We start from the raw sequence: 285,010 nt of genomic DNA, 5'->3' as shown, positions 1-285,010 counted from the left end.
CTCTCCCACTAACAGCCTTTCCAGAAAGGGACCAATCAGAGGCTCACAGAGGAGGAAGCCCTGGATAGGAATCCGGCAGAGGAAGCACTATCAGCATCCACACCCATCTGAGGGCCCAGACAAGGGTCAGGAAGGGGCCAAGAATGGGAGGGAAGGACGGAAGGATGAGTCAAGTGTTCAACGCATTTACAGTTTGTCATCATCCAGGAGCCGGCCTTTCTGCCTGAGCCCTCCTCTTCTTTCTACTTGACTCTGTTCTCATGTTTCATGATTTCAATAGGCTGACCTGCCTCCTGAGGCCCTGCCGCTTTTGGGCAGAGGAGGAGGCAGGGCACCAGCCAGCTCTCCTCTTCCATGTACTTGAAGGAGGGCCTGCCTTTGTGAATTCTCTTCCATCCACATGACGGTGCCTCCAGCCTTTGACACAAGGCACACTCCCTAAAAACAAGCTGATGGTTACTCTTCCTGAGGGAGAGCTGTGAACATTGCAGAGGAAGGTACAGAAAGAAAGATTCTAGGCTTGGAGCATATGTGAGGGGATTTAGGGGAAGCTCTAAGGAAATGGGGCTGCTCTGGATTGGGAGCTGCAGAGACTGGGAGGCAGCACTACCAACGGGTTCTCAGTACCTCATCTATGGAGAGGGGAGAGCAGAGCAAGGCTGAAGGTGTGATTGGTAAGAAGGAGAAGTCCCTCTTTTCAGCCAGGGGAGGGGGCGTGGTGTTGGGGGGCGCAGTGACAGGTGTTTGCTGTCTCCTTTGCTCCTGCTCTCAGGGTGACCCTGTGTGAGGCTGCAGTTCTGTGAGAGCCTTTACATCCAACGGGAGAAGAGCAGCACCCTGTTGTGACACCAGGCCCCCCTCCGGATGTCAGGGGTTCTTTCTTTCTCAATCCTTTATAAACATTCGTGTAAATAAACAGAAAGGAATATACCCATAGACGTCAAGACTCCTCTTATTATTTAATTCAATTACAACAAAATATTTCCCATTTCATTTACTCTTCTTTGCACCATAGAAACAAAAGAAAGATACCAGCTCAGCTGTGTCCACTGTTTGCAGCCTCATGGACTGTAGCCCTCCCAGCTCCTCTGTCCATGGGATTTCCCAGGCAAGAATACTGGAGTGGACAAGCATTTCTTTCTCCAGGGGACCCTCCCCGCCCAGGAATCGATCCCATTTCTCTTTCATCTTGCGTCTCCTGCATAACCACTAGCATTCTTTTTAACCTTTATGTCTCTCTTTTTGGCCACATTTTTCTAAAGTCCTCTTCTTTGAATATTATTATGAACGCATGGCCTTTCACAGACTCAGCCTGTCTCATTGAAACATTCATAGGAATCATTATCTTTTATTGTTATTAGTATATGTGGGTGCCCCCTAATGACCACTTCTCTGATCATCTTCAAGAGCATCCTTTTCTTTGCAGGAGCAGAGATGCAGTCTCTGGAATTCACCTCCCCTGCAAGGGGTCTTCCTTCCTTTGAGTGGACGGAAGTCCATGGGTGTACATGTGGGTGGGCAAGATGCTGCCAGACAATATCTCTTTAAGGTCACAGTTCACTCTCATTATTCTGGTTTAATCCTGTTTTCATGCCTACTTTTCTAGAGAACTACGTTTCATCAACATGACATGTCTCCTACACTGACAGTTCTCACAGCAGGAGTCACACATTTCTTGTTGGCATTTAATTCAGCTTCTTCCATCATCTTTAAGGTGGTGGCACTAGAAACCACCGCATTCTTTGGGTTACTGACTGCTATAAAGTGACTGCTGCTGTCTTAGAGTAAAACAATCCATTCCTAAGTGCATATAGTTAGAACAGATCAGTTTGTACAGAGGGTTCTGCTCATTCCTTCCCAAGGAAAAGCTTCTTCTTTAGATAGTTAATCAGTGTCTTTCAATGCTATTACTACATTGGGAGCTGCAATAGTGTGAGAATGTGTGCCCAGGAGACAGGAACCTGGACTTGGAGTCTGGCTCTAGCACTAGCTGTGTGCTTTGAGTACATTGCTTCACCTCTCTGAGCTTCAGTTTCCTTTCTTATAGGATCATTGTGAGAACTAAAAGGAAGTGAATTCATACCAAGCAGTTGGGAAGGTGCCTGGTGCAAAGTGGGAAGTCACCAACCACAATAGCTAATAAGTGGTAAGTATTGCATTTTGGTTTTTCTTGACTTAAATTTGATAGCATTTATTTATTTCTTATTAGGAAAAATAAGGGTTTCATTTATTTTTATACTTTCAATTATACCTTTCCCCTTCTTCTCCTTATATCATTATTCCACTAATTGTATATCCTCTATTACAAAGCTTTGTACTTGGAAGCACTTTATTTACATCTTCGTTTCTGGTGCTCTCGACTGGACCTACTATTTCTAAATTCCCAGCTTTGTAAACTGAGATATTAATCCTCCTCCTCCCTTCAGTACTTTGGCTCCCAAGTTCTAAAAGTGTATTTTGATTTTTATATTAACAAGTACATTACTTCACATATTTAAATACCCTTTCATTTTAAAAGATAAAAGTTATTTTATTAAGATAAAGTTTATTTTATAATGACTATAAATGAAATAAAACTAAGATTTTTGAATCACTAATAAACCTGTGAGTTAATACACCTGTGAGTTATAATACACCTGTGAGTTATATCATATTATATATATTAATATTACTTCAGTTTTACAACTGTCTCCAAAGGACTTGGATATAGATATATTTACTTAAGATTTTTTTTAAATCAGACAAAAGAGTTTACATTTTTTTGTGATATTTTAATACAGTTTTTAAGAGCTAACTTGTACCATATAGCTGTACATGCTTCTCAGCAGTTCAGTTCAATTCAGTCGCTCAGTCGTGTCCGACTCTTTGCGACCCCATGAACTGCAGCATGCCAGGACTCCCTGTCCATCACCAGCTCCCGGAGCCTACCCAAACTCATGTCCTTTGAGTCAGTGATGCCATCCAACCATCTCATCCTCTGTCGTCCCCTTCTCCTCCTGAGCTTTAGTTTTTCCTGATGTTTCTAATTGGCTTCATTTTCACCCCTTTCACTGTTTATCTTCAGCATTTCCTCCATTTCTTTCCAACTGTGCCTCATGTGATACCGTGTCCCCTGTCCCCACAGACTCTGGACTTCTTATCCCATTCTGGACTGGTTTCTCTCTAGGTCTGCTGCATGCCCAGCTGGGATCCTTGGATTCCCTTCCCACGGGGTTGATGTTCCTGACTCCTGGATCCCACATCTATCTCTCTCATGGGTATCCTTTACCTTCCTCCATAATTAAACAAACATGTCATCATTTTTTTTTTCCTGCATCTCATTTTCAAGTAACTTTCTAAAAGTATGGTGAAGGGTGAAGGCTGCTGTGAATATGGGATGGGACATGGGGTGGTGGGCTTGTCCCCTGCTGTCCCCTCGGCCTCCCTCTCATCTTACTCCCTCTGGGGCTCTGCCCAGCAGACCGTTCTTCTCTCCTGTGAACACGCTCCCTGTTTCTCTCCCTCTACTGCACTCCTCTTATTCATCTATCACTTCACCGTCCAGTGAGTCTTCAGACATTTGTTGAAGATTCTGGTCTCCTGTTGCTCCCATGCTTGTTTTTATTAGCAGCAGAGGGAGGAGAGGAAGGCTATGGGTTCTTCAGCTCATGAGTGGGGTGGAACCAGTGTACCAAGGGCAAGCCTTCTGAACTTAGGTAAGTCAGCTAACATCTATGTGTCAGCTTCCTTATTTGTAAATGAGGATACAATGGTACACATCTCAAAAGCTAATGGAAGGACATATGAGGTACCATTGGTAAAGTTTCAGAGCTGATACCAATGCAGAGCAATGATCACAAACACCAGTTGCTCTTATCAGTGAAAGTGAAAGTTGTTCAGTCATGTCCGACTCTTCGTGATCCCTTGAATTACACAGCCCATGGAATTCTCCAGGCCAGAATACTGGAGTGGGTAGCCGTTCCCTTCTCCAGGGGATCTTCCCAACTCAGGGATAGAACCCACGTCTCCTGAATGGCAGGTGGATTCTTTACCAACTGAGCCACAAGGGAAGCCCAAGTGAAGCTGTTTCCACTTGATTCTGAACTGGGGACCTTTTGCGTGTTAGGTGAACATGATAACCACTACACTACAGAAACCAGGCACTCTTATCAGTAGATGGTATTATACCTATGTATACCTTTACCATCATTTCAGTCAAGTCTCAGGAGGAGTAGTTGACAGAAGCTCTTTTGCTTTCTTAAAAATAGTAGCTAAACATCAACACTTGCTTTCCTTCCTCATCTCCCATGGCAAGCTTATCACATTCAGAACCAAAACAAATGATTTAATTATAAAGATCTGATTTTTTTAAAGAAAGACCACTGAGAATGGGTATATCTGAAAGGATGGACACCCTCATATATTATAAGTGTGAACATAAATTGCTACAGTTTCTTTGCATGGCATGGTGGCTCTAGGTATGGAAATTTTTTAGGTGTTGATGCCATCTGATCTTAATTCTACTTCTAGATATAGCTTAAGGATACAGTCTCAGATGTAGGTGAAGTTTTACACAAGGAGAATGTTCTTTGCACTATTATTTACATAAAGGATTAGAAACTACATCAAGTCCAATATTCAGGAGGGGAAAGCAAGGAGGACAGAACAGCTGCAGGGGTCTCAGCCACTCAGAGCAGGGATACAGGAATTGGGGCAGGGCTGGTGGGACTCCAGGCCCTTGTGGGGAAAAAGGCTCTTGCAGAAGCAAGGAAGACCTGGGCTATGGGAGCTGTATCACCAGGAACTTTATCAAGGAGAGACTTGATAGGGAGCAAAACATCATTTTGGAAGGAAGAGTCATTTACCAATTAACATATATCCACAAATAAATCTTTCTGTATATACAGGGAGTAGAGCATAGTCATCACACACATGTGATTTGGATCAGAAAGAGTCAGGGTCTAGTCCAGACCCTGGCACCAGTGTGACAATTTGGACTCAGCTAAGTTTGAGTGAGTTTCAGGAGCCTGCATGTTAAGGACACTGGATCAATGATATCATTAATATTAGTTATTACCAATTCAAAAACACAGGTGTCCCAACCTCACCTCATTTCCAGAGTATTCACCTCCTATTTGTTCTTCTAGTCTCTGGCTTTATTGTTCCTATAACTTCGCAGATAGCTGTCTCCTGTCTGATTACCTTCTCCTTGTGCCCCAACAGGAGAGCAGGACTCTGACTTGGCCTGGAAGGAGCTGTAGGAGGTGAATGACTTTTCTTAACTAACAACCAGCAGAGCCCAGGAGACAGAGAACCGCACTGGGCTAAGTTCCTGGAGGCACTGGTGGCCGTCCCAGGGGAACCCACCAGAGAACTTGTCCCTCGCTGCTCCCTGCAGCCTCTGCCCCTCACAGTGGAGCTCACAGTCTGTTTTCTCTTCCCAAGGGTGAGGTCACACCTCCTTCCAGCCTGATGCAGACAAGGAGCTGAAGGGAGATCTCTGAGAGCCCCTGCTGCCACCATGAGCTCAGAAAACTTCGGACACTGCTCAGGTAGTCAGCTCTCTCTTCTCTGGAAGGTTCCTACTTGTGACCCAGAATTGAAGGTGGTATTTCCAGGCTGAGTTAAACTACAGAGGAATCAAGAACCATGAAGAGGATGGATAGGCATCCTTGAGTTTCCAAGAGAGACCAGGAGATTCCCCTCACCCTGGGGTCTGCCCACAGCCTCCTTCCCAGCCCTCTCCTCAGGGAGCCATGACCAAGGTGTTGACTTCCTGCCTCTCCCCCGACCAAGCAAGTGACTCAGGACGGAGGCCAGGAGAGCACACGCGGAGCATGGACCGCAGATGGCAGTCCCCAAGGCCAGGCAGGCCTGGGAGAGGAGGTCCTCCAGCATCATTGGACTTCTCCTGCTCTCTCCCTTGGCCCAAACCTCCTCCCGCTCCCAGACCTTAGGGCATCACCACAGAAGCTATTTCCTCCAGCTCTTCCCAGCCACCAGCCCAGCCTCTCTGCAAGGGTCAGTGGACCCTGCACTGAACCCCAGTCTGGCCTTTGCCACCTCCCACCTGCAGGGGAGGGCTGATGAGGATCACATCTGGCTCCACCCCTCCTCCACCTGGTGGATCCCCTCCACTGCCCATCCTAGAGTCTGTGGTCAGAAGCAGGAATCCTCTCACATGGTAGTTTTATTCAATGGCATGTGGTCCTAAAGTCTTTTTTAAAATTAGGTAACATGAGTTTGTAATGTTTTCTAAGTTTCGTGTGTACAGCACTATATTTCTACTTCTATATATGCTACTGCATGCTCACCACCAAAAATGAGTCGCAAAGAATCCCCATTGTGTGCTATAGAGTAGAATGAACAAATCACAGGAATTTTAAATGGAAGGAGACTTCAAAGTCATGTCCAAGAACTGTCTAACTGTTGACCTTGGATTCAACCTCAGAGCTTTCAGCTCTGTGGCCTTGGGCTGTCCATTGTCCTGTCTGAGTTTCACTTGCCTCTTCTGTGAGATAAGGATAATGCCTCTTTGTGTGGATTTACCAAGAAAGACATTTGATATCAAGTCCCAGCCCACACACATATATATAGCCTGGCCACCAATATCTTATCTACAATTCCATAACCTCCAGATCTCTGAAATCACTCAGGGATTTTGATAACTCATTGAGGAGTAGTCTTACCCTGTAGTGATTTGAGGTTATTTGTAGTCATTACATTCTTTATCCTATTTAACGTGAGTATTTGTTTCACTGCCCAAACATGAAAGCATTCATTTATAGGGCACTGCCCGTCTATTCTGGAAGGGGTAACTAACAAATCACACTTGCTGTTTCTTCTCTTTGTGTGTGTGTGTGTTCAGTTGCTCAGTCATGTCCAACTCTTTGCAACCCCATGGACTGCAGCCTGCCAGCCTCCTCTATGCATGGGATTCTCCAAACAAGAATATTGGAGTGGCTTGCCATGCCCTCCTTCAGGGATCTTCCTGACTCAGGGATCAAAGCCGCCTCTCTTACAAATGGGGGCAGGTTCTTTACCACTAGAACTCCCAGGGAATCCCACCTATGACCTCAATTTACCTCGGAATCCCACGTAGGATCTCATTTCACCTAATCTACTTACAAGCCCTATCTTCAGAAAGGTCACCAGGGGTTAACTCTTCAACAGAAATTGGGGGGGGAAGGGGACTGTCCATCCATAACCCTAGGTGACCTCACCAAGAGCACCCCAGGTGACTGCTGCTCAGTAAGATGAATTTTAACTATTTTATACTCAATAACATTTATGTCCCACCACTAATTCTTCTAATCTTATTCCCTCTTCTTTCATCTACATATTGAGATCCTTTTGAGGAGGTCGTTGAATGTTTCTGGGACACACTGAGCAGAGAGGAACTGCTACTCCTGCTGAATGAATTCCTGGAGAGAATTAAGGCTGAGGCCAGTTTGTCCAGGTAACCGGCACAGGTGCACCAGGAAGGTCACCCACGTCCCCCAGCACCAGGCCAGCTTCCTCCTGGAGTATCGCCTCCTCCAGGCAGGACTCTACTGTTGGGGCCAGGGGTGTTCCTTCTCAAGATCCCATCAGGAATGTTTCCTCCATGTCATTTGCTGACAGTGAATGATCGTGGGTTGAGAAGAGATGAAACCTGCAAGGAAGGCGCAGGTTATGTGACCTTGGACAAGTTACTGAACTACTCTCTGCTTTAGTTTCTCCATATTTTCATTTTTACTGTGAGGACACTGAGGTCATGCATGTAAAGTGATTCCCATAATGACTGACACAGAGTAAGTACTCAGTCAATAGTAACATTTTAAAAGCTTGTTGGGAAGAGACAGGGGTCAAGGGTCTTCTTTCTGGTGAGGAGAACCAAGCAGAATTTCCTTTGGGACAAGTGGGAAAATCCTGACACCACCATTTGTGTCCTGGGTTTCTGCCTACAGTCTTTCTGTTCCTGATGTTAGGAACTGTACGAACCCTGCAGGATCCTGCTGGCCCATAAGGGAGAGAGGCTAGAGAGGAACTGGAGGAGCTGATGGGATCCTGGATCTAGCTGTGCCCAAATCCTGGGACCGTGGGCTTAAGACTTTGAATCTCAGATCTGTCCTGTGTCCAATGGGAATAGCAATTCAGTCTGATGGATTATGGTGATGGCCTCAGAGTTAACTGCAGGGTCAGAGGTGGGGAACCAAGTGCAATCATCTCGTCCAAAGGACCGGGGAGGCCTGCACCAGGGTCAGACCCAGGGGTCAGGGTGGAGCAGTGGGTCCAGGTTGGAGGACTAGTAGGCAGGCTTGGGCAGCAGGACCAGGACTAGAGTGAAGACAGCGGGCCCTAAGGACACAGAACTGAAGGGACTGTGACCCTAGCAGAGGTCCCCTGAATGGGAGAGGGGACATTTCTTCCCTCCCTGGTGGGATCCCCTCATGCTGGACTAGAGGGCCCTGGGTGACTGTGTCTGCACACCCTGCCTGGGACCTGGCTTCTCACTCCACTGGGGACCCTCTTCTAATCTACATGGAGTTCCCCTCACAGTGGGATGGCCATGTGGCTTAGGGAGCCCTCCAGGGTCACAATGAGTGGATGTGATTGTGTGACATTTGAGGGATTCTGAGGAGCCTCACGCATCCCCACCCAAGAGGAAAATGCTTCCTCTACCAACTGTGTAAGTGCCGGTCTCCTCAGGCTCAGCTGTTCAGATGACTGTTTCCTCAAGTCCCTTGAATCTTTAGAGGTTCCACAGGTTGCACACGGCCTTCGGGTGCAGGCAATGAAGCTGTCTCCAGGTAAATTGTGAGTTAGGTTGGTGACCCCTGAGTGATTGAGGGTGCTGGGTGATGGGTCAGGAGTCAGTGAGGTGAGCTGGAGAGTCCAAGGGAAACCAGGGCTCATAGTACATCTCCCTCTTCCCTGTCAACTGGGGCAGTGGGTGGACCCAGTGACCTTCTGCTGAGAAGGTCAAGGGCTCAATGCTTAGAAGACAGCAGATGGCAGACCAAATGATTATAAGGTGCCTTCTAGCTCTGACTTTTTGGGTTTAAATTATTCTAGGTCATAGAGACAGCCAATCTGCAAAGTGCAAAGGCACAGTGCCCAGGACTGCCCTTACTTTGACTTCAGTGGCAAATTTAGGGGATCCCCAAAATGACTCTCAGGTTCAAGAATTCCCTATAGAATGCATAGGACTCACTGAAAGCTTCATGATCCCAGCTACAGTTTACTACAGGGAAGGATAAAAGTTCCCACCAGCCACAGGGCGAAGTCTGGGCAGGTTTCACATACGAAGCTTCCATTGTCCTCAGGACACATTACTGACATGGATTCGGTGTGTGATAAGATGCATGGAGTACTGCTCATCAGGGACACTCACCTTGCTTAAAAGCCAAATTACCCTGACCTGTCATCTCCAGCCCCTCCTGGAAGTCAGACTCATGCCCCAGTGTCCAGCTCTGCCAAATGGCAGAACTGATACCATGAGACCCAGAGACCTTTGGTCACTCATCACCTTGTCAGACTGACCAGTGACCAAAGGCCCAGGCATGCAAGGATACTCCTATCAGTCAGAATTCTATGGGCTTAGGGACCACTTCCCAGTAGCCAAGGGCAGGGAGACTTCTCACTATACACTGAAGCCCTTGAATGAAGGTTTTCTCCTCCAGTCCTACATGTCTTTGTTTATCTGTGGAGTTCCCACTCCAAAAACTCTTTCAAAGTGGTGGTGTTGACCCACCTGTGAGACATCTTTACCACATACCTTTTCTTTGGCTGAGCCATATGGCCTGTGGGATCCTCATTCCCCAACCAGGGATTGAGTCAAGGCCAGCAATGGGAGTGCAGAGTTGAAACCTCTGGACCACCTGGGAATTCTCTCAAATACCTCTCTTAAGTTGCCAGTATCCAAAGGTGACCTCGTTTACCTATTCCAAGTTTAGCTATTTCAAGATGGAGCATCTATAAAGTATGAAACATGTTTAAGGTTGAAAGAGAAAAGTTTACATTTATAAAATTCTTTTCTAATGATTTATAGTAACATCTGTATTTATGCAGAATAGATATTATGGAGCCTATTTTACAGACAAGCAAACTGCCTTTCTAATCCCTTGACCTTCATCGTTACAGGGAAGACACGGATGAACTACACAATTATCTGAACGAATTGAAAAGAGTCTTAGTTGAGGAGGACCAAGAAAAACTCCCCAAAGAGCAGCTGGACAGGAGGAGGTTTCTGAATAAGTTTCCTCGGGTGAAACGGCAGCTGGAGGAGTTCATAGGCAAATTCCATGAGCTCGCAGACAAGGTTGAGAAGGTCCATAAGGGATGTACCATCTCCAACGTGATAGCCCACAGCACTGGTGCTGTGTCTGGTGTTCTGACCATCGTTGGCCTGGCCCTGGCACCCGTGACAATGGGGGCCAGTGTGGCGCTCTTGGCCACTGGGATAGGACTGGGAGCAGCAGCCGGTGTGACCAGTGTGTCCACCAGTATCATCGAACGTGTGAAGAGGTCATCAGCAGAAACCGAAGCCAGTCGCATGATGTCTAGTGTTGTCAAGAAATGGAAAGTTCTCCTAGAGGTACTCAAGAGCAACCCCCACATTGTTGACACAAAAAAGGAAGAAGCTGTACAATGCATTGAAATGCACATCCATGCCATGGAGACAGGCAATGCCAACCCTGGCTCTGAAGCCATTGCAAGCATCTACATGAGCCCTGGGAGAATCTCAGGCCCAGCCATCCAGCATATAGAGACAGGTTTCAAAGCCACAGCTTTAACAATTACCAAAGGAGCCCGGATCGTGGGTTTGGCTGCTGCAGGGGTCTTCCTTCTGGTGGATGTGGGCTTCCTGGTGAAGGAGTCAATTCACCTGCATGATGGTGCAAAGACAGAAGCAGCCGAAAGCCTGAGGCGACGGGCATGGGAGCTGGAAAGGAAGCTGGAGGAGCTCACCCAGATCTATGAGAGTCTGCAGGAGGACCTGATTTAACCACCCCCAGAGCAGTGTGGGGTCCAGGGACATGTGAGGGGCTAAAGTGCAGAGGTACCTTGTTCTAGGGAAAGAGAGGGAGACCACATTAATGAAGCTGGGTGTTAGGAATTTGGCATTTCTGTGGTTGAGCACATCAGGGAAGGGATGGATGTAGGTGATAGATGAGGAGAGAGAAGGAAAGGGCCTGGAGCCTGGATTAAGGGAGGAGGGGGGACCAGAGAATGAGAGGCGGGGAGAAACCACTTTTTTTCATACTAAGAATGTTTTATTTTGTATTGGAGTATAGCCGATTAACAATGCTGTAATAGTTTCAGGTGAACAGCAAAGGGACTCAGCCATTCATATTCACGTACCCATTCTCCCCCAAACTCCCCTCCCATCAGAAACCACTTACTTTGGACTAAAGATGACACTGGAGGCCGAATAAAGGGAGAGGCAGGCGAACTAGCAATGAGAGGCCAGGTGTACGAACGGGTTGAAAATGGGAGAACATCAGTTGGGATTGTTGGGATCCAGAAGTAGCAGGGGCTCCTCTATCGCCCTCCACAGGCTGTGATGTCCCAGCAGGAAGAGTCTTCCCCTGGTGGTGGTCTCTAGACCTCTCCTCCAACATCAACTCACCTTTGGCCCTAGCTGATATGTCTTACTTCAGATCATTCAGTTCAGTCCCTCAGTCATGTCCGACTCTGCGACCCCATGGATTGTAGCACGCCAGGCCTCCCTGTCCAGCACCAACTCCCGGAGTTCACTCAGACTCATGTCCATTGAGTCAGTGATGCCATCCAGCCATCTCATCCTCTGTCATCCCCTTCTCCTCCTGCCCCCAATCCCTCCCAGCATCAGAGTCTTTTCCAATGAGTCAACTCTCCGCATGAGGTGGCCAAAGTACTTGAGTTTCAGCTTTAGCATCATTCCTTCCAAGAAATCCTAGGGCTGATCTCCTTCAGAGTGGAGTGGTTGGATCTCCTTGCAGTCCAAGGGACTCTCAAGAGTCTTCTCCAACACTACAGTTCAAAAGCCTCAATTCTTCGGCGCTCAGCTTTATTCACAGTCCAACTCTCACATTCATATATGACCACTGGAAAAACCATAGCCTTGACTAGACGGACCTTTGTTGGCAAAGTAATGGCTCTGCTTTTCAATATGCTATCTAGCTTGGTCATAACTTTTCTTCCAAGGACTAAGCGTCTTTTAATTTCATGGCTGCAGTCACCATCTGCAGTGATTTTGGAGCCCAAAAATATAAAGTCTAACACCATTTCCACTGTTTCCCCATCTATTTCCCATGAAGTAATGGGACCAGATGCCATGATCTTCGTTTTCTGAATGTTGAGCTTTAAGCCAACTTTTTCACTCTCCACTTTCACTTTCATCAAGAGGCCTTTCAGTTCCTCTTCACTTTCTGCCATAAGGGTGGTGTCATCTGCATATCTGAGGTTAGTGATATGTCTCCCGGCAATCTTTTTTTTTTTTTTTTTAATAATTGTTATATCTTCTTCTTGGATTGATCCTTTGATCATTATGTAGTGACCTTCTTTGTCTCTTTTCACAGCCTTTGTTTTAAAGTCTAATTTATCTGATACGAGTATTGTGACTCCTGCTTTCTTTTGGTCCCAATTTGCATGGAAAATCTTTTTCCAGCCCTTCACTTTCAGTCTGTATGTGTCCCCTGTTTTGAGGTGGGTCTCTTGTAGACAACATATGTAGGGGTCTTGTTTTTGTATCCATTCAGCCAGTCTTTGTCTTTTGGTTGGGGCATTCAACCCATTTACGTTTAAGGTAATTACTAATAAGTATGATCCCGTTGCCATTTACTTTATTGTTTTGGGTTCGAGTTTATACACCATTTTTGTGTTTCCTGTCTAGAGAATATCCTTTAGTATTTGTTGGAGAGCTGGTTTGGTGGTGCAGAATTCTCTCAGCTTTTGCTTGTCTGAAAAGCTTTTGATTTCTCCTTCATACTTGAATGAGATCCTTGCTGGGTACAATAATCTGGGCTGTAGGTTATTTTCTTTCATCATTTTAAGTATGTCTTGCCATTCCCTCCTGGCTTGAAGAGTTTCTATTGAAAGATCAGCTGTTATCCTTACGGGAATTCCCTTGTGTGTTATTTGTTGTTTTTCCCTTGCTGCTTTTAATATTTGTTCTTTGTGTTTGATCTTTGTTAATTTGATTAATATGTGTCTTGGGGTGTTTCTCCTTGGGTTTATCCTGTTTGGGACTCTCTGGGTTTCTTGGACTTGGGTGATTATTTCCTTCCCCATTTTAGGGAAGTTTTCAACTATTATCTCCTCAAGTATTTTCTCATGGTCTTTCTTTTTGTCTTCTTCTTCTGGAACCCCTATGATTCGAATGTTGTAGCGTTTAATATTGTCCTGGAGGTCTCTGAGATTGTCCTCATTTCTTTTAATTCGTTTTTCTTTTATCCTCTCTGATTCATTTATTTCTACCATTCTATCTTCTAATTCACTAATCCTATCTTCTGCCTCTGTTATTCTACTATTTGTTGCCTCCAGAGTGTTTTTAATTTCATTTATTGCATTATTCATTATATATTGACTGCAAACCTTCCCCCTCCGGTGACAGGCAGCCAGAGCCGGAAGGGGGCAATCGCAGCCCCAGAGAGACATTATCTATAAAACTGGCTTCTTTGCTAACTAAAACTTATTGGGGGTCTGGACGGTCAACATCTTCCTGAGAAGGTGCGCCGGTTTTACACCCAGATAACCAAGTGGCGGGGAGGCGATAAGTTGCAGCATTGGCGCTCGCCAAACACCTCATCACCTGAGCTGCTCGGACCTGGGAAGAGCACAAAACGCAGCCCCAACTGAGTCTGCGCCTCTGAGGACTACCTGAGTGCCTGAACCTGAGCGGCTTGGACCTGGGAGGTGCATGCAACCCAGGGCCAGCCTCGGATTGTTCCCGGCGGAACAACCCAGAGCCTGAGCAGTGTGGGCAGGGAGGCTACACGCGCCGTGAGCGGGGGCAGACCCAGTGTGGCTGAGGCACTGCGAGCGCACGCCAGTGACATTTGTTTGCAGCATCCCTCCCTCCCTCCCCATAGCGTGACTGAACAAAGAGAAGAAATACAGCTCCACCCACCAGAACACCGACACAAGCTTCCCTAACCAGGAAACCTTGACAAGCCACCTCTACATACCCACACACAGCGAGGAAATGCCACAATAAAGAGAATTCCACAAACTGCCAGAATACAGAAAGGACTCCCAAACTCAGCAATTTAAACAAGATGAAGAGACAGAGGAATAGCCAGCAGATAAAGGAACAGGATAAATGCCCACCAAACCAAACAAAAGAGGAAGAGATAGGGAATCTACCTGATAAAGAATTCCAAATAATGATAGTGAAATTGATCCAAAATCTTGAAATTAAAATGGAATCACAGATAAATAGCCTGGAGACAAGGATTGAGAAGATGCAAGAAAGGTTTAACAAGGACCTAGAAGAAATAAAAAAGAGTCTCCCGGCTATCTTGATTCCAGCTTGTGCCTCTTCCAGCCCAGCGTTCCTCGTGATGTACTCTGCATAGAAGTTAAATAAGCAGGGTGACAATATACAGCCTTGACATACTCCTTTTCCTGTTTGGAACCAGTGTTTTGTTCCATGTCCAGTTCTAACTTTGCTTCCTGACCTGCATATAGGTTTCTCAAGAGGCAGGTCAGGTGGTCTGGTATTCCCATCTCTTTCAGAATTTTCCACAGTTTCTTGTGGTCCACACACTTAAAGGCTTTGGCATAGTCAATAAGGCAGAAATAGATATTTTTCTGGAACTCTCTTGCTTTTTCCATGATCCAGCGGATGGTGGCAATTTGATCTCTGGTTCCTTTGCCTTTTCTAAAACCAGCTTGAACTCTGGAAGTTCATGGTTCACGTATTGTTGAAGCCTGGATTGCAGAATTTTGAGCATTACTTTACTAGCATGTGAGATGAGTGCAACTGTGCAGGTAGTTTGAGCATTCTTTGGCATTGCCTTTCTTTGATATTGGAATGAAAACTGACCTTTTCCAGTCCTATGGCCACTGCTGAGTTTTCCAAATGTGCTGGCATATTGAGTGCAGCACTTTCACTGCATCATCTTTCAGGATTTCAAAGAGCTCAACTGGAATTCCATCACCTCCACTAGCTTTGTTCATAGTGATGCTTTCTGAGGCCCACTTGACTTCACATTCCAGGATGTCTGGCTCTAGGTGAGTGATCACACCATCGTGATTATCTTGGTCATGAAGATCTTTTTTGTATAGATCTTCTGTGTATTCCTGCCACCTCTTCTTAATATCTATTGCTTCTGTTAGGTCCATGCCATTTCTGTCCTTTATTGAACCCATCTTCGCATGAAATGTTCCCTTGGTATCTCTAATTTTCTTGAAGAGATCTCTAGTCATTCCCATTCTGTTGTTTTCCTCTATTTCTTTGCATTGATTGCTGAGGAAGGCTTTCTTATCTCTTCTTGCTATTCTTTGGAACTCTGCATTCAGATGCTTATATCTTTCCTTTTCTCCTTTGCTTTTCACTTCTCTTCTTTTCACAGCTCTTTGTAAGGCCTCCTCAGACAGACATTTTGTTTTTTTGCATTTCTTTTCCATGGGGATGGTCTTTATCCCTGTCTCCTGTACAATGTCATGAACCTCTGACCATAGTTCATCAGGCACTCTATCAGATCTACTCCCTTAAATCCATTTCTCACTTCCACTGTATAATTATAAGGGATTTGACTTAGGTCATATTTGAATGGTTTGGTGGTTTTCCCTACTTTCTTCAATTTCAGTCTGAATTTGGCAATAAGAAGTTCATGATCTGAGCCACAGTCAGCCCCTGGTCTTGTTTTTGTTGACTGTATAGAGCTTCTCCATCTTTGGCTGCAAAGAATATAATCAATCTGATTTCGGTGTTGACCATCTGGTGATGTCCATGTGTAGAATCTTCTCTTGTGTTGTTGGAAGAGGGTGTTTGTTATGACCAGTGCATTTTCTTGGCAGAACTCTATTAGTCTTTGTCCTGCTTCCTTCCGTATTCCAAGGCCAAATTTGCCTGTTACTCCAGGTGTTTCTTGACTTCCTACTTTTGGATTCCAGTCCCCTATGATGAGAAGGACATCTTTTTTGGGTGTTAGTTCTAAAAGGTCTTGTAGGTCTTCATAGAACCGTTCAACTTCAGCTTCTTCAGTGTTACTGGTTGGGGCATAGACTAGGCTTACTGTGATATTGAATGGTTTACCTTGGAAACGAACAGAGATATCATTCTGTCATTTTTGAGATTGCATCCAAGTACTGCATTTCAGACTCTTTTGTTGACCATGATGGCTACTCCATTTCTTCTAAGGGACTGCTGCCTGCAGCTGTAGATATAATGGTCATCTGTGTCTTACTTAGGCAGTGACTTCTTTTGTTTGTTTGTTTTATTGAAGGATAATTGATTTACAATATTCTGTTAGTTTCAGATATACAGCAAAGTGATTCATTTATACAGGTATCGATTTATTTATCTGGGCTTCCCAGGTGGTAAAGAAGATGTCTGCTAAGCAAGAGACACAGGTTTGATTCCTGGGTAGGGAAGATTTCCTGGAGGAGGAAATGATACCCCACTCCAATATTCTTGTCTGGGAAATCCCATAGACAGTGGAGCCTGGCGTGTTACAGTCCAAGGTGTTGCAGAGTCAGACATGACAGAGCATCTGAGTATGTATATGTCTATATTCTTTTTTGTTCATTTCCATTATAGTTTATTACAAAATATTGAATACTGTTCCTATGCTACTACAGTAGGCAGACCCTTGTTTATCTGGAGTGTATCTGTTAATCCCATCTCCTAATTCACCTATCCCCACAAAACTTGGTTTAAAAGTTCATTATCTATGTCTATGAGTCTGTTTCTATTCTGTAGGTAAGTTCATTTGTATTATGTTCTGCATTCTACATATAAGTTAATAACATATTTGTCTTTGTCTGACTTACTTCACTCAGTATAGTAATCTCTACATCCATATATATTGATAAAAATACTATTATTTCATTCTTCTTTATGGCTGAGTAGGATTCCATGGTATGTATACATGTACCGCATTTGCTTTATTCATTAATCTGTCAACAGACATTTAGGTTAATATTGTGTCTTGGCCGTTATGAATAGTACTGCTATGAACATCAGGGTATGTGTATCTTTTCAAATTACAGCTTTAATTTTTTTGTAGATATATGCCCAGAAGTGGGATTGGTAAATCATAAGGTAGCTCTATTTTTAGTTGTTTAAGAAAACTCCACATGGTCTTCCATAGTGGCTGCACCAATTTACATTCCCACCAACAGTGTAGGAGGGTTCCCTTTTCTCCACAGCCTCAGAGCATTGTAGATGTAGGTGATGGCCCCTGTGATCGCTGTAGGGGAGATAACTTATTGTAGTTTGATTGCATTTCTCTAATAATTAGTGATGTTGAGTATGTTTTCACGTACCTGCTGGCCATCTGTACGTCTTCATGAAGAATTGTCTGTGTACATCTTCAGGCAGTGGCTTCTTGATGACGATGGTGGTGATGATGTTGGTGGCAGCAGTGGTGTGACAACACAGTAGATGGAACATCTGACACGTTGCCAGGAGCTCTTTGGGTCCAGAGTGCACTGAGAGACCAGTGACATTTCCATGAAAATCCAAATGTGGAGGAGGAACAGAGGTTGATTAAAAGAAAGAAAGAAAGAAGGATGAAACAAGGAGGCAGAAACAGGTCAAGGAACTTTTCGGTGTGTCAGGAGATGAAACAGCCTGGGGCCAATAGACACGACTCTCTGACCCTCGGTTTCTTCTTCAGCTGGGGGTGAGGCTGGATGAGATATTTCAGGTGGTTCTGGTTCTCTCCACCTCATGTTCTCTAGACTCTGGTTCAATAAATATGAGCTGATTCACTGAGGCTTCCTTGCATTGACTGAGGGGCTCAGCTGGGCTCCAGATGCCTGACCTCCTTCCCCATGAGCCTGTCTCACAGGATCTCAAGGGAGCACGTCCTCCATGGCTCCTCCTGCCTGCCTGCTGGGCTCCCATCCAATCATTTCCCTAAGATCCTAGAACCCTGCAGTCTTCGTGGGTTGTATGGGGGACATGGGCTGAGCACTGGGATGCTCCTCCTCCAGCCCCAGGGACCAGAATGGACACCCAAGGGTGATTGAGAGCGGAGGGCTTGTGTGCAGGTGTGAGAGAGGGTCAGCCGTAAACAGAGGGGAGAGAAAGACAGCAGACACTCACCCAGGCTGCCTTCACGTTTCATCAGGACTCCTGCAGGAGCTTCCAGAACTGCCTTCATGTGTTTACCTTGGGGCACTGCCCTGCCCCACTGATCTATTCCCCGCTTGGGCTAGAATGACCCATAAGAGTATTGACCTTAACACAACTGCTTTCACCTCCTCCACAGCTACCCATGACTCTGAGCACAGATGCTGAAGCCTAATTGCAGACCAAAGCAGTGTGCAGTAGCTGGGTTCCCCTGAGGGTAGAGCTGGAGGCCAGGCTCACTCGATCTCCAGGAGCAGGACTGAGGGGCTGGAGGATGGGAGCAGGCATGGAGGGAAAGTCCATCCAAGGCCATGTTCTGACTTGGTCACCCATCTGGGATTGCACCTGCCTGGACCTTCTGAGGAGCCTTCATGGGGTGCCTCAGGCTCCTCCTCTCCTAGAAGGAGAGGGGAGAATCTGGGTGTGGCTCTCGCCCCCACGGGCCTGCTCCACAGGGCACCGACTCTCTGTGTTTCCATGTGCGGAGCGTGTGAGCACCTAACTGGCTCCCACGCCTGGAGCCCAAGGCAGGAAGCCAGAGACCCGGGACCTGGAGATGATCCCAGGACGTCTCCTAAGTCCCTCCCCACCTGCTGCAAGGCTCTCTGCACACTTTTGTCCAAACCTCCCTCGGAAGACTTTCCTCAGTGCCTCAGGCTCCCTCTCATCCAGTGTTTCCCCGAGGCTTCAGTCAGCCCTTCCATTCCTTCCTGAAGATGTCAGCAGTCATTGCCAGCATCTGTCTGATCCCCCAATCATGAGTTTCATTCCTTCTTTAATTCTTTGTAAGTTCCTCGGGAATGCAAATGCTGCACAGACTTCTCCTGGGCAGGGTTCCAGGCACTGGATACAGAACCATTCAGTGTCCACCCCCACATCCCCCTGAACCCTTAATACTGGACCCCATTCAGCTCAATGTGCAGATGATACAATTCCACAATGACCCCTGTGTCACGTGAGATCCCAGTGGTTCTGAGCAACAGAAACTGAGTTTGGCTAAGTGAGCACAGAAGACCATGCACTGGAGGGATGCAGGCCAGGTCAGAGAATGGAAAGAAGCCCCCAAACCCTCAGAGAGCACGTGTTTGTCACCCCAGCGGAGAACAGGAGGAAGCTGGGCCCAAGGTCCAGGAATGTGGCCACAGCCCCCACCTGGGAAGGGCCATCCTGGGTGGGGCCTCCGGGTGCCTGGAGCCTCTTCCCTGGATCCATGTTGAGCTGATTGGTCAGGAGGATGCAGGGTGTCCTGTTTCAGGAGGAAGTGAAGCAAGCATGTGGTGTTTCTGTAACACAGCTCATCCTGGGCCCGGGGTGGTGGACCCACTTCCTTGGAGCCCAGACCACAGGGCTATCTGTCGCCACTTGCTATGCTTCCCAATGTGGGAAGAGATGGGCACAGGTCTGTCCCGCCACCCAGGACCTGAGTCCCTTCTGGCAGGGGCTGTTTTGAAGGCTTCTAGCTCCTTGCTTGGCCCTGAGTTTGCTGGTTTTAAGCTGCAGCTCCTAGTTCTCACAAATGCCTTGAAGTTCACAGAGCTGCCTTCATATGAAGCGGCACACAACCTCCAGCTGCCTTGTTCCCAGGGCTTGACCGAAGAGAACAGTGTTGTCTTGAGTCTGCAGAGGTCCGTACTTAAAACATACCGGTTTTCTCAGGAAGTTGTGCTGCTGACACAGAATATCTAACAACTGGTTACACTCAGATGCCTGTGGAGCTGGTTTGGACCCAGCCTCTGCGACAAGGACAGTTGGTGAGGAGCACCTTGTACTGTCCCAGTGAGGCTCTCAAGCCACCTGTGGTGTTGCCCGTCACCCTGCACATGGTCCCACACTGCTCAGCCACCCCTGCTTAGCCCCTGTGCTTCTGAAGGATGTTGAAGCCAGTCTTGACTTTAAAGTACCTTTTTCAAAAGAAACCTTTTGGGACTTCCCTGGTGGTCCAGTGGTAAAGAAGCTGCCTGCCAATGCAGGGGACACAGGTTTGATCCCTGGTCCGGGAAGATTCAACATGCTGGGAACAACTAAGCCCGTGCCCCACAACTACTGAGCCCACTCCATAGAGCCCGTGCTCTGCAAAAAGAGAAGCCACTGCAATGAGAAGCCCATGTACTCAACCATGAGTAGCACACTTGTTGCAACTAGAGAAAGCAGCCCCTGTCCCAACAGCAGTGAGGACCCAGGGCAGTCAAATAAACAAACAAGGACACTGTTTCCCTAGTTACCTAAGGTAATGCCTCCTGAGCCCCACTATCTACTGCCACCTTGGTTAGAAATGCACGTGGGCACAGACTCCAGCAGGTAAGGTCCCTACAGGGCCGAGGTTCTGTCCTGTCCCGTGCTAACCCCCACCTGCCCCCTCCTGCATCCCCTCAGCCCCACTCTCCCTGAACCAGGAGGAGGTTGCCCACAGAGCAGCAGGGCCAACCCAGCTCCAGGCCCCTTCCCTGGCCTTGGCCTTGCTCCAGGGCTCTGTGGTGGCCGGGGTGCCCCATGGTCAGCAGCCAGCTCTCCTCCTCTGGATCAAAGCCCTGGAGCTTGAGAGCAACCTGTACCGCATGGCCAGAGCAAGGTCTTCTTTCAGGCCAGCGTTCTGGCCCACCTGAAGCAGGAGCAAGACCTGAAGATCACGGATGTCATCATCGGCTTCCAGGCCTGCTGCTGGGGCTACCTGGCCAGGAGGTGAGTTCCGGGACACCCACCTCACCCAGCCTGATCCTCGCTCGGGGTCCCTAACTATCCTGTGGTGGAGGGCACTTAGGAAGTGGGGCCTGGGCACCCTCATGCTGGCAGTTTTCCCCCAGGGAGGCCCACATGGCTTTCCCTGCCCCTGAATTTCTGCCTGAGGTTTAAAGTAAGCAGGCGGAAGGGATGACTGTGCTTGGATTTTCCCTCCAGGAAAGCTCCTGCCTCCCACTGTTCCGTCCTGTATCCCTTCTGTAGGTGTGCCACCCAGAGCTGGCTGTCCACTGAGAACCCCAAGCTCTGGAAAGGAGGCGTCCTTGAGTCCCAGCAGCTCCAGCAAGCTCAGAAGCAGACTTGTGCAGGTCAGTGGGCAGGGCAGCTGCCTGTTTGCCCCTTGACTCCTCTGTGTCTGGGCTCTGGGGGGTCTGTTCTGGCCTGAGCTCTGAGCACTGGGGACAGAATGTCAAATGGATGTTTGCAGGATGTGAGCTGCTGACATTCTCCCACAAAACACAAGTCCCTGAGTTCCTGGAATAGCACCCCCGCCTCTCCTCTCCTTCAGCTCCCTTACGTGCAAAATGCAACAGGTACATACAGTTGGCTTTAAGAACAAACTATGGTTGGCTATCCTCATGGAATAATCTCCTGTCCCTCCCTCAAACCTGGAGGGAGGGGACCATAATGGACCAGGGACATTTCCAGGGGTGAAGCAGCCCTGAGGGAGGGGCAGGCGGGCCTTCATGGGGCATCCAGGTCCACTGCAGTCACTTCTGCTTGAGGCAAACCGAGAAGTTCACCAGCAGTCCAGCTGTAGGACTCTCAGACTGTGGGAACTTGACCTGCATTTCTTCATCTGTGAAACGGAGCCAGCACTCCTAGAGCTGATGTGAGATTCAACAGGAAAGGCGTGGACGGTGCCAGCACAGCCCATGCCACTCACTGAGCCCCCGTCCACAGAGGCTCTTTGCTCAGGAACCCAACAGAGGCAGGGCCAGCTCTCTGTTGCAGTCGTCTCTGAGTCGCCAGGACACTGGTTTTCTGATAAACATCTTCCATTTGGAGAGAAAAACATCTGTTGTCAGGTGGAGATAAGCCAAGGTCACAAAGGGCAGCGTGCTCTCAGCCCTTGCCACGAACTTCTGCATCCACCTCATGGCAGTGACCACCAAGGCTGGGCCTCCTCCTGTGGGCCCCCGGGACAAAAGGCGTGAGTTCTGTCCCTGCCAGCAGGGCTAAGTCCAGAGGGATCTGATCATAAGGGGTGGAGGCAGGGCTTTGAGTTGCTGAGGCATGACCTTAGGCCCCTCTTCCAGGTACCATGGGCGTAGAGAAGGAAACAGTGGGCTCTGCAGGCGAGGTCACAGAGGGCTTCTCAGAGGAGGCTTCTCAGATTCACGCTTTGCAGAAAGATTTCTCCCGGTTGGGTGCAGCAGGTGTCCTTGGCAGAAGAACCTGTGTGAGCGAATCCTGGAAGCCACATGAGCGTGGCCCTCCACAGCAGAGTATGACCAGTATGCACTGAGCAACTGGTGTGTTCTGGGACAGTACCACGTGCTGGTGGCACAAAGGTGAATGAGGCAGGCCAGCTGGTGAGTGTGGGGTTGGTGGGTGAAAAAGTGGAAATATGGAGGAGTAATTTGCCAAGGGACTCATGCTGTGTTGGTGGCAAGTCTTCCTTCAAGGCGTCTGAGGCAGGGTGGACAGAGTCAAGAAGGACGTGGAATGTCAGGACTGGAGTTGTTTCTCTAGGGTGTCAGCAGGAGGGTGGGAATAACCCAGGGTGGGGCCTGGTGGGCAGGATGTTTGTTTGAATTGAGAACTCAGAAATAAGAGTTTTGACTTTCACTTCTGCTTCCCAGAGTATGTCTGGGCCCAGAGGGTGTATGTGGTCATTGCAGAGACGCACAGCTTGTGGCTGCATTTGCACAGATGTGAACAACTGGATCTTGTTCACACTCTGACAGAGGAAGTTTCCTGAGTAAGCAGGAGGGTAAGACCCCGCCCATCCCATCTTCCCATCCTCAGGAAGACTGTCTGAGAAAAGGATGACTGTCACTAACTAACAGAAGAAGAATGTAAGCTCAGAGAGGTGAGGTCAGCACGTTAAGCAGGGGCAGAGCCTGGATGTGGAGGCGGGTGTGGCTGAGGGCTTCCTCCCAGCCAAGGGACCCTAAAGAGAGCAGAGGGGGGGCCACACCTGCTCAGGTGGCCTCAGCTCAGGATGTGGACTCCTGAGACATGAACAGCAACGCCAGAAGGAAGGTGTATGTTCCGGGTACTCAGCCATTAAGGAAGCAGACGGGGTGGAGGAGGACAAGGAGTCAGAGCCTCTTCTCCTATAACCTGGCCACCTTGAAGCTGTCCCAAGGGTGCTAGGCTAGGGTTGATGGGGGAACGGGGTTTTTTTTTAGATACAAGGGATCAAGGTTTGTTGAAAAACCCTGCCTCTGAGTGCTAGGCTCAGTGCCAGGCCCTGGGGGACACTGCAGCCTGGAGACGGGCAGGACACCAAGCGTGGAGTCGAAGGGCGTTGGCTTCCTGTGTTTGCCAAGCCCTCTGCTCTGTGGGTGATGGGAGGTCCTGTGTGGGGAAGGTGGCCCTGCTGGAAGAAGTGAGAAGGGCTCACTGCACAAGGTTCACATACATCCCGGTGTTGCAATATTAAGATAAAAAGCAGAACTCTACAGACATCAGTATAATAGCCTTTTCTAAATCCAGCTTGAACATCTGGGAGTTCATGGCTCACATACTGTTGAAGCCTGTCTTGGAGAATTTTGAATATCGTTTGGCTAGCATGTGAGATGAGTGCAATTGTGCGGTAGTTTGAGCATTCTTTGGCATTGCCTTTCTTTCTGACTGGAATGAAAACTGACCTTTTCCAGTCCAGTGGCCGCTGCTGAGTTTCTTTCAGTCCCTTCAGTTTTTCTCTCTGGTTTACGTTGGATCCTTTTGAATGATTGATTGATTAGGATCTTTAGTTTCTTCTCCATTCTCCTTCTCTTTCCCCATTCTCCTCTCTGTCCCCCCCACCCTTCTCCCCTCCCTCCCTTTCTAATTTTAACAGGAGGACTGGGGTTGTGCTGTGTCATCGAGAAGCTGCTTGTTTCATGTCCCCATAAGGGGTCCCACCCCTTATATTTTGAACAGGCTGTGCCCAGGAGGGCAGAGGGTGCCCAGAGGCCCTGGACAGGAGGAGAAGCAGAGAAGAGACAGGGCCCCTGATGATGCGGGAAGGGTTCGCAGACCTGGAGAAACTGAGAAAAAAGGGACCACGACCAGGAAAGTGCCACCTTCAAGAGGAGCTGGAGAGCAACTAGGGGAAGGTGGCAGAGAGAGGCTTGGAGCTGGGCCTCCAGGGACAAGTAACCCGTCACATGGTGAGGCCAGTGGGGAAACACATGTTGTGGGGAGGGGCAGCCTGTGCCAAGTGAGGTGTCAGTCTCATGTAGCAGGCCCTGTGGAGACAGAGAGTGTGAGGAAGACAGGAGCCGGGGCAGTCGGGAGGATCCTGGTGCTCGGCCAGGGACTTTCTTAACGCCCCTTTCCCTTCCCAGGGAGGGTGACTGCAGGCACAGGAGGGAGATGGATGGTGAGAATCTGTCTGCCCACGAGAAGGGAAGGGATGCGTGACTGGCCATGCAGCTGGGCAGGGTCAGGCTTCTCCAGGGTCCTCCCCTCTCCCACCAACAGCCTTCCGAAAGGGACCAATCAGAGGCTAACAGAGGAGGAAGCCCTGGATAGGAATCCAGCAGAGGAAGCACTATCAGCATCCACATGCATCTGAGGCCCCAGACAAGGCTCAGGAAGAGGCCAAGAATGGGAGGGAAGGACGGAAGGATGAATCAAGTGTTCAAGGCATTTACAGTTGTTTGTCATTATCCAGGAGCCAGCCCTTCTGTCTGAGCCCTCCTCTTCTTTCTACTTGACTCTGTTCTCATGTTTCATGATTTCAATAGGCTGACCTGGCTCCTGAAGTCTTGCAGCTTTGGGGCAGAGGAGGAGGCAGGGGACCAGCGGGCTCTCCTCTTCCATCTACTTGAAGGAGGGCCTGCCTTTGTGAATTCTCTCCCATCCACATGATGGTGCCTCCAGCCTTTGACACAAGGCACACTCCCTAAAAATAAGCTGATGGTTAATCTTCCTGAGGGAGAGCTGTGAACATCTCAGAGGAAGGTACAGAAAGCAAGATTCTAGGCTTGGAGCTTAGGTGAGGGGATTTAGGGGAAGCTCTAAGGAAATGGGGCTGCTCTAGATTGGGAGCTGCAGAGAATGGAAGGCAGCACTACCAACGGGCTCTCAACACCTCATCTATGGAGAGGGGAGAGCAGAGCAAGGCTGAAGGTGTGATTGGTAAGAAGGAGCAGTCCTGCTTTTCAGCCAGGGGAGGGGGCGTGGTGTTGGGGGGCGCAGTGACAGGTGTTTGCTGTCTCCTTCTCTCCTGCTCTCAGGGTGACCCTGTATGAGGCTGCAGTTCTGTGAGAGCCTTTACATCCAACGGGAGAAGAGCAGCACCCTGTTGTGACACCAGGCCAGCCTCCGGATGTCAGGGATTCTTTCTTTCTCAATCCTTTATAAACATTCGTGTAAATAAACAGCAAGGAACATACCCATAGCCGTCAAGACTCCTCTTATTATTAAATTCAATTACAACAAAATACTTCCCATTTCATTTACTCTTCGTTGCACCATAGAAACAAAAGAAAGATACCAGCTCAGTTGTGTCCAACTCTTTGCAGCCTCATGGACTGTAGCCCTCCCAGCTCCTCTGTGCATGAGATTTCCCAGGCAAGAATACTGGAGTGGGCAAGCATTTCTTTCTCCAGTGGATTCTCTCTGCCCAGGAATCAATCCCATTTCTCTTTCGTCTTGCGTCTCCTGCATAACCACTAACATTCTTTTTAACCTTTATGTCTCTCTTTTCGGCCACACTTTTCTAAACTCCTCTCCTTTGAATATTATTATGAACTCATGGCCTTTCACAGACTCAGCCTGTCTCATTGAAACATTCATAGCAATCATTCTCTTTTACTGTTATTAGTATATGTGGGTGCCCCCTTATGACCACTTCTCTGATCATCTTCAAGAGCATCCTTGTCTTTGCAGAAGCAGAGATGCCATTCTCTGGAACTCACCTCCCCTACAAGGGGTCTTCCTTCCTTTGAGTGGACGGAAGCCCATGGCTGCACATGTGGGTGGGCAAGATGCTGCCGGAAAATATCTGTCCGAGGCACACATTTCTTCTTGTCATTTAATTCAGCTTCTTCCATCATCTTTAAGGTGGTAGCACTAGAAACCACCCCATTCTTTGGGTTACTGACTGCTATAAAGTGACTGTTGCTGTTTTAGAGTAAAACAATCCAGTCCTAAGTACATATGGTTAAAACCTCATATGTACCATATGAGGGTTCTGCTCATTCCTTCCCAAGGAAAAGCTTCTTTAGATAGTTAATCAGTGTCTTTCAATGCTATTACTACATTGGGAGCTGCAACAGTGTGAGAATGTGTGCCCAGGAGACAGGAACCTGGACTTGGAGTCTGGCTCTAGCACTAGCTGTGTGCTTTGAGTACATTGCTTCACCTCTCTGAGCTTCAGTTTCCTTTCTTATAGGATCATTGTGAGAATTAAAAGGAAGTGAATTCATACCAAGCAGTTGGGAAGGTTCCTGGTGCAAAGTGGGAAGTCATCAATCACAATAGCTAACAAGTGGTAAGTATTGCATTTTGCTTTTTCTTGACTTAAATTTGATAGTATTTATTTACTTCTTATTAGGAAAAATAAGGATTTCATTTATTTGTATACTTTCTATTATACCTTTCCCCTTCTTCGCCTTTTATCATTATTCTACTAATTGTATATCCTCTGTTATGAAGCTTTGTACTTGTAAGCACTTTATTTACATCTTTGTTTTTTATGCTCTCGACTGGACCTACTATTTCTTGATTCCCACCTTTGTAAACTGAGATATTAATCCTCCTCCCTTCAGTATCTTAGCTCCCAAGTTCTAGAAGTATCGATGCATGGTACTGGATGCTTGGGGCTAGTGCACTGGGACGACCCAGAGGGATGGTATGGGGAGGGAGGAGGGAGGAGGGTTCAGGATGGGGAACACATGTATACCTGTGGCGGATTCATTTTGATATTTGGCAAAACTAATACAATTATGTAAAGTTCAAAAATAAAATTTAAAAAAAAAGAAAAGTAAAAAAAAATAAATAAAAGATAAAGGTTATTTTATTAAGATAAAGGTTATTTTATAATGAGTATAAATGAAGTAAAACAAGGATTTTTGACTCACTAATAAACCTGTGAGTTAATACACCTGTGAGTTATATCATATTATATATATATTAATAGTACTTCATTTTAAAACTCTCTCCAAAGGACTTGGACATAGATATATTTACGGATTTTTTTTTTTTATCAAACAAAAGAGTTTACAATTTTTGGTGATATTTTAATACATTTTTAAGAGCTAACTTGTACCAAATAGCTGTACATGCTTCTCAGCAGTTCACTTCAGTTCAGTTCAGTCGCTCAGTCGTGTCCGACTCTTTGCGACCCCATGAACTGCAGCACGCCAGGACTCCCTGTCCATCACCAACTCCCAGAGCCTACCCAAACTCATGTCCTTTGAGTCAGTGATGCCATCCAACCATCTCATCCTCTGTTGTCCCCTTCTCCTCCTGAGCTTTAGTTTTTCCTGATGTTTCTAACTGGCTTCCTTTTCACCCCTTGCACTGTTTATCTTCAGCATTTCCTCCATTTCTTTCCAACGGTGCCTCATGTGGTACCGAGTCTCCTGTCCCCACAGACTCTGGACTTTTTACCCCATTCTGAACTGGTTTCTCTCTAGATCTGCCGTGTGCCCAGCTGTGATCCTTGGATTCCCTTCTCTCTGGGTTGGTGTTCCTGATTCCTGGATCACATTCAGGAATCTTTCTTTCTCTTGGTTATCCTTTGCATCATCACACACACACATCTTTTCTTTCCCTCTGCACCTCACTCTCAAGTAACTTGCTCAGGAACGACTGTGAATAGCAACGTTTCTATTCTCCATTTAGCTCCATTTCTTCTGTCATTTAAAAAAATTTCTGGAAGCTTTTTTTGACCTTCTTTTCCAATCTTTCTTTAGACTTACTTGGTAAACACATTAATTCCCAAGATTTTTTTGTCTGTTTAATTTCTTCTCACTTCTCAGTGCATCTCATTTTATGAATAAAAATCCTTTCTAATTGACTTAACGACCTGGGTTCAAGTTTTAAAAATTATGTTCTTCCTTCAAAATTGTCCATCCATCTCTTCTGGTGTCATTTCTCATCTGTTTGTCTAAGTCACCCTTTTTCACATTGTCATTGTTTCTATGTATCTAATCCTGGATGACCCATTCATATTTAAGAGGGAGTAAAGTTGACTGGTAAGCTGCCCTGTAGAGTGCTTGCCTGCTGCTGCTGCTGCTAAGTCGCTTCAGTCATGTCCGACTCTGTGTGACCCCATAGGCAGCAGCCCACCAGGCTCCCCTGTCCCTGGGATTCTGCCAGAATCCAGGCAAGAACACTGGAGTGGGTTGCCATTTCCTTCTCCAATGCATGAAAGTGAAAAGTGAAAGTGAAGTCGCTCAGTCGTGTCCGACTCTTAGCCACCCCATGGACTGCAGCCCACCAGGCTCCTCCATCCATGGGATTTTTCAGGCAAGAGTACTGGAGTGGGTTGCCATTGCCTTCTCCAAGAGTGCTTGCCTGAGGACCCCTAAATTCCAGAATACAGAAATATTTTTTCTGGAGTCTCTGAATTAAGATTTTCCTCCGTCTGGTGTGGATTTGGGTGAATATGTGATGGGATGTGGGTTGCTGGGACTATCCCCTGCTTTCTCCTTCTGTGTCACTCTCATTTTGCTCTAAGTAAGCATTCCTCTAGCCTGTACACCTTCTCTCTGTTTCTTTCCTCCACTCCTCTTTATTCAGCAGTCACTTCTTCATCCAATCAGTCTTCAAACTATTGCTGAAGACTCTGGGCTCCTGCTGCCCACATTCCTGGCTTTATATTAGCAGCAGAGCACCGAGAGGCAAGGTATGGGCTCTTGAGCCCAGAAAGTGGGTTGAAACCTAGTCTGTCATGGACAAGATTTCTGACCTTGGGCAAGTCACGTAACATCTATGAAGAAAGGAGAGGAGTTGGGGTATATACCTCAAGGGTTACTGGAATGATCCAAATTATATTCGGTAAAGTCTTAGATCAACTATCAGTACAGAACAAAGACCACAAGCACAGAGACGCCTCCTATCAGTAGCCATTATTACAACTGTAAGCATGTTTCCTATCATTTCAGTAAGGTCTCAGGAGGAGGAGCTGATAAATGCACTTTTGTCTTCTTACAATACTGCTGAATGTAATCAATGTTTGCTTCCTTTCATTATCTACCAAGGCAATGTAATCCCGAAGAGAATTTAAAAATTCTCTCTCAATAAAGATCTGTTTTAAAGTAGAGACTTCTGAGAATTGGCAAGATTAAAAGAATTGACACCCTCATATATGAATATAACTGTAATAAATTGGTGCAATTTTTTGGCACAACAGAGCGACTCTAGGTATGAAAATATTTAAAATGTTTAGAGCTCTGACCAAATCATTCTACTTCCAGAAACAGCTTAAGGACACTGTCTGAAGTACACGCAAAGTTTCATACAAGAAGCGTGTTCTTTACACTATTATTTACACAAACAATTAGAAACACCCCAAAGTGCCACAGTCAGGGGAGGACCACAGAGAGGACTGGGCACCATCCAGGTCCTCAGCTGCCCAGGGCAGGGCTGCAGGGAGGGGGCTTGTGGGAGAAAGCTTCCTGCAGAAGGAAGGAGGACGTGGGCTGTGGGAGCTGCAGCACCAGAAACTTTATCAAGGCAGAGATTCAGGCACAGGGAGCAAGACATCATTTTGGAATAAAAAGAGTCATTTACCAATTAACATATATCCCCAGGTAAGTATTTTTGAATATTGTTGAGAGTACAGCATAGTTATCATTAACCTGCTATTTGAATCAGAAAGACTTGGGTTCAAGTCCAGACTCTGGCACCAGCCTGAAGTCTTAGGCTGACCCATGTTTAGGTGAGTTTCAGGAGCCTGCACATCATAGACACTGAATCAATAGTAGTTATTACCAATTATGACACAGGTGTCCCGACCTCACATAATTCCCAGAGTATTCCTTTCTATGCTCCTTTCTATGTGCTCTTCATCTCTGGTTTTACTGCTCCTATAACTTCACAGATGGCTGTCTCCTGTCTGATTACCTTCTCCCTGTGCCCCAACAGGAGAGCAGGACTCTGACTCAGCTTGGAAGGAGCTGTAGGAGGTGAGTGACTTTTCTTAACTAACAGCCAGCAGAGCCCAGAGGACAGGGAAATGCAGAGTGTTAAGTCCCTGGTGGCACTGGTGGCCATCCCAGGGGAACCCACCAGAGGCCTCCCCCTCGCTGCTCCCTGCAGCCAATGCTCACTCGTGATCTAGCCCGTGATCTAGCCCACAGTCTGTTTTCTCTTCCCCAAGGGTGAAGCCACACCTCCTTCCAGCCTGACTTGGACGGGTGAGCCGAAGGGACATCTCCAAAACCCTGCTGCTGCCATCATGAGCTCGATAGACCTCTTTTACTGCTCAGGTAGTCAGCTGTCTCTTGTCTGGCTGGTTTCCACTTGTGATCCAGAATTGAGGGTGGTGCCTCCAGGCTGAGACAACCCACAAAGGAATCAAAAACCAAGAAGGGGGTGGCTAAGCATTCCGGAGTCCTCCAGAGAGGCCAGGGGAGCCCCCTGCATTCAGGGTTCTATCTGTACAGCCTCAATCCCAGCCCTCTCCTCAGGGCACCAGAGCACGCTGTCTACTTCCTCCTCCACTGCCATCCAGCAAGGGACTCAGAAGTGAGGCCAAGACAGCCCGCGGTGAGGGGGACAGCTGGTAGGGATCCCCAAGGTCAGGCGGGAGAGGGAGGGGAGGTCCCCCAACATCCCTGGAGCTTCTCCTGCCCTCTCCCTTGCTCCAAGCCTCCTTGTGCTCCCAGACCCTGGGGTGTCACCACAGAGGCTGTTTCCTCCAGTTCTCGCCCTGCCACCCCTCCACCTCAGCCACTCCACAAGGGTTAGGGGACCCTGAATTGAACTCAGGTCAGGACTGTGCCACCTCAGTCCTCAGGGAGGGGTGGTCAGAGCTTTAACATATGAACTGGGGCAGAGGGGACACATATGTTCCACCCATAATACCAGGGACCTTTGGTCAGGAAGATGGACCTTAAACATTTTCAGTTCAGTTCAGTTCAGGCGCTCAGTTGTGTCCAACTCTTTGCAACCCATGGACTGCAGCACGCCAGGCCTCACTGTCCATCACCAACTCACAGAGTTTACTCAAACTCACGTTCATTGAGTTAGTGATACCATCCAACCATCTCATCCTCTGTTTTCCCCTTCTCTTCCCGCCTTCAATCTTTCCCACCATTAAGGTCTTTTCAAATGAGTCAGTTCTTCGCGTCAGGTGGCCAAAGTATTAGAGTTTCAGCCTCAGAATCAGAACCTCCAGTGAATATTCAGGACTGATTTCCTTTAGGATGGACTGGTTGGATCTCCTTGCTGTCCAAGGGACTTTCAAGAGTCTTCTCCAACACTATAGTTCAAAAGCATCAATTCTTTGGCACTCAGCTTTCTTTGTAGTCCAACTCTCACATCCATACATGACTACTGGAAAACCACGGCTTTGACTAGACAGACCTTTGTTGGCAAAGTAATATCTCTGCTTTTTAATATGCTGTCTCAAATCAGATCGGATCAGATCAGTCACTCAGTCGGGTCCCACTCTTTGCGACCCCATGAATCACAGCACGCCAGGCCTCCCTGTCCATCACCAACTCCTGGAGTTCACTGAGACTCACGTCCATCGAGTCAGTGATGTGATCCAGCCATCTCATCCTCTGTCGTCCCCTTCTCCTCTTGCCCCCAATCCCTCCCAGCATCAGAGTCTTTTCCAATGAGTCAACTCTTCGCATGAGGTGGCCAAAGTACTGGAGTTTCAGCTTTAGCATCATTCCTTCCAAAGAAATCCCAGGGCTGATCTCCTTCAGAATGGACTGGTTGGATCTCCTTGCAGTCCAATGGACTCTCAAGAGTCTTCTCCAACAACACCACCACCACAAAAGCATCAATTCTTTGGTGCTCAGCTTTCTTCACAGTCCAACTCTCACATCCATACATAACCACAGGAAAAACCATAGCCTTGACTAGATGAACCTTTGTTGGCAAAGTAATGTCTCTGCTTTTGAATATGCTATCTAGTTTGATCATAACTTTCCTTCCAAGGAGTAAGCGTCTTTTAATTTCATGGCTGCAGTCACCATCTGCAGTGATTTTGGAGCCCAGAAAAATAAAGTCTGACACTGTTTCCACTGTTTCCCCATCTATTTTTCATGAAGTGATGGGACCGGATGCCATGATCTTCGTTTTCTGAATGTTGAGCTTTAAGCCAACTTTTTCACTCTCCACTTTCACTTTTATCAAGAGGCTTTTTAGTTCCTCTTCACTTTCTGCCATAAGGGTGGTGTCATCTGCATATCTGAGGTTAGTGATATTTCTCCTGGCAAAATGATTCCAGCTTGTGTTTCTTCCAGTCCAGCGTTTCTCATGATCTACTCTGCGTATAAGTTAAATAAGCAGGGTGACAATATACAGCCTTGACGTACTCCTTTTCCTATTTGGAACCAGTCTGTTGTTCCATGTCCAGTTCTAACTGTTGTTTCCTGACCTGCATACAGATTTCTCAAGAGGCAGATCAGGTGGTCTGGTAGTCCCACCTTTTCTTGTGATCCACACAGTCAAAGGCTTTGGCATAGTCAATAAAGCAGAAATAGATGTTTTTCTGGAACTCTCTTGCTTTTTCCATGACCCAGCGGATGTTGGCAATTTGATCTCTGGTTCCTCTGCCTTTTTTTAAAACCAGCTTGAACATCTGGAAGTTCACGGTTCACATATTGCTGAAGCCTGACTTGGAGAATTTTGAGCATTACTTTACCAGCATGTGAGGTGAGTGCAATTGTGTGGGTAGTTTGAGCATTCTTTGGCATTGCCTTTCTTTGGGATTGGAACAAAAATCAACCTTTTCCTGTCCTGTGGCCACTGATGAGTTTTCCAAATGTGCTGGCATATTGAGTGCAGCACTTTCATAGCATCATCTTTCAGGATTTGAAAGAGCTCAGTGGAATTCCATCACCTCCACTAGCTTTGTTTGTAGTGATGCTTTCTAAGGCCCACTTGACTTCACATTACAGGATGTCTGGCTTTAGGTGAGCGATCACACCATCATGATTATCTGGGTTGTGAAGATCTTTCTTGTACAGTTCTTCTGTGTATTCTTGCCATCTCTTCTTAATACCTACTGCTTCTGTTAGGTCATACCATTTCTGTCCTTTATCGAGCCATCTCTGCCTGAAATGTTCCCTTGGTATCTCTAATTTTCTTGAAGAGATCTCTAGTCTTTCCCATTCTGTTGTTTTCCTCTATTTCTTTGCATTGATCGCTGAGGAAGGCTTTCTTATCTCTCCTTGGCTGTCTGGGGAAGCCTTACAAATAGCTGTAAAAATAGAGAAGTGAAAAGCAAAGAAGAAAAGGAAAGATATAAGCATCTGAATGCAGAGTTCCAAAGAATAGCAAGGAGAGATAAGAAAGCCTTCTCAGAAACCACTTACTTTGAACTAAAGACGACACTGGGTGCAGAATACAGGGAGAGGCAGGGGAACTAGCAATGAGACACAAAAGACAAAAGGGCTGAAAATGGGGGATAGTCAGAGAGGCAGGATCGTTGGGATCCAGGGGAAGTAGCAGGGGCTGCTCTATCGCCCTTCCTGGGGTCTGATGCCCCAGCAAAAAGAGTCTCCCCCTGGTGGTGGCCTCTAGCCCGACTTCTCCAACAACTCGCCTTTGATCCCAGCATTTTATCTTAATTAGGCTGTGAGTTCTTTTGTCTGCTTATTTCTTTAATTGAAGTAGAGTTGATTCACAATATTCTGTTAGTTCAGGTGAACATCGAAGTGATTCAATTATACATAATCTATGTATATATCTATATTCTTTTTAATTTTTTTATTACAGGTTATGATAAGATACTGACTATTATTCCCTGTGCTATACATAAAGTTCTTGTTTTTTAAATCTATTTTATGTATGGTAGTGTGCATCTGTTAATCCCACACTCCTAGTTTACCCCTCTCTCTCTTTAGTAACAACAAGTTATGTTTTCTATGACTATGAGTCTGTTTTGGTTTGTTCATAAGTTCATTTGGACTCTTCTTTTGGCCGTGCCAAGCAGTTTGTGGGATCTCAGATCCCCGATGTGGGATAAACGTGGCCATAGCAGCAAAACCACCAAATTCCAACCACTAGAGCACCAGGGAACCACCTAGACTGTTTCTTAGATTCTCCATATAAGTGATATTATGTATCTGTCTCTTCTGCCAGACTTACTTCACTTAGTATGATCACCTCTAGATCCATACATGTTACTACAAAAGGCATTGTTTCATTCTTTTTATGGCTGAGTCATATTCCATTGTTTGTATGTGCCACATTGTCTTTATCCCTTCATCTGTTGACGGACATTTAGGTTGCTTCCATGTCTTGTCTATTGTAAATAGTGCTGCTATGAACATGGGGTGCATATATCTTTTCAAATTGGAACTTTTTCTTTTACAAATGTATGCCCTGAAGTGGGATCGCTGGATCACCTGATAGCTTGATTTTTAGTTTTTAAGGAACTTCTTTACTGTTTTCCATAATGGCCACACCAATTTATATTCCCAGCAACAGTGTAGGAGGCTTGCCTTTTCTCCACATCATCTCTAATACTGATTGTCTGTAGACTTTGACTTGATGGCCCTTCTGATTGGTAGGGGGTGATCTCTTATTGTAGTTTAGATTAGCATCCACAGAGGATGAGATGGTTGGATGGCATCACTGACTCAATGGAGATGAGTTTGAGTGGACTCCGGGAGTTGGTGATGGACAGGGAGGCCTGGCGTGCTCTGGTCCATGGGGTTGTGAAGAGACGGACATGACTGACTGCCTGAACTGAACTGAATGAATAATTAGCAGTGTTCAGCCTCTTTGCATATGCTGGCTAGCCATCTGTATATCTTCTTTGAAGAGTGGTCTATGTAGAACTTCAGGCAGTGGCTCCTTGGTGATAGTGGTGGTGATGATGGTGGCGGCAGCAGTGGTGATGACAACTCAGTGGATGGAGCATCTGACAAGTATCCAGGTGCCCTTTGAGTTCAGGTGCACCGAGAGACCAGTGAAGTTCCCATGAAATTCCCAGTGTTGTGTAGGAACAGAGATTGATTTGGGATAAAGAGAAAGAAAGATGAAGCAGAAGGCATCAACAGGTCAAGGAACTATGTGGTGTGTCAAGGAGATCAACCAGCCTGGGGTCAACAGACAAGGCCTCTCTGGCCCTCAATTTCCTCCTCAGTTGGGGATGAAGCAGAAGAAGATATTCTAGGACCATCTGTCTCTCTCCACATTGTGTTCTACAGACTTTAGTTCAATAAATATGAACTGATTGACTGAGGCTTCCTTGCATTGATTGATGAGCTCAGCTGGGCTCCAGATGCCTGACCTCCTTCCCCATGAGCTGTCTCCCAGGGTCTCAGGAAGCACATCCTCCATGGCTTCTCCTGCCTGCCTGCTGGGCTCCCATAAAGTTGTTTCCCTCAGACCCTGGAGCCCCGCAGGCCCCATGGGGCACCCGGGGGAGCCCATGTCCTCTGACTTGGGCTGAGCATGGGGATATTCCTCCTCCAGCCCTGGGGACAAGGATGGACACGGGGCACCTGAGGGTGATTGAGAGCAGAGGGCTTGTGTGCAGGTGTAAGGAGGGGAGTCAGCCGTAAACAGAGGGGCAGAGACAGAGCACACGCCTTCCCCAGGCTGCCTTCACGTTTCACCAGGACTCCTGTAGGAACTTCCAAAACGGTCTTCCTGTGTTTACCTTGGGGCACTGCCCTGCCTCACCTATCTATTCCCCACATGGGCCAGAAAAACTCTTAAGAATATTGATCTTAGCTCTACCTGTTTCCCCTCCTCCACAGCTGCCTATGACTCTGAGCACAGATGCTCAAAGCCTCACTGCAGCCTAGCCTGCTGGAGCCTGCGGTCCCCCCTAGGGCAGAGCTGGATGCCAGGCTCACTCCATCCCCAGGAGCAGGACTGAGTGGCTGGGGGAAGTGGGCAGGAAGGAGGGAAAGTCCATCCAAGGCTATGTTCTGACCTGGCCACCCATCTGGGATTGCAGCTGCCTGGACCTTCTAAGGAGCCTTCATGGGGTGCCTCAGGCTCCTCCTCTCCAGGGTGGAGAGGGGAACATCTGGGTGTGGCTCTCGCCCCCATGGGCCTGCTCCACAGGGCACAACTCTCTGTGTTTCCACGTGTGGAGCATGTGAGCACCTAACAGTTTCCCATGCCTGGAGCCCAGGGCAGGAAGCCAGAGACCTGGGACCTGGAAATGATCCCAGGACATCTCCTAAGTCCCTCCCCACATGCTGCAGAGCCTTCTCCACACTTTTGTCCAAACCTCCCTCGGAAGACTTTCCTCGGTGCCTCGGACTCCCTCTCCACCCGTGTTTTCCTGAGGCTTCAACCCAGTCCTCTCATTCCTTCTTGAAGATGTCAGCAGTCATGGCCATCACCTGCCTGACCTTCAGAAATGTGAGTTCATTCCTTCATCGGTTCTTCATCAGTTCCTGGAGAATTCCCATCCTGCACAGACTTCTCTGGGCAGGGTTTCAGGCACTGGGTACAGAACCATTCTGTGTCCACCCCCATCTCCCCCCCAACCTTTAGAGCTGGACTCCATTGAGCTCAATGTGAGGCTGATGCAATTCCACGGTGACCCATTTCACGTGAGATCCTTGTAGTTCTGAGCAACAGAAACTGCATCTGGCTAAGTGAGCACAGAAGAGGGTGCACTGAGAGGGAAGAAGTCCAGATCAGAGGATAGAAAGAAGTCCCGAACGTGCACAGCTCAGGAAGGACAGGAAGCAGGACATGTCCCCCTCCAGGATCCCACAGTCTGTCCCCTGAGGTCCCGTCAGCAGGGGGCTCTGGTCCAAACACCTGGAATCTCAATGTCAAGTTCCCAAGAGACAGAATAACTTGGGCCTGGGGACAGTATTCTTGGACTAATATTTCAGGCTGAAGGATGAGGAAGATGAATGAGTAACAGGGACCTGAATCCTGGGGGAAAGTCTCAGGTAGAGAGGCTCCAGATTGAGTGCTTCCTGGATGCACACGTGCCCTCTGCCCAGACCAACAGACATGACTCTCCTCACCCTTCTGGGTCCAAGTACCCCACACATGACAGTAAGTGCACCGCCCACTTCCCCAGCTGGAGACAAACAGGAATCCCCTCCCCCTGCTGCATCTTGCAGTGATGTCAGGGTGAAGGGCCCCAGCGCGATGCCAGTGCATCTCCTGGTCCATCAGGCTCCTTTCTCAGTCTTCTGCATGTGTATTATATATGTGCAGGCAACAGGGAGGTGCAGTGAGACCCGGACCCCCAGGAACATGGCTCTCGTGATACCAGTCTTCACTGGAATCCCACTCCCTGTTCCTCTTTCCTGCGGGGAATTTCACCCCTGTAGAGCCTGGGCTGGGCCATTGCTGTGTCAGCACTGTCACCTGGGTCCTTATCAGGACCTCACTGCACCTCTGAGAGCAGGTGCTTGTCACCCCAGGAGGAAGCTGGGCCCAGGGACCAGGAGAGTGGCTGAGGCCCCTGCTGGGGAGGGCAATCCTGGGTGGGCCTACTGGGTGCCTTGAGCCTCCTCCCTGATCCATCATGTTGAGCTGATTGGTCAGGAGAACACAGGGTGTTCTGTTCCAGGAGGAAGTGAAGCAAGCATGTGGTGTTTCTGTAACACAGCTCATCCTGGGTCCAGTGCAGAGTACCCACCCCCCTGGGAGCCCAGACCATGCAGCTGTCTGTCCTCACCTGCTGTCCTGTCCCCCGTGGGGAGAGGTGGGCAGGGATGTGTGCTGCACACATGTGCCCGCCACCCAGGACCTGAGTGCCTCCGGGCAGAGCCTCTGTTGACAATTTCATGTTTCTCTCATGCCTTGGTGCTGGATATCTTTAAGATCCCGCTCCCATCTCTCAAAAATGCCTGGAAGTTCACATTAACTTGTTGTTTTTCAAAGGGTGCTGTCCTGGACTTCATACTGGTGATGACCGCTGAGTCTGGGCAGAACCCTCCCTCCAAAGATAGGGACATTGTTTTTGAAAGACAGCAGACGTGTTATGCCCAACCATTCTTTAACCTGATAATTAAAGAAGGTGTATATTTCATTATGAAAACACTACAACTAACGGTTCAGATTCAGGAAATGGGGTAAAACCTAGAGAAGTAAAATAATCCACCCAGTAAGATTATTGGCCATCTCCCTACAGTGCAGCTATGTTTTTAGAAGCAAACCTCAAAAATCTTGTCATTTCTTCTGTACATACTTCAGTTCATCCCTATATTTTAAAAAGATCTTTGCCTGGTAACTTCCCTGGTGGCTCAGAGGTTAAAGCGTCTGCCTCCAATGAGGGAGACCCAGGTTCGGTCCCTGGGTTGGGAAGATCCCCTGGAGAAGGAGATGGCAACCCACTCCAGTATTATTGCCTGGAGAATCTCATGGATGGAGGAGCCTGGTAGGCTACAGTCCACGGGGTCGCAAAGAGTCAGACACGACTGAGCGACTTTACTTCACTTGTCTGGTAGCCAGACCCTAAAGAATCTGCCCTCAATGTGGGAGACCCGAGTTCATATCCCTGGGTCAGGAAGACTTCCTGGAGAAGGGAATGGCAACCCACTCCAGGATTCTTGCCTGGAGAATTTCATGGACAGAGGAGTCTGGCGAGCTACAGTCCATGGCTTCACAAGGACTTGAACACAACTGAATGACTAACACTTCGCAAATGTCTAAGTTCGCTCTGCCCATATTGTTGGAATTTAGGCTCTTGCAACTTCCTTCCTTTTAAATAACACTGCAGTGAACATATTTGTGTATGAAGTTTCCCCCTCATCTTTGAGGCTGTTTTTCTGGGGGTGGGCCATGCAGATGACATTGTTGGGGCAAAGGGAATGAGCGCTTAAAGGCTCCATGTGTCTGACCCATCCTCCACCCTGCCACCCCCCGCCCCGGGGGTCCCTGCAGGCTGACATTCCCATCGAGGTGTGGCCAAGGCCACCTATGAGCGGATGTTCACACCACCTGGCACACAGCCCCCAAGGCTGGATCCCAGGGCGTGGACCTAATTGAACAGATGTGTCTTCAGTCTGTGGAGGTCCTGGCTTAGACGAAAGCTGGTTCTTCTCAGCAAATTGTGTTGCTTGCACAGAGTAGCTAACAACTGGTTTCACTCGGATGCTGGGTTACACCCAGTCTGGGCCCAGCCTCCTCGTCAATGACAGTTGTTGATGAGAGACTTGCCCTGTCACAGCGCTGCTCCCAAGCCACTTGTGGCCCTTGAGCGCCACCCTGCACCTGGCCCCACTTTCTTGGCTTCCCCTGCTTCGCTCCTTAGGTTCCTAAGTATGCTGAAGCCCCTCTAGACTTCACCTGTTTCAAGAAACGCTCTTTCCCTAATCACCTAGGGTAATGTACCAGAGCCCCGATATCCACTGCCCCCTTGGTTAGAAATGCACGGGGCAGAGATGCCAGCAGGTGAAATCCCTTCAGGGCCCAGGTTCTGTGTTTCTCTGCAAGTCTGACTCCTTACCTGTCCCGTGCTGGCCCCCACGTGCCCCCTTCCTGGAGTTCCTCCAGCCCGCCTTCCCTGCACCAGGAGAAGTCTGTGCGCAGAGCGTTAAGACCGATCCAGGGCCTTGGTCTTTCTCTAGGACTCCGTGGTGGCTGGGGTGGCATGTGGTCAGCAGCCAGCTCTCCTCTTCTACATCAGGGTCCTGGAGATCGAGAGCAACCTGTACCACAAGGGCCAGAGCAAGGTTTTCTTTGGGCTACTGTGCCACCCCACCTGGAGGAGGAGCAGAACCTGAAGATACCAATGTCATCATTGACTTCCAGGCCTGATGCAGGGACTACCTGGCCGGGAAGTGAGTCCCGGGACGCCCACCAGCAGCTCGGGGCTCCCAGCTGTCCTGTGTGGAGGCACTGAGGAAGCAGGGACTGGCCGCCCTCACCCAGGCAGGTGTCCCCCGGGGAGGCCCACGTGGCTTTCCCGCCCCGCTGCTTCCTGGATTTCTGCCTGAGGTTTAAAGTGAGCAGGTGGGAGTGGTGACTGTGCTCCGATTTTCCCTGCAGAAAAACCCCTGCCTCCCTCTCTTCCTCCCTGTGTCCCTTCTGTAGGTGTGACACCCAGATCTGGCTGTCCCCAGAGGACCCCGAGCTCTGAGGAAGAGGCATCCTTGAGTTCCAGCAGCTCCCGTGGGGTCAGAGGCAGACTTGTGCAGGTCAGTGGGCAGGGCAGCTGCCCGTTTGCCCCTTGACTCCTCTGTGTCTGGGTCTGGGGTTTGTGTCCTGGCCTGAGCCCTGAGCTCTGGGAACAGGGTGTCAAATGAACGTTTGCAGGATGTGAGCTGCTGACATTCTCCCACCAAACACAAGTCCCTGAGTTGCTGGAACAAAGCGCCCACCTCTCCCTTCCTCTCAGCTCCCTTATCTGCAAAACATGTCAGATACATAACAGTTGGCTTTAAAAACAAACTATGGTTGGCTATCCTCATGGAATAATCTCCTGTCCCTCCCTCAAAACCTGGGGGGAGCGGACCATAATGGCCCAAGGACGTTTCCTGGGGTGAAGCAGCCCTGAGGGAAGGGCAGGCGGGCCTCCATGGGGCATCCAGGTCCACTGCAGTCACTTCTGCTTGAGGCAAACGGAGAAGTTCACCAGCAGTCCAGCTGCAGGACTCTCAGCCTGTGGGAACTTGACCTGTATTTCTTCATCTGTGAAACGGAGACAGCTCTCCTAGAGCTGATGTGAGATTCAACAGGGAAGGTGTGGACGGTGTGAGCACAGCCTCTGCCACACGCTCAGCCCAGTCCACAGAGGCTGTCTGCTCAGGAACCAGAGACTTGGCCAGCTCTCCATTGCAGACTTCTCTGAGTCGCCAGGACACTGGTTTTCTGATAAAAGTTCTCCATTTGGAGAGAAAAAAAATCTGTTGTCAGGTGGAGATAAGCCGAGATAGAAAAAGGCAGTGTGCTCTCAGCCCTTCCCACGAACTTCTGTATCCACATTATGGCAGTGACCACCAAGGCCAGCCCTCCTCATGTGGACTAAATGCACTAGTTCTGTCCCTGCCAGCAGGGCTAAGTCTAGAGGGATCTGATCAAAAGGGATGGGGGGAAGGTCATGGACAGAGTGGCTGAGGGGTGGCCTTAGGCCCCTCTTCTAGGTACCATGGGAGGAGAACAGGAAACAGTGGACTCTAAGGTGAGGTCACGGAATGCTTCTCAGAGGAGGTGATGCCAGATTTGGGCTTTGCAGAAAGCATTTCTCCCGGTTGGATGCAGCAGGTGTCCCTGGCAGAACAACCTAGAAGTGTGAGTGAATCCTAGAAGCCACCTGGACGTGGCCCTCAGCAGTAGAGTGTGACCAGTATGCACTGAGCAGCTGGTCTGTTCTAGGACTGTACCTCATGCTGGTGGCACGAAGGTGAATGAGGCAGGCAGGCTGGTGAGTGTGGGGTTGGAGGGGTGAGAAGATGGAATGCGGGAGTGAGTGGGGAGTGATTTGCCAAGGGACTCACGGTGTGTTGGTGGCAGGTCTTCCTTCATGGAGCCCGAGACGGAGTGGACTGTGTCAAGAAGGATGTGGAATGTCAGGATTGGGCTTCTTTCTCTAAGCGGGTCAGCTGGTGGTGGAAATAGTCCCAGGGCGGGCCTGGTGGGCAGGGTGTTTGTTTGACTTGAACCACTCAGAAGTGAGGGTTTTGCTTTCACTTTTGCTTCCCAGAGTATATCTAGGCACAGAGGGTGTGTGTGGTCATTGCGGAGATGCACAGCTGGCAGCTGCCTCTGCACAGCTGAGAGCGTCTGGATCTTGTTCACACTCAGCCAGAGGAAAACCCCTGGGTAAGCCGAGGGGAGGGACCCTGCCCATCTCCCCATCCTCAAGATGAATATCTGAGAAAGGAATATGTCACTAGTTGACAGAAGGTGGGAACTCGAAGCATAGAGAGGTGAGGTCATGGCCGAGGCAGCAGGTTAAGCAGGGGCTGAGCCTGGATGTGGAGGCAGGTGTGTCTGAGGGCTTCCTCCCAGCCGAGGGCCCCTAAACAGAGCAGAGGGAGGGCCACAGCGGCTCAGGTGGGCTCAGCTCAGGATGTGGACTCCTGAGACATGAGCGGTGACCCCAGAAGGAAGGTGAGTGTTGGGTGTGCTTAGTACTTTGGGAAATTGGAGGAAGCAGAGAGAGTAGAGGAGGACAGGGGAGTCAGAGCCTCCCCTCCTATGGCCTGGCCGCCTTAAAGCTGTCCCCAGGCTGCTAGGCTGGGGCTGATGGGGGAAAGGGGATTTTTTTCAGTTACAAGGAATCAAGGTTTGTTGAAAAACCCTACCTCTGAGAGCCAGGCTCAGTGCCAGGCCCTGGGGACACTGAGCCTTGGAAATAGACAGGAAACCAAGTGGGGAGTCGAAGGGCGTTGGCTTCCTGTGTTTGCCAGGCCCTCTGCTCAGGATGAGGGTAATGGGAGGTCCTGTGTGGGGAAGGTGGCGCTGCTGGAAGAAGTGAGAAGGGCTCACTGCACAAGGTCCACATACATCCCGGTGTTGCAATGTTAAGATAAAAAGCCGAACTCTACAGACATCAGTATAACAGGAGGGGCATGAGCTTAGATCTATGTTTTTTACCGGCAGAGACAACCCTAGAAACGTTGGGTGTTAAAACCACATTCCCACCCTGCCCTTGTACCCATGTCCAAACGCCTGTTCTTGGCCTCCTCTCTGCCCACAGAACTGTGTGACCCTGGGCAAGCTACCTCCTGGGGAATTGTTTGTTCTATTCTCTTACTAAGTTTTTAAAAGCTGATTTCCATTTTTCTCTGTGGGTGCAGATGTTTTTTCTGACCTGGTTTATGGGATCCTTGGCAATTTTCATTTCCAAGAGTTCAGTAGGTCAGAATTTCCATTATATCTTGTGGAACGTGTGCATTTAGAAAGGCTTTCTCAAATCAATGTTATTTTTAATGCTTCTTTCAGTCCCTTCAGTTTTTTCTCTCTGGTGTACGTTGGATCCTTTTGAAAGATTGATTGATTAGGATCTTTAGTTTCTTCTCCATTCTCTTCCTCTTTCTCCCCTTCTCCCCTCCCTCCCTTTCTCATTTTAACAGGGGGAACTGGGGTTGTGCTGTGTCACCGAGAGGCTGCTTGTTTCATTTCCCCATAAGGGGTCCTACCCCTCATATTTTGAACCGGCTGTGCCCTGGAGGGCAGAGGATGCCCAGAAGCCCTGGACAGGAGGAGCAGCAGAGAAGAGACAGGGCCCCTGATGATGTGGGAGGGTTCTCAGACCTGGAGAAACTGAGCAAAAAGGGACCACGACCAGGAAAGTATGGCCTTCAAGAGGACCTGGAAAGCATCTGGGGGAGGGTGGCAGAGGGAGGATTGGAGCTGAGCCTCCAGGGACAAGTAACCCATCACACGGTGAGGCCAGTGGGGAAGCACATGTCGTGGAGAGGGGCAGCCTGTGCCAAGTGAGGTGCCAGTCTCGTGCAGCAGGCCCTGTGGAGACAGAGAGTGTGAGGAAGACAGGAGCTGGGGCAGTCGGGAGGGTGCGGGTACTCAGCCAGGGACTTTCTTAATGCCCCTTTCCCTTCCCAGGGAGGGTGACTGCAGGCACAGGAGGGAGATGGTTGGGGAGAATCTGTCTGCCTACGAGGAGGGAAGGGATGCATGACTGGCCATGCAGCCTGGCAGGGCCAGTCTTCTCCAGGGTCCTCCCCTCTCCCACCAACAGCCTTTCCAGAAAGGGACCAATCAGAGGCTAACAGAGGAGGAAGCCTGGATAGGAATCCAGCAGAGGAAGCACTATCAGCATCCACATGCATCTGAGGCCCCAGACAAGGGTCAGGACCGGGCCAAGAATGGGAGGGAAGGACAGAAGGATGAGGTCGAGGGTTCAGATGCGTTCACAAAGTTTTGGCATCACCCAGGATCCAGCCCTTTCTGCCCAAGCCCTCCTCTTCTCTCTGCCTTGGCTCTTGGTCCTTGTGTTTCATGATGTCATTTGGCTGCCCTGGCTCCTGGGTCATGCAGCTTCCAGGCAGAGAGGGTGGAGCGGGACCAGCCAGCTCTCTTCTCCCACCTGCTTCAAGGTAGACCTGCCTGTGCGAATTTTCTCCCATCACACAATCAGTGCCTCCAGCCTCCACCACCAGGCACACTCCCTAGTGAACAAGTTCCTCTTCCTGAGGGACAACCCCAGGCATCACAGAGAGAAGGTGATAGAAAGATTCTAGGATGGGAGCTCAGGTGAGGGGATTTGGGGGAGGCTCTAAGGAAATGGGGGCTTCCCTGATAGCTCAGTTGGTAAAGAATCTGCCTGCAATGCAGGAGACCCCAGTTTGATTCCTGGGTCCGAAAGATCCCCTGGAGAAGGGAAAGGCTACCCACTGCAGTACTCTGGCCTAGAGAATGCCATGGATTCTACAGTCCATGGGGTTGCAAAGAATTGAACATGACTGAGAGACTTTCACTCACTCACTAAGGAAATGGGTCCACTCTAGATTAGGTGATACAGAAAATGAGGGGCACTTCTATCAGTGGGGGTCTCGGTAACTCATCTATGGAGAGGGGAGACCAGAGTGAGCATAAAGGTGTGACTGGTAAAGAAGGAGCAGTCATGCTTCTCACCCAAGGGAGGGGGTGTGGTGTTGATGGGGGCACAGTGACGGGTGTTTGCTGTCTCCTTTTTCCTGCTCTCAGGGTGACCCTGTGTGAGGCTGGAGTTCTGTGAGAGCCTTTACATCCAACGGGAGAAGAGCATCACCCTATTGTGATACCAGGCCAGCCTTGTGATGTCAGGGGTATTCTTTCCTTCTCAGTCCTTTATAATGGTCACATAAATAGACAGAAGGGAATATATCCATTGATTTTAAGACACCTCTTATTATTAAATTCAGTTAACAGTGAAATATTTCCCACTACACTTACTCCTCTTTGCAGCATAGCTACCTTTTGTAAGCTTTATGTCTCCCTTCTTAGCCACACTTGATATAAACTCTTCTCATTGAATTGTTATGAACTCATGGCCTTTCTCAGACTCAACTTGGCCCAATGAAACATGATCATAGTATTCACTTTCCATCGTCAGCAGCATTATTGTATGTGAGTTACATTAAAGTTGCTCAGTCGGGTCTGACTCTTTGTGATCCCATGGTCTGTCAGAGGAGCCTGGCTCCTCTGTCCATGGAATTCTCTAGATCGGAATACTGGAGTGGGTAGCCATTCCTTCTCCAGGGGATCTTCCCAGGGCTTGAACCCAGGTCTCTCACATTGTAAGCAGATTCTTTACCATCTGAGCCACCAGGGAAGCTCATTTCATGTGGGTGCCCCTTCTAAATGCTGCTCTGAACGTTTCCAAGAGAATCTTTGCCTTTGGGGGTGTATAGTTGCTAACCTGTGGATATAGATGCCGACCTGTGGAACTGACCTCCCCTTCAAGGACTCTTGCTTCCTTTGAGTGGACAGAAGCCCATGGGTGCACATGTTTGTGGGCAAGGTGCTGCCAGATGATGGCTCTGTTTAAGGCCACAGGTCACTGTGATTGTCCTGGTTTACGTGTATTTTCATCCCTCCTTTTCCTAGAGAGCTTGGCTTCATCATCACAAACATGTCTCCTACACTGACAGTTGTCACATCGGGTGTCAGCTTACTTCTTATTGTCTCTTAATCCAATTGCTTCCACCACTTTTAAGTGGTGGTGCCAGAAATCAACCCATTCTTATGGGTTACTAACTACTATGAAGTGACTTCTGCTCTTATAAAATTAAAAAAATCCAAAATGCTAAATGCATATGTTTAAAAGAAATCAGTTTATACAGAGGGTTCTGCACACCTCGTAGTAAAAAGCACTTTCAGTTGTTTGCTTTTTCTTTAGGTAATTAAGCAACATCCTTAGATAACATCCTTACTTACAGGGTCACTGAGAGAAGTAAAAATAAGTAAATGCTTTGGAAGCACTTAGAATGCTGCCTGGGGCAGAGTGGGAAGTCGTCAACCAGGATAGCTAATAAACATTAAGTATCGTATTTTTCTTTTCTTAATTTAAAAAGTTTGATACTATTAACTTACTTCTTACCAGGGAAGATAATGATTTCAGTTATTCTTATACTTTTTCTTATATCCGTCCCTATCTTCTCCTAATATCATTATATCACTAATCTTACATCTTCTATTAGAAAACTTTGTGGTTATATGCACTTTATTTGTGCCATTGTTTCTTAGGCGCTCAGGTTCAACTGGTGTTTCTTGATTCCCCACTTTGTAAAATGAGACTTTCTCTTTCTCCCTTCTGTGCTTCAGTACCCAACTTCTAGAAGTGTGATTTAATGTTTATATTGATTGACAGCAAATAAATTAAGATCTCATATTTAAATGCCTTGTTCTAAAAGTTAAAAGTCAAAGAAGAGAATTTACATTTTTGTGATGTTTTAAATGTTTTCTCTTGAGTAACTTGTATTAATACTATCTATTTGCACATACATTTTGGCATAGCTTCAGTTTTTCCTGATGTTTGGAATTGCCTTTTTTTCACCCCTTGCACTGTCTGTCTTCAAATTTCCTCCATTTCTTTGCACCTGTGCCTCATATGATACCGAGTCCCCTGTCCCCACAGACTCTGGACTTTTGACCCCATTCTGAACTGGTTTCTCTCTAGATCTGTTGTGTGCCCAGCTGTGATCCTTGGATTCCCTTCTCTCTGGGTTGATGTTCCTGATTCCTGGATCACATTCAGGAATCTTTCTTTCTCTTGGTTATCCTTTGCATCATCATCACACACACACATCTTTTCTTTCCCTCTGCACCTCACTCTCAAGTAACTTGCTCAGGAACGACTGTGAATAGCAACGTTTCTATTCGCCATTTAGCTTCATTTCTTCTGTCATTTAAAAAAATTTCTGGAAGCTTTTTTTGACCTTCTTTTCCAATCTTTCTTTAGACTTATTTGGTAAACACTTATTAATTCCCAAGATTTTTTTTGTCTGTTTAAATTTTTCCCACTTCTCAGTGCATCTCATTTTATGAATAAAAATCCTTTCTAATTGACTTAACGACCTGAGTTCAAGTTTTAAAAATTATTTTCTTCCTTCAGAATTGTCCATCCATCTCTCCTGGTGTCATTTCTCATCTGTTTGTCTAAGTCATCTTTTCCACATTGTGATCGTTTCCATGTATCTAATCCTGGATGACCCATTCATATTTAAGAGGGAGTAGAGTTGACTGGTAAGCTGCCCTGTAGAGTGCTTGCCTGACGACCCCTAAATTCCAGAATACAGAAATATTTTTTCTGGAGTCTCTGAATTAAGATTTTCCTCCGTCTGGTGTGGAGTTGGGTGAATATGTGATGGGATGTGGGATGCTGGGACTATCCCCTGCTTTCTCCTTCTGTGTCACTCTCATTTTGCTCTAAGCAAGCATTCCTCTAGCCTGTACACCTTCTCTCCATTTCTTTCCTCCACTCCTCTTTATTCAGCAGTCACTTCATCCACTCAGTCTTCAAACTATTGCTGAAGACTCTGGGCTCCTGTTGCCTACATTCCTGGCTTTATATTAGCAGCAGAGCACCGAGAGGCGAGGTATGGGCTCTTGAGCCCAGTAAGTGGGTTGAAACCTAATCTGTCATGGACAAGATTTCTGACCTTGGGCAAATAACATACCATCTATGAAAAAAGGAGAGGAGTTGGTGTACATATCTCAAGGGTTACTGGAATGATCCAAATTATATTCGGTAAGTCTTAGATCAACTATCAGTACAGAACAAAGACCACAAGCACAGAGACGCCTATCAGTAGCCATTATTACAACTGTAAGCATGTTTCCTATCATTTTAGTCAGGTCTCAGGAGCAGGAGCTGATAAATGCACTTTTGTCTTCTTACAATACTGCTGAATGTAATCAACATTTGCTTTCTTCCATCATCTACCAAGACAATTTAATCCCAAACAGAATTAAAAATATGTCTCTCAATAAAGATCTGTTTTGAAGTAGAGACTTCTGAGAATTGGCAAGATTAAAAGAATTGACACCCTCATATATGAATATAACTGTAATAAATTGGTGCAATTTTTTGGCACAACAGAGCGACTCTTGGTATGAAAACATTTAAAATGTTTAGAGCCCTGACCAAATCATTCTACTTCCAGAAACAGTTTAAGGACATGGTCTCAAGTACAGGCAAAGTTTCATACAAGAAGAGTGTTCTTTACACTATTATTTACACAAACAATTAGAAACACCCCAAAGTGCCACAGTCAGGGGAGGACAGCAGAGAGGACTGGGCACTATCCAGGTCCTCAGCTGCGCAGGGCAGGGCTGCAGGGAGGGGGCTTGTGGGAGAAAGGCTCCTGCAGAAGGAAGGAGGATGTGGGCTGTCGGAGCTGCAGCACCAGAAACTTTGTCAAGGCAGAGATTCAGGCACAGGGAGCAAGACATCATTTTGGAATAAAAAGAGTCATTTACCAATTAACATATATCCCCAGGTAAGTATTTTTGTATATTGTTGAGAGTACAGCATAGTTATCATTAACCTGCTATTTGAATCAGAAAGACTTGGGTTCAAGTCCAGACTCTGGCACCAGCCTGAAGTCTTAGGCTGACCCATGTTTAGGTGAGTTTCAGGAGCCTGCACATCATAGACACTGAATCAATAGTAGTTATTACCAATTATGACACAGGTGTCCCGACCTCACATAATTCCCAGAGTATTCCTTTCTATGCTCCTTTCTATGTGCTCTTCATCTCTGGTTTTACTGCTCCTATAACTTCACAGATGGCTGTCTCCTGTCTGATTACCTTCTCCCTGTGCCCCAACAGGAGAGCAGGACTCTGACTCAGCTTGGAAGGAGCTGTAGGTGAGTGACTTTTCTTAACTAACAGCCAGCAGAGCCCAGGGGACAGGGAAACGCAGAGCGTTAAGTCCCTGGTGGCACTGGTGGCCATCCCAGGGGAACCCACCAGAGGCCTCCCCCTCGCTGCTCCCTGCAGCCAATGCTCACTCGTGATCTAGCCCGTGATCTAGCCCACAGTCTGTTTTCTCTTCCCCAAGGGTGAAGCCACACCTCCTTCCAGCCTGACTTGGACGAGTGAGCCGAAGGGACATCTCCAAGACCCTGCTGCTGCCATCATGAGCTCGATAGACCTCTTTTACTGCTCAGGTAGTCAGCTGTCTCTTGTCTGGCTGGTTTCCACTTGTGATCCAGAATTGAGGGTGGTGCTTCCAGGCTGAGACAACCCACAAAGGAATCAAAAACCAAGAAGGGGGTGGCTAAGCATTCCAGAGTCCTCCAGAGAGGCCAGGGGAGCCCCCTGCATTCAGGGTTCTATCCGTACAGCCTCAATCCCAGCCCTCTCCTCAGGGCACCAGAGCACGCTGTCTACTTCCTCCTCCATGGGACTCAGAAGTGAGACCAAGACAGCCCGCAGTGAGGGGGACAGCTGATGGGGATCCCCAAGGTCAGGCGGGAGAGGGAGGGGAGGTCCCCCAACATCCCTGGAGCTTCTCCTGCCCTCTCCCTTGCTCCAAGCCTCCTTGTGCTCCCAGACCCTGGGGTGTCACCATAGAGGCTGTTTCCTCCAGTTCTCGCCCTGCCACCCCCTCCACCTCAGCCACTCCACAAGGGTTAGGGGACCCTGAATTGAACTCAGGTCAGGACTGTGCCACCTCAGTCCTCAGGGAGGGGAGGTCAGAGCTTTAACATATGAACTGGGGCAGAGGGGACACATATGTTCCACCCATAATACCAGGGACCTTTGGTCAGGAAGATGGACCTTAAACATTTTCAGTTCAGTTCAGTTCAGGCGCTTAGTCATGTCCAACTCTTTCCAACCCATGGACTGTAGCACGTCAGGCCTCACTGTCCATCACCATCTCACAGAGTTTACTCAAACTCATGTCCATTGAGTTGGTGATGCCATCCAACCATCTCATCCTCTGTTTTCCCCTTCTCTTCCCGCCTTCAATCTTTCCCACCATTAGGGTCTTTTCAAATGAATCAGTTCTTCGCATCAGGTAGCCAAAGCATTGGAGTTTCAGCCTCAGCATCAGACCTTCCAGTGAATATTCAGGACTGATTTCCTTTAGGATGGACTGGTTGGATCTCCTTGCTGTCCAAGGGACTCTCAAGAGTCTTCTCCAATACTATAGTTCAAAAGCATCAATTCTTTGGCACTCAGCTTTCTTTATAGTCCAACTCTCACATCCATACATGACTACTGGAAAACCACGGCTTTGACTAGACAGACCTTTGTTGGCAAAGTAATATCTCTGCTTTTGAATACGCTGTCTAGGTTGGTCATAACGTTTCTTCCAAGGAGCAAGCTACTCAATGCCATTTATATTCCACCACAATTTCTTCTAATTTTATTCTTTTCTTTTTCCATCTAGAGAGTGAAACTGTTTTTCAAGTTGTTGTTGAACGTTCCCCGGTCACAGAAAAGAAACTGACGGTCTTACTCCGAAACTGGAAGATGTTTGTGGTTAAGGCCGATATACCCAGGTAACATGCATGGGTTTACCAAGAATGTGACTCAGATCCCTCTGCCCCAGGCTAGGTTCCTCCTGGCAGGGACACCTCCTCCAGGCAGCATCCTGTAGTTGGAGTCAAGGATGTTCCTTCTCAAGATCCCAATAGCAGTGTTTCCTTTATGGCATTTGGTGGCAGTGAATGGCCTCGTGTGGTGAAGAGATGAAACCTGCTACAGGGGCAGGTTATGTGACCTTGGACATGTGACTGAACTACTCTCTGCCTTAGTTTCTTCATCTGTTCAGTTTTATTGTGCAGACACTGAGATCATGCATGCAAAGTGCTTTGCATGATGGCTGACACAGAGTAGGTGCTCAATTAATACTAACTTTGAAAAAAACTTCTTGGGAAGAGATAGGGGCCAAAGATCTTTTTCCTAGAGAGGAGGACAAAGCAGGGCTCACTTTTGAACAAGTCAGTAAATTCTTCCAACATCCTTTTGTGTTGCTGGGGATTCTGACTAGAGTCCTTTCCTTCCCCATCTTAGGAACTGTACCAACCCTGCAAGATCCAGCTGGTCCATATGGCAGAGAGGCTAGAGAGGAACTGGGTAGAGCTGGTGGGGTCCAGGCCCTAGTCCTGCCCAACTCTGGGGCTCTGGGCTTATGTCTTGGAGCCCCAGATCTGTCCTGTGTCCAGTTGGAATAACAATTCAATCTGATAGACTATGGTGATGGCCTCAGAGTGAACTGCAGGTCAGAAGTGGGGAAGCAAATGCAATCATCTCATCCAAGGGCCCAGGAAGGCCTGGACCAGGGTGAGACCCAGGGGTCAGGGTAGAGCAGAGGGTCCAGATTGGAGGACGAGTAAGCAGTGTTGGGCAACAGGACCAGGACTAGAGTGAGGAGAGTGGGCCCCGAGGACACAGAAGTGAAGGGGCTGTGACCCTAGCAGAGGTTCCAGGAGTGGGAGGGGGGACATTTCTTTCTTCCCTGATGGGATCCCCTCATGCTGGGCTAGAGGGCCCTGGGTGATCATGTCCTCCACACCCTGCCTGGGACCTGGGTTCTCTCTCCATCTGGGACCCTCTTCTAGTCTACGTGGAGCGGCCCTGACAGTGGGAAAGCAGTGTGGCTCAGCGAGCCCTCCAGGGTCACAGTGAGTGGCTGCAATTGCGTGTCATTTGAGGGATTCTGAGGAGCCTCATGCATCCCCACTGAGGAGAACGGTTCCACCACCAGCTGTGCAAGTGCCGGTCTCTTCAGGATTAACAATTCAGATGCGTGATTCCTCAAGTCTCTTGAGTCTTGGAGAGGGTCTATAAAGTTGCACGTGGCCTTGGGGTGCAGGCACGTTTACCAGCTAACATGTAACATCCGAGAGGTCAAGGATGCTGGGTGATGGGTCAGGAGTCCGTGAGGTGAGCTGGAGAGTCCAAGGGAACCAGGGCTCACAGCACATCTCCTGCTTCCTTGTCAGTTGGGAAGTGGATGGACCCAGTGACTATTCAATGGAAAGATCAAGGGCACAAGCCTTGGAAGAGAGCAGATGCCAGGCAAAATTATCTTTAAGGTGCCTTCTACCTCTGACTTTTGTTGGTTTTTTTTTTTTTTTTCCTAATTATGCAGAGTTAGCCAACCTGCAAGATCTGAGCACACAGTCCCCAGGACTGTCCTTACATATAACACCAGTAGCACATTTGGAGGTTCCCATAATCACCCTCAGGTTTGAGAATTCCCTAAAAGGATTCTCAGAGCTCACTGAAGATGTCGTCATCCCGGTTATGGTTTATTACAAGAAAGGATGCAGTTTCAGCCACGGGGGAGGTCTAGGCGGGTTCCACACACAAAGCTTCCGTGTCCCCAGGATGCTTTCCAGCCTTGGATTCAGTGTGTGGCAGGACACACAGGGCTCTGTCTGCCAGGGAATCTCACCCACTAAAAACAAATTATCCTAACTTGTGGTCTCCAGCTCCTCCCGGAGGTCAGACTAATGCCCTGGAGTCCAGCTCCTCCAGAGGTCAGAACTGATACCACGTGACCCAGAGGCCCCACCACGAATGTCACCTTTTCTGTTTGTCCAGTGGCCAAAGGCCCGAGGAGATGAGGACACTCCTATCAGCCAGAATATTCTAGGGGCTTAGAGCCCACTTCCCAGGATCAAGGGCTAAGAGCAGATTGGCTCCTCACTACACACTAAGGTCCATGAGTGAAGGGTTTTCTGCTCCATTAAAACAGAATAGAACCTTCCCAGCCTATTTTTACAGACAAACAAACTGTCTTAATTCCTTGACCTTCATTATTACAGGGAGGAGGAAAAGGCACTATATGAGTATCTGAACAGGCTGAAAACAAACTTGAGTGTAAAGGCCCCAGACACACTCCAACAAGACCAGCTGGACAGAAAGAGGCTTTTGGAGGAGATTGCTATGATGAAACAGGACCTGGAGAAAGACACAGAAAAGATCCATGCTTTTGCAGACAACGTTGACAAGGTACACAAGGACTGCACGATTTCCAATGTGGTGGCCCACTCCACTGGCGCTGTGTCTGGCGTCCTAAGCATCGTTGGCCTGGCTCTGGCACCTCTGACAGTGGGGGCCACTCTGCCTCTCTTTGCCACTGGGTTAGGGCTGGGCATAGCGGCTACTGTGACCAATGTGTCCACCAGGATCGTGGAACATGTAAACACGTCATCAGCAGAAACCAAAACCACTCAACTGCTGTCCCGTTACAGGAAGAGATGGAAGGTAATCGAGGATGTACTCAATGAAAGGAAAGTTCATATTAATCTTGCAAAGAAATTATTCATCAATTCCCTAAAAATCATTGGGAATATCGACCAATTCATCAAGGTGATCAAAGGCAGCCCTGCCTTAACAGCCCAAGTCAAGTTCTTCATAACCAATGGGAAAACCTTCATTCGTGGCAGCGTTCAGGTGCCGAAAACTATTGGCGGCACGGCTTTTACAATGGCCAAAGGAGCCCGTATCGCTGGCTTAGTCATGTCAAGTATTGGCCTTGTGATAGATGTGGGCTTCCTGGTCAAAGAGTCAATACATTTACATGATGGAGCAAAGGCAGAGTCAGCTGAAAAGCTGAGGCAGCAGGCCCAGGAGTTGGAAAGCACATTGGAGTTTGTCACTGAGATCCATGAGAATCTGGCAGGAGGGCTCGATTCCGTCAACCCCAGAGTAGTGCAGGGACCTGGGACATTTGCTGGGTGTCTCAGAGGCAGCTTGTTAGAGGATTAAAGGAGGGAGACAGCATTGATGGTCCTGGGTGTTAGGAATTTGGCATTTCTGGAGCTTAGCACAGCAAGGGAGGGATGGATGCAGGAGGCAGATGAGGGCAAAGTAAGAGCCTGGAGCCTGGACTAAGGGAGAAGGGGGGCTAAAGAGTGAGGGGAGGGGAGAAACCACTTATTTTGGACTAAAGAACACTCTGGGGGTAGAATAAAGGCAAAGGCAGGTGGAACTAGCTGTGGAAGGCCAAGAATACAAAAGGGTTGAAAATGAGAGAAAGTCAGAGTAAGGAGTGTTGGGATCCAGGAGAAGTAGCCGGGGCTCCTCTATCACCCTCCTCATGGTGTGATGTCCCAGCGAGAAGAGTCTCCCCTGGTGGTGTTCTCTAGCCCTATGTCTCCAGCATCAACTCACCTTCGATTCCAGCAGGTTTTTATTAATTAGGCAGGGACTTCTTTTGTTTGTTTTTATCGAAGTGCAGTTGACTTACAGTATTGTGTGGGTTTCTGGTGTACAGCCAAATGTATTGATTATACATGCGGTTTTGTGTGCTATACAGTAAATCCTTATTGTTCATCTATTTTATGTAGGGTGATGTGCATCTGTTAATCACACATTCCTATTTACCCTTCCTCCCCTTTCCTATTTTGTACCAAAAGTTTGTTTTCTTTGTGAGTATGTTTCTGTTTTGTAAATAAGTTCATTTGTGCTACTTTTTAAATTATGCTGACTCATACACTAACTCTATATTTAGTTTTTTAAGGAAACTCCATGCTTTTCCATGGGCTTCCCAGGTGACTCAGTGGTAAAGAATCCCCCTGCCAATACAGGAGATGTGTGTTTGATTCCTGGGTTGGGAAGATCCCTGGAGAAGGAAATGGCAATCTACTCAAATATTTTTGCCTGGAAATAGTCCATGGAGAAAGGAGTCTGGCAGGCTACAGTCCATAAGGTCAAGAAGAGCCTGACACAACTGACGACTAACATTGGATCTCCTCACCTTGTGTTCTCTACACTTTATTTCAATAAATAGCACTGATTCACTGAGGCTTCCTTGTGTTGACTGATGGGCTCACCTGGGTCTAGATGCCTGCGCTCCTTCCCTGTGAGCCTGTCTCCCAGAGTCTCAGGGAGCACGTCCTCCATGGCTCCTCCTGCCTGCACGCTGGGCTCCCAGCCAGTCGTTTCCCTCAGACCCTGGAGCCCCAAGGTCCAATGGGACGCCCGGGGGAGCCAGTGTCATCTGACTTGAGCTGAGCACGAGGATGCTCCTCCTCCAGCCCCGGGGACCAGGATGGACACGGGGCACCTGAGGTTGACTGACAGCAGAGGGCTTGTGTGCAGGTGTGAGGCGGGGGTCAGCTGTAAACAGAGGGGCAGGGAGAAACAGCACATGCCTCTCCCAGGCTGCCTTCACGTTTCACCAGGACTCCTGCAGGAGCTTCCAGAACCATGTTCTTGAGTTTACCTTGGGGCAGTGCCCTGCTTCACCTGTCTATTCCCCATGCGGGGCTAGAATGACTCTTAAGAATATTATCTTAGCCCTACCTGCTTCACCTCCTCCACGGCTGCCCATGACTCTGAGCACAGATGCTCAAAGCCTCCCTGCAGCCTAGCCTGCTGGAGCCTGTTGTCCCCCAAGGGCAGAGATGGTTGCCAGGCTCACTCCATCACCAGGGGCAGGACTGAGGGCTGTGGAAAGTGGGCAGGAAGGAAGGGAAAGTCCATCGAAGGCCATGTTCTGATCTGGTCACCCATCTGGGATTGCACCTGCCTGGACCTTCTGAGGAGCCTTCATGGGATGCCTCATGCTCCTCGTCTCCAAGGAGGAAAGGGGAGCGTCTGGGTGTTGCTCTTATCCCCATGGGCCTGCTCCACGGGGCACCGACTCTCTGTGTTTCCATGTGCGGAGCATGTGAGCACCTAACTGGCTACCAAACGTGGAGCCCAGGGCAGGAAGCCAGAGACCTGGAACCTGGAAATGATTCCAGGATGTATCCTAAGTCCCTCCCCACGTGCTGCAGAGCCTTCTCCACACTTTTGTCCAAACCTCCCTCGGAAGACTTTCCTCAGTGCCTCTGACTCCCTCTCAGCCCGTGTTTTTCTGAGGCTTCAGTCGGCCCTTCCATTCCTTCCTGAAGATGTCAGCAGTCATGGGCAGCATCTGTCTGATCCCCGAATCATGAGTTTCATTCCCTCTTTAATTCTTCGTAAGTTCCTGGGGAATTCAAATCCTGCACAGACTTCTCCTGGGCAGGGTTCCAGGCACTGGATACAGAACCATTCAGTGTCCATCCCCACGTCCCCCTGAACCCTTAAAGCTGGACCCCATTCAGCTCAATGTGCAGATGATGCAATTCCACAGTGACCCCTGTGTCAGCTGAGATCCCTGTGGTTCTGAATACAGAAACTGAGTTTGGCTAAGTGAGCACAGAAGAGCATGCACTGGAGGGATGCAGGCCAGGTCAGAGAATGGAAAGAAGCCCCCAAACCTGCACAGTTCAGGAAGGACAGAAAGTAGGGCAGGTCCCCCTGCAGGAGCTCACAGTCTGTCCCCAGAGGCCCCTTCCAGCAGGGAGCTTAGGTCCAAGGCCCTGGAATCTCAGTGTCAGGTTCCCAGGAGACAGAGGCACTTGGGTCTGAGGACTATATTCTTGGACCAATAGGTCAGGCTGAAGGATGAGGAAGATGAATGGTTAACAGGGACCGGAACCCTGGGGGGACAGGCTCAGGAAGAGAGACTCCAGATTGAGTGCTTCCTGGATGCACACGTGCCCTCTTCTCAGACCAATGGAAATGACTCTCCTCACCCTGTTCTGGGTCCAACATCCCACACACAACAGTAAGTGCACCGGCCACTTCCCCAGCTGAAGACAAACATGAATCATCTCCCCCTGCTGCGTGTTGCCGGGATGTCAGGGGTGAAGGGCCCAAGCGCGACGCCAGTGCTTCCCCTGCTCTGTGGGCTCCTTTCCCAGTACTCTGCATGTATGTTATACAAGTGCAGCAACAGGGAGGTGCAGTAACCCCAGGACCTCAGGAGCACTGCTCCCCTGATACCAATCTTCACTGGGATCCCACACACTGTTCCTCTTTCCTGAGGGGAAATTCACCCCTGTGGAGCCTGGGCTGGGCCACCGCTGTGTCAGCACTGTCACCTGGGTCCTAATCAGGACCTCACTGCCCCTCTGAGAGCACGTGCTTGTCGCCCCAACAGAGAACAGGAGGAAGCTGGGCCCAGGGTCCAGGAGTGTGGCCACAGCCCCCACCTGGAAGGGCCATCCTGGGTGGGGCCTCTGGGAGCTGGAGCCTCTTCCCTGGATCCATGTTGAGCTGATTGGTCAGGAGGATGCAGGGTGTCCTGTTTCAGGAGGAAGTGAAGCAAGCATGTGGTGTTTCTGTAACACAGCTCATCCTGGGCCCAGGGTGGTGGACCCACCTCCTTGGAGCCCAGGCCACAGAGCTCTCTGTCGCCACTTGCTGTGCTTCCCAATGTGGGGAGAGATGGGCACAGGTCTGTCCCACCACCCAGGACCTGAGTCCCTTCTGGCAGGGCCTGTTTTGGAGGCTTCTAGCTCCTCGCTTGGCCCTCAGTTAGCTGGTTTTAAGCTGCTGCTCCTAGTTCTCACAAATGCCTTGAAGTTCACAGAGCTGCCCTCATACCAAGTGGCACACAGCCTCTGGCTACCTTGTTCCTGGGGCTCAGACCAAAGACAACAGGGGTGTCTTGAGTCTGCAGAGGTCCATACTTAGAATCCACGGGTTTTCTCAAGAAGTTGTGCTGCTGACACAGAATATCTAACAACTGGTTACACTCAGATGCCTGTGGAGCTGGTCTGGACCCAGCCTCTGCGACAAGGACAATTGGTGAGGAGCACCTTGTACTGTCCCAGTGAGGCTCTCAAGCCACCTGTGGTGTTGCCCGTCACCCTGCACATGGCCCCACACTGCTCAGCCACCCCTGCTTAGCCCCTGTGCTTCTGAAGGACGTTGAAGCCAGTCTTCACTTTACAGTACCTTTTTCAAAAGAAACCTTTTGGGACTTCCCTGGTGGTCCAGTGGTAAAGAAGCTGCCTGCCAATGCAGGGGACATGGAATTGATCCCTGGTCCAGGAAGATCCGACATGCTGGGAGCAACTAAGCTCGTGCACCGCAACCACTGAGCCCGCTCCCTAGAGCCCGTGCTCTGCAAAAAGAGAAGCCACTGCAATGAGAAGCCCATGTACTCAACGAAGAGTAGTGCACTTGCTGAAACTAGAGAAAGCAGCCCCTGCCCACACAGCAGGGAAGACCCAGGGCAGTCAAATAAACAAACAAGGACACTGTTTCCCTAGTTACCTAAGGTAAAGCCTCCTGAGCCCCACTATCTACTGCCACCCTTGTTAGAAATTCACGTGGGCACAGACTCCCGCAGGTAAGGTCCCTACAGGGCTGAGGTTCTGTATTTCTCTGCAGCTTTTACTCGTTACCTGTCCCGTGCTACCCCCACTTGCCCCCTCCTGCATCCCCGCAGCCCCACTCTCCCTGCACCAGGAGGAGGCTGCCCACAGAGCAGCAGGGCCAACCCAGGCTCCAGGCCCCTTCCCTGGCCTTGGCCTTGCTCCACGGCTCTGTGGTGGATGGGGTGCCCCATGGGCAGCAGCAGACTCTCCTCCTCTGGATCGAAGCCCTGGAGCTCGAGAGCCACCTGTACCGCATCGGCCAGGGCTAGGTGTTCTTCCAGGCCGGTGTGCTGGCCCACCTGGAGGAGGAGCGGGACCTGAAGATCATGGACATCATGATCGGCTTCCAGGCCTGCTACTGGGGCTACCTGGCCAGGAGGTAAGTCCCGGGACACCTACCTCACCCAGCCTGATCCTCACTCAGGGTCCCTAGCTATCCTGTAGTGGAGGGCACTTTTTTCACACTATAAACTTTCTATTTGTATTGAGGAAAAGTCGATTAACAGTGCTGTGATAGTTTCAGCTGAATAGTGAAGGGACTCAGCCATACACGTACATGTATCCATTCTCCCCTTAACTCCCTTCCCATCAGAAACCACTTCAGTCAGTTCAGTTCAGTTGCTCAGTTGTGTCTGACTCTGTGACCCCATGAATTGCAGCAGGCCAGGCCTCCCTGTCCATCACTAACTCCCGGAGTTCACCCAAACCCATGTCCATTGAGTCAGTGATGCCATCCAGCAATCTCATCCTCTGTCATCCCCTTCTCCTTCTGCCCCCAATCCCTCCCAGCATCAGAGTCTTTTCCAGTGAGTCAACTCTTCGCAAGAGGTGGCCAAAGTACTGGAGTTTCAGCTTTAGCATCAGTCCTTCCAAAGAACACCCAGGACTGATCTACTTTAGGATGGACTGGTTGGATCTCCTTGCAGTCCAAAGGACTCTCAAGAGTCTTCTCCAACACCACAGTTCAAAAGCATCAATTCTTTGGCACTCAGCTTTCTTCACAGTCCAACTCTCACATCCAAACATGACCACTGGAAAAACCATACCCTTGATTAGACGGACCTTTGTTGGCAAAGTAATGTCTCTGCTTTTGAATATGCTATCTAGGTTGGTCATAACTTTCCTTCCAAGGAGTAAGTGTCTTTTAATTTCATGGCTGCAATCACCATCTGCAGTAGTTTCGGAGCCCCCAAAAATGAAGTCTGACACTATTTCCACTGTTTCTTATCTACTTCCCATGAAGTGATGGGACCGGATGCCATGATCTTAGTTTTCTGAATGATGAGCTTTAAGCCAACTTTTTCACTTTCCTCTTTCACTTTCTTCAAGAAGCTTTGTAGTTCCTCCTCACTTTCTGACATAAGGGTGGTGTGATCTGCATATCTGAGGTTATTGATATTTCTCCTGGTAATCTTGATTCCAGCTTGTGCTTCTTCCACCCCAGCATTTCTCGTGATGTACTCTGCATGTAAGTTAAATAAGCAGGATGACAATATACAGGCTTGACGTACTCCTTTTACTATTTGGAACCAGTCTGTTGTTCCATATCCAGTTTTAACTGTTGCTTCCTGACCTGCATACAAATTTCTCAAGATGCATGTCAGGTGGTCTGGTATTCCCATCTCTTTCAGAATTTTCCACAGTTTATTGTGATCCACACAGTCAAAGGCTTTGGCATAGTCAATAAAGCAGAAATAGATGTTTTTCTGGAACTTGCTTGCTTTTTCCATGATCCAGCAGATGTTGGCAATTTGATCTCTGGTTCCTCTGCCTTTTCTAAAACCAGCTTGAACATCTGGAAGTTCATGGTTCACATATTGCTGAAGCCTGGCTTGGAGAATTTTGAGCATTACTTTACTAGCGTGTGAGATGAGTGCAATTGTGTGGTAGTTTGAGCATTCTTTGGCATTGCCTTTCTTTGGGATTGGAATGAAAACTGACCTTTCCAGTCCTGTGGCCACTGCTGAGTTTTCCAAATGTGCTGGCATATTGAGTGCAGCACTTTCACAGCATCATCTTTCAGGATTTCAAATAGCTTAACTGGAATGCCATCACCTCCACTAGCTTTGTTTGTAGTGATGCTTTCTAAGGCCCACTTGACTTCACATTACAGGATGTCTGGCTCTAGGTCAGTGATCACACCATCATGATTATCTGGGTCTTGAAGATCTTCTTTGTATAGTCTTCTGTGTATTCTTGCCACCTCTTCTTAATATCTTCTGCTTCTGTTAGGTCATACCATTTCTGTCCTTTATCGAGCCCATCTTTGCATGAAATGTTCCCTTGGTATCTCTAATTTTCTTGAAGAGATCTCTAGTCTTTCCCATTCTGTTGTTTTCCTCTATTTCTTTGCATTGATCGCTGAGGAAGGCTTTCTTATCTCTGCTTGGCTGTCTGGGGAGGCCTTACAAATAGCTGTGAAAAGAGAAGCGAAAAGCAAAGAAGAAAAGGAAAGATATAAGCATCTGAATGCAGAGTTCCAAAGAATAGCAAGGAGAGATAAGAAAGCCTTCTCAGAAACCACTTACTTTGAACTAAAGACGACCCTGGGTGCAGAATACAGGGAGAGGCAGGGGAACTAGCAACGAGACACAGAAAGACAAAAGGGCTGAAAATGGGGGATAGTCAGAGAGACAGGATCGTTGGGATCCAGGGGAAGTAGCAGGGGCTGCTCTTTCGCCCTTCCCGGGGTCTGATGCCCCAGCAAGAAGAGTCTCCCCCTGGGGGTGGCCTCTAGCCCGACTTCTCCAATAACTTGCCTTTGATCCCAGCATTTTATCTTAATTAGGCTGTGAGTTCTTTTGTCTGCTTGTTTCTTTAATTGAAGTAGAGTTGATTCACAATATTCTGTTAGTTCAGGTGAACATCAAAGTGATTCAATTATACATAATCTATGTATATACCTATATTCTTTTTAATTTTTTTCATTACAGATTATTATAAAATACTATTATTCCCTGTGTTATACATAACGTCCTTGTTTGTTTAATCCATTTTATGTATGGTAGTGTGCATCTGTTAATCCCACACTCCTAGTTTACCCCTCTCTCTCTTTAGTAACAACAAGTTATGTTTTCTATGACTATGAGTCTGTTTTGGTTTGTTCATAAGTTCATTTGGACTCTTTTCTTTTGGCCATGCCAAGCAGTTTGTGGGATCTCAGATCCCCGATGTGGGATAAACGTGGCCATAGCAGCAAAACCACCAAATTCCAACCACTAGAGCACCAGGGAACCACCTAGACTGTTTCTTAGATTCTCCATATAAGTGATATTATGTATCTGTCTCTTCTGCCAGACTTACTTCACTTAGTATGATCACCTCTAGATCCATACATGTTACTACAAAAGGCATTGTTTCATTCTTTTTATGGCTGAGTCATATTCCATTGTTTGTATGTGCCACATTGTCTTTATCCCTTCATCTGTTGACGGACATTTAGGTTGCTTCCATGTCTTGGCTGTTGTAAATAGTGCTGCTATGAACATGGGGTGCATGTATCTTTTCAAATTGGAACTTTTTCTTTTCCAAATATATGCCCTGAAGTGGGATTGCTTGATTACCTGATAGCTCGATTTTTAATTTATAAGGAACTTCTTTACTGTTTTCCATAATGGCCACACCAATATATATTCCCAGCAAGAGTGTAGGAGGCTTGCCTTTTCTCCACATCATCTCCAATATTGGTTGTCTGTAGACTTTTACTTGATGGCCCTTCTGATTGGTAGGGGGTGATCCCTTATTGTAGTTTTGATTAGCATCCACAGAGGATGAGATGGTTGGATGGCATCACTGACTCAATGGAGATGAGTTTGAGTGGACTCCGGGAGTTGGTGATGGACAGGGAGGCCTGGCGTGCTGTGGTCCATGGGGTCGTGAAAAGTCAGACACGACTGAGCACCTGACTGAACTGAACTGAATAATTAGCAGTGTTCAGCCTCTTTGCATATGCTGGCTAGCCATCTGTATATCTTCTCTGAAGGATGGTCTATGTAGAACTTCAGGCAGTGGCTCCTTGGTGACAGTGGTGGTGATGATGGTGGCGGCAGCAGTGGTGATGACAACTCAGTGGATGGAGCATCTGACAAGTATCCAGGTGCCCTTTGAGTTCAGGTGCACCGAGAGACCAGTGAAGTTCCCATGAAATTCCCAGTGTTGTGTAGGAACAGATATTGATTTGGGATAAAGAGAAAGAAAGATGAAGCAGAAGACATCAACAGGTCAAGGAACTATGCAGTGTGTCAAGGAGATCAACCAGCCTGGGGTCAACAGACAAGGCCTCTCTGACCCTCAATTTCCTCCTCAGTTGGGGATGAAGCAGAACAAGATATTCTAGGACCATCTGCCTCTCTCCACATTGTGTTCTACAGACTTTAGTTCAATAAATATGAACTGATTGACTGAGGCTTCCTTGCATTGATTGATGAGCTCAGCTGGGCTCTGGATGCCTGACCTCCTTCCCCATGACCCTGTCTCCCAGGGTCTCAGGAAGCACATCCTCCATGGCTTCTCCTGCCTGCCCGCTGGGCTCCCATAAAGTTGTTTCCCTCATACCCTGGAGCCCCGCAGGCCCCATGGGACACCAGGGGGAGCCCATGCCGTCTGACTTGGGCTGAGCACGGGGATATTCCTCCTCCAGCCCCGGGGACAAGGATGGACACAGGGCACCCGAGGGTGGTTGAGAGCAGAGGGCTTGTGTGCAGGTGTGAGGAGGGGGGTCAGCCGTAAACAGAGGGGCAGAGAGAGAGCACACGCCTCACCCAGGCTGCCTTCACGTTTCACCAGGACTCCTGTAGGAACTTCCAGAATGGTCTTCCTGTGTTTACCTTGGGGCACTGCCCTGCCTCACCCATCTATTCCCCACATGGGGCTAGAATGACTCTTAAGAATATTGATCTTAGCTCTACCTGTTTCCCCTCCTCCACAGCTGCCTATGACTCTGAGCACAGACGCTCAAAGCCTCCCTGCAGCCTAGCCTGCTGGAACCTGTGGTCCCCCCTAGGGCAGAGCTGGATGCCAGGCTCACTCCATCTCCAGGAGCAGGACTGAGTGGCTTGGGGAAGTGGGCAGGAAGGAGGGAAAGTCCATCCAAGGCTATGTTCTGACCTGGCCACCCGTCTGGGATTGCAGCTGCCTGGACCTTCTAAGGAGCCTTCATGGGATGCCTCAGGCTCCTCCTCTCCAGGGTGGAGAGGGGAGCATCTGGGTGTGGCTCTCACCCCCATGGGCCTGCTCCACAGGGCACAACTCTCTGTGTTTCCACGTGTGGAGCATGTGAGCACCTTACAGTTTCCCATGCCTGGAGCCCAGGGCAGGAAGCCAGAGACCTGGGACCTGGAAATGATCCCAGGACATCTCCTAAGTCCCTCCCCACATGCTGCAGAGCCTTCTCCACACTTTTGTTCAAACCTCCCTCGGAAGACTTTCCTCGGTGCCTCGGACTCCCTCTCCACCCGTGTTTTCCTGAGGCTTCAACCAGTCCTCTCATTCCTTCTTGAAGATGTCAGCAGTCATGGCCATCACCTGCCTGACCTTCAGAAATGTGAGTTCATTCTTTCATCGGTTCTTCATCAATTCCTGGAGAATTCCCATCCTGCACAGACTTCTCTGGGCAAGGTTTCAGGCACTGGGTACAGAACCATTCTGTGTCCACCCCCATCTCCCCCCAAACCCTTAGAGCTAGACTCCATTGAGCTCAATGTGTGGCTGATGCAACTCCACGGTGATTCGTATCACATGAGATCCTTGTAGTTCTGAGCAACAGAAACTATATCTGGCTAAGTGAGCACAGAAGAGGGTGCACTGAGAGGGAAGAAGTCCAGATCAGAGGAAAGAAAGAAGTCCCAAATGTGCACAGCTCAGGAAGGACAGGAAGCAGGACATGTCCCCCTCCAGGATCCCACAGTCTGTCCCCTGAGGTCCCGTCAGCAGGGGGCTCTGGTCCAAACACCTGGAATCTCAATGTCAAGTTCCCAAGAGACAGAATAACTTGGGCCTGGGGACAGTATTCTTGGACTAATATTTCAGGCTGAAGGATGAGGAAGATGAATGAGTAACAGGGACCTGAACCCTGGGGGAAAGTCTCAGGTAGAGAGGCTCCAGATTGAGTGCTTCCTGGATGCACACGTGCCCTCTGCCCAGACCAACAGACATGACTCTCCTCACGCTGTTCTGGGTCCAAGCACCCCACACACGACAGTAAGTGCACCGCCCACTTCCCCAGCTGGAGACAAACAGGAATCCCCTCCCCCTGCTGCATCTTGCAGTGATGTCAAGGGTGAAGGGCCCCAGCACGATGCCAGTGCATCTCCTGGTCCATCAGGCTCCTTTCTCAGTATTCTGCATGTGCATTATATATGTGCAGGCAACAGGGAGGTGCAGTAGAGACCCCGGCTCCCAGGAACATTGCTCTCCTGACACCAGTCTTCACTGGGATCCCACTCCCTGTTCCTCTTTCCTGCGGGGAATTTCACCCCTGTGGAGCCTGGGCTGGGCCATCACTGTGTCAGCACTGTCACCTGGGTCCTAATCAGGACCTCACTGTACCTCTGAGAGCAGGTGCTTGTCACCCCAACGGAGAGCAGGAGGAAGCTGGGCCCAGGGACCAGGAGAGTGGCTGAGGCCCCTGCCTGGGGAGGGCCATCCTCGGTGGGCCTACTGGGTGCCTTGAGCCTCCTCCCTGATCCATGTTGAGCTGATTGGTTGGGAGAATGAAGGGTATTCTGTTCCAGGAGGAAGTGAAGCAAGCATGTGATGTTTCTGTAACACAGCTTATCCTGGGTCCAGTGCAGAGTACCCACCCCCCTGGGAGCCCAGACCATGCAGCTGTCTGTCCTCACCTCCTGTCCTGTCCCCTGTGGGGAGAGGTGGGCAGGGATGTGTGCTGCACACATGTGCCCGCCACCCAGGGCCTGAGTGCCTCCGGGCAGAGCCTCTGCTGACAATTTCATGTTTCTCTCATGCCTTTGTGCTGGATATCTTTAAAATCCTGCTCCCATCTCTCAAAAATGCCTGGAAGTTCACATTAACTTGTTGTTTTTCAAAGGGTGCTGTCCTGGACTTCATACCGGTGATGACTGCTGAGTCTGGGCAGAGCCCTCCCTCCAAAGATAGGGACATTGTTTTTGAAAGACAGCAGACGTGTTATGCCCAACCGTTCTTTAACCTGATAATTAAAGAAGGTGTATATTTCATTATGAAAACACTACAACTAATGGTTCAGATTCAGAAAATGGGGTAAAACCTAGAGAAGTATAATAATTCACCCAGTAAGATTATTGGCCATCTCCCTACAGTGCAGCTGTGTTTTTAGAAGCAAACCTCAAAAATCTTGTCATTTCTTCTGTACATACTTCAGTTCATCCCTATATTTTAAAAAGGTCTTTGCCTGGTAACTTCCCTGGTGGCTCAGAGGTTAAAGCGTCTGCCTTCAATGCGGGAGACCCTGGTTCCGTCCCAGGGTTGGGAAGATCCCCTGGAGAAGGAGATGGCAACCCACTCCAGTATTATTGCCTGGAGAATCTCATGGACGGAGGAGCCTGGTAGGCTACAGTCCACGGGGTTGCAAAGAGTCGGACACGACTGAGCGACTTCACTTCACTTGCCTGGTAGCCAGACCCTAAAGAATCTGCCCTCAATGTGGGAGACCCGAGTTCATATCCCTGGGTCGGGAAGACTTCCTGGAGAAGGGAATGGCAACCCACTCCAGGATTCTTGCCTGGAGAATTTCATGGACAGAGGAGTCTGCCGAGCTACAGTCCATGGCTTCACAAAGACTTGAACACAACTGAATGACTAACACTTCGCAAATGTCTAAGTTCACTCTGCCCATATTGTTGGAATTTAGGCTCTTGCAACTTCCTTCCTTTTAAATAACACTGCAGTGAACATATTTGTGCATGAAGTTTCCCCCTCATCTTTGAGGCTGTTTTTCTGGGGGTGGGCCCTGCAGATGACATTGTTGGGGCAAAGGGAATGAGCGCTTAAAGGCTCCCTGTGTCTGACCCACCACCGCCCCCCCACCGCCCCCGGCCCCGGGTGTCCCTGCAGGCTGGCTTAGCCATCGAGGTGTGGCCAAGGCCACCTATGAGCGGGTGTTCACACCGCATGGTGCACAGCCTCCAGTGGATGGATTCCAGGGCACAGACCTAATTGAACAGGGGTGTCTTCAGTCTGTGGAGGTCCTGGCTTAGACGAAAGCTGGTTCTTCTCAGCAAATTGTGTTGCTTGCACAGAGTAGCTAACAACTGGTTTCACTCGGATGCTGGGTTACACCCAATCTGGGCCCAGCCTCCTCATCAATGATAGTTGTTGATGAGAGACTTGCCCTGTCACAGCGCTGCTCCCAAGCCACTTGTGGCCCTTGCACGCCATCCTGCACCTGGCCCCACTTTCTTGGCTTCCCCTGCTTCGCTCCTTAGGTTCCTAAGTATGCTGAAGCCCCTCTAGACTTCACCTGTTTAAAGAAACACATTCTAATTACCTAGGGTAATGTACCAGAGCCCCGATATCCACTGCCATCTTTGTTAGAAATGCACGGGGACAGAGATGCCAGCAGGTAAAATCCCTTCAGGGCCCAGGTTCTGTGTTTCTCTGCAAGTCTGACTCCTTACCTGTCCCGTGCTGGCCCCCACGTGCCCCCTTCCTGGAGTTCCTCCACCCCACTTTCCCTGCATCAGGAGAAGTCTGTGCGCAGAGCATTAAGACTGATCCAGGGCCTTGGTCTTTCTCTAGGACTCTGTGGTGGCTGGGGTGGCATGTGGTCATCGGCCAGCTCTCCTCTTCTACATCAGGGTCCTGGAGATCGAGAGCAACCTGTACCGCATGGGCCAGAGCAAGGTTTTCTTTGGGCTACTGTGCTGGCCCACCTGGAGGAGGACCAGAACCTGAAGATACCAATGTCATCATCAACTTCCAGGCCTGATGCAGGGGCTACCTGGCCGGGAAGTGAGTCTCGGGACGCCCACCAGCAGCTCAGGGCCCCCAGCTGTCCTGTGTGGAGGCACTGAGGAAGCAGGGCCTGGCCGCCCTCACCCAAGCAGGTGTCCCCGGGGAGGCCCACATGGCTTTCCCACCCCCCTGCTTCCTGGATTTCTGCCTGAGGTTTAAAGTGAGCAGGTGGGAGGGGTGACTGTGCTCCGATTTTCCCTGCAGAAAAACCCCTGCCTCCCTCTCTTCCTCCCTGTGTCCCTTCTGTAGGTGTGACACCCAGATCTGGCTGTCCCCAGAGGACCCCGAGCTCTGAGGAAGAGGCATCCTTGAGTTCCAGCAGCTCCCGTGGGGTCAGAGGCAGACTTGTGCAGGTCAGTGGGCAGGGCAGCTGCCCGTTTGCCCCTTGACTCCTCTGTGTCTGGGGTCTGGGGCTTGTGTCCTGGCCTGAGCCCTGAGCTCTGGGGACAGGGTGGCAAATGAATGTTTGCAGGATGTGAGCTGCTGACATTCTCCCACCAAACACAAGTCCCTGAGTTGCTGGAACAAAGTGCCCACCTCTCCCTTCCTCTCAGCTCCTTTATCTGCAAAACACTTCAGATACATAACAGTTGGCTTTAAAAACAAACTATGGTTGGCTATCCTCATGGAATAATCTACTGTCCCTCCCTCAAAACCTGGGGGGAGGGGACCATAATGGGCCAGGGACGTTTCCTGGGGTGAAGCAGCCCTGAGGGAAGGGCAGGCGGGCCTCCATGGGGCATCCAGGTCCACTGCAGTCACTTCTGCTTGAGGCAAACGGAGAAGTTCACCAGCAGTCCAGCTGCAGGACTCTCAGACTGTGGGAACTTGACCTGCATTTCTTCATCTATGAAACGGAGCTGGCCCTCCTAGAGCTGATGTGAGATTCAACAGGAAAGGTGTGGACGGTGCGAGCACAGCACCTGCCACATGCTCAGCCCGTCCACAGAGGCTCTTTGCTCAGGAACCAAACGGAGACTTGGCCAGCCCTCCATTGCAGACTTCTCTGAGTCGCCAGGACACTGGTTTCTGATAAAAGTCCTCCATTTGGAGAGAAAAAAATCTGTTGTCAGGTGGAGATAAGCCGAGATAGAAAAAGGCAGTGTGCTCTCAGCCCTTCCCACGAACTTCTGCATCCACATTATGGCAGTGACCACCAAGGCCAGCCCTCCTCATGTGGACTAAATGCACTAGAATGTGACCAGTGTGCACTGAGCAGCTGGTCTGTTCTAGGACTGTACCTCAAGCTGGTGGCACGAAGGTGAATGAGGCAGGCAGGCTGGTGAGTGTGGGGTTGGAGGGGTGAGAAGATGGAATGGGGGGGGTGGTGGGAAGTGATTTGCCAAGGAACTCACGGTGTGTTGGTGGCAGGTCTTCCTTCATGGAGCCTGAGACGGCTTGGACTGTGTCAAGAAGGATATGGAATGTCAGGACTGGGCTTCTTTCTCTAAGCGGGTCAGCTGGAGGTGGAAATAGTCCCAGGGCGGGGCCTGGTGGGCAGGGTGTTTGTTTGACTTGAACCACTCAGAAGTGAGGGTTTTGCTTTCACTTTTGCTTCCCAGAGTATATCTAGTCACAGAGGGTGTGTGTGGTCATTGCAGAGATGCACAGCTGGCAGCTGCCTCTGCACAGCTGAGAACGTCTGGATCTTGTTCACACTCAGCCAGAGGAAAACCCCTGGGTAAGCCGAGGGGAGGGACCCTGCCCATCTCCCCATCCTCAAGATGAATATCTGAAAAGGAATATGTTACTAGTTGACAGAAGGTGGGAACTCGAAGCATAGAGAGGTGAGGTCATGGCCGAGGCAGCAGGTTAAGCAGGGGCTGAGCCTGGATGTGGAGGCAGGTGTGTCTGAGGGCTTCCTCCCAGCCGAGGGCCCCTAAACAGAGCAGAGGGAGGGCCACAGCGGCTCAGCTCAGGATGTGGACTCCTGAGACATGAGCGGCAACCCTAGAAGGAAGGTGAGTGTTGGGTGTGCTTAGTACTTTGGGAAATTGGAGGAAGCAGACAGGGTAGAGGAGGACAGGGGAGTCAGAGCCTCCCCTCCTATGGCCTGGCCACCTTAAAGCTGTCCCCGGGCTGCTAGGCTGGGGCTGATGGGGGAAAGGGGATTTTTTTCAGTTACAAGGAATCAAGGTTTGTTGAAAAACCCTACCTCTGAGAGCCAGGCTCAGTGCCAGGCCCTGGGGACACTGAGCCTTGGAAATAGACAGGAAACCAAGTGGGGAGTCGAAGGGCGTTGGCTTCCTGTGTTTGCCAGGCCCTCTGCTCAGGATGAGGGTGATGGGAGGTCCTGTGTGGGGAAGGTGGCCCTGCAGGAAGAAGTGAGAAGGGCTCACTGCACAAGGTCCACATACATCCCGGTGTTGCAATGTTATGATAAAAAGCCGAACTCTACAGACATCAGTATAACAGGAGGGGCATGAGCTTAGATCTATGTTTTTTACCGGCAGAGACAACCCTAGAAACGTTGGGTGTTAAAACCACATTCCCACCCTGCCCTTGTACCCAAGTCCAAACACCTGTTCTTGGCCTCCTCTCTGCCCACAGAACTGTGTAACCCTGGGCAAGCTACCTCCTGGGGAATTGTTTGTTCTATTCTCTTACTAAGTTTTTAAAAGCTGATTTCCATTTTTCTCTGTGGGTGCAGATGTTTTTTCTGACCTGGTTTATGGGATCCTTGGCAATTTTCATTTCCAAGAGTTCAGTAGGTCAGAATTTCCATTATATCTTGTGGAACGTGTGCATTTAGAAAGGCTTTCTCAAATCAATGTTATTTTTAATGCTTCTTTCAGTCCCTTCAGTTTTTTCTCTCTGGTGTACGTTGGATCCTTTTGAAAGATTGATTGATTAGGATCTTTAGTTTCTTCTCCATTCTCTTCCTCTTTCTCCCCTTCTCCCCTCCCTCCCTTTCTCATTTTAACAGGGGGAACTGGGGTTGTGCTGTGTCACCGAGAGGCTGCTTGTTTCATTTCCCCATAAGGGGTCCTACCCCTCATATTTTGAACCGGCTGTGCCCAGGAGGGCAGAGGATGCCCAGAAGCCCTGGACAGGAGGAGCAGCAGAGAAGAGACAGGGCCCCTGATGATGTGGGAGGGTTCTCAGACCTGGAGAAACTGAGCAAAAAGGGACCACGACCAGGAAAGTATGGCCTTCAAGAGGAGCTGGAAAGCATCTGGGGGAAGGTGGCAGAAGGAGGATTGGAGCTGAGCCTCCAGGGACAAGTAACCCATCACAAGGTGAGGCCAGTGGGGAAGCACATGTCGTGGAGAGGGGCAGCCTGTGCCAAGTGAGGTGCCAGTCTCGTGCAGCAGGCCCTGTAGAGACAGAGAGTGTGAGGAAGACAGGAGCTGGGGCAGTCGGAAGGCTGTGGGTGCTCGTCCAGGGACTTTCTTAATGCCCCTTTCCCTTCCCAGGGAGGGTGACTGCAGGCACAGGAGGGAGATGGTTGGGGAGAATCTGTCTGCCTACGAGGAGGGAAGGGATGCATGACTGGCCATGCAGCCTGGCAGGGCCAGTCTTCTCCAGGGTCCTCCCCTCTCCCACCAACAGCCTTTCCAGAAAGGGACCAATCAGAGGCTAACAGAGGAGGAAGCCTGGATAGGAATCCAGCAGAGGAAGCACTATCAGCATCCACATGCATCTGAGGCCCCAGACAAGGGTCAGGACCAGGCCAAGAATGGGACGGAAGGACGGAAGGATGAGATCGAGGGTTCAGATGCGTTCACAAAGTTTTGGCATCACCCAGGATCCAGCCCTTTCTGCCCAAGCCCTCCTCTTCTCTCTGCCTTGGCTCTTGGTCCTCGTGTTTCATGATGTCATTTGGCTGCCCTGGCTCCTGGGTCATGCAGCTTCCAGGCAGAGAGGGTGGAGCGGGACCAGCCAGCTCTCTTCTCCCACCTGCTTCAAGGTAGACCTGCCTGTGCGAATTTTCTCCCATCACACAATCAGTGCCTCCAGCCTCCACCACCAGGCACACTCCCTAGTGAACAAGTTCCTCTTCCTGAGGGACAACCCCAGGCATCACAGAGAGAAGGTGATAGAAAGATTCTAGGATGGGAGCTCAGGTGAGGGGATTTGGGGGAGGCTCTAAGGAAATGGGGGCTTCCCTGATAGCTCAGTTGGTAAAGAATCTGCCTGCAATGCAGGAGACCCCAGTTTGATTCCTGGGTCCGAAAGATCCCCTGGAGAAGGGAAAGGCTACCCACTGCAGTAATCTGGCCTAGAGAATGCCATGGATTCTACAGTCCATGGGGTTGCAAAGAGTTGAACATGACTGAGAGACTTTCACTCACTCACTAAGGAAATGGGTCCACTCTAGATTAGGTGATACAGAAAATGAGGGGCACTTCTATCAGTGGGGGTCTCGGTAACTCATCTATGGAGAGGGGAGACCAGAGTGAGCATAAAGGTGTGACTGGTAAAGAAGGAGCAGTCATGCTTCTCACCCAAGGGAGGGGGTGTGGTGTTGATGGGGGCACAGTGATGGGTGTTTGCTGTCTCCTTTGTTCCTGCTCTCAGGGTGACCCTGTGTGAGGCTGGAATTCTGTGAGAGCCTTTACATCCAACGGGAGAAGAGCATCACCCTATTGTGATACCAGGCCAGCCTTAGGATGTCAGGGGTATTCTTTCCTTCTCAGTCCTTTATAATGGTCACATAAATAGACAGAAGGGAATATATCCATTGATTTTAAGACACCTCTTATTATTAAATTCAGTTAACAGTGAAATATTTCCCACTACACTTACTCCTCTTTGCAGCATAGCTACCTTTTGTAAGCTTTATGTCTCCCTTCTTAGCCACACTTGATATAAACTCTTCTCATTGAATTGTTATGAACTCATGGCCTTTCTCAGACTCAACTTGGCCCAATGAAACATGATCATAGTATTCACTTTCCATCGTCAGCAGCATTATTGTATGTGAGTTACATTAAAGTTGCTCAGTCGGGTCTGACTCTTTGTGATCCCATGGTCTGTCAGAGGAGCCTGGCTCCTCTGTCCATGGAATTCTCTAGATCGGAATACTGGAGTGGGTAGCCATTCCTTCTCCAGGGGATCTTCCCAGGGCTCGAACCCAAGTCTCTCACATTGCAAGCAGATTCTTTACCATCTGAGCCACCAGGGAAGCTCATTTCATGTGGGTGCCCCTTCTAAATGCTGCTCTGAACGTTTCCAAGAGAATCTTTGCCTTTGGGGGTGTATAGTTGCCTACCTGTGGATATAGATGCCGACCTGTGGAACTGACCTCCCCTTCAAGGAGTCTCGCTTCCTTTGAGTGGACAGAAGCCCATGGGTGCACATGTTTGTGGGCAAGGTGCTGCCAGATGATGGCTCTGTTTAAGGCCACAGGTCACTGTGATTGTCCTGGTTTACGTGTATTTTCATCCCTCCTTTTCCTAGAGAGCTTGGCTTCATCGTCACAAACATGTCTCCTACACTGACAGTTGTCACATCGGGTGTCAGCTTACTTCTTATTGTCTCTTAATCCAATTGCTTCCACCAGCTTTATGTGGTGGTGCCAGAAATCAACCCATTCTCATGGGTTACTAACTACTATGAAGTGACTTCTGCTTTTATAAAATTAAAAAAATCCAAAATGCTAAATGCATATGTTTAAAAGAAATCAGTTTATACAGAGGGTTCTGCACACCTCGTATAAAAATCATTTTCAGTTGTTTGCTTTTTCTTTAGGTAATTAAGCAACATCCTTAGATAACATCCTTACTTACAGGGTCATTGAGAGAAGTAAAAATAAGTAAATGCTTGAGAAGCACTTAGAATGCTGCCTGGGGCAGAGTGGGAAGTCGTCAACCACAATAGCTAATAAACATTAAGTGTCATATTTTTCTTTTCCTAATTTAAAAAGTTTGATACTATTAACTTACTTCTTACCAGGGAAGATAATGATTTCAGTTATTCTTATACTTTTCTTATATCTCTCACTATCTTCTCCTAATATCATTATATCACTAATCTTACATCTTCTATTAGAAAACTTTGTGGTTATATGCACTTTATTTGTGCCATTGTTTCTTAGGCGCTCAGGTTCAACTGGTGTTTCTTGATTCCCCACTTTGTAAAATGAGACTTTCTCTTTCTCCCTTCTGTGCTTCAGTTCCCAACTTCTAGAAGTGTGATTTAATGTTTATATTGATTGACAGCAAATAAATCAAGTTCTCATATTTAAATGCCTTGTTCTAAAAGTTAAAAGTCAAAGAAGAGAATTTACATTTTTGTGATGTTTTAAATGTTTTCTCTTGAGTAACTTGTATTAATACTATCTATTTGCACATACATTTTGGCATAGCTTCAGTTTTTCCTGATGTTTGGAATTGCCTTTGTTTTCACCCCGTGCACTGTCTGTCTTCAAATTTCCTCCATTTCTTTGCACCTGTGCCTCATATGATACCGAGTCCCCTGTCCCCACAGACTCTGGACTTTTTACCCCATTCTGAACTGGTTTCTCTCTAGATCTGTTGTGTGCCCAGCTGTGATCCTTGGATTCCCTTCTCTCTGGGTTGATGTTCCTGATTCCTGGATCACATTCAGGAATCTTTCTTTCTCTTGGTTATCCTTTGCATCATCATCACACACACACATCTTTTCTTTCCCTCTGCACCTCACTCTCAAGTAACTTGCTCAGGAACGACTGTGAATAGCAACGTTTCTATTCTCCATTTAGCTCCATTTCTTCTGTCATTTAAAAAAATTTCTGGAAGCTTTTTTTGACCTTCTTTTCCAATATTTCTTTAGACTTATTTGGTAAACACTTATTAATTCCCAAGATTTTTTTTTGTCTGTTTAAATTTTTCCCACTTCTCAGTGCATCTCATTTTATGAATAAAAATCCTTTCTAATTGACTTAACGACCTGAGTTCAAGTTTTAAAAATTATTTTCTTCCTTCAGAATTGTCCATCTATCTCTCCTGGTGTCATTTCTCATCTGTTTGTCTAAGTCATCTTTTCCACATTGTGATCGTTTCCATGTATCTAATCCTGGATGACCCATTCATATTTAAGAGGGAGTAGAGTTGACTGGTAAGCTGCCCTTTAGAGTGCTTGCCTGACGACCCCTAAATTCCAGAATACAGAAATATTTTTTCTGGAGTCTCTGAATTAAGATTTTCCTCCGTCTGGTGTGGAGTTGGGTGAATATGTGATGGGATGTGGGTTGCTGGGACTATCCCCTGCTTTCTCCTTCTGTGTCACTCTCATTTTGCTCTAAGCAAGCATTCCTCTAGCCTGTACACCTTCTCTCCATTTCTTTCCTCCACTCCTGTTTATTCAGCAGTCACTTCTTCATCCACTCAGTCTTCAAACTATTGCTGAAGACTCTGGGCTCCTGCTGCCCACATTCCTGGCTTTATATTAGCAGCAGAGCATCAAGAGGCAAGGTATGGGCTCTTGGAGCCCAGTAAGTGGGTTGAAACCTAATCTGTCATGGACAAGATTTCTGACCTTGGGCAAGTAACATAACATCTATGAAAAAAGGAGGGGAGTTGGTGTACATATCTCAAGGGTTACTGGAATGATCCAAATTATATTCGGTAAAGTCTTAGATCAACTATCAGTACAGAACAAAGACCACAAACACAGAGACGCCTCCTATCAATAGCCATTATTACAACTGTAAGCATGTTTCCTATCATTTTAGTCAGGTGTCAGGAGAAGGAGCTGATAAATGCACTTTTGTCTTCTTACAATACTGCTGAATGTAATCAACATTTGCTTTCTTCCATCATCTACCAAGACAATGTAATCCCAAACAGAATTAAAAAATTGTCTCTCAATAAAGATCTGTTTTGAAGAGGAGACTTCTAAGAATTGGCAAGATTAAAAGAATTGACACCCTCATATATGAATATAACTGTAATAAATTGGTGCAATTTTTTGGCACAACAGAGCGACTCTAGGTATGAAAATATTTAAAATGTTTAGAGCCCTGACCAAATCATTCTACTTCCAGAAACAGCTTAAGGACACGGTCTCAAGTACACGCAAAGTTTCATACAAGAAGTGTGTTCTTTACACTATTATTTACACAAACAATTAGAAACACCCCAAAGTGCAACAGTCAGGGGAGGACCGCAGAGAGGACTGGGCACCATCCAGGTCCTCAGCTGCCCAGAGAAGGGCTGCAGGGAGGGGGCTTGTGGGAGAAAGGCTCCTGCAGAAGGCAGGAGGATGTGGGCTGTGGGAGCTGCAGCACCAGAAACTTTATCAAGGCAGAGATTCAGGCACAGGGAGCAAGACATCATTTTGGAATAAAAAGAGTCATTTACCAATTAACATATATCCCCAGGTAAGTATTTTTGAATATTGTTGAGAGTACAGCATAGTTATCATTAACCTGCTATTTGAATCAGAAAGACTTGGGTTCAAGTCCAGATTCTGGCACCAGCCTGAAATCTTGGGCTGACCCATGTTTAGGTGAGTTTCAGGAACCTGCACATCACAGACACTGAATCAATAGTAGTTATTACCAATTAGTGACACAGGTGTCCCGACCTCATATAATTCCCAGAGTATTCCTTTCTATGCTCCTTTCTATGTGCTCTTCATCTCTGGTTTTACTGCTCCTATAACTTCACAGATGGCTGTCTCCTGTCTGACTACCTTCTCCCTGTGCCCCAACAGGAGAGCAGGACTCTGACTCAGCTTGGAAAGAGCTGTAGGAGGTGAGTGACTTTTCTTAACTAACAGCCAGCAGAGCCCAGGGGACAGGGAAATACAGAGGGTTAAGTCCCTGGTGGCACTGGTGGCCGTCCCAGGGGAACCCACCAGAAGCCTCCCCCTCGCTGCTCCGTGAAGCCACTGCTCACTCGTAATCTAGCCCACAGTCTGTTTTCTCTTTCCCAAGGGTGAAGCCACACCTCCTTCCAGCCTGATGCAAACAAGGAGTTGCAAGGAGATCTTTGGGAACCCCTGCTGCCACCATGAGCTCAGAAAACTTCAGACACTGCTCAGGTAGTCAGCTCTCTCTTCTCTGGAAGGTTCCTACTTGTGACCCAGAATTGAGGGAATGTGTTTCCAGGCTGAGTTAAACTACAGATAAATCAAGAACCATGAAGAGGATGGATAAACATCCTTGAGCTTCCAAGAGAGACCAGGAGATTCCCCTCACCCTGGGGTCTGCCCACGGCCTCCTTCCTGGCCCTCTCCTCAGGGAGCCATGACCAAGGTGCTGACTTCCTGCCTTTCCCACCACCCAGCCAGTGACTCAGTACAGTGGCCTGGAGAGCACACGCTGAGCATGGACCCCAGATGGCAGTCCCCAAGGCCAGGCAGGCCTGGGAGAGGAGGTCCTCCAGCATCATTGGACTTCTCCTGCTCTCTCCCTTGGCCCAAGCCTCCTCCTGCTCCCAGACCCTGGGGCATCACTATAGAAGCTGTTTCCTCCGGCTTTTCCCAGCCACCAGCCCAGCCTCTCTGCAAGGGTCATTGGACCCTGCTCTGAACCCCAGTATGGCCTTTGCCACCTCCCACCTGGAGGGGAGGGGTGATGAGGATCACATCTGGCTCCATCCCTCCTCCACCTGGTGGATCCCCTCCCCTGCCCATCCTAGAGTCTGTGATCAGAAGCAGGAATCCTCTCACATGGTAGTTTTACTCAATGGCATGTGGTCCTAAAGTCTTTTTTAAAATTAGGTAACATGAGTTTGTAATGTTTTCTAAGTTTCGTGTGTACAACATTATATTTGTACTTCTATATACGCTACTGCATGCTCACCACCAAAAATGAGTTGCAAAGAATTCCCCTTGTGTGCTGTAGAGTAGAATGGACAAATCACAGGAGTTTTAAATGGAAGAAGGATTCAAAGTCTTGTCCAAGAAATGTCTGACTTGACATTTGACCTTGGATTGAATCTTGACCTTGGATTCAACCTCAGAGCTTTCAGTTCTGTGGCCTTGGGATGTCCATTGTCCTGTCTGAGCTTCTCTTCTGTGAAATAAGGATAATGCTTCTTTGTGCAGATTTATCAAGAAACACATTTGATATCAAGTCCCAGCTCACACAAACATATATAGCCTGGCCAGCAATCTTACCTACAATTCCATAACCTCCAGATCTCTGAAATCACTCAGGGATTTTGATAACTCATTGAGGACTAATCTTACCCTGTAGTGATCTGAGGCTATTTGTAGTCATTACTTTATCCCATTTAATGTAAGTATTCAATTGTTTCACTGCCCAAACATGAAAGCATTCATTTATAGGGTGCTGCCTGTCTATTCTGGAAGTGATAAGTAACAAATCACACTTGCTGTTTCTTCTCTTTGTGTGTGTGTGTTGAGTTGCTCAGTCATGTCCAACTCTTTGCAACTGCATGAACCGCAGCATGCCAGCCTCCTCTATCCATGGGATTCTCCAAACAAAAATATTGGAGTGGCTTGCCATGCCCTCCTCCAAGGGATCTTCCTGACTCAGGGATCAAACCTGGCTCTTTTATATCTCCCACATTGGCGGGCAGGTTCTTTACCACTAGAACTCCCTGGGAATCCCACCTATGACCTCAATTTACCTGGGAATCCTACGTAGGACTTCATTTCACCTAACCTCCTTACAATCTCTATCTTCAGAAAGGTCACCAGGGGGTTAACTCTTCAACACAAATGGTGGGGGGAGAGGGGGGACAGTCCATCCATAACCCTAGGTGACCTCACCAAGAGCTCCTCAGGTGATTGCTGCTCAGCAAGATCAATTTTAACTATTTTATACTCAATAACATTTATGTCCCACCAAATATTCTTATAAACTTATTCCCTTTTCTTTCATCTAGATATTGAGACCTTTTTTGAGGAGGTCGTTCAGTGTCTCTGGAACATACTGAGCAGAGAGGAACTGCTACTCTTGCTGAATGAATTCCTAGAGAGAATTAAGGCTGAGGCCAGTTTGTCCAGGTAACCAGCACAGGTGCACCAGGAAGGTCACCCACTTCCCCCAGCTCCAGGCTGGCTTCCTCCTGGAGTAACGCCTCCTCCAGGCAGGACCCTACTGTTGGGGTCAAGGATGTTCCTTCTCATGATCCCATCAGGAATGTTTCCTCCATGTCATTTGCTGACAGTGAATGATCGTGGGTTCAGAAGAGATGAAACCTGCAAGGAAGGTGCAGGTTATGTGACCTTGGACAAGTTACTGAACTACTCTCTGCTTTAGTTTCTTCATCTTTTCATTTTTACTGTGAGGACACTGATATCATGCATGTAAAGTGCTTCCCATAATGACTGACACCGAGTATGTACTCAATCAATAGTAACATTTAAAAAGTTGTTGGGAAGAGACAGGGGTCAAGGATCTTCTTTCTGGTGAGGAGAACCAAGCAGAATGTCCTTTGGGACAAGTGGGAAAATCCTGACACCACCATTTGTGTCCTGGGTTTCTGCCTACAGTCTTTTTATTCCCGATGTTAGGAGCTGTACAAACCCTGCAGGATCCTGCTGGCCCGTAAGGGACAAAGGCCCATAAGCACAAAGCTCTGGACTGCCCTTACTTTGACTTCAATGGCAAATTTAGGGGATCCCCAAAACAACTCTCAGGTTCAAAAATTCCCTATAGAATGGACAGGACTCACTGAAAGCTTCATGATCCCAGGTACAGTTTACTACTGCTACTGCTGCTAGGTCACTTCAGTTGTGTCCGACTCTGTGTGACCCCATAGACAGCAGCCCACCAGGCTCCTCCATCCCTGGGATTCTCCAAGCAAGAACACAGGAGTGGGTTGCCATTTCCTTCTCCAATGCATGAAAGTGAAAAGTGAAAGGGAAGTCGCTCAGTCGTGTCTGACTCTTCGAGACCCAATGGACTGCAGCCTACCAGGCTCCTCCATCCATGTGATTTTCCAGGCAAGAGTACTGGAGTGGGGTGCCATCGCCTTCTCCTACAGTTTACTACAGGGAAGGATAAAAGTTCCCACCAGCCAAAGGGCAAAGTCTGGACAAGTTTCACATACGAAGCTTCCATTATCCTCAGGACACGTTACTGACCTGGATTCGGTGTGTGATAAGATGCACGGAGTACTGCCTATCAGGGACACTCACTTGCTTACAAGCCAAATTACCCTGACCTGTCATCTCCAGCCCCTCCTGGAAGTCAGACTTGTGCCCTAGTGTCCAGCTCTACCAGATGGCAGAACTGATACCATGGGACCCAGTGACCCTGGGTCACTTGTCACCTTCTCAGACTGACCAGTGGCCAAAGGCCCAGGCAGGCAAGGACACTCCTATCAGCCAGAATTCTAGGGGCTTAGGGACCACTTCCCAGTAGCCAAGGGCAAAGGGCAGGGAGACTTCTCACTACACACTGAGGCCCTTGAATGAAGGTTTTCTCCTCCAGTCCTACCTGTCTTTGTTTATCTGTGGAGTTCCCACTCCAAAAACTCTTTCAAAGTGGTGGTGTTGACCCACCTGTGAGACGTCTTTACCACATACTTTTTCTGTGGCTGAGCCATATGGCCTGTGGGATCCTCATTCCCCAACCAGGGATTGAGTCAAGGCCGACAGCAGGAATGCAGAGTTGAAACCTCTGGGCCACCTGGGAATTCTCTCAAATACCTCTCTTAAGTTGCCAGTATCCTAAGCTGACTTTCGTCTACCTATTCCAAGTCTAGCTATTTCAAGATGGAGCATCTATAAAGTATGAAACGTGTTTAAGGTTGAAAGAGAAAAGTTTACATTTATAAAATTCTTTTCTAATGATTTATAGTAACATATCTGTATTTATGCAGAATAGATATTATGGAGCCTATTTTACAGACAAGCAAACTGCCTTTCTAATCCCTTGACCTTCATTGTTACAGGGAAGATGTGGATGAACTACATAAATATCTGAACGAATTGAAACGAGCCTTGGTTAAAGAGGACCAAGAAAGACTCTCCAAAGAGCAGCTGGACAGGAGGAGGTTTCTGAATCAGTTTCCTCGGGTGAAACAGCAGCTGGAGGAGTGCATAAGCAAGTTCCGTGAGCTCGCAGACAAGGCTGAGAAGGTCCATAAGGGATGTACCATCTCCAACGTGATGGCCCACAGCACCGGTGCTGTGTCTGGTATTCTGACCATCGTTGGCCTGGCTCTGGCACTCATGACAATGGGGTCCAGTGTGGTGCTCTTGGCCACTGTGACAGGGCTGGGAGCAGTAGGTACTGTGACCAGTGTGTCCACCAGTATCCTGGAACATATGAAGAGGTCATCAGTAGAAACTATAGCCAGTCGCATGATGTCAACTCTCATCAAAAAATGGAAGGTTCTCCTAGAGATACTCAAGAGCAACCCCACAACAGAGAAAGTCACAAAAGCTGTACAATGCATTGAAATGCACATCCATGACATGCAGACAGGCAAAGCCATTTCTGACTCTGCAGCAAACATCTTGATGGGCCTTATGATATTATCATCCCCATCCATCCAAAAGAAAGAGGCAGGTTTCAAAGCCCCAGCTTTTACAATTACCGAAGGAGGCCAGATCGTGGGTTTGGCCACTTCAGGGGTCTTCCTCCTGGTGGATGTGGGCTTCCTGGTGAAGGATTCAAAGCACCTGCATGACGGTGCAAAGGCAGCATCAGCTGAAAACCTGTGGCAGTGGGCCAGGGAGCTGGAGAGGAAGCTGGAGGAGCTCACCCAGATCTATGAGCATCTGCAGGAGGACCTGATTCAGCCACCCCCAGAGCAGTGTGGGGTCCAGGGACATGTGAGAGGCTAAAGTGCAGAGGTACCTTGTTAGAGGGAAGAGCTGGAGACCACATTAATAAAGCTGGGTGTTAGGAATTTGGCATTAGTTGAGCACATCAGGGAAGGGATGGATGTAGGTGATAGATGAGGAGAGAGAAGGAAGGGGCCTGGAGCCTGGATTAAGGGAGGAGGGGGGACCAGAGAATGAGAGGTGGGGAGAAAGCACTTTTTTTCATACTAAGAACGTTTTATTTTGTATTGGAGTACAGCCAATTAACAATGTTGTGATAGTTTCAGGTGAACAGCAAAGGGACTCAGCCATTCATATTCATGTACGCATTCTCCCCCAAACTCCCCTCCCATCAGAAACCACTTTGGACTAAAGATGACACTGGAGGCAGAATAAAGGGAGAGGCAGGCGAACTAGCAATGAGAGGCCAGGTGTACGAACGGGTTGGAAATGGCAGAACGTCAGTTAGGATTGTTGGGATCCAGAAGTAGCAGGGGCTCCTCTATCGCCCTCCACAGGCTGTGATGTCCCAGCAAGAAGAGTCTTCCCCTGGTGGTGGTCTCTAGACCTCTCCTCCAACATCAACTCACCTTTGGTCCTAGCTGATGTGTCTTACTTAGGGAGTGACTTCTTTCATTTGTTTGTTTTATTGAAGGATAATTGATTTACAATATTCTGTTAATTTCAGGTATACAGCAAAGTGCTTCAATTATACAGGTATCTATGTATTTATCTGGGCTTCCCAGGTGGCGCTAGTGGTAAAGAATGTGTCTGCTAAGCAAGAGACACAGGTTTGATTCCTGGGTAGGGATTCCCTGGAGGTTGAAATGACACCCCACTCCAATATTCTTGTCTGGGAAATCCCATAGACAGTGGAGCCTGGCATGTTACAGTCCATGGGGTTGCAAAGAGTCAGACACAACAGAACGTCTGAGCGTGTGTGTATCTATATTCGTTTTTATTCTTTTACATTATAGTTTATTACAAGATATTGAATACTGTTCCTTTGCTACTACAGTAGGCAGTCCCTTGTTTATTGGTGTGTATCTGCTAATCCCATCTCCTAATTTACCTATCCCCCCAAAACTGTGGTAAAAAGTTTGTTTTCTTTGTCTATGAGTCTGTTTCTATTCATTTGGTCATTGGTATTATTTTTTGGATTCTACATATAAGTTAGTATCACGTATTTGTCTGACTTACTTCACTCAGTATGATAATCTGTAGATCCATATTTATTGCTACATATAATATTATTTCATTATTCTTTATGGCTGAGTAGGATTCCGTGGAGTGTATACATGTACCACATTTGCTTTACTCATTAATCTGTCAACAGACATTTAGGTTAATATCATGTCTTGGCCGTTACGAATAGTACTGCTATGAACACCAGGGTATGTGTATCTTTTCAAATTAGAGCTTTAATTTTTTTGTAGAAATATGCCCAGAAGTGAGATTGCTAAATCATATGCTTGCTCTATTTTTAGTTGTTTAAGAAAACTCCATATGGCCTTCCATAGTGGCTGCACCAATTTACATTCCCAGCAACAGTGTAGGAGGGTTCCCTTTTCTCCACAGCCTCAGAGCATTGTAGATGTAGGTGATGGCCCCTGTGATCACTGTAGGGGAGATAACTTATTGTAGTTTGATTCTCATTTCTCTAATAATTAGTGATGTTGAGTATGTTTTCACGTACCTGCTGGCCATCTGTACGTCTTCATGAAGAATTGTCTGTGTAGATCTTCAGGCAGTGGCTTCTTGATGACGATGGTGGTGATGATGTTGGTGGCAGCAGTGGTGTGACAACACAGTGGATGGAACATCTGACATGTTGCCAGGAGCTCTTTGGGTCCAGAGTGCACCGAGAGACCAGTGACGTTTCCATGAAAATCCAAATGTGGAGGAGGAACAGAGGTTGATTAAAAGAAAGAAAGAAGGATGAAACAAGGACGCAGAAACAGGTCAAGGAACTTTTTGGTGTGTCAGGAGATGAAACAGCCTGGGGCCAACAAACACGACTCTCTGACCCTCGGTTTCTTCTTCAGCTGGAGGTGAGGCTGGATAAGATATTTCAGGTGGTTCTGGTTCTCTCCACCTCATGTTCTCTAGACTCTGGTTCAATAAATATGAGCTGATTCACTGAGGCTTCCTTGCATTGACTGAGGGGCTCAGCTGGGCTCCAGATGCTTGACCTCCTTCCCCAGGAGGCTGTCACCCCGGTCTCAGGGAGCACATCCTCCATGGCTCCTCCTGCCTGCCTGCTGGGCTCCCATCCAATCGTTTCCCTCAGACCCTGGATCCCCACAGGCCCCGTGGGATGCCTGGGGATACCCGTGTCATCTGACTTGATCTGAGCTTGGGCAAGCTCCTCCTCTAGCCCTGGGGACCAGGATGGACACGGGGCACCCAAGGGTGATTGAGAGCAGAGGGCTTGTGTGCAGGTGTGAGAGAGGGTCAGCCATAAACAGAGGGGAGAGAGAGACAACACACGCCTCAACCAGGCTGCCTTCATGTTTTACCAGGACTTCTGCAGGAGCTTCCAGAACTGTCTTCCTGTGTTTACCTTGGGTACTGCCCTGCCCCATTCATCTACTCCCCATACAGGGCTAGAATGACCCTTAAGTATATTGACCTTTGCAGTACCTGCCTCCAGCTTTTCTCTGGCTGCCCATGACTGAGCACAGATGCCAAACCTTAACTGCAGACCAAAGCAGCATGCAAGAGCCTGGGGGCCCCTGAGGGCAGAGCTGGAAGCCAGGTTCACTCCATCCCTAGGGGTAGGACTGAGGGGCTGGGGGATGGGAGCAGGGACAGAGGGAAAGTCCATCCAAGGCCATGTTCTGACATGGTCACCCATCTGGGATTGCACCTGCCAGGACCTTCTGAGGAGCCTTCATGGGATGCCTCAGTCTCCTCCTCTCCAGGGAAGAAAGGGGAGCATCAGGGTTTGGCTCTCACCCCCACGGGCCTGCTCCACAGGGCACGAACTCTCTGTTTCCATGTGTGGAGCATGTGAGCACCTAACTGGCTCCAATGCCTGGAGCCCAGGGCAGGAAGCCAGAGACCTGGGACCTGGAAATGGTCCCAGCACGTCTCCTAAGACCCTCCCCACGTGCTGCAGAGCCCTCTCCGCACTTTTGTCCAAACCTTCCTTGGAAGACTTTCCTCAGTGCCTCAGGCTCCCTCTCAGCCCGTGTTTCCCTGAGGCTTCAACTGGCCCTTCCATTCCTTCCTGAAGATGTCAGCAAGAAAAAAAGCAAAGTGAAGTCCCTCAGTCATGTCTGATTCTTTGTGACCCTATGGACTGTAGCCTGCCAGCCTCTCCCATCCATGGGATTTTCCATGCAAGAATACTGGAGTGGGTTGCCATTTCCTTCTCCAGGGGACCTGGAGAAGGGTCAATTCAGGGATCGAACCATCAGCAGTCATGGCCATCGCCTGCCTGACCTTCAGAAATAGGAGTTCATTTCTTCATCAGTTCCTGGAGAATTCCCATCCTGCACAGACTTCTGGGCAGGGTTTCAGGCACTGGATACAGAACCATTCAGTGTCCACCCCCATGTCTCCCTGAACCCTTAGAGCTGGACCCCACTGAGCTCAGTGTGTGGTGGATGCAATTCCACAGTGACCCCTGTGTCAGGTGAGATCCCTGTGGTTCTGAGCAACAGAAACTGAGTCTGACTAAGTGAGCACAGAAGAGGGTGCTGGGGGAAGCAGAGAAGGTCAGAGAAAGGAAAGAAACCCCCAAACTCGCACAGTTCAGGAAGTACAGGAAGCAGGACAGGTCCCCCTGCAGGAGCTCACGGTCTGTCCCCTGAGGCCCCTGCCAGCAGGGGCCTTAGGTCCAGGCACCAGGAATCCCAGTGTCAAATTCTCAGGACACAGAATAGCTTGAGTCCAGGGACTATGTTTTTGGACCAGTAGGTCAGGCTGAAGGATGAGGAAGATGAATGGGTAACAGGGACCCTGAACCCTGGGGATAAAGTCTCAGGTCAAGAGGCTCCAGATGGAGTGCTTCCTAGATGCACGTGTGCCCTCTGCCCAGACCAACAGACATGACTCTCCTCACGCTGTTCTGGGTCCAAGCACCCCACACACGACAGTAGGTGCACAGCTCACTTCCCCAGCTGGAGACAAACACGAATCCCCTCCACCTGGTGCATGTCGCAGGGATGTCAGGGGTGAAGGGCCCCAGCGTGATGCCAGTGCTTCTCCTGCTCTGTTGAGCCCCTTTCTCAGTACTCTGCATGTATGTTATACATGTGCAGGCAACAGGGAGGTGCAGTAGGGACCCGACCTCCAGGAATATTGCTCCCCTGATACCAGTCTTCACTGGGATCCCACTCCCTGTTCCTCTTTCCTGCAGGGAAATTCACTCCTGTGGAGCCTGGGCTGGGCCATCGCTGTGACAGCACTGTCACCTGGATCCTCATCGGATCCTCACTGCACCTCTGAGAGCAGGTGGTATCACCCCCACGGAGAACAGGAGGAAGCTGGGCCCCGGGTCCAGGAACGTGGCCACGTCCCCTGCCTGGGAAGGACTGTCCGGGGAGGGGCCTCTGCGTGCTTCCAGCCTCTTTCCTGCATCCAGGTTGAGCTGATTGGTCGGGAGGACACAGGGTGTCCTGTCCCAGGAGGAAGTGAAGCAAGCACGTGGTGTTTCTGTAGCACAGCTGTCCTGGGTCCGGGCCAGTGTACCTGCCTTCCGGGAGCCCAGGTCACACGGCTGTCTGTCGTCACCTGCCCTCCTGTCCCACGTGGGGAGAGACTGGCAGGGGTCTGTGCCACACTCACGTGCCCACCACCCAGGACCCGAGTCCCTCCCAGCAGGGCCTCTGGTGTGGTTTCTAGTTTCTCTGCAGGCCCTGGCACTGGGTGGTTTTTAAGCTGCTGCTCCCATGTCTCAAAGGTACCTTGCAATTCACAGAGCCGCCTTCACACCAGCTGCACACAGCCTCCTGTTGGCTTGTTCCTGGGGCTTAAACCTAACTGAGTAGTGTTGTTCTAAGTTGCAGAGGTCAGTATTTACGCTAAAGCTGCTTCTTTTCAGCAAGTTGTGTTGCTTGCACAGAATATCTACCAAGTGTTTACACTCAGATGAGTGATGAGCTGGGCTGGGCCCCGTCTCCCCTCAGTGACAATCGGTGATAAGAGACTTGTTCTGTCACAGCCCTGCTTCCAAACCATGTGTAGTCCCAGCTGACCCTCCTGCCTGTGGCTGCACCATGCTCAGCCTCTGCTGCTTAGCTCCTCTGTCTCCAAAGGCTGCTAAACCCACTCTTGACTTACATTACCTGTTAAACATAAAAAATTAGAAAAGCTTTTCTCTATTTACCTAAGGTAAAGCTGCCTGAACCCTGATGTCCACTGTGACCTTTAGTAGAAGTGCACGTGGGCAGAGACACCCAGATGTAAGATTCTTTCAGGGCTGAGGTTCTGTGTTTGTCTGCAAGTCTAACTCATTACTTCCCCTTTGCTGACTGCAACTTGTTCCCTTCCCAACCCCTTCTCCACTATACCCCCAGGTCCTGCTTTCCCTGTATCTGGAAAAGCCTGCTCATAGTGAAGCAGGACTGACCCTGACTCCAGGCTCCTCACCCAGCCTTGGCCTTGCTCCAGAGCTCAGTGGTGGGTACTGCTGCGGGGAGTGGGGTGTGGTATGGGATAAGCATCCAGCTCTCCTCTTCTAGATCAAAGACCTGGACAGCAACCTTTACCCCATTGGCCAGAGCAACATCAGCAAGTCAGGCAGGTATCACATGGGAAAGGGGGAGAGAGGGAGGGGCTGGGAAGAAGCCCACAGGGTGGGAGAGTGATTTGCCAAGGGCCTCACGCTCTGTTGGTGGCAGGTCTTCCTTCACAGATCCAGGGTAGGATGTGCTGAGCCAAGAAGGACCTGGCTTGTCAGAGCTGAGCTTGTTTTTCTAAGGGGTCAACAGGGAGGGGGCAATAGCCCAGGGTGGGGCCCTGTAGGTGGGCAGGCCTGAATGACTCAGACATGAGGGCTTTCACTTTCCCTTTTGCTTCCTGGTGTATATCTGGGCCCAGAGGGTGTGTGCGGTTTATTGAAGAGATGCACAGCTGGTGGCTGCATCTGCAGAGCTGAGAACAACTGGATCTTGTTCACACTCAGGCAGAGGAAGACTCCTGGGTAAGCAGGGGTTTAAGACTCCGCCTAACTCCCCATCCTCAGGACGCATGTCTGAGAAAAGGATGATTGCCACTAATTGACAGAAGAAGGGAAATGGAAGCTCAGAGAGGTGAGGTCAGGGTCTGAGGCAGCAGGTTAAGCAGGGGCAGAGCCTGGATATGGAGGCAGGTGTGTCTGAGGGCTTCCTCCCATCCCCTGGGGCCCCTAAACAGTGCAGAGGGAGGGTGACACCTGCTCAGGTGGGCTCAGCTCAGGATGTGGACTCCTGAGATGTGACTGGATACCCGAGAAGGAAGGGGATTTTGGGGGTGCTCTGGTCCTTTGGCCTAGAACACACAGAACTATACAAAAAAGTTCTTAATGACCCAGATGTCCACGATGGTGTGGTCACTCACCTGGAGCCAGACATCTTGGAATGTGAAGTCAAGTGGGCCTTAGGAAGCATCACTAGAAACAAAGCTAGTAGAGGTGATGGAATTCCAGCTGAGCTATTTCAAATCCTAAAAGATGATGCTGTCAAAGTGCTGCACTCAGTATGCCAGCAAATTTGGAAAGTTCAGCAGTGGCTACAGGATTGGAAAAGGTCAGTTTTCATTACAATCAGAAAGAAAGACAATGTCAAAGACTGTTCAAACTACCACACAATTACACTCATCTCACACACCAGCAAGGTAATGCTCAAAATTCTCCAAGCTAGGCCTCAACAGTATGTGAACAGAGAAAATCCGGATGTTCAAGCTGGATTTAGAAAAGGCAGAGGAACCAGAGATCAAACTGACAACATTCATTGGATCATAGAAAAAGCAAGAGAATTCCAGAAAACATCTACTTCTGCTTCATTGACTACACTAAAGCCTTTGACTGTGTGGATCACAACAAACTGGAAAATTCTTCAAGAGATGGGAATACCAAACCACCTGACCTGCCTCCTGAGAAATCTGTATGCAGGTCAGGAAGCAACAGCTAGATCTGGACGTGGAACAACAGACTGGTTCCAAACTGGGAAAGGAGTACATCAAGGCTATATATTGTCACCCTGCTTATTTAACTTATATGGAGAGTACATCATGAGAAATGCCAGGCTGGATGAAGTACAAGATGGAATCAAGATTACCGGGAGAAATATCAATAACCTTAGATATGCAGATAACACCACCCTTATGGCTGAAAGCAAAGAAGAACTAAAGAACCTGTTGATCAAAGTTAAAGAGGAGAGTGAAAAACTGGCTTAAAACTCAATGTTCAAAAAACTAAGATCATGGCATCGGGCCTCATCACTTCATGGCAAATAGATGGGGAAACAATGGAAACGATGACAGACTTTATTTTCCTGGGCTCCAAAATCACTGCAGATGGTGACTGCACCCATGAAATTAAAAGATGTTTGCTTCTTGGAAGAAAAGCTATGACCAACATAGACAGCATATTAAAAGGCAGAGACATTACTTTGCCAACAAAGGTCCGTCGGGTCAAAGCTATGGTTTTTCCAGTGGTCATGTATGGCTGTGAGTGTTGGACCATAAAGAAGGCTGAACACTGAAGAATTGATTCTTTCAAACGATGGTGCTGGAGAAGACTCTTGAGAGTCCCTTGGACTGCAAGGAGTTCACACCAGTCAATCCTAAAGGAAATCAGTCCTTAATATTTATTGGAAGAACTTACACTGAAGCTGAAGCTCTAATACTTTGACTACCTGATGCAAAGAACTGACTCATTGGAAAAGACCCTGATGCTAGGAAAGATTGAAGGAGGGGGGAGAAGGGGATGACAGAGGATGAGATGGTTGGATGGTATCACCGACTCAATGGGCATGAGTTTGAGCAAGCTCTGGAAGTTAGTGATGAACATGGAAGCCTGGAATGCTGCAGTCCATGGGGTTGCAAAGAGTCAGACAGGACTGAAGGACTGAACTGAACTGAGGAGAGGTCAGGTATGGCATCTTGAGCCCATAGAGTGAATCGGATCCCAGTCTATCATGAACAAGATTTCTGACCTTGGGCGAAACACATAACATCTATGCTTCAGTTTCCTTATCTTCAAACAGGGATACAATAGTACACACCTCAGGGTTATTGGAATAATATACGTTATAATTTATAAAATCTTAGAGCAACTGAAGTGTAGAGCAAAATCAGAAACACCTGAGGCTCTCATCAATAGCTGTTGCTATATCAATAAGGATCTTTACTATCATTTCAGTCAGGTCTCAGGAGGGGTAGTTGATAAATGCTCTTTTGCCTTCTAAAAAAGGATTAAACATAATCAACATTTGCTTTCTTTCTTTACCTCCCAGCACATGATATTTACAACCAGAACCAAAAGAAAATCTCTCAATATAAAGATCTGCTTAAAAAAAAAAAAAAAAAAAGAACTGAGAACTGACAAGATTGAAGGGATGGCACTCTCCTATATCATGAGTCTAAATATAGATTGGTAGTTTCTTTGCATAACAGTGTGGCTCTAGGTATGAAAAATTTTTACGTGTTGATACCCTCAGACTCAGTCATTTCACTTCCAGAAATAGCTTAAAGAAATATTATCAAATGAAGGCAAACTTTTCTACAAGAAAGGTGTTCTTTGCACTATTATTTACATAAATAATTAGAAACAGCCTAAAAGTTCAACAGTCAGGGGATGACAGCAGAGAGGACTGGGCACCATCAGGGGCCCTCAGCCACCCAGGGCAGAACTTCAGGGATCGGGTGGGGTTGGAGGGACTTCAGGCCCTTGTGGGATAAAGGCTGTTGCAGAAGCTAGGAGGGCTTGGGCTGTGGGAGCTGCAGCATCAGGAAATTTATTAAAGCAGAGACTGGAGCACAGGGAGCAAGACATCATTTTAGAATGAAAACACTCATTTGTTAATAAACATGTCTACGAATAAATATTTTTATATTAAAAAAGGCATAGGGCATAGTCATCATAAATGTGGGATGTAGATCGGAAAGACCAGGCTCTGGAACCAGCATGAAAACTTGGGCTGACCTAATTTTAGGTGAGTTTCAGGAGCCTGCATGTCATAGACAATGAATCAATATTAGTTATTACCAATTAGTACACACAAGTGTTCCCTCACGTAATTTCCAGAGTATCCCCTCCTATCTGTTCTTCTGTGTCTGGTTTTATTGCCCCTATAACTTCGCAGATGGCTGCCTCCTGTCTTATTACCTTCTCCTTGTGCCCCAACAGGAGAGCAGGACTCTAACTCAGGGTGGAGAGAGCAGTGGGAGGATGAGTAACTTTCCTTAACTAGTGGCCAGCAGAGCCCAGGGGACAGAGAAGCACGCTGGGCTAAGTCCATGGTGGCACTGGTGGCCGTCCTAGTGGAAGCCGCTGGAGACCAAACCCCTCGCTGCTCCCTGCAGTCACTGCTCACTTATGATGGAGCCTGCAGTCTGTTTTTCCTTCCCAAGGGTGAAGCCACACCTCCTTCTAGCCTGACGCAGACAAGGAGCTGAAAGGAGATCTCTGAGATCCTGCTACTGCCATGAACCCAAAAGACCTCCGGGACTGCTCAGGTAGTCATCTGTCGCTTGTTTGGGTGGTTCCTACTTACGACCCAGAACTGAGATGCTGCCAACTATCTGAATTAACCTAGAGAAGAATCAAGAATCAGAAGGGAATAGATAAGCATCCTCGTGTCCCATGGAGGCCAAGGGGACTTCCCCAACCCTGGGGTCTGTCCCTAGCCTCCTTTCTGGCCCTCTTCTCTGGAAGCCATGCCAAGGTGCTTGGTCTCTCCCTCCCGGTCCCCCAGATCCCAGCTCATGACTCAGAAGTGAGGCCAGAACAGCCCACAGCCAGAGGGGACAGCAGAGGGAGGCCCCAAGACCAGACAGGGCAGGGAGCGGAGGTCCCGCAGCATCCCTGAAGCTTCTCCTGCCCTCTCTCTTGGTCCGAGCCTCCTCATGCTCCCGTACCTGGGGCATCACCACAGAGGCTATTTCTTCCAACTCTCTCTCTGCCACCTGCCCTGCTGCTCTGCAAGGATCAGCGGACCCTGAACTGAACCCCAGTCTGGCCTTTGTCGCCTCCCCTTTGTGTGATCTGGAGCACAGTTATCTGACCTCACCTGTAAAATGAGAAGAATATTTCCCTATATTGTTATGAGGATGAAATGTAATGTGCTCTGTGGCCTGGGCCACACAGTAGGTCCTGCTGAGTGTGGAACTGTCCCCTCTACCTAGACTGTGTTAGATCCAGGTGCAAAACTCCCCCTCCCCCAGAATCACCTCTCCCTCCAAGCTGTGTCACCACACCCACCCAGGGATGTCATATATAAGCATGTGCTTACCAGGTCTGTGAAGAAAGCTGAGTGCTGAAGAATTGATGCTTTTGAAGTATGGTGTTGGAGAAGACTCTTGGGAGTCCCTTGGACTGCAAGGAGGTCCAGCCAGTCCATCCTAAAGGAGATCAGTCCTGGGTGTTCATTGGAAGGACTGATGTTAAAGCTGAAACTCCAATACTTTGGCCACCTCACGCAAAGAGCGGACTCATTGGAAAAGACCCTGATGCTGGGAGGGATTGGGGGCAGAAGGAGAAGGGGATGACAGAGAACGAGATGGCTGGATGGCATCACCGAGTCAATGGACATGAGTTTGAGTGAACTCCGGGAGTTGGCTTTGGACAGGGAGGCCTGGCAGGCTGTGATTCATGGGGTCGCAAAGAGTCAGACATGACTGAGCAACTGACCTGAATTCAACTGAACTGAACCAGGTCTGATACCTCAGGCAGGTACTGGCTCTACTGATCTCAAACACCTCTGCAGATAACCAAGTTCTCTGTCATTTCACGCACCCACCCACACCCCAATCAATAAACAAACAGATTTAGTGCTCTGGGATCCCTCCATATGAGACCTGGGTTCCTTTCACTCTTACTAAAACAGGAAAAAGAAAAAAAATTAACAACCCTTCATGCTGCGGGATAGACAGAGAGAGTAGTGAGCTGGTATCTCTTCCTCTTCAAATAAGGGCACAAATCATCTTGGATTTGGGCCCCACACTTATGACCTCATTTCACTGTAATTTCCACCTTAAAGGCCTTATCTTCAAATAGACTCATTGAGGTGGAGGTGAGGCTATGGCTTCAACATATGATTGGGGCGGTTGGATACAGTCCACCCATAACCCCAGATGAATCCCTCAAGAGTACCCCCTGGTGACTGCTGCTCAGGAAGATTAACATTAACCACTTTATGCTCAGTACTATTTACCATTTACATTACACCATAATTTCTTCTCATCCTAGTCTTTTATCCAGCTAGGGTAAAAGCTTTTTTGAGGATATCAATGAGTATATCCAGAAGAGAGTAAGCAACAAAGAGCTGCAAAACCTGCTCACTAAGGCAAAACCCAGGAGAATTTTGTGATTGAGGCCCGTTTGTCCAGGTAACCTACACGGGTGCATCAGGAATGTTTCCCACATCCCCCCACCTCAGGCTAGCTTCCTCCTGGCAGGCCTCCTCCAGGGGTCAGAGTGGAGCAGAGGGTCCAGGCTGGAGGACTAGTAGGCAGGCTTAGGAAGCAGGACCAGGACTAGAGTGAGGAGAGTGGGCCCCGAGGACACAGAACTGAAGGAGCTGTGACCCTGGCAGAGGTCCCCTGAGTGGGAGGGGAACATTTCTTCCCTCCTGATGGGATCCCCTCAAGCTGGGCTAGAGGGCCCTGGGTGACTGTGTCTGCACACCCTGCCTAGGACCTGGTGTCTCCCTCCATCTGGGACCCTCTTCTAGTCTACATGGAGCTGCCCTGACAGTGGAAGGCCGTGTGGCTCAGGGAGCCCTCCAGGGTCACAGTGAGTGGCTGCGATTGTGTGTCATTTGAGGGATTCTGAGGAGCCTCACGCATCCCCAACAAGAGGAAAACATTTCCTCCACCAGCTGTGCAAGTGCCAGTCTCTTCAGGCTCAGCCGTTCAGACGGGTGTTTCCTCGTCTCTTGAATCTTTAGAGTTTCCATAAAGTTGCACACGGCCTTAGGGTGCAGGTATGTGACACTGTCGCCAGGTAAGGTTTGAGTTAGGCTGGTGACCCCCAAGAGGTCAGGGTGCTGGGCACTGAAGGATATCAGGATTCCAGTTACAGTTTATTGCAGAGCGGAATTCAGGTGCCATCAGCTCCCAGACAGCGTCTGGGCGGGTTTCACACATGAAGCTTCCATTGTCTTCAGGACGAGTAACTGCCCTGGATTCAGTGTGCGGCAGGGCGCACAGAGCACTGCCCCAGGGGTGCTCACCCTGCTCAAAACAAATAGTGACGTTTTTTAAAATGTTCATTTTGCCTGAAATATAGCATCAAGTAAGTTGGGGAGCTGTCATAGGATGCGATTTCTGGAAAGCTCTGGGTATGTGTACTGTGTATTTTGCTTACCCGTGCAATGTCTGCAGTGCTCAATTTGTGCCTCTCTTCGTATTGTCATAGTCTTTCTTTTCTGTTAGTTGCCAGTAAGTTAATTCGGAGTTAAAGAATTTTAAATGCACGACAACAAAAGCCCTTTTGTGATGTTGAATGAGAATAGGACCAGGCCTCAGTCTTTATTTATTATCGTGATGCTTTGTCTATTACTGTGACCATTTCCAAGCTAAAAAATTAAAAACAAATTACTAATACCCTGGCCTGTTGTCTCTGAGTACTCCCAGAGGTCAGACTAACGCCCTAGTGTCCAGCTCCTCTGGAGGGCAGTGCAGATATTACATGACCCGAAGCCACCATTGTATGTCACTTTGTCAGACTGTCCAGTGGCCAAAGGCCCAGGCAGACAAGCACACTCCTATCAGCCAGAATATTCCAGGAGCTTAGGGGCCACTTCCCAGTTGCCAAGGGCAAAGAGCAGGTTGACTCCTCACTGCACACTAAGGCCCTTGAATGAAGGTTTTCTCCCCCAATCCCACTTGTGTTAGTTTCTCTGCGGACTTTCCACCCACAAGTCCTTTGGAAGTGATGCTGTTGACCTGCCTCTGAGGCATCTTTATCAAATACCTCTCTTAAGACTATCTTAAAATGGCTTTTGCTTGTTTATTTCATGATTGAATAATGGAGTATCCATGAGGTACAAACATGTGTTTAATGTTGAAAATAATTTACATTTGCAAAAATTTTCCCTTGTGATTTATAATAAAATCTCTGTGGTTTATGCAGAATAGATCCATTCAGCTTATTTTACAGAGAAGCAAAGTGTCTTTCTTAATCCCTTGATGTTCCTTGTTACAGGGAAGAAGTGGAGGCATTGTGTGAATTTCTGAATGAGTTGAAGACAGACTTGGCTATGGAAGACCAAGAGGGATTCCAACAGGACCGGGTAGACAGGGAGAGGTTTTTAAAGGAGTTTCCTCAGTGAAAAAGGAGCTGGAAGAGAGCATAAAGCTCTACGCACTTGCAGACAGGGTTGACAAGTTGCACAGGGACTGTACCATCTTCAAGGTGGTGGCCAGCTCTACCGGCAGTGTGTCTGATGCTCTGAACACCCTTGGCCTGGCTCTGGCACCCCTGACAGCAGGGGCCAGGTGGCGCTCTCGACCATTGGGTTAGGGCTGGGAGCAGCAGCTGCGGTGACCACTGTGTCCACCAGCATCATGGAACACTTTAGTAGGTCATCAGCAGAAATGGAAGCCAGTGGGCTGTTGTCAACTAGCATCAAAGAAAGGTGTCTGTGGGAGCTCGATGTCTGTGTGCACTAGGGATCGCTTTTTCTATGGCAAAAGTCTACAAATCCATGAAAGGGGTTAGGAAAAATGTCCATGCTGCAAAGCTGGTGAAAGACAACTCTCAGCAGCCCATGCTAAAAGCTTCACGAGCACTGGGCAAGTCTCTGTCCAAACCAGCAAGGAGGTGAGTGAAGCTTTCAAAGGCATGGCTCTGGCAATGACCAAAAAGACCTGGATATTGCTGGAAGCTTTGCAGGAATCTCCCTTCTACTGGATGTGGGCTTCCTGGTAAAAGAGTCAGTGCACTTACATGAGGGGGCAAAGACAGAGATGGCTGAGAAGCTGAGGCAGCCGGCCAGGGAGCTGGAGGAGAAGTTTAAGCAGGTCTTACAGACCTATGAGCGGCTGAAGTAAGGCCCGACTCCCCGACCCCCAGAGCAGTACAGGAACCAGAGACACACGTGAGACCAAGGTTGAGAGCACCTTGTTAGAGGGGAAAGGAGGGGAGACAACACTGACGGAGCTGGGTGTTAGGAATCTGGCATTTCTGCAGCTGAGCACAGCAGGGGAGGAATGCATACAGGTGGAAGAGGGGAGAGACAAGGAAGGAGCCTGGGGCCTAGACTACGGGAGGAGGGGGACTAGTGAGTGATTGGAGGGGAGAAACCACTTATTTTGGACTAAAGAACACATTGGGGGCAGAGTTCCCTCATTGCACGGCAACTAACAACGAGAGGCCAGGAATATGAAAGGCTTTAAAATGGGAGAAAGTCAAAGAGGAACCATAGCTGGGATCCAGGAGAAGTAGCCTGGGCTCCTCTATCGCCCTCCCCAGGGTTTGCTGTCCCAGCAAGAAGAGTCTCCCCCTGGTGGTGGTCTCTAGCCCTCCTTCTCCAGCATCAATGCACCTTTGATCCCAGCAGGTTTATCTTAGTTAGGCAGTGACTTCTTGATGAAGATGGTGGTGGTGGTGGTGGTGGTGGCAGCGATGACTACTCAGTGGGTGGAACATTTGTCAAGATGCAGGTGATATTTGGGACCAGGATACACTGAGTGACTAATGAAGTTCCTATGAAATTCCAAATGCTGTGTGAAACAGAGGTTGATTAAAAAAAAAAAAAAATTACAAAAGAAAGAAACAATGACACCAGAAGGCAACAACTGATCAAGGAACTTTGTGGTGTGTCAAGGTGATCAACCAGCCTGAGGTGAAGAGAGGCAGCCTCTCAGACCCTTGGTTTCTTCTTCAGCTGTGGGTGGGGCTGGGTAAGACATTTCAGGTTCCTTTGTCTCTCCCCACCTTTTGTTCTCCGGACTCTGGTTCAATAAATACGAGCTGATTCACTGAGGCTTCCTTGCATTGACTGAGGGGCTCAGCTGGGCTCCAGATGCCTGACCTCCTTCCCCAGGAGCATGTCTCCCAGGATCTCAGGGCGCACATCCTCCATGGGTCCTCGTGCCTGCCCACTGGGCTCCCATCCAGTCGTTTCCCTCAGATCCTGGAGCCCCCAGGCCCCATGGGATGCCTAGGGGAGGCCGTGTCATCTGACTTGGGCTGAGTATGGAGATACTCCTCCTCCAGCCCCAGGGACCAGGATGGACACGGGGCACCCAAGGGTGATTGAGGGCAGAGGGCTTGTGTGCAGGTGTGCGAGAGGGTCAGCCGTAAACAGAGGGGCAGAGAGAGAGCACAAGTCTCACCCAGGCTGCCTTCACATTTCACCAGGACTCCTGCAGGACCTTCCCCTCTCCTCTTGGCCAGAGCCTGGACCTCAGAGGGTGAAGATGAAGACTGAGCTTTGGGACCTTGCTATTTCTTATCATAAAAGAGAATAATTTGTTTTGCTGGAGGTTCACAGGAATATCATGACCTGACATCAAGAAAAGGCTCTGACACCAAGAAGGTTGCAACAACTAACCAGGCCCCTCGCTTACCTTTCTCATAAAAGGGCTTTGCTGAGAGCTTCGGGGAGCTTGGGATTTTTAAGGCACGAGCCACCCATTTCTTTGCATGGCACTGCAATGGACCTTCTTCGGTTCCAAACTCCAACATTTTGGTATTGTTTGGCCTCACTGTGTGTTGGAAATATGGACTTGCATTCAATAAAACAGGCAGCCCAAAGTATTCTGTTGGAGCTTCAGGTCCCTTGAAGGGAGAGGTGGAGGCCAGGCTCACTCCATCCCCGGAGGCAGGACTGAGGGGCTGGGGAGAGTGGGCAGGAAGGAGGGAAGGCCCATACAAGGCCATGCTCTGACCTGGTCACCCATCTGGGCTTGCACCTGCCACGATCTTCTGAGGAGCCTTCATGGAATGGCCTCAGGCTCCTCCAGTCCAGGGAGGAAAGGGGAGCATCTGGGTGTTGCTCTCACCCCCATGGGCCTGCTCCATGGGGCACCAACTCTCTGTTTCCTTGTGGAGCATGTGAGCACCTAACAGGCTCCCATCCCATCGTGACCCCTGTCTCAGGTGAGATTCCTGTGGTTCTGAGCAACAGAAACTGCATCTGGCTAAGTGAGCACAGAAGAGGGCCCACTGGAGGGAACCGGGGCAGGTCAGAGAAAGGAAAGAAGCCCCCAAACCTGCACAGTTCAGGAAGGACAGGAAGCAGGTCTGGGCCCCCTCCGGGAGCTCACGGTCTGTCCCCTGAGGCCCTTGCCAGCAGCGGGGCTTAGGTCCTGGCACCTAGAATCTCAGAGTCAAAATCCCAGGACACAGGAGAGCTTGGCTTGGGAGACTGTATTCTGGGACCAGTAGGTCAGGCTGAAGGATGAGAAGGATGAACGGGTAATAAGGACCTGGACCCTGAGGGGAAAGTCTCAGGTCAAGAGGCTCCAGATTGAGTGCTTCCTGGATGCACACGTGCCCTCTTCTCCGACCAACAAAATGACTCTCCTCACCCTGTTGTGGGTCCAAGCACCCCACACGCGACAGTAAGTGCACCACCTTCTCATACAGTTCGGACTGTTCATGTTCATGGGGTTCTTGCGGAATGAATGTTTTGGCCACCTGATGTGAAGAGGTGAGTCACTGGAAAAGAGCCTGATGCTGGGGAAGGCTGAGGATTGCTGGCAATTCTGGGCTCTGTCCTTGGGGTTTTTTCAGGCCAGAAGGGTAGCAGACTTATCAGAATCTCAGTCACTTCTATCCATCCAAGAACTGCAGCTGCCTTCAAGGGAAATCCACAAAAAATGACTGTCTCATCCTTTGCCCATCATTCAATCTGTGTTTGACTCCCCTCAAAGTCTTCCTGTTCTGCTTCTCCTGAGCCCTCACGTGGCGGTTCTGCACTCTGCACTTTTGTGTTTTGTACTTTGTACCAGGACTAGAGTGTGTGGTTGTTGCCTGCAGGAGAGTCTGCTTGTCAGGAGCTTGTCTGAAATGATTTTTGAGCCTTACTTCTTTTGCTAACTTGTGTGATCTGGGAGAAGTCGCATCCCTGCCTTTGCCTGTTTCCCTATCTACATAATAAAAATAATAATTCTGCCCCTCTTCAGAAAAATCACATGATAAAAAAGTAAATGAATTGCAAATGGCCAAGTGCTCTTCTGATAGAATCATACCATTCGCTCTTCCTGTCCTTTCACAGGCTCTCCAGGGTCCAGCGTGCCCCATGACCTCTATCCTAGGGAAGCAGAGGAGGGAGAACTTGGACCTTGGTGTTTCAGCCCCCCTCCCACCCCCTTCCCCTTGGACATAAATCAGGATGGTGAAGATCCCAACTTTAGAGTCAGACCTGGGCTTCTATTTTTCTTTATATCTCTGAGATCTCGGATAAGCCATTTCCCTTTCCTTGATGAGCAAGGCTGCCTTTTGCCTCCCCATTGATGGGGAGACGCTTCTGCTGACACAGCGCTGTTCACAAGCCTTGTGTGGTTCTTTCCTGCTACTTCCACATCTGGCCTGCCAATGCTTGTCCTCCTGCACTTGCTCCTCTGGCTCCTAAGTATGTTAGGTCTCTCTTGACTTTGAACTGCCTTTAAAAAAAAAACAAAAACCTGTTTTTCTAGTCACCTAAAGGAATGTTACCTGAGCCCCCATGTCCACTGCCACCTTTGTGAGAAATGCATGTGGGCAGAGACATCCACAGGTGAGGTCCTATCTTAGGTGAACTCCCCAGGTCAGTAGGTGCCCAATATGCTACTGGAGATCAATGGAGGAATAACTCCAGAAAGAATGAAGAAATGGAGCCAAAGGAAAAACAGTACCCAGTTGTAGATGTGACTGGTGATGGAAGTAAAGTCCAACGTTGTAAAGAGCAATATTGCATAGGAACCTAAAATGTTAGGTCCATGAATCAAGGCAAACTGAAAGTGGTCAAACAAGAGGTGGGAAGAGTGAAAATAGACATTTTAGGAATCAGTGAACTAAAATGGACAGGAATGGGTGAATTTAACTCAGGTGACCATTTTATCTACTACTGTGGGCAGGAATCCCTTAGAAGAAATGGAGTAGCCATCATAGTCAGCAAAAGAGTCTGAAACGCTGTACTTGGATGCAGTCTCAAAAACGACAGAGTGATCTCTGTTCGTTTCCAAGGCAAACCATTCAATATCACGGTAATCCAAGGCTATGCCCCAACCAGTAATGCTGAAGAAGCTGAAGTTGAATGGTTCTATGAAGACCTACAAGACCTTCTAGAATTAACCCCCCAAAAAGATATCCTTTTCATTATAGGGGACTGGAATGCAAAAGCAGGAAGTCAAAAGATACCTGGAGTAACAGGAAAATTTGGCCTTGGAGTACAGAATGAAGCAGGGCAAAGGCTAATAGAATTTTGCCAAGAGAATGCACTGGTCATAGCAAACACCCTCTTCCAACAACACAAGAGAAGACTCTACTCATGGACAGCACCAGATGGTTAATACCGAAATCAGATTGATTATATTTTTTGTAGCCAAAGATGGAAAAGCTCTATATAGTCAGCAAAAACAAGACTGGGAGCTGACTGTGGCTCAGATCATGAACTCCTTATTGCCAAATTCAGACTTAAATTGAAGAAAGTAGGGAAAACCACTAGACCATTCTGGTATGACCTAAATCAAATCCCTTACAATTATACAGTGGAAGTGACAAATAGATTCAAGGGATTAGATCTAATAAAAGAGTGCCTGATGAACTATGGACGAAGGTTCATGACACTGTACAGGAGGCAGGGATCATATCATTCCCAAGAAAAAGAAATGCAAAAAGGCTGTCTCAGGAGTCGTTACAAATATTTGTGAATGGAAAAGAAGGGAAAGGCAAAGGAGAAAAGGAAAGATATACCAATTTGAATGCAGAGTTGCAAAGAATAGCAAGGAGAGATAAGAAAGTTTTCCTCAGTGATCAATGCAAAGAAATAGAGGGAAAAAATAGAATGGGAAAGACTAGAGATCTCTTCAAGAAAATTAGAGATATCAAGGGAATATTTCATGCAAAGATTGGCTCGATAAAGGACAGAAATGGTACGGACCTAACAGAAGCAGAAGATACTAAGAAGAGGTGGCAAGAATATACAGAAAAACTATACCAAAAAGATCTTCACAACCCAGATAATCATGATGGTGTGATCACTCACCTAGAGCCAGACATCCTGGAAGGTGAAATCAAGTGGGCCTTAGGAAGCATCACTACGAGCAAAGCTAGTAGAGCTGATGGAATTCCAGCTGAGCTATTTCAAATCCTAGAAAATGATGCTGTGAAAGTGCTGCACTCAGTATGCCAGCAAATTGGGAAAACTCAGCAGTGGCCACAGGATTGGAAAAGGTCGGTTTTCATTCCAATCCCTTAGAAAGGCAATGTCAAAGAATGCTCAAACTACCACACAATTGCACTCATCTCGCATGCTAGTAAAGTAATGCTTAAAATTCTCCAAGCCAGGCTTAAACAGTATATGAACTGTGAACTTCCAGGTGTTCAAGCTGGATTTAGAAAAGGCAGAGGAACCAGAGATCAAATTGCCAACATCCGTTGGATCATCGAAAAAGCAAGAGAGTTCCAAAACTCATCTACTTCTGCTGTATTGACTATGCCAAGTCTTTGACTGTGTGGATCACAGCCAACTGGAAATTTTTTCAAGAGATAGGAATACCAGACCACCTGACCTGCCTCCTGAGAAATCTGTATGTACGTCAAGAAGCAACAGTTAGAACTGGACATGGAACAACAGACTGGTTCCAAATCGGGAAAGGAGTGCATCGAGTGTCACCCTGCTTATTTAACTTATATGCAGAGGATGTCATGAGAAACACTGGGCTGGATGAAGCACAAGCTGGAATCAAGATTGCCAGGAGAAATATCAATAACCTCAGATATGCAGATGACACCACCCTTATGGCAGAAAGTGAAGAAAAACTACAGATCCTCTTGATGAAAGTGAAAGAGGAGAGTGAAAAAGTTGGCTTAAAGCTCAACATTCAGAAACTAAGATCATGACATCTGATCCCAGCAGTTCAGTTCAGTCGCTCAGTCGTGTCCGACTCTTTGCGACCCCATGAATCACAGCACGCCAGGCCTCCCTGTCCATCACCAACTCCCAGAGTCTACTCAAACCCATGTCCATCCAATCGGTGATGCCATCCAGCCATCTCATCCTCTGTTGTCCGTTTCTCCTCCTGCCCCAAATCCTTCCCAGCATTAGAGTCTTTTCCAATGAGTCAATTCTTTGCATGAGGTGGCCAAAGTATTGGAGTTTCAGCTTCAATATCAGTCCTTCCAATGAACACCCAGGACTGATCTCCTTTAGGATGGACTGGTTGGGTCTTCTTGCAGTCCAAGGGACACTCAAGAGTCTTCTCCAACACCACAGTTCAAAAGCATCAATATCACTTCGTGGCAAATAGATAGGGAAACAATGGAAACAGTGAGATACTTTTTTGAAGGGGCTCCAAAATCACTGCAGATGGTGACTGCAGCCATGAAATTAAAAGACGCTTGCTCCTTGGAAGAAAAGTTATGACCAACTTTGACAGCATATTAAAAAGCAGAGACATTACTTTGCCAGCAAAAGTCTGTCTTGTCAAAGCTATGGTTTTTCCAGTAGTCATGTATGGATGTGAGATTTGTACTATAAAGAAAGGTGAGCGCCAAAGAATTGATGCTTTGAACTGTGGTGCTGGAAAAGACTCTTTAGAGTCCCTTGGACAGCAAGGAGATCCAACCAGTCCATCCTAAAGGAAGTCAGTCCTGTATATTCATTGGAAGGTCTGATGCTGAAGCTGAAACTCCAGTACTTTGGCCACCTGATGCCAAGAGCTGACTCATTGGAAAAGACCCTGATGCTGGGAAAGATTGAAGGTGGGAGGAGAAGGAGATGAGGATTAGGTGATTGGATGGCATCACCGACTCAATGGACATGAGTTTCAGTAAACTCCGGGAGTTGGTGATGGACAGAGAGGCCTGGTATGCTGCAGTCCATGGGGTCGGTAAGAGTCAGACATGACTGAGCGACTGAGCTGAACTGAACTGAGGTTCCTCACAGCCACCAGGGGGCAGCAGTGAAATATAAGGGTCAGGCAGTACAAGGTCAAACTGTGGTTTAATGACCATTTCTCACTTTTTAATGATCTCTGTTGGTCATTGTGTCTGAATGCCTCTTTGTGCCTTTTGTCTGTCTTTCCTTTAGTTTGTCTTTTCTTAATGATTTGAGGAATGCCTTTTATATTTTAGAGATTAATCTTATGTCACTCAGGTGTTGAAAATATCTCCATCTAGTTTGAAATTTGTTTTTTTCTCCTCTATTTATGGTGGGAAATTCATCTTCTGATTTATTTGTATGCGTTCAAAGGTATTGATCTTGAATGATTTGTGCTTTTCTTGTCTTCAGAAATCCTTCCCTTGCCCCAAGAGCATAGACATATTATTCTGTATTTTTCTTCTGAAAGTCTTAAAGTTTTGCCTTTCACATTACACCTGTAACTGATTTTTTTTTTTTATGGTGTGAGGTGGGGATCTGTTTTCATTTTTTTCTTTGGGTACTCACCACATGTGTGCTGACCTGCTGGGAAACAGTCTCATGATGAAGAAACCTAGCCAGGGCAGGCTGGAACACAGGGCTCCAGCAGTGAGCTATGGGAGGAGAGGTATATGTCATCCAAAGTGGTCCTGATGCAATGGTTGTGGAAGCATCTTCCCACCACACACAAAAGTAGGAGGTTTGACCAAACCAGAGGTGGTCCTTAGGTTAGGCTGCGGGGAGATAGGAGGAGGTGAGTGAAGAGTGGAAGATCCATACAAGAGGAAATATGGTTTCAGTCACCATGGTGACCCCACAGTGGCCTCTCAGGCACTCAAGATAGTCGGTGAACTGAGCTGCTTTCCAAAGGCAGACAGGAGTCAGGCTGGACAATGCCTGGCTTCCGAGCAGAGACCCCAGTCCACTCCTGCCTGCCCCTGCCCCAGTTTAGCACTGGCTGGACTAATAGGCTCTTCATCTTAATAAGGTTCCCACCTTGCCCTGGGCCTGAGCTCACCCATGCAGCTTGGAGGCCCCTGGACCTGGGGCAGGTCAGCTGGGAGAGAAGGATCTAATCACTGAGAAGGGGCTGTTAGGGAAGGTAGGTGTGGGGGAGGGCTCATCACTTCGTACAGAAGGAAGCCTGACCTCCCACAGCTTGCCGGCACAGGACACGGGCTCTGGGCCAGACGCCTTGGCCCTGCGGAACTAAAACATCTCCGGAAAGTAGCAGTGAAAGACGCGCAGTCGTGTCCGATTCTTTGAGACCCCATGGACTGTATAGAATGGCCTAAATTCTCCAGGCCAGAATACTGGAGTGGGTAGCCATTCCCTTCTCCAGGGGATCTTCCCAACCCAGGGGTCGAAGCCAGGTCTCCCTCACTGTGGGCGGATTCTTTACCAGTTGAGCCACCATCTCCGGGCTTCACTGTAAATGGAATTCTAATGGCAAGCTCCCCAAGCAAGTCATTGTAAGTTCTACAGGTAATGAGGTAAACAGTTGATATTCAATACAGGAGTGAAATTCATCACTTGCATGAAGTTGCATAGCTAATAACCAAGCCCGATAGCAATTTCCCCACAACCTGTTTTTGTGGACTTATTTCTTATAACTTTCCATTTCCGCTACACTGAGCCACACTCACATGCTGCAACCATCTACTTTTGGGGTTTGGTTAGACACCTTAAGGCTCATCCATAGAATGGAATACCATGGCGCCATTAAAAAGGGGGTACACCTGAACCAGCTGACAAAAGATGTCCAGGTATGTTATGAATTGGGCGAGACAAGGCACACAACCTATGTAAAGTAGGATGATCTAATGCCCTACTTGCAAGGATATTGCTCAATTCACATGGGCGCACATGCACAGACACACATGTGTGTGTGCTAGTGTGCGCATAGGTTATCTCCTGTGTAGTTCCACGGGCAGCTGCTAACACAGATCCCTTTTGGGGAGAGGGCCCAGTAGAGTAGGTTGCTGCTGCTGCTAAGTCGCTTCAGTCGTGTCCGACTCTGTGCGACCCCATAGAGGGCAGCCCACCAGGCTCCCCCGTCCCTGGGATTCTCCAGGCAAGAATACTGGAGTGGGTTGCCATTTCCTTCTCCAATGCATGAAAGTGAAAAGTGAAAAGTGAAAGTGAAGTCGCTCAGTCGTGTCCGACTCTTAGCAACCCCATGGACTGCAGCCTACCAGGCTCCTCAGTCCATGGGATTTTCCAGGCAAGAGTACTGGAGTGGGGTGCCACTGCCTTCTCCGAGTAGAGTAGGTAGGCACTCGCTATTCTTCTTACTCTTTCTGTGCAATTGACACCCCTGCCAGAAACAACAAACAGCCTCTGATGAATTGCTTCATTATCTGTAATTCTTATTGTCCTTCCACCCCTTCCTGCCCACAGCCCGATGTGAGGCACAGGTGAGGGAAGAATGGGACTTTGGAAGTCTGGTGACCCCCATTCTCCCCTCAGCTCCACACAAGGTCATCTCAGGATGACCTTGGCCGGGCCCCATCTCCTCCCGGCCCCCAGCCTCCATCTGGAGAGCCAGGACGATGCCGGAGCCGATGACCTCCACAGGTCCGCCCACTCAAGGATTCGCTGGCTTTCTCTGGTCTATTTTTGCCTGACACCTCTCCCAGGGGCCTGTGGGTCTGAGCTAATTTCCCTGGCTGGCCCCGATCCAGGCAGCTCAGGTGGATAGTGCCAAGCTAATGAGGCCAAGGTCATGGACCAGTTAGTGGCTCTTGGAGGAACCCATGGCCAGACTGCAGCTGGACTGCAGCTCTCCCGCAAGTCTCTGGGCTCAGGCACAGGGGGAAGTGATGAGAGCTGCTCTGGGGCCCAGTCCAGTTACCTTTTGTGACTGCAGCACAGTGTCCCCCAGTCATATGACAAAGAAGGGGGTATGTAGGGTAGGGGTGGGGAGAGGACCAGATGGTTTAAAAAAGTGCATTCCCCTGCCTGCAAGCAGGCCACACCTGATCAAGCTAGGAGGATGAGAACCAGTTTTATTTCTTTAAAGCCAAAGTAAGAGGGTATGCCCACATTCTCTTGGGTCCACCCACAGTGTATCTTTTCTCCCTCTTTCTGAGTCACATCCTTGCCTCCTAACCCAGGGTGTGGTAAAGGAGGGCTTCCTCTTTTATTACCTGTCATAAGGACAAGGGTTGTCTATTTTATTCAGTGCTGCATTTCTAGCACCTAGATGAATGCCTGGCATGCACAGTAGGAGCACAATAAATATTGCTCAAGTGCATCAACTCACCTGTGTTCAGAGAGGCTGTGGACTGCATTCGAAAGGACCTGACATTGCCAATGGGTTCTACTTGATAGTTTTCAAATATTTCTATTTCAAAGAGTCTGTGGAAGCTTGATGTTTAGAGAAAAACCCTATGAAGCCTCTAGGAAAAAAAGAATAATTCCTTTTACAGTAGGCCACTTAACTTGAATATTTGGCAAGTTTGAATTTTCTTCTTCCAGGTTTTTCAACTTAGTTCAGTGACTGTTTATTACTAGTTATTATACTATATTATTAATTTTTGAGTTCATCCCATCAGCCAGGCTTTGGCCTAAAAACAAAACAAGTATTGATTTATTTAATTTTCATAACAACTGTGTAAGATGGGTACTGCAGTCATTCCCATTTTACAGATGAGAAAACTGAGGAAAACAGAGGTCAAGGAATTTGGTCAAGCTCATGCTTACGGTGAATCAAAACTCCAGAACCCATGCTCCTGATCACAACCAGTGCTGGGACTTATTTTGCATGCAAGTATCCATCTACGAAGTACTGGTGATTTAACAATGAATAAGGCCTTTTATAAGTGAGAGGTTAAACAAACAGTGATACATCTATACCGTGGAGTATGACTCAGCAATGAAAGGGAAGGGATGGTTGGTACACACAGCAATCTATGTGACTCTCCAGAGAATTATGCTGAGTGTGAAAAGGCAACCCCCCAAAGTTTCATACTGCATGATTCCGTTTATATAACATTCTCAAAAAGACAAAATTATGGACATAAAGAGGAGACTGAGTAATGCCAAAGACTAGGAAAAGGTGGAGTTGACAAAGAAGTAGGCTATGAAAGGGCAACATGAGGGATCCTTGAGGGGATGAAAAGACTGTATCTTGATTCCATCAATATTGATATCCTGGCTGTGATATCGAACAGGAGGCAAAAGAAGCAGTATTTGGTACAATAAAAGATAGCAGCCTTTAGTCCCAAAGTAGAGAACTGGCCGGATGTGTGCTAAATCTTTGTGAGTGTGTGTGTTTGCATATATAGCATTTAAATGTTTATCTGCCAACATTTAAACATTTTGCAAGATGTTACCATTGAGGGAAACTGGATAAAAGGTACATGGGATCTTCCTCTATTATGTTCTACAGATGCGAAATAGAGTTTCATTTTAAAAAAGAATGAGTGCATTCCTGCCTGCAAGGAGTGCTCCTGTGCAGGGAGTGAGACCTCATACCACATGCCCAGGTAACTTCTGTACATCACAATGGGGTGACGTGGCACGCCCAAGAGGGCTCCCAATGCAACGATGGTGGAGCTGAGTTCTCAAGCATCAGCAGTTCAGAGGGGAGAGAAAGGGAGTCCGAGGCAGGCAGGAGAGCATGAACAAGCAGGGCACCTGGGTCTTCTTTCCCCAAAGTTCCCTCTGGGGGCCACAAGATCTCAGACCATCCCATTGCAAAAACGCATATGGTGGGCTATTTCCCACCTTGTACACACAAATGTGAAGTGATGGACAGAATTATCACCTTAAAGTTTTTGTTCAGCCTCTGGTGCCTGCTGCCTATTATCCAGTAGAACCAAATCACAGGAGAAAATGACTCCCTTGTCAAACATCACACCAGAGAGCAAGCATCTTTGTTCAGCCTGTCAAGATCAGTTTTCACCTTCAATTTAGTAAAAAGACAGGTGTTAATGTTCTTCCTATTAAGAGATAATTTCTTTGTTAAATGCGTGGGTTTCTTTTTTCCTTGATAGGTCTAATTCTACTTTACATGTAGTAGCAGCTGAGTGGTGGAAAGAGTGAGGGCTTTGGGGTCAGAGGATCCTGCATTTGAATCTCAATTCTACCACTTACTAGCTATGGTCTTGACCTTCATTCTCCCTGAAGCTTTGTCCCTTGATCTCTGCAGTGAACTAATTATACTAAACAGCCCTGCAGTACTGAATCCATAGTGAGGATTAATGAGGAAACATTTGCCAAAGAGCCTAGTATAATGCCTGACACATAGTAAGCACTCTATAAATGACACTCATTGCTACTAATAATTCTACTTTATGTAGAAATTTAAAAATAGGTACCTTATTTCACACCAGTCAGAATGGCTGCTATCCAAAAGTCTACAAGCAATAAATGCTGGAGAGGGTGTGGAGAAAAGGGAACCCTCTTACACTGTTGGTGGGAATGCAAACTAGTACAGCCACTATGGAGAACAGTGTGGAGATTCCTTAAAAAACTGGAAATAGAACTGCCTTATGATCCAACAACCCCACTGCTGGGCATACACACCAAGGAAACCAGAACTGAAAGAGACACGTGTACCCCAATGTTCATCGCAGCACTGTTTATAATAGCCAGGACATGGAAGCAACCTAGATGTCCATCAGCAGACAAATGGATAAGAAAGCTGTGGTACATATTTACTCAGCCATTAAAAAGAATACATTTGAATAAGTTCTAGAGAGGTGGATGAAACTGGAGCCTATTATACAGAGTGAAGTAAGCCAGAAAGAAAAACACCAATACAGTATACTAACGCATATATATGGAATTTAGAAAGATGGTAACAATAACTCTGTATGCGAGACAGCAAAAGAGACACAGATGTATAGAACAGTCTCTTGGACTCTGTGGGAGAGGGAAAGGGTGGGATGATTTGGGAGAATGGCATTGAAACATGTATAATATCATATGTGAAACAAATCACCAGACCAGGTTCAATGCATGATACAGGATGCTCGGGGCTGGTGCACTGGGATGACCCAGAGGGATGGTATGGGGAGGGAGGTGGGAGGGGGGTTCAGGATGGGGAACATGTGTACACCATGGCGGATTCATGTCAATGTATGGCAAAACCAATACAGTATTGTAAAGTAATTAGCCTCCAATTAAAATAAATAAACATATTAAAAATAATAATAAAATAAAATTCTGAATCAGTAACTATTAAGGATATAAAATAAAGGGTGCTTGAATGAGTGAAGAAAAATAAAAATAGGTACCTTTTACAGTGCTCTGCAAATAGTACTATATCTCCAGGGTTTTGCTTGTATCAGTCAGGATAGTCAAGGTTATGCTGTAGTAACAAACAACCCACGAATCTCAGTGGTTTACAACAACAACATTTACTTCTTGCTCACACTACATATCCACTGTGGGTCAGGTGCAATTCTGCTCCTGTAGTCTTTTCTCCTGGACCCAGGATAAGGGAGCAGCCAGTTGCTGGCACATAACTGGTGGTCATAGTAGAGGAAAAGGGTCTTCTAATCAAGATTAAATGCTATGTGACTTAGAAATGACACATACCATTTGCATTCAAAACTCATAGATCAGGAACTTCCCTGGCAGTTCAGTGGTTAAGACTTTACCTTCCAATGCAGGGGGTGTGGGTTTCTTCCCTGATTCAGGGAACTAAGATGTCATACGCCTGGAGGCCCAAAAGACCAAAACATAAAGCAGAAGCAATACTGTAACAAATTCAATAAGGCTTTAAAATATGGCCCACATTAAAAAAAAAAATCTCAAAAAAAAAAAAACTCATTGGTTGGAACTGGCGACACATTCCCACTGCATCCTAAGTAAGACAGGAAGTAGAATCCTGTCTTGTATCTAGAAGGCAGGGGAGTAATCACAAGAATGTAGCCAACAGCTCTGCTGACAACCACAAAGATTTTGAGAACCACCACCCTGCCCAGAGGGACGGCTGAACATTGGGAAGGAGGCAGGAATGCCGGGGAGAAGGTGGAAATACACAGAGGGGTCCTACTCAGCAGGGGGGGTGGGGGCAGGCGACCTCAGGTCAGTGGGCAGATCTGAGGCCAGAGGAGCTCTGGGTGCCTTTCTCATCTGGAGCCGACCCAAACGGAGCGTGGCCTGTTCTCATCTCTGGGCAAACCAGCCCACCCTGCTGGGAGGTACGAGTCCCACATGCCCAACATGGATGGTAAATCTGCATGTAACCTGCTTCTCTGGCCCTCCAGGACTTCCCTGTGCCTCAGATAGTAGAATCTGCCTGCAACGCAGGAAGCCAGAATTTGATCCCTGGATTGGGAAGATCCCCTGGAGGAGGGCATGGCAACCCCCTCCTGGGAAATTCCATGGACAGAGGAGCCTGGTGAGCTACAGTCCATGGGGTCACAAAGAGTCAGACACAACTGAGCAACTAACAGTTCACACTTCACTTTCAGTTGTGGGCAAGAGTCACAAAGCAGTATTTCCCTGGCTCCACTTCTGTTTTGCTGGGTCCCAGGACCTATCAGATTCTTCTAAAAGTTTAAGGGAGCCCCACACAGGGTCTCTTGTGTGCCCACATCCTGCCCCTGTGGCTCCTTCCCGGTGTCACCCTGGGTCCCTCCCTGCCCTACCTCTCCTGTAACAGCTAATGTCAGAAGCAGCCACTCAGCAGGCTTTGTCCTCCTGGTCCCCTGGGGCTGCAGACAAGCGGCTCCAACAGCAACGATGTTTGTGCCGACAGTGCCACCTCCCGTCCCTTCAGAGGCTGCTGGCAAAGTCTGGTGCTCACAAGGCAGCCCCTGCAGAGGATTCAGCACGAGTCCTGGTGTAGGGAAGCTGCGGTGGCCTGTGGCAGCCCCATCCATTCCCTTTCTGACCCCCACGAACTGTCTCCCAGATTTCTGATCTTAACGGGTGCCAGGCCTCTGCCTTGAAACCTCTAACCACCACTTTCTTCTTCAACCTCCTCCACCCTCGCTCAGTCTTCAAATGTGAGCCCAAATGCCATTTCTTCAGGGAAGACTTCCTTGATTTCTCAAACTAAATGGAGTCCCCCAACATGAGATCTTTCCCCTACATGTTGGATTGGCAGGTAATAATGGAGGGACCAAAAGAAAAGACACCCACCCACCCAAAAGTATTTCCAGACAGCAAATTCCCCATATTGCTTGTGAGACTTGACACCTTGCTGGTGACAGGCTGCTCACATGTCCTTTGCAATCTTCAGGGGAGAGGTGTAGACCTGTCAGATGCGCTGGCCTTGGTGAGAAGCCTCTGTGGGTTTCTAGTTTGCCCCCGTACCCTAATGCAGTTACATGAACGTGTTGACCTGACCAGCTAGGAAAGGAATCTTCTGTGTTCTCTGTTTACCATGGATGACTCACAGCTTCCCTGGATCAGGGACAGCAGCTATTTTCTTGCCAATGGGGAATCTGGTGGAGGCCAGGAAAGGCAAACCCAGGGCTCTGGGGCACGGCAATTTCCCAAGAGGTCCATGGTCTCCCAGAGCTGATTGTCATCCCAGAATTGTTCCTACTGTATTTTTAAAAATTTAGGAAACTCAGTAACAATACACACATTCAGGCAACAGTTCAGTTCAGTTCAGTCGCTCAGTCCTGTCCAACTCTTTGCGACCCCATGAATCGCAGCACATCAGGCCTCCCTGTCCATCACCAACTCCTGGAGTTCACTCAAACTCATGTCCATCAAGTCAGTGATGCCATCCAGCCATCTCATCCTCTTTCATCCCCTTCTCCTCCTGCCCCCAATCCCTCCCAGCATCAGGGTCTTTTCCAATGAGTCAGCTCTTTGCATGAGGTGGCCAAAGTACTGGAGTTTCAGCTTTAGCATCATTCCTTCCAAAGAACACCCAGGACTGATCTCCTTCAGAATGGACTGGCTGGATCTCCTTGCAGTCCAAGGGACTCTCAAGAGTCTTCTCCAACACCACAGTTTAAAAGCATCAATTCTTCGGCGCTCAGCTTTCTTTAGAGTCCAACTCTCACATCCATACATGACCACTGGAAAAACCATAACCTTTGACTAGACAGACCTTTGCTGGCAAAGTAATGTCTCTGCTTTTGAATATGCTATCTAGGTTGGTCATAACTTTCCTTCCAAGGAGTAAGTGTCTTTTAATTTCATGGCTGCAATCACCATCTGCAGTGATTTTGGAGCCCCCCAAAATAGTCTGACACTGTTTCCACTGTTTCCCCATCTATTTGCCATAAAGTGATGGGACCGGATGCCATGATCTTCGTTTTCTGAATGTTGAGCTTTAAGCCAACTTTTTCACTCTCCTCTTTCACTTTCATCAAGAGGCTTTTTAGTTCCTCTTCACTTTCTGCCATTGGGTGGTTTCATCTGCGTATCTGAGGTTATTGATATTTCTCCTGGCAATCTTGATTCCAGCTTGTGCTTCTTCCAGCCCAGCATTTCTCATGATGTACTCTGCATATAAGTTAAATAAGCAGGGTGACAAATATACAGCCTTGACATACTCCTTTTCCTATTTGGAATCACTCTGTTGTTCCATGTCCAGGCATAGGTAGGTAAATTAGGTGTGGGCTTCCCTGGTGGCTCAGCAGTAAAGAATCCCCCTACCAATGCAAGAGATGCAAGTTTGACCCCTGGGTTGGGAAGGTTCCCTGAAGAAGGAAATGGCAACCCACTCCAGTATTCTTGCCTGGGAAATCCCATGGACAGAGAAGCCTGGCGGGCTATAGTCTATGGGGTCACAAAGAGTCAGACACTACTGAGCGACTAAACAGCAACAGGTAAATTAGGGTTCATCCTTACTAGGGAATACTGGTGCCTGCAGGAAAGCATGCATCCCATGGTTGCTGTCTTCTGGGGTCACCTGTCTATGCCCTAGGTGGTCTGGGAACCCATGAGGAGCATGGGCATCTCTTAGTCACCTCCACCCCTTTACCCTTCAGAGGAATGTTCTTGTGCTTAGTGGCTCCGTCATGTCTGACTCTGCAACCCCATGGACTATAGCCCACCAGGCTCCTCTGTCCCTGGGATTTTTTCAGGCAAGTATACTGGCGTGGGTTTTCTTTTTTTTTTTTTTTAATTTGATTTTATTTTTAAACTTTACAATATTGTATTAGTTTTGCCAAATATCGAAATGAATCTGCCACAGGTATACCCGTGTTCCCCATCCTGAACCCTCCTCCCTCCTCCCTCCCCTCCCTCCCTCTGGGTCGTCCCAGTGCACCAGCCCCAAGCATCCAGTACCGTGCATGGAATCTGGACTGGCAACTCGTTTCATACATGATATTATACATGTTTCAATGCCATTCTCCCAAATCTTCCCACCCTTTCCCTCTCCCATAGAGTCCATAAGACTTTTCTATACATCGGTGCCTCTTTTGCTGTCTCGTACACAGGGTTATTGTTACCATCTTTCTAAATTCCATATATATGCATTAGTATACTGTATTGGTGTTTTTCTTTCTGGCTTACTTCACTCTGTATAATAGGTTCCAGTTTCATCCATCTCATTAGAACTGATTCAAATGTATTCTTTTTAATGGCTGAGTAATACTCCATTGTGTATATGTACCACAGCTTTCTTATCCATTCATCTGCTGATGGGCATCTAGGTTGCTTCCATGTCCTGGCTATTATAAACAGTGCTGCGATGAACATTGGGGTACACGTGTCTCTTTCCCTTCTGGTTTCCTCAGTGTGTATGCTCAGCAGTGGAATTGCTGGATCATAAGGCAGTTCTGTTTCCAGTTTTTTAAGGAATCTCCACACTGTTCTCCATAGTGGCTGTACTAGTTTGCATTCCCACCAACAGTGCAAGAGAGTTCCCTTTTCTCCACACCCTCTCCAGCATTTATTGCTTGTAGACTTATGGATTGCAGCCATTCTGACTGGCGTGAAATGGTACCTCATAGTGGTTTTGATTTGCATTTCTCTGATAATGAGTGATGTTGAGCATCTTTTCATGTGTTTGTTAGCCATCTGTATGTCTTCTTTGGAGAAATGTCTATTTAGTTCTTTGGCCCATTTTTTGATTGGGTTATTTATTTTTCTGGAGTTGAGCTGTAGGAGCTGCTTGTATATTTTTGAGATTAGTTGTTTGTCAGTTGCTTCATTTGCTATTATTTTCTCCCATTCTGAAGGCTTCCTTTTCACCTTGCTAATAGTTTCCTTTGTTGTGCAGAAGCTTTTAAGTTTAATTAGGTCCCATTTGTTTATTTTTGCTTTTATTTCCAATATTCTGGGAGGTGGATCATAGAGGATCCTGCTGTGATGTATGTCGGAGAGTGTTTTGCCTATGTTCTCCTCTAGGAGTTTTATAGTTTCTGGTCTTACATTGAGATCTTTAATCCATTTTGAGTTTATTTTTGTGTATGGTGTTAGAAAGTGTTCTAGTTTCATTCTTTTACAAGTGGTTGACCAGCTTTCCCAGCACCACTTGTTAAAGAGATTCTCTTTAATCCATTGTATATTCTTGCCTCCTTTGTCAAAGATAAGGTGTCCATATGTGCGTGGATTTACCTCTGGGCTTTCTATTTTGTTCCATTGATCAATATTTCTGTCTTTGTGCCAGTACCATACTGTCTTGATAACTGTGGCTTTGTAATAGAGCCTGAAGTCAGGTAGATTGATTCCTCCCGTTCCATTCTTCTTTCTCAAGATCGCTTTGGCTATTCGAGGTTTTTTGTATTTCCATACAAATTGTGAAATTATTTGTTCTAGCTCTGTGAAGAATACCGTTGGTAGCTTGATAGGGATTGCATTGAATCTATAAATTGCTTTGGGTAGTATACTCATTTTCACTATATTGATTCTTCCAATCCATGAACATGGTATATTTCTCCATCTATTAGTGTCCTCTTTGATTTCTTTCACCAGTGTTTTATAGTTTTCTATATATAGGTCTTTAGTTTCTTTAGGTAGATATATTCCTAAGTATTTTATTCTTTCCATTGCAGTGGTGAATGGAATTGTTTCCTTAATTTCTCTTTCAGTTTTCTCATTATTAGTGTATAGGAATGCAAGGGATTTCTGTGTGTTGATTTTATATCCTGCAACTTTGCTATAATCATTGATTAGTTCTAGTAATTTTCTGGTGGAGTCTTTAGGGTTTTCTATGTAAAGGATCATGTCATCTGCAAACAGTGAGAGTTTTACTTCTTCTTTTCCAATTTGGATTCCTTTTATTTCTTTTTCTGCTCTGATTGCTGTGGCCAAAACTTCCAAAACTATGTTGAACAGTAATGGTGAAAGTGGGCACCCTTGTCTTGTTCCTGACTTTAGAGGAAATGCTTTCAATTTTTCACCATTGAGGATAATGTTTGCTGTGGGTTTGTCATATATAGCTTTTATTATGTTGAGGTATGTTCCTTCTATTCCTGCTTTCTGGAGAGTTCTTATCATAAATGGATGTTGAATTTTGTCAAAGGCTTTCTCTGCATCTATTGAGATAATCATATGGTTTTTGTTTTTCAATTTGTTAATGTGGTGTATAACATTGATTGATTTGCGGATATTGAAGAACCCTTGCATCCCTGGGATAAAGCCCACTTGGTCATGGTGTATGATCTTTTTAATGTGTTGTTGGATTCTGATTGCTAGAATTTTGTTAAGGATTTTTGCATCTATGTTCATCAGTGATATTGGTCTGTAGTTTTCTTTTTTTGTGGGATCTTTGTCAGGTTTTGGTATTAGGGTGATGGTGGCCTCATAGAATGAGTTTGGAAGTTTACCTTCCTCTGCAATTTTTTGGAAGAGTTTGAGCAGGATAGGTGTTAGCTCTTCTCTAAATTTTTGGTAGATGAAGCCATCTGGACCTGGGCTTTTGTTTGCTGGAAGATTTTTGATTACAGTTTCAATTTCCATGCTTGTGATGGGTCTGTTAAGATTTTCTATTTCTTCCTGGTCCAGTTTTGGAAAGTTGTACTTTTCTAAGAATTTGTCCATTTCTTCCACGTTGTCCATTTTATTGGCATATAATTGTTGATAGTAGTCTCTTATGATCCTTTGTATTTCTGTGTTGTCTGTTGTGATCTCTCCATTTTCATTTCTAATTTTATTGATTTGCTTTTTCTCCCTTTGTTTCTTGATGAGTCTGGCTAATGGTTTGTCAATTTTATTTATCCTTTCAAAGAACCAGCTTTTGGCTTTGTTGATTTTTGCTATGGTCTCTTTTGTTTCTTTTGTATTTATTTCTGCCCTAATTTTTAAGATTTCTTTCCTTCTACTAACCCTGGGGTTCTTCATTTCTTTCTTTTCTAGTTGCTTTAGGTGTAGGGTTAGGTTATTTATTTGACTTTTTTCTTGTTTCTTGAGGTGTGCCTGTATTGCTATGAACTTTCCCCTTAGGACTGCTTTTAAAGTGTCCCACAGGTTTTGAGTTGTTGTGTTTTCATTTTCATTAGTTTCTACGCAAATTTTGATTTCTTTTTTGATTTCTTCTGTGATTTGTTGGTTATACAGCAGGGTGTTGTTCAGCCTCCATATGTTGGAATTTTTAATAGTTTTTCTCCTGTAATTGAGATCTAATTTTACTGCATTGTGGTCAGAAAAGATGCTTGAAATGATTTCTATTTTTTTGAATTTACCAAGGCTAGATTTATGGCCCAGGATGTGATCTATCCTGGAGAAGGTTCCATGTGCGCTTGAGAAAAAGGTGAAATTCATTGTTTTGGGATGAAATGTCCTATAGATATCAATTAGGTCTAACTGGTCTATTGTATCGTTTAACGTTTGTGTTTCCTTGTTAATTTTCTATTTAGTTGATCTATCCATAGGTGTGAGTGGGGTATTAAAGTCTCCCACTATTATTGTGTTATTGTTAATTTCTCCTTTCATACTTGTTAGCATTTGTCTTACATATTGCGGCACTCCCGTGTTGGGTGCATATATATTTATAATTGTTATATCTTCTTCTTGGATTGATCCTTTGATCATTATGTAGTGACCATCTTTGTCTCTTTTCACAGCCTTTGTTTTAAAGTCTATTTTATCTGATATAAGTATTGCTACTCCTGCTTTCTTTTGGTCCCTATTTGCATGGAAAATCTTTTTCCAGCCCTTCACTTTCAGTCTGTATGTGTCCCCTGTTTTGAGGTGGGTCTCTTGTAGACAACATATGTAGGGTTCTTGTTTTTGTATCCATTCAGCCAGTCTTTGTCTTTTGGTTGGGGCATTCAACCCATTTACGTTTAAGGTAATTACTGATAAGTATGATCCCGTTGCCATTTACTTTATTGTTTTGGGTTCGAGTTTATACACTATTTTTGTGTTTCCTGTCTAGAGAATATCCTTTAGAATTTGTTGGAGAGCTGGTTTGGTGGTGCTGAATTCTCTCAGCTTTTGCTTGTCTGAGAAGCTTTTGATTTCTTCTTCATATTTGAATGAGATCCTTGCTGTACAATAGTCTGGGCTGTAGGTTATTTTCTTTCATCACTTTAAGTATGTCTTGCCATTCCCTCCTGGCTTGAAGAGTTGCTATTGAAAGATCAGCCGTTATCCTTACGGGAATTCCCTTGTGTGTTTTTTGTTGTTTTTCCCTTGCTGCTTTTAATATTTGTTCTTTGTGTTTGATCTTTGTTAATTTGATTAATATGTGTCTTGGGGTGTTTCGCCTTGGGTTTATCCTGTTTGGGACTCTCTGGGTTTCTTGGACTTGGGTGATTATTTCCTTCCCCATTTTAGGGAAGTTTTCAACTATTATCTCCTCAAGTATTTTCTCATGGTCTTTCTTTTTGTCTTCTTCTTCTGGGACCCCTATGATTCGAATGTTGTAGCGTTTAATATTGTCCTGGAGGTCTCTGAGATTGTCCTCATTTCTTTTAATTCGTTTTTCTTTTATCCTCTTTGATTCATTTATTTCTACCATTCTATCTTCTAATTCACTAATCCTATCTTCTGCCTCTGTTATTCTACTATTTGTTGCCTCCAGAGTGTTTTTAATTTCATTTATTGCATTATTCGTTTTATATTGACTCTCTTTTATTTCTTCTAGGTCCTTGTTAAACCTTTCTTGCATCTTCTCAATCTTTGTCTCCAAGATATTTATCTGTGATTCCATTTTGATTTCAAGATTTTGGATCAATTTCACTATCATTATTCGGAATTCTTTATCAGGTAGATTCCCTATCTCTTCCTCTTTTGTTTGGTTTAGTGGGCATTTATCCTGTTCCTTTATCTGCTGGCTATTCCTCTGTCTCTTCATCTTGTTTAAATTGCTGAGTTTGGGGTGTCCTTTCTGCATTTTGGCAGTTTGTGGAGTTCTCTTTATTGTGGCGTTTCCTCGCTCTGTGTGGGTTTGTACAGGTGGCTTGTCAAGGTTTCTTGGTTAAGGAAGCTTGTGTCGGTGTTCTGGTGGGTGGAGCTGTATTTCTTCTCTCTGGAGTGCAATGAAATGTGTAGTAATGAGTTATGGATGTCTATGGTTTTGGGGTGACTTGGGCTGCCTGTATCTTGGAGCTCAGGGCTGTGTTCCTTGCTGCTGGAGAATTTGCTTGGTATGTCTTGCCCTGAAACTTGTTTTGCCCAGAGTGGTTTACAGTGTTATATGGAGAAGAGAAGAGTGAGGAGGGAGTTAGAGGTGACCCGAATGAGATGAGGTGGAATCAATAGAGAAGAGAGTGGGCTATTCAGTAATCTCTTCCTTATGTGCACTCCACAACTGGACCGCTCAGAGTTGTTCACAGAGTTATACAGAGAAGAGAAGGAGGAAGAAGGTGGCAGAGGTGGCCAGGAGGATAAATGGGGGAAATGAAAAGGAGGGAGACAGATCCAGCCAGTAATCAGTTCCCTAAGTGTTCTCCACCGTCTGGAACACACAGAAATTCACAGAGTTGGGTAGAGTGGAGAGGGGTTAGGAAGGAGACACAGGCGACCTAGTGGAGAAAAAGGAGAGTCCAAAGGGAGAGAGAGCAGTTAAGCCAGTAATCTCGCTCCCTAGTGAAAAATGGGTACTGAAGATTGGGTTCTTAAAGGTACAAAATTTGTAACAAATACATAAAAGCAAAAATTTAAAATCTAGAGTAGAGTTTGGAATTTCAAAAATACCATGTTAAAGAAAAGAAGAAGGAAAAGAAAGAGAGAAACAATGAACAACAAAAACAAACAAGGTCGCAAAAATTATAAAGAAAATATAGGTACAAAATTGATAACTAATACCAAAAAGCAAAAGTTAAAAATCTAGAGTAGAGTTTGGAGTTTCAAAAATACAATGTTAAAAAAAGAAGAAGAAAAAGAAAGATAGAGAAAAAAAAAACAAACAAGAACAAACAAGGTCACATAAATTATTTAAAAAAAAAAATACAGGTACAAAATTGATAACAAATACCAAAAAGCATAAATTAAAAATCTAGAATAGAGTTTGGAATTTCAGATATACAATGTTATTTAAAAGAAGAAGAGAAAGAAACAGAGAAAAAGAAAAAATAAAAAAGGGTCACAGAAATTATATAAAAACAAAACCAAAAAAAAACTATAGGTACAAAATTGATAACAAATACTAAAAAGCTAAAATTAAAAGTCTAGAGTAGAGTTTGGAATTTCAAAAATACAATGTTAAAGAAAAGAAGGAAAAAGAAAAAAAAAGGTCAAAAAATTATTAAAAAAAAATATATATGAAGTTTGCTTTAAAAAAATAGGGTCTTTTTTTTTTTTTTGTAATCAGTTATAAAAGTGGAAATTAAAGGAATAATAGAGGACTTAATTTTTTTTTTTTTTTTATAGGCTTGTTCAGTCTCACTGAGGGGAGGTAGGAAGGGATGCTGCAAACAAAGAACACTGGCGTGTGCTCGCAGTGCCTCAGCCACACTGGGTCTGCCCCCAGTTCACGGCGCGTGTAGCCTCCCTGCCCACGCTGCTCAGGCTCTAGGTTGCTCCGCCGAGAACCATCCGCGGCCCACCCTGGGTTGCCTGTACTTCCCGGGTCCAAGCCGCTCAGGTTCAGGCACTTGGGTAGTCCTCAGAGGCGCAGACTCTCGGTTGGGCCTGCGTTTTGTGCCCTTCCCAGATCCGAGCAGCTCAGGTGATGAGGTGTTTTGTGCGCGCACTTGCTGCGACTTATCGCCTCCCTGCTGCTCGGTTATCTAGTTGTGCGCTGGCACACCTTCTCAGGCAGATGTTGACCGTCCAGACCCCCAAGAAGTTTTAGTTAGCAAAGAAGCCTGCTTACAGTTTTATAGATAATGTCTCTCTGGGGCTGTGATTGTCCCCTTCCGGCTCTGGCTGCCTATCACCGGAGGGGGATGGTCTGCCGCCGGCTATCTCTGTTCAGTCCTTTATTCCGTGCGCGGGCCTGGCGGTGTCATAGGTTAGGGCTGGCTTTTCACGTGGTAGATATCCCACAGTCTGGTTTGCTAGCCCAAATTATTTCGCTCAGATAGTGCTCAGGGTATTCAGGCCAGATTCTTGCGATGTAGCCCGCGCCGCGCCTCCCTGCACAGTCCCCGCTTGCTAATGGCGTGTGCAGGCGTCTGCGCTGCTTCTCCGCTGGGGGAGTTACTGTAGGGCTCGCAATGTGCGGGTTTGAATTATTTATTTTTCCTCCCTGTTATGTTGCCCTCTGTGCTTCCAAGGCTTGGCACAGATTCGGCAGTAAGAAGGTTTCCTGGTGTTTGGAAACTTCTCTCTTTTAAGACTCCCTTCCCGGGATGGAACTCCGTCCCTCCCTCTTTTGTCCCTTTTTTTGTCTTTTATATTTTTCCCTACCTCCTTTCGAAGACTTGGGTTGCTTTTCTGGGTGCCTGATGTCCTCTGCCGGCATTCAGAAGTTATTTTGTGGAATTTACTCGGCGTTTAAATGTTCTTTTGATGAATTTGTGGGGGAGAAAGTGTTCTCCCTGTCCTACTCCTCCGCCATCTTAGCTCCTCCCTGGCGTGGGTTTTCATGCCCTCCTCCAGGGATCTTCCAGACCCAGAGATCAAACCCATGTTTCCTGTGTCTCCTGCATTGCAGGTGGATTCTTTTATCTGCTGAGCCATCAGGGACATGCAAAGAGTAGTTCTGAACCCAGGCTCAGCTATCTTGGATCTGTTACCCAATCTTTCTGTGCCTCAGTTTCTCCATTTGTCAAATGGGGACAATAATCCTGCTTTCACAGGCCATGTTCCTCCTCCCCCTATCCCCATGTCCCCAGGATCACTGATCAGTGAGGCCTGGCGGTTACCACCTCTGTAGATCCCAGCCCTCAGTCTGAGATCATGGGTCACTGAGCTATAACCCCACTCTCCCTCCAGAATCCAAGATACACCCAAAAGGAAAACTGAGCTCACACAGAGTAAGTCCCTGGGCACCAGGCCCAATGTCAGCCCCACCCCTAGGCTGGCCAACACAGGACAGTCCAGGTTTAGAACCACTGTTCAGATCCAATTTCAGTGGGTTCAGATCAGCTGGGGTTGCGCAGGCCCTGGCACTTTGTGACTGTGCGACCTTAGTTACTTGTCCACTCTGGGCTCGTTTCCTGCTGCCCCTTTTCCAACCCCAAACCCACTTCATCCCTGGCTCTTGGCTTGCAGCCTGAGATGTAAGAGGTCCTCAGTGACACCATACATGATCTTTGTTGTTTGGGCTTTTTGTTTATTTTTTGTGGATTTTTTACTCAAGGATCTCTAGTAGAATGATGTTGGTATAAAGTGGGTTTCCCAGTGCTCAGTGACAACCTGGAGAGGTGGGATTGTATTTAGGTTGGGGTGGGAGGAAGGTTCATGAGGGAGAGGACATGCGCATACCTATGGCTGATTCATGTTGATGTATGGAAGAAACCAACAAAACATTGTAAAGCTATCTTCTTCTAATTAAACATACTTTTTTTTTTTTTTTAAGAAAAAGGGATAAAGCTTATTTTATACCCAGGGAAAACAATAAAGTGGGTTTACCCAGAACATTCAAGTTTTGAAAGCAATCTGGGGCAAGTTTTCACACGATCAAACAGAAAGACTTGGCAAAAGCTGACGATCCACCGGACATGCCAGACCATCTTTTCCTGTCAACCTGCAGACCTGAGTCGTTCCTGGCTGCCCTCTTCTGTACAAGTTGTGGCTGGTCGAGTGGCTGCAGACACTCTGAGGTTGCTACGACTTAAACTCTTCAGTGAAGCTGTGAGTACAGATTCAGAGGCTGAGTAGTCATTTCCCACTGCATTAAAATGATGGGTTAATCCAGAAGGCTACACCCAGGATCTGATTTTTTTTTTAATTTAAATTTATTTATTTTAATTAGAGGCTAATTACTTTACAATATTGTATTGGTTTTGCCATACATCAACATGAATCCCCCACAGGTGTACACGTGTTCTCAATCCTGAACCCCCCCTCCCACCTCCCTCCCCATACCATCCCTCTGATCTGATTTTTATTTTGGAAGAAATAGTCTCCATGAGAAGCAAAACTCACCAGTACTTACATCCAGAAGAAAATAATCAGGAGCCCCAGGACTTAAGGCTGCAAAGCGTTGCTGGGCGGTGATACTAGATACATGTTTTGGTGGAGGTTTAACCCGGGAGGAATATTTATCAGGATTGTTATGATTCTGGTTAGTGTGTGTCTTGCTGTTTCTCACAGTTCCCTTGACCCAGGGTAGGCAAGGCGCGAGCAGGGAAGCTGGGGGAAGAGAGGAGCGGTAGGAATGGCAGACATATTTGTTTGAAGCAGCAAGGTAGACATGCTTTGCTCTAATGGCTGAGAGTAGCAATGACGATGACGGCAACTCCACAGAACTCAAGGTGCCTCGACTCGCCTCTCCTCAACTACAAGAGCGTTTCAGGTGGTGCTTACATAGGACCACACCGTGATGTGTGTGCACAGTGCCACAAATGATCCCAGCTGCAGGACAAGAGTGGAGTGGGGCGAGAGAGCCTGACCACCACCACATGGCCAATTGCTCTCCCCCTACAGTGTGCTGGCCATGAAATTTCATAGGTTTGGAGGCATCTTTCCCAACCCCTCTTTTTGCTAAGCCCTATTAGCTATGGTGTAGGAATACATGTGGGTGTCAGACCAGAAACAGCGGTACTGATGGTTGTGTCGGATACCATTTACTGACTGAGTGCATCCGGGTGTTTGCTCATGCCATTTCCTCCACTGGAAACACGTCTGTAACCTGGAAAGATCTAGGTCCTCCTCCAAAGCCCAAAGCAGACAAAACCTACTTAAAGAAACCTTCCAGAGTCCTCCCCAGAGGGTTCTTCCTGGCCTGTATCCTTCTACCAGATTCTGATGACTAGACTGTGGCTTTCCCGAGTACATCTACATATCCTCAGTGTTCTGAGCGAGACCTAGGCTTGAGTGGGCAGAGGTGAATTGCATTCTGAATGAAAGTAGAAATTAAAAAGCAGGGGTTGTCTTTTGGACTCTGTGCAAGAGGGAAAGGGTGGGATGATTTGGGAGAATGGCACTGAAACATGTATAATATCATATGTGAAACGAAACGCCAGTCCAGGTTCAATGCATGATACAGGATGCTCGGGGCTGGTGCACTGGGATGACCCAGAGGGATGGTATGGGGAGGGAGGTGGGAGGGGGGTTCAGGATGGGGAACACGAGTACACACGTGGCGGATACATGTTGATATATGGCAAAACCAATACAATATTGTAAAATAATTAGCCTCCAATTAAAATAAATAAATTTTAAAAAATAAATAAAGGCAGGATTTAAAAAAAAAGCAGGGGTTGATGGAGAATGGTGCTCAAATGCACACCGAGGCTCCTGGGAGCCTGTTTATAGGAAACCTGGATTTTTCTGCAATGGCTTATCCCTGTTTGACCACACATCCTTTTCTCAACAAACAGAGGAAGCTGAGGGAATGGCAAGGATTCAACTCAGAAGGGACCGGAGGAAGGAAAGCAAATCCTGTTTCCTGCCTGGTGATTGTGGAGAGCAGTGATTCACTGTCGAGAGCTTGTGATGCTAAGGTTTTTTTTTCGGTCACTCTTTGTAGCGTGTAGGATCTTAGTTCCCTGACCAATGATCGAACCCATGCTCCTTGTGCTGGAAGTGCAGACACTTAACCACTGGGTCACCAGAGAAGTTCACTGAGGTCTTTATAAACAGTTACAAATTTAAATTTAAATTTAATTTTACATCCACTCCAGGAGGGAGGTACCCATTTTAGAAATGAAGACATCAAGGCTAAGGGACTTCACTGGACGAGCCACAGGTGGTCCAGTGGCTAAGACTCTGCGCTGGCATTGCTGAGGGGCCAGGGTTCAATTTTTGGTCAGGGAGCTAGAACCCACACACTGCAAATAAGAGTTTACAGGCCATGGCTGAAAATCCCCCATGCCATAGCAACTAAGACCTAGAGCAGCCAAGTAAATATATAAGAAAAGAAAGAAATCAAGGCTCAGAAGAGAAACAACTTATCTAAGATCTCAGAGATATAAAGAAAAATAGAAGCCCAGGTCTGACTCTAAAGTCCTTTCTTCATCATTCTGATACATGTCCAAGGGGAAGGGGGTGGGAGGGGGGCTGGAACACCAAGGTCCAAGTTCTCCCTCCCCATAAGGGCCTGCTTCCCTAGGATAGAGGTCATGGGGCACCCTGGACCCTGGAGAGCCTGTGGAAGGACAGGAGGAGTGAAGGGTATGATTCTATCAGAAGAGAACTTGGCCATTTGCAATTCATTTACTTTTTTATCATGTGATTTTTCTGAAGAGGGGCAGAGTTATTATTTTATTATGTAGATAGGGAAACAGGCAAAGGCAGGGATGTGACTTCTCCCAGATCACACAAGTTAGCAAAAGAAGTAAGGCTCAAAAATCATTTCAGACAAGCTCCTGACAAGCAGACTCTCCTGCAGGCAACAACCACACACTCTAGACCTGGTACAAAGTACAAAACACAAAAGTGCAGAGTGCAGAACCGCCACGTGAGGGCTCAGGAGAAGGAGTAGAACAGGAAGACTTTGAGGGGAGTCAATAACCCTAAATATTCACTGGAGGAACTGTTACTGAAGCTGAGGCTCCAATACTTGGTTACCTATTTCGAAGAACTGACTCACTGGAAAAGACTCTGATGCTGGGAAAGAGTGAAGGCAAGAGGAGAAGAGGGCAACAGAGGATGAGCTGATTGAATGGCATCATTGACTCAATGGGCGTGAGTTTGAGCAAACTCTGGGAGATAGTGAAGGACAGGGAAACCTGGTGTGCTGCAGTTCACGGGGTCGCAAATAGTTGAACACGACTTAGAGATTGAACAATGAACAACAACAAAACATGGATTTAACGATGGGCAGAGGACAAGTTTGTCTTTTTTTTTTTTTTTTTTTGTGGCTTTCCCTTAAAGGAAGCTGCAGTTCTGGGACAGATAAAAAGGACTGAAACTATGATAGAAAGCCTGCTATTTTTCTGGCCCAAAAGCAACCCCAGAGGACAGAACCCAGAGCAACCAGGACTGTGGGAGGAGAAATGGTTAAAGGAGAGAAAGAAAGGAAAAGCCAAATTCTGTGCACAATTTCTACACCAGTGTCTGATGGATCCTTACCACATAGCATTATACAGACTAAAAGAAGTCTGAGCTAAGATGATAGTTGCCTCTCATCACAGACAGGACAGATTTGCAATTTCAGTCTAACCAAGTGAATTGCCTGCTAAAGGGGGAAAAATTATTATTGCAGGAATATAATTGGGTTGGCCAAAAAGTTTGTTCAGGTTTTTCCATACCATCCAGGGGAAAAACCCAAGCTAACATTTTGGCCAACCCAGTAAAAGAATAGGGGTACCCAGGTGATTCAGTGGTAAAGAATCTTCCTGCCAATGTGGGAGTTGCAGGAGACACAGATTCCATCCCTGGGTCGGGAAGATCCCCTGGAGAAGGAAATGGCAACCCACTCCAGTACTCTTGCCTGGGAAATCCCATGGACAGGAGGAGCTGGTGGGCTACAGTCCATGGGGTTTCCAAGAGTAAGACACGACTAAGCAACTGAACACACACATGTACACACACACAAAAAGAATCCATAGCCTCTTCAAGATAATATTCATAACGTCCAGGATATTTTTAAAAATTACTTGACCCAAAGGAAGGAAAATGTAATCCCTTCTCAAAAGAAAAGACTATCAGTAGAGGTCAACACTGAATGATCCAGATGTGGGAATTAATAAACAAAAATTTAAAGGCAGTTATTATAACTATGCTTGATGAGATAAAGGAAATTACATGTGTATGAAAAGATAGAAATCTCAACAGAGAAATAGAAAATACCAAAGGACAAAAAAGGAGCAAGAGAAAATTTTAGAAGTGAAGTATATGGTATCTGAAATTCTAAAATGAAATGTTTGCACTTAATAACAGAATGGAGATGGCAGAGAAAGAGTGAGTTTAAACATAGATTTTAAAAGAAATTATCCAATCTGAGGAAACAAAAGAAAAAAGTTAAAAAAAAAAAAAAGCCTCATGGACTTGTAGGAAAACATTGAAAGGTATAAAGTTAATAGGTAATTGAGGAATTGGGTTCCCAGCTGGAGAGAAGAATGAAAGGAGTGGGGAAAAATATTTGAAGAAATAATGGCTGAAAACGTTTCAAGTTTAGTGAAAGAGCTAAATTTACACGTTCAAGAATGGACTTGTGGACACAACTGAGAAAGGAGAGGGTGGGATGGATGAAGAAAGTAGCAGTGACATATTAACACTCTCGTGTGTAAAACTGAAGGAGGAAATGGCAACTCACTCCAGTATTCTTACCTGGAGAATCCCATGGACAGAGGAGCCTGATGGGCTACAGGCCATGGGGTTGCAAAGAGTCAGACATGACTGCGCGTGCACACACACGTGTGTAAAATAGATAATGGGTGGGAAGTTGCTGTATAACACAGGGAGCCCTGCCTGGGCCTCTGTGAGGACCCTAGAGGAATGGGATAGGAGCAGGGAAAGTTGCTCACAAGGGAGGGGATATATATATACAGTTAGTGCTGATTCTGGTTGTTGTAAGGCAGAAACCAACAGAACATTGTAAAGCAATTATCCTCCCACTAAAAAAAAATAAATGGAACCATTGGAGATGCATTTTACAGAAAAAAAACAGAAGAATTTCTGTGAGGGACTTCCCTGGTGGACTGTGGCTAGAGCTCTTTGCTTTTACTGCTGAGGGTGCAGGGTCAATCCCTCATTGGGAACTAAGATCCCAAAAGCGGTGTGGTATGGCTAAAAAAACCATTGTGTGAACCCCAAAGAATATAAGATAGTCTATATTCCCCAGACAGCCTAACACTTTCAAAATTGGCTCTGTAACAAAGCGGCTGGCAGGCAGACTACGTCTAACCATACATCATGGACTGCCCTTCATCAAAGTTGACTTGGAGCCTAATGAATTTAGCCCTCAAAAGCAATGGCCTGAGATATCACTGAACTGTCCTGAAGGGGACTCAGTGCCATGTCTCCTGGAGAAATATCTTGAACGCTTGAGTTGTGATCTCATGGAATGTGTCATGCTCTGAATCCACACCCAGTATTTAGTGCATTTGCTCCCATACCCATGTTTTATGGATCTAGGAATTAAGAAGTTAAGACAAGGCAGTAAATTTCATGATTACACATCATAATCCCATCTCAAAGTTTTTGTTTTCAATGCCCATGACTCTGGAACGTTCTGGACTAGACATTTTAGTACTAAAGAGGGTACTACCTCTGTGAAGGCAGAACAGAAAGTTTCGTTGAAATGCCATATCTGATTCCTCATGCTCCTTGATTTGTGGATAACAATGAGGTTATGGGTTGGATGTGGTAATGACCTTGGTTATCAATAGAGATTTATACATTGCTACACAGGAGAGCAGTAGGAACATGAGTAGAACTCCACGGATTCCTTCTACTCATGGGCCTCTTCTAGGAATCCTTCTTGGAAGACTGTGACAGATGATACAGGTTAAAAGAAAACTCCACAGTCTTACTGAACTGGAACCAACAAAGGGCTCAGGCTCCATAGGAGTGAATTTTCCTACAGGAAAGAGGAACACTGAGTGGAATCACCCTTAAGAACTGGTATCAAGGGAGCAGTGCTCCTGGAGGCTGGTGTCTACTGCACCTCCCTGTTGCCTGCACATACATAATATACATGCAGAGTACTGAGAAAGGAGCCCAACGGAGCAGGAGATGCACTGGCATCGCCCTTCACCCCTGACATCCCTGCAAGATGCAGCAGGGGGAGGTGATTCATGTTTATCTCCAGCTGGGGAAGTGAGCGGTGCACTTACTGTGGTGTGTGGGGTGCTTGGACCCAGAACAGGGTGAGGAGAGTCATGTCTGTTGATCTAAGAGGGCATGTGTACATCCAGGAAGCACTACATCTGGAGCCTCTTGAACTGAGACTTTCTCTCAAGGGTTCAGGTCCCTATTACACATTATTCTTCCTCATCCTTCAGCCTGACCTATTGGTCCAAGAATACAGTCCTCTGACCCAAGTTATTCTGTGTCGTGGGAACTTGACACTGGGATTCCAGGTGCTTGGACCTAAGATCCTGCTGGCAGGGGCCTCTGGGGACAGACGGTGAGCTGTGCAGGGGAACCTGTCCTGCTCCCTCTCCTTCATGAACTGTGTGTGTTTGGGGGCTTCTTTTCATTCTCTGATCTGGCCTGCATCCCTCCAGTGCACCCTCTTCTGTGCTCACTTAGCCAGACTCAGTTTCTTTTGCTCAGACACAGGGATCTAACCTGACACGGGGGTCACTGTGGAATTGCATCAACCACACAATGAGCTCAATGGGATCCAGCTCTAAGGATTCAGAGGATGTAGGGGTGGACACTGAATGGTTGTATCACTCAGTGTCTGAAACCCTGCCCAGGAGAAGTCTGTGCAGGATGGGAATTCCCCAGGAACTGATGAAGAAGTGACAAGGAATGAACTCAATTTCTGAAGGTCAGACAGATGCTGGCCATGACTGCTGACATCTTCAGGAAGGAATGGAAGGGCCGATTGAAACCTCAGGGAAACACGGGCTGAGAGGGAGTCCGAGTCAGAGGCACTGAGGACAGTCTTCCGAGGGAGGTTTGGACAAAAGTGTGGAGAAGGCTCTGCAGCACGTGGGGAGGGACTTAGAATATGTCCTGGGATCATTTCCAGGTCCCGGGTCTCTGGTTTCCTTCCCTGGGCTCCAGGCGTGGGAGCCTGTTAGGCGCTCACATGCTCCACATATGGAAACCCAGAGAGTTGGTGCCCTGTGGAGCAGGCCCGTGGGGGTGAGAGCCACACCCAGATGCTCCCCTCTCCTCCCTGGAGAGCAGGAGCCTGAGGCATCCCATGAAGGCTCCTCAGAAGGTCCAGGCAGGTGCAATCCCAGATGGGTGACCAGGTCAGAGCATGCCTTGGATGGACTTTCCCTCCTCCCCTGACCACTTGCCCCAGCCCTCAGTCCTGTTTCTGGGGGTGGAGTGAGCCTGGCCTCCAGCTCTGCCCTTAGGGGCCCCTAGGCCCCAGCAGAATAGTTTGGGCTGCATGTTTTATTGAAATTATGTCCATATGCCTGACGCACAGTGCAGTCAAGCAATACAAGAACGTCAGAGTTTGGAGCAGAAGAGTTTTATTGCAGGGCCATGCAAGCAGACAGGCGGCTTATGTGTTAAAACCCCCAAACTCCCCAAAAGCTCTCAACAAAGCCCTTTTATAGAAAAGTGAGGGGGGAGGGCCAGGTTAGTGGCAAACTTCCCAGTGTCAGATTATTGCTCTTGATAGTAGGTCATGATGTTCCTATAAGCCTCCAGCAAAGCAAATTCTCTGTTCTGACAAGAAAGGGCAAGGTCCCAAGGCTCAACTTTCACCCTGAGGTTCAGGTCCTAGCTAAGAGGAGGGTTTCCCTGTGAGGGCTGGTTACCCTGCCAGGGACCCTTCCTCTAGCACTTAGTCTAAGCCCTCTCACCAGTACCCAAGCCCTGCTGAAAAGGCAGATCTCAGCCGCTGGTGCCCTTTAGTCCCCAAGCCCACTCAACTGTTAACACTGAGGGAGCCAGGCACCCAGCACTGAGCCAGCACTCAGGCTTCTCATTTAACCTGGAGAGATCATTGTATAGGAGCCATAGGAACACGTGTTGCAGCAAATGCCCTTCAGGTTAATCCCTAGCTCCCAACTGTTGCCCTTTAGAGAACAGCCCCCACCACAGAATGGACTTGAAGCGATGCTGTGCAATGTCCTTGCCACTTAACCCTGACCTCTGGCACCTGCTTGGGGTCAACAACTGACTTCAGCTGGACCAGTTCTTGGAACTTGAATGGAGTGACTGAAGCTGGTTAAAGCTGTCACCTTAATGACAGTGTCCAGTTACTCCAGTTGCTGAGGCCTCTGTGGACTGGGACCCATGGAGACCTCCACCACCTCAGTTCTCAGAGGTGGGGATGGATGAGAGGTTCACTGTCTTCCCAAGGATGGGCCCGGCCAGTGGGTGGCCAAGCGAGGGCTCTGAAGCTCTGCCGGTCACCGTCCCCAACCTGTCCCCCACCCTTCAGCTCACCTTCAGGCCTGAGGCTGGAAGGCCTGGAGGGCTGGGGAGAAGGTGACCATCCCCCTCTTACAACACTCTACTCTGTGAGGACACCGCTGCCAGGCTGACTGTGGGAGGGAGGGCTCTGCGACCACCCACTCCTGGTCTCCTGCCGACAGTCTCCTCCTAACTATCTCGAGCTAACGGCTGTGCATCCCCCGGCCCTTTTATGTGGAGGCTTTGGGCGTCTGTGCTCAGAGTCATGGCTGCCAGGGAAGAGCTGGAGGCGGGTGCTGCTAAGGTCGATATTCTTAAGGGTCATTTTAGTCCCCTGTGGGAAATAGATGGGTGGAGGTAGGGCAGTGCCCCAAGGTAAACACAGGAAGATGGTTCTGGAAGCTCCTGCAGGAGTCCTGGTGAAATGTGAAGGCAGCCTGGGTGAGGCGTGTGCTGTCTCTTTCTCCCTTCTGTTTACAGCTGACTCTCTCTCACACCTGCACACAAGCCCTCTGCCCTCAATCACCCTTGGGTGCCCCGTGTCCATCCTTATCCCCGGGGCTGGAGGAGGAGTATCCCCGTGCTCAGCCCAAGTCAGACGACACGGGCTCCCCCTGGTGTCTCATGGGGCCTGGTGGCTCCAGGGTCTGAAGGAAACGACTGGCTGGCAGGCAGGAGGAGCCATGGAGGACGTGCTCCCTTAGACCCTGGCAGACAGGCTCACGGGGAAGGAGCTCAGGCATCCAGAGCCCAGCTGAGCCCGTCGGTCAACACAAGGAAGCCTCAGTGAATCAGCTTGTATTTATTGAGCCAGAGTCTAGAGAACACTAGGTGGGGAAGAGTCAGACAGACCTGTAATATCTCATCAAGCACCAACCCCATCTGAGGAAGAAATGGATGCTCCAAGAGGCTGTGTCCATTGGCCCCAGGCTGGTTGACTTCCTTGACTCACTGCAAAGTTCGTGACCTGTTGCTGTCTACTGCTTTCATTTTTCTTCCTTTTTTTCTAATCAACCTCGGTTCCCACACAACATTTGGAATTTTGTGGGAACTTCACTGGTCTGTTGCTTCTCCCTGGACCCAAAGAGCCCCTGGCAACTTGTCAAATGTCTTATCTACTGTGTTGTCATCATCATCATAGCTGCTGCTTCCATCATTACCACCATCATTATTTAGGAGTCACTGCCTGAAGACCTACATAGATGTTTCTTCAAAGAAGACATACGGGTGACCAAGAGGCACATGAACAGATGCTCAGCCTCATTAGATATTAGGGAAGTGCAAATCAAAACTACAATAAGGTATCAGCTCACACCAATCAGAGGGAGCATTATCTAAATGTCTACAAATAATCAATGCTGGACAAGATGTATAGAAAAGGGAGCCCCCCTACACTGTTGGTGGGAATGTAAATTGGTACAGTCACTACAGAGGACAGTATGGAGGTTTCTTGAAAAACTAAAAATAGAGTTATCATATAATCCACCAATCCCACTTCAGGGTAAATATCTGGAAAGGGGAAAGCTCAAATTTGAAAAGATACATGCACCCCAATGTCCATAGGACACTATTGACAATAGCCTAGACATGATAGTAACCTAAGTGTCTATCAGCAGAAGAATGGGTAAAGGCAGTGTGGTACCTATGTACAATAGAATAGTACTCAGCCATAAAAAAGAAGGAAATAATGCCCTTTGTAGCAACACGTATGGATTCAGAGCTGATGATACTAAGGGAAGTAAGTCAGACAAAGACAAATACATGAAATCACTTATTAGTGGAAAGTTAAAAATACTAAGGGAATTCCCTGGCGGTCTTTTGGTTAGGATTCAGTGTTTTCACAACTGTAGCCCAGGTTTATCCCTGGTTGGGAAAACTGAGAGCTCACCAATGGCTTAGCATGGCCAAAAGAAAAAAAAAAAAAAAAAGAGTTCAAGTGAACTTACTTACAAAACAGAAATACTTACAGAAAACAACCTTATTGTTACCAAAGTGGGGAGGGATAAATTAGTATGGGATTAACTGATGCATACTAGTATACACAAAATAAACAACAAGGACCTACTATATACACAGGGGATAGAATTCAAAATTTTTAACCTGTGATGGGAAAAAATTTAAAAGAATATAGATTTAAAAAAAAATACATGTATAACTGAATCACTTTGCTGTATACCTGAAACTAACAGAATATTGCAAATCAACTTTGCTTTAATAAAAAACCAAAAAAGAGTAGTCACTGCCTAATTAAGATAAACCTGCTGGGATCAAAGGTGAGTTGATGCTGGAGAAGGAGGGCTAGAGACCATCACCAGGAAGAAACCTTTCCTGTTGGGGCATCACACCCTGGGGAGGGCAATAGAGGAGCCCTTACTACTTCTTCTGGACCCCAGCAGTCCTAACTCTTGGGCTTTTTCCATTTTCAACCCTTCTCTATTCCTGGTGTCTCATTACTTGTTCCCGTGCCTCTCCCGTTATTCTGCCCCCAGTGGCTTCTTTAGTCCAAAATAAGTGGTTTCTCCCCACACCCGCACCCCCCAGTTCAGGCTCCTTCCTACTCTCTCTCCATCTATCACCTGCATGCACCCCTCCCCTTCTGTGCTCAGCTACAGAAACACCAAATTCCTAATACTCAGCTCCATCAATTTTATTTTGCAATCTTACCCTCTAGCAAGTTGCCTCTGGGGCTTGGCCACTCACGTGTCCCTGGTCCCTGCAGTGCTCTGGGGTGCCCAAATTGGGGCCTACTTCAGACGCTCATATATCTGGGTGAGCACCTCCAGATTCATCTCCAGCTTCTGGGCCCGTTCCCTCAGTCTCTCAGCAGACTCTGTCTTTGCCCCACCCTGCAAGTCCTGTGAATCTTTCACCAGGGACCATACGTCGAACAGGAGGAACAAACCTGCAGAGACTCCACCATACGTGTGGGCTCCTCTGGTCATTGCAAGAGCCGTGGCTCCAAAAGCTGCCCTTACCAGCTGGGTGCTTTGGCCAGGGACTCACCCAGCTGCTAACTGAGGGTTGCTTTTGGCCATCCTGATGGCATGGATATGCTTCCTAAAATCTTTCACTTCGTAGAGACTTTTTCCACTGGAAATCTTCTGGGCTATGCTGTGGAAATCAAGTTAGGCTTCTACTGATGACGTGTTTACGAGTTCCACGATGCTGGTGGACACGCCTGTCACAGCAGCTGCTGCTCCCAGCCCTAATCCAGTGGCTGAGAGTCCCAGACTGATGCCCGCTGTAAAGGGTGCCAGAACCAGGCCAAGGATGGTCGGGAAGCCAGATGCAATGCCGGTGGAACTGGCTGCACCTTGGAGATGGTGCAGTCCCTGTGCACCTTGTCAGCGTTGTCTGCGAATCTCGCAACTTTTTCATGCTCTTCTCCAGCTCCCGTTTAATCAGAGGAAACTCTTCTAGACACCTCTTCCTGTCCGGTTGGCCCAGATATTCATGTAGTACAACTGCCTCTTCCCTGTAACAATGAACACCAAAGGATGAAGAAAGACAATTTGCTTGTCTGTAAAATAGGCTCAACAAGGTCTACCTTGCATAAAACACAGAGATTATGAATTAAGTGGAAAATTTATTGTATAAATTAAATGGAAATAATTTTGCAAATTAAAAAAATTTTTCAACATTGAAGCCATGTTTGGACATTGTTGATGCTCTGTGTACTTATTCAATCATGGAAAAAATAAATGAAGGATCTTAGGATACTCTTGACTTCAGAGCAGCATTCGACAAAGACATCTCAGAGGCAGGTCAACACCAACACTTACAAAGAATTGGTAGAGTAGGAACTCCACAGATATACTAAGAGAAGCGGGATTAGAGCAGAAAATCTTCATTCAAGGGCCTCAGCATGTGGTGAGGAGTCAACCTGTTCTTTGCCTTGGCTACTGGGAAGTGGTTCCTAAGCCCCTAGAATAGTCTGGCTGATATGAGTGTCCTCATCTGACTGGGCCTTTGGCCACTGGACAGTCTGACAAAGTGATGTAATGGGGCCTTGTGTCACGTGGCATCAGTTCGGACCTGTGGAGGAGCTGGACTCTAGGGCACTTGTCTGACCTCAGGGAGGGGCTGGAGATGACAGGTCACAGTAATTTGTTTTTAAACAAGGTGAGTATCCCTGGTGGGCAGTGCTGTGCGTTCTGCCACACACTGAATTCAGGACAGTAACTCATCCTGAGGACAATGGAAGCTTCATGAGTGAAACCCGCCCAGACTGCCCTATGGCTGATGGGAACCCGAATCCTGTCCTGTTATAAACTGGAATCATGAAGCTTTCAGTGATCTCTGAGCATCCTTCTAGGGAAAACTCAAACCTGAGGGTGGTTTTTTGGACCCCAGAAATTGACCGTTGGTGTCAAACGTAAGGACAGTCCGGGGAACTGTGCCCTCTGATTTTGCAGACTGGCTACTTCAGTGTATGTAGAATTTTTTTTTTTTAATCAAAACTTAGAGCTAGAAGGACCCTTAATGATTATTTTGCCTGGCATCTGCTCTCCCCCAAGCCTGACAACCTTGGCTTTCACAGAAGGTCACTGGGTCCACCCACTGCCCCAACTGACAGGGAAGCTGGAGATGTGCTCTGAGTCCTGGTTCCCCATGGCTCTTCAGCCCATCTCACTGACTCCTGACCCATCACCCAGCTCCCTGACCTCTCAGGGGTCACCAGCCTGCCACCTTAGCTGTAACTCATCCTGAGAACAATGGAAGTGTGAAACCCATCCAGACTGTCCTGTGGCTGATGGGAACCTGAATCCCACTGTGCATTAACTGTAACTGGAATTCTGACAACTTTCAGTGCTCAGCACCCCTGACCTTGCAGGTGTCACCAGCCTAACTCACACTTTGCCTGTGACAGCTTCACCTGACTGCACCCCAAGGCCATGTGCAACTTTATGGAACCTCTAAAGATTCAAGAGACTTTAGGAAACACCCATTTGAATGGCTCAGCCTGAAGAGACCAGCACTTGCACAGCTGGTGGAGAAGTGTTTTCCTATTGTTGGGGATGTGTGAGGCTCCCCAGAATCCCTCAAATGATACACAATCACAGCCACTCACTGTGACCCTGGAGGGCTCCCTGAGCCACACGGCCTTCCACTGTCAGGGAGGCCCCACACAGACTAGAAGAGGGTCCCCGATGGAGGGAGAAGCCAGGTCCCAGGCAGGGTGTGGAGAACAGGACCACCACAGGACCCTCCACCCAGGGCCCTCCAGCCCAGCATGAGGGGATCCCATCAGGGAAGAAAGAAATGTCCCCCCTCCCACTCAGGGACCTCTGCTAGGGACACAGCCCCTTCAGTTTGTGTCCTCGGGGCCCACTCTCCTCACTCTAGTCCTGGCCCTGCTGCCCAAACCTGCCTAGTAGTCCTCCAGCCTGGACTCTCTGCTCCACCCTGACCCTGGGTCTGACCCTGCTCCAGGCCTCCCTGGTCCTTATGATTGTACTTGGTTCTCCACGTCTAAACCTGCAGTTCACTCTGAGGCCATCACCATAGTCCATCAGATTGAACTTCTATTCCCACTGAACACAGGACAGATCTGAGACTCCAAGATAAGCCCAGAGCCCCAGAGCCGGGTAGGAGTAGAGCCAGGACCCCACCAGCTCCATCCAGTTCCTCTCCATCCTCTCTATCTTATCAGCCAGCAGGATCCTGCAGGGTTGATACAGTTCCTAATCAAAGGGCTCAAGTCAGAATCCCTGGGAATGCAAAATAATGTTGATGTCAGGATTTCCTGACTTTTCACAAAGGAAGTTCTACTTGGTTCTCGTCTCCTGGAAGGAGGCCATTGGCCCCTGATTCTTCCCAACAAGGTTATTTTAAAAGTTAATACTAATTTAGCACATACTCTGTGTCAGCCATTATGCAAAGCACTTTGCATGCATGATCTCAGTGTCCTCTCAATAAAACTGAACAGATGAAGAAAGTAATGTCAAGGAGATCAGGAACTTGTCAAAGGCCACGTAACCTGCTCCCTCCTTACAGGTTTCATCTCTTCTTAGTCTGAGGCCATTCACGGGCAGTGAATGACATGGAGGAAACATTCTTCTTGGATTCTTGAGAAGGAACATTCTCAGCCCCACCACACCATAGCGTCCTGCCAGGAGGAGGTGTGCCTGCCAGGAGGAAACCAGCCCTGGGCCTGAGGATCTGGGAGACCTTCCTGGTGCACTGTGCTCTTTACCTGGACAAACTGACCTCAGCCACAAAACTCTCCCAGGCTTTGTCTTGAGCAAGCAGTTGTTGCAGTTTTTCCCTTGCTCTGTTGAGCAAAAATATTCTGAGCGCTAGACAGAAAAAAAAGAAAATTGGAGAAATTATGGTGGAAGGTAAATGGTACTGAGGATCAAGTGATTAAAGTTCATCTTTCGAGCAGCGATGACCTCGAGTACTCTTGGTGGAATCACCTGGGGTTACAGATGGAACTGTTTCCCCCACCCCACCCCTCAATTCATATGTTGAAGCTTTACCCCCCTGGTGACTGTATTTGAAGATAGGGCCTTTAAAGTGGTAATTATGGTAAAATGAGTCATAAGTATGGGGCCCTAATCCAATAAGACTGGTGTCCTTATTAGAAGAGACACCAGATCTCTCTCTCTCTCCTTCTCTCTTTTCGGCAACATGAAGTGTTCTTAGTTTTCCTCTTTTTCCTGGGTCTCTGAGGGAGAAAGGAACCTAGGGCTCACATGGAGGGAAGCCAGAACACTGAATCTGTGTATTGGTTGATTGGGGAGGGGGTGGGCAGGGTAATAACTGAGCACCTGGGGATCTGCAGGGATATTTGCGATCAAAAGGACCCGCATGAGGCAATGACTTGGTAAGCAGGTGCTTATCTACGGGAGCACTGTACAGGTGCCCTTACACAGCTAGGGGAAGGGGTGATTCTGGGGGAGGGGAGAAATTTCCAGCTGGAACTAACATATTCCAGGTAGAGGGGACAGTACCACACCTAAGCAGACCTACTGTGTGGCAGGCACTGGCCCAAGCCATGAACATACATTACATTTCATCCTCATAACAATAAAGGGATATATTATTCCCATTTTATAGGTGAGGTCAGATAACTGTGCTCCAGGTCACACAGGTGGGAGGAAGAAAAGACCAGATGGGGGTTCAGGATCTGCTGACCCTCGCAGAGCAGCTGGGTGGGTGGCAGGGAAAGAGCTGGAGGAAAGGTCTCTGGGTTGATGCCCCAGGGTCTGGGAGCAGGAGGAGGCTCAGACCAAGGGAGAGGGCAGGAGAAGCTCCAGGGACCCTGGGGGACCTCCTCTCCCTGCCCCGTCTGGCCTTCAGGACTTCCTCTGCTGTCCCCCTCCCCATGGGCTGTCCTGGCCTCACTTCTGAGTCACTTGCTATAGGGCAGTGGGTGAGGAAGTGAGCACCTTGAAAGTGGCTCCCCAAGGAGAGGACTGGGAAAGAGGATCTGTGGACACACCCCATTGGGGGAACTTCACGCGGCCCCTCTGGGGGGCTCCAAGATGCATATCCATCCCCTTCTTGGTTCTTGATTCCTCTGTATGTTAACTCTGCCTGGAACCACCACCCTCAATTCTAGGTCACAAGTAGGAACCATCCAGAGAAGAGGCAGCCAGTTACCTGGCGGGTAGATGTTAAAGCTCGTGGTGGCAGCAGCAGGGTTTCAGAGATGTCCCTTCAGCTCTTTGAATCAGGCTTGAAGGACGTGTGGCTTCACCCTTGGGCATGAGAAAACAGATGGTGGGCTCCATCACCAGTGAGCAGTGGCTGCAGAGAGCAGTGAGGGGCAATGTGGGTGGGTTCCCCTGGGACGGCCACAGCCACCAGTGCCACCAGGGACTTAATCCAGCATGGTTCGCTGTCTCCCGGGCTCTGCTGGCCACTAGTTAAGAAAAGGCAATGGCACCCCACTCCAGTACTCTTGCCTGGAAAATCCATGGACAGAGGAGCCTGGTAGGCTGCAGTCCATGGGGTCGCTAAGAGTCGGACACGACTGAGCGACTTCACTTTCACTTTTCTCTTTCATGCATTGGAGAAGGAAATGGCAACCCACTCCACTGTTCTTGCCTGGAGAATCCCAGGGACAGCGGAGCCTGGTGGGCTGCCGTCTATGGGGTTGCACAGAGTCGGACACGACTGAAGCGACTTAGCATAGCATAGCATAGCATAGCACTCATCTCCCACCAGATCTCTCCAAGTCAGAGTCCTGTTGGGGCACAAGGAAAAGGTAATCAGAGAGGAGACAGCCATCTGTGAAGTCACAGGAGCAATAAAATCAAAGACAAGAACAGATAGGAAGGAATACTCTGGAAATTCCATGAGGTTGGGAACATTTTCTTTATTCTTCAGTAATAACTAATACTGATCCAGAGTCTATGACATGCAGGCTCCTGAAATTCACCTGAACTTCAGTTAGTCCAAGTTTTCATGTTGGTGCCAGAGCCTGGACTTGAACTAAAGTCTTTCTCATCCAAATCCCAGGTTTGTGATGACTATGCTCTACTCCCTTTAATGTGGGCTTCCCAGGTGACCTAGTGGTAAACAATCTGCCTGCCAATGCAGAAGACCCAAGAGACTCAGATTGGATACCTGAGTTGAGAACTTAGATCCCCTGGAGGAGGAATTGGAACCCACTCCAGTATTCTTGCCGGGACAGAGGAGCCTGGTGGGCTACAGTCCACAGTTCACAAAAAAGGACTGAGCTTGCACTCCCTTTAATATAGAAAAATTTTGTTTGTGGATAGCTGTTAGTTGGCAAGTGACTCGTTTTATTCCCAAATGATATCTTCCTTCCTTGAAGGCTTGAGCCTCTACCTTGATAAAGTTCCCGCTTTATCAGGAACACAGCTCACAGCCCACACCCTCCTTGTTTCTGCAAGAGCCTTTATGCCACAAGGGCCTGGAGTCCGCCCAGCCCTGCCCTGGATGCTCTGAACCTGGATGGGGCCAAGTCCTCTCTACGGTCCTCTACTGACTGTTGAACTTTAGCTTGTTTCTAATTCTTTACGTAAATAATAGTGCAAGCAACACTCTTCTTATATAAAACTTTGCTTGCATTTTTGTTTTCTATGTCAGATCTTATTATTCCCAAATTAAATGAAAGGGAATATACTTCCTCAAGGGCAATGAGGTCCTTGTTTCATCTACTCTGATCTCTAATTTTCTTCAGTCTCCTTTCTAGAAAGTTCTGTGTGTGTTTCACTGGGAATGGGACTTAATCTTCACCACTCTCTTAAAGGTTTGTACCTTCATCTTGCTTGATGAAAGGAAAACCCAACTGGCTCACAGGCCCCAGAGAGGGAAAGGAGGCTCTCAAGGAAAAATTAGCAAGATGGAGATGGGAGAAACAACAGGGGAGCTAAACCAACAAGAAACAGAAGTCAAGAAAAAAAATTAACAACAAAATATATTTAAAAACAGACTTCTCCAGTTAGCATTTAGAATGAAATAGCTACCAGTTAACTCCAATCCTTTGTACTGTGTCTCTGCTCCTGGAGTTCTCTTTAAGCTGTACATCTGGAAACTCTGGCGGCAGCACAAGACATAAATCTCCTAAGAGAGAGATATTATTAAATCTTTTGGTGGTCATTTTTTTCTCAACACAAATGGACAAATTCTTAAGCTCTGTTACCCATTTTGGTTTCCCTGGGGCTCAGTCAGAAAAGAATCCACCTGTAATGAGGGAGACATGGGTTTGATCCCTGGGTTGGGAAGATCCCCTGGAGGAGGGCATGGTAACTCACTCCAGTATTCTTGCTTGGCAAACCCCCACGGACAGAGGAGCCTGGTGGGCTGCAGTCCGTGGGATCTCAAAGAGTGGGACCCTGTCTCTTCTCTGCTACTCCTCCTGTCCAGGACAAGCAGGGCACCCTCTGCCCTCCTGGATACAGCCTGGCTAAAATATGAGGCATTCAGTTCAGTTCAGGTGCTCAGTCATGTCTGACTCTTTGCAACCCCATGAACTGCAGCATGCCAGGCCTCCCTGTCCATCAGCAACTCCCGGAGTTCACTCAAACTCATGTCCATCGTGTCAGTGATGCCATCCAGCCATCTCATCCTCTGTCATTCCCTTCTCCTCCTGCCCCCAATCCCTCCCAGCATCAGAGTCTTTTCCAATGAGTCAACTCTTCCCATGAGGTGGCCAAAGTATTGGAGTTCCAGCTTTAGCATCAGTCCTTCCAAAGAACACCCAAGACTGATCTCCTTCAGAATGGACTGGTTGGATCTCCTTGCAGTCCAAGGGACTCTCAACAGTCTTCTCCAACACCACAGTTCAAAAGCATCAATTCTTTGGCGCTCAGCTTTCTTCATAGTCCAACTCTCACATCCATACATGACCACTGGAAAAACCATACCCTTGACTAGACGGACGTTTGTTGACAAAGTAATGTCTCTGCTTTTGAATATGCTATCTAGGTTGGTCATAAATCTCCTTCCAAGGAGTAAGCGCCTTTTAATTTCATGGTTGCAATCACCATCTGCAGTGGTTTTGGAGCCCCAAAAGATAAAGTCTGCCACTGTTTCCCCATCTACTTGCCATGAAGTGATGGGCCCAGATGCCATGATCTTTGTTTTCTGAATGTTGAGCTTTAAGCCAACTTTTTCACTCTCCACTTTCACTTTCATCAACAGGCTTTTTAGTTCCTCTTCACTTTCTGCCATAAGAGTGGTGTCATCTGCATATCTGAGGTTATTGATATTTCTCCTGGCAATCTTGATTCCAGCTTGTGTTTCTTCCAGTCCAGGGTTTCTCATGATGTACTCTGCATAGACGTTAAATAAGCAGGGTGACAATATACAGCCTTGACATACTCCTTTTCCTATTTGGAACCAGTGTGTTGTTCCATGTCCTGTTCTAACTGTTGTTTCCTGACCTGCATATAGATTTCTCAAGAGGCAGATCAGGTGGTCTGGTATTCCCATCTCTTTCAGAGTTTTCCATAGTTTCTTGTGATCCACACAGTCAAAGGCTTTGATATAGTCAATAAAGCAGAAATAGATGTTTTTCTGGAACTCTCTTGCTTTTTCCATGATCCAGCGGATTTTGGCAATTTGATCTCTGGTTCCTCTGCCTTTTCTAAAACCAGCTTGAACATTTGGAAGTTCACGGTTCACGTATTGCTGAAGCCTGGCTTGGAGAATTTTGAGCATTACTTTACTAGCATGTGAGATGAGAGCAATTGTCGGGTAGTTTGAGCATTCTTTAGCATTGCCTTTCTTTGGGATTGGAATGAAAACTGACCTTTTCCAGTCCTGTGGCCACTGCTGAGTTTTCCAAATGTGCTGGCATATTGAGTGCAGCACTTTCACAGCATCATCTTTCAGGGTTTGAAATAGCTCAACTGGAAATCCATCACCTCCACTAGCTTTGTTCGTAGTGATGCTTTCTAAGGCCCACTTGATTTCACATTCTAGGATGTCTGGCTGTAGGTGAGTGATCACCCCATCATGATTATCTTGGTCATGAAGATCTTTTTTGTACAGTTCTTCTGTGTATTCTTGCCACCTCTTCTTAATACCTTCTGCTTCTGTTAGGTCCATACCATTTCTGTCCTTTATCGAGCCCATCTTTGCATGAAATGTTCCCTTGGCATCTCTAATTTTCTTGAAGAGATCTCTAGTCTTTCCCATTCTGTTGTTTTCCTCTATTTCTTTGCACTGATGGCTGAGGAAGGGTTTCTTATTTCTCCTTGCTATTCTTTGGAACTCTGCATTCAAATGCTTATATCTTTCCTTTTCTCCTTTGCTTTTCGCTTCTCTTCTTTTCACAGCTGTTTGTAAGGTCTCCCCAGACAGCTATTTTGCCTTTTTTGCATTTCTTTTCCAGGGGGATGGTCTTGATCGCTGTCTCCTGTACAATGTCATGAACCTCTGACCATAGTTCATCAGGCACTCTATCTATCAGATCTAGTCCCTTAAATCTATTTCTCACTTCCACTGTATAGTCATAAGGGATTTGATTTAGGTCATACCTGAATGGTCTAGTGGTTTTCCCTACTTTCTTCAATTTAAGTCTGAATTTGACAATAAGAAGTTGATGATCTGAGCCACAGTCAGCTCCCGGTCTTGTTTTTGCTGAGCCTTTCCATCTTTACTACAAAGAATAAAATCAATCTGATTTTGGTGTTGACCCTCTGGTGATGTCCATGAGTAGAGTCTTCTCTTGTGTTGTTGAAAGAGGGTATTTGCTATGACCAGTGAGTTCTCTTGGCAAAACTCTATTAGCCTTTGCCCTGCTTCATTCTGTACTCCTAGGCCAAATTTGCCTGTTACCCCAGGTGTTTCTTGACTTCCTACTTTTGCATTCCAGTTCCCTATAATGAAAAGGACATCGTTTTTGGTCTTAGTTCTAAAAGGTCTTGTAGGTCTTCATAGAACGGTTCAACTTCAGCTTCTTCAGCATTATTGGTTGGGGCATAGCCTTGGATTACTGTGATATTGAGTGGTTTGCCTTGGAAACGAACAGAGATCATTCTGTCGTTTTTGAGACTGAATCCAAGTACTGCATTTTGGACTGTTTTGTTGACCATGATGGCTACTCCATTTCTTCTATGGAATTCCTGCCCACAGTAGTAGATATAATGGTCATCTGAGTTAAATTCATCCATTCCAGTCCATTTTAGTTCACAGATTCCTAGAATGTCAACGTTCACTCTTGCCATCTCCTGTTTGACCACTTTCAATCTGCCTTGATTCATGGACCTGACATTCCAGGTTCCTATGCAGTATTGCTCTTTACAGCATCTGACCTTGCTTCTATCACCAGTCACATCCACAACTGGGTGTTGTTTTTACTCTGGCTCCATTTCTTCATTCTTTCTGGAGTTATTTCTCCACTGATCTCCAGTAGCATATTGGACACCTACCAACCTGGGGAGTTCCTCTTTCAGTATCCTATCATACTGCACCACGGTGGCTGCGCAGGAGCAGGAGGGCCGAGAGGAGCTACTCCAAGTTCAAGGTCAGGAGGAGCTGCCATGAGGAGATACCCCTCGTCCAAGGTAAGGAGCAGCAGTGGTGCTTTGCTGGAGCAGCCATGAAGAGATACCCCAAATCCAAGGTAAGAGAAACCCAAGTAAGACAGTAGGTGTTGCAAGAGGGCATCAGAGGGCAGACACACTGAAACCATAATCACAGAAAATTAGTCAGTCTAATCACACGGACCACAGCCTTGTCTAACTCAATGAAACTAAGCCATGCTGTGTGCGGCCACCCAAGACAGGAGGGTCGTGGTGGAGAGGTCTGATAGAATGTGCTCCACTGGAGAAGGGAATGGCAAACCACTTCAGTATTCTTGCCTTGAGAACCCCATGAACAGTATATGAGGTGTAGGGACCCCTTATGGGGTCATAAAACAACCAGCTTCTCAAAGACACAGCACAATCCCTGTTTTACCTGCAGTGCAGTAATTCCATATGTTTTCCGTGTCTGTCTGGATGAAAAGCTCTTTCTGACAGACAGTATTATCAGATTTCTGAGTGTATTCCCTTTATAGGCATCCCCTGCTTTCCAAAGGATTAGCCTCTGCCAATAAACTGTGACGTGAGACCTAGATTGTCTATGCTCTATGCCATTTTGATTTGCGAAATTTTCATAGGAAAATTTTGGTGGCATTTCGGTGTACATTCAGGTGGCAGGAAACACCTGTATTCCCTCATGTCTCCTTACTCCAGCTATGATATTATTACATGAGGAGACGAAGAGAGAATTGTGGAAAAACACGGGACTTATCTAAAATCTGATACATGCCTGACCCTTGATTCAGACATTCCAAAGCCTGGGACAGGCTTCTCCAAAGTCCTCCTGTTTCCCAGAAACATCCTTTCCAGGAAGTGGCCTATCAGAGACTAACAGAGAACGCCCCATATTGTAATCCAGGGCCAACCGTGGCTGTGGGGCCCAGCTCCCTCCAGCCTCTTGCTCTCTGTTCCCTTACTGCTGCTGGGGACTTTGAGGGAAGAGAGTGGAGTCATACCCTGACTGCCATGAAGGCTGGTTTGAAGACACAAGAAAAGGTGTGCTCCTTTTTGACTGAGCACTGGAGTGGGTTTCCTTGTCCTTCATCAGGGGATCTTCCCGACCCAGGAATTGAATCCATGTCTCTCATGTCTCCTGCATTCACAGGCGAGTTCTTTACCAAGAGCGCCACCTGGGAAGACCTTGACTGAGAAAAGTAACTATTAAATATGCCCTGCTTGAAAGAGAAGGAGAAAAGGAGAAAGGGGAAGGAGGAGGAGGAAGAGGAAGAAAGAAAAAGCTTCTAATCAATCAATCACCAAGTCCCAAAGAGATCTAAATGTAAGCCAGAAAGAAAACACTACGAAGGCCCTAGAAAAAAAAATGTTAAAAATAAGATTGACTGAGGAAACCTTTCTAGTCAAGACACAAATCCCACAAGCCATAAAGAAAAGTCTGATTTATTTGTTGTCTAAATATTAAAAGATGCAAAAGACACCATAAACCAGGTCAGATTACAAGGAGAGACCAGCAGACACTGTTTGCAATACCTAGAGTCAACAAGGTGAAAATCCACAAGACAGAGCCTAAAACCCACAGAAGAAGACTGAAACCAGTTTTTAAAATTTGAGTAACAGGGACTTCCCTGGTGGTTCAGTGGTTAAATCGCCTTGCAATGTAGGGCACACAAGTTTGCTCTCTGGTCAAGGAACTAAGATCCCACATGCTGCGGAGCAACTCACCCCATTTGTTTCAACTAAGACCTGACACACTAAAAAAAAAAAAAGTATATATATTAAAAATTTGAGTAAGAAACTGAAGAAACAATTCCAGGGGAGGTGACTTGCCCAGGGTCACACGGCTTTCCATGAGCAGAGTGGAGGCCCACTCTGACTTTCTGACATGGATATGTGAGAGGGGGAACATGGTTTTAGTAACCCAAAAGTTTCCAGCATTGTCCTTGCCTGTAAAACACATACATCAAAGCCTGTGTCACTCCTGTTACACTGATGTGTTCACAGCTTGACTTTTTGTCTTAAAATTATAAAACCGAGATCATAATGTAGGCATTGTGTAGCAAGCCCTGCATCTCCCCACTTGCTCTCCTGTTCCTCTCCTCTCAGGCCTCAGATCCCCCCCACAGGGACTGGCACTGAGCAGGCATTCAAGAGACAAGGTGATGATAAACCTGGATTCCTTGTATTTCAAGAGGAACCCTTTCCTCCATCAGTTGCAGTGCAGCACCTGCAGGCAGCCTCAAGGTGGCCAGGCCACAGCAGGAGAGGCTCTGACTCCTCTTTCCTCCTCCACCCCCTCCATTTCTTCCAGTTTCCCAAAGGGCTGAGCACCTTCAACATACATCTTCTGGGGTGTCAGCTCTCATCTCAGGAGCCCATCTTCCAAGTGGAGCCCACCTGAGCAGGTGTCGCCCTCCCTCTGCACTGTCCAGGGGCCCAGGGGTGGGAGGAAGCTGCCAAGCACACCTGTCTCCACATGCAGGCTCTGCCCCTGCTTAACCTGCTGCCTTGGCCATGACCTCACCTCTCTGCGCTTCCATTCCTTCTTCTGTCAACTAGTGACAATCATCCTTTTCTCAGACGGTTGTGAAGATGGGGAGATGGGTGGGGGTCCTACCTCCCTGCTTACCCAGGAATCTTCTCTGGCTGAGTGTGAACAAGATCCAGTTGTTCTCAGCATTGCAGGTGTAGCCACAAGCTGTGTGTCTCTGCAATAAACCACACATTCTGTGGGTCCAGATAAACCCGGAGAACCGAAAAGGGAAATTGAACACTCTCAATTCTGAGTCACTTGCATCAAATATTCTGCTCACCAGGCCCCACCCTGGGCTTTTCCCACCCTTCCACTGCTCCCCTTAGAGAAACAAGCCCAGTCTTGACGTTCTAGGTCATTCTTGGCTCAGTTCGTCCTGCTCTGTACTCCTTGAAAAAAGACCTGCCACCAACACACTATGAGGCCCTTGGCCTCAGCCCACAGGCTTCTTCCCAGCCCCCTCTGCCTTCTCTACCCACCCACACTCACTAGCCTGCTTGCCTTATTCACCTTCATGCCACCAGCATGTGACCCAATCCCAGAAAATGCCACCTACTCACTGCATACTGGTCATACTTCTGCTGCTGAGTGTCACGTCCATGTGGATTCTAGGCACTTACTTACAGAGGACCTTCTGCTAGGGTCACCTGCTGCAACCACCTGGAAGATCGTGTTCATGCAGCAAAGCCCAAATCTGACATCACATCCTCTGAGAAGCCCTCTAGGACCTTCCTCTGTAGAGTCCACAGACCCCTGCTCTGCTCCCATGATACTTGGGTGAGGGGCCCAAGGCCACTCCTCTGACACTCTGTCCATGCCCCTCCCACCCCTTTTGATCAGATCCCTCTTGACTTAGTCCTGCTAGGGGGGATGGAACTAGTGTCTTTGGTCCCAGTAACCCACAGGAGGAGCCCTGGCCTTGGTGGTCACTGCCATTAGGTGGACGCAGCAGTTCATGGGGAGGGCTGAGAGCACGCTGCCTTTTTCTCCCCTGGCTTATCTCCATCTGACAACTTGATATTTTCTCTCCAAATGGAGGACTTTTATCAGAAAACCACTGTCCTGGCGACTCAGAGAAGTCTACAACAGAGAGCTGGCCCTGCCTCCGTTTGGTTCCTGAGCAAAGAGCCTTTGTGGACAGGGCTGAGCGAGTGCCAGGCACTGTGCCCGCACCGTCCACGCCTTTCCTGTTGAATCTCACATCAGCTCTAGGAGTGTTGGCTCTGTTTTACAAAGAAATGGAGAAGAAAAGGTAACTCAGCCTGAGAGTCTTGCAACTCAACTGCTGTTGGACTTTTTCTTTTTTGCCCCCAAGCAGAAGAGGCTGCAATGGGCCTATGCCCTTCACCAAGGCCAGCCTGACCTTCCATTGGGTTGCTTCATTCTAGAAGATATCCCTTGGCCATCATGGTTACCTCCTCCCAGGTTTTGAGGGACAGACAGAAGAGTGATGGGTGTTATTCCCTGAGGACCACACACTGCAATTTGGTCTTACAATCACCCATAACAAAGGCCAGGAATTTGATCTGATTTTGCAGATAAGGCAGCCATGGTCCAGGGAGAGGCGGGGGCTTTCTTCAAGCAACTCAGAAAACCACTGTTGTTGGGCAGAAGAATATCAGCAGCTCATGTCCTGCAAATGTCCATCTATCCAAACATCACACTCTCACGCTTTCACCCCAGCACTCAGGGCTCAGGCTGGAAGCACTGACACAGAGGGGTCAAGGGGCAAACGTGCAGCTGCCCCTCCTGCTGTCCTGCACAAGCCTGCCCCTGACCCCACATGAGCTGTCAAGACTTAAGGTTGCCTTCTCCCTGGAGCTCGGGATCCTCTAGGGACAAGCAGCTCTGGGTGTCTCCCCTACAGGAGGGACACAGGGAGGAAAGGCGGTGGCCAGGGGCTTTCCTGGAAGGAAAATCTAAGCACAGTCACCCCTCCCTCCTGCTCACTTTAAACCTCTGGCAGAAATCCAGGAAGCAGGGGGGCAGGGAAAGGCACGTGGCCTCCCCGGGGAACACTTGCCAACATGAGGGTGCCCAGGCCCCACTTCCTCAGTGCCCTCTGCTACAGGAGAGCTGGGGGTCCTGAGCAAGGTGTGGGGGTCCCGGGACTCACTTCCTGGCAGGTAGCCCCTGCAGCAGTCCTGGAAGCCAATGATGACGTCCGTGATCTTCAGGTCCCGCTCCTCCTCCAGGTGGGCCAGCATGCTGGCCTGGAAGAAAACCTTGCTCTGGCCAATGTGGCATACATTGCTGCAGAGCTGCAGAGCTTCGATCCAGAGGATGAGAGCTGGCTGCTGACCATGGGGCCACCATGGAGCCCTGGAGCAAGGCCAAGGCTAGGGGAGGGGCCAGGAGCGGGGGTTGGCCCTGATGATCAGTGGGCAGCCTCCTCCTGGTGAAGGCAGAGTGGGGGTAGGGGGGTGCCAAGAGGGGGCAGGTAGGGGCCAGCAAGGGGCAGGTAAAGAGTCAGACTTGCAGAGAAATGCAGAAACTCAGCCCTGAAGGACCTCACCTGTGGACGTCTCTGCCCACATGCATTTCTCACAAAGGTGGCAGTGGACATGGGGGCTCAGGTAACATTGCTTTAGGCGACTAGAGAAACAGGATTGCTTTTTTAAAAGAGGCAGTTCAAAGTCAAGAGTGACCTAACATACTTAGGAGCCAGAGGAGCAAAGCGCAGGAGGATAAGCGTTGCCAGGCCTGATGTGGAAGCAGAGGGCGAGAACCACACGAGGCATGTGAATAGCACTGTGTCAAGAGAAGGGTTCCCCATCAATGGGGAGGCAAAGGGCAGCCTTGTTCATCAAGGAAAGGGAAACAGCTTATCCGAGATCTCAGAGATATAAAGTAAAATAGAAGCCCAGGTCTGACTCTAAAGTTGGGATCTTCACCATCCTGATTTATGTCCAAGGGGAAGGGGTGGGAGGGGGGCTGAAACACCGAGGTCCAAGTTCTCCCTCCCCGTAAGGGCCTGCTTCCCTAGGATAGAGGTCATGGGGCACCCTGGACCCTGGAGAGCCTGTGGAAGGACAGGAGGAGCGAAGGGTATGATTCTATCAGAAGAGCACTTGGCCATTTGCAATTCATTTACTTTTTTATCATGTGATTCTTCTGAAGAGGGGCAGAGTTACTATTTTATTATGTAGATAGGGAAACAGGCAAAGGCAGGGACGCGACTTCTTCCAGATCACACAACAGGTCAGCGAAAGAAGTAAGGCTCAAAAATCATTTCAGACAAGCTCCTGACAAGCAGACTCTCCTGCAGGCAACAACCACACACTCTAGACCTAGTACAAAGCACAAAACACAAAAGTGCAGAGTGCAGAACCGCCACGTGAGGGCTCAGGAGAAGCAGAACAGGAAGACTTTGAGGAGAGTCAACATAGATTGAATGATGGGCAAAGGATGAGACAGTCATTTTTTGTGGATTTCCCTTGAAGGCAGCTGCAGTTCTTGGATGGATAGAAGTGACTGAGATTCTGATAAGTCTGCTACCCTTCTGGCCTGAAAAAACCCCAAGGACAGAGCCCAGAATTGCCAGCAATCCTCAGCCTTCCCCAGCATCAGGCTCTTTTCCAGTGACTCGCTTCTTCACATCAGGTGGCCAAAAAATTCATTCCGCAAGAACTCCATGAACACGAACAGTCCGAACCATATGAGAAGGTGGTGCACTTACTGTCGCGTGTGGGGTGCTTGGACCCAGAACAGAGTGAGGAGAGTCATTTATTGGTCGGAGTAGAGGGCACATGTGCATCCACGAAGCACTCAGTCTGGAGCCTCTTGACCTGAGACTTTCCCCTCAGGGTCCAGGTCCTTATTACCCGTTCATCCTTCTCATCCTTCAGCCTGACCTACTGGTCCAAGAATACAGTCTCCCAAGCCAAGCTCTCCTGTGTCCTGGGATTTTGACTCTGAGATTCTAGGTGCCAGGACCTAAGCCCCGCTGCTGGCAAGGGCCTCAGGGGACAGACCGTGAGCTCCCGGAGGGGGCCCAGACCTGCTTCCTGTCCTTTCTGAACTGTGCAGGTTTGGGGGCTTCTTTCCTTTCTCTGACCTGCCCCGGTTCCCTCCAGTGGGCCCTCTTCTGTGCTCACTTAGCCAGACGCAGTTTCTGTTGCTCAGAACCACAGGAATCTCACCTGAGACAGGGGTCACGATGGGATGGGAGCCTGTTAGGTGCTCACATGCTCCACAAGGAAACAGAGAGTTGGTGCCCCATGGAGCAGGCCCATGGGGGTGAGAGCAACACCCAGATGCTCCCCTTTCCTCCCTGGACTGGAGGAGCCTGAGGCCATTCCATGAAGGCTCCTCAGAAGATCGTGGCAGGTGCAAGCCCAGATGGGTGACCAGGTCAGAGCATGGCCTTATATGGGCCTTCCCTCCTTCCTGCCCACTCTCCCCAGCCCCTCAGTCCTGCCTCCGGGGATGGAGTGAGCCTGGCCTCCACCTCTGCCTTCGAGGGACCACAGGCTCCAACAGAATACTTTGGGCTGCCTGTTTTATTGAATGCAAGTCCATATTCCCAACACACAGTGAGGTCAAACAATACCAAAATGTTGGAGTTTGGAACCGAAGAAGATTCATTGCAGGGCCATGCAAAGAAACGGGTGGCTCGTGCCTTAAAAATCCCAAACTCCCCGAAGCTCTCAGCAAAGCCCTTTTATGAGAAAGGTAAGCGAGGGGCCTGGTTAGTTGTTGCAACCTTCTTGGTGTCAGAGCCTTTTCTTGATGTCAGGTCATGATATTCCTGTGAACCTCCAGCAAAACAAATTATTCTCTTTTATGATAAGAAATAGCAAGGTCCCAAAGCTCAGTCTTCACCCTCTGAGGTCCAGGCTCTGGCCAAGAGGAGAGGGGATGCTCCTGCAGGAGTCCTGGTGAAACATGAAGGCAGCCTGGGTGAGGTGTGTGCTCTCTCTCTGCCCCTCTGTTTACAGCTGACCCTCTCTCACACCTACACACAAGCCCTCTGCTCTCAATCATCCTTGGGTCCCCCATGTCCATCCTGGTCCCTGGGGCTGGAGGAGAAGTATCCCCATAGTCAACCCAAGTCAGATGACACAGGCACCCCCGTGTGTCCCATGGGGCCTGGGGGCTCCAGGGTCTGAGGGAAACTACTGGATGGGAGCCCAGCGGGCAGGCAGGAGAAGCCATGGAGGACGTGCGCCCTGAGATCCTGGGAGACATGCTCCTGAGGAAGGAGGTCAAGCATCTGGAGCCCAGCTGAGCCCCTCAGCCAATGCAAGGAAGCCTCAGTGAATCAGCTCGTATTTATTGAACCAGAGTCTGGAGAAGAAAAGGTGGGGAGAGACAAAGGAACATGAAATGTCTTGCCCAGCCCCACCCACAGCTGAAGAAGAAACCGAGGGTCTGAGAGGCTGCCTCTCTTCACCTCAGGCTGGTTGATCACCTTGACACACCACAAAGTTCTGTTGTTGCCTTCTGGTGTCGTTTCTTTCTTTTGTAATTTTTTTTTTTTTTTAAATCAACCTCTGTTTCACACAGCATTTGGAATTTCATAGGAACTTCATTAGTCACTCAGTGTATCCTGGTCCCAAATATCACCTGCATCTCGACAAATGTTCCACCCACTGAGTAGTCATCGCTGCCACCACCACCACCACCACCATCTTCATCAAGAAGTCACTGCCTAACTAAGATAAACCTGCTGGGATCAAAGGTGCATTGATGCTGGAGAAGGAGGGCTAGAGACCACCACCAGGGGGAGACTCTTCTTGCTGGGACAGCAAACCCTGGGGAGGGCGATAGAGGAGCCCGGGCTACTTCTCCTGGATCCCACCTATGGTTCCTCTTTGACTTTCTCCCATTTTAAAGCCTTTCATATTCCTGGCCTCTCATTGTTAGTTGCCGTGCAACAAGGGAACTCTGCCCCCAATGTGTTCTTTAGTCCAAAATAAGTGGTTTCTCCCTTCCCGTCAATCACTAGTCCCCCTCCTCCTTAGTCTAGGACCCAGGCTCCTTCCTTCCCTCTCCCCTCTTCCACCTGTATGCATTCCTCCCCTGCTGTGCTCAGCTGCAGAAATGCCAGATTCCTAACACCCAGCTCCATCAGTGTTGTCTCCCCTCCTTTCCCCTCTAACAAGGTGCTCTCAACCTTGGTCTCACGTGTGTCCCTGGTTCCTGCACTGCTCTGGGGGTCGGGGAGTCGGGCCTTACTTCAGCCTCTCATAGGTCTGTATGACCTGCTTAAACTTCTCCTCCAGCTCCTTGGCCGGCTGCCTCAGCTTCTCAGCCAACTCTGTCTTTACCCCCTCACGTAAGTGCACTGACTCTTTTACCAGGAAGCCCACATCCACTACAAGGGAGATTCCTGCAAAGCTTCCAGCAATGATCCGGGCCTTTTTGGTCATTGCCAGAGCCATGCCTTTGAAAGCTTCATTCACCTCCTTGCTGGTTTGGACAGAGACTTGCCCAGTGCTCGTGAAGCTTTTAGCATGGGCTGCTGAGAGTTGTCTTTCACCAGCTTTGCAGCATGGACATTGTTCCTAACCCCTTTCATGGATTTGTAGACTCAATGGCACCCCACTCCAATACTTTGCCTGGAAAATCCCATGGATCGAGGAGCCTGGTAGGCTGCAGTCCATGGGGTCGCTAAGAGTTGGATACGACTGAGCGACTTCCCTTTCACTTTTCGTTTTCATGCATTGGAGAAGGAAATGGCAACCCACTCCAGTGTTCTTGCCTGGAGAATCCCAGGGACAGGGGAGCCTGGTGGCTGCTGTCTGTGGGATCACACAGAGTCGTCGGACACGACTGAAGTGACTTAGCAGCAGCACCAGCCGTAGAAAAAGCGATCCCTAGTGCACACAGACATTGAGCTCCCACAGACACCTTTTCTTTGATGCTAGTTGACAACAGCCCACTGGCTTCCGTTTCTGCTGATGACCTACTAAAGTGTTCCACGATGCTGGTGGACACAGTGGTCACCGCAGCTGCTGCTCCCAGCCCTAACCCAGTGGTTGAGAGTGCCACCTGGCCCCTGCTGTCCAGGGTGCCAGAGCCAGGCCAAGGGTGTTCAGAGCACCAGACACAATGCCAGTAGAGCTGGCCACCACCTTGAAGATGGTACAGTCCCTGTGCAACTTGTCAACCCTGTCTGCAGGTGCGTAGAGCTTTCTTATGCTCTCTTCCAGCTCTTTTTTTTACTGAGGAAACTCTTTTAAAAACCTCTCCCTGTCTAGCAGGTCGTGTTGGAATCTCTCTTGGTCTTCCATATCCAAGTCTGTCTTCAACTCATTCAGAAATTCATGCAATGCCTCCACTTCTTCCCTGTAACAAGGAACATCAAGGGATTAAGAAAAAGACTTTGCTTGTCTGTAAAATAAGCTCAATGGATCTATTCTGCATAAACCACAGAGATTTTATTATAAATCACAAGGGAAGAATTTTGCAAATGTAAATTATTTTCAACATTAAACACATGTTTGTACCTCATGGATACTCCATTATTCAATCATGAAATAAACAAGCAAAAGCCATTTTAAGATAGTCTTAAGAGAGGTATTTGATAAAGATGCCTCAGAGGCAGGTCAACAGCGTCACTTCCAAAGGACTTGTGGGTGGAAAGTCCGCAGAGAAACTAACACAAGTGGGATTGGGGGAGAAAACCTTCATTCAAGGGCCTTAGTGTGCAGTGAGGAGTCAACCTGCTCTTTGCCCTTGGCAACTGGGAAGTGGCCCCTAAGCTCCTGGAATATTCTGGCTGATAGGAGTGTGCTTGACTGCTTGGGCCTTTGGCAACTGGACAGTTTGACAAAGTGACATACAATGGTGGCTTCGGGTCATGTAATATCTGCACTGCCCTCCAGAGGAGCTGGACACTAGGGCATTAGTCTGACCTCTGGGAGTACTCAGAGACAACAGGCCAGGGTATTAGTAATTTGTTTTTAATTTTTTAGCTTGGAAATGGTCACAGTAATAGACAAATAAAGCATCACGATAATAAATAAAAGACAGAGGCCTGGTCCTATTCTCATTCAACATCACAAAAGGGCTTTTGTTGTCATGCATTTAAAATTCTTTAACTCCGAATTAACTTACTGGCAACTAACAGAAAAGAAAGACTATGACAATACGAAGAGAGGCGCAAATTGAGCACTGCAAACCTTGCACGGATAAGCAAAATACACAGTACACATACCCAGAGCTTTCCAGAAATCGTATCCTATGACACCTCCCCAACTTATTTGATGCTATATTTCAGGCAAAATGAACATTTTAAAAAACATCACGATCTGTTTTGAGCAGGGTGAGCACCCCTGGGGCAGTGCTCTGTGTGCCCTGCTGCACACTGAATCCAGGGCAGTTACTCGTCCCGAGGACAATGGAGGCTTCATGTGTGAAACCCACCCAGACACTGTCTGGGAGCTGATGGAACCTGAATTCCGCTCTGCAATAAACCGTAACTGGGATCCTGACATCCTTCAGTGCCCAGCACCCTGACCTCTCGGGGGTCACCAGCCTAACTCACACCTTACCTGGCGACACTGTCACATACCTGCACCCTAAGGCCGTGTGCAACTTTATGGAAACTCTAAAGACTCAAGAGACTTGAGGAAACACCCATCTGAATGGCTGAACCTGAATAAACTGGCACTTGCACAGCTGGTGGAGGAAGTGTTTTCCTCTTTGGTGGGGATGTGTGAGGCTCCTCAGAATCCCTCAAATGACACACAATCGCAGCCACTCACTGTGACCCTGGAGGGCTCCCTGAGCCACATGGCCTTCCACTGTCAGGGCGGCTCCACGTAGACTAGAAGAGGGTCCCAGATGGAGGGAGAAGCCAGGTCCCAGGCAGCGTGTGCAGACACAGTCACCCAGGGCCCTCTAGCCCAGTTTGAGGAGATCCTGTCAGGGAGGGAAGAAATGTTCCCCTCCCACTCAGGGGACCTCTGCCAGGGTCACAGCCCCTTCAGTTTGTGTCCTCGGGGCCCACTCTCCTCACTCTAGTCCTGGTCCTGCTTCCTAAGCCTGCCTACTAGTCCTCCAGCCTGGACCCTCTGCTCCACTCTGACCCCTGGAGGAGGCCTGCCAGGAGGAAGCTAGCCTGAGGTGGGGGGATGATGCACCTGTGTAGGTTACCTGGACAAACGGGCCTCAATCACAAAATTCTCCTGGGTTTTGCCTTAGTGAGCAGGTTTTGCAGCTCTTTGTTGCTTACTCTCTTCTGGATATACTCAGTGGTATCCTCAAAAAAGCTTTTACCCTAGCTGGATAAAAGACTAAGATGAGAAGAAATTATGGTGTAATGTAAATGGTAAATGGTACTGAGCATGAAGTGGTTAAAGTTAATCTTCCTGAGCAGCAGTCACCTGGGGGCACTCATGATGGATTCACCTGGGGTTATGGGTGGACTGTGTCCAACCGCCCCAATCACATGTTGAAGCCACAGCCTCACCCCCACCTCAATGAGTCTATTTGAAGATAGGGTCTTTAAGGTGGAAATTACAGTGAAATGAGGTCATAAGTGTGGTGCCCTAATCCAGGAAGATTTGTGTCCTTATTTGAAGAGGAAGAGATACCAGCTCACTCTCTCTCTGTCTATCCTGCAGTATGAAGGGTTGTTAATTTTTTTCTTTTTCCTGTTTTAGTAAGAGTGAAAGGAACCCAGGTCTCATATGGAGGGAAACCAGAGCACAAAATCCGTGTATTTTTGATTGGGGTGTGGGTGAGTGGAGTAAATAATAGAGCACTTGGGTATCTACAGGGGTGTTTGAGATCAGTAGAGCCAGTACCTCCCTGAGGTATCAGACCTGGTAAGCACATGCTTATATATGAGATCCCTGGGCGGGTGTGGTGACACAGCATGGAAGGAGAAGTGATTCTGGGGGAGGGGGAGTTTTCCACCTGCATCTAACACAGTCTAGGTAGAGGGGACAGTTCCACACTCAGCAGGACCTACTGTGTGGCCCAGGCCACAGAGCACATTACATTTCATCCTCATAACAATATAGGGAAATATTCTTCTCATTTTATAGGTGAGGTCAGATAACTGTGATCCAGGTCACACAAAGGGGAGGCGACAAAGGCCAGACTGGGGTTCAGTTCAGGGGTGCTGATCTTTGCAGAGCAGCTGGGCAGGCAGCAGGGCGAGAGTTGGAAGAAACAGCCTCTGTGGTGGTGCCCCAGGGTTTGCGAGAACGAGGAGGCTCGGACCAAGAAAGAGGGCAGGAGAAGCTTCAGGGATACTGCGGGACCTCCGCTCCCTGCCCTGTCTGGCCTTGGGGCCTCCCTCTGCTGTCCCCTCTGGCCGTGAGCTGTTCTGGCCTCACTTCTGAGTCATGAGCTGGGATCTGGGGGACCACGAGGGAGAAACCGAGGACCTTGGCTGGATGCTTATCCCATACCACACCCCACTCCCCATACCAGCACACACCACTGAGCTCTGGAGCAAGGCCAAGGCTGGGTGAGGAGCCTGGAGTCAGGGTCTGTCCTGCTGCACTATGAGCAGGCTTTTCCAGATACAGGGAAAGCAGGACCTGGGGGTATAGTGGGGAAGGGGTTGGGAAGGGAACAAGTTGCGGTCAGCAAAGGGGAAGTAATGAGTTAGACTTGCAGACAAACACAGAACCTCAGCCCTGAAGGAATCTTACATCTGGGTGTCTTTGCTCATGTGCACTTCTACCAACCGTCACAGTGAACATTGGGGTTCAGGCAGCTTTACCTTAGGGAAATAGAGAAAAAGCTTTTTTTTAAATTTTTTTATGTTTAACAGGTAATGTAAAGTCAAAAGTGGGTTTAGCAGCCTTAGGAGACAGAGGAGCTAAGCAGCAGAGGCTGAGCATGGTGCAGCCACAGGCAGGAGGACCAGCTGGGACTGCACGTGGTTTGGAAGCAGGGCTGTGACAGAACAAGTCTCTTATCACCGATAGCCACTGACAGGGAGATGGGGCCCAGCCCAGCTCATCACTCATCTGCATGTAAACACTTGGTAGATATTCTGTGCAAGCAACACGACTTGCTGAAAAGAAGCAGCTTTAGTGTAAATACTGACCTCTGCAACTTAGAACAACACTGCTCAGTTAGGTTTAAGCCCCAGGAACAAGCCAACAGGAAGCTGTGTGCAGCTGGTGTGAAGGCAGCTCTGTGAATTGCAAGGTACCTCTGAGACATGGGAGCAGCAGCTTAAAACCACCCAGTGCCAGGGCCTGCAGAGAAACTAGAAACCATACCAGAGGCCCTGCTGGGAGGGACTCGGGTCCTGGGTGGTGGGCATGTGAGTGCCGCACAGACCCCTGCCAGTCTCTCCCCACTCGGGACAGGACAGCAGGTGGCGACAGACAGCCGCGTGACCTGGGCTCCAGGAAGGCAGGTACACTGGCCCGGACCCAGGACAGCTGTGCTACAGAAATACCACGTGCTTGCTTCACTTCCTCCTGGGACAGGACACCATGTGTCCTCCTGACCAGTCAGCTCAACCTGGATGCAGGAAAGAGGCTGGAAGCACGCAGAGGCCCCTCCCCGGATAGTCCTTCCCAGGCAGGGGACGTGGCCACGTTCCTGGACCCGGGGCCCAGCTTCCTCCTGTTCTCCGTGGGGGTGATACCACCTGCTCTCAGAGGTGCAGTGAGGATCCGATGAGGATCCAGGTGACAGTGCTGTCACAGCGATGGCCCAGCCCAGGCTCCACAGGAGTGAATTTCCCTGCAGGAAAGAGGAACAGGGAGTGGGATCCCAGTGAAGACTGGTATCAGGGGAGCAATATTCCTGGAGGTCGGGTCCCTACTGCACCTCCCTGTTGCCTGCACATGTATAACATACATGCAGAGTACTGAGAAAGGGGCTCAACAGAGCAGGAGAAGCACTGGCATCGCGCTGGGGCCCTTCACCCCTGACATCCCTTCGAGATGCACCAGGTGGAGGAGATTCATGTTTGTTTCCAGCTGGGGAAGTGAGCGGTGCACCTACTGTCGTGTGTGGGGTGCTTGGACCCAGAACAGCGTGAGGAGAGTCATGTCTGTTGGTCTGGGCAGAGGGCACACGTGCATCTAGGAAGCACTCCATCTGGAGCCTCTTGACATAAGACTTTATCCCCAGGGTTCAGGGTCCCTGTTACCCATTCATCTTCCTCATCATTCAGCCTGACCTACTGGTCCAAAAACATAGTCCCTGGACCCAAGCTATTTTGTGTCCTGAGAATTTGACACTGGGATTCCTGGTGCCTGGACCTAAGGCCCCTGCTGGCAGGGGCCTCAGGGGACAGACCGTGAGCTCCTGCAGGGGGACCTGTCCTGCTTCCTGTACTTCCTGAACTGTGCGAGTTTGGGGGTTTCTTTCCTTTCTCTGACCTGCCCTGCTTCCCCCAGCACCCTCTTCTGTGCTCACTTAGTCAGACTCAGTTTCTGTTGCTCAGAACCACAGGGATCTCACCTGACACAGGGGTCACTGTGGAATTGCATCCACCACACACTGAGCTCAGTGGGGTCCAGCTCTAAGGGTTCAGGGAGACATGGGGGTGGACACTGAATGATTCTGTATCCAGTGCCTGAAACCCTGCCCAGAAGTCTGTGCAGGATGGGAATTCTCCAGGAACTGATGAAGAAATGAACTCCTATTTCTGAAGGTCAGGCAGGCGATGGCCATGACTGCTGATGGTTCGATCCCTGAGTTGATCCTTCTCCAGATCCCCTGGAGAAAGAAATGGCAACCCACTCCAGTATTATTTCCTGGAAAGTCCCATGGATGGGAGAGGCTGCAGGCTACGCTCCATAAGGTCACGAAGAATCAGACATGACTGAGCGTCTCTACTTTGCTTTTTTTCTTGCTGACATCTTCAGGAAGGAATGGAAGGGCCAGTTGAAGCCTCACGGTAACACTGGATGAGAGGGAGTCAGAGTCAGAGGCACTGAGGAAAGTCTTCCAAGGGAGGTTTGGACAAAAGTGCAAGAAGGCTCTGCAGCACGTGGGGAGGGACTGAGGAGTTGTCCTGGGATCATTTCCAGGTCCCGGGTCTCTGGCTTCCTACCCTGGGCTCCAGAAATAGGAGCCTGTTTGGTGCTCACATGCTCCACACATGGAAACACAGAGAGTTGGTGCCCTGTGGAGCAGGCCCGTGGGGGTGAGAGCCACACCCAGATGCTCCCCTTTCCTCCCTGGAGATGAGGAGACTGAGGTATCCCATGAAGGCTCCTCAGAAGGTCCAGGCAGGTGCAATCCCGGATGGGAGACCAGGTCAGAACATGTCCTTGGATGGATTTTCCCTCCGTACCTGCTCCCATCCCCCAGCCCCTCAGTCCTGCCCCTAGGGATGGAGTGACACTGGCCTCCAGCTCCACCCTCAGGGGAACCCAGGCTCTTGCACACTGCTTTGGTCTGCAGTTAAGGTTTGGCATCTGTGCTCAAGTCATGGGCAGCCAGAGAAAAGCTGGAGGCAGGTACTGCAAAGATCAATATACGTAAGGGTCATTCTAGCCCTGTGTGGGGAATAGATGAGTGGGTCAGGGCAGTGTCCCAAGGTAAATACAGGAAGGTGGTTCTGGAACCTCCTGCAGGAGCCCTGGTGAAACGTGAAGGCAGCCTGGATGAGGTGTGTGCTGTCTTTCTCTCCCCTCTGCTTACGGCTGACCCTCTCTCACACCTGCACTCAAGCCCTCTGCTCTCAATCACGCTTGGGTGCCCCGTGTCCATCCTGGTCCCCGGGGCTGGAAGAGGAGCATCCCTGAGCTCAGCTCAAGTCAGATGACACAGGTATCCCCGGGCATCCCACGGGGCCTCTGGGGATCCAGGGTCTGAGGGAAACGATTGGATGGGAGCCCAGCGGGCAGGCAGGAGGAGCCATGGAGGACGTGCTCCCTGTGACCCGGGGTGACAGGCTCACGGAGAAGGAGGTCAAGCATCTGGAGCCCAGCTGAGCCCCTCAGTCAATGCAAGGAAGCCTCAGTGAATCAGCTCGTATTTATTGAACCAGAGTCTAGAGAACATGAGGTGGAGAGAACTAGAACCACCTGAAATATCTCATCCAGCCTCACCCCCAGCTGAAGAAGAAACCGAGGGTCAGAGAGTCGTGTCTGTTGGCCCCAGGCTGTTTCATCTCTTGACACACCGAAAGTTCCTTGACCTGTTTCTGCCTCCTTGTTTCATCCTTCTTTCTTTCTTTCTTTTAATCAACCTCTGTTCCTCCTCCACATTTGGATTTTCATGCAAACTTCACTGGTCTCTCGGTGCACTCTGGACCCAAAGAGCTCCTGGCAACGTGTCAGATGTTCCATCCACTGTGTTGTCACACCACTGCTGCCACCAACATCATCACCACCATTGTCATCAAGAAGCCACTGCCTGAAGATCTACACAGACAATTCTTCATGAAGACGTACAGATGGCCAGCAGGTACATGAAAACATACTCAATGTCACTAATTATTAGAGAAATGCAATCAAACTACATTAAGTTATCTCCCCTACAGTGATCACAGGGGCCATCACCTACATCTACAATGCTCTGAGGCTGTGGAGAAAAGGGAACCCTCCTACACTGTTACTGGGAATGTAAATTGGTGCAGCCACTATGGAAGGCCATATGGAGTTTTCTTAAACAACTAAAAGTAGAGCTACCATATGATTTAGCAATCCCACTTCTGGACATATTTCTACAAAAAAAATTAAAGCTCTAATTTGAAAAGATACACATACCCTGATGTTCATAGTAGTAGTATTCATAACGGCCAAGACATGATATTAACCTAAATGTCTGTTGACAGATTAATGAGTAAAGCAAATGTGGTACATGTATACACTCCATGGAATCCTACTCAGCCATAAAGAATAATGAAGTAATATTATCTGTAGCGATATGTATGGATCTACAAATTACTATGCTGAGTGAAGTAAGTCAGATGAAGATAAATATGTGTTATTAACTTACATGTAGAATCCAGAAAATAATACAAATGAACTTACCTACAGAATAGAAACAGACTCATAGACATAGATGATGAACTTTTAAACCAAGTTTTGTGGGGATAGGTGAATTAGGAGATGGGATTAACAGATACACACCAGATAAACAAGGGCCTGCCTACTGTAGTAGCATAGGAACAGTATTCAATACTTTGTAATAAACTATAATGGAAATGAACAAAAAAGAATGTAGACATATACATACTGAGATGCTCTGTCACAGCTGACTCTTTGCAACACCATGAACTGTAACATGCCAGGCTCCACTGTCTATGGGATTTCCCAGACAAGAATATTGGAATGGGGTATCATTTCCTCCTCCAGGAAATCTTCCCTACCCAGGAATCAAACCTGTGTCTCTTGCTTAGCAGACACATTCTTTACCACCTGAGAAGCCTAGATAAATAAATCGATACCTGTATAACTGAATCATTTTGCTGTATACCTAAAACTAACAGTGTTGTAAATCAATTATCCTTCAATAAAACAAACAAAAGAAGTCACTGCCTAAGTAAGACACAGATGACCAGTATACCTACTACTGCAGGCAGCAATCCCTTAGAAGAAATGGAGTGGCCATCATGGTCAATAAAAAAGTCTGAAATGCAGTACTTGGATGCAATCTCAAAAACAACAGAATGATCTCTGTTCGTTTCCAAGGCAAACCATTCATTATCACAGTAATCCAAGCCTATGCCCCAACCAGTAATGCTGAAGAAGCTGAAGTTGAACAGTTCTATGAAGACCTACAAGACCTTTTAAAACTAACACTCAAAAAAGATGTCCTTTTCATCAGAGGGGACTGGAATGCAAAAGTAGGAAGTCAAGAAACACCTGGAGTAACAGGCAAATTTGGCCTTGGAATACAAAATGAAGCAGGACAAAGACTAATAGAGTTCTGCCAAGAAAATGCACTGGTCATAGCAAACACCCTCTTCCAACAACACAAGAGAAGACTCTAGTCATGGACATCACCAGATGGTCAACACCAAAATCAAACTGATTATATTCTTTGCAGCCAAAGATGGATAAGCTCTATACAGTCAACAAAAACAAGACCAGAAGCTGACTGTGGCTCAGATCATAAACTCCTTATTGCCAAATTCAGACTTAAATTGAAGAAAGTAGGGAAAACCACTAGACCATTCAGGTATGACCTAAATCAAATCCCTTATGACTATACAGTGGTAGTGAGAAATAGATTTAAGGGACTAGATCTGATAGATAGAGTGCCTGATGAACCCTGGTCAGAGGTTCGTGACATTGTACATGAAACAGGGATCAAGACCATCCCCATGGAAAAGAAATGCAAAAAAGCAAAATAGCTGTCTGGGGAGGCCTTACAAATAGCTCTGAAAAGAAGAGAAGCGAAAAGCAAAGGAGAAAAGGAAAGATATAAGCATCCAAAGAATAGCAAGAAGAGATAAGAAAGCCTTCCTAAGAGATCAATGCAAAGAAATAGAGGAAAACAACAGAATGGGAAAGACGAGAGATCTCTTCAAGGTAATTAGAGATACCAAGGGAACATTGCATGCGAAGAAGGGCTCAATAAAGGACAGATGGTATGGATCTAACAGAAGCAGAAGATATTAAGAAGAGGTGGCAGGAATACACAGAAGAACTATACAAAAAAGATCTTCATGACCAAGATAATAAAAATGGTGTGATCACTCACCTAGAGCCAGACATCCTGGAATGTGAAGTCAAGTGGGCCTTAGAAAGCATCACTACGAACAAAGCTAGTGGAGGTGATGGAATTCCAGTTGAGCTATTTCAAATCCTGAAAGATGATGCTGTGAAAGTGCTGCACTCAATATGGCAGCACATTTGGAAAACTCAGCAGTGGCCACAGGACTGGAAAAGGGCAGTTTTCATTCCAATCCCAAAGAAAGGCAATGCCAAAGAATGCTCAAACTACCCGCACAATTGCACTAATCTCACATGCTGGTAAAGTAATGCTCAAAATTCTCCAAGCCAGGCTTCAGCAATACGTGAACCATAAACTTCCAGATGTTCAGGCTGGTTTTAGAAAAGGCAGAGGAACCAGAGATCAAATTGTCAACATCCGCTGGATCATGGAAAAAGCAAGAGAGTTCCAGAAAATCATCTATTTCTACTTTATTGACTATGCCAAAGCCTTTAAGCGTGTAGATTACAATAAACTGTGGAAAACTCTGAAAGAGATGGGAATATCAGACCACCTGACCTTCCTCTTGAGAAACCTATATGCAGTTCAGGAAGAAACAGTTAGAAATGGACATGGAACAACAGACTGGTTCCAAATAGGAAAAGGAGTATGTCAAGGCTGTATATTGTCACCCTGCTTATTTAACTTATATGCAGAGTACATCATGAGAAACGCTGGGCTAAAAGAGGCACAAACTGGAATCAAGCTTGCCGGGAGAAATATCAAGAATCTCAGATATGCAGATGACCCCACCCTTATGGCAGAATGTGAAGAGGAACTAAAAAGCGTCTTGGTGAAAGTGAAAGTGGAGAGTGAAAAAGTTGGCTTAAAGCTCAACATTCAGAAAACTAAGATCATGGAATCTGGTCCCATCACTTCATAGGAAATAGATGAGGAGACAGTGGAAACAGTGTCAGATTTATTTTCGGGGGCTCCAAAATCACTGCAGATGGTGACTGCAGCCATGAAATTAAAAGACGCTTACTCCTTGGAAGGAGATTTATGACCAACCTAGATAGCATATTCAAAAGCAGAGACATTACTTTGCCAACAAAGGTCCGTCTAGTCAAGGCTATGGTTTTTCCAGTGGTCATGTATGGATGTGAGAGTTGGACTATGAAGAAGGCTGAGCACCGAAGAATTGATGCTTTTGAACTGTGGTGTTGGAGAAGACTCTTGAGAGTCCCTTGGACTGTAAGGAGATCCAACCAGTCCATTCTGAAGGAGATCAGCCCTAGGATTTCTTTGGAAGGAATGATGCTAAACCTGAAACTCCAGTACTTTGGCCACCTCATGCGAAAAGTTGACTCACTGGAAAAGACTCTGATGCTGGGAGGGATTGGGGCCAGGAGGAGAAGGGGATGACAGAGGATGATATGGCTGGATGGCATCACTGACTCGATGGACTGTGAGTCTGAGTGAACTCCGGGAGTTGATGCTGGACAGGGAGGCCTGGCATGCTGCAATCCATGGGGTCGCAAAGAGTCGGAACCAGATGAGCGAATGAACTGAACTGAACAGAAGTAAGACACATCAGCTAGGGCCAAAGGTGAGTTGATGTTGGAGGAGAGGTCTAGAGACCACCACCAGGGGAAGACTCTTCTTGCTGGGACATCACAGCCTGTGGAGGGCGATAGAGGAGCCCTTGCTACTTCTGGATCCCAACAATCCTATCTGACGTTCTCCCATTTTCAACCCGTTCGTATACCTGGCCTCTCATTGCTAGTTTGCCTGCCTCTCCCTTTATTCTGCCTCCAGTGTCACCTTTAGTCCAAAGTAAGTGGTTTCTGATGGGAGGGGAGTTTGGGGGAGAATGGGTATGTGTATATGAATGGCTGAGTCCCTTTGCTGTTCACCTGAAACTATCACAACATTGTTAATCGGCTATACTCCAATACAAAATAAAACGTTCTTAGTATGAAAAAAAGTGGTTTCTCCCAGCCTCTCATTCTCTGGTCCCCTCTCCTCCCTTAATCCAGGCTCCAGGCCCCTTCTGTCTCTCTCCTCATCTATCACCTACATCCATCCCTTCCCTGCTGTGCTCAACCACAGAAATGCCAAATTCCTAACACCCAGCTTCATTAATGTGGTTTCCCTCTCTTTCCCTCTAACAAAGTACCTCTGCACTTTAGACCCTCACATGTTCCTGGACCCAGCACTGCTCTGGGGGTGGTTAAATCAGGTCCTCCTGCAGACTCTCATAGATCTGGGTGAGCTCCTCCAACTTCCTCTCCAACTCCCATGCCCACCGCCTCAGGCTTTCAGCTGCTTCTGTCTTTGCACCATCATGCAGGTGCATTGACTCCTTGACCATAAAGCCCACATCCACCAGAAGGAAGACCCCTGCAGTGGCCAAACCCCCGATCCGGGCTCCTTTGGTAATTGTTAGAGCTGTGGCTTTGAAACCTCTCTCTATCTGCTCGATGGCTGGATATGAGATTCTCCCAGCACTCATGCCTATGTTTGCATTGGCTGCAGAGCCAGGAATGGCTTGGCCTGTCTCCATGGCATGGATGTGCATTTCAATGCACTGTACAGCTTTTGTGACTTTCTCTGTTGTGGGAATGCTCTTGAGTACCTCTAGGAGAACCTTCCATTTCTTGATGAGACTTGACATCATGCGACTGGCTTCGGTTTCTGCTGATGACCTATTCACATGTTCGATGATACTGGTGGACACACTGGTAACAGTAGCTGCTGCTCCCAGCCCTATCCCAGTGGCCAAGAGCACCACACTGGCCCCCATTGTCACGGGTGCCAGAGCCAGGCCAACGATGGTCAGAATACCAGACACAGCACCGGTGCTGTGGACCAACACATTGGAGATGGTACATCCCTTATGGACCTTCTCAACCTTGTCTGCAAGCTCACGGAACCTGCTTATGCACTCCTCCAGCTGCCGTTTCACCCGACGAAACTTATTCAGAAACCTCCTCCTGTCCAGCTGCTCTTTGGAGAGTCTTTCTTTGTCTTCCTCAACCAAGGCTCTTTTCAATTCATTCAGATAATTGTGTAGTTCATCCACATCTTCCCTGTAACGATAAAGGTCAAGGGATTAGAAAGGCAGTTCGCTCCTCTGTAAAATTGGCTCCATAATATCTATTCTACATAAATACAGATATATTACTATAAATCATTAGAAAAGAATTTTATAAATGTAAACTTTTCTCTTTCAACCTTAAACACGTTTCATACTTTATAGATGCTCCATCTTGAAATACCTAAACTTGGAATATGGAAAAGGTAAATGAGGTCACCTTTGGATACTGCAACTTAAGAGAGGTATTTGAGAGAATTCCCAGGGGGTCCAGAGGTTTCAACTCTGCACTCCCACTGCTGGCCTTGACTCAATCCCTGGTTGGGGAATGAGGATCCCACAGGCCATATGGCTCAGCCAAAGAAAAGGTATGTGGTAAAGACATCTCACAGGTGAGTCAACACCACCACTTTGAAAGAGTTTTTGGAGTGGGAACTCCACAGACAAACAAAGACAAGTAGGACTGGAGGAGAAAACCTTCATTCAAGGGCCTCAGTGTGTAGTGAGAAGTCTCCCTGCCCTTTGCCCTTGGCTACTGGGAAGTGGCCCCTAAGCCCCTAGAATTCTGGCTGATAAGAGTGTCCTTGCCTGCCTGGGCCTTTGGTCACTGGTCAGTCTGAGAAGGTGACAAGTGACCCAGGGTCTCTGGGTCTCATGGTATCAGTTCTGTCATCCGGTAGAGCTGGGCACTAGGGCACTAGTCTGACTTCCAGGAGGGGCTGGAGATGACAGGTCAGGGTAACTTGGCTTTTAAGCAAGCAGTGTGTCCCTGATGGGCAGTACTCCGTGCATCTTATCACACACAGAATCCAGGTCAGTAACGTGTCCTGAGGACAATGGAAGCTTCATATGTGAAACCTGCCCAGTCTCTGCCCTATGCTGGTGGGAACTTTTATCCTTCCCTGTAGTAAACTGTAGCTGGGATCTTGAAGATTTCAGTGAGTCCTGTCCATTCTATAGGGAATTCTTGAACCTGAGAGTTGTTTTGGGGATCCCCTAAATTTGCCATTGAAGTCAAAGTAAGGGCAGTCCTGGCCACTGTGCCCTAACAATTTGCAGATTGGCTGTCTCTATGACTTAGAATTTTTTAAACCCAAAAACTCGAGCTAGAAGGCACCTTATAACCATTTGGTCTGCCATCTGCTGTCTTCTAAGCATTGTGCCCTTGACCTTCTCAGCAGAAGGTCACTGGGTCCACCCACTGTCCCAGTTGACAGGAAACAGAGAGATGTGCTATGAGCCCTGGTTTCCTTTGGACTCTCCAGCTCACCTCACTGACTCCTGATCTGTCACCCAGCACTCTCAACTGCTCAGGGGTCACCAGTTTAACTCACAATTTACCTGGCGACAGCTTCATTGCCTGCACCCCAAGTCCGTGTGCAACTTTGTGGAACCTCTAAAGATTCACGGGATTTGAGGAAATATCCATCTGAACAGCTGAGCCTGAGGAGACCGGCACTTACACAGCTGGTGAAGGAAGCGTTTTCCTCTTGGGTGGGGATGCGTGAGGCTCCTCAGAATCCCTCAAATGTCACACAATCACAGCCACTCATTGTGACCCTGGAGGGATCGCTGAGCCACACGGCCTTCCCACTGTCAGGGGGACTCCACCTAGACTAGAAGAGGGTCCCAGATGGAGTGAGAAGCCAGGTCCCAGGCAGGGTGTGCAGACACGGTCACCCAGGGCCCTCTAGTCCAGCATGAGAGGATCCCACCAGGGAGGGAAGAAATTTTTCCCCTCTCCCACTCAGGGGACCTCTGCTAGGGTCACAGTCCCTTCAGTTCTGAGTCTTTAGGGCCCACTCTCTTCACTCTAGTCCTGGTCCTGCTGCCCAAGCCTGCCTACTAGTCCTCAAAACTGGATCTGCTGCTCCACCCTTACCCCTGGGTCTGACCCTGGTGCAGGCCTCCCTGGTCCTTTGGACGAGATGATTGCACTTGGTTCCCCACCTCTGACCCTGCAGTTCACTCTGAGGCCATCACCATAATCCATCAGACTGAATGGCTATTCCCATTGGACACAGGACAGATCTGAGATTCAAAGTCATAAGCCCACAGGCCCAGTAGTTGGGCAGGGCTAAATCCAGGATCCCACCAGCTCCTCCAGTTCCTCTCTAGCCTCTCTGCTAGAGAGGAACTGTACCAACCCTCCTGTATGGGCCAGGAGGGTTGGTACAGTTCCTAACATGGGGAATAGAAAGACTGTAGGCAGAAGCCCAGGACACAAATGGTGGTGTCACGATTTTCCAACTTGTCCCAAAGGAAATTCTGCTTGGTTTTCCTCACCAGAAAGAAGACCCTTGACCCCTGTCTCTTCCCAACAAGTTTTTTAAATGTTACTATTGATTGAGTAACATTTCTTCCAACAACACAAGAGAAGACTCTACACATGGACGTCACCAGATGGTCAACACCAAAATCAGATTGATTATATTCTTTGCAGCCAAAGATGGAGAAGCTCTATACAGTCAACAAATACAAGACCAGGAGCTGACTGTGGCTCAGATCATGAAATCTGTATTGCCAAATTCAGACTTAAATTGAAGAAAGTAGGGAAAACCACTAGACCATTCAGGTATGACCTAAATCAAATCCCTTATGATTATACAGTGGAAGTGAGAAATAGATTTAAGGGCCTAGATCTGTTAGATAGAGTGCCTGATGAACTATGGAATGAAGTTCATGACATTGGACAGGAGACAGGGATCAAGACCATCCCCCTGGAAAAGAAATGCAAACAAGCAAAATGGCTGTCTGGGGAGACCTTACAAACAGCTGTGAAAAGAAGAGAAGTGAAAGTCAAAGGAGAAAAGGAAAGATACAAGCATCTGAATGCAGAGTTCCAAAGAATAGCAAGGAGAGATAAGAAACCCCTCCTAAGCAATCAATGCAAAGAAATAGAGGAAAACAACAGAATGGGAAAGACTAGGGATCTCTTCAAGAAAATCAGAGATACCAAGGGAACATTTCATGCAAAGATGGGCTCGATAAAGGACAGAAATGGTATGGACCTAAAAGAAGCAGAAGATATTAAGAAGAGGTGGCAAGAATACACAGAAGAACTGTACAAAAAGATCTTCACGACCCAGATAATCATGATAGGGTGATCACTCACCTACAGCCAGATACCCTGGAATGTGAAGTCAAGTGGGCCTTAGAAAGCATCACTACGAACAAAGCTAGTGGAGGTGATGGATTTCCAGTTGAGCTCTTTCAAATCCTGGAGGATGATGCTGTGAAAGTGCTGCACTCAATACGCCAGCACATTTGGAAAACTCAGCAGTGTCCACAGGACTTGAAAAGGTCAGTTTTCATTCCAATCCCAAAGAAAGGCAATGCCAAAGAATGCTCAAACTACCGCACAATTGCACTCATCTCACACACTAGTAAAGAAATGCCCAAAATTCTCCAGCCAGGCTTCAGCAATACGTGAACCGTGAACTTCCTGATGTTCAAGCTTGTTTTAGAAAAAGCAGAGGAACCAGAGATCAAATTGCCAACATCTGCTGGATCATGGAAAAGCAAGAGAGTTCCAGAAAAACATCTATTTCTGCTTTATTGACTATGCCAAAGCCTTTGACTGTGTGGATCACAAGAAACTGTGGAAAATACTGAAACAGATGGGAATACCAGACCACCTGACTTGCCTCTTGAGAAATCTGTATGCAGGTCAGGAAACAACAGTTAGAACTGGACATGGAACAACAGACTAGTTCCAAATAGGAAAGGAGTATGTCAAGGCTGTATATTGTCACCCTGCTTATTTAACGTCTATGCAGAGTACATCATGAGAAATGCTAGGCTGAAAGAAGCACAAGCTGGAATCAAGATTGCCAGGAGAAATATCAAGAATCTCAGATATGCACATGACACCACCCTTATGGCAGAAAGTGAAGAGGAACTAAAAAACCTCTTGATGAAAGTGAAAGTGGAGAGTGAAAAAGTTGGCTTAAAGCTCAACATTCAGAAAACTAAGATCATGGCATCTGGTCCCATCACTTCATGGAAATAGATGGAGAAACAGTGGAAACAGTGTCAGACTTTATTTTTCTGGGCTCCAAAATCACTGCAGATGGTGACTGCAGCCATGAAATTAAAAGATGCTTACTCCTTGGAAGGAAAGTTATGACCAACCTAGATAGCATATTCAAAAGCAGAGACATTACTTTGCCAACAAAGGTCCATCTAGTCAAGGCTATGGTTTTTCCAGTGGTCATGTATGGATGTGAGAGTTGGACTGTGAAGAAAGCTGAGCGCCGAAGAATTGATGCTTTTGAACTGTGGTGTTGGAGAAGACTCTTGAGAGTCCCTTGGACTGCAAGGAGATCCAACCAGTTCATTCTGAAGGAGATCAGCCCTGGGATTTCTTTGGAAGGAATGATGCTAAAGCTGAAACTCCAGTACTTTGGCCACCTCATGCGAAGAGTTGACTCATTGGAAAAGACTCTGATGCTGGGAGGGATTGGGGGCAGGAGGAGAAGGGGATGACAGAGGATGAGATGGCTGGATGGCATCACTGACTCGATGGACGTGAGTCTGAGTGAACTCCAGGAGTTGGTGATGGACAGGGAGGCCTGGCATGCTTCGATTCATGGGGTCTCGAAGAGTCAGACACGACTGAGCGACTGAATTGACCTGAACTGAATTGATTGAGTACTTACTCTGTGTCAGTCATTATGGGAAGCACTTTACGTGCCTGATCTCAGTGTCCTCACAATAACAATGAAAAGATGAAGAAACTAAAGCAGAGAGTAGTTCAGTAACTTGTCCAAGGTCACATAACCTGCGCCTTCCTTGCAGGTTTCATCTCTTCTGAACCCACGATCATTCACTGTCAGCAAATGACATGGAGGAAACATTCCTGATGGAATCTTGAGAAGGAACACCCCTGGCCCCAACAGTAGGGTCCTGCCTGGAGGAGGCGTTACTCCAGGAGGAAGCTGGCCTGGTGCTGGGGGGACGTGGGTGACCTTCCTGGTGCACCTGTGCCGGTTACCTGGACAAACTGGCCTCAGCTTTAATTCTCTCCAGGAATTCATTCAGCAGGAGTAGCAGTGTCTCTCTGCTCAGTATGTCCCAGAGACACTCAACGACATCCTCAAAAAAGATCTCAATGTCTAGATGAAAGGAAAGGGAATAAGATTAGAAGAATTAGTGGTGGGACATAAATGTTAGAGTATAAAATAGTTAAAATTCCTCTTGCTGAGCAGCAGTCACCTGGGGTGCTCTTGGTGTGGTCACCTAAGGTTATGGATGGACTGTCCCCCCTCCCCCCACCCAATTTGTGTTGAAGAGTTAACCCCCTGGTGACCTTTCTGAAGAAAGGCTTGTAAGGAGGTTAGGTGAAATGAGATCCTATGTGGGATTCCCAGGTAAATTGAGGTCTTGGTGGGATTCCCAGGGAACTCTAGTGGTAAAGAACCTGTCCGACAACTCAGGAGATGTAAGAGAGGCAGGTTTGATCCCTGAGTCAAGAAGATCCCTTGAAGGAGGGCATGGCAAGCCACTCCATATTCTTGTTTGGAGAATCCCACAGATAGAGGAGGCTGGCAGGCTGCAGTCCATGCGGTTGCAAAGAGTTGGACATGACTGAGCAACTGAACACACACACATAAAGAAAAGAGAGAGCAAGTGTGATTTGTTATTTACCACTTACAGAATAGACTGGCAGCACCCTATAAATGAATGCTTTCATGTTTGGGCAGTGAAACAATTGAATACTCACGTTAAATGGGATAAAGAATATAATGACTACAAATAGCCTCAGATCATTCCTCAATGAGTTATCAAAATCCCTGAGTGATTTCAGAGATCTGGAGGTTATGGAATTGTAGGTAAGATATTGGTGGCCAGGCTATATATATGTATGTGGGCTGGGACTTGATATCAAATGTGTTTCTTGGTAAATCCACACAAAGAGGCATTATCCTTATCTCACAGAAGAGGCAAGTGAAACTCAGACAGGAAGAATGGACAGCCCAAGGCTACAGAGCTGAAAGCTCTGAGGTTGAATCCAAGGTCAAGTGTCAGACATTTCTTGGACAAGACTTTGAATCCTCCTTCCATTTAAAACTCTTGTGATTTGTTCATTCTACTCTATAGCACACAATGGAGATTCTTTGCGACTCATTTTTGGTGGTGAGCATGCAGTAGCGTATATAGAAGTAGAAATATAATGTTGTACACACGAAACTTAGAAAACATTACAAACTCACGTTACCTAATTTTAAAAAAGACTTTAGGACCACATGCCATTGAGTAAAACTACTATGTGAGAGGATTCCTGCTTCTGACCACAGACTGTAGGATGGGCAGGGGAGGGGATCAACCAGTGGAGGAGGGGTGGAGCCAGATGTGATCCTCATCACCCCTCCCCTCCAGGTGTGAGGTGGCAAAGGCCAGACTGGGGTTCAGAGCAAGGTCCACTGACCCTTGCAGAATGGCTGGGCTGGTGGCTGGGAAGAGCTGGAGGAAACAGCTTCTGTGGTGATGCCCCAGGGTCTGAGAGCAGGAGGAGGCTTGGGCCAAGGGAGAGAGCAGGAGAAGTCCAATGATGCTGGAGGACCTCCTCTCCCAGGCCTGCCTGGCCTTGGGGACTGCCATCTGCTGTCCATGCTCCGCGTGTGCTCTCCAGGCCACCGTACTGAGTCACTTGCTGGGTGTTGGGAGAGGCAGGAAGGCAGCACCTTGGTCATGGCTCCTTGAGGAGATGGCCGGGAAGGAGGCTGTGGGCAGACCCCAGGGTGAGGGGAATCTCCTGGTCTCTTGGAAGCTCAAGGATGCCTATCCATCCTCTTCATGGTTCTTGATTTCTCTGTAGTTTAACTCAGCCTGGAAAAACCTCCCTCAATTCTGGGTCACAAGTAGGAACCTTCCAGAGAAGAGAGAGCTGACTACCTGAGCAGTATCCGAAGTTTTCTGAGCTCATGGTGGCATCAGGGGGTCTCAGGGATCTCCCTTCAGCTTCTTGTCTGCGTCAGGCTGGAAGGAGGTGTGACCTCACCCTTGGGGAGAAAAAACAGACTGTGAGCTCCACTGTGAGGGGCAGAGGCTGCAGGGAGCAGCGAGGGACAAGTTCTCTGGTGGGTTCCCCCGGGACGGCCACCAGTGCCTCCAGGAACTTAGCCCAGTGTGACTCTCTGTTCCTGGGCTCTGCTGGTTGTTAGTTAAGAAAAGTCATTCACCTCCTACAGCTCCTTCCAAGCCAAGTCAGAGTCCTGCTCTCCTGTTGGGGCACAAGGGGAAGGAAATCAGACAGGAGACAGCCATCTGTGAAGTTATAGGAACAATAAAACCAGAGACTAGAAGAACAGATAGGAGGTGATACTCTGGAAATGAGGTGAGGTTGGGACACCTGTGTTTTTGAATTGATAATAACTAATATTAATGACAACAGTGATCCAGTGTCCTTGACCTGCAGGCTCCTGAAACTCACTCAAACTTAGCTGAGTCCAAATTGTCACACTGGTGCCAGAGTCTGGACTAGACCCTGAGTCTTTCTGATCCAAATCACATGTGTGTGATGACTATGCTCTACTCCCTATATATACAGAAAGATTTATTTGTGGATATATGTTAATTGGTAAATGACTCTTCCTTCCAAAATGATGTCTTGTTCCATATCAAGTCTCTCCTTGATAAAGTTCCTGGTGATACAGCTCCCATAGCCCAGGTCTTCCTTGCTTCTGCAAGAGCCTTTTTCCCCACAAGGGCCTGGAGTCCCACCAGCCCTGCCCCAATTCCTGTATCCCTGCTCTGAGTGGCTGAGACCCCTGCAGCTGTTCTGTCCTCCTTGCTTTCCCCTCCTGAATATTGGACTTGATGTAGTTTCTAATCCTTTATGTAAATAATAGTGCAAAGAATACTCTCCTTGTGTAAGGCTTCACCTACATCTGAGACTGTATCCTTAAGCTATATCTAGAAGTAGAATTAAGATCAGATGGCATCAACACCTAAAATATTTCCATACCTAGAGCCACCATGCCATGCAAAGAAACTGTAGCAATTTATGTTCACACTTATAATATATGAGGGTGTCCATCCTTTCAGACATACCCATTCTCAGTGGTCTTTCTTTAAAAAAATTCAGATCTTTATAATTAAATCATTTATTTTGGTTCTGCATGTGATTATCTTGCCATGGGAGATGAGGAAGGAAAGCAAGTGTTGATGATGTTTAGCTACTCTTTTTAAGAAAGCAAAAGAGCTTCTGTCAACTACTCCTCCTGAGACTTGACTGAAATGATGGTAAAGGTATATATAGGTATAATACCATCTACTGATAAGAGTGCATGGTTTCCATAGTGTAGTTGTTATCATATTCACCTAACACGCAAAAGGTCCCCGGTTCAGAATCGAGTGGAAACAGCTTCACTTGGGCTTCCCTTGTGGCTCAGTTGGTAAAGAATCCACCTGCCATTCAGGAGACGTGGGTTCGATCCCTGGGTTGGGAAGATCCCCTGGAGAAGGGAACAGCTACCCAGTACAGTATTCTGGCCTGGAGCATTCCATGGACTGTGTAATCCAAGGGATCACGAAGAGTCGGACATGACTGAGCAACTTTCACTTTCACTGATAAGAGCAACTTGTGTTTGTGATTATTGCTCTGCATTGGTATCGGCTCTGAAACTTTACCAATGGTACCTCATATGTTCTTCCATTAGCTTTTGAGATGTGTACCATTGTATCCTCATTTACAAATAACGAAGCTGACACATAGATGTTAGCTGACTTACCTAAGGTCAGAAGGCTTGCCCTTGGTACACTGGTTCCACCCCACTCACGGGCTCAGGAATCCATAGCCTGCCTCTCCTCCCTCTGCTGCTAATAAAAACAAGCATGGGAGCAACAGGAAAGCAGAGTCTTTAACAAATGTCTGAAGACTCACTGGACGGAGAAGTGATAGCTGAGTAAAGGGGAGTGCAGTAGAGGGAGAGAAACAGGGAGCGTTCACAGGAGAGAAGAACGGTCTGCTGGGCAGAGCCCCAGAGGGAGTAAGATGAGAGGGAGGCCGAGGGGAGAGCAGGGGACAAGCCCACCTTCTCCACGTCCCATCCCATATTCACAGCAGCCTTCACCCTTCACCAGACTTTTAGAAAGTTACTCAAAATGAGATGCAGAAAAAAAAAAATAGATTACATGTATGTTTAATTATGGAGGAAAGTAAAGGATACCCATGAGAGAGATAGACGTGGGATCCAGGAGTCAGGAACATCAACCCCGTGGGAAGGGAATCCAAGGATCCCAGCTGGGTGTGCAGCAGACCTAGAGAGAAACCTGTCCAGAATGGGATAAGAAGTCCAGAGTCTGCGGGGACAGGAGACTCGGTATCACATGAGGCACCGTTGGAAAGAAATGGAGGAAATGCTGAAGATAAACAGTGCAAGGGGTGAAAAGGAAGCCAGTTAGAAACATCAGGAAAAACTAAAGCTCAGGAGGAGAAGGGGACGACAGAGGATGGGATGGTTGGATGGCATCACCAACTCAAAGGACATGAGTTTGGGTAGGCTCCGGGAGCTGGTGATGGACAGGGAGTCCTGGCGTGCTGCAGTTCTTGGGGTCGCAAAGAGTCGGGCATGACTGAGCGACTGAACTGAACTGAAGTGAACTGCTGCAAAGCATGTGCAGCTATATGGTACAAGTTAGCTTTTTAAAAATGTATTATAATATCACAAAAAAATGTAAATACTTTTGTTTGATTTTTTAAAAAAATCTAAAATAAATATATCTATGTCCAAGTCCTTTGGAGACTGTTTTAAAACTGAAGTAATATTAATATATATAATACGATATAACTCATAGGTGTATTATAACTCACAGGTGTATTAACTCACAGGTTTATTAGTGATTCAGAAATCTTAGTTTTATTTCATTTATAGTCTTTATAAAATAACCTTTATCTTAATAAAATAACCTTTATCTTTTAAAAGGAAACAGAGTATTTAAATATGTGAAGTAAATGTACTTGTTAATATAAAAATTAAACTACAGTTCTACAACTTGGGAGCCGAAGCACTGAAGGGAGGAGAAGGATTAATATCTCAGTTTACAAAGCTGGGAATCAAGAAATAGTAGGTCCAGTCGAGAGCATAAGAAACAAAGATGTAAATAAAGTGCTTACAAGTACAAAGCTTCGTAACAGAGGATATACAATTAGTGGAATAATGATAAAAGGCAAAGAAGGGGAAAGGTATAACAGAAAGTATAATAATAAATGAAATCCTTATTTTTCCTAATAAGAAGTAAATCAGATCAGTTCAGATCAGATCAGATCAGTCGTTCAGTCGTGTCCGACTCTGTGACCCCATGAATCGCAGCACGCCAGGCCTCCCTGTCCCTCACCAACCCCCGGAGTTCACCCAGACTCACGTCCATCGAGTCAGTGATGCCATCCAGCCATATCATCCTCTGTCATCCCCTTCTCCTCCTGCCCCCAATCCCTCCCAGCATCAGAGTCTTTTCCAATGAGTCAACTCTTCCCATGAGGTGGCCAAAGTACTGGAGTTTCAGCTTTAGCATCATTCCTTCCAAAGAAATCCCAGGGCTGATCTCCTTCAGAATGGACTGGTTGGATCTCCTTGCAGTCCAAGGGACTCTCAAGAGTCTTCTCCAACACCACAGTTCAAAAGCATCAATTCTTCAGCACTCAGCCTTCTTCATAGTCCAACTCTCACATCCATACATGACCACAGGAAAAACCATAGCCTTGACTAGATGAACCTTTGTTGGCAAAGTAATGTCTCTGCTTTTGAATATGCTATCTAGGTTGGTCATAACTTTCCTTCCAAGGAGTAAGCGTCTATGAAGTAAATAAATACTATCAAATTTAAGTCAAGAAAAAGCAAAATGCAATACTTACCACTTACTAGCTATTGTGGTTGATGACTTTCCACTTTACACCAGGCACCTTCCCAATTGCTTGGTATGAATTCACTTCCTTTTAGTTCTCACAATGATCCTATAAGAAGGGAAACTGAAGCTCAGAGAGGTGAAGCAATTAACTCAAAGCACACAGCTAGTGCTAGAGCCAGACCCCAAGTCCAGGTTCCTGTTTCCTGGGCACACATTCTCACACTATTGCAGCTCCCAATGTAGTAATAGCATTGAAAGACATTGATTAACTATCTAAAGAAGAAGGTTTTCCTTGGCAAGGAATGAGCAGAACGCTCTGTACAAATTGATCTGTTCTAACCATATGCACTTTTAGGACTGGATTGTTTTAACTCTAAAACAGCAGAAGTCACTTTATAGCAGTCAGTAACCCACAAGAATGGGGTGGTTTCTAGTGCCACCACCTTAAAGATGATGGAAGAAGCTGAATTAAATGCCAACAAGAAATGTTGACTCCTGCTGTGAGAACTGTCAGTGTAGGAGACATGTTCATGTTGATGAAACCTAGTTCTCTAGAAAAGTAGGCATGAAAACAGGGTTAAACCATAATAATGAGAGTGAACTGTGACCTTAAAGAGATATTGTCCAGCAGCATCTTGCCCACCCACATGTGCAGCCATGGGCTTCCATCCACTCAAAGGAAGGAAGACCCTTGCAGGGGAGGTGAATTCCAGAGACTGGCATCTCTGCTGCTGCAAAGACAAGGATGCTCTTGAAGATGATCAGAGAAGTGGTCATAGGGGGCACCCACATATACTAATAACAATAAAAGATAATGATTGCTATGAAAGTTTCATTGAGACAGGCTGAGTCTGTGAAAGGCCATGTGTTCATAATAACATTCAAAGGAGAGGACTTTAGAAAAGTGTGGCCAAAAAGAGAGACATAAAGGTTAAAAAGAATGCTAGTGGTTATGCAGGAGATGCAAGACGAAAGAGACGTGGGATTGATGCCTGGGCAGGGAGGATTCCCTGGAGAAAGAAATGCTTGCCCACTCCAGTATTCTTGCCTGGGAAATCCCATGGACAGAGGAGCTGGGAGGGCTACAGTCCATGAGGCTGCAAAGAGTTGGACACAACTGAGCTGGTATCTTTCTTTTGTTTCTATGGTGCAAAGAAGAGTAAATATAATGGGAAATATTTTGTTGTTAATTGAATTTAATAATAAGAGGAGTCTTGAAGTCTATGGGTATGTTCCTTTCTGTTTATTCACATGAATGTTTATAAAGGATTGAGAAAGAAAGAACCCCTGCCATCCGGAGGCTGGCCTGGTGTCACAACAGGGTGATGCTCTTCTCCCATTGGATGTAAGACTCTCACAGAACTCCAGCCTCACGCAAGGTCACCCTGAGAGCAGGAGCGAAGGAGAAGGCAAACACCTGTCACTGCACCCCCACCAACACCACGCCCCCTCCCCTGGCTGAAAAGAGGGACTGCTCCTTCTTACCAATCACACCTTCAGCCTCACTCTGCTCTCCCCTCTCCATAGATGAGTTACTGAGAGTCCGTTGGTAGTGCTGCCTCCCATTCTCTGCAGTTCCCAATCTAGAGCAGCCCCATTTCCTTAGAGCTTCCCCCAAATCCCCCTCACCTATGCTCCAAACCTAGAATCTTTCTTTCTGCACCTTCCTCTGCGATGTTCACAGCTCTCCCTCAGGAAGAGTAACCATCACCTCGTTTTTAGGGAGTGTGCCTGGTGGCGAAGGCTGGAGGCACCGTCATGTGGATGGGAGAGAAGTCACAAAGGCAGGCCCTCCTTTAACTAGATGGAAGAGGAGAGCTGGCGGGCTCCCTGCCCCTTCTCTGCCCCAAAGCTGCAGGACCCCAGGAGCCAGGTCAGCCTACTGAAATCATGAAACATGAGAACAGAGTCAAGTAGAAAGAAGAGGAGGGTCAGGCAGAAGGGCCGGATGCTGGATGACGACAAACAGTTGTAAGCGCGTTGAACACTGGACTCATCCTTCCGTCCTTCCGTCCCATTCTTGGCCTCTTCCTGACCCTCGTCTGGGGCCTCAGATGGGTGTGGATGCTGATAGTGCTTCCACTGCTGGATTCCTATCCAGGCTTCCTCCTCTGTGAGCCTCTGATTGGTCCCTTTCGGAAGGCTGTTGGTGGGAGAGGGGAGGACCCTGGAGAACCCTGTGCCTGCCCAGCTGCATGGCCAGTCATGCATCCCTCCCCTCCTCGTGGGCAGACAGATTCTCCCCAACCATCTCCCTCCTGTGCCTGCAGTCACCCTCCCTGGGAAGGGAAAGGGGCGCTAAGAAAGTCCCTGGCCGAGCACCCGGACCCGCCTGACTGCCCCAGCTTCTGTCTTCCTCACACTCTCTGTCTCCACAGGGCCTGCTGGACGAGACTGACACCTCACTTGGTACAGGCTGCCCCTCCCCACGACATGTGCTTCCCCACTGGCCTCTCTGCGTGATGGGGTACTTGTCCCTGGAGGCCCAGCTCCAAGCCTCCCTCTGCCACCTTCCCCCAGTTGCTCTCCAGATCCTCTTGAAGGCTTCAATTTCCTGGTCGTGCTCCCTTTGTGCTCAGTTTCTCCAGGTCTGAGAACCCTTCCCGCATCATCAGGGGCCCTGTCTCTGTTGCTCCTCCAGTCCAGGGCCTCTGGGCACCCTCTACCCTCCTGGGCACAGCCTGTTCAAAATATGAGGGCTGGGACCCCTTATGGGGACATGAAACAAGCAGCTTCTCGATGACACAGCACAACCCCAGTTCATCTGTTAAAATTAGAAAGATAGAGAGGGGAGAAGGGGAGAGAGAGGAAGAGAATGGAGAAGACACTAAAGATCCTAATCAATCAATCTCTCAAAATGATCCAACATACACCAGAGAGAAAAAACTGAAGGGGCTGAAGGAAGCATTAAAAATAACATTGATTTGAGAAAGCCTTTCTAAATACACACATTCCACAAGATATAATGGAAATTCTGACCTATAGGACTCTTGGAAATTAAAATTTCCAAGGATCCCATAAACCAGGTCAGAAAAAACATCTGCATCCACAGGGAAAAGTGGAAATCAGCTTTTAAAAACTTAGTAAGAGAATAGAACAAACAATTCCACAGGAGGTAGCTTGCCCAGGGTCACACAGTTCTCTGTGGGGAGAGAGGAGGCCAAGACCAGGCCTTTGGACATGGGTACGAGGGTCAGTGGGAATGTGGTTTTAATACCCCAACGTTTCTAGGGTTGTCTCTGCCGGTAAAAAACATAGATCTAAGCTCATGCCCCTCCTGTTACACTGATGTCTGTAGAGTTCGGCTTATTATCTTAACATTGCAACACCGGGATGTATGTGGACCTTGTGCAGTGAGCCCTTCTCACTTCTTCCAGCAGCGCCACCTTCCCCACACAGGACCTCCCATCACCCTCATCCTGAGCAGAGGGCCTGACAAACACAGGAAGCCAACGCCCTTCGACTCCCCACTTGGTTTTCTGTCTATTTCCAAGCCTCAGTGTCCCCAGGGCCTGGCACTGGCTCTCAGAGGTAGGGTTTTTCAACAAACCTTGATTCCTTGTAACTGAAAAAAATCCTCTTTCCCCCATCAGCCCCAGCCTAGCAGCCTGGGGACAGCTTTAAGGTGGCCAGGCCATAGGAGGGGAGGCTCTGACTCCCCTGTCCTCCTCTACCCTCTCTGCTTCCTCCAATTTCCCAAAGTACTAAGCACACCCAACACCCACCTTCCTTCTGGGGTCGCCACTCATGTCTCAGGAGTCCACATCCTGAGCTGAGCCCACCTGAGCAGCTGTGGCCCTCCCTCTGCTCTGTTTAGGGGTCCTCGGCTGGGAGGAAGCCCTCAGACACACCTGCCTCCACATCCAGGCTCTGCCCCTGCTTAACCTGCTGCCTTGTCCATGACCTCACCTCTCTGCGCTTCCAGTTCCCTTCTTCTGTCAACTAGTGACATCATCCTTTCTCAGATATTCATCCTGAGGATGGGGAGATGGGCAGGGTCCCTCCCCTCTGCTTACCCAGGGGTTTTCCTCTGGCTGAGTGTGAACAAGATCCAGACGTTCTCAGCTGTGCAGAGGCAGCCGCCAGCTGTGCATCTCTGCAATGACCACACATACTCTCTGTGCCTAGCTATACTCTGGGAAGCAAAAGTGAAAGCAAAACCCTCACTTCTGAGTGGTTCAAGTCAAACAAACACCCTGCCCACCAGGCCCCGCCCTGGGACTATTTCCACCTCCAGCTGACCCGCTTAGAGAAAGAAGCCCAGTCCTGACATCCCACATCCTTCTTGACACAGTCCACTCCGTCTCAGGCTCCATGAAGGAAGACCTGCCACCAACACACCGTGAGTCCCTTGGCAAATCACTCCCACCTCCCCCATTCCATCTTCTCACCCCTCCAACCCCACACTCACCAGCCTGCCTGCCTCGTTCACCTTCGTGCCACCAGCATGAGGTACAGTCCTAGAACAGACCAGCTGCTCAGTGCATACTGGTCATACTCTACTGCTGAGGGCCACGTCCAGGTGGCTTCTAGGATTCACTCACACTTCTAGGTTCTTCTGCCTGGGATACCTGCTGCATCCAACCGGGAGAAATGCTTTCTGCAAAACCCAAATCTGGCATCACCTCCTCTAAGAAGGCCTCCGTGACCTCGTCTGTAGAGGCCACAGTTTCCTATTCTGCTCCCATGCTACCTAGAAGAGGGGCCTAAGGCCACCCCTCAGCCACTCTGTCCATGACCTTCCACCAATCCCTTTTGATCAGATCCCTCTAGACTTAGCCCTGCTGGCAGGGACGGAACTAGTGCCTTTAGTCCCAGTGACCCACATGAAGAGGCCCAGCCTTTGTGGTCAGTGCCATAAGGTGGATGCAGAAGTTCATGGGAGGGGCTGAGAGCACGCTGCCCTTTGCTACCTTGGCTTATCTCCACCCAACAACAGATTTTTTTCTCTCCAAATGGAAGACTTTTATCAGAAAACCAGTGTCCTGGCAACTCAGAGAAGTCTGCAATGGAGCACTGACCCTGTCTCCGTTTGGTTCCTGAGCAAAGAGCCTCTGTAGACGGGGGCTGAGCATGTGGCAGGTGCTGTGCTCGCACTGTCCACACCTTTCCTATTGAATCTCACACCAGCTCTAGGAGTGCTGGCTCTGTTTCACAGATGAAGAAATGCAGGTCAAGTTCCCACAGTCTGAGAGTCCTGCAGCTGGACTGCTGGTGAACTTCTCGGTTTGCCTCAAGCAGAAGTGACTGCAGTGGACCTGGATGCCCCATGGAGGCCCGCCTGCCCCTCCCTCAGGGCTGCTTCACCCCTGGAAACGTTTGAGGGAGGGACAGGAAATTATTCCATGAGGATAGCCAACCATAGTTTGTTTTTAAAGCCACTGTTATGTATCTGATGTGTTTTGCAGATAAGGGAGCTGAGAGGAGGGGAGAGGTGGGGGTGTTCTTCCAGGAACTCAGGGACTTGTGTTTGGTGGGAGAGTGTCAGCAGCTCACATCCTGCAAACATCCATTTGATATTCTGTCCCAGTGCTCAGAGCTCAGGCAAGGACACAAGCCCCAGAGCCCAGACACAGAGGAGTCAAGGGGCAAATGGGCAGCTGCCCTGCCCACTGACCTGCACAAGTCTGCCTCTGACCCCACAGGAGCTGCTGGAGCTCGACGATGCCTCTTCCCCAGAGCTCGGGGTCCTCTGGGCACAGCCAGATCTAGATGTCACCCCTACAGAAGGGACACAGGGAGGAACAGTGGGAGGCAGGAGCTTTCCTGGAGATAAAATCCAAGCACAGTCATCCCTCCCGCCAGCTTACTTTAAACCTCAGGCAGAAATTCAGGGGCAGGGAAAGCCTTGTGGGCCTCCCGGGGGAAAACTGCCAGCATGAGGGTGCCCGGGCCCCACTTTCTAAGTGCCCTCCACCACAGGCTAGCTAGGGACCCCAAACCAGGATCAGGCTGGGTGGGCTGGGTGTCCCAGGACTCACTTCCTGGCCAGGTAGCCCCTGCATCAGGCCTGGAAGCTGATGATGACGTCGGTGATCCTCAGGTCCCGCTCCTCCTCCAGGTCAGCTAGCACGCTTGCCTGGAAGAAAACCTTGCTCTGGCCCATGCGGTACAGGTTGCTCTTGATCTCCAGGACCTTGATGTAGAAGAGGAGAGCTGGCCGCTGACCACATGCCACCCCAGCCACCACGGAGTCCTAGAGAAAGACCAAGGCCCTGGATCGGTCTTAACGCTCTGCACACAGACTTCTCCTGGTGCAGGGAAGGCGGGGTGGGGGGACGCCAGGAAGGGGGCACGTGGGGGCCAGCACGGGACAGGTAAGGAGTCAGACTTGCAGAGAAACACAGAACCTGGGCCCTGAAGGGATTTCACCTGCTGGCATCTCTGCCCCGTGCATTTCTAACCAAGGGGGCAGTGGATATCGGGGCTCTGGTACATTACCCTAGGTGATTAGGGAAAGAGCGTTTCTTGAAACAGGTGAAGTCTAGAGGGGCTTCGACATACTTAGGAACCTAAGGAGCGAAGCAGGGGAAGCCAAGAAAGTGGGGCCAGGTGCAGGATGGCGCTCAAGGGCCACAAGTGGCTTGGGAGCAGCGCTGTGACAGGGCAAGTCTCTCATCAACAACTGTCATTGACGAGGAGGCTGGGCCCAGACTGGGTGTAACCCAGCATCCGAGTGAAACCAATTGTTAGCTACTCTGTGCAAGCAACACAGTTTGCTGAGAAGAACCAGCTTTGGTCTAAACCAGGACCTCCACAGACTGAAGACACCCCTGTTCAATTAGGTCTGTGCCCTGGGATCCAGCCACTGGGGGCTGTGCGCCAGGTGGTGTTAACATGTGCTCATACATGGCCTTGGCCACACCTCGATGGCGAAGTCAGCCTGCAGGGACACCCGGGGCAGGGGCGGCGGTGGGGGATGGGTCAGACACAGGGAGCCTTTAAGCGCTAATTCCCTTTACCCCAGCAATGTCATATGCAGGGCCCACCCCCGGAAAAACAGCCTCAAAAATGAGGGGGAAACTTCATACACAAATATGTTCACTGCAGTGTTATTTAAACGGAAGGAAGTTGCAAGAGCCTAAATTCCAACAATATGGGCAGAGCGAACTTAGACATTTGCAAAGTGTTAGCCACTCCAGTACTCTTGCCTGGAAAATCCCATAGATGGATGAGCCTGGTGGGCTGCAGTCCATGGGGTCTCAAAGAGTCAGACACGACTGAGCAACTTCACTTTCACTTTTCACTTTCATGCACTGGAGAAGAAAATGGTAACCCACTCCAGTATTCTTGCCTGGAGAATCCCAGGGACGGGGAGCCTGGAGGGCTGCCGTCTTTGGAGTCGCACAGAGTCGGACACGACTGAAGCAACTTAGCAGCAGCAACAGCAGCAGTCATTCAGTTGTGTTCAAGTCTTTGTGAAGCCATGGACTGTAGCTCCGCAGATTCCTCCGTCCATGAAATTCTCCAGGCAAGAATCCTGGACTGGGTTGCCATTCCCTTCTCCAGGAAGTCTTTCTGACCCAGGGATATGAACTCGGGTCTCCCGCATTGTGGGCAGATTCATTAGGGTCAGGCTACCAGGCAAAGACCTTTATAAAATATAGGGATGAACTGAAGTATGTACAGAAGAAATGACAAGATTTTTGAGGTTTGCTTCTAAAAACACAGCTGCACTGTAGGGAGATGGCCAATAATCTTACTGGGGGAATTATTTTACTTCTCTAGGTTTTACCCCATTTTCTGAATCTGAACTGTTAGTTGTAGTGTTTTCATAATGAAATATACAGCTTCTTTAATTATCAGGTTAAAGAGTGGTTGGGCATAACACATCTGCTGTCTTTCAAAAACAATGTCCCTATCTTTGGAGGGAGGGCTCTGCCCAGACTCAGCGGTTATCACCGGTATGAGGTCCAGGACAGCACCCTTTGAAAAAGAACAACTTACTGTGAACTTCCAGGCATTCTTGAGAGATGGGAGCAGGATCTTAAAGATGTTCAGCACCAAGGCATGAGAGAAACGTGAAATTGTCAGCAGAGGTTCTGCCCGGAGGCACTCAGGCCCTGGGTGGCGGGCACATGTGTGCAGCACACATCCCTGCCCACCTCTCCCCAGAGGGGACAGGACAGCAGGTGGGGACAGACAGCTACATGGTCTGGGCTCCCAGGGGGGTGCGTACTCTGCACTGGGCCCAGGATGAGCTGTGTTACAAAAACACCGCATGCTTGCTTCACTTCCTCCTGGAACAGAACACCCTGCCTTCTCCCAACTAATCAGCTCAACATGGATCAGGGAGGAGGATCAAGGCACCCAGAAGGCCCACCCAGGATGGCCCTTCCCATCAGGGGCCTCAGCCACTCTTCTGGTCCCTGGGCCCAGCTTCCTCCTGCTCTTCACTGGGGTGACAAGCACCTGCTCTCAGAGGTGCAGTGAGGTCCTGATTAGGACCCAGGTGACAGTGCTGACACAGCGATGGCCCAGCCCAGGCTCCACAGGGGTGAATTTCCCTGCAGGAGAGAGGAACAGGGAGTGGGATCCCAGTGAAGACTGGTATCATGAGAGCAATGTTCCTGGGGCCCGGGGTCTTACTGCACCTGCCTGTTGCCTACACGTATATAATATACATGCAGAATACTGAGAAAGTAGCCCGATGGACCAGGAGATGCTCTGGCATCGCGCTGGGGCCCTTTGCCATTGACATCACTGCAAGATGCAGCAGGGGGAGGGGATTCATGTTTGTCTCCAGCTGGGGAAGTGGGCGGTGCACTTACTGTCGTGTGTGGGGTGCTTGGACCCAGAACAGCATGAGAAGAGTCATGTCTGTTGGTCTGGGCAGAGGGCACATGTGCATCGAGGAAGCACTCAATCTGGAGCCTCTCTACCTGAGACTTTCCCCCAGGGTTCAGGTCCCTGTTACTCATTCATCTTCCTCATCCTTCAGCCTGAGCTATCAGTCTGAGGATACTGTCCCCAGGCCCAGTCTGTCTCTTAGGAACTTGACACTGAGATTCCAGGTGTATGGACCTAAGCCCCCTGCTGCCGGGACCTCAGGGGACAGACTGTGGGATCCTGGAGCGGGACGTGTCCTGCTTCCTGTCCTCCCTGAACTGTGCGTGTTTGGGACTTCTTTCTATCCTCTGACCTGGACTTCTTCCCTCTCAGTGCACCCTCTTCTGTGCTCACTTAGCCAGATGCAGTTTCTGTTGCTCAGAACTACAAGGATCTCACCTGACACGGGTCACTGTGGAATTGCATCAGTCTCACATTGAGCTCAATGGAGTCTAGCTCTAAGGGTTCGGGGGGACATGGGGGTGGACACAGAATGGTTCTGTACCCAGTGCCTGAAACCCTGCTCAGAGAAGTCTGTGCAGGATGGGAATTCTCCAGGAACTGATGAAGAAGTGCTGAAGGAATGAACTCACATTTCTGAAGGTCAGGCAGGCGATGGCCAATGACTGCTGACATCTTCAAGAAGGAATGAGAGGACTGGTTGAAGCCTCAGGAAAACATGGGCTGAGAGGGAGTCCGAGGCAGTGAGGACAGTCTTCCGAGGGAGGTTTGGACAAAAGTGTGGAGAAGGCTCTGCAGCACGTGGGGAGGGACTTAGGAGATGTCCTGGGATCATTTCCAGCTCCCAGGTCTCTGGCTTCCTGCCCTGGGCTCCAGGCATGGGAAACAGTTAGGTGCTCACATGCTCCACACGTGGAAACACAGAGAGTTGGTGCCCCATGGAGCAGGCCCATGGGGGTGAGAGCCACACCCAGATGCTCCCCTCTCCTCCCTGGAGAGGAGGAGCCTGAGGCATCCCATGAAGGCTTCTCAGAAGGTCCAGGCAAGTGCAATCCCAGTTGGGTGGCCAGGTCAGAACATTGCCTTGGATGGACTTTCCCTCCTTCCTGCCCACTTCCCCAAGCCACTCAGTCCTGCTTATGGGGATGGAGTGAGCCTGGCATCCAGCTCTGCCTTAATGGGGACCACAGGCTCCAGCAGCTAGGCTGCAGCGAGGCTTTGAGTGTCTGCGCTCAGAGTCATAAGTAGCTGTGGAGGAGGGGAAGCAGGTAGGGCTAAGATCAATATTCTTAAGAGTCATACTAGCCCGATGTGGGGAATAGATAGGTGAGGCAGGGCAGTGTCCCAAGGTAAACACAGGAAGACCATTCTGGAAGTTCCTACAGGAGTCCTGGTGAAACGTGAAGGCAGCCTGGGTGAGGCGTGTGCTCTCTCTCTGCCCCTCTATTTATGGCTGACCCCCCTCCTCACACTTGCACACAAGCCCTCTGCTCTCAATTACCCTCGGGTGCCCCGTGTCCATCCTTGTCCCCGGGGCTGGAGGAGGGGCATCCCAAGTGTGCTCAGCCCAAGTCAGACGGCATGGGCTCCCCCGGGTGTCCCATGGGGCCTGCGGGGCTCCAGGGTCTGAGGGAAACAACTTTATGGGAGCCCAGCGGGCAGACAGGAGGAGCCATGGAGGACGTGCTTCCTGAGACCCTGGGAGACAGGCTCATGGGGAAGGAGGTCAGGCATCCGGAGCCCAGCTGAGCTCATCAATCAATGCAAGGAAGCCTCAGTCAATCAGTTCATATTTATTGACCTAAAGTCTGTAGAACACAATGTGGAGAGAGGCAGATGGTCCTAGAATATTTTGTTCTGCTCATCCCCAACTGAGGAGGAAATTGAGGGTCAGAGAGGCCTTGTCTGTTGACCCCAGGCTGGTTGATCTCCTTGATACACTGCATAGTTCCTTGACCTGATGATGTCTTCTGCTTCATCTTTCTTTCTCTTTTTCCCAAATCAATCTCTGTTCCTACACAACACTGGGAATTTCATGGGAACTTCACTGGTCTCTCGGTGCACCCTGAACTCAAAGGGCACCTGGATACTTGTCAGATGCTCCATCCACTGAGTTGTCATCACCACTGCTGCCGCCACCATCATCACCACCACTGTCACCAAGAAGCCACTGCCTGAAGTTCTACATAGACCATCCTTCAAAGAAGATATACAGATGGCTAGCCAGCATATGCAAAGAGGCTGAACACTGCTAATTATTCATTCAGTTCAGTTCAGGTGCTCAGTCGTGTCCGACTCTTCAAGACCCCATGGACCACAGCACACCAGGCCTCCCTGTCCATCACCAACTCCCGGAGTCCACTAAGACTCATCTCCATTGAGTCAGTGATGCCATCCAACCATCTCATCCTCTGTGGATGCTAATCAAAACTACAATAAGAGATCACCCCCTACCAACCAGAAGGGCCATCAAGTCAAAGTCTACAGACAATCAGTATTGGAGATGATGTGGAGAAAAGGCATGCCTTCTACACTCTTGCTGGGAATATAAATTGGTGTGGCCATTATGGAAAACAGTAAAGAAGTTCCTTAAAAACTAAAAATCAAGCTATCAGGTGATCCAGCGATCCCACTTCAGGGCATATATTTGGAAAAGAAAAAGTTCCAATTCGAAAAGATACATGCACCCCATGTTCATAGCAGCACTATTTACAATAGACAAGACATGGAAGCAACTTAAATGTCCGTCAACAGATGAAGGGATAAAGACAATGTGGCACATACAAACAATGGAATATGACTCAGCCATAAAAAGAATGAAACAATGCCTTTTGTAGTAACATGTATGGATCTAGAGGTGATCATACTAAGTGAAGTAAGTCTGGCAGAAAAGACAGATACATAATATCACTTATATGGACAATCTAAGGAATAGTCTAGGTGGTTCCCTAGTGCTCTAGTGGTTCAAATTTGGTGGTTTTGCTGCTATGGCCACGTTTATTCCACGCCGGGGATCTAAGATCCCACAAACTGCTTGGCATGGCCAAAAGAAAAGAGTCCAAATGAACTTATGAACAAACTAAAACAGACTCATAGTCATAGAAAGCATAACTTGTTGTTACTAAAGAGAGAGGAGGGTAAACTAGGAGTATGGGATTAACAGATGCACACTACCATACATAAAACAGATTTAAAAAACAAGGACTTTATGTATACCACAGGGAATAATAGTCAGTATCTTATAATAATCTGTAATGAAAAAAAATTAAAAGAATATAGATATATACATAGATTATGTATAATTGAATCACTTCGATGTTCACCTGAACTAACAAAATATTGTGAATCAACTCTACTTCAATTAAAGAAACAAGCAGACAAAAGAACTCACAGCCTAATTAAGATAAAATGCTGGGATCAAAGGTGAGTTGTTGGAAAAGTCGGGCTAGAGGCCACCACCAGGGGGAGACTCTACTTGCTGGGGCATCAGACCCCAGGAAGGGCGATAGAGCAGCCCCTGCTACTTCTCCTGGATCCCAACGATCCTGCCTCTCTGACTACCCCCCATTTTCAGCCCTTTTGTCTTTCTGTGTCTCGTTGCTAGTTCCCCTGCCTCTCCCTGTATTCTGCACCCAGTGTTGTCTTTAGTAAGTGGTTTCTGAGAAGGTTTTCTTATCTCTCCTTGCTGTTCTTTGGAACTCTGCATTCAGATGAGTATATCTTTCCTTTTCTTCTTTGCTTTTTGTTTCTCTTCTTTTCACAGCTATTAGTAAGGCCTCCCCAGACAGCCAAGCAGAAATAAGAAAGCCTTCCTCAGTGATCAATGCAAAGAAATAGAGGAAAACAACAGAATGGGAAAGACTAGAGACCTCTTCAAGAAAATTAAAGATACCAAGGAAACATTTCATGCAAAGATGGGCTCAATAAAGAACAGAAATGGTATGACCTAACAGAAGCACTAGATATTAAGAAGAGATGGTAAGAATACACAGAAGAACTCTACAAAAAAGATCTTCACCACCAAGATAATCACGATGGTGTGATCGCTCACCTAGAGCCAGACATCCTGGAATGTGAAGTCAAGTGGGCCTTAGAAAGCATCACTACGAACAAAGCTAATGAAGGTGATGGAACTCCAGTTGAGCTATTTCAAATCCTGAAAGATGATGCTGTGAAAGTGCTGCACTCAATATGCCAGCACATTTGGAAAACTCAGCAGTAGCCACAGGACTGGAAAAGGTCAGTTTTCATTCCAATCCCAAAGAAAGGCAATGCCAAAGAATGCTCAAACTACCCGCACAATTGCACTCATCTCACATGCTAGTAAAGTAATGCTCAAAATTCTCCAAGCCAGGCTTCAGCAATATGTGAGCTGTGAACTTCCAGATGTTCAAGCTGATTTTAGAAAAGGCAGAGGAACCAGAGATCAAATTGCCAATATCTGCTGGATCATCAAAAAAGGAAGAGATTTCCAGAAAAACATCTATTTCTGCTTTATTGACTATATCAAAGCCTTTGACTGTGTGGATCACAAGAAACTGTGGAAAATTCTGAAAGAGATGGGAATACCAGACCACCTGACCTGCCTCTTGAGAAACCTATATGCAGGTCAGGAAGCAACAGTTAGAACTGGACAACAGACTGGTTCCAAATAGGAAAAGGAGTATGTCAAGCCTGTATATTGTCATCCTGCTTATTTAACGTCAATGCAGAGTACATCATGAGAAATGCTGGACTGGAAGAAGCACAAGCTGGAATCAAGACTGCCAGGAGAAATATCAATAACCTCAGATATGCAGATGACACCACCTTTAGCAGAAAGTGAAGAGGAACTAAAAAGCCTCTTCAAGAAAGTGAAAGAGGAGGAGCTAAGATGGCAGAGGAATAGGACGGGGAGACCACTTTCTCCCCCAAAAAATTCATTAAAAGAACATTTAAACGCCGAGTACATTCCACAAAGCAACTTCTGAATGCCGGCAGAGGACATCAGGCACCCAGAAAAGCAACCCATTGTCTTCGAAAGGAGGTAAGAAAAAATATAAAAGACAAAAAAGAGACAAAAGAGGAAGGGATGGATCTCCATCCCGGAAAGGGAGTCTTAAAAAGAGAAAAGTTTCCAAACACCAGGAACACTCTCACTGCTGAGTCTGTGCCAAGCCTTGGAAGCACAGAGGGCAACATAACAGGGAGGAAAAATAAATAAACAATTAAAATCCACATATTACGAGCCCAACAGTAACTCCCCCAGCGGAGAAGCAGCACAGACGCCTGCACCCGCCACTAGCAAGCAGAGGCTGGGCAGGGAGGCGCGGTGCGGGCTGCATCATTTAGAGTAAGGATCTGGCCTGAATGCCCTGAGCACTATCTGAGGGAACTAATTTGGGCTAGCAAAACAGACTGTGGGATATCTACCACGCGAAAAGCCAGCCCTAACCTAAGACATCCCCAGGCCCGCGCAGGGAAAAAAGGACTGAACAGAAATAGCCCGCTACAGACCATCCCCCTCTGGTGACAGGCAGCCAGAGCCAGAAGGGGGCAATCGCAGCCCCAGAGAGACATTATCTACAAAACTGTAAGCAGGCTTCTTTGCAAACTAAGACTTCTTGGGGTTCTGGACGGTCAACATCTGCCTGAGAAGGTGCGCCAGTTGTACACCCAGAAAACCGAGCGGCGGGGAGGCGATAAGTCGCAGAAACCGTGCTCACCAAACACCTCATCACCTGAGCTGCTCGGACCTGGGAAGGGCACAAAATGCAGGCCCAACCGAGTCTGCGCCTCTGAGGACTACTTGAGTGCCTAAACCTGAGCGTCTTAGACCTGGGAGGTGCAGGCAGCCCAGGGCCGGCCTCGGATGGTTCTCGGCAGAGCAACCTAGAGCCTGAGCAGTGTGGGCAGGGAGGCTACATGCGCCGTGAGCGGGGGCAGGCCCAGTGTAGCTGAGGCACTGCGAGCACAGGCCAGTGTTATTTGCAGCATCCCTCCCTCCCCACAGCGCGACTGAACAAGTGAGACTAAAAAAAAAAAAAAGTGTCCTCCACTGCCCCCTTTGTATCAGGGTGGAAATCAGACACTGAAGAGACCAGCAAACAGAAGAAGCTATAACAGAGGGAACCGCCTTGGAAGCAACAGTCAATAGATCAAAACCCTGTCAGTACCAACTACATAGGAAGGGGCCTATAGATCTTGAGAAATATAAGCCAGACCAAGGAACCAGCCAAAAATGACCTAACTCCACAATACCCACAACACCAGAGAAAGTCCTAGATATATTTTTACTATTTTTACGATCATTCTTTCTTTCTTACTTTTTTTAATTTTAAGTCCTCTATTACTCCTTTAATTTTCACTTTTATAACCTACTATTACTTTGCAAAAAAAAAGACCCTATTTTTTTTAAAGAAAACTTCATATATATATATTTTATAATTTTTGTGACCTTGTTTTTTTTTTCCTTTTCTTTTTCTTTTTTTCCTCTTCTTTTCTTTAACATTGTATTTTTGAAATTCCAAACTCTACTCTAGATTTTTAATTTTAGCTTTTTGGTATTTGTTATCAATTTTGTACCTATATATTTTTTTTTAATAATTTCTGTGACTTTTGTTTTCTCTCTTTCTTTCTCTTCTTCTTTTCTTTAACATTGTATTTCTGAAATTCCAAACTCTACTCTAGATTTTTAGTTTATGCTTTTTGGTATTTGTTATCAATTTTGTACCTATATTTTCTTTATAATTTTTGTGATTTTGTTTCTGTTTGTTTGTTTTTTTCTCTTTATTTTTCTTCTTTTCTTTTTCTTCTTCTTTTCTTTTTCTTCTTCTTTTCTTTAACATTGTATTTGGAAATTCCAAACTCTAGACTTTTAAGTTTTGCTTTTAGGTATTTGTTACCAATTTTTGTACCTTTAAGAACCCAATCTTCAGTACCCATTTTTTACTTGGGAGCAAGATTACTGGCTTGACTGCTCTCTCCCTCTTTGGACTCTCCTTTTTCTCCACCAGGTCGCCTGTGTCTCCTCCCTAACCCCTCTCTACTTTACCCAACTCTGTGAATTTCTGTGTGTCCCAGACGGTGGAGAACACTTAGGGAACTGATTACTGGCTGGATCTGTCTCTCTCCTTTTCATTCCCCTCTTTTATCCTCCTGGCCACCTCTGTCTCCTTCCTCCCTCTTCTCTTCTCTGTATAACTCCGTGAACATCTCTGAGCAGTCCAGTTGTGGAGTGCACATACGGAAGTGATTACTGGCTAGCCCGCTCTCTCCTCTACTGATTCCACCTCGTCACATTCGGGTCACGTCTAACTCCCTGCTCCCTCTTCTCTTCTCCATGTAACGCTATGAACCTCTCTGGGTAACCCTCATGGTGGAGAAACTTTTCATCTTTAACGTAGATGTTTTATCAATGGTGCTGTATAGAAGGAGAAGTTTTGAGACTACTGTAAAAATAAGACCGATAGCTGGAAGCAGGAGGCTCGAGTCCAAACCCTGACTCCAGGGAACTCCTGACTCCAGGGAACATTAATTGACAGGAGCTCATCAAACAGCTCCATACCTACACTGAAACCAAGCACCACACAAGGGCCAACAAGTTCCAGGGCAAGACATACCAAGCAAATTCTCCAGCAACACAGGAACACAGCCCTGAGCTCCAATATACAGGCTGCCCAAAGTTACTCCAAAACCATAGACATCTCATAACTCATTACTGGACACTTCATTGCACTCCAGAGAGAAGAAATCCAGCTCCATCCACCAGAACACCGACACAAGCTTCCCTAACCAAGAAACCTTGACAAGCCACCTGTACAAACCCACACACAGTGAGGAAATGCCACAATAAAGAGAACTCCACAAACTGCCAGAATACAGAAAGGACACCCCAAACTCAGCAATTTAAACAAGATGAAGAGACAGAGCAATACCCAGCAGGTAAAGGAACAGGATAAATGCCCACTAAACCAAACAAAAGAGGAAGAGATAGGGAATCTACCTGATAAAGAATTTCGAATAATGATAGTGAAATTGATCCAAAATCTTGAAATCAAAATGGAATCACAGATAAATAGCCTGGAGACAAGGATTGAGAAGATGCAAGAAAGGTTTAACAAGGACCTAGAAGAAATAAAAAAAGAGTCAATATATAATGAATAGTGCAATAAATGAGATCAAAAACACTCTGGAGGCAACAAATAGTAGAATACCAGAGGCAGAAGATAGGATTAGGGAATTAGAAGATAGAATGGTAGAAATAAATGAATCAGAGGGGAAAAAAGAAAAACGAATTAAAAGAAATGAGGACAATCTCAGAGACCTCCAGGACAATATTAAACGATACAACATTCAAATCATAGGAGTCCCAGAAGAAGAAGACAAAAAGAAAGACCATGAGAAAATACTTGAGGAGATAATAGTTGAAAACTTCCCTAAAATGGGGAAGGAAATAATCACTCAAGTCCAAGAAACCCAGAGAGTCCCAAACAGGATAAACCCAAGGCGAAACACCCCAAGACACATATTAATCAAATTAACAAAGATCAAACACAAAGAACAAATATTAAAAGCAGCAAGGGAAAAACAACAAATAACACACAAGGGAATTCCCATAAGGATAACAGCTAATCTTTTGATAGAAACTCTTCAAGCCAGGAGGGAATGGCAAGACATACTTAAAGTGAGGAAAGAAAATAACCTGCAGCCCAGATTATTGTACCCAGCAAGGATCTCATTCAAATATGAAGGAGAAATCAAAAGCTTTACAGACAAGCAAAAGCTGAGAGAATTCAGCACCACCAAACCAGCTCTCCAACAAATACTAAAGGATATTCTCTAGACAGGAAACACAAAAAGGGTGTATAAATTCGAACCCAAAACAATAAAGTAAATGACAACGGGATCATACTTATCAATAATTACCTTAAACGTAAATGGGTTGAATGCCCCAACCAAAAGACAAAGACTGGCTGAATGGATACAAAAACAAGACCCCTACATATGTTGTCTACAAGAGACCCACCTCAAAACAGGGGACACATACAGACTGAAAGTGAAGGGCTGGAAAAAGATTTTCCATGCAAATAGGGACCAAAAGAAAGCAAGAGTTGCAATACTCATATCAGATAAAATAGACTTTAAGAGTGAAAAGAGACAAAGAAGGTCACTACATAATGATCAAAGGATCAATCCAAAAGAAGATATAACAATTATAAATATATATGCACCCAACATAGGAGTACTGCAATATATAAGACAAATCCTACAAGTATGAAAGGAGAAATTAACAATAACACAATAATAGTGGGAGACTTTAATACCCACTCACACCTATGGATAGATCAACTAAATAGAAAGTTAACAAGGAAACACAAACTTTAAATGATACAATAGACCAGTTAGACCTAATTGATATCTATAGGACATTTCATCCCAAAACAACGAATTTCACCTTTTACTCAAGCTCACACGGAACCTTCTCCAGGATAGATCACATCCTGGGCCATAAAGCTAGCCTTGGTAAATTCAAAAAAATTGAAATCATTCCAAGCATCTTTTCTGACCACAATGCAGTAAGATTAGATTTCAATTACAGAAGAAAAACTATTAAAAATTCCAACATATGGAGGCTGAACAACACGCTGCTGAATAACCAACAAATCACAGAAGAAATCAAAAAAGAAATCAAAATTTGCATAGAAACGAATGAAAATGAAAACACAACAACCCAAAACCTGTGGGACACTGTAAAAGCAGTCCTAAGGGGAAAGTTCATAGCAATACAGGCATACCTCAAGAAACAAGAAAAAAGTCAAATAAATAACCTAACTCTACACGTAAAGCAACTAGAAAAGGAAGAAATGAAGAACCCCAGGGTTAGTAGAAGGAAAGAAATCTTAAAAATTAGGGCAGAAATAAATGCAAAAAAACCCAAAAGAGACCATAGCAAAAATCGACAAAGCCAAAACCTGGTTCTTTGAAAGGATAAATAAAATTGACAAACCATTAGCCAGACTCATCAAGAAACAAAGGGAGAAAAACCAAATCAATAAAATTAGAAATGAAAATGGAGAGATCAAAACAGACCACAGAAATACAAAGGATCATAAGAGACTACTCTCAGCAATTATATGCCAATAAAATGGACAACGTGGAAGAAATGAACAAATTCTTAGAAAAGTACAACTTTCCAAAAGTGGACCAGGAAGAAATAGAAAATCTTAACAGACCCATCACAAGCATGGAAATTGAAACTGTAATCAGAAATCTTCCAGCAAACAAAAGCCCAGGTCCAGACGGCTTCACAGCTGAATTCTACCAAAAATTTAGAGAAGAGCTAACACCTATCCTACTCAAACTCTTTCAGAAAATTGCAGAGGAAGGTAAACTTCCAAACTCATTCTATGAGGCCACCATCACCCTAATACCAAAACCTGACACAGATGCCACAGAAAAAGAAAACTATAGACCAATATCACTGATGAACATAGATGCAAAAATCCTTAACAAAATTCTAGCAATCAGAATCCAACAACACATTAAAAAGATCATACACCATGACCAAGTGGGCTTTATCCCAGGGATCCAAGGATTCTTCAATATCCGCAAATCAATCAATGTAATACACCACATTAACAAATTGAAAAATAAAAACCATATGATTATCTCAATAGATGCAGAGAAAGCCTTTGACAAAATTCAACATCCATTTATGATAAAAACTCTCCAGAAAGCAGGAATAGAAGGAGCATACCTCAACATAATAAAAGCTATATATGACAAACCCACAACAAACATTATTCTCAATGGTGAAAAATTGAAAGCATAGATCAATGGAACAAAATAGAAAGCCCAGAGATAAATCCACGCACCTATGGACACCTTATCTTTGACAAAGGAGGCAAGAATATACAATGGATTAAAGACAATCTCTTTAACAAGTGGTGCTGGGAAAACTGGTCAAACACTTATAAAAGAATGAAACTAGAACACTTTCTAACACCATACACAAAAATAAACTCAAAATGGATTAAAGATCTAAATGTAAGACCAGAGACTATAAAACTCCTAGAGGAGAACATAGGCAAAACACTCTCCGACATACATCACAGCAGGATCCTCTATGACCCACCTCCCAGAATATTGGAAATAAAAGCAAAAATAAACAAATGGGACATAAATAAACTTAAAAGCTTCTGCACAACAAAGGAAATTATAAGCAAGGTGAAAAGACAGCCTTCAGAATGGGAGAAAATAATAGCAAATGAAGCAACTGACAAACAACTAATCTCAAAAATATACAAGCAGCTCCTACAGCTCAATTCTGGAAAAATAAATGACCCAATCAAAAAGTGGGCCAAAGAACTAAGTAGACATTTCTCCAAAGAAGACATACAGATGGCTAACAAACACATGAAAAGATGCTCAACATCACTCATTATCAGAGAAATGCAAATCAAAACCACTATGAGGTACCATTTCATGCCAGTCAGAATGGCTGCGATCCAAAAGTCTACAAGCAATAAATGTTGGAGAGGGTGTGGAGAAAAGGGAACCCTGTTACACTGTTGGTGGGAATGCAAACTAGTACAGCCACTATGGAGAACAGTGTGGAGATTCCTTAAAAAACTGGAAATAGAACTGCCATATGACCCAGCAATCCCACTGCTGGGCATACACACTGAGGAAACCAGAATTGAAAGAGACACGTGTACCCCAATGTTCATCGCAGCACTGTTTATAATAGCCAGGACATGGAAGCAATCTAGATGTCCATCAGCAGATGAATGGATAAGAAGGCTGTGGTACATATACACAATGGAGTATTACTCAGCCATTAAAAGAATACATTTGAATCAGTTCTAATGAGGTGGATGAAACTGGAGCCTCTTATACAGAGTGAAGTAAGTCAGAAAAAAAAAAACACCAATACAGTATACTAACGCATATATATGGAATTTAGAAAGATGGTAACAATAACCCTGTATGCGAGACAGCAAAAGAGACACTGATGTATACAACAGTCTTTTGGACTCGGTGGGAGAGGGAGAGGGTGGGATGATTTGGGGGAAAGGCATTGAAATATGTATAATATCATATATGGAACGAGTCGCCAGTCCAGGTTCTATGCACCATACTGGATGCTTCGGGCTGGTGCGCTGGGACGACCCAGAGGGATGGTATGGGGAGGGAGGAGGGAGGAGGGTTCAGGTTGGGGACCACATGTATACCTGTGATGGATTCATGTTGATATATGGCAAAACCAATACAATATTGTAAGTTAAAAAATGAAATAAAATTAAAAGAAAAACATTGAAAAAAAAAAGAAAGTGAAAGAGGAGAGTGAAAAAGTTGGCTTAAAGCTCAACATTCAGAAAACGAAGATCATGGCATCTGGTCCCATCACTTCATGGGAAGTAGATGGGGAAACAGTGGAAACAGTGTCAAACTTTATTTTTAGGGGCTCCAAAACCACTGCAGATGGTGACTGCAGCCATGAAATTAAAGATGCTTACTCCTTGGAAGGAAAGTTATGACCAACCTAGATAGCATATTCAAAAGCAGAGACATTGCTTTACCAACAAAGGTCTGTCTAATCAAGGCTATGGTTTTTCCTGTGGTCATGTATGGATGTGAGAGTTGGACTGTGAAGACAGCTGAGTGCCAAAGAATTGATGTTTTTGAACTGTGGTGTTGGAGAAGACTCTTGAGAGTCCCTTGGTCTGCAAGGAAATCCAACCAGTCCATTCTGAAGGAGATCAGCCTGGGATTTCTTTGGAAGGAATGATACTAAACCTGAAACTCCAGTACTTTGGCCACCTCATGTGAAGAGTTGACTCATTGGAAAAGACTCTGATGCTGGGAGGGATTGGGGGCAGGAGGAGAAGGGGACGTCAGAGGATGAGATGGCTGGATGGCATCACCAACTCGATGGACATGGGTTTGGGTGAACTCCGGGAGTTGGTGATAGACAGGGAGGCCTGGCGTGCTGCAATGGGGTTACAAAGAGTCAGACACGACTGAGCGACTGAACTGAACTGACTGAAGTGCTTTCTGATGGGAAGGGAGTTAGGGGGAGAATGGATACATGTATGTGTATGGCTGAGTCCTTTCACTGTTCAACTGAAACTATCACAGCACTGTTAATCAACTAGTCCTCAATACAAATAGAAAGTTCATAGTGTGAAAAAAGTGCCCTCCGCTACAGGATACCTAGGGACCCCAAGTGAGGATCAGGCTGGGTGAGGTAGGTGTTCTGGGACTCACCTCCTGGCCAGGTAGTCCCAGCAGCAGGCCTGGAAGCCAATGATGACATCCGTGATGTTCAGGTCCCGCTCCTCCTCCAGGTGGGCCAGCACACCAGCCCAGAAGAAGACCTTGCTCTGGCCCATGCGGTACAGGTTGCTCTTGAGTTCCAGGGCTTCGATCCAGAGGAGGAGAGCCGGCTGCTGACCATGGGGCACCCCAACCACCACAGAGCCGTGGAGCAAGGCCAAGGTCAGGGAAGGGGCCTGGAGCCTGGGTTGGCCCTGCTTCTCTGTGGGCAGCCTCCTCCTGATTCAGGGAGAGTGGGGCTCAGGGGTCGCAGGAGGGGGCAGGTGGGGGTTAGCATGGGACAGGTAAGAAATACAGAACCTTGGCCCTGAAAGAGCTTACCTGCTGGAGTCTGTGCTCACGTGCATTACTAACAAAGGTGGCAGTAGATAGTGGGGCTCAGGAGGCATTACCTTAGGTAACTAGGGAAACAGTGTCCTTGTTTGTTTATTTGACTGCCCTGGGTCTTCACTGCTGTGCAGGCAGGGGCTGCTTTCTCTAGTTGCAGCGAGTGCGCTACTCTTGGTTGAGTACATGGGCTTCTCATTGCAGTGGCTTCTCTTTTTGCAGAGCACGGGCTCTAGGGAGCGGGCTCAGTAGTTGCGGTGCACGGGCTTAGTTGCTCCCAGCATGTCGGATCTTCCCGGACCAGGGATCAAAGCCTTGTCCCCTGCATTGGCAGGCAGCTTCTTTACCACTGGACCACCAGGGAAGTCCCAAAAGGTTTCTTTTGAAAAAGGTACTTTAAAGTCAAGCCTGGCTTAAACGTCCTTCAGAAGCGCAGGAGCTAAGCAGGGGTGGCTGAGCAGTGTGCGGCCATGTGCAAGGTGACAGGCAACACCACAGGTGGCTTGAGAGCCTCACTGGGACAGTGCAAGGTGCTCCTCACCAATTGTCCTTGTCCCAGAGGCTGGGTCCAGACCAGCTCCACAGACATCTGAGTGTAACCAGCTGTTAGATATTCTGTGTCAGCAGCACAACTTCCTGAGAAAACCGGTGGATTCTAAAGTATGGACCTCTGCAGATTCAAAACACCTCTGTTCTCTTAGGTCTAAAGCCCCAGGAACAAGGCAGCTGGAGGCTGTGTGCAGCTTGGTATGAAGGCAGCTCTGTGAACTTCAAGGCCTTTGTGAGAACTAGGAGCAGCAGCTTAAAACCAGCAAACTCAGGGCCAAGCGAAGAGCTAGAAGCCCCCAAAACAGGCCCTGCCAGAAGGGACTCAGGTCCTGGGTGGCGGGACAGACCTGTACCCATCTCTCCCCACATTGGGAAGCACAGCAAGTGGCGACAGACAGCTCTGTGGCCTGGGCTCCAAGGAGGTGGGTCCACCACCCTGGGCCCAGGTTGAGCTGTGTTACAGAAACACCACATGCTTGCTTCACTTCCTCCTGAAACAGGACACCCTGCATCCTCCTGACCAATCAGCTCAACAAGGATCCAGGGAAGAGGCTCAAGGCAACCAGAGGCCCCACCTAGGATGGTGATTCCCAGGTCGAGACTGTGGCCACATTCTTGGACATTGGGCCCAGCTTCCTCCTGTTCTCCATTGGGGTGACAAACACGTGCTCTCAGAGGGGGCAGTGAGGTCTCGATAAGGACCCAGGTGACAGTGCTGACACAGCAATGGCCCAGCCCAGGCTCCACAGGGGTGAATTTCCCCTCAGGAAAGAGGAACAGGAAGTGGGATCCCAGTGAAGACTGGTATCAGGGGAGCAGTGCTCCTGAGGTCCTGGGGTTACTGCACCTCCCTGTTGCTGCACATGTATAACATACATGCAGAGTACTGGGAAAGGAGCCCACAGAGCAGGGGAAGCACTGGCATCACGCTGGGGCCCTTCACCCCTGACTTTGCTCCAACATACAGTGGGGGAAGGTGATTCGTGTTTGTCTCCAGCTTGGAAAGTGGCCGGTGCACTTACTGTTGTGTGTGGGATGTTGGACCAAGAACAGGGTGAGGAGAGTCATTTCCATTGGTCTGAGAAGAGGGCACGTGTGCATCCAGGAAGCACTCAATCTGGAGTCTCTCTTCCTGAGACTCTCCCCCCAGGGTTCCGGTCCCTGTTAACCATTCATCTTCCTCATCCTTCCGCCTGACCTATTGGTCCAAGAATATAGTCCTCAGACCCAAGCGCCTCTGTCTCCTGGGAACCTGACACAGATTCCAGGGACTTGGTCCTAAGCTCCCTGCTGGAAGGGGCCTCTGGGGACAGACTGTGAGCTCCTGCAGGGGGACCTGCCCTACTTTGTGTCCTTCCTGAACTGTGCAGGTTTGGGGGCTTCTTTCCATTCTCTGACCTGGCCTGCATCCCTCCAGTGCACGCTCTTCTGTGCTCACTTACCAAACTCAGTTTTTGTATTCAGAACCACAGGGATCTCAGCTGACACAGGGGTCACTGTGGAATTGCATCATCTGCACATTGAGCTGAATGGGGTCCAGCTCTAAGGGTTCGGGGGGACGTGGGGATAGACACTGAATGGTTCTGTATCCAGTGCCTGGAACCCTGCCCAGGAGAAGTCTGTGCAGGATTTGAATTCCCCAGGAACTTACAAAGAATTAAAAAGGAATGAAACTCATGATTTGGGGATCAGACAGATGCTGGCCATGACTGCTGACATCTTCAGGAAGGAATGGAAGGACGGATTGAAGCCTCAGGGTAACACTGGATGAGAGGGAGTCAGAGTCAGAGGCACTGAGGAAAGTCTTCCGAAGGAGGTTTGGACAAAAATGGGGAGAGGGCCCTGCAGCACGTGAGGAGGGACTTAGGAGAGGTCCTGGGATCATTTCCAGGTCCTGGGTCTCTGGCTTCCTGCCCTGGGCTCCAGGCATTGGAGTCAGTTAGGTGCTCACATGCTCCACACATGGAAACACAGAGAGTTGGTGCCCTGTGAAGCAGGCCCATGGCGGTGAGAGCCACACCCAGATGCTCCCCTCTCCTCCTGCAAGAGGAGGAGCCTGAGGCATCCCATGAAGGCTCCTCAGAAGGTCCAGGCAGGTGCAATCCCAGAGGGGTGACCAGATCAGAACATGGCCTTGGATGGACTTTCCTTCATCCCTGCTCCCATCCCCTAGCCCCTCAGTCCTGCTCCTGGAGATCGAGTGAGCCTGGCCTCCAGCTCTGCCCTCAGGGGACCCCAGCTCCAGCACACTGCTTAGGTCTGCAATTAGGCTTCAGCATCTGTGCTCAGAGTCACGGTTAGCTGTGGAGGAGGTGAAAGCAGTTGTGTTAAGGTCAATACTCTATGGGTCATTCTAGCCTGTGTGGGGAATAGATGAGTGGGGCAGGGAAGTGCCCCAAGGTAAACACAGGAAGGCAGTTCTGGAAGCTCCTGCAGGAGTCCTACTGATACGTGAAGGCAGCCTGGGTGAGGTGTGTGCTGTCTCTCTCTCCCCTCTGTTTACGGCTAACCCTCTCTCACACCTGCACACAAGCCCTCTGCTCTCAATCACCCTTGGGTGTCCATTCTGGTCCCCAGGACTAGAGGAGGAGCATCTCAGTGCTCAGCCCAATTCAGATGACATGGGCTCCCCCGGGCTCCCCCGGGAGCCTGCAGGGCTCCAGGATCTTAGGGAAATGATTGGATGGGAGCCCAGCAGGCAGGCAGGAGGAGCCATGGAGGACGTGCTCCCTAAGACCCTGGGAGACAGGTTCCCGGGGAAGGAGGTCAGGCATCTGGAGCCCAGGTTAATCCATCAGTCAACGCAAGGAAGCCTCAGTGAATCAGCTCATATTTATTGAACCAGAGTCTAAGGAAAACAAGGTGGAGAGAACCAGAGCAACCTGAAATATCTTATCCAGCCTCACCCCCCAGCTGAAGAAGAAACCGAGGGTCAGAGAGTCGTGTCTGTTGGTCCCAGGCTGTTTCGTCTCCTGACACACCGAAAAGTTCCTTGACCTGTTTCTGCCTCCTTGTTTCATCCTTCTTTCTTTCTTTCTTTTAATCAACCTCTGTTCCTCCTCCACATTTGGATTTTCATGGAATCCATGAAATAACAAATTTTCATGGAAATTTCACCAATTTTCATTGGTCTCTTGGTGCACTCTGGAACCAAAGAGCTCCTGGCAACGTGTCAGATGTTCCATCCACTGTGTTGTCACACCACTGCTGCCACCAACATCATCACCACCATTGTCATCAAGAAGCCACTGCCTGAAGATCTACACAGACAATTCTTCATGAAGACGTACAGATGGCCAGCAGGTACGTGAAAACCTACTCAACATCACTAATTATTAGAGAAATGCAAATCAAACTACAATAAGTTATCTCCCGTACAGCGATCACGGGGCCATCCCCTACATCTACAATGCTCTGAGGCTGTGGAGAAAAGGGAACCCTTCTACACTGTTGGTGGGAATGTAAATTAGTGCAGCCACTATGGAAGACCATGTGGAGTTTTCTTAAACAACTAAAAATAGAGCTACCATATGATTTAGCAATCTCACTTCTGGGCATATTTCTACAAAAAAAATTAAAGCTCTAATTTGGAAAGATACACATACCCTGATGTTCATAGCAGTACTATTCATAACGGCCAAGACATGATATTAACCTAAATGTCTGTTGACAGATTAATGAGTAAAGCAAATGTGGTACATGTATACACTCCATGAATCCTACTCAGCCATAAAGAAGAATGAAATAATATTATCTGTAGCAATATGTATGGATCTAGAGATTATCATATTGAGTGAAGTAAGTCAGACAAATACGTGATACTAACTTATATGTAGAATCCAGAAAAAATACAAATGACCAAATGAATAGAAACAGACTCATAGACAAAGAAAACAAACTTTTTACCCAAGTTTTGGGGGGATAGGTAAATTAGGAGACGGTATTAACAGATACACACCAATAAAGTAGGGACTGCCTACTGTAGTAGCAAACGAACAGTATTCAATATCTTGTAATAAACTATAATGTAAAAGAATAAAAACAAATATAGATATACACATGCTCAGGTGTTCTGTTGTGTCTGACTCTTTGCAACCCCATGGACTGTAACATGCCAGGCTCCACTGTCTATGGGATTTCCCAGACAAGAATATTGGAGTGGGGTGTCATTTCAACCTCCAGGGAATCCCTACACAGGAATCAAACCTGTGTCTCTTGCTTAGCAGACACATTCTTTACCACTAGCGCCACCTGGGAAGCCCAGAAAAATACATAGATACCTGTAAAATTGAAGCACTTTGCTGTATACCTGAAATTAACAGAATATTGTAAATCAATTATCCTTCAATTAAACAAACAAACAAAAGAAGTCACTGCCTAAGTAACATACATCAACTAGGACCAAAGGTGAGTTGCTGTTGGAGGAGAGGTCTAGAGACCACCACCAGGGGAAGACTCTTCTTGCTGGGACATCACAGCCTGTGGAGGGCGATAGAGGAGCCCCTGCTATTTCTGGATCCCAACAATCCCAACTGATGTTCTCCCATTTTCAACCCATTCGTACACCTGGCCTCTCATTGCTAGTTCGCCTGCCTCTCCCTTTATTCTGCCTCCAGTGTCATCTTTAGTCCAAAGTGGTTTCTGATGGGAGGGGAGTTTGGGGGAGAATGCGTACATGAATATGAATGGCTGAGTCCCTTTGCTGTTCACCTGAAACTATCACAACATTGTTAATTGGCTATACTCCAATACAAAATAAAACGTTCTTAGTATGAAAAAAAGTGCTTTCTTCCCACCTCTCATTCTCTGGTCCCCACTCCTCCCTTAATCTAGGCTCCAGGCCCCTTCCTTCTCTCTCCTCATCTATCACCTACATCCATCCCTTTCCTGCTGTGCTCAACTAATGCCAAATCCTAACACCCAGCTTCACTAATGTGGTCTCCAGCTCCATTAATGTGGTCTCCAGCTCTTCCCTCTAACAAGGTACCTCTGCACTTTAGCCCCTCACATGTCCCTGGACCCCGCACTGCTCTGGGGGTGGCTAAATCAGGTCCTCCTGCAGACTCTCATAGATCTGGGTGAGCTCCTCCAGCTTCCTCTCCAGCTCCCTGGCCCGCTGCCGCAGGTTTTCAGCTGATGCTGTCTTTGCACCGTCGTGCAGGTGCATTGACTCCTTCACCAGGAAGCCCACATCCATCAGGAGGAAGACCCCTGAAGTGGCCAAACCCGCCACCCGGACTCCTTTGCTAATTGTTAAAGCTGTGGCTTTGAAACCTGCCTGTATCTGCTGGATGGCTGGGGCTGAGAATCTCACAGGGCTCATGAAGATGTTTGCATTGGCTACAGAGCCAGGAATGTCTTGGACTGTCTCCATGGCATGGATGTGCATTTCAGTGCATTGTACAGCTTCTGTGACTTTCTCTGTTGTGGGGATGCTCTTGAGTACCTCTAGGAGAACCTTCCATTTCTCGATGAGACTTGACATCATGCGACTGGCTTCGGTTTCTGCTGATGACCTATTCACATGTTCGATGATAGTGGTGGACACACTGGTCACAGCAGCTGCTGCTCCCAGCCCTATCCCAGTGGCCAAGAGCACCACACTGGCCCCCATTGTCACGGGTGCCAGAGCCAGGCCAACGATGGTCAGAATACCAGACACAGCACCAGTGCTGTGGGCCATCACGTTGGAGATGGTACATCCCTTATGGACCTTCTCAACCTTGTCTGCGAGCTCGTGGAACTTGTTTATTAACTCCTCCAGCTGCCGTTTCACCCGAGGAAACTGATTCAGAAACCTCCTCCTGTCCAGCTGCTCTTTGGAGAGTCTTTCTTGGCCCTCCTCAACCAAGGATATTTTCAATTCGTTCAGATATTTATGTAGTTCATCTGCATCTTCCCTGTAACGATGAAGGTCAAGGGATTAGAAAGGCAGTTTGCTTGTCTGTAAAATTGGCTCCATAATATATGTCCTGCATAAATACAGATATGTTACTATAAATCATTAGAAAAGAATTTTATAAATGTAAACTTTTCTCTTTCAACCTTAAACACGTTTCATACTTTGTAGATGCTCCATCTTGAAACAGCTAAACTTGGAATAGGTAAACGAGGTCACATTTGGATACTGGCAACTTAAGAGAGGTATTTGAGAGAATTCCCAGGTTCCCAGGGGGTCCAGAGGTTTCAACTCTGCACTCCCGCTGCCGGCCTTGACTCAATCCCTGGTTGGGGAATGAGGATCCCACAGGCCATATGGCTCAGCCAAAGAAAAGGTATGTGGTAAAGACATCTCACAGGGGGTCAACACCACCACTTTGAAAGAGTTTTTGAAGTGGGAACTCCACAGACAAAGACGTGTAGGACTGGAGGAGAAAACCTTCATTCAAGGGCCTCAGTGTGTAGTGAGAAGTCTCCCTGCCCTTTGCCCTTGGCTACTGGGAAGTGGTCCCTAAGCCCCTAGAATTCTGGCTGATAGGAGTGTCCTTGCCTGCCTGGGTCTTTGGCCACTGGTCAGTCTGAGGTGACAAGTGACCCAGGGTCTCTGGGTCCCATGGCATCAGTTCTGCCATCTGGTAGAGCTGGACACTAGGGCACAAGTCTGACTTCCAGGAGGGGCTGGAGATGACAGGTCAGGGTAATTAGGCTTGTAAGCAAGTAAGTGTCCCTGATGGGCAGTACTCCGTGCATCTTATCACATGCCGAATCCAGGTCAGTAACGTGTCCTGAGGACAATGGAAGCTTCGTATGTGAAACCTGCCCAGACTCTGCCCTGTGGCTGGTGGGAACTTTTATCCTTCCCTGTGGTAAACTGTAGGAGAAGGCGATGGCACCCCACTCCAGTACTCTTCCTGGAAAATCCCATGGACGGAGGAGCCTGGTGGCTGCAGTCCATTGGGTCACAAAGAGTCAGACACAACTGAGAGACTTCCCTTTCATTTTTCACTTTCATGCATTGGAGAAGGAAATGGCAACCCACTCCTGTGTCCTTGTCTGGAGAATCCCAGGGACAGAGGAGACTGGTGGGCTGCTGTCTATGGGGTCACACAGAGTCGGACACGATTGAAGTGACTTAGCAGAAGCAGCAGTAGTAAACTGTACCTGGGATCATGAAGCTTTCAGTGTGTCCTCTCCATTCTATAGGGAATGCTTGAACCTGAGAGTTGTTTTGGGAATCCCCTAAATTTGCCATTGAAGTCAAAGTAAGGGCAGTCCAGGGCACTGTGCCCTTATACTTTGCAGATTGGCTGTCTCTATGACTTAGAATTTTTTAAACCCCAAAAGTCAGAGCTAGAAGACACCTTATACTCATTTGGTCTGCCATCTGCTGTCTTCTAAGCATTGTGCCCTTGACCTTCTCAGAAGAAGGTCACTGGGTCCACCCACTGCCCCAGTGGACAGGGGAACAGGAGATGTGCTATGAGCGCTGGTTTCCCTTGGACTGTCCAGCTCACCTCACTGACTCCTGACCCATCTCCCAGCACCCTCAATCGCTCAGGGGTCACCAACCTAACTCACAATTTACCTGGCGACAGCTTCACCTGCCTTCACCCCAAGGCTGTGTGCAAGTTTGTGGAACCTCTAAAGATTCAAGGGACTTGAGGGAATATCCATCTGAATGGCTGAGCCTAAGGAGACCAGCACTTGCAAGGATGGTGAAGGAAGTGTTTTCCTCTTGGGTGGGGATGTGCGAGAATCCTCAGAATCCCTCAAATGTGACACAATCACAGCCACTCATTGTGACCCTGGAGGGCTCCCTGAGCCATATAGCCTTCCCACTGTCAGGGGGACTCCATGTAGACTAGAAGAGGGTCCCAGATGGAGTGAGAAGCCAGGTCCCAGGCAGGGTGTGCAGACACAGTCTCCCAGGGCCCTCTAGTCCAGCATGAGGGGATTCCATCAGGGAGGGAAGAAATGTCCCCTCTCCCACTCAGGGGACCTCTGCTAGGGTCACAGTCCCTTCAGTTCTGTGTCCTTAGGGCCCACTCTCTTCACTCTGCTCCTGGTCCTGCTGCCCAAGCCTGCCTACTAGTCCTCCAACCTGGACCCTCTGCTCCACCCTGAGTCCTGGGTCTGACCCTGGTGCAGGCCTCCCTGGTCTTTTGGACAAGATGATTGCACTTGGTTCCCCACCTCTGACTCTGCAGTTCACTCTGAGGCCATCACCATAATCCATCAGAATTGCTATTCCCACTGGACACAGGACAGAGCTGAGATTCAAAGTCTTAAGCTCACAGGCCCAGGAGTTGGGCACGGCTAGATTCAGGATCCCCCCAGCTCCTCCAGTTCCTCTCTAGCCTCTGTCCCTTATGGCCCAGCAGGATCCTGCAGGGTTGGTACAGCTCCTAACATGGGGAATAGAAATACTGTAGGCAGAAGCCCAGGACACAAATGGTGGTGTCAGGATTTTCCAACTTGTCCCCAAAGGAAATTCTGCTTGGTTCTCCTCACCAGAAAGAAGACCCTTGACCCATGTCGCTTCCCAATAACTTTTTAAATGTGACTATTGACTGAGTACTTACTCCATGTCAGTCATTATGGGAAGCACTTTACATGCATGATCTCAGTGTCCTCACAATAACAATAAAAGATGAAGAAACCAAAGCAGAGAGTAGTTCAGTAACTTGTCCAAGGTCACATAACCTGCCCCTTCCTTGCAGGTTTCATCTCTTCTCAACCCAGGATCATTCACTGTCAGCAAATGACATGGAGGAAACATTCCTGATGGGATCTTGGGAAGGAACACCCCTGGCCCCAACAGTAGGGTCCTGCCTGGAGGAGGCGTTACTCCAGGAGGAAGCTGGCCTGGTGCTGGGGGACGTGGGTGACCTTCCTGGTGCACCTGTGCCGGTTACCTGGACAAACTGGCCTCAGCCTTAATTCTCTCCAGGAATTCATTCAGCAGGAGTAGCAGCTTCTCTCTGCTCATTGTGTCCCAGAGACATCCAACGACATCCTCAAAAAAGATCTCAGTATCTAGATGAAAGAAAAGGGAATAAGATTAGAAGAATTAGTGGTGGGGCATAAATGTTATTGAGTATAAAATAGTTAAAATTCCTCTTGCTGAGCAGCAGTCACCTGGGGTGCTCTTGGTGAGGTCACCTAGGGTTATGGATGGACTGTCCCCCCTCCACCCCCCAATTTGTGTTGAAGAGTTAACCCCCTGGTGACCTTTCTGAAGATAGGACTTGTAAGGAGTTTAGGTGAAATGAGGTCCTATGTGGGATTCCCAGGTAAATTGAGGTTATAGTTGGAATTCCCAGGGAGTTCTAGCGGTAAAGAACCTGCCCGCCAATGTGGGAGATGTAAGAGAGGCGGATTTGATCCCTGAGTCAGGAAGATCCCTTGAAGGAGGGCATGGCAAGCCACTTCAATATTCTTGTTTGGAGAATCCCACGGATAGAGGAGGCTGGCAGGCTGCAGTCCATGCGGTTGCAAAGAGTTGGACATGACTGAGCAACTGAACACACACACACAAAGAGAAGAAGCAGCAAGTGTGATTTGTTAGTTACCACTTCCAGAATAGACTGGCAGCACCCTATAAACGAATGCTTTCACGTTTGGGCAGTGAAACAAATACTCACGTTAAATGGGATAAAGAATGTAATGACTACAAATAGCCTCAGATCACTAGAGGGTAAGATTACTCCTCAATGAGTTATCAAAATCCCTGAGTGATTTCAGAGATCTGGAGGTTATGGAATTGTAGGTAAGATATTGGTGGCCAGGCTATCTATATGTGTGTGGGCTGGGACTTGATATCAAATGTGTTTCTTGGTAAATCCACACAAAGAGGAATTCTCCTTATTTCACAGAAGAGAAACTCAGACAAGACAATGTACAGCCCAAGGCCACAGAGCTGAAAGCTCTGAGGTTGAATCCAAGGACAAGTGTCAGACATTTCTTGGACAAGACTTTGAATCCTACCTCCATTTAAAACTCCTGTGATTTGTTCATTCTACTCTATAGCACACAAGGGGGATTCTTTGCAACTCATTTTTGGTTGTGAGCATTCAGTAGCATATATAGAAGTAGAAATATAATGTTGTACACACGAAACTTAGAAAACATCACAAGCTCATGTTACCTACTTTTACAAAAGACTTTAGGACCACATGCCATTGAGTAAAACTACCATGTGAGAGGATTCCTGCTTCTGACCACAGACTGTAGGATGGGCAGGGGAGGGGATCCACCAGGTGGAGGAGGGGTGGAGCCAGATGTGATCCTCATCACCCCTCCCTTCCAAGTGGGAGGCGGCAAAGGCCAGACTGGGGTTCAGAGCAGGGTCCACTGACCCTTGCAGAGAGGCTGGGCTTGTGGCTGTGCAAGAGCCAGAGGAAACAGCTCCTGTGGTGATGCCACAGGGTTAGGGAGTGGGAGGAGGCTTGAGCCAAGGGAGAGAGCAGGAGATGCTCCAATGATGCTGGAGGACCTCCTCTCCCAGGCCTGCCTGGCCTTGGGGACTGCCATCTGCTGTCCATGCTCCGCGTGTGCTCTCCCAGCCACCGTCCTGAGTCACTTGCTGGGTGGTGGGAGAGGCAGGAAGTCAATACCTTGGTCATGGATACTGAGGAGAGGGCTGGGAAGGAGGCTATGGGCAGACCCCAGGGTGAGGGGAATCTCCTAGCCTCTCTTGGAAACTCAAGGATGTTTATCCATCCTTTTCATGGTTCTTGATTCCTCTGTAGTTTAACTCTGCCTGGAAACACCTCCCTCAATCTGGGTCACAAGTAGGAACCTTCCAGAGAAGAGAGAGCTGACTACCTGAACAGTGTCCGAAGTTTTCAGAGCTCATGGTGGCAGCAGGGGCTCCCAGAGATCTCCCTTCACTCCTTGTTTGCATCAGGCTGGAAGGAGGTGTGGCTTCACCCTTGGGGAAGAGAAAACAGACTGTGGGCTAGATCACCAGTGAGCAGCGGCTGCAGGGAGCAGTGAGGGGGAGGCCTCTGGTGGGTTCCCCTGGGACGGACACCAGTGCCACCAGGGCTTAACACTCTGCATTTCCCTGTCCTCTGGGCTCTGCTGGCTGTTAGTTAAGAAAAGTCACTCACCTCCTACAGCTCCTTCCAAGCTGAGTCAGAGTCCTGCTCTCCTGTTGGGGCACAGGGAGAAGGTAATCAGACAGGAGACAGCCATCTGTGAAGTTATAGGAGCAGTAAAACCAGAGACAGAAGAACACATAGAAAGGAGCATAGAAAGGAATACTCTGGGAATTATGTGAGGTCGGGACACCTGTGCCACTAATTGGTAATAACTACTATTGATTCCGTGTCTATGATGTGCAGGCTCCTGAAACTCACCTAAACATGGGTCAGCCCAAGACTTCATGCTGGTGCCAGAGTCTGGACTTGAACCCAAGTCTTTCTGATTCAAATAGCAGGTTAATGATAACTATGCTCTACTCTCAGCAATATACAAAAATACTTACCTGGGGATATATGTTAATTGGTAAATGACTCTTTTTATTCCAAAATGATGTCTTGCTCCCTGTGCCTGAATCTCTGCCTTGATAAAGTTTCTGGTGCTGCAGCTCCCACAGCCCACATCCTCCTTCCTTCCGCAGGAGCCTTTCTCAACAACCCCCTCCCTGCAGCCCTGCCCTGGGCAGCTGAGGACCTGGATGGCACCCAGTCCTCTCTGTGGTCCTCCCCTGACTGTGGCACTTTGGGGTGTTTCTAATTGTTTGTGTAAATAATAGTGTAAAGAACACGCTTCTTGTATGAAACTTTGCTTGTACTTGAGACCGTGTCCTTAAGCTGTTTCTGGAAGTAGAATGATTTGGTCAGGGCTCTAAACATTTTAAATGTTTTCATACCTAGAGTCGCTCTGTTGTGCCAAAAAATTGCACCAATTGATTACAGTTATATTCATATGAGGGTGTCAATTCTTTTAATCTTGCCAATTCTCAGAAGTCTCTACTTTAAAACAGATCTTTATTGAGAGAGAATTTTTTAATTCTGTTTGGGATTACATTGCCTTGGTAGATGTTGAAAGGAAGCAAACGTTGATTACATTCAGCAAATTGTAAGAAGACAAGTGCATTTATCAGCTCCTCCTCCTGAGACCTGACTGAAATGATATGAAACATGCTTACAGTTGTAATAATGGCTACTGATAGGAGGCGTCTCTGTGCTTGTGGTCGTCTTTCTGTACTGATAGTTGATCTAAGACTTTACCGAATATAATTTGGATCATTCCAGTAACCCTTGAGATACGTACACAAAATCCCCTCCTTTTTTCATAGATGGTATGTGACTTGCCCAAGGTCAGAAATCTTATCCATGACAGACTAGGTTTCAACTCACTTACTGGGCTCAAGAGCCCATACCTTGCTTCTTGGTGCTCTGCTGCTAATATAAAGCCAGGAATGTGGGCAGCAGGAGCCCGGAGTCTTCAGCAATAGTTTAAAGACTGATTGGATGAAGAAGTGACTGCTGAATAAAGAGGAGTGGAGGGAAGAAACGGAGAGAAGGTGTACAGGCGAGAGGAATGCTTGCTTAGAGCAAAATGAGAGTGACACAGAGGAGAAAGCAGGGGATAGTCCCAGCAACCCACATTCCATCACATATTCACCCAAATCCACACCAGACAGAGGAAAATCTTAATTCAGAGACTCCAGAAAAAATATTTCTGTATTCTGGAATTTAGGGGTCCTCAGGCAAGCACTCTCGGAGAAGGCAATGGCAACCCACTCCAGTACTCTTGGGGGAGCCTAGTGGGCTTCGGTCTATGGGGTGGCACAGAGTCGGACATGACTGAAGTGACTTAGCACTAGCAGGAGCAGCACGCAAGCACTCTACAGGGCAGCTTACCGGTCAACTTTACTTCCTCTTAAATATGAATGGGTCGTCCAAGATTAGATACATGGAAATGATGACAATGTGGAAAAGGGTGACTAGGACAAACAGATGAGAAATGACACCAGAAGAGATGGATGGACAATTCTGAAGGAAGAAAATAATTTTTAAAACTTGAACCCAGGTCGTTAAGTCAGTTAGAAAGGATTTTTATTCATAAAATGAGATACACTGAGAAGTGGGGAAAAATGAAACAGACAAAAAAAATCTTGGGAATTAATAAGTGTTTACCAAATAAGTCTAAAGAAAGATTGGAAAAGAAGGTCAAAAAAAGCTTCCAGAAGTTTTCTTTAAATGACAGAAGAAATGGAGCTAAGTGGAGAATAGAAACGTTGCTATTCACAGTCGTTCCTTAGCAAGTTACTTGAGAGTGAGGTGCAGAGGGAAAGAAAGATGTGTGTGTGTGATGATGATGCAAAGGATATCCAAGAGAAAGAAAGATTCCTGAATGTGATCCAGGAATCAGCAACATCAACCCAGAGAGAAGGGAATCCAAGGATCACAGCTGGGCACACGGCAGATCTAGAGAGAAACCAGTTCAGAATGGGGTAAAATGTCCAGAGTCTGTGGGGACAGGGGACTCGGTATCATATGAGGCACAGGTGCAAAGAAATGGAGGAAATTTGAAGACAGACAGTGCAAGGGGTGAAAACAAAGGCAATTCCAAACATCAGGAAAAACTGAAGCTGTGCCAAAATGTATGTGCAAATAGATAGTGTTAATACAAGTTACTCAAGAGAAAACATTTAAAACATCACAAAATGTAAATTCTCTTCTTTGACTTTTAACTTCTAGAACAAAGCATTTAATTATGAGAACTTAATTTATTTGCTGTCAATCAATATGAATATTAAATCACACTTCTAGAAGTTGGGAGCTGAAGCACTGAAGGGAGAAAGAGAATTAGTCTCATTTTACAAAGTGGGGAATCAAGAAACACCAGTTGAACCTGAGGGCCTAAGAAACAATGGCACAAACGAAGTGCATATAACCACAAAGTTTTCTAACAGAAGATGTAGGATTAGTGATATAATGATATTAGGAGAAGATAGGGACGGATATAAGAAAAAATATAAGAATAACTGAAAACATTATCTTCCCTGGTAAGAAGTAAGTTAATAGTATCAAACTTTTTAAATTAGGAAAAGAAAAATATGATACTTAATGTTTATTAGCTATTGTGGTTGACGACTTCCCACTTTGCCCCAGGCAGCATTCTAAGTGCTTCTCAAGCATTCACTTATTTTTACTTCTCTCAATGACCCTGTAAATCAGGAAATTATCTAAGGATGTTGCTTAATTACCTAAAGAAAAAGCAAACAACTGAAAATGATTTTTATACGAGGTGTGCAGAACCCTCTGTATAAACTGGTTTGTTTTAAACATATGCATTTAGCATTTTGGATTTTTTTAATTTTATAAAAGCAGAAGTCACTTCATAGTAGTTAGTAACCCATAAGAATGGATTGATTTCTGGCACCACCACATAAAGCTGGTGGAAGCAATTGGATTAAGAGACAATAAGAAGTAAGCTGACACCCGATGTGACAACTGTCAGTGTAGGAGACATGTTTGTGATGATGAAGCCAAGCTCTCTAGGAAAAGGAGGGATGAAAATACACGTAAACCAGGACAATCACAGTGACCTGTGGCCTTAAACAGAGCCATCATCTGGCAGCACCTTGCCCACAAACATGTGCACCCATGGGCTTCTGTCCACTCAAAGGAAGCAAGACTCCTTGAAGGGGAGGTCAGTTCCACAGGTCGGCATCTATATCCACAGGTTGGCAACTATACACCCCCAAAGGCAAAGATTCTCTTGGAAACGTTCAGAGCAGCATTTAGAAGGGGCACCCACATGAAATGAGCTTCCCTGGTGGCTCAGATGGTAAAGAATCTGCTTGCAATGTGAGAGACCTGGGTTCGAGCCCTGGGAAGATCCCCTGGAGAAGGAATGACTACCCACTCCAGTATTCCGGTCCAGAGAATTCCATGGACAGAGGAGCCAGGCTCCTCTGACAGGCCATGGGATCACAAAGAGTCGGACCCGACTGAGCAACCTCAATGTAACTCACATATAATAATGCTGCTGACGATGGAAAGTGAATACTATGATCATGTTTCATTGGGCCACGTTGAGTCTGACAAAGGCCATGAGTTCATAATAATTCAATGAGAAGAGTTTATATCAAGTGTGGCTAAGAAGGGAGACATAAAGCTTACAAAAGGTAGCTATGCTGCAAAGAGGAGTAAGTGTAGTGGGAAATATTTCACTGTTAATTGAATTTAATAATAAGAGGAGTCTTAAAATCGATGGGTATATTCCTTTCTGTCTATTTATGTGACCATTATAAAGGACTGAGAAGGAAAGAATACCCCTGACATCCCAAGGCTGGCCTGGTATCACAACAGGGTGCTGCTCTTCTCCTGTTGGATGTAAAGACTCAAACAGAACTCCAGCCTCACACAGGGTCACCCTGAAAGCAGGGGCAAAGGAGACAGCAAACACCCATCACTGTGCCCCCACCACACCACACCCCCTCCCTTGGGTGAAAAGCATGACTGCTCCTTCTTTACCAGTCACACCTTTATGCTCACTCTGGTCTCCCCTCTCCATAGATGAGTTACCGAGACCCCCACTGATAGAAATGCCCCTCATTTTCTGTGTCACCTAATCTAGAGTGGACCCATTTCCTTAGTGAGTGAGTGAAAGTCTCTCAGTCATGTCCAACTCTTTGCAACCCGTGGACTATAGAATCCGTGGCATTCTCTAGGCCAGAATACTGCAGTGGGTAGCCTTTCCCTTCTCCAGGGGATCTTTCCGACCCAGGAATCAAACTGGGGTCTCCTGCATTGCAGGCAGATTCTTTACCAATTGAGCTATCAGGGAAGCTCCCAGTTCCTTAGAGCCTCCCCTAAATCCCCTCACCTGAGCTCCCATCCTAGAATCTTTCTATCACCTTCTTTCTGTAATGCCTGGGGTTGTCCCTCAGGAAGAGTAACTTGTTCACTAGGGAGTGTGCCGGGTGGTGGAGGCTGGAGGCACTGATTGTGTGATGGGAGAGAATTCGCACAGGCAGGTCTACCTTGAAACAGGTGGGAGAGGAGAGCTTGCTGGTCCCCCGCTGCCCTCTCTGCCTGGTAGCTGCATGACCCAGGAGCCAGGGCAGCTGAATGACGTCATGAATCACGAGGACCAAGAGCCAAGTCAGAGAGAAGAGGAGGGCTTGGGCAGAAAAGGCTGGATCCTGGGTGATGCCAAAACTTTGCAAATGCATCTGAACCATCCACCTCATCCTTCCATCCTTCCCTCCCATTCTTGGCCTGGTCCTGACTGGCCAAGGGGCTTGTCTGGGGCCTCAGATGCATGTGGATGCTGATAGTTCTTCCTCTATTGGATTCCTATCCAGGGCTTCCTCCACTGTTAGCCTCTGATTGGTTCCTTTCTGGAAAGGCTGTTTGTGGGAGAGGGGAGGACCCTGGAGAACCCTGTGCCTGCCCAGCTGCATGGCCAGTCATGCATCCCTTCCCTCCTCTTATGTAGACAGATTCTCCCTAACCATCTCCCTCCTGTGCCTGCAGTCACCCTCCCTGGGAAGGGAAAGGGGCGCTAAGAAAGTCCCTGGCCGAGAACCCGGACCCTCCTGACTGCCCCAGCTTCTGTCTTCCTCACATTCTCTGTCTCCACAGGGCCTGCTGCACGAGACTGTCACCTCACTTGGCACAGGCTGCCCCTCCCCACAACATGTGCTTCCCCACTGGCTTCACCTCGTGATGGGTTACTTGTCCCTGGAGGCCCAGCTCCAAGCCTCCCTCTTCCACCTTCCCCCAGTTGCTCTCCAGCTCCTCTTGAAGGCCGCACTTTCCTGGTTGTGGTCCCTTTGTGCTCAGTTTCTCCAGATCTGAGAATCCTTCCTGCATCATCAGGGGCCCTGTCTCTTCTTTGCTGCTCCTCCTGTCCAGTGCCTCTGGGCACCCTCCACCCTCCTGGGCACAGCCTGGCCAAAATATGAGGTGTGGGATCCCTTATGGGGACATGAAAGAAGCAGCTTCTGGATGACACAGCATAACCCCAGTTCCCCTGTTAAAATTAGAAAGGGATGGACGGGAGAAGCGGAGAGAGAGGAAGAGAATGGAGAAGAAACTAAAGATCCTAATCAATCAATCAAGATCCAACGTAAACCAGAGAGAAAAAACTGAGGGGACTGAAGGAAGCATTAAAAATAACATTGATTTGAGAAAGCCTTTCTAAATACACACATTCCACAAGATATAATGGAAATTCTGACCTACTGAACTCTTAGAAATAAAAATTGCCAAGGCTCCCATAAACCAGGTCAGAAAAAACATCTGCATCCACAGGGAAAAGTGGAAATCAGATTTAAAAAACTTAGTAAGAGAATAGAACAAACAATTCCCCAGGGGGTAGCTTGCCCAGGGTCACACAGTTCTCTGTGGGCAGAGAGGCGGCCAAGACCAGGCCTTTGGACATGGGTACAAGGGCAGGGTGGGAATGTGGTTTTAATAACCCAACGTTTCTAGGGTTGTCTCTGCCGGTAAAAACTATAGATCTAAGCTCATGCCCCTCCTGTTATACTGATGTCTGTAGAGTTCGGCTTATTATCTTAACATTGCACACCGGGATGTATGTGGACCTTGTGCAGTGAGCCCTTCTCACTTCTTCCAGCAGCGCCACCTTCCCCACACAGGACCTCCCATCGCCCACATCCTGAGCAGAGGGCCTGACAAACACAGGAAGCCAACGCCCTTCACTCCCCGATTGGTGTCCTGTCCCTCTCCAGGCCACAGTGTTCCCCAGGGCCTGGCACTAAGCCTGGCTCTCAGAGGTAGGGTTTTTCAACAAATCTTGATTCCTTGTAACTGAAAAAAATCCCCTTTCCCCCATCAGCCCCAGCCTAGCAGCCTGGGGACAGCATTAAGGTGGCCAGGCCATAGGAGGGGAGGCTCTGACTTCCCTGTCCTCCTCTACCCTCTCTGCTTCCTCCAATTTCCCAAAGTACTAAGCACACCCAACACCCACCTTCCTTCTGGGGTCACCGCTCATGTCTCAGGAGACCACATCCTGAGCTGAGCCCACCTGAGCAGCTGTGGCCCTCCCTCTGCTCTGTTTAGGGGTCCTCGGCTGGGAGGAAGCCCTCAGACACACCTGCCTCCACATCCAGGCTCTGCCCCTGCTTAACCTGCTGCCTTGGCCATGACCTCACCTCTCTGTGCTTCCAGTTCCCATCTTCTGTCAACTAATGACATCAACCTTTTCAGACATTCATCCTGAGGATGGGGAGATGGGCAGGGCCCTCCACTCTGCTTACCCAGGGGTTTTCCTCTGGCTGAGTGTGAACAAGATCCAGACGTTCTCAGCTGTGCAGAGGCAGCCGCCAGCTGTGCATCTCTGCAGTGACCACACACACCCTCTGTGCCTAGATATACTCTGGGAAGCAAAAGTGAAAGCAAAACCCTCACTTCTGAGTGGTTCAAGTCAAACAAACACTCTGCCCACCAGGCCCCACCCTGGGACTATCTCCACCTCCAGCTGACCCGCTTAGAGAAAGAAGCCCAGTCCTGACATTCCACGTCCTTCTTCACACAGTCCACTCCATCTCAGGCTCCATGAAGGAAGACCTGCCACCAACACACCATGAGTCCCTTGGCAAATCACTCCCCACCACCCCCCCATTCCATCTTCTCACCCCTCCAACCCCACACTCACCAGCCTGCCTGCCTCGTTCACCTTCATGCCACCAGCATGAGGTACAGTCCTAGAACAGACCAGCTGCTCAGTGCATACTGGTCATACTCTGTTGCTGAGGGCCACGTCCAGGTGGCTTCTAGGATTCACTCACATTTCTAGGTTCTTCTGCCAGGGACACCTGCTGCATCCAACCGGGAGAAATGTTTTCTGCAAAGCCCAAATCTGGCATCACCTCCTCTGAGAAGCCCTCCGTGACCTCGCCTGTAGAGGCCACAGTTTCCTATTCTGCTCCCATGCTACCTAGAAGAGGGGCCTAAGGCCACCCCTCAGCCACTCTGTCCATGCGCTTCCCCCCATCCCTTTTGATCAGATCCGTCTAGACTTAGCCCTGCTGGCAGGGACGGAACTAGTGTCTTTAGTCCCAGTGAGCCACATGAGGAGGCCCAGCCTTTGTGGTCACTGCCATACGGTGGATGCAGAAGTTCGTGGGAGGGGCTGAGAGCATGCTGCCCTTTGCTACCTCGGCTTATCTCCACCTGACAACAGATTTTTTTCTCTCCAAATGGAAGACTTTTATCAGAAAACCAGTGTCCTGGTGACTCAGAGAATTCTGCAATGGAGCACTGGCCCTGTCTCCATTTGGTTCCTGAGCAAAGAGCCTCTGTGGACGGGGCTGAGCACGTGGCAGACGCTGTGCTCCCACCATACACGACTTTCCTGCTGAATCTCACATCAGCTCTAAGAGTGCTGGCTCCGTTTCACAGATGAAGAAATGCAGGTCAAGTTCCCACAGTCTGAGAGTCCTGCAGCTGGACTGCTGGTGATCTTCTCGGTTTGCTTCAAGCAGAAGTGACTGCAGTGGACCTGGATGCCCCATGGAGGCCCGCCTGCCCTTCCCTCAGGGCTGCTTCACCCCAGGAAATGTCCTTGGGCCATTATGGTCCCCTCCCCCCAGGTTTTGAGGGAGGAACAGGAGATTATTCCATGAGGATAGCCAACCATAGTTTGTTTTTAAAGCCAACTGTTATGTATCTGACGTGTTTTGCAGATAAGGGAGCTGAGAGGAAGGGAGAGGTGGGCACTTTGTTCCAGCAACTCAGGCACTTGTGTTTGGTAGGAGAATGTCAGCAGCTCACATCCTGCAAACATTCATTTGACACCCTGCTTCCAGAGCTCAGGGCTCAGGCCAGGACACAAGCCCCAGAGCCCAGACACAGAGGAGTCAAGGGGCAAACGGGCAGCTGCCCTGCCCACTGACCTGCACAAGTCTGCCTCTGACCCCACGGGAGCTGCTGGAACTCAAGGATGCCTCTTCCCCAGAGATCGGGGTCCTCTAGGGACAGCCAGATCTGGGTGTCACACCTACAGAAGGGACACAGGGAGGAAGAGAGGGAGGCAGGGGTTTTTCTGCAGGGAAAATCGGAGCACAGTCACCACTCCCACCTGCTCACTTTAAACCTCAGGCAGAAATCCAGGAAGCAGTGGGGCGGGAAAGCCACGTGGGCCTCCCTGGGGAACACCTGCCTCGGTGAGGGCTGCCAGTCCCTGCTTCCTCAGTGCCTCCACACAGGACAGCTGGGGGCCCTGAGCTGCTGGTGGGCATCCCGGGACTCACTTCCCGGCCAGGTAGCCCCTGCATCAGGCCTGGAAGCCGATGATGATGTCGGTGATCTTCAGGTCCCACTCCTCCTCCAGGTGGACCAGCACAGTAGCCCAAAGAAAACCTTGCTCTGGCCCTTGTGGTACAGGTTGCTCTCGATATCCAGGACCCTGATGTAGAAGAGGAGAGCTGGCCGCTGACCACATGCCACCCCATCCACCACGGAGTCCTAGAGAAAGACCAAGGCCCTGGATCGGTCTTAATGCTCTGAACACAGACTTCTCCTGGTGCAGGGAAAGCGGGGTGGGGGGACCCCAGGAAGGGGGCACGTGGGGGCCAGCACGGGACAGGTAAGGAGTCAGACTTGCAGAGAAACACAGAACCTGGGCCCTGAAGGGATTTCACCTGCTGGCATCTCTGCCCCGTGCATTTCTAACCAAGGGGGCAGTGGATATCGGGGCTCTGGTACATTACCCTAGGTGATTAGGGAAAGAGCGTTTCTTGAAACAGGTGAAGTCTAGAGGGGCTTCAGCATACTTAGGAACCTAAGGAGCGAAGCAGGGGAAGCCAAGAAAGTGGGGCCAGGTGCAGGGTGGCGCACAAAAGGGCCACAAGTGGCTTGGGAGCAGCGCTGTGACAGGGCAAGTCTCTCATCAATAACTGTCATTGACGAGGAGGCTGGGCCCAGACTGGGTGTAACCCAGCATCCGAGTGAAACCAGTTGTTAGCTACTCTGTGCAAGCAACACAATTTGCTGAGAAGAACCAGCTTTGATCTAAGCCAGGACCTCCACAGACTGAGGACACCCCCGTTCAATTAGGTCCACGCCCTGGGATCCAGCCACTGGAAGCTGTGCGCCAGGTGGTGTGAACATGCGCTCATAGGTGGCCTTGGCCACACCTCGATGGTGAAGTCAGCCTGCAGGGACACTCAGGGCGGGGGGTGGGGTGGTGGGGTGGGGGGTTGGCTGGCAGGGGCGGCGGAAGGGGAAGGGTCAGACACAGGAGCCTTTAAGCGCTCATTCCCTTTACCCCAGCAATGTCATCTGCAGGGCCCACCCCCAGAAAAACAGCCTCAAAGATGAGGGGGAAACTTCATACACAAATATCTTCACTGCAGTGTTATTTAAAAGGATGGAAGTTCCAAGAGCCTAAATTCCAACAATATGGGCAGAGCGAACTTAGACATTTGCAAAGTGTTAGTCATTCAGTTGTGTTCAAGTCTTTGTGAAGCCATGGACTGTAGCTCGCCAGACTCTTCTGTCCATGAAATTCCCCAGGCAAGAATCCTGGAGTGGGTTGCCATTCGCTTCTCCAGGAAGTCTTCCAGACCCAGGGATATGAATTCGGGTCTCCCACATTGCGGGCAGATTCTTTAGGGTCTGGCCACCAGGCAAGTGAAGTGAAGTTGCTCAGTCGTGTCCGACTCTTCACGACCCCGTGGCCTGTAGCCTACCAGGCTCCTCCGTCCATGAGATTCTCCAGGCAAGAATACTGGAGTGGGTTGCCATCTCCTTCTCCAGGGGATCTTCCCAACCCTGGGACCGAACCAGGGTCTCCCGCATTGAAGGCAGACGCTTTAACCTCTGAGCCACCAGGAAAGTTACCAGGCAAAGACCTTTTTAAAATATAGGGATGAACAGAAGTATGTACAGAAGAAATGACAAGATTTTTGAGATTTGCTTCTAAAAACACAGGGGCCTCAGCCACTCTCCTGGTCCCTGGGCCCAGCTTCCTCCTGCTCTTCACTGGGGTGACAAGCACTTGCTCTCAGAGGTGCAGTAAGATCCTGATTAGGACCCAGGTGACAGTGCTGACACAGCGATGGCCCAGCCCAGGCTCCACAGGGGTGAATTTCCCCACAGGAAAGAGGAACAGGGAGTGGGATCCCAGTGAGGACTGGTATCAGGAGAGCAATGTTCCTGGGGGCCGGGGTCTCTACTGCACCTGCCTGTTGCCTGCACATATATAATACACATGCAGAATACTGAGAAAGGAGCCCAATGGACCAGGAGATGCACTGGCATCACGCTGGGGCCCTTCGCCCTTGACATCACTGCAAGATGCAGCAGGGGGAGGGGATTCGTGTTTGTCTCCAGCTGGGGAAGTGGGCGGTGCACTTACTGTCATGTGTGGGGTACTTGGACCCAGAAGGGTGAGGTGAGGAAAGTCATGTCTGTTGGTCTGGGCAGAGGGCACCTGTGCATCCAGGAAGCACTCAATCTGGAGCCTCTCTACCTGAGACTTTCCCACAGGGTTCAGGTCCCTGTTACTCATTCATCTTCCTCATCCTTCAGCCTGAACTATTAGTCCAAGGAGACTGTCCCCAGGCCCAAGTTATTCTGTCTCTTGGGAACTTGACACTGAGATTCCAGGTGTCTAGACCTAAGCCCCCTGCTGCCGGGACCTCAGGGGACAGACTGTGGGATCCTGGAGGGGGACATGTCCTGCTTCCTATCCTCCCTGAACTGTGCACATTTGGGACTTCTTTGTATCCTCTGACCTGGACTTCTTCCCTCTCAGTGCACCCTCTTCTGTGCTCACTTAGCCAGATGCAGTTTCTGTTGCTCAGAACTACAAGGATCTCACCTGACACAGGTCACCGTGGAGTTGCATCAGCCGCACATTGAGCTCAATGGAGTCCAGCTCTAAAGGTTCAGGGGGAGATGGGGGTGGACACAGAATGGCTCTGTACCCAGTGCCTGAAACCCTGCCCAGAGAAGTCTGTGCAGGATGGGAATTCTCCAGGAACTGATGAAGAAGCGCTGAAGGAATGAACTCACGTTTCTGAAGGTCAGGCAGGCGATGGCCATGACTGCTGACATCTTCAAGAAGGAATGAGAGGACTGGTTGAAGCCTCAGGAAAACATGGGCTGAGAGGGAGTCAGAGGCAGTGAGGAAAGTCTTTTGAGGGAGGTTTGGACAAAAGTGTGGAGAAGGCTCTGCAGCACGTGGGGAGGGACTTAGAATATGTCCTAGGATCATTTCCAGGTCCCAGGTCTCTGGCTTCCTGCCCTGGGCTCCAGGCATGGGAAACTGTTAGGTGCTCACATGCTCCACAGGTGGAAACACAGAGAGTCAGTGCCCACAGGAGCAGGCCCATGGAGGTGAGAGCCACACCCAGATGCTCCCCTCTCCTCCCTGGGAGGAGGAGCCTGAGGCATCCCATGAAGGCTCCTCACAAAGTCCAGGCAGGTGCAATCCCAGTTGGGTGGCCAGGTCAGAACATGGCCTTGGATGGAACTTCCCCCCTCCTGCCCACTTCCCCAAGCCACTCAGTCCTGCTCCTGGGGATGGAGTGAGCCTGGCATCCAGCTCTGCCCTAGGGAGGACCACAGGCCCCAGCAGGCTAGGCTGCAGCGAGGCTTTGAGTGTCTGTGCTCAGAGTCATAGGCAGCTGTGGAGGAGGGGAAGCAGGTAGGGCTAAGATCAATATTCTTAAGAGTCATTCTAGCCCTATGCGGGGAATAGATAGGTGAGGCAGGGCAGTGTCCCAAGGTAAACACAGGAAGACCGTTCTGGAAGTTCCTACAGAAGTCCTGGTGAAACATGAAGGCAGCCTGGGTGAGGCATGTGCTCTCTCTCTGCCCCTCTGTTTATGGCTGACCCCCCTCCTCACACTTGCTCGCAAGCCCTCTGCTCTGAATTACCCTCGGGTGCCCCGTGTCCATCCTTGTCCACGGGGCTGGAGGAGGAACATCCCCTTGCTCAGCCCAAGTCAGACGACATGGGTTCCCCTGGGTGTCCCATGGGGCCCGCGGGGCTCCAGGGTCTGAGGGAAACAACTTTATGGGAGCCCAGTGGGCAGACAGGAGGAGCCATGGAGGATGTACTTCCTGAGACCCTGGGAGACAGGCTCATGGGGAAGGAGGTCAGGCATCTGGAGCCTAGCTGAGCTCATCAATCAATGCAAGGAAGCCTCAGCCAATCAGTTCATATTTATTGAAGTAAAGTCTGTAGAACACAATGAGGAGAGAGGCAGATGGTCCTAGAATATCTTGTTCTGCTTCATCCTCAACTGAGGAGGAAATTGAGGGTCAGAGAGGCCTTGTCTGTTGACCCCAGGCTGGTTGATCTCCTTGACACACCGCATAGTTCCTTGGCCTATTGATGCCTTCTGCTTTCATCTTTCTTTCTGTTTTTCCCAAATCAATCTCTGTTCCTACACAACACTGGGAATTTCGTGGGAACTTCACTGGTCTCTCGGTGCACCCTGAACTCAAAGGGCACCTGGATACTTGTCAGATGCTCCATCCACTGAGTTGTCATCACCACTGCTGCCGCCACCATCATCACCACCACTGTCACCAAGAAGCCACTGCCTGAAGTTTTACATAGACCATTCTTCAGAGAAGATATACAGATGGCTAGCCAGCATATGCAAAGAGGCTGAACACTGCTAATTATTCATTCAGTTCAGTTCAGGCGCTCAGTCGTGTCTGACTCTTTGCGACCCCATGGACCACAGCACGCCAGGCCTCCCTGTCCATCACCAACTCCCGGAGTCCACTAAGACTCATCTCCATTGAGTCATTGATGCCATCCAACCATCTCATCCTCTGTGGATGCTAATCAAAACTACAATAAGGGATCACCCCCTACCAATCAGAAGGGCCATCAAGTAAAAGTCTACAGACAATCAGTATTGGAGATGATATGGAGAAAAGGCATGCCTTCTACACTCTTGCTGGGAATATAAGTTGGTGTGGCCGTTATGGAAAACAGTAAAGAAGTTCCTTAAAAACTAAAAATCAAGCTATCAGGTTATCCAGCGATCCCACTTCAGGGCATATATTTGGAAAAGAAAAAGTTCCAATTCAAAAAAAGATACATGCACCCCATGTTCATAGCAGCACTATTTACAATAGACAAGACATGGAAGCAACCTAAACGTCCGTCAACAGATGAAGGGATAAAGACAATGTGGTACATACAAAAAATGGAATATTACTCAACCATAAAAAGAATGAAATAATGCCTTTTGTAGTAACATGTATGGATCTAGAGGTGATCATACTAAGTGAAGTAAGTCTGGCAGAAGAGACAGATACATAATATCACTTATATGGACAATCTAAGAAATAGTCTAGGTGGTTCCCTGGTGCTCTAGTGGTTCAAATTTGGTGGTTTTGCTGCTATGGCCACGTTTATTCCACGCCGGGGATCTGAGATCCCACAAACTGCTTGGCATGGCCAAAAGAAAAGAGTCCAAATGAACTTATGAACAAACCAAAACAGACTCATAGTCATAGAAAACATAACTTGTTGTTACTAAAGAGAGAGGAGGGTAAACTAGGAGTATGGGATTAACAGATGCACACTACCATATATAAAACAGATTAAAAAAACAAGTTCTTTCTGTATAACACAGGGAATAATAGTATCTTATAATAATCTGTAATGAAAAAAATTTTAAAGAATATAGATATATACATAGATTATGTATAACTGAATCACTTCAATGTTCACCTGAACTAACAAAATATTGTGAATCAACTCTACTTCAATTAAAGAAACAAGCAGACAAAAGAAGTCACAGCCTAATTAAGATAAAATGCTGGGATAAAAGGTGAGTTGTTGGAAAAGTCAGGCTAGAGGCCACCACCAGGGGGAGACTCTTCTTGCTGGGGCATCAGACCCTGGCAAGGGCAATAGAGCAGCCCCTGCTACTTCCCCTGGATCCCAACGATCCTGCCTCTCTATCCCCCATTTTCAGCCCTTTTGTCTTTCTGTGTCTCGTTGCTAGTTCCCCTGCCTCTCCCTGTATTCTGCACCCAGTGTCGTCTTTAGTTCAAAGTAAGTGGTTTCTGAGAAAGCTTTCTTATCTCTCCTTGGTGTTCTTTGGAACTCTGTATTTAGATGCTTATATCTTTCCTTTTCTTCTTTGCTTTTCGCTTCTCTTCTTTTCACAGCTATTTGTAAAGCCTCCCCAGACAGCCAAGGAGAGATAAGAAAGCCTTCCTCAGTGATCAATGCAAAGAAATAGAGGAAAACAACAGAATGGGAAAGACTAGAGACCTCTTCAAGAAAATTAGAGATACCAAGGGAGCATTTCATGCAAAGATGGGCTCGATAAAGGACAGAAATGGTATGGACCTAACAGAAGCAGAAGATAGTAAGAAGAGGTGGCAAGAATACACAGAAGAACTGTACAAAAAGATCTTCACGACCCAGATAATCACGATGGTGTGATCGCTCACCTAGAGCCAGACATCCTGGAATGTGAAGTCAAGTGGCCCTTAGAAAGCATCACTACGAACAAAGCTAGTGGAGGTGATGGAATTCCAGTTGAGCTATTTCAAATCCTGGAAGATGATGCTGTGAAAGTGCTGCACTCAATATGCCAGCACATTTGGAAAACTCAGCAGTGGCCACAGGACTGGAAAAGGTCAGTTTTCCTCCCAATCCCAAAGAAAGGCAATGCCAAAGAATGCTCAAACTACCACACAACTGCACTCATCTCACATGCTAGTAAAGTAATGCTCAAAATTCTCCAATCCAGGCTTCAGCAATATGTGAACCATTAACTTCCAGATGTTCAAGCTGATTTTAGAAAAGGCAGAGGAACCATAGATCAAATTGCCAACATCTACTGGATCATCAAAAAAGGAAGAGATTTCCAGAAAAACATCTATTCCTGCTTTATTGACTATGCCAAAGCCTTTGACTGTGGATCACAAGAAACTGTGGAAAATTCTGAAAGAGATGGGAATACCAGACCACCTCACCTGCCTCTTGAGAAACCTGTATGCAGGTCAGGAAGCAACAGTTAGAACTGGACAACAGACTGGTTCCAAATACGAAAAGGAGTATGTCAAGCCTGTATATTGTCACCCTGCTTATTTAACGTCAATGCAGAGTACATCATGAGAAATACTGGGCTGGAAGAAGCACAAGCTGGAATCAAGACTGCCGGGAGAAATATCAATAACCTCAGATATGCAGATGACACCACCTTTATAGCAGAAAGTGAAGAGGAACTAAAAAGCCTCTTCAAGAAAGTGAAAGAGGAGGAGCTAAGATGGCAGAGGAATAGGACGGGGAGACCACTTTCTCCCCCAACAAATTCATCAAAAGAACATTTAAACGCCGAGTAAATTCCACAAAGCAACTTCTGAATGCCGGCAGAGGACATCAGGCACCCAGAAAAGCAACCCATTGTCTTCGAAAGGAGGTAGGAAAATATATAAAAGACAAAAAAAAGAGACAAAAGAGGAAGGGACGGAGCTCCATCCCAGAAAGGGAGTCCTAAAAAGAGAGAAGTTTCCAAACACCAGGAAACACTCTCACTGCTGAGTCTGTCCCGAGCCTTGGAAGCACAGAGAGCAACATAACAGGGAGGAAAAATAAATAAACAATTAAAATCCACATATTAGGAGCCCAACGGTAACTCCACCAGGGGATAAGCAGCGCAGACGCCTGCACCCGCCACTAGCAAGCGGGGACTGGGCAGTGAGGCGCGGTGCGGGCTGCATTATTTAGAGTAAGGATCTGCCCTGAATGCCCCGAGTGCTATCTGAGGGAACTAATTTGGGCTAGCAAAACAGACTGTGGGATATCTACCACGCGAAAAGCCAGCCCTAACCTAAGACACCACCAGGCCCACGTAGGGAAAAAAGGACTGAACAGAAATAGCCAGCTGTAGACCATCCCCCTCTGGTGACAGGCAGCCAGAGCCGGAAGGGGGCAATCGCAGCCCCAGAGAGACATTATCTACAAAACTGTAAGCAGGCTTCTTTGCAAACTAAGACTTCTTGGGGTTCTGGACGGTCAACATCCGCCTGAGAAGGTGCGCCAGTTGTACACCCAGAAAACCGAGCAGCGGGGAGGCGATAAGTCGCAGCAACCGCGCTCACCAGACACCTCATCACCTGAGCTGCTCAGACCTGGGAAGGGCACAAAACGCAGGCCCAACCGAGTCTGCGCCTCTGAGGACTACTTGAGTGCCTAAACCTGAGCGTCTTAGACCTGGGAGGTGCAGGCAGCCCAGGGCCAGCCTCGGATGGTTCTCGGCAGAGCAACCTAGAGCCTGAGCAGTGTGGGCAGGGAGGCTACATGCGCCGTGAGCGGGGGCAGACCCAGTGTGGCTGAGGCACTACGAGCACAGGCCAGTGTTATTTGTTTGCAGCATCCCTCCCTCCCCACAGCGCGACTGAACAAGTGAGACTAAAAAAAAAAAAAAAGTGTCCTCCACTGTCCCCTTTGTGTCAGGGCGGAAATCAGACACTGAAGAGACCAGCAAACAGAAAAAGCTATAACAGAGGGAACCGCCTTGGAAGCGACAGGCATTAGATCAAAACCCTGTCGTTAGTACCAACTACATAGGAAGGGGCCTATAGATCTTGAGAAATATAAGCCGGACCAAGGAACTAGCCAAAAATGAACTGACCCCACAATACCCACAACACCAGAGAAAGTCCTAGATATATTTTTACTATTTTTACGATCATTCTTTCTTTTTTTTTTTAATTTTAAGTCCTCTATTACTCCTTTAATTTTCACTTTTATAACCTACTATTACTTTGCAAAAAAAAAAAAAAGACCCTATTTTTTTAAAGCAAACTTCATATATATATATTTTTATAATTTTTGTGACCTTGTTTTTCGTTTTTTTTTTGTTTTTCCATCTTCTTTTCTTTAACATTGTATTTCTGAAATTCCAAACTCTACTCTGGATTTTTAATTTTAGCTTTTTGGTATTTGTTATCAATTTTGAACCTATATTTTTTTTATAATTTCTGTGACTTTTTTTTTCTCTCTTTCTTTCTCTTCTTCTTTTCTTTAACATTGTATTTCTGAAATTCCAAACTCTACTCTGGATTTTTAATTTATGCTATTTGGTATTTGTTATCAATTTTGTACCTATATTTTCTTTATAATTTTTGTGACTTTGTTTGTTTCTGTTTGTTTATTTTTTTCTCTTTCTTTTTCTTCTTCTTTTCTTTAACATTGTATTTTTGAAATTCCAAACTCTACTCTAGATTTTTAACTTTTGCTTTGTGGTATTTGTTATCAATCTTGTACCTGCATTTTCTTTATAATTTTTGTAACTTTTTTTTTCTTTTTCTCTCTTTCTTTTCCTTCTTCTTTTCTTTAACATTGTATTTTTGAAGTTCCAAACTCTACTCTAGATTTTTAAGTTTTGCTTTTAGGTATTTGTTACCAATTTTGTACCTTTAAGAACCCAATCTTCAGTACCCATTTTTCACTTGGGAGCGAGATTACTGGCTTGACTGCTCTCTATCCCTTTGGACTCTCCTTTTTCTCCACCCTAACCCCTCTCTACTTTACCCAACTCTGTGAATTTCTGTGTGTTCCAGACGGTGGAGAACACTTAGGGAACTGATTACTGGCTGGATCTGTCTCTCTCCTTTTCATTCCCCTCTTTTATCCTCCTGGCCACCTCTGTCTCCTTCCTCCCTCTTCTCTTCTCTGTATAACTCCGTGAACATATCTGAGCGGTCCAGTTGTGGAGTGCACATACGGAAGTGATTACTGGTTAGCCCGCTCTCTCCTCTACTGATTCCACCTCATCACATTCGGGTCACCTCTAACTCCCTCCTCCCTCTTCTCTTCTCCATGTAACGTTGTGAACCTCTCTGGGTAACCCTTACGGTGGAGAAACTTTTCATCTTTAACCTAGATGTTTTATCAATGGTGCTGTATAGAAGGAGAAGTTTTGAGACTACTGTAAAAATAAGACCGATAACTGGAAGCAGGAGGCTTAAGTCCAAACCCTGACTCGAGGGAACTCCCGACTCCAGGGAACATTAATTGACAGGAGCTCATCAAACGCCTCCATACCTACTCTGAAACCAAGCACCACACAAGGGCCAACAAGTTCCAGGGCAAGACATACCAAGCAAATTCTCCAGCAACACAGGAACACAGCCCTGAGCTCCAATATACAGGCTGCCCAAAGTTACTCCAAAACCATAGACATCTCATAACTCATTACTGGACACTTCATTGCACTCCAGAGAGAAGAAATTCAGCTCCACCCACCAGAACACTGACACAAGCTTCTCTAACCAAGAAACCTTGACAAGCCACCTGTACAAACCCACACACAGCGAGGAAATGCCACAATAAAGAGAACTCCACAAACTGCCAGAATACAGAAAGGACACCCCAAACTCAGCAATTTAAACAAGATGAAGAGACAGAGCAATACCCAGCAGGTAAAGGAACAGGATAAATGCCCACTAAACCAAACAAAAGAGGAATAGTGAAATTGATCCAAAATCTTGAAACTAAAATGGAATCACAGATAAATAGGATGGAGACAAGGATTGAGAAGATGCAAGAAAGGTTTAACAAGGACCTAGAAGGAATAAAAGAGTCAACATATAATGAATAATGCAATAAATGAGATCAAAAACACTCTGGAGGCAACAAATAGTAGAATAACAGAGGCAGAAGATAGGATTAGTGAATTAGAAGATAGAATGGTAGAAATAAATGAATCAGAGGGGAAAAAAGAAAAACGAATTAAAAGAAATGAGGACAATCTCAGAGACCTCCAGGACAATATTAACGATACAACGTTCAAATCATAGGAGTCCCAGAAGAAGAAGACAAAAAGAAAGACCATGAGAAAATACTTGAGGAGACAATAGTTGAAAACTTCCCTAAAATGGGGAAGGAAATAATCACTCAAGTCCAAGAAACCCAGAGAGTCCCAAACAGGATAAACCCAAGGCGAAACACCCCAAGACACATATTAATCAAATTAACAAAGATCAAACATAAAGAACAAATATTAAAAGCAGCAAGGGAAAAACAACAAATAACACACAAGGGAATTCCCATAAGGATAACAGCCGATCTTTCAATAGAAACTCTTCAAGCCAGGAGGGAACGGCAAGACATACTTAAAGTGAGGAAAGAAAATAACCTACAGCCCAGATTATTGTACCCAGCAAGGATCTCATTCAAATATGAAGGAGAAATCAAAAGCTTTACAGACAAGCAAAAGCTGAGAGAATTCAGCACCACCAAACCAGCTCTCCAACAAATACTAAAGGATATTCTCTAGACAGGAAACACAAAAAGGGTGTATAAATTCGAACCCAAAACAATAAAGTAAATGACAACGGGATCATACTTATCAATAATTACCTTAAACGTAAATGGGTTGAATGCCCCAACCAAAAGACAAAGACTGGCTGAATGGATACAAAAACAAGACCCCTACATATGTTGTCTACAAGAGACCCACCTCAAAACAGGGGACACATACAGACTGAAAGTGAAGGGCTGGAAAAAGATTTTCCATGCAAATAGGGACCAAAAGAAAGCAGGAGTTGCAATACTCATATCAGATAAAATAGACTTTAAGAGTGAAAAGAGACAAAGAAGGTCACTACATAATGATCAAAGGATCAATCCAAAAGAAGATATAACAATTATAAATATAGATGCACCCAACATAGGAGTACCACAATATATGACAAATGCTACAAGTATGAAAGGAGAATTTAACAATAACACAATAATAGTGGGAGACTTTAATACCCCACTTACACCTATGGATAGATCAACTAAACAGAAAATTAACAAGGAAACACAAACTTTAAATGATACAATAGACCAGTTAGACCTAATTGATATCTATAGGACATTTCACCCCAAAACAATGAATTTCACCTTTTACTCAAACTCACACGGAACCTTTTCCAGGATAGATCACATCCTGGGCCGTAAATCTAGCCTTGGTAAATTCAAAAAAATTGAAATCATTCCAAGCATCTTTTCTGACCACAATGCAGTAAGATTAGATCTCAATTACAGGAGAAAAACTATTAAAAATTCCAACATATGGAGGCTGAATAACACGCTGCTGAATAACCAACAAATCACAGAAGAAATCAAAAAAGAAATCAAAATTTGCATAGAAACGAATGAAAATGAAAACACAACAACCGAAAACCTGTGGGACACTGTAAAAGCAGTCCTAAGGGGAAAGTTCATAGCAATACAGGCATACCTCAAGAAACAAGAAAAAAGTCGAATAAATAACGTAACTCTACACCTAAAGCAACTAGAAAAGAAAGAAATGAAGAACTCCAGGGTTAGTAGAAGGAAAGAAATCTTTAAAATTAGGACAGAAATAAATGCAAAAGAAACAAAAGAGACCATAGCAAAAATCAACAAAGCCAAAAGCTGGTTCTTTGAAAGGATAAATAAAATTGACAAACCATTAGCGAGACTCATGAAGAAACAAAGGGAGAAAAATCAAATCAATAAAATTAGAAATGAAAATGGAGAGATCACAACAGACAACACAGAAATACAAAGGATCATAAGAGACTATTATCAGGAATTATATGCCAATAAAATGGACAACGTGGAAGAAATGAACAAATTCTTAGAAAAGTACAACTTTCCAAAACTGAACCGGAAGGAATAGAAAATCTTAACAGACCCATCACAAGCATGGAAATTGAAACTGTAATCAGAAATCTTCCAGCAAACAAAAGCCCAGGTCCAGATGGCTTCACAGCTGAATTCTACCAAAAATTTAGAGAAGAGCTGACACCTATCCTACTCAAACTCTTTCAGAAAATTGCAGAGGAAGGTAAACTTCCAAACTCATTCTATGAGGCCACCATCACCCTAATACCAAAACCTGACAAAGATCCCACAAAAAAAGAAAACTACAGGCCAATATCACTGATGAACATAGATGCAAAAATCCTTAACAAAATTCTAGCAATCAGAATCCAACAACACATTAAAAAGATCATACACCATGACCAAGTGGGCTTTATCCCAGGGATCCAAGGATTCTTCAATATCCGCAAATCAATCAATGTAATACACCACATTAACAAATTGAAAAATAAAAACCATATGATTATCTCAATAGATGCAGAGAAAGCCTTTGACAAAATTCAACATCCATTTATGATAAAAACTCTCCAGAAAGCAGGAATAGAAGGAACATACCTCAACATAATAAAAACTATATATGACAAACCCACAACAAACATTATTCTCAATGGTGAAAAATTGAAAGCATTTCCTCTAAAGTCAGGAACAAGACAAGTGTGCCCATTCTCACCACTACTATTCAACATAGTTTTGGAAGTTTTGGCCACAGCAATCAGGGCAGAAAAAGAAAGAAAAGGAATCCAAATTGGAAAAGAAGAAGTAAAACTCTCACTATTTGCAGATGACATGATCCTCTACATAGAAAACCCTAAAGACTCCACCAGAAAATTACTAGAACTAATCAATGAATATAGTAAAGTCGCAGGATATAAAATCAACACACAGAAATCCCTTGCATTCCTATACACTAATAATGAGAAAATAGAAAGAGAAATTAAGGAAATAATTCCATTCACCATTGCAATGAAAAGAATAAAATACTTAGGAATATATTTACCTAAAGAAACTAAAGACCTATATATAGAAAACTATAAAACATTGGTGAAAGAAATCAAAGAGGACACTAATAGATGGAGAAATATACCATGTTCATGGATTGGAAGAATCAATATAGTGACAATGAGTATACTACCCAAAGCAATTTACAGATTCAGTGCAATCCCTATCAAGCTACCAACGGTATTCTTCACAGGGCTAGAACAATAATTTCACAATTTGTATGGAAATACAAAAAAACCTCGAATAGCCAAAGCAATCTTGAGAAAGAAGAATAGAACTGGAGGAATCAACCTGCCTGACTTCAGGCTTTACTACAAAGCCACAGTCATCAAGACGGTATGGTACTGGCACAAAGACGGAAATATAGACCAATGGAGCAAAATAGAAAGCCCAGAGATAAATCCACGCACCTATGGACACCTTATCTTTGAGAAAAGAGGCAAGAATATACAATGGATTAAAGACAATCTCTTTAACAAGTGGTGCTGGGAAAACTGGTCAAACACTTATAAAAGAATGAAACTAGAACACTTTCTAACACCATACACAAAAATAAACTCAAAATGGATTAAAGATCTAAACGTAAGACCAGAAACTATAAAACTCCTAGAGGAGAACATAGGCAAAACACTCTCCGACATACATCACAGCAGGATCCTCTATGACCCACCTCCCAGAATATTGGAAATAAAAGCAAAAATAAACAAATGGGACATAATTAAACTTAAAAGCTTCTGCACAACAAAGGAAATTATAAGCAAGGTGAAAAGACAGCCTTCAGAATGGGAGAAAATAATAGCAAATGAAGCAACTGACAACTAATCTAAAAAATATACAAGCAACACCTGCAGCTCAACTCCAGAAAAATAAATGACCCAATCAAAAAATGGGCCAAAGAACTAAATAGACATTTCTCCAAAGAAGACATACAGATGGCTAACAAACACATGAAAAGATGCTCAACATCACTCATTATCAGAGAAATGCAAATCAAAACCACTATGAGGTACCATTTCATGCCAGTCAGAATGGCTGCGATCCAAAAGTCTACAAGCAATAAATGCTGGAGAGGGTGTGGGGAAAAGGGAACCCTCTTACACTGCTGGTGGGAATGCAAACTAGTACAGCCACTATGGAGAACAGTGTGGAGATTCCTTAAAAAACTGGAAATAGAACTGCCTTATGACCCAGCAATCCCACTGCTGGGCATACACACTGAGGAAACCAGAATTGAAAGAGACACATGTACCCCAATGTTCATCGCAGCACTGTTTATAATAGCCAGGACATGGAAGCAATCTAGATGTCCATCAGCAGATGAATGGATAAGAAGGCTGTGGTACATATACACAATGGAGTATTACTCAGCCATTAAAAAGAATACATTTGAATCAGTTCTAATGAGGTGGATGAAACTGGAGCCTCTTATACAGAGTGAAGTAAGCCAGAAAAAAAAACACCAATACAGTATACTAATGCATATACATGGAATTTAGAAAGATGGTAACAATAACCCTGTATATGAGACAGCAAAAGAGACACTGATGTATAAAACAGTCTTTTGGACTCAGTGGGAGAGGGAGAGGGTGGGATGATTTGGGAGAATGGCATTGAAACATATATAATATCATATATGAAAAGAGTCGCCAGTCCAGGTTCGATGCACGATACTGGATGCTTGGGGCTGGTGTGCTGGGACGACTGAGAGGGATGGTATGGGGAGGGAGGAGGCAGGAGGGTTCAGGTTGGGGAACACATGTATACCTGTGACGGATTCATGTTGATATATGGCAAAACCAATACAATATTGTAAGTTAAAAAATGAAATAAAATTAAAAGAAAAAAATTGAAAAAAAAAAAGTGAAAGAGGAGAGTGAAAAAGTTGGCTTAAAGCTCAACATTCAGAAAACAGAGATCATGGCATCTGGTCCCATCACTTCATGGAAAGTAGATGGGGAAACAGTGGAAACAGTGTCAGATTTTATTTTGGAGGGCTCCAGAACCAGTGCAGATGGTGATTGCAGCCATGAAATTAAAGACGCTTACTCCTTGGAAGGAAAGTTATGACCAACCTAGATAGCATATTCAAAATCAGAGACATTGCTTTGCCAACAAAGGTCCATCTAATCAAGGCTATGGTTTTTCCAGTGGTCATGTATGGATGTGAGAGTTGGACTGTGAAGACAGCTGAGCACCAAAGAATTGATGTTTTTGAATTGTGGTGTTGGAGAAGACTCTTGAGAGTCCCTTGGTCTGCAAAGAGATCCAACCAGTCCATTCTAAAGGAGATCAGTCCTGGGTGTTCATTGGAAGGACTGATGCTAAAGCTGAAACTCCAGTACTTTGGCCACCTCATGCGATGAGTTGACTCATTGGACAAGACTCTGATGGTGGGAGGGATTGGGGGCAGGAGGAGAAGAGAACGAGAGAGATTGAGATGGCTGGATGGCATCACCAACTTATGGACATGGGTTTGGGTGAACTCCGGGAGTTGGTGATAGACAGGGAGGCCTGGCCTGCTGCAATGGGGTTACAAAGAGTCAGACACGACTAAGCGACTGAACTAAATTGACTGAAGTGGTTTCTGATGGGAAGGGAGTTAGGGGGAGAATGGATACATGTATGTGTATGGCTGAGTCCCTTCACTGTTCAACTGAAACTATCACAGCACTGTTAATCAACTAATCCTCAATACAAATAGATAGTTCATAGTGTGAAAAAAGTGCCCTCCACTACAGGATAGCTAGGGACCCCGAGGGAGGATCAGGCTGGGTGAGGTAGGTGTCCTGGGACTCACCTCCTGGCCAGGTAGCCCCAGCAGCAGGCCTGGAAGCCAGTGATGACGTTGGTGATCTTCAGGTCCTGCTCCTCCTCCAGGTGGGCCAGCACGCCAGCCTGGAAGAAGACCTTGCTCAAGCCCATATGGTACAGGTTGCTCTCGAGTTCCAGGGCTTCAATCCAGAGGAGGAGAGCCAGCTGCTGACCACGGGGCACCCCATCCACCACAGAGCCGGGGAGCAAGGCCAAGGCCAGGGAAGGGGCCTGGAGCCTGGGTTGGCTCTGCTGCTCTGTGGGCAGCCTCCTCCTGATTCAGGGAGAGTGGGGCTGAGGGGTCACAGGAGGGGGCAGGTGGGGGTTAGCACAGGACAGGTAAGAAATACAGAACCTTGGTCCTGAAGGACCTTACCTGCTGGAGTCTGTGCCCACGTGCATTTCTAACAAAGGTGGCAGTAGATAGGGGGGCTCAGGAGGCATTACCTTAGGTAACTAGGGAAACAGTGTCCTTGTTTGTTTATTTGACTGCCCTGGGCCTTCACTGCTGTGCAGGCAGGGGCTGCTTTCTCTAGTTGCGCGAGTGCACTACTCTTGGTTGAGTACATGGGCTTCTCATTGCAGTGGCTTCTCTTTTTGCAGAGCACGGGCTCTAGGGAGCGGGCTCAGTGGTTGCGGTGCATGGGCTTAGTTGCTTCCAGCATGTCGGATCTTCCCGGACCAGGGATCAAAGCCTTGTCCCCTGCATTGGCAGGCAGCTTCTTTACCACTGGACCACCAGGGAAGTCCCAAAAGGTTTCTTTTGAAAAAGGTACTTTAAAGTCAAGCCTGGCTTCAATGTCCTTCAGAAGTGCAGGAGCGAAGCAGGGGTGGCTGAGTAGTGTGGGGCCATGTGCAGGGTGACGGGCAACACCACAGGTGGCTTGAGAGCCTCACTGGGACAGTGCAAGGTGCTACTCACCAATTGTCCTTGTCACGGAGGCTGGGTCCAGACCAGCTCCACAGACATCTGAGTGCAACCAGCTGTTAGATATTCTGTGTCAGCAGCACAACTTCCTGAGAAATCCCGTGGATTCTAAGTATGGACCTCTGCAGACTCAAAACACCCCTGTTCTCTTAGGTCTAAGCCCCAGGAACAAAGCAGCTGGAGGCTGTGTGCCGCTTGGTATGAGGGCAGCTCTGTGAACTTCAAGGCATTTGTGAGAACTAGGAGCAGCAGCTTAAAACCAGCAAACTCAGGGCCAAGCGAGGAGCTAGAAGCCTCCAAAACAGGCCCTGCCAGAAGGGACTCAGGTCCTGGGTGGTGGGACAGACCTGTGCCCATCTCTCCCCACATTGGGAAGCACAGCAAGTGGCGACAGACAGCTCCGTGGTTGGGCTCCAAGGAGGTGGGTCCACCACCCTGGGCCCAGGTTGAGTTGTGTTACAGAAACACCACATGCTTGCTTCACTTCCTCCTGAAACAGGACACCCTGCATCCTCCTGACCAATCAGCTCAACAGGGACCCAGGGAAGAGGCTCAAGGCACCCAGAGGCCCCACCTAGGATGGCCCTTCCCAGGTCGAGACTGTGGCCACGTTCTTGGACATTGGGCCTAGCTTCCTCCTGTTCTCCATTGGGGTGACAAACACGTGCTCTCAGAGGGGCAGTGAGGTCTTGATAAGGACCCAGGTGACAGTGCTGACACAGCGATGGCCCAGCCCAGGCTCCACAGGGGTGAATTTCCCCTCAGGAAAGAGGAACAGGAAGTGGGATCCCAGTAAAGACTGGTATCAGGGGAGCAGTGCTCCTGAGGTCCTGGGGTTACTGCACCTCCCTGTAGCTGCACATGTATAACATACATGCAGAGTACTGGGAAAGGAGCCCACGGAGCAGGAGAAGCACTGGCATCGTGCTGGGGCCCTTCACCCCTGACATCCCTGCAACACTCAGCGGGGGGAGGTGATTCGTGTTTGTCTCCAGCTGGGGAAGTGGCCAGTGCACTTACTGTTGTGTGTGGGGTGTTGGACCAAGAACAGTGTGAGGAGAGTCATTTCCATTGGTCTGAGAAGAGGGCACGTGTGCATCCAGGAAGCACTCAATCTGGAGTCTCTCTTCCTGAGACTCTCCCCCCAGGGTTCCGGTCCCTGTTAACCATTCATCTTCCTCATCCTTCCGCCTGACCTATTGGTCCAAGAATATAGTCCTCAGACCCAAGCGCCTCTGTCTCCTGGGAACCTGACACAGATTCCAGGGCCTTGGACCTAAGCTCCCTGCTGGAAGGGGCCTCTGGGGACAGACTGTGAGCTCCTGCAGGGGGACCTGCCCTACTTTCTGTCCTTCCTGAACTGTGCAGGTTTGGGGGCTTCTTTCCATTCTCTGACCTGGCCTGCATCCCTCCAGTGCACGCTCTTCTGTGCTCACTTACCAAACTCAGTTTCTGTATTCAGAACCACAGGGATCTCAGCTGACACAGGGGTCACTGTGGAATTGCATCATCTGCACATTGAGCTGAATGGGGTCCAGCTCTAAGGGTTCGGGGGGACGTGGGGATGGACACTGAATGGTTCTGCATCCAGTACCTGGAACCCTGCCCAGGAGAAGTCTGTGCAGGATTTGATTTCCCCAGGAACTTACAAAGAATTAAAAAGGAATGAAACTCATGATTTGGGGATCAGACAGATGCTGGCCATGACTGCTGACATCTTCAGGAAGGAATGGAAGGGCTGATTGAAGCCTCAGGGTAACACTGGATGAGAGGGAGTCAGAGTCAGAGGCACTGAGGAAAGTCTTCCAAAGGAGGTTTGGACAAAAATGGGGAGAGGGCCCTGCAGCACGTGAGGAGGGACTTAGGAGACGTCCTGGGATCATTTCCAGGTCCTGGGTCTCTGGCTTCCTGCCCTGGGCTTCAGGCATTGGAGTCAGTTAGGTGCTCACATGCTCCACACATGGAAACACAGAGAGTTGGTGCCCTGTGGAGCAGGCCCATGGCGGTGAGAGCCACACCCAGATGCTCCCCTCTCCTCCTGCAAGAGGAGGAGCCTGAGGCATCCCATGAAGGCTCCTCAGAAGGTCCAGGCAGGTGCAATCCCAGATGGGTAACCAGATCAGAACATGGCCTTGGATGGACTTTCCTTCATCCCTGCTCCCATCCCCTAGCCCCTCAGTCCTGCTCCTGGAGATCGAGTGAGCCTGGCCTCCAGCTCTGCCCTCAGGGGACCCCAGCTCCTGCACACTGCTTAGGTCTGCAATTAGGCTTCAGCATCTGTGCTCAGAGTCACGGTTAGCTGTAGAGGAGGTGAAAGCAGTTGTTTTAAGGTCGATTTTCTTATGGGTCATTCTAGCCCAAGCAGGGAATAGATGAGTGGGGCAGGGAAGTGCCCCAAGGTAAACACAGGAAGGCAGTTCTAGAAGCTCCTGCAGGAGTCCTACTGATACGTGAAGGCAGCCTGGGTGAGGTGTGTGCTGTCTCTCTCTCCCCTCTGTTTACGGCTAACCCTCTCTCACACCTGCACACAAGCCCTCTGCTCTCAATCACCCTTGGGTGTCCATTCTGGTCCCCAGGACTAGAGGAGGAGCATCTCAGTGCTCAGCCCAATTCAGATGACATGGGCTCCCCCGGGCATCCCACGAAGCCTGCAGGGCTCCAGGATCTTAGGGAAATGATTGGATGGGAGCCCAGCAGGCAGGCAGGAGGAGCCATGGAGGACGTGCTCCCCGAGACCCTGGGAGACAGGCTCCCGGGGAAGGAGGTCAGCCATCTGGAGCCCAGGTTAACCCATCAGTCAATGCAAGGAAGCCTTAGTTAATGAGCTCATATTTATTGAACCAGAGTCTAAGGAAAACAAGGTGGAGAGAACCAGAGCAACCTGAAATATCTTATCCAGCCTCACCCCCCAGCTGAAGAAGAAACCGAGGGTCAGAGAATTGTGTCTGTTGGCCCCAGGCTGTTTCATCTCCTGACACACCGAAAGTTCCTTGACCTGTTTCTACCTCCTTGTTTCATCCTTCTTTCTTTCTTTCTTTTAATCAACCTCTGTTCCTCCTCCACATTTGGATTTTCATGGAAACGTCACTGGTCTCTTGGTGCACTCTGGACCCAAAGAGCTCCTGGCAACGTGTCAGATGTTCCATCCACAGTGTTGTCACACCACTGCTGCCACCAACCTCATCACCACCATTGTCATCAAGAAGCCACTGCCTGAAGATCTACACAGACAATTCTTCATGAAGACGTACAGATGGCCAGCAGGTACGTGAAAACATACTCAACGTCACTAATTATTAGAGAAATGAGAATCAAACTACAATAAGTTATCTCCCCTACAGTGATCACAAGGGCCATCACCTACATCTACAATGCTCTGAGGCTGTGGAGAAAAGGGAACCCTCCTACACTGTTGCTGGGAATGTAAATTGGTGCAGCCACTATCGAAGGCCATATGGAGTTTTCTTAAACAAGTAAAAATAGAGCAAGCATATGATTTACCAATCCCACTTCTGGGCATATTTCTACAAAAAAAATTAAAGCTCTAAATTGAAAAGATACACATACCCTGATGTTCATAGCAGTACTATTCATAACGACCAAGACACGATATTAACCTAAATGTCTGTTGACAGATTAATGAGTAAAGCAAATGTGGTACATGTATACACTCCATGAATCCTACTCAGCCATAAAGAAGAATGAAATAATATTATCTGTAGCAATATGTATGGATCTAGAGATTATCATACTGAGTGAAGTAAGTCAGACAAATATGTGATATTAACTTATATGTAGAATCCAGAAAAAATACAAATGACCAAATGAATAGAAACAGACTCATAGACAAAGAAAACAAACTTTTTACCACAGTTTTGGGGGGATAGGTAAATTAGGAGATGGGATTAGCAGATACACACCAATAAAGTAGGGACTGCCTACTGTAGTAGCAAAGGAACAGTATTCAATATCTTGTAATAAACTATAATGTAAAAGAATAAAGTTTAAAAATAAAATAAAATTTTTGAAAAATGAAAATAAAAATAAAAACACACACTCAAGTAAAAAAAAAAAAAACAAAGAATAAAAAAGAATATAGATATACACATGCTCAGATGTTCTGTTGTGTCTGACTCTGTGCAACCCCATAGACTGTAACATGCCAGGCTCCACTGCCTATGGGTTTTCCCAGAGAAGAATATTGGAGTGGGTGTCATTTCAACCTCCAGGAATCCCTACCCAGGAATCAAACCTGTGTCTCTTGCTTCTTTAGCACTATGCCACCTGGGAAGCCCAGATAAATACATAGATATCTGTATAATGAAGCACTTTGCTATATACCTGAAATTAACAGAATATTGTAAATCAATTATCCTTCAATTAAACAAACAAACGAAAGAAGTCACTGCCTAAGTAAGACACATCAGCTAGGACCAAAGGTGAGTTGATGTTGGAGGAGAGGTCTAGAGACCACCACCAGGGGAAGACTCTTCCTGCTGGGACATCACAGCCTGTGGAGGGCGATAGAGGAGCCCCTGCCACTTCTGGATCCCAACAATCCTAACTGACGTTCTGCCATTTCCAACCCGTTCGTACACCTGGCCTCTCATTGCTAGTTCGCCTGCCTCTCCCTTTATTCTGCCTCCAGTGTCATCTTTAGTCCAAAGTGGTTTCTGATGGGAGGGGAGTTTGGGGGAGAATGGGTACATGTATATGAATGGCTGAGTCCCTTTGCTGTTCACCTGAAACTATCACAATATTGTTAATCGGCTATACTCCAATACAAAATAAAACGTTCTTAGTATGAAAAAAAGTGGTTTCTCCCCACCTCTCATGCTCTGGTCCCCACTCCTCCCTTAATCCAGGCTCCAGGCCCTTTCCTTCTCTCTTCTCATCTATCACCTATATCCATCCCTTCCCTGCTGTGCTCAACTAATGCCAAATCCTAACACCCAGCTTCACTAATGTGGTCTCCAGCTCCATTAATGTGGTCTCCAGCTCTTCCCTCTAACAAGGTACCTCTGCACTTTAGCCCCTCACATGTCCCTGGACCCCGCACTGCTCTGGGGGTGGCTAAATCAGGTCCTCCTGCAGACTCTCATAGATCTGGGTGAGCTCCTCCAGCTTCCTCTCCAGCTCCCTGGCCCGCTGCCGCAGGTTTTCAGCTGATGCTGCCTTTGCACCGTCGTGCAGGTGCATTGACTCCTTCACCAGGAAGCCCACATCCATCAAGAGGAAGACCCCTGAAGTGGCCAAACCCGCCACCCGGACTCCTTTGCTAATTGTTAAAGCTGTGGCTTTGAAACCTGCCTGTATCTGTTGGATGGCTGGGCCTGAGATTCTCCCAGCATTCATGCAGATGTTTACAGTGGCTGCACAGCCAGGAATGGCTTTGCCTGTCTCCATGGCATGAATTAGATTTTCAATGCATTTTACAGCTTCTGTGACTTTCTCTGTTGCGGGGATGCTCCTGAGTACCTCTAGGAGAACCTTCCATTTCTTCATGAAAGTTGACATCATGTGACTGGCTTCGGTTTCTGCTGATGACCTATTCACATGTTCAATGATACTGGTGGACACACTGGTCACAGTAGCTGCTGCTCCCAGCCCTATCCCAGTGGCCAAGAGCACCACACTGGCCCCCATTGTCACGGGTGCCAGAGCCAGGCCAACGATGGTCAGAATACTGGACACAGCACCGGTGCTGTGGGCCATCACATTGGAGATGGTACATCCCTTATGGACTTTCTCAACCTTGTCTGCGAGCTCACGGAACTTGCTTATGAACTCCTCCAGCTGCCGTTTCACCCGAGGAAACTTATTCAGAAACCTCCTCCTGTCCAGCTGCTCTTTGGAGAGTCTTTCTTGGTCCTCCTCAACCAAGGATATTTTCAATTCGTTCAGATATTTGTGTAGTTCATCCACATCTTCCCTGTAATGATGAAGGTCAAGGGATTAGAAAGGCAGTTTGCTTGTCTATAAAATTGGCTCCATAATATCTATTCTGCATAAATACAGATATGTTACTATAAATCATTAGAAAAGAATTTTATAAATGTAAACTTTTCTCTTTCAACCTTAAACACGTTTCATACTTTGTAGATGCTCCATCTTGAAATAGCTAAACTTGGAATAGGTAGATGAAAGTCAGCTTAGGATACTGGCAACTTAAGAGAGAATTCTCAGGTAGTCCAGAGGATACAACTCTGCACACCCACTGCTGGCCTGGACTCAATACCTGGTTGGGGAATGAGGACCCCACAGGCCATATGGCTCAGCCAAAGAAAAGGTATGTGGTAAAGATGTCTCACAGGGGGTCAACACCACCACTTTGAAAGAGTTTTTGGAGTGGGAACTCCACAGATAAACAAAGACAAGTAGGACTGGAGGAGAAAACCTTCATTCAAGGGCCTCAGTGTGTAGTGAGAAGTCTCCCTGCCCTTTGCCCTTGCTTACTGGGAAGTGGTCCCTAAGCCCCTAGAATTCTGCCTGATAGGAGTGTCCTTGCCTGCCTGGGCCTTTGGCCACTGGTCAGTCTGAGAAGGTGACAAGTGACCCAAGGTCTCTGGGTCCCATGGTATCAGTTCTGCCATCTGGTAGAGCTGGACACTAGGGCACAAGTCTGACTTCCAGGAGGGGCTGGAGATGACAGGTCAGGGTAATTTGGCTTGTAAGCAAGTGAGTGTCCCTGATAGGCAGTACTCCGTGCATCTTATCACACACCGAATCCAGGTCAGTAACGTGTCCTGAGGACAATGGAAACTTCATATGTGAAACCTGCCCAGACTCTGCCCTGTGGCTGGTGGGAACTTTTATCCTTCCCTGTAGTAAACTGTAGGAGAAGGTGATGGCACCCCACTCCAGTACTCTTGCCTGGAAAATCATAGACGGAGAAGCCTGGTAGACTGCAGTCCATTGGGTCGCGAAGAGTCAGACACGACTGAGCGACTTCCCTTTCACTTTTCACTTTCATGCATTGGAGAAGGAAATGGCAACCCACTCCTGTGTTCTTGCTTGGAGAATCCCAGGGATGGAGGAGCCTGGTGGGCTGCTGTCTATGGGGTCACACAGAGTCAGACACAACTGAAGTGACCTAGCAGCAGTAGCAGTAGTAAACTGTACCTGGGATCATGAAGCTTTCAGTGAGTCCTGTCCATTCTATAGGGAATTCTTGAACCTGAGAGTTGTTTTGGGGATCCCCTAAATTTGCCATTGAAGTCAAAGTAAGGGCAGTCCAGGGCACTGTGCCCTTATATTTTGAAGATTGGCTGTCTCTGAATTAGAATTTTTTAAACCCCAAAAGTCAGAGCTAGAAGACACCTTATAATCATTTGGCCTGCCATCTGCTGTCTTCTAAGCATTGAGCCCTTGACCTTCTCAGCAGAAGGTCAATGGGTCCACCCACTGCCCCAGTGGACAGGGGAGATGTGCTATGAGCCCTGGCTTCCCTTGGACTCTCCAGCTCACCTCACTGACTCCTGACCCATCACCCAGCACCCTCAACCGCTCAGGGGTCACCAACCTAACTCACAATTTACCTGGTGACAGCTTCACCTGCCTGCACCCCAAGGCTGTGTGCAAGTTTGTGGAACCTCTAAAGATTTAAGGGACTTGAGGGAATATCCATCTGAATGGCTAAGCCTGAGGAGACCGGCACTTGCAAGGCTGGTGGAGGAAGCCTTTTCCTCTTGGGTGGGGATGTGTGAGGCTCCTCAGAATCCCTCAAATGTCACGCAATCACATCCACTCATTGTGACCCTGGAGGGCTCCCTGAGCCATAGGGCCTTCCCACTGTCAGGGGGACTCCACGTAGATTAGAAGAGGGTTCCCGATGGAGTGAGAAGCCAGGTCCCAGGCAGATGTACAGATACCGTCACCCAGGGCCCTCTAGTCCAGCATGAGGGGAGCCCATCAGGGAGGGAAGAAATGTCCCCCTCTCCCACTCAGGGGACCTCTGCAAGGGTCACAGTCCCTTCAGTTCTGTGTCCTTAGGGCCCACTGTCTTCACTCTAGTCCTGGTCCCGCTACCCAAGCCTGCCTACTAGTCCTCCAACCTGGATCCGCTGCTTCACCCTGACCCTTGGGTCTGACCCTGGTCAGGCCTCCTTGGTCCTTTGGACGAGATGATTGCACTTGGTTCCCCACCGCTGACCCTGCAGTTCACTCTGAGGCCATCACCAAAATCCATCAGACTGAATTGCTATTCCCATTGGACACAGGACAGATCTGAGATTCAAAGTCTTAAGCCCACGGTCCCAGGAGTTGGGCACAGCTAGATCCAGGATCCCCCCAGCTCCTCCAGTTCCTCTCTAGCCTCTCTCCCTTATGGGCCAGCAGGATCCTGCAGGGTTCGTACAGTTCCTAACATCAGGAATAGAAAGACTGTAGGCAGAAGCCCAGGACACAAATGGTGGTGTCAGGATTTTCCAACTTGTCCCAAAGGAAATTCTGCTTGGTTCTCCTCACCAGAAAGAAGACCCTTGACCCTGTCTCTTCCCAATAAGCTTTTAAAATGTTTCTATTGACTGAGTGCTTACTATTTGTCAGTCATTATGGGAATCACTTTACATGCATGACCTCAGTGTCCTCACAGTAAAAATGAAAAGATGAAGAAACTAAAGCAGAGAGTAGTTCAGTAACTTGTCCAAGGTCACATAACCTGCCCCTTCCTTGCAGGTTTCGTCTCTTCTCCACCCACCATCATTCACTGTCAGCAAATGACATGGAGGAAACATTCCTGATGGGATCTTGAGAAGGAACACCCCTGGCCCCAACAGTAGGGTCCTGCCTGGAGGAGGCGTTACTCCAGGAGGAAGCTGGCGTGGTGCTGGGGGACGTGGGTGACCTTCCTGGTGCACCTGTGCCGGTTACCTGGACAAACTGTCTTCAGCCTCAACTCTCTTCAGGTATTTTTTCAGCATGAGTAGCAGTGTCTCTGTGCTCAGTATGTCCCAGAGACATTCAACGACATCCTCAAAAAAGATCTCAGTATCTAGATGAAAGAAAAGGAAATAAGATTAGAAGAATATGTGATGGGACATAAATGTTATTGAGTATAAAATAGTTAAAATTCCTCTTGCTGAGCAGCAGTCACTTAGGGTGCTCTTGGTGTGGTCACCTAGGAGGGTTATGGATGGACTGTCCCCTCTTCCCCACCCCCCAATTTGTGTTGAAGAGTTAACTCTTGGTGACGTTTTTGAAGATAGGGATTGTAAGGAGGTTAGGTGAAATGAGGTCCTATGTGGGATTCCCAGGTAAATTGAGGCCATAGTTGGGATTCCCAGGGAGTTCTAGTGGTAAAGAACCTGCCCGCCAATGCGGGAGATGTAAGAGAGGTGGGTTTGATCCCTGAGTCAGAAAGATCCTTTGAAGGAGGGCATGGCAAGCCACTCCAGTATTCTTGTTTGGAGAATCCCATGGATAGAGGAGGCTGGCAGGCTGCCTTCCATGTGGTTGCAAAGAGTTTAACACGACTGAGCGACTGAACACACACACACAAAGAGAAGAAAGAGCAAGTGTGATTTGTTAGTTATCCCTTCCAGAATAGATGGGCAGCACCTTATAAATGAATGCTTTCATGTTTGGGCAGTGAAACAATTGAATACTCACGTTAAATGGGATAAAGAATGTAATGACTACAAATAGCCTCAGATCACTACAGGGTGAGACTACTCCTCAATGAGTTATCAAAATCCCTGAGTGATTTCAGAGATCTGGAGGTTATGGAATTGTAGATAAGATATTGGTGGCCAGGCTATATACGTGTGTGTGGGCTGGGACTTGATATCAAATGTCTTTCTTGGTAAATCCACACAAAGAGGCATTATCCTTATCTCACAGAAGAGGCAAGTGAAACTCAGACAGGACAATGGACAGCCCAAGGCTACAGAGCTGAAAGCTCTGAGGTTGAATCCAAAGTCAGGTGTCAGACATTTCTTGGACAAGACTTTGAATCTTCCTTACATTTAAAACTCCTGTTATTTGTTCATTCTACTCTATAGCACACAAGGGGAATTCTTTGCAATTCATTTTTGGTGGTGAGCATGCAGTAGCATATATAGAAGTACAAATATAATGTTGTACACACGAAACTTAGAAAACATTACAAACTCATGTTCCCTAATTTTAAAAAATACTTTAGGACCACATGCCATTGAGTAAAACTACCATGTGAGAGGATTCCTGCTTCTGACCACAGACTCTAGGATGGGCAGGGGAGGGGATCCACCAGGTGGAGGAGGGGTGGAGCCAGATGTGATCCTCATCACCCCTCCCCTCCAGGTGGGAGATGGCAAAGGCCAGACAGGTTCAGAGCAGGGTCCACTGACCCTTGCAGAGAGGCTGGGCTTGTGGCTGGGAAGAGCCGGAGGAAACGGCTCCTGTGGTGATGCCCCAGGGTCTGGGAGCAGGAGGAGGCTTGGCCAAGGGAGAGACCAGGAGACACTCCAATGATGCTGGAGGACCTCCTCTCCCAGGCCTGCCTGGCCTTGGGGACTGCCATCTGCGGTCCATGCTCCGCATGTGCTCTCCTGGCCACCGTCCTGAGTCACTTGCTGGGTGGTGGGAGAGGCAGGAAGTGAGTACCTTGGTCATGGCTCCCTGAGGAGACGGCTGGGAAGGAGGCTGTGGGCAGACCTCAGGGTGAAGGGAATCTCCTGGTCTCTCTTGGAAGCTCAAGGATGTTTATCCATCCTCTTCATGGTTCTTGATTCCTCTGTAGTTTAACTAGCCTGGAGACACCTACCTCAATTCTGGGTCACAAGTAGGAACATTCCAGAGAAGAGAGAGCTGACTACCTGAGGAGTATCCGAAGTTTTCTGAGCTCATGGTGGCAGCAGGGGTTCCCAGAGATCTCCCTTCACTCCTTGTTTGCATCAGGCTGGAAGGAGGTGTGACCTCACCCTTGGGGAAGAGAAAACAGACTATGGGCTAGATCACGAGTGAGCAGCGGCTGCAGGGAGCAGTGAGGGGGAGCCCTCTGGTGGGTTCCCCTGGGACGGCCACCAGTGCCACCAGGGACTTGACCCTCTGCGTTTCCCTGTCCCCTGGGCTCTGCTGGCTGTTAGTTAAGAAAAGTCAGTCACTTACCTCCTACAGCTCCTTCCAAGCTGAGTCAGAGTCCTGCTCTCCTGTTGGGGCACAGGGAGAAGGTAGTCAGACAGGAGACAGCCACCTGTGAAGTTATAGGAGCAGTAAAACCAGAGATGAAGAACACATAGAAAGGAGCATAGAAAGGAATACTCTGGGAATTATGTGAGGTCGGGACACCTGTGCCACTAATTGGTAATAACTACTATTGATTCCGTGTCTATGATGTGCAGGCTCCTGAAACTCACCTAAACATGGGTCAGCCCAAGACTTCATGCTGGTGCCAGAGTCTGGACTTGAACCCAAGTCTTTCTGATTCAAATAGCAGGTTAATGATAACTATGCTCTACTCTCAACAATATTCAAAAATACTTACCTGGGGATATATGTTAATTGGTAAATGACTCTTTTTATTCCAAAATGATGTCTTGCTCCCTGTGCCTGAATCTCTGCCTTGACAAAGTTTCTGGTGCTGCAGCTCCCACAGCCCACATCCTCCTTCCTTCTGCAGGAGCCTTTCTCTCACAACCCCCTCCCTGCAGCCCTGCCCTGGGCAGCTGAGGACCTGGATAGTGCCCAGTCCTCTCTGTGGTCCTCCCCTGACTGTGGCACTTTGGGGTGTTTCTAATTGTTTGTGTAAATAATAGTGTAAAGAACACTCTTCTTGTATGAAACTTTGCTTGTACTTGAGACCGTGTCCTTAAGCTGTTTCTGGAAGTAGAATGATTTGGTCAGGGTTCTAAACATTTTAAATGTTTTCATACCTAGAGTCGCTCTGTTGTGCCAAAAAATTGCACCAATTGATTACAGTTATATTCATATGAGGGTGTCAATTCTTTTAATCTTGCCAATTCTCAGAAGTCTCTACTTCAAAACAGATCTTTATTGAGAGAGAATATTTTAATTCTGTTCGGGATTACATTGCCTTGGTAGATGATGAAAGGAAACAAACGTTGATTACATTCAGCAGTATTGTAAGAAGACAAAAGTGCATTTATCAGCTCCTCCTCCTGAGACCTGACTGAAATGATAGGAAACATGCTTACAGTTGTAATAATGGCTACTGATAGGAGGCATCTCTGTGCTTGTGGTCTTCGTTCTGTACTGATAATTGATCTAAGACTTTACCGAATATAATTTGGATCATTCCAGTAACGCTTGAGATATGTACCCCAACTCCCCTCCTTTCTTCATAGATGTTATGTGACTTGCCCAAGGTCAGAAATCTTGTCCATGACAGACTAGGTTTCAACTCACTTACTGGGCTCAAGAGCCCATACCTCGCCTCTCCGTGCTCTGCTGCTAATATAAAGCCAGGAATGTGGGCAGCAGGAGCCCAGAGTCTTCAGCAATAGTTTGAAGACTGACTGGATGAAGAAGTGACTGCTGAATAAAGAGGAGTGGAGGAAAGAAATGGAGAGAAGGTGTACAGGCTAGAGGAATGCTTGCTTAGAGCAAAATGAGAGTGACACAGAGGAGAAAGCAGGGGATAGTCCCAGCATCCCGCATCCCATCACATATTCACGCAAATCCACACCAGACAGAGGAAAATCTTAATTCAGAGACTCCAGGAAAAATATTTCTGTATTCTGGAATTTAGGGGTCCTCAGGCAAGCACTCTACAGGGCAGCTTACCAGTCAACTCTACTCCCTCTTAAATATGAATGGGTCATCCAGGATTAGATACATGGAAACGATGATAATGTGGAAAATGTGACTTAGACAAACAAATGAGAAATGACACCAGAAGAGATAGATGGACAATTCTGAAGGAAGAAAATAATTTTTAAAACTTGAACCCAGGTCATTAAGTCAATTAGAAAGGATTTTTGTCATAAAATGAGATGCACTGAAAAGTGGGAAAAATTGAAACAGACAAAAAAACCTTGGGAATTAATAAGTGTTTACCAAATAAGTCTAAAGAAAGATTGGAAAAGAAGGTCAAAAAAAGCTTCCAGAAATTTTTTTAAATAACAGAAGCAATGGAGCTAAATGGAGAATAGAAATGTTGCTATTCACAATCATTCCTGAGCAAGTTACTTGAGAGTGAGGTGCAGAGGGAAAGAAAAGATGTGTGTGTGTGATGATGATGCAAAGGATAACCAAGAGAAAGAAAGATTCCTGAATGTGATCCAGGAATCAGGAACATCAACCCAGAGAGAAGGGAATCCAAGGATCACAGCTGGGCACACAGCAGATCTAGAGAGAAACCAGTTCAGAATGGGGTAAAAAGTCCGGAGTCTGTGGGGACAGGGGACTCGGTATCATATGAGGCACAGGAGCAAAGAAATGGAGGAAATTTGAAGACAGACAGTGCAAGGGGTGAAAACAAAGGCAATTCCAAACATCAGGAAAAACTGAAGCTGTGCCAAAATGTATGTGCAAATACATAGTGTTAATACAAGTTACTCATGAGAAGATATTTAAACATCACAAAATGTAAATTCTCTTCTTTGACTTTTAACTTTTAGAATAAGGCATTTAAAAATGAGAGCTAAATTTATTTGCTGTCAATCAATATAAACATTAAATCACACTTCTAGAAGTTGGGAACTGAAGCACTGAAGAGAGAAAGAGAAAGTCTCATTTTACAAAGTGGGGAATCAAGAAACACCAGTTGAACCTGAGGGCCTAAGAAATAATGGCACAAATAAACCACAAAGTTTTGTAACAAATAACCACAAATTTTTGTGGTTACAAATATTTGTAAACAAATAACCACAAAGTTTTGTAACAGAAGATGTAAGATTAGTGGTATAATGATATTAGGAGAAGATAGGGATGGATATAAGATATAAGAAAGAGTATAAAAATAACTGAAAACATTATCTTCCCTGGTAAGGAGTAAGTAAAGCGTATCAAACTTTTTAAATTAGGAAAAGAAAAATATGATACTTAATGTTTATTAGCTATCCTGGTTGACGACTTCCCACTCTGCACCAGGCAGCATTTTAAGTGCTTCTCAAGCCTTCACTTATTTTCACTTCTCTCAATGACCCTGTAAGTAAGGAAATTATCTAAGGATATTGCTTAATTACCTAAATAAAAAGCAAACAACCGAAAGTGCTTTTTACTACGAAGGTGTGTACAGAACCCTGTGTATAAATTGATTTGTTTTAAACATATGCATTTGGTATTTTGGAGTTTTTTAATTTTATAAAAGCAGAAGTCACTTCATAGTAGTTAGTAACCCATGAGAATGGGTTGATTTCTGGCGCCATTACATAAAACTGGTGGAAGCAATTGGATTAAGAGACAATAAGAAGTAAGTCTGACACCCGATGTGACAACTGTCAGTGTAGGAGACATGTTTGTGATGATGAAGCCAAGCTCTCTAGGAAAAGGAGGGATGATAATACACGTAAACCAGGACAATCACAGTGACCTGTGGCCTTAAACTATGAGAAGGCAGTGGCACCCCACTCCAGTACTCTTGCCTGGAAAATCCCATGGATGGAAGAGCCTGCAGTCCGTGGGGTCGCACAGAGTCAGACATGACTGAGCGACTTCACTTTCACTTTTCACTTTCCTGCATTGAAGAAGGAAATGGCAACCCACTCCAGTGTTCTTGCCTGGAGAATCCCAGGGACGGAGGAGCCTGTTGGGCTGCCGTCTATGGGGTCGCACAGAGTCGGACACGACTGAAGTGACTTAGCAGTAGCAGTGGCCTTAAACAGATCCATCATCTAGCAGCACCTTGCCCACAAACATGTGCACCCATGGGCTTCTGTCCACTCAAAGGAAGCAAGACTCCTTGAAGGGGAGGTCAGTTCCACAGGTCGGCATCTATATCCACAGGTTGGCATCTATACACCCCCAAAAGGCAAAGATTCTCTTGGAAATGTTCAGAGCAGCATTTAGAAGGGGCACCCACATAAAATGAGCTTCCCTGGTGGCTCAGATGGTAAACAATCTGCTTGCAAGGTGAGGGACCTGGGTTCGAACCCTGGGAAGATCCCCTGGGGAAGGAATGGCTACCCATTCCAGTATTCCGGTCTAGAGAATTCCATGGATAGAGGAGCCAGGCTCCTCTGACAGGCCATGGGATCACAAAGAGTCAGACCCGACTGAGCAACTTGAATGTAACTCACATATACTAATGCTGCTGACAATGGAAAGTGAATACTATGATCATGTTTCATTGGGCCAAGTTGAGTCTGAGAAAGGCCATGAGTTCATAACAATTCAATGAGAAGAGTTTATATCAAATGTGGCCAAGAAGGGAGACATAAAACTTACAAAAGGTAGCTATGCTGCAAAGAGGAGTAAGTGTAGTGGGAAATATTTCACTGTTAATTGAATTTAATAATAAGAGGAGTCTTAAAATCGATGGGTATATTCCCTTCTGTCTATTTATGTGACCATTATAAAGGACTGAGAAGGAAAGAATACCCCTGACATCCTAAGGCTGGCCTGGTATCACAACAGGGTGCTGCTCTTCTCCTGTTGGATGTAAAGGTTCTCACAGAATTCCAGCCTCACACAGGGTCACCCTGAGAGCAGGAGCAAAGGAGACAGCAACACCCATCCCTGCGCCCCCACCAACACCACACCCCCTCCCTTGGCTGAAAAGCAGGACTACTCCTTCTTTAACAGTCACACCTTTATGCTCACTCTGGTCTCCCCTCTCCATAGATGAGTTACCGAGACCCCCACTGATAGAAGTGCCCCTCATTTTCTGTGTCACCTAATCTAGAGTGGACCCATTTCCTTAGTGAGTGAGTGAAAGTCTCTCAGTCATGTCCAATTCTCTGAAACCCCATGGACTATAGAGTCCATGGCATTCTCTAGGCCAGAGTACTGCAGTGGGTAGCCTTTCTCTTCTCCAGGGGATCTTTCCGACCCAGGAATCAAACTGGGGTCTCCTGCATTGCAGGCAGATTCTTTACCAGCTGAGCTATCAGGGAAGCCCCCATTTCCTTAGAGCCTCCCCCAAATCCCCTCACCTGAGCTCCCATCCTAGAATCTTTCTATCACCTTCTTTCTGTGATGCCTGGGGTTGTCCCTCAGTAAGAGTAACTTGTTCACTAGGGAGTGTGCCGGGTGGTGGAGGCTGGAGGCACTGATTATCTGGATGGGAGAGAATTCACACAGGCAGGTCTACCTTGAAGCAGGTGGGAGAAGAGAGCTGGCTGATCCCTCGCCACCCTCTCTGCCTGGAAGCTGCATGACCCAGGAGCCAGGGCAGCCAACTGACATCATGAAACACGAGGACCAAGAGCCAAGGCAGAGAGAAGAGGAGGGCTTGGGCAGAAAGGGCTGGATCCTGGGTGATGCCAAAACTCTGTAAACGCATCTGAACCATCCACCTCATCCTTCCATCCTTCCCTCCCATTCTTGGCCTGGCCCTGACCCTTGTCTGGGGCGTCAGATGCATGTGGATGCTGATAGTGCTTCCTCTGCTGGATTCCTATCCAGGCTTCCTCCTCTGTTAGCCTCTGATTGGTCCCTTTTTGGAAAGGCTGTTGGTGGGAGAGGGGAAGACCCTGGAGAAGCCTGGCCCTGCCCAGCTGCATGGCCAGTCATGCATCCCTTCTCTTTTTGTGGGCAGACAAATTCTCCCCAACCATCTCCCTCCTGTGCCTGCAGGCACCCTCCCTGGGAAGGGAAAGGGGCGTTAAGAAAGTCCCTGGCTGAGCACCCGGACCCGCCCGACTGCCCCAGCTCCTGTGTTCCTCACGCTCTCTGTCTCCACAGGGCCTGCTGCACTAGAATGACACCTCACTTGGCACAGGCTGTCCCTCCCCAAGACATGTGCTTCCCCACTGGCCTCACCGTGTGATGGGTTGCTTGTCCCTGGAGGCCCAGCTCCAAGCCTCCCTCTGCCACCTTCCCCCAGTTGCTCTCCAGCTCCTCTTGAAGGCTGCACTTTCCTGGTCATGGTCCTTTTGCTCAGTTTCTCCAGGTCTGAGAAACCTCCCACATCATCAGGGCCCCTGTCTCTTCTCTGCTACACCTCCTGTCCAGGGCCTCTGGGCACCCTCCACCCTCCTGGGCACAGTAGGGCCAAAATATGAGGGGTGGGACCCCTTATGGGGACATGAAACAAGCAGCTTCTCAATGACACAGCACAATCCTAGTTCCCCTGTTAAAATTAGAAAGGGAGGGAGGGGAGAAGGGGAGAAAGAGGAAGACAATGGAGAAGAAACTAAAGATCTTAATCAATCAATCATTCAAAGGATCCAACATAACCAGAGAGAAAAAACTGAGGGGACTGAAGGAAGCATTAAAAATAACATTGATTTCAGAAAGCCTTTCTAAATGCACACATTCCACAAGACGTAGCGGAAATTCTGACCTACTGAACTCTTGGAAATGAAAATTGCCAAGGATCCCATAAACCAGGTCAGAAAAAACATCTGCACCCACAGGAAAAAGTGGAAATCAGCTTTTAAAAACTTAGTAAGAGAATAGAACAAACAATTCCACAGGAGGTAGCTTGCCCAGGGTCACACAGCTCACTGTGGGCAGAGAGGATGCCAAGGGCAGGCGTTTGGACATGGGTACAAGGGCAGGGTGGGAATGTGGTTTTAATAACCCAACATTTCTAGGATTGTCTCTGCCGGTAAAAAACATAGATCTAAGCTCATGCCCCTCCTGTTATACTGATGTTCTTAGAGTTCGGCTTTTTATCTTAACACTGCAACACCGGGATGTATGTGGACCTTGTGCAGTGAGCCCTTCTCACTTCTTCCAGCAGCGCCATCTTCCCCACACAGGACCTCCCATCACCCACATCCTGAGCAGAGGGCCTGGCAAACACAGGAAGCCAATGCCCTTCGACTCCCCACTTGGTTTCCTGTCTATTTCCAGGCCGCAATGTCCCCCAGGGCCTGGCACTGAACCTGGCTCTCAGAGGCAAGGTTTTTCAACAAATCTTGATTCCTTGTAACTGAAAAAAATCCCCTTTCCCCCATCAGCCCCAGCCTAGCACCCTGGGGACAGCTTTAAGGTGGCCAGGCCATAGGAGGGGAGGCTCTGACTCCCCTGTCCTCCTCTACCCTCTCTGCTTCCTCCAATTTCCCAAAGTACTAAGCACACCCAACACCCACCTTCCTTCTGGGGTCGCCGATCATGTCTCAGGAGTCCACATCCTGAGCTGAGCCCACCTGAGCAGCTGTGGCCCTCCCTCTGTTCTGTTTAGGGGCCCTCGGCTGGGATGAAGCCCTCAGACACACCTGCCTCCACATCCAGGCTCTGCCCCTGCTTAACCTGCTGCCTTGTCCATGACCTCACCTCTCTGCGCTTCCAGTTCCCTTCTTCTGTCAACTAGTGACATCATCCTTTCTCAGATATTCATCCTGAGGATGGGGAGATGGGCAGGGTCCCTCCCCTCTGCTTACCCAGGGGTTTTCCTCTGGCTGAGTGTGAACAAGATCCAGATGTTGTCAGCTGTGCAGAGGCAGCCGCCAGCTGTGCATCTCTGCAACGACCACACACACCTTCTGTGCCTAGATATACTCTGGGAAGCAAAAGTGAAAGCAAAGCCCTCACTTCTGAGTGGTTCAAGTCAAACAAACACCCTGCCCACCAGGCCCCGCCCTGGGACTATTTCCACCTCAGGCTGACTTACTTAGAGAAAGAAGCCCAGTCCTGACTTTCCACGTCCTTCTTGACACAGTCCACTCCGTCTCAGGCTCCATGAAGGAAGACCTGCCACCAACACACCGTGAGTCCCTTGGCAAATCACTCCCCACCCCTCCCCATTCCATCTTCTCACCCCTCCAACCCCACACTCACCAGCCTGCCTGCCTCGTTCACCTTCGTGCCACCAGCATGAGGTACAGTCCTAGAACAGACCAGCTGCTCAGTGCATACTGGTCATACTCTGCTGTTGAGGACCACATGCAGGTGGCTTCTAGGAATCACTCACACTTCTAGGTTCTTCTGCCAGGGACACCTGCTGCATCCAACCAGGAGAAATGCTTTCTGCAAAGCCCAAATCTGGCATCACCTCCTCTAAGAAGGCCTCCGTGACCTCGCCTGTTGAGCCCACTGTTTCCTATTCTCCTCCCATGGTATCTAGAGGAGGGGCCTAAGGCACCCCTCAGCCACTCTGTCCATGACCTTGCCCCCATCCCTTTTGATCAGATCCCTCTAGACTTAGCCCTGCTGGCAGAGACAGAACTAGTGCATTTAGTCCACAGGAGGAGGCCCAGCCTTGGTGGTCACTGCCATAAGGTGGATGCAGAAGTTCGTGGGAAGGGCTGAGAGCATGCTGCCTTTTACTACCTCGGCTTATCTCCACCTGACAGCACATGTTTTTCTCTCCAAATGGAAGACATTTATCAGAAAATCAGTGTCCTGGCGACTCAGAGAAGTCTGCAATGGAGCGCTGGCCCTTGTCTCTCTTTGGTTCCTGAGCAAAGAGCCTCTGTGGACGGGGCTGAGCGTGTGGCAGGGACTGTGCTCACACTGTCCATGCCTTTCCTGTTGAATCTCACATCAGCTCTAGGAGGGCCAGCTCCGTTTCACAGATGAAGAAATGCAGGTCAAGTTCCCACAGTCTGAGAGTCCTGCAGCTGGACTGCTGGTGAACTTCTTGGTTTGCTTCAAGCAGAAGTGCCTGCAGTGGACCTGGACACCCCATGGAGGGGCCCGCCTGCCCTTCCCTCAGGGCTGCTTCACCCCAGGAAATGTCCCTGGGGCATTATGATCCCCTCCCCCCAGGTTTTGAGGGAGAGACAGGACATTATTTCATGAGGATAGCCAACCATAGTTTGTTTTTAAAGCCAACTGTTATGTATCTGACGTGTTTTGCAGATAAGGGAGCTGAGAGGAGGGCAGAGGTGGGCACTTTGTTCCAGCAACTCAGGCACTTGTGTTTGGTAGGAGAATGTCAGCAGCTCACATCCTGCAAACATTCATTTGACACCCTGTTCCCAGAGCTCAGGGCTCAGGCCAGGACACAAGGCCCAGAGCCCAGATGCAGAGGAGTCAAGGGGCAAACGGGCAGCTGCCCTGCCCACTGACCTGCACAAGTCTGCCTCTGACCCCACGGGAGCTGCTGGAGCTCAAGTATGCCTCTTCCCCAGAGCTCGGGGTCCTCTGGGGACAGCCAGATCTGGGTGTCACACCTACAGAAGGGACACAGGGAGGAAGAGAGGGAGGCAGGGGTTTTTCTGCAGGGAAAATCGGAGCACAGTCACCCCTCCCACCTGCTCACTTTAAACCTCAGGCAGAAATCCAGGAAGCAGTGGGGCGGGAACGCCATGTGGGCCTCCCCGGGGGACACCTCCCTGGGTGAGGGCTGCCAGGCCCTGCTTCCTCAGTGCGTCCACACAGGACAGCTGGGGGCCTGAGCTGCTGGTGGGTGTCCCGGGACTCACTTCCCGGCCAGGTAGCCCCTGCATCAGGCCTGGAAGCCGATGATGACATCGATGATCTTCAGGTCCCACTCCTCCTCCAGGTGGGCCAGCACAGTAGCCCAAAGAAAACCTGTACCGCTCTGGCCCATGCGGTACAGGTTGCTCTCGATCTCCAGGACCTTGATGTAGAAGAGGAGAGCTGACCGCTGACCACATGCCACCCCAGCCACCACGGAGTCCTAGAGAAAGACCAAGGCCCTGGATCGGTCTTAACGCTCTGCGCACAGACTTCTCCTGGTGCAGGGAAAGCGGGGTGGGGGGACGCCAGGAAGGGGGCACGTGGGGGCCAGCACGGGACAGGTAAGGAGTCAGACTTGCAGAGAAACACAGAACCTGGGCCCTGAAGGGATTTTACCTGCTTCCGTCTCTGCCCCGTGCATTTCTAACAAAGGTGGCAGTGGATATCGGGGCTCTGGTACATTACCCTAGGTAATTAGAGAAAGAGTGTTTCTTTAAACAGGTAGTTTAAAGTCAAGAGGGGCTTCGACCTACTTAGGAACCTAAGGAGCGAAGCAGGGGAAGCCCAGAAAGTAGGGCCAGGTGCAGGGTGGTGCGCAAGGGCCACAAGTGGCTTGGGAGCAGCGCTGTGACAGGGCAAGTCTCTCATCAATAACTGTCATTGACGAGGAGGCTGGGCCCAGACTGAGTGTAACCCAGCATCCGAGTGAAAACAATTGTTAGCTACTCTGTGCAAGCAACACAATTTGCTGAGAAGAATCAGGTTTCGTGAAAGCCAGGACCTCCACAGACTGAGGACACCCCCGTTCAATTAGGTCCATGCCCTGGGATCCAGCCACTGGAGGCTGTGCGCCAGGTGGTGTGAACATGCACTCATAGGTGGCCTTGGCCACACCTCGATGGCGAAGTCAGCCTGCAGGGACACCCGGCGGGGGGGAGGGCGTCGGGGGGGAATGGGTCAGACACAGGGAGCCTTTAAGTGCTCATTCCCTTTACCCCAACAATGTCATCTGCAGGGCCCACCCCTGGAAAAACAGCCTCAAAGATGAGCGGGAAACTTCATACACAAATATGTTCACTGCAGTGTTATTTAAAAGGAAGGAAGTTCCAAGAGCCTAAATTCCAACAATATGGGCAGAGCGAACTTAGACATTTGCCAAGTGTTAGTCATTCAGTTGTGTTCAAGTCTTTGTGAAGCCATGGACTGTAGCTCGCCAGACTCCTCTCCATGAAATTCTCTAGGCAAGAATCCTGGAGTGGGTTGCCATTCCCTTCTCCAGGAAGTCTTCCCGACCCAGGGATATGAACTCGGGTCTCCCACATTGCGGGCAGATTCTTTAGGGTCTGGCCACCAGGCAAGTGAAGTGAAGTCACACAGTCGAGTCCGACTCTTTGGGACCCCTTGGACTGTAGCCTACCAGGCTCCTCCATCCATGAGATTCTCCAGGCAAGAATACTGGAGTGGGTTGCCATCTCCTTCTCCAGGGGATCTTCCCAACCCAGGGACCGAACCCGGGTCTCCAGCATTGGAGGCCGATGCTTTAACCTCTGAGCCACCAGGAAAGTAACCAGGCAAAGACCTTTTTAAAATATAGGGATGAACTGAAGTATGTACAGAAGAAACAACAAGATTTTTGAGGTTTGCTTCTAAAAACATAGCTGCACTGTAGAGAGATGGCCCAATAATCTTACTGGGGGAATTATTTTACTTCTCTAGGTTTTACCCCATATCCTGAATCTGAACCGTTAGTTGTGTTTTCATAATGAAATATACAGCTTTTTAATTATCAGGTTAAAAAATGGTTGGGCATAACACGTCTGCTGTCTTTCAAAAACAATGTCCCTATCTTTGGAGGGAGGGCTCTGCCCAGACTCAGCAGTCATCACCAGTATGAGGTCCAGGACAGCACCCTTTGAAAAAGAACAACTTAATGTGAACTTCCAGGCATTCTTGAGAGATGGGAGCAGGATCTTAAAGATGTCCAGAACCAAGGCATGAGAGAAACACGAAATTGTCCACAGAGGCTCTGCCCGGAGGCACTCAGGTCCCGGGTGGCAGGCACATGTGTGCAGCACACATCCCTGCCCATCGCTCCCCACAGGGGACAGGACAGCGGGTGGGGACAGACAACTGCATGGTCTGGGCTCCCAGGGGGATAGGTACTTCACTTCCTCCTAGAACAGAACACCCAGTATTTTCCCGACCAATCAGCTCAACATGGATCAGGGAGGAGGCTCAAGGCACCCAGAGGGCCCACCCAGGATGGCCTTCCCCAGGCAGGGGCCTCAGCCACTCTCCTGGTCCCTGGGCTCTTCTTCCTCCTGCTCTCAGTTGGGGTGACAAGCACCTGCTCCCAGAGGTGCAGTGAGGTCCTGATTAGGACCCAGGTGACAGTGCTGACACAGCAATGGCCCAGCCCAGGCTCCACAGGGGTGAATTTCCCCACAGGAAAGAGGAACAGGGAGTGGGATTCCAGTGAAGACTGGTATCAGGAGAGCAATGTTCCTGGGGGCCGGGGTCTCTACTGCACCTCCCTGTTGCCTGCACATATATAATACACATGCAGAATACTGAGAAAGGAGCCTGATGGACCAGGAGATGCACTGGCATCGTGCTGGGGCCCTTCACCCTTGACATCACTGCAAGATGCAGCAGGGGAGGTGATTCGTGTTTGTCTCCAGCTGGGAAGTGGGTGGTGCACTTACTGTCGTGTGTGGGGTGCTTAGACCCAGAACAGCGTGAGGAGAGTCATGTCTGTTGGTCTGGACAGAGGGCACGTGTGCATCCAGGAAGCACTCAATCTGGAGCATCTCTACCTGAGACTTTCCCCCAGGGTTCAGGTCCCTTTTACTCATTCATCTTCCTCATCCTTCAGCCTGATATATTAGTCCAAGGATACCGTCCCCAGGCCCAAGTTATTCTGTCTCTTGGGAACTTGACACTGAGATTGCAGGTATCTGGACCTAAGCCCCCTGCTGACGGGACCTCAGGGGACAGACTGTGGGATCCTGGAGGGGGACGTGTCCTGCTTTTTGTCCTCCCTGAACTGTGCGTGTTTGGGACTTCTTTGTATCCTCTGACCTGGACTTCTTCCCTCTCAGTGCACCCTCTTCTGTGCTCCCTTAGCCAGATGCAGTTTCTGTTGCTCAGAACTACAAGGATCTCATGTGACACGGGTCACCGTGGAGTTGCATCAGCTGCACACTGAGCTCAATGGAGTCCAGCTCTAAGGGTTAGGGGGAGATGGGGGTGGACACAGAATGGTTCTGTACCCAGTGCCTGAAACCCTGCCCAGAGAAGTCTGTGCAGGATGGGAATTCTCCAGGAACCGAAGAAGAACCGATGAAGGAATGAACTCACATTTCTGAAGGTCAGGCAGGCGATGGCCATGACTGCTGACATCTTCAAGAAGGAAGAGAGGACTGGTTGAAGTCTCAGGAAAACACAGGCTGAGAGGGTGTCCGAGGCAGTGAGGAAAGTCTTCCGAGGGAGGTTTGGAGAAAAGTGTGGAGAAGGCTCTGCAGCACGTGGGGAAGGACTTAGGTGACATCCTGGGATCATTTCCAGGTCCCAGGTCTCTGGCTTCCTGCCCTGGGCTCCAGGCGTGGGAAACTGTTAGGTGCTCACATGCCCCACACGTGAAAACACAGAGAGTTGGTGCCCATGTGGAGCAGGCCCGTGGGGGTGAGAGACACACCCAGATGCTCCCCTTTCCTCCCTGGAGAGGAGGAGCATGAGGCATCCCATGATGGCTCCTCAGAAGGTCCAGGCAGGTGCAATCCCAAATGGGTGACCAGATCAGAACACGGCCTTGGATGGACTTTCCCTTCCTTCCTGCCCACTTTCCAAAGCCCTCAGTCCTGCCCCTCATGATGGAGTCAGCCTGGTGACCATCTCTGCCCTTGGGGGACCACAGGCTACATCAGGCTGAGCTGCAGGGAGGCTTTGAGGGTCTATGCTCAGAGTCATAGGCATCCGTGGAGGAGGTGAAGCAGGTAGGGCTAAGATAATATTCTTAAGAGTCATTCTAGCCCTGGTGGGGAATAGACAGGTGAACAGGGCACTGCCCCAAGGCAAACACAAGAACACGGTTCTGGAAGCTCCTGCAGGAGTCCTGGTGAAACGTGAAGGCAGCCTGGGAGAGGCATGTGCTGTCTCTCCCTGGCCCTCTGTTTATGGCTGACGCCCCCTCACACCTGCACACAAGCCCTCTGCTCTCAGTCACCCTCAGGTGCCCCGTGTCCATCCTGGTCCCTGGGGCTGGAGGAGAAGCATCCCCATGCTCAGCCCAAGTCAGACGACACGGGCTCCCCTGGGCGTCCCATGGGGCATGGGGGCTCCAGGGTCTGAGGGAAATGACTGGCTGCGAGCCCAGCGTGCAGGCAGGAGGAGCCATGGAGGACATGCTCCCTGAGACCCTGGGAGACAGGCTCACAGGGAAGGAGCTCAGGCATCTGGACCCAGGTGAGCCCATCAGTCAACACAAGGAAGCCTCAGTGAATCAGTGCTATTTATTGAAATAAAGTCTAGAGAACACAAGGTGAGGAGATCCGGTGTTAGTCGTCAGTCGTGTCAGGCTCTCATTGACTTTATGGACTGTAGCCTGCCAGACTCCTTTCTCCATGGACTATTTCCAGGCAAAAATATTGGAGTGGATTGCCATTTCCTTCTCCAGGGATCTTCCCAACCCAGGAATCGAACACACGTCTCCTGTATTGGCAGGCGGATTCTTTACCACTGAGTCACCTGGGAAGCCCGTGGAAAAGCACGGAGTTTCCTTAAAAAACTAAATATAGAGTTATCTTATGAGTCAGCACTTCTGGAAACGACAAAAGCTCTAATTCAAAAAGTAACACGCACTCCAGTGTTCATAGCAGCACTATGTATAATAGCATGGAAGCAACCTAAGTGTCCATCAATAGAGAAAAAAGATGCGAAATAACTGGAATACTACCCAGCCATAAAAGAATAAAACAGTGCTGTTTTCAGCTGCTTGGATTGACATGTAGATTATTATAAATGAAGTAAATCAGTCAGAGAAAGACAAATACTGTGTGATCTCAATTATGTGTGGAATTTAAAACGTAGCACAGATGAACTTATTTACAAAACAGAAACAGACTCACAGACAAAGAAAACAAACTTTTGGTACAAAATAGGAAAGGGGAGGAAGGGTAAATAGGAATGTGTGATTAACAGATGCACATCACCCTACATAAAATAGATGAACAATAGGGATTTACTGTATAGCACACAAAACCACATGTATAATCAATACCTTTGGCTGTACAGCAGAAACCCACACAATACTGTAAGTCAACTACACTTTGATAAAAACAAACAAACAAAAGAAGTCCCTGCCTAATTAATAAAAACCTGCTGGAATCGAAGGTAAGTTGATGCTGGAGACATAGGGTTGAGAACACCACCAGGGGAGACTCTTCTTGCTGGGACATCACACCCTGAGGAGGACGATAGAGGAGCCCCGGCTACTTCTCATGGATCCCAACACTCCTCGCTCTGACTTTCTCTCATTTTCAACCCTTTCATATTCCTGTCTTTCCACAGCTATTTCCACCTGCCTTTGCCTTTATTCTACCCTCAGTGTGTTCTTTATCCAAAATAAGTGGTTTCTCCCCTCCCCTCACTCTTTAGCCCCCCATTCTCCCTTAGTCCAGGCTCCAGGCTCTTACTTTGCCCTCATCTGCCACCTGCATCCATCCCTCCCTTGCTGTGCTCAGCTCCAGAAATGCCAAATTCCTAACACCCAGGACCATCAATGCTGTCTCCCCTCCTTTTCTCCTCTAACAAGCTGCCTCTGAGATACCCAGCAAATGTCCCAAGTCCCTGCACTACTCTGGGGGTGGGGGAACTGGGCCCTCCTGCAGATTCTCATGGAGCTCAGTGAGTAACTCCAATATGTTTTCCAACTCCTGGGCCTGCTGCCTCAGCTTTTCAGCTGACTTTGCCTTTGCTCCATTATGTAAATGTATTGACTCTTTCACCAGAAAGCCCACATCTACCACAAGGCCGAAACATGCCATGACTAGGCCAGGGATACGGACTCCTTTGGTCATTGTTAAAGCCATGCTGCTAAAAGTTTTCGGCACTTGACCGCTGACATGGATGAAGGTTTTCCCTTTGGTTATGAAGATCTTGACTTTGGCTGCTAAGGCAGGGCTGACTTTAATCACCTTGATGAACTGGACTTGCTTCTCAATGTATTCTAGGCAAGTGATGAATGACCTCGTTGCAAAAATAATTTGAGGTGTCCTTTTATGGAGTACATCCTTGATTACCTTCCATTTCTTCATGTCAGGGGACAGCAGTTGAGTGGTTTTCATTTCTGCTGATGACTTGCTTACTTGTTCCACGAAGCTGGTGGACACATTGGTTACAGCAGCTGCTATGCCCAGCCCTAACCCAGTGGCCAAGAGAGGCAGAGTGGCCCCCACTGTCAGAGGTGCCAGAGCCAGGCCAATGATGCTTAGGACGCCAGACACAGCGCCAGTGGAGTGGGCCACCACCTTGGAAATCGTGCAGTCCTTGTGTACCTTCTCAACTTTGTCTGCAAAAGCATGGATCTTTTCTGTGTTTTCCTCCAGGTCCTGTTTCATCACAGGAAACTCCTCCAAAAGCTTCTTTCTGTCCAGCTGGTCTTGTTGGACTGTGTTTGGGTCCTTTGCACTCAATTTTGTTTTCAGCCTGTTCAGATACTCATGTAGTGCCTTTGCCTCCTCTCTGTAATAATGAAGGTCAAGGAATTAAGAAAATTTGTTTGTCTGCAAAAATAGGCTGGACAGGATCTGTTCTGCATAAATTACAGAAATTGTTTAATTAAATGTTTATAAGTGTTTTCTTTTTACATCAAGCACATATTTGGGTATTGTAGATGCTCTATAGACTTATTCAATGGTGGAAAACATAAGCAAAAGTCATATTAGGATATAATTAAGGTAGGCATTTGGTAAAGACACTCGGGGGCAGGTCAAAACCATCACTCGCCATGAGTTGGTGGGGTGGGAACTCCACAGAGAAACAAAGAGAAGTTTTATTGGGGCAGAAAACCCTTCACTCATGGACCTTAATGTGTAGTGAGGAGTCAATCCACTCCTAGCCCTTGATCCTGGGAAGTGGTCACTAAGCCCCTAGAATATTCTGGCTGATAGGAGTGTCCTCATCTCCTCGGGCCTTTGGCCACTGGACAAACAGAAAATGTGTAATTCATGATGGGGCCTCTGGGTCACGTGGTATCAGTTCTGACCTCTGGAGGAGCTGGACTCCAGGGCATTAGTCTGACCACCGGGAGGACCTGGAGACCACAAGTTAGGATAATTTGTTTTTAAGTGGGTGAGATTCCCAGGAAGACAGTGCCCTGTGTGTCCTGCCACACACTGAATCCAAGGCTGGAAAGCATCCTGGGGACAACGGAAGCTTTGTGTGTGAAACCCACCAGACTTTCCCCGTGGCTGAAACTGCATCCTTTCCCATAATAAACCATAACCGGGATGACAACATCTTCAGTGAGCTCTGAGAATCCTTCTAGGAAATTCCTCAAACCTGAGGGTGATTATGGGAACCCCCAAACGTGCTACTGGTGTTAAATGTAAAGACAGTCCTGGGGACTGTGTGCTCAGATCTTGGTTGGCTAACTCTGCATACTTAGGGAAAAAAAACCACCAAAATTCAGAGGTAGAAGGCACCAGAAAGATCATTTTGCCTGGCATCTGCTCTCTTCCAAGGCTTGTGCCCTTGATCTTTCCATTGAATAGTCACTGGGTCCATCCACTTCCCCACCTAACAGGGAAGCAGGAGATGTGCTGTGAGCCCTGGTTCCCTTGGACTCTCCAGCTTACCTCACTGACTCCTGACCCATCACCCAGCATCCTTGACCTCTTGGATGTTACATGTTAGCTGGTAAACGTGCCTGCACCCCAAGGCCATGTGCAACTTCATACACCCTCTCCAAGACTTAAGAGACTTGAGGAAACACCCATCTGAATTGTTAACCCTGAAGAGATCGGCACTTGCACAGCTGGTGGAGGAAGTGTTCTCCTGTTCAGTGGGGATGCATGAGGCTCCTAAGAATCCCTCAAATGACATGCAATCACAGCCACTCACTGTGAGTCTGGAGGCTCACTGAGCCACACTGCATTCCCACTGTGAGGGCCTCTCCACATAGACTAGAAGAGGGTCCCAGATAGAGAGAGAACCCAGGTCCCAGGCAGGGTGTGGAGGACATGATCACCCAGGGCCCTCTAGCCCAGCATGAGGGGATCCCATTAGGGAAGAAAGAAATGTCCTGCCTCCCACTCCCGGAACCTCTGTTAGCATCACAGCCTCTTCACTTCTGTATCCTCAGGGCCCACTCTCCTCACTCTAATCCTGGTCCTGCTTAAGCCTGCCTACTTGTCCTCCAACCTGGACCCTCTGCTCTGCCCTGACACCTGGGGCTGACCCTGGTCTAGCCTTCACTGGGACTTTGGATGAGATGATTGCATTTGCTTCCCCACTTCTGACCTGCAGTTCACTCTTAGGCCATCACTATAGTCCATCAGATTGAATCGCTATTCCCATTGGACACAGGACAGATCTGGGGCTCCAAGACATAAGCCCAGAGCCCCACAGCTGGGCAGGACTAGAGCCAGGACCCCACCAGCTCCACCCAGTTCTTCTCCAGCCCCTCTGCCATATGGACCAGCTGGATCTTGCAGTGTTGGTACAGTTCCTAAGATGGGGAAGGAAAGGGCTCTAGTCAGAATCCCCAGGAACACAAAAGGATGTTGGAAGGATTTACTGACTTGTTCAAAACTGAGCCCTGCTTTGTCCTCCTCTCTAGGAAAAAGATCTTTAGCCCCTGTCTCTTCCCAAGAAGTTTTTTCAAAGTTAATATTAATTGAGTACCTACTCTGTGTCAGCCATCATGCAAAGCACTTTGCATGCATGATCTCAGTGTCTGCACAATAAAACTGAACAGATGAAGAAACTAAGGCAGAGAGTAGTTCAGTCACATGTCCAAGGTCACATAACCTGCCCCTGTAGCAGGTTTCATCTCTTCATCACACAAGGCCATTCACTGCCACCAAATGCCATAAAGGAAACACTGCTATTGGGATCTTGAGAAGGAACATCCTTGACTCCAACTACAGGATGCTGCCTTGGGGAGGTGTGCCTGCCAGGAAGAACCTGGCCTGGGGCAAAGGGATCTGAGTGGCATTTCTGGTGCACCCATGCATGTTACCTGGGTATACTGGCCTTAGCCACAAATTTATCCCATTTTTGGAGTAGGATGTTCAGTTTCTGTTGTGTGACCTCGGAATCCTCAGTGACAACTTGATAAACATTTTCACTCTCTAGATGGAAAAAGAAAAGACTAAAATTAGAAGAAATTTTGGTGGAATGGAAATGGCATTGAGTAGTTTGCTCCTTGGAAGAAAAGTGATGACCAACCTAGACAGCATATTAAATAGAAGAGATACTACTTTGCCAACAAAGGTCTGTCTAGTCAAAGCTATGGTTTTTCCAGTAGTCATGTATGGATGTGAGAGTTGGAGGATAAAGAAAGCTGAGCGCTGAAGAATTGACACTTTTGAACTGTGGTGTTGGAGAAGAGTGTTGAGAGTCCCTTGGACAGCAAGGAGATCCAACCAGTCCATCATAAAGGAGATCAGTCCTGAGTATTCATTGGAAGGTCTGATGCTGAGGCTGAATCTCCAATAATTTGGCCACCTGATGCGAAGAACTGACTCATTTGAAAAGACCCTGATGCTGGGAAAGATTGAAGGTGAGAGGAAAAGGGGAAAACAGAGGATGAGATGGTTGGATGGCATCACCAACTCAATGGGCATGAGTTTGAGTAAACTCTGTGAGTTGGTGATGGACAGGGAGGCCTGGCGTGCTGCCGTCCATGGGTTGCAAAGAGTTGGACATGACTGAGAGACTGAACTGAACTGAACTGAAAATGTGTTTAAGGTCCATCTTTCTGACCAAAGGTCCCTGGATTTATGGGCAGGGACATATGTGCCCCTCTGCCCCAATTCATATCCTGAAGCTCTGACCACCCTTCCCTGAGGACTGAGGTGGCACAGTCCGGACCTGAGTTCAGTTCAGGGTCCCCTAACCCTTGCAGAGTGGCTGAGGTGGAAGGGGTGGCAGGGCAAGAACTGGAGGAAACAGCCTCTGTGGTGACACCCCAGGGTCTGGGAGCACAAGGAGGCTTGGAGCAAGGGAGAGGGCAGGAGAAGCTCCAGGGATGTTGGGGGACCTCCTCTCCCTCTTCCGCCTGATCTTGGGGATCCCCATCAGCTGTCCCCCTCACTGCGGGCTGTCTTGGCCTCACTTCTGAGTCCCTTGCTGGATGGCAGTAGAAGAGGAAGTAGACAGCGTGCTCTGGTGCCCTGAGGAGAGGGCTGGGATTGAGGCTGTATGGATAGAACCCCAAATGCAGGGGGCTCCCCTGGCCTCTCTGGAGGACTCCGGAATGCTTAGCTGCCCCCTTCTTGGTTTTTTATTCCTTTGTGGGTTGTCTCAGCCTGGAGGCACCACCCTCAATTCTGGATCACAAGTGGAAACCAGCCAGACAAGAGATAGCTGACTACCTGAGCAGTATAAGAGTTCTGTTGAGTTCATGATGGCGGCAGCAGAGTCTTGGAGATGTCCCTTCGGCTCACCCATCCAAGTCAGGCTGGAAGGAGGTGTGGCTTCACCTTTGGGGAAGAGAAAACAGACTGCGGGCTAGATCACGAGTGAGCAGTGGCTGCAGGGAGCAGCGAGGGGGAGGCCTCTGGTGGGTTCCCCTGGGACGGACACCAGTGCCACCAGGGACTTGACCCTCTGCGTTTCCCTGTCCCCTGGGCTCTGCTGGCTGTTAGTTAAGAAAAGTCACTCACCTCCTACAGCTCCTTCCAAGTTGAGTCAGAGTCCTGCTCTCCTGTTGGGGCACAGGGAGAAGGTAATCAGACAGGAGACAGCCATCTCTGAAGTTATAGGAGCAGTAAAACCAGGGACAGAAGAACACATAGAAAGGAGCATAGAAAGGAATACTCTGGGAATTATGTGAGGTTGGGACACCTGTGTCACTAATTGGTAATAACTAATACTGATTCAGTGTCTGTGATGTGCAGGCTCCTGAAACTCACCTTAAACATGGGTCAGCCCAAGACTTCATGCTGGTGCCAGAGTCTGGACTTGAACCCAAGTCTTTCTGATTCAAATAGCAGGTTAATGATAACTATGCTCTACTCTCAACAATATACAAAAATACTTACCTGGGGATATATGTTAATTGGTAAATGACTCTTTTTATTCCAAAATGATGTCTTGCTCCCTGTGCCTGAATCTCTGCCTTGATAAAGTTTCTGGTGCTGCAGCTCCCACAGCCCACATCTTCCTTCCTTCCACAGGAGCCTTTCTCCCACAAGCCCCCTCCCTGCAGCCCTGCCCTGGGCAGCTGAGGACCTGGATGGCACCCAGTCCTCTCTGCGGTCCTCCCCTGACTGTGGCACTTTGGGGTGTTTCTAATTTTTTGTGTAAATAATAGTGTAAAGAACACTCTTCTTGTATGAAACTTTGCCTGTACTTGAGACCGTGTCCTTAAGCTGTTTCTGGAAGTAGAATGATTTGGTCAGGGCTCTAAACATTTTAAATGTTTTCATACCTAGAGTCGCTCTGTTGTGCCAAAAAATTGCACCAATTGATTACAGTTATATTCATATATGAGGGTGTCAATTCTTTTAATCTTGCCAATTCTCAGAAGTCTCTACTTTAAAACAGATCTTTATTGAGAGAGAATTTTTTAATTCTGTTTGGGATTACATTGCCTTGGTAGATGATGAAAGGAAGCTAACGTTGATTACATTCAGCAGTATTGTAAGAAGACAAAAGTGCATTTATCAGCTCCCCCTCCTGAGAGCTGATTGAAATGATAGGAAACATGCTTACAGTTGTAATAATTGCTACTGATAGGAGGCGTCTCTGTGCTTCTGGTCTTCGTTCTGTACTGATAGTTAATCTAAGACTTTACTGAATATAATTTGGATAATTATAATAATTATCCAAATAATTCCAGTAACTCTTGAGATATGTGTGCCAACTCCCCTCCTTTTTTCATAGATGTTATGTGACTTGCCCAAGGTCAGAAATCTTGTCCATGACAGACTGGGTTTCAACCCACTTACTGGGCTCAAGAGCCCATACCTTGCCTCTCGGTACTCTGCTGCTAATATAAAGCCAGGAATGTGGGCAACAGGAGCCCAGAGTCTTCAGCAATAGTTTGAAGACTGACTGGATGAAGAAGTGACTGCTGAATAAAGAGGAGTGGAGGGAAGAAACGGAGAGAAGGTGTACAGGCTAGAGGAATGCTTGCTTAGAGCAAAATGAGAGTTACACAGAAGGAGAAAGCAGGGGATAGTCCCAGCAACCCACATCCCATCACTGCTGCTGCTAAGTCGCTTCAGTCGTGTCCGACTGTGTGCGACCCCATAGATGGCAGCCCACCAGGCTCCCCGTCCCTGGGATTCTCCAGGCAAGAATATTGGAGTGGGTTGCCATTTTCTCCTCCAATGCATGAAAGTGAAAAGTGAAAGTGAAGTCGCTCAGTCGTGTCTGATTCTTAGCGACCCCATGGACTACCGCTTACCAGGCTCCCCCATCCATGGGATTTTCCGGGCAAGAGTACTGGAGTGGGGTGCCAATGCCTTCTCCAACATCCCATCAAATATTCACCCAAATCCACAGCAGATGGAGGAAAATCTTAATTCAGAGACTCCAGAAAAAATATTTCTATATTCTGGAATTTAGGGGTCCTCAGGCAAGCACTCTACAGGGCAGCTTACTAGTCAACTCTACTCCCTCTTAAATACGAATGGGTCATCCAGGATTAGATACATGGAAACTATGACAATGTGGAAAAGGGTGACTAAGACAAACAGATGAGAAATGACACCAGAAGAGATGGATGGACAATTCTGAAGGAAGAAAATAATTTATAAACTTGAACCCAGGTCAAAAAGTCAATTAGAAAGGATTTTTATTCATAAAATGAGATGCACTGAGAAGTGGGAAAAAAATGAAACAGAGAAAAAAAATATTTGGAATGAATAACTGTTTACCAAATAAGTCTAAAGAAAGATTGGAAAAGAAGGCCAAAAAAAGCTTCCAGAAAATCTTTTTTAAATGACAGAAGAAATGGAGCTAAGTGGAGAATAGAAATGTTGCTATTCACAATCCTTCCTTAGCAAGTTACTTGAGAGTGAGGTGCAGAGGGAAAGAAAAGATGTGTGTGTGTGATGATGATGCAAAGGATAACCAAGAGAAAGAAAGATTCCTGAATGTGATCCAGGAATCAGCAACATCAACCCAGAGAGAAGGGAATCCAAGGATCACAGCTGGGCACACAGCAGATCTAGAGAGAAACCAGTTCAAAATGGCGTCAAAAGTCCAGAGTCTGTGGGGACAGGGGACTCGGTATCATATGAGGCACTTGTGCAAAGAAATGGAGGAAATTTGAAGATAGACAGTGCAAGAGGTGAAAACAAAGGCAATTCCAAACATCAGGAAAAACTGAAGCTGTGCCAAAATGTATGTGCAAATACATAGTATTAATACAAGTTACTCAAGAGAAAACATTTAAAACATCACAAAACGTAAATTCTCTTCTTTGACTTTTAACTTCTAGAACAAAGCATTTAAATATGAGAACTAAATTTATTTGCTGTCAATCAATATGAATATTAAATCACACTTCTAAAAGTTGGGAGCTGAAGCACTGAAGGGAGAAAGAGAATTAGTCTCATTTTACAAAGTGGGGAATCAAGAAACACCAGTTGAACCTGAGGGCCTAAGAAACAATGGCACAAACAAAGTGCATATAACCACAAAGTTTTCTAATAGAAGATGTAAGATTAGTGATATAATGATATTAGGAGAAGAGAGTGAGAGATATAAGAAAAAGTATAAGAATAACTGAAATCATTATCTTCCCTGGTAAGAAGTAAGTTAATAGCATCAAACTTTTTAAATTAGGAAAAGAAAAATATGATACTTAATGTTTATTAGCTATTGTGGTTGACGACGTCCCACTCTGCCCCAGGCAGCATTCTAAGTGCTTCTCAAGCATTCACTTATTTTTACTTCTCTCAATGACCCTGTAAGTAAGGAAATTATCTAAGGATATTCCTAAAGCAAACAAATAAAAGTGCTTTTTACTACAAACAGTGTGCAGAACCCTCTGTATAAACTGATTTGTTTTAAACATATGCATTTATTATTTTGGATTTTTAAAATTTTATAAAAGCAGAAGTCACTTCATAGTAGTTAGTAACCCATAAGAATGGATTGATTTCTGGCACCACCACATAAAGCTGGTGGAAGCAATTGGATTAAGAGACAATAAGAAGTAAGCTGACACCCGATGTGACAACTGTCAGTGTAGGAGACATGTTTGTGATGATGAAGCCAAGCTCTCTAAGAAAAGGAGGGATGAAAATACACGTAAACCAGGACAATCACAGTGACCTGTGGCCTTAAACAGAGCCATCATCTGGCAGCACCTTGCCCACAAACATGTGCACCCATGGGCTTCTGTCCACTCAAAGGAAGCAAGACTCCTTGAAGGGGAGGTCAGTTCCACAGGTCGGCATCTATATCCACAGGTTGGCAACTATACACCCCCAAAAGGCAAAGATTCTCTTGGAAATGTTCAGAGCAGCATTTAGAAGGGGCACCCACATAAAATGAGCTTCCCTGGTGGCTCAGATGGTAAAGAATCTGCTTGCAATGTGAGAGACCTGGGTTCGAACCCTGGGAAGATCCCCTGGAGAAGGAATGGCTACCCACTCCAGTATTCTGGTCTAGAAAATTCCATGGACAGAGAAGCCAGGCTCCTCTGACAGGCCATGGGATCACAAAGAGTCGGACCCGACTGAGCAACTTGAATGTAACTCACATATAATAATGCTGCTGACAATGGAAAGTGAATACTATGATCATGTTTCATTGGGCCAAGTTGAGTCTGAGAAAGGCCATGAGTTCATAACAATTCAATGAGAAGAGTTTATATCAAGTGTGGCTAAGAAGGGAGACATAAAGCTTACAAAAGGTAGCTATGCTGCAAAGAGGAGTAAGTGTAGTGGGAAATATTTCACTGTTAATTGAATTTAATAATAAGAGGAGTCTTAAAATCAATGGGCATATTCCCTTCTGTCTGTTTATGTGACCATTATAAAGGACTGAGAAGGAAAGAATACCCCCGACATCCCAAGGCCGGCCTAGTGTCACAACAGGGTGATGCTCTTCTCCCGTTGGATGTAAAGGCTCTCACAGAACTCCAGCCTTACACAGGGTCACCCTGAGAGAAGGAGCAAAGGAGACAGCAAACACCCATCACTGCACCCCCACCAACACCACACCCCGTCCCTTGGCTGAAAAGCAGGACTGCTTCTTTACCAGTCACACCTTTATGCTCACTCTGGTCTCCCCTCTCCATAGATGAGTTACCGAGACCCCCACTGATAGAAGTGCCCCTCATTTTCTGTGTCACCTAATCTAGAGTGGACCCATTTCCTTGGTGAGTAAGAGAAAGTCTCTCAGTCATGTCCAACTCTTTGCAACTCCATGGACTATAGAGTCCATGGCATTCTCTAGGCCAGAGTACTGCAGTGGGTAGCCTTTCCCTTCTCCAGGGGATCCTCCAAACCAGGAATCAAACTGGGGTCTCCTGCATTGCAGGCAGATTCTTTAGCACCTGAGCTATCAGGGAAGCCCCCATTTCCTTAGAGCCTCCCCCAAATCCCCTCACCTGAGCTCCCATCCTAGAATCTTTCTATCACCTTCTTTCTGTGATGCCTGGGGTTGTCCCTCAGGAACAGTAACCATCAGCTTGTTCACTAGGGAGTGTGCCTGGTGGTGGAGGCTGGAGGCACTGATTGTGTGGATGGGAGAGAATTCACACAGGCTGGTCTACCTTGAAGCAAGTGGGAGAAGAGAGCTGGCTGGTCCTGCGCCGCCCTCTCTGCCTGGAAGCTGCATGACCCAGGAGCCAGGGCAGCCAACTGACATCATGAAACACAAGGACCAAGAGCCAAGGCAGAAAGAAGAAGAGGGCTTGGACAGAAAGGGCTGGATCCTGGGTGATGCCAAAACTTTGTAAACACATCTGAACCATCGACCTCATCCTTCATCCTTCCCTCCCATTCTTGGCCTCTTCCTGAGCCTTGTCTGGGGCCTCAAATGGGTGTGGATGCTGATAGTGCTTCCTCTGCTGGATTCCTATCCAGGCTTCCTCCTCTGTTAGCCTCTGATTGGCCCCTTTCTGGAAAGGCTGTTGGTGGGAGAGGGGAGGACCCTGGAGAAGCCTGACCCTGCCCAGCTTCATGGCCAGTCATGCATCCCTTCCCTCCTCATGGGCAGACAGATTCTCCCCAAATATCTCCCTCCTGTGCCTGCAGTCACCCTCCCTGGGAATGGAAAAGAGCGTTAAGTAAGTCCCTGGGCGAGCACCCAGAACTTCCGACTGCCCCAGCTTCTGTCTTCCTCACACTCTCTGTCTCCACAAGGCCTGCTGCACGAGACTGGCACCTCACTTGGCACTAGCTGCCCCTCCCCAAGACATGTGCTTCCACACTGGCCTCTCGCGTGATGGGTTACTTGTGCCTGGAGGCCCAGCTCCAAGCCTCCCTCTGCCACCTTCCCCCAGTTGCTCTCCAGCTCCTCTTGAAGGCCGCACTTTACTCCTGGTCGTGGTCCCTTTTTGCTCAGTTTCTCCAGGTCTGAGAACCCTCCCACATCATCAGGGGCCCTGTCTCTTCTCTGCTGCTCCTCCTGTCCAGTGCCTCTGGGCACCCTCCACCCTCCTGGGCACAGCCTGGCCAAAATATGAGGGGTGGGACCCTTTATGGGGACATGAAACAAGCAGCTTCTCGATGACACAGCACAACCCCAGTTCCCCTGTTAAAATTAGAAAAGGAGGGAGGGGAGAAGGGGAGAGGGAGGAAGAAAATGGAGAAGAAACTAAAGATGCAATCAATCAATCATTCAAAGGGATCCAATACACCAGAGAGAAAAAACTGAAGGGACTGAAAGAAGCATTAAAAATAACATTGATTTGAGAAAGCCTTTCTAAATACACACATTCCACAAGATATAATGGAAATTCGAACCTACTGAACTAATGGAAATAAAAATTGCCAAGGATCCCATAAACCAGGTCAGAAAAAACATCTGTACCCACAGGGAAAAGTGGAAATCAGCTTTTAAAAACTTAGTAAGAGAATAGAACAAACAGTTCCCCAGGAGGTAGCTTGCCCAGGGTCACACAGCTCGCTGTGGGCAGAGAGGAGGCCAAGACCAGGCCTTTGGACATGGGTACAAGGGCAGGGTGGGAATGTGGTTTTAATAACCCAACGTTTCTAGGGTTGTCTCTGCCGGTAAAAGACATAGATCTAAGCTCATGCCTCTCCTGTTATACTGATGTCTGTAGAGTTCGGCTTTTTATCTTAACATTGCAACACCAGGATGTATATGGACCTTGTGCAGTGAGCCCTTCTCACTTCTTCCAGCAGGGCCACCTTCCCCACACAGGACCTCCCATCACCCACATCCTGAGCAGAGGGCCTGGCAAACACAGGAAGCCAACGCCCTTCGACTCCCCACTTGGTTTCCTGTCTATTTCCAGGCCGCAATGTCCCCCAGGGCCTGGCATAGCCTGGCTCTCAGAAGCAAGGTTTTTCAACAAACCTTGATTCCTTGTCACTGAAAAAAAATCCCCTTTCCCCCATCAGCCCCAGCCTAGCACCCTGGGGACAGCTTTAAGGTGGCCAGGCCATAGGAGGGGAGGCTCTGACTCCCCTGTCCTCCTCTACCCTCTCTGCTTCCTCCAATCTCCCAAAGTACTAAGCACACCCAACACCCACCTTCCTTCTGGGGTCGCCACTCATGTCTCAGGAGACCACATCCTGAGCTGAGCCCACCTGAGCAGCTGTGGCCCTCCCTCTGCTCTGTTTAGGGGCCCTCGGCTGGGAGGAAGCCCTCAGACACACCTGCCTCCACATCCAGGCTCTGCCCCTGCTTAACCTGCTGCCTTGTCCATGACCTCACCTCTCTGCGCTTCCAGTTCCCTTCTTCTGTCAACTAGTGACATCATCCTTTCTCAGACATTCATCCTGAGGGTGGGGAGATGGGCAGGGTCCCTCCCCTCTGCTTACCCAGGGGTTTTCCTCTGGCTGAGTGTGAACAAGATCCAGACGTTCTCAGCTGTGCAGAGGCAGCCACCAGCTGTGCATCTCTGCAATGACCACATATACTCTCTGTGCCTAGATATACTCTGGGAAGCAAAAGTGAAAGCAAAGCCCTTACTTCTGAGTGGTTCAAGTCAAACAAACACCCTGCCCACCAGGCCCCATCCTGGGACTGTTTCCACCTCCAGCTGACCTGCTTAGAGAAAGAAGCCCAGTCCTGACATTCCACATCCTTCTTCACACAGGCCACTCTGTCTCAGGCTCCATGAAGGAAGACCTGCCACCAATGCACCGTGAGTCCCTTGGCAAATCACTCCCACCTCCTCCATTCCATCTTCTCACCCCTCCAACCCCACACTCACCAGCCTGCTGCCTCGTTCACCTTCGTGCCACCAGCATGAGGTGCAGTCCTAGAACAGACCAGCTGCTCAGTGCATACTGGTCATACTCTGTTGCTGAGGGCCACGTCCTGGTGGCTTCTAGGATTCACTCACACTTCTAGGTTCTTCTGCCAGGGACACCTGCTGCATCCAACCGGGAGAAATGTTTTCTGCAAAGCCCAAATCTGGCATCACCTCCTCTGAGAAGCCCTCCATGACCTCGCCTGTAGAGGCCACAGTTTCCTATTCTGCTCCCATGCTACCTAGAAGAGGGGCCTAAGGCCACCCCTCAGCCACTCTGTCCATGCGCTTCCCCCCATCCCTTTTGATCAGATCCCTCTAGACTTAGCCCTGCTGGCAGGGACTGAACTAGTGCCTTTAGTCCCAGTGGCCCACAGGAGGAGGCCCAGCCTTGGTGGTCACTGCCATGAGGTGGATGCAGAAGTTCGTGGGAGGGGCTGAGAGCACGCTGCCCTTTGCTACCTTGGCTTATCTCCACCTGACAACAGATTTTTTTCTCTCCAAATGGAAGACTTTTATCAGAAAACCAGTGTCCTGGCGACTCAGAGAATTCTGCAACGGAGAGCTGGCCCTGTCTCCGTTTGGTTCCTGAGCAAAGAGCCTCTGTAGACGGGGGCTCAGCATGTGGCAGGTGCTGTGCTCGCAACGTCCACGCCTTTCCTATTGAATCTCACATCAGCTCTAAGAGTGCTGGCTCCGTTTCACAGATGAAGAAATGCAGGTCAAGTTCCCACAGTCTGAGAATCCTGCAGCTGGACTGCTGGTGAACTTCTCCGTTTGCCTCAAGCAGAAGTGACTGCAGTGGACCTGGATGCCCCATGGAGGCCCGCCTGCCCTTCCCTCAGGGCTGCTTCACCCCTGGAAATGTCCCAGGGCCATTATGGTCCCCTCCTCCCAGGTTTTGAGGGAGGGACAGGAGATTATTCCATGAGGATAGCCAACCATAGTTTGTTCTTAAAGCCAACTGTTATGTATCTGACGTGTTTTGCATATAAGGGAGCTGAGAGGAAGGGAGAGGTGGGCACTTTGTTCCAGCAACTCAGGGACTTGTGTTTGGTGGGAGAATGTCAGCAGCTCACATCCTACAAACATTCATTTGACACCCTGTTCCCAGAGCTCCAGGCTCAGGCCAGGACACAAGCCCCAGAGTCCAGACACAGAGGAGTCAAGGGGCAAACGGGCAGCTGCCCTGCCCACTGACCTGCACAAGTCTGCCTCTGACCCCACGGGAGTTGCTGGAGCTCAAGAATGCCTCTTCCCCAGAGCTCGGGGTCCTCTGGGGACAGCCAGATCTGGGTGTCACACCTACAGAAGGGACACAGGGAGGAAGAGAGGGAGGCAGGGGTTTTTCTGCAGGGAAAATCGGAGCACAGTCACCACTCCCACCTGCTCACTTTAAACCTCAGGCAGAAATCCAGGAAGCAGGGGGGCGGGAACGCCATGTGGGCCTCCCTGGGGGACACCTGCCTGGGTGAGGGCTGCCAGGCCCTGCTTCCTCAGTGCGTCCACACAGGACAGCTGGGGGCCTGAGCTGCTGGTGGGCGTCCCGGGACTCACTTCCCAGCCAGGTAGCCCCTGCATCAGGCCTGGAAGCCCATGATCACGTCGGTGATCTTCAGGTCCCACTCCTCCTCCAGGTGGGCCAGCACAGTAGACCAAAGAAAACCTGTACCGCTCTGGCCCATGCGGTACAGGTTGCTCTCGATCTCCAGGACCCTGATGTAGAAGAGGAGAGCTGACCGCTGACCACATGCCACCCCAGCCACCACGGAGTCCTAGAGAAAGACCAAGGCCCTGGATCAATGTTAATGCTCTGTGCACAGACTTCTCCTGGTGCAGGGAAAGTGGGATGGAGGGACGCCAGGAAGGGGGCACGTGGGGGCCAGCACGGGACAGGTAAGGAGTCAGACTTGCAGAGAAACACAGAACCTGGGCCCTGAAGGGATTTTACCTGCTGGCATCTCTGCCCCGTGCATTTCTAACAAAGGTGGCAGTGGATATCGGGGCTCTGGTACATTACCCTAGGTAATTAGAGAAAGAGTGTTTCTTTAAACAGGTAGTTTAAAGTCTAGAGGGGCTTCGACATACTTAGGAACCTAAGGAGCGAAGCAGGGGAAGCCAAGAAAGTGGGGCCAGGTGCAGGGTGGCGCTCAAGGGCCACAAGTGGCTTGGGAGCAGCACTGTGACAGGGCAAGTCTCTCATCAACAACTGTCATCGACGAGGAGGCTGGGCCCAGACTGGGTGTAATCCAGCATCCGAGTGAAACCAATTGTTAGATACTCTATGCAAGCAACACAATTTGCTGAGAAGAACCAGCTTTCGTCTAAGCCGGACCTCCACAGACTGAGGACACCCCTGTTCAATTAGGTCTGTGCCCTGGGATCCATCCACTGGGGGCTGTGCGCCAGGTGGTGTGAACATGCGCTCATAGGTGGCCTTGGCCACACCTCCATGGCGAAGTCAGCCTGCAGGGACACCCGGGGGGGGGCGGGTGAGGGCGGTGGGGGATGGGTCAGACACAGGGAGCCTTTAAGCGCTCATTCCCTTTACCCCAGCAATGTCATCTGCAGGGCCCACCCCCAGAAAAACAGCCTCAAAGATGAGCGGGGAAACTTTATACACAAATATGTTCACTGCAGTGTCATTTAAAAGGAAGGAAGTTGCAAGAGCCTAAATCCCAACAATATGGGCAGAGTGAACTTCGATGTTTGCGAAGTGTTAGTCATTCAGTTGTGTTCAAGTCTTTGTGAAGCCATGGACTGTAGCTCGGCAGACTCCTCTGTCCATGAAATTCTCCAGGCAAGAATCCTGGAGAGGGTTGCCATTCCCTTCTCCAGGAAGTCTTCCTGACCGAGGGATATGAACTCGAGTCTACCGCATTGAGGGCAGATTCTTTTGGGTCTGGCCACCAGGAAAAGACCTTTTAAAAATATAGGGGTGAAGTGAAGTATGTACAGAAGAAATGATAAGATTTTTGAGGTTTGCTTCTAAAAACATAGCTGCACTGTAGGGAGATGTCCAATAATCTTACTGGGGGAATTATTTCACTTCTCTAAGTTTTACCCCATTTTCTGAAACCGAACCATTAGTTGTAGTGTTTTCATAATGAAATATACAGCTTCTTTACTTATCAGGTTAAAGAATGGTTGGGCATAACACGTCTGCTGTCTTTCAAAAACAATGTCCCTATCTTTGGAGGGAGGGCTCTGCCCAGACTCAGCAGTCATCACCGGTATGAAGTCCAGGACAGCACCCTTTGAAAAAGAACAACTTAATGTGAACTTCCAGGCATTTTTGAGAGATGGGAGCAGGATCTTAGAGATATCCAGCACCAAGGCATGAGAGAAACACGAAATTGTCCACAGAGGCTCTGCCCGGAGGCACTCAGGCCCTGGGTGGCGGACACATGTGTGCAGCACACATCCCTGCCCACCTCTCCCCACAGGGGACAGGACAGCAGGTAGGAACAGACAGCTGCATGGTCTGGGCTCCCAGGGGGGGTGGGTACTCAGCACTGGACCCAGGATGAGCTGTGTTACAGAAACATCACATGCTTGTTTCACTTCCTCCTGGAACAGAACAGCCTGCGTTCTCCCGACCAATCAGCTCTACATGAATCAGGGAGGAGGCTCAAGGCACCCAGAGGGCCCACCCAGGATGGGCCTTCCCAGGCAGGGGCCTCAGCCACTCTCCTGGTCCCTGGGCCCAGCTTCCTCCTGCTCTCTGTTGGGGTGACAAGCACCTGCTCCCAGAGGTGCAGTGAGGTCCTGATTAGGACCCAGGTGACAGTGCTGACACAGCGATGGCCCAGCCCAGGCTCCACAGGGGTGAATTTCCCCACAGGAAAGAAGAACAGGGAGTGGGATCCCAGTGAAGAATGGTATCAGGAGAGCATAGTTCCTGGGGGCCGGGGTCTCACTGCACCTCCCTGTTGCCTGCACATATATAATATACATGCAGAATACTGAGAAAGGAGCCCGATGGACCAGGAGATGCACTGGCATCACGCTGGGGCCCTTCACCCTTGACATCACTGCAAGATGCAGCAGGGGGAGGTGATTTGTGTTTGTCTGCAGCTGGGGAAGGGGGCGGTGCACTTACTGTCGTGTGTGGTGTGAGTGAGAACAGCATGAGGAGAGTCATGTCTGTTGGTCTGGGCAGAGGGCACGTGTACATCCAGGAAGCACTCAATCTGGAGCCTCTCTACCTGAGACTTTCCCCCAGGGTTCAGGTCCCTGTTACTCATTCATCTTCCTCATCCTTCAGCCTGAACTATTAGTCCAAGGAGACTGTCCCCAGGCCCAAGTTATTCTGTCTCTTGGGAACTTGACACTGAGATTCCAGGTGTTTGGACGTAAGCCCCCTGCTGACGGGACCTCAGGGGACAGACTGTGGGATCCTGGAGGGAGACATGTCCTGCTTCTTGTCCTCCCTGAGCTGTGCACGTTTGGGACTTCTTTGTATCCTCTGACCTGGACTTCTTCCCTCTCCGTGCACCCTCTTCTGTGCTCCCTTAGCCAGATGCAGTTTCTGTTGCTCAGAACTACAAGGATCTTACCTGATATGGGTCACCGTGGAGTTGCATCAGCTACACATTGAGCTCAATGCAGTCCAGCTCTAAGGGTTCAGGGGGACATGGGGTTGGACACTGGTCTGTACCCAGTGCCTGAAACGCTGCCCAGAGAAATCTGTGCAGGAAGGGAATTCTCCAGGAACTGATGAAGAACCAATGAAGGAATGAACTCACATTTCCGAAGGTCAGGGAGGTGATGGCCATGACTGCTGACATCTTCAAGAAGGAATAAGAGGACTGGTTGAAGCCTCAAGAAAACACGGGTGAGAGGGAGTCCGAGGCAGTGAGGAAAGTCTTCCGAGGGAGGTTTGGAGAAAAGTGTGGAGAAGGCTCTGCAGCACATGGGGAGGGACTTAGAATATGTCCTGGGATCATTTCCAGGTCCCAGGTCTCTGGCTTCCTGCCCTGGGCTCCAGGCGTGAAACTGTTAGGTGCTCACATGCTCCACACGTGGAAACACAGAGAGTTGTGCCCTGTGGAGCAGGCCCATGGGGGTGAGAGCCACACCCAGATGCTCCCTTCTCCTCCCTGGAGAGGAGGAGCCTGAGGCATCCCATGAAGGCTCCTCAGAAGGTCCAGGCAGGTGCAATCCCAGATGGGTGGCCAGGTCAGAACATGGCCTTGGATGGACTTTCCCTGCTTCCTGCCCATTTCCCCAAGCCCCTCAGTCCTGATCCTGGGGATGGAGTGAGCCTGGCATCCAGCTCTGCCCTAGGGGGGACCACAGACTCCAGCAGGCTAGGCTGCAGGGAGGCTTTGAGCGTCTGTGCTCAAAGTCATAGGCAGCTGTGGAGGAGGGGAAGCAGGTAGGGCTAAGATCAATATTCTTAAGAGTCATTCTAGCCCCATGTGGGGAATAGACAGGTGAGGCAGGGCAGTGCCCCAAGGTAAACACAGGAAGACCATTCTGGAAGTTCCTACAGGAGTCTTGGTGAAACATGAAGGCACCTGGGTGAGGTTTGTGCTCTCTCTCTGCCCCTCTGTTTACGGCTGAACGCCCTCCTCACAACTGCACACAAGCCCTCTGCTCTCAATTACCCTCGGGTGCCCCGTGTCCATCCTTGTCCCCGGGGCTGGAGGAGGAACATCCCCATGCTCAGCCCAAGTCAGAGGACATGGGCTCCCCCGGGTGTCCCATGGGGCCTGTGGGGCTCCAGGGTCTAAGTGAAACAACTTTATGGGAGCCCAGTGAGCAGGCAGGAGGAGCCATGGAGGACATGCTTCCTGAGACCCTGGGAGACAGGTTCATGGGGAAGGAGGTCAGGCATCCGGAGCCCAACTGAGCTCATCAATCAATGCAAGGAAGCCTCAGCCAATCAGTTCATATTTATTGAATTAAAGTCTGTAGAACACAATGTGGAGAGAGGCAGATGGTCCTAGAATATCTTGTTCTGCTTCATCCCCAACTGAGGAGGAAATTGAGGGTCAGAGAGGCCTTGTCTGCTGACCCCAGGCTGGTTGATCTCCTTGACACACCGCATAGTTCCTTGGCCTGTTGATGCCTTCTGCTTCATCTTTCTTTCTGTTTTTCCCAAATCAATCTCTGTTCCTACACAACACTGGGAATTTCATGGGAACTTCACTGGTCTCTCGGTGCACCCTGAACTCAAAGGGCACCTGGATACTTGTCAGATGCTCCATCCACTGAGTTGTCATCACCACTGCTGCCGCCACCATCATCACCACCACTGTCACCAAGAAGCCACTGCCTGAAGTTCTACATAGACCATCCTTCAAAGAAGATATACAGATGGCTAGCCAGCATATGTAAAGAGGCCGAACACTGATAATTATTCAGTTCAGTTCAGTTCAGGCAGTCAGTCATGTCCGACTCTTCTCAATCCCATGGACCACAGCACGCCAGGCCTCCCTGTCCATCACCAACTCCCGGAGTCCACTCAAACTCATCTCCATTGAGTCAGTGATGCCATCCAACCATCTCATCCTCTGTGGATGCTAATCAAAACTACAATAAGAGATCACCCCTTACCAATCAGAAGGGCCACCAAGTAAAAGTCTACAGACAATCAGTATTGGAGATGATGTGGAGAAAAGGCAAGCCTCCTACACTCTTGCTGGGAATATAAATTGGTGTGGCTGTTATGGAAAACAGTAAAGAAGTTCCTTAAAAACTAAAAATCAAGCTATCAGGTGATCCAGTGATCCCACTTCAGGGCATATATTTGGAAAAGAAAAAGTTCCAATTCGAAAAGATACATGCACCCCATGTTCATAGCAGCACTATTTACAATAGACAAGACATGGAAGCGACCTAAACGTCCGTCAACAGATGAAGGGATAAAGACAATGTGGCACATACAAACAATGGAATATGACTCAGCCATAAAAAGAATGAAACAATGCCTTTTGTAGTAACATGTATGGATCTAGAGGTGATCATACTAAGTGAAGTAAGTCTGGCAGAAAAGACAGGTACATAATATCAATTATACGGAGAACTAAGAAATAGTTTAGGTGGTTCCCTGGTGCTCTAGTGGTTCAAATTTGGTGGTTTTGCTGCTATGGCCACATTTATCCCACATCAGGGATCTGAGATCCCACAAACTACTTGGCATGGCCAAAAAAAAGAGTCCAAATGAACTTATAAACAAACCAAAACAGACTCATAGTCATAGAAAATATAATTTGTTGTTACTAAAGAGAGAGAGAGGTAAACTAGGAGTATGGGATTAACAAATGCACACTACCGTACATAAAATAGATTTAAAAAACAAGGACTTTATGTATACCACAGGGAATAATAGTATCTTATAATAATCTATAATGAAAAAAATTAAAAAGAATATAGGTATATGCATAGATTATGTATAATTGAATTACTTTGATGTTCACCTGAACTAACAGAATATTGTGAATCAACTCTACTTCAATTAAAGAAACAAGCAGACAAAAGAACTCACGGCCTAATTAAGATAAAATGCTGGGATCAAAGGCGAGTTGTTGGAGAAGTCGGGCTAGAGGCCACCACCAGGGGGAGACTCTTCTTGCTGGGACATCAGACCCCGGCACGGGCGATAGAGCAGCCCCTGCTACTTCCCCTGGATCCCAACGATCCTGCGCCTCTGACTATCCCCCATTTTCAGCCCTTTTGTCTTTCTGTGTCTTGTTGCTAGTTCCTCTGCCTCTCCCTGTATTCTGCACCCAGTGTCGTCATTAGTTCAAAGTAAGTGGTTTCTGAGCAAGGCTTTCTTATCCCTCCTTGCTGTTCTTTGGAACTCTGCATTCAGATGCTTATATCTTTCCTTTTCTTCTTTGCTTTTCACTTCTCTTCTTTTCACAGCTATTTGTAAGTCCCCAGACAGCCAAGGAGAGATAAGAAAGCCTTCCTCAGTGATCAATGCAAAGAAATAGAGGAAAACAACAGAATGGGAAAGACTAGAGATCTCTTCAAGAAAATTAGAGATACCAAGGAAACATTTCATGGAAAGATGGGCTCAATAAAGGACAGAAATGGTATGGACCTAACAGAAGCAGAAGATAGTAAGAAGAGGTGACAAGAATACACAGAAGAACTGTAGAAGAAAGATCTTCACGACCCAGATAATCACGATGGTGTGATCGCTCAGCTAGAGCCAGACATCCTCGAATGTGAAGTCAAGTGGGCCTTAGAAAGCATCACTATGAACAAAGCTAGTGGAGGTGATGGAATTCCAGTTGAGCTATTTCAAATCCTGGAAGATGATGCTGTGAAAGTGCTGTGCTCAATATGCCAGCACATTTGGAAAACTCAGCAGTGGCCACAGGACTGCAAAAGGTTGATTTTTGTTCCAATCCCAAAGAAAGGCAATGCTAAAGAATGCTCAAACTACCCACACAATTGCACTCATCTCACATGCTAGTAAAGTAATGCTCAAAATTCTCCAAGCCAGGCTTCAGCAATACGTGAACCATGAACTTCCAGATGTTAAAGCTGGTTTTAAAAAGGCAGAGGAACCAGAGATCAAATTGCCAATATCTGCTGGATCCTCAAAAAAGGAAGAGAGTTCCAGAAAAACATCTATTTCTGCTTTATTGACTATGCCAAAGCCTTTGACTGTGTGGATCACAAGAAACTGTGGAAAATTCTGAAAGAGATGGGTATACCAGACCACCTGACCTGCCTCTTGAGAAACCTATATGCTGGTCAGGAAGCAACAGTTAAAACTGGACAACAGACTGGTTCCAAATAGGAAAAGGAGTACGTCAAGTCTGTATATTGTCACCCTGCTTATTTAACTTATACGCAGAGTACACCATGAGAAATGCTGGGCTGGAAGAAGCACAAGCTGGAATCAAGACTGCCGGGAGAAATATTAATAACCTCAGATACCCAGATGACACTACCCTTATAGCAGAAAGTGAAGAAGAACTAAAAAGCCTCTTCAAGAAAGTGAAAGAGGAGAGTGAAAAAGTTGGCTTAAAGCTCAACATTCAGAAAATGAAGATCATGGCATCTGGTCCCATCACTTCATGGGAAGTAGATGGGGAAACAGTGGAAACAGTGTCAGACTTTATTTTTGGGGGCTCCAAAACCACTGCAAATGGTGATTACAGCCATGAAATTAAAGACGCTTACTCCTTCAAGGGAAAGTTATGACCAACCTAGATAGCATATTCAAAATCAGAGACATTGCTTTGCCAACAAAGGTCCGTCTAATCAAGGCTACGGTTTTTCTAGTGGTCATGTATGGATGCGTGAGTTGGACTCTGAAGAAAGCTGAGCACCAAAGAATTGATGTTTTTGAACTGTGGTGTTGGAGAAGACTCTTGAGAGTCCCTTGGTCTGCAAGGAGATCCAACCAGTCCATTGTAAAGGAGATCAGTCCTGGGTTTTCTTTGGAAGGACTGATGCTAAAGCTGAAACTCCAGTACTTTGGCCACCTCATGCAATGAGTTGACTCATTGGAAAAGACTCTGATGCTGGGAGGGATTGGGGGCAGGAGGAGAAGGGAACGACAGAGGATGAGATGGCTGGATGGCATCACTGACTCGATGGACATGGGTTTGGGTGAACTCTGGGAGTTGGTGATAGACACGGAAGCCTGGCTTGCTGCAATGGGGTTATAAAGAGTCACACGTGACTGAGCGACTGAACTGACTGAAGTGGTTTCTGATGGGAAGGGAGTTAGGGGGAGAATGGATACATGTATGTGTATGGCTGAGTTCCTTCACTGTTCACCTGTAACTATCACAGCACTGTTAATCAACTAATCCTCAATACAAATAGAAAGTTCATAGTGTGAAAAAAGTGCCCTCCACTACAGGATAGCTAGGGACCCTGAGTGAGGATCAGGCTGGGTGGGCTGGGTGTCCCGGGACTCACCTCCTGGCCAGGTAGCCCCAGCAGCAGGCCTGGAAGCCGATGATGACATCTGTGATCTTCAGGTCCTGCTCCTCCTCCAGGTGGGCCAGCACGCCAGCCCAGAAGAAGACCTTGCTCTGGCCCATGTGGTACAGGTTGCTCTCAAGCTTCAGGGCTTCGATCCAGAGGAGGAGAGCTGGCTGCTGACCATGGGGCACCCCATCCACCACAGAGCTGTGGAGCAAGGCCAAGGCCAGGGA

At 47.8% G+C, this 285,010-nt stretch overlaps 7 protein-coding genes and 2 long non-coding RNA genes across 36 annotated transcripts in view; 4 read left to right on the top strand and 5 right to left on the bottom strand.

The window, feature by feature from the left end:
* LOC133247900 (apolipoprotein L3-like) overlaps positions 1-83,097 on the top strand; it is an 84,901-nt gene extending 1,804 nt beyond the window's left edge. The window contains exons 1-6 of one of the 9 annotated variants that reach the window (XM_061417326.1): positions 22,777-22,922; positions 26,541-26,639; positions 30,198-30,282; positions 76,145-76,251; positions 78,066-78,186; positions 80,082-83,097. In XM_061417326.1, coding sequence (XP_061273310.1) covers positions 76,221-76,251; positions 78,066-78,186; positions 80,082-80,979 — 1,050 coding nt within the window. In that variant the 5' untranslated portion in view covers positions 22,777-22,922; positions 26,541-26,639; positions 30,198-30,282; positions 76,145-76,220 and the 3' untranslated portion in view covers positions 80,980-83,097. Of the gene's footprint in view, positions 1-2,047; positions 2,147-5,202; positions 5,244-5,424; positions 5,532-22,776; positions 23,022-26,540; positions 26,640-30,197; positions 30,283-68,854; positions 68,963-75,877; positions 75,963-76,144; positions 76,252-78,065; positions 78,187-80,081 lie in introns of those variants that run through there. The other 8 variants (XM_061417324.1, XM_061417323.1, XM_061417322.1 and 5 more) reach the window with 8 other exon arrangements.
* On the top strand, positions 7,354-11,426 carry LOC133247907 (apolipoprotein L3-like). The gene is made up of 2 exons (XM_061417350.1): positions 7,354-7,438; positions 10,105-11,426. Exon 2 carries the CDS (start codon positions 10,391-10,393, stop codon positions 10,967-10,969), a length of 579 nt encoding a protein of 192 aa, XP_061273334.1. The 5' UTR covers positions 7,354-7,438; positions 10,105-10,390; the 3' UTR covers positions 10,970-11,426.
* On the bottom strand, positions 7,404-10,849 carry LOC133247909 (uncharacterized). Its single transcript, XR_009736560.1, has 3 exons — positions 10,765-10,849; positions 9,740-9,936; positions 7,404-7,633 (listed from the first exon to the last, which is right to left on the bottom strand). It is a non-coding gene; the product is annotated as an uncharacterized LOC133247909 (long non-coding RNA).
* LOC133247898 (apolipoprotein L3-like) lies at positions 41,413-62,738 on the top strand. 3 transcript variants are annotated; one of them, XM_061417316.1, is made up of 5 exons: positions 41,956-42,037; positions 48,998-49,035; positions 49,230-49,338; positions 50,568-50,679; positions 52,954-54,613. In XM_061417316.1, exons 3-5 carry the CDS (start codon positions 49,308-49,310, stop codon positions 53,897-53,899), a joined length of 1,089 nt encoding a protein of 362 aa, XP_061273300.1. In that variant the 5' UTR covers positions 41,956-42,037; positions 48,998-49,035; positions 49,230-49,307; the 3' UTR covers positions 53,900-54,613. The 3 variants fall into 3 exon arrangements, 2 of the variants coding, with proteins under 2 accessions (XP_061273300.1, XP_061273301.1); XM_061417317.1 differs by having other exon boundaries at positions 41,968-42,037; positions 48,954-49,035; positions 52,954-54,372; XR_009736553.1 differs by lacking the exons at positions 50,568-50,679; positions 52,954-54,613 and adding an exon at positions 62,315-62,738 and having other exon boundaries at positions 41,413-42,037.
* A 1,606-nt stretch (positions 83,098-84,703) lies between the features above and the next one.
* On the top strand, positions 84,704-93,649 carry LOC133247908 (uncharacterized). Of its 3 annotated transcripts, none has more exons than XR_009736559.1 (5): positions 84,704-85,419; positions 85,886-86,710; positions 87,007-87,109; positions 90,520-90,624; positions 91,404-93,649. It is a non-coding gene; the product is annotated as an uncharacterized LOC133247908 (long non-coding RNA). The 3 variants fall into 3 exon arrangements; XR_009736558.1 differs by having other exon boundaries at positions 84,709-85,975; positions 86,649-86,710; XR_009736557.1 differs by having other exon boundaries at positions 84,711-86,710.
* Positions 93,650-158,946: 65,297 nt separating this feature from the next.
* On the bottom strand, positions 158,947-179,893 carry LOC133247896 (apolipoprotein L3-like). 10 transcript variants are annotated; one of them, XR_009736552.1, is made up of 8 exons: positions 179,553-179,892; positions 176,585-178,217; positions 176,145-176,267; positions 175,544-175,642; positions 171,583-171,689; positions 169,682-169,802; positions 163,768-164,680; positions 158,947-159,349 (listed from the first exon to the last, which is right to left on the bottom strand). XR_009736552.1 is itself a non-coding variant. In XM_061417310.1 (7 exons), the coding sequence occupies exons 5-7, from the start codon at positions 171,378-171,380 to the stop codon at positions 163,822-163,824; spliced, it is 1,245 nt and encodes a 414-aa protein (XP_061273294.1). In that variant the 5' UTR covers positions 171,381-171,689; positions 171,870-171,910; positions 175,544-175,642; positions 176,145-178,217; positions 179,553-179,893; the 3' UTR covers positions 158,947-163,821. The 10 variants fall into 10 exon arrangements, 8 of the variants coding, with proteins under 8 accessions (XP_061273294.1, XP_061273293.1, XP_061273297.1 ...); XR_009736551.1 differs by having other exon boundaries at positions 171,116-171,689; positions 176,145-178,217; positions 179,553-179,893; XM_061417310.1 differs by adding an exon at positions 171,870-171,910 and having other exon boundaries at positions 158,947-164,680; positions 171,116-171,689; positions 176,145-178,217; positions 179,553-179,893.
* LOC133247899 (apolipoprotein L3-like) lies at positions 158,947-217,105 on the bottom strand. Of its 4 annotated transcripts, none has more exons than XR_009736555.1 (6): positions 216,713-217,105; positions 209,577-209,661; positions 209,290-209,395; positions 207,378-207,498; positions 202,832-204,422; positions 158,947-160,406 (listed from the first exon to the last, which is right to left on the bottom strand). XR_009736555.1 is itself a non-coding variant. In XM_061417319.1 (5 exons), the coding sequence occupies exons 3-5, from the start codon at positions 209,366-209,368 to the stop codon at positions 203,564-203,566; spliced, it is 1,059 nt and encodes a 352-aa protein (XP_061273303.1). In that variant the 5' UTR covers positions 209,369-209,395; positions 209,577-209,617; positions 216,713-217,105; the 3' UTR covers positions 201,339-203,563. The 4 variants fall into 4 exon arrangements, 1 of the variants encoding a protein (XP_061273303.1); XR_009736554.1 differs by having other exon boundaries at positions 209,577-209,617; XR_009736556.1 differs by lacking the exon at positions 209,577-209,661.
* Positions 217,106-238,638: 21,533 nt separating this feature from the next.
* Positions 238,639-274,542, bottom strand: LOC133247895 (apolipoprotein L3-like). 4 transcript variants are annotated; one of them, XM_061417306.1, is made up of 5 exons: positions 274,441-274,542; positions 246,914-246,998; positions 246,622-246,727; positions 244,697-244,817; positions 238,639-241,757 (listed from the first exon to the last, which is right to left on the bottom strand). In XM_061417306.1, the coding sequence occupies exons 3-5, from the start codon at positions 246,698-246,700 to the stop codon at positions 240,899-240,901; spliced, it is 1,059 nt and encodes a 352-aa protein (XP_061273290.1). In that variant the 5' UTR covers positions 246,701-246,727; positions 246,914-246,998; positions 274,441-274,542; the 3' UTR covers positions 238,639-240,898. The 4 variants fall into 4 exon arrangements, with proteins under 4 accessions (XP_061273290.1, XP_061273291.1, XP_061273289.1 ...); XM_061417307.1 differs by having other exon boundaries at positions 246,914-246,954; XM_061417305.1 differs by lacking the exon at positions 274,441-274,542 and adding an exon at positions 254,257-254,342 and having other exon boundaries at positions 246,914-246,954.
* LOC133248748 (apolipoprotein L3-like) lies at positions 262,093-276,316 on the bottom strand. Its single transcript, XM_061419066.1, has 5 exons — positions 276,261-276,316; positions 276,076-276,179; positions 266,839-266,946; positions 265,482-265,593; positions 262,093-262,981 (listed from the first exon to the last, which is right to left on the bottom strand). Exons 1-5 carry the CDS (start codon positions 276,314-276,316, stop codon positions 262,093-262,095), a joined length of 1,269 nt encoding a protein of 422 aa, XP_061275050.1.
* Positions 276,317-285,010: the final 8,694 nt, after the last annotated feature.

This window comes from Bos javanicus, chromosome 5 (assembly GCF_032452875.1).
Source record: "Bos javanicus breed banteng chromosome 5, ARS-OSU_banteng_1.0, whole genome shotgun sequence".
Lineage (NCBI taxonomy): Eukaryota > Metazoa > Chordata > Mammalia > Artiodactyla > Bovidae > Bos > Bos javanicus.
The sequence above is the reverse complement of the archived record's forward strand: the minus strand, read 5'-3'. Positions and strand labels throughout refer to the sequence as shown.

Excerpts from the sequence above, each read along its gene's own strand:
- LOC133247895 (XM_061417306.1), bottom strand. The coding sequence starts at position 246,700 with ATGCAAACAAGGAGTGAAGGGAGATCTCTGGGAACCCCTGCTGCCACC. Across the intron at positions 244,818-246,621 it reads AAACTTCGGATACTCCTCAG|ATACTGAGATCTTTTTTGAG; the intron begins GTAGTCAGCTCT and ends TCTTTCATCTAG. Across the intron at positions 241,758-244,696 it reads GCTGAAGACAGTTTGTCCAG|GGAAGATGTGGATGAACTAC; the intron begins GTAACCGGCACA and ends TCATCATTACAG.
- LOC133247896 (XM_061417310.1), bottom strand. The coding sequence starts at position 171,380 with ATGACCAAGGTGCTGCCTTCCTGCCTCTCCCAACACCCAGCAAGTGAC. Across the intron at positions 169,803-171,115 it reads AGCCCAGCCATTCTGCAAGG|ACATTGAGATCTTTTTTGAG; the intron begins GTCAGTGGACCT and ends CCTTTCATCTAG. Across the intron at positions 164,681-169,681 it reads GCTGAGGCCAGTTTGTCCAG|GGAAGATGTGGATGAACTAC; the intron begins GTAACCGGCACA and ends TTATCGTTACAG.
- LOC133247899 (XM_061417319.1), bottom strand. The coding sequence starts at position 209,368 with ATGCAAACAAGGAGTGAAGGGAGATCTCTGGGAGCCCCTGCTGCCACC. Across the intron at positions 207,499-209,289 it reads AAACTTCGGACACTGTTCAG|ATACTGAGATCTTTTTTGAG; the intron begins GTAGTCAGCTCT and ends TCTTTCATCTAG. Across the intron at positions 204,423-207,377 it reads GCTGAGGCCAGTTTGTCCAG|GGAAGATGCAGATGAACTAC; the intron begins GTAACCGGCACA and ends TCATCGTTACAG.
- LOC133247898 (XM_061417316.1), top strand. The coding sequence starts at position 49,308 with ATGAGCTCGATAGACCTCTTTTACTGCTCAG. Across the intron at positions 49,339-50,567 it reads AGACCTCTTTTACTGCTCAG|AGAGTGAAACTGTTTTTCAA; the intron begins GTAGTCAGCTGT and ends TTTTCCATCTAG. Across the intron at positions 50,680-52,953 it reads GTTAAGGCCGATATACCCAG|GGAGGAGGAAAAGGCACTAT; the intron begins GTAACATGCATG and ends TCATTATTACAG.
- LOC133248748 (XM_061419066.1), bottom strand. The coding sequence starts at position 276,316 with ATGGCGTTCCCGCCCCCCTGCTTCCTGGATTTCTGCCTGAGGTTTAAA. Across the intron at positions 266,947-276,075 it reads TCAGAGGCAGACTTGTGCAG|GTGAAGCCACACCTCCTTCC; the intron begins GTCAGTGGGCAG and ends TCTTCCCCAAAG. Across the intron at positions 265,594-266,838 it reads AGAACTCTTATACTGCTCAG|AGAGTGAAAATGTTTATCAA; the intron begins GTAGTCAGCTAT and ends TTTTCCATCTAG.
- LOC133247907 (XM_061417350.1), top strand. The coding sequence starts at position 10,391 with ATGGGGGCCAGTGTGGCGCTCTTGGCCACTGGGATAGGACTGGGAGCA.